Consider the following 279,105-nt stretch of genomic DNA (forward strand, 5'->3'; position numbering starts at 1 on the left):
AAGTCCCCCCTCTTGCAAGGGCCTGCCTGGAGGACCTTGGCTGGCTTGCCCACACTCTCCCCGGCTGGCAGTTAGAAGAGGAAGGAGATGAGGAAACACCAGCAGAGGATTTGGAGCCAGAATGAATCTGAGGGGGAAACAGATGGGAGGCCCGTAAAGGAACCTTCAGAGGCAACGGAAAGAGAGACCACGGACAATGGATGGAAATGACCTAAGGAATCCCGGAGGGGGGCCATTGGGACAAGGGCTGCTCCCAGCCACAGGCCTGGGGAGACAGGAAATGGCTGGTGAATCCCTGGGGTGTGGACCTGTGACTGCTGAAATCACCGCTCTGGCCTGAAGTGCCCGCCCCAAAATGAACGAACTAGGTGAGGCTATGGCGGAGGGGCTGCGGTCCAAGTTCCATCCATCCACTCCTCCCCACGTCCTCTCTTTTCTGTTGGCCAAGGCCCTCTGTGTGCTAGGCAACCCCTCTTCCTCCAGGGTCCGGGTTCTAGCGGGGGACAACCAGAATCCACAACCATAACAAAGAGCCAATCACCCAGAGAGCCAAGGTGCCACTGAAGCTGCCTTAAACCAGCCATAGGACAGAGGACCAGGAGACCCTGATTTTCAGAGCCTGAGGCCAAGCGTAAGCACAGATCCTGGTCTTGGGACAGGCTAAGGGGCCCCAGGTAAATCAGGCAGCAGTTTGTCCTTCCCTCTGCTGCCCCGCCCCCATTCATTGCCACGGCATTTTAAATTCGCTGCCAATGTCATTCTGAGTAATGGAAAATTAAAAATGCAAACGATTAGCAGTTTTGCCACTTATCTTTGTAGTGTGGATTGCCAGTTTTAAACGCAAGCGTCGGAGCACAGCCCTCGTGTGGAATCATGGAAGATCGCACTTTGTATTTTGTGATTCATCCCGGGATACGAAGGGCGGGGGAGGGCGGGGGGGTTTCAAGCTGGCCAGAATGACAGACACAGGAGAGAGTCTGACGCCAGGCGCTTTGTTGTCAGCATGTTTAAACAATTCGGGGGAGAAAATGTTTCCAGGCAACAATCATTCAGGTTCCAGGCTCACAATAAAGCCTGAGGTGTGACCGCAGAAAAACTCCTTTGCGAAGTGCCTGCGACCATGGCGGGTCTCGTAGCTCAAGGGCCTAGGATCTGGTGTGGTCTCTGACTCTGATAGCACAGAGCCCGGCCGGCCATAAAGTACACGTGATACCGCCCCTAAGGATGGTTCTATTGACTGAGAGCTAGCGATAAAGGGCTAGGGAGGGAGAGGCTGAGACGGGCATTCTGGGGGATTTGGGTGAGGTCTGCATCTCCAGACAGCACTGGGCACCGGAGTAGTAACAGCCACTCCCAGCCTTCCGGGCAGAAAACCGGTATTCATTGGCTCCTTTGAGGAGACACACTTTCTGGTTTCCTAGTGATCTGTGGGTGCAAGGAGCTTTGCGTCCTCAACGATCAGGGACTGCAAAGGGACTGGGTCTCAACAGGCAGGTGGGCAGGTGATGACGTATGTGTGGCCCTTGATGTGCTGGGTGGGAGGGGAGGGGAGGCAGCCTGCCCTCTACGGGAGCCCGCTCCTGCCCTGCCTGCTTTTTGATTTCAGAACATTCTCACCCACAGGGGTACTGGGGCTGGTGCAGGTACTGGGGCTGGTGCAGGTACTGGGTACTGGAGCTGAGTATAACAGCTGACCGCTAGAGCCAGGAGGATCATAACAGAGCAGAGAATACTTGGGAAATTTGCCAGCTCGTGTTCAGACTTTTAGCAGTTTGAAACTAGTCATGGCAGGTGTATTCGTGCCAGGGGAACCAGTAAGTGCTGTGTAAACTGATGTCCCCATGGAAAGAGGGGACACACCTGTGTTAAGGAATTCTACAAGGTTAAATGACTGAGGCAAACTTTATGATTACAGGCTTAGAATAGCACAGATTCAAAACCTAATTTTCTTGGGTTATTTTTATTACTATAGTTGTTGTTATTATTATTATTTTGTCCTTTACAAAGTCATTCATGATCTCTGTGAGTTTGAGGCCAGCCTGGTCTCCAGAACAAGTCCCAGGACAGCCAGGGCTACACAGAGAAACCCTGTCTCAAACACACACACACACACACACACACACACACACACACACACAGAAAATAAATAAGTAAACAAACAAACAAATAAATAAGAGACCTAGCTTCCACAACCCGGAAGCTGAGCACACGTCGGACAGCAACTTCGGACAACCTGCAGGTTTTTGTGCTTTGCTACTGTAATGCCAGGTTCACAAGACCCTCAGAGACCACCAGGAGACGACTCGATGCGATTGCAAGAAAGCTTTATTACGAGAGCGATCGAACTCAGGACCCAAGTCTCTTTGACGCAGCAGTAGAGAAATAGGACCCCGAGCTCTGAGTGAACAGGATTTTTAAAGGGAAGGTCTGTGATCAGGGGGTTTCCATGGCAGCAAGCAGGGGTCACAAGCCTTGGCGTTACAGAATTGGGTGAAGTTTAGCAGGGCAGGGTGACCTTCTCTGAGGCACACAATCACAATGGCTAAGGCATATAATCACAATGGCTACTTTTCTAAACCATATCTGAAACATTGGGGAGAATTTTCCCACCTGATTCCCAACCAATTCCCATTGATTATTGCCAGGGAGTTTGTCTCTGTTTTCTATGAAGCATTTATTCTGTTATATTTCCTGGAGGCTGTTGCTAGGAGAGTTAACTTTCTTCTCTGCCAGGTGTACATTCTGTGATGTTTCCTGGTACCTGAATTCAGCTCCCAGTCAAGATCTTTATTTCAAAATGGAGTTATACCCAGGCTCATTTAAACTCTTCACTACAGCCGGCCTACCTGCGTCCCCCCCTGTGTAGTCAGTGAAGATCTTAATGGCTTCCTTTTGTTTTGTAACTAATCAAATCTCATAACGGCTCCTACTCACGTTTGCCTCAAAATCAATCGCAGCAAGCCCTGTGCTTCCCAGGTAAGCCCCCGGGCACGTCTGACCGCCAACAATCCCAGGCTCTCTGTCTAGCAGAGAACCAGAAGGAAGAACGGCCCAGCCGCTTGTGAGATCTCTCCCTTGTGAGATCTCTCCCTCGGGCCCTTCAGAGCATCTCTCCACACATCACACGGGTGGGGCCAGGGACTCTTAGTGGGACAGCCACCTGCCAGGTGGGATAACGCTGGGCTGATGCCCAGCTTTAACCTGCCTCTGTGGGTCACACTCATGGAGGATGGAGCTGAGGAGGGCAGGGGCTGGAACGCAAAGCCTTCTCAGGCTGGTGACATTTGATCAGACCCTGAAGGGAGAGTAGTAAGGTTTGCCAGTGGGAAGGGTAGGGGAAACAGAACAGGATGAATGTGCAAACACAGAAAGTGAAGCCGGCAGCGAGGGGCTACTCAGCGCCGCGTGTGGTTGTCAGAAACCGAAAGAGGACTGGAATGTGGGCTCTGAATGAGAAGTTTCTAGAAAGCCAGGCTGAAAGACTTGGCATTTATCTTGTCAAGGCCAACCTGCCCCCCTTGCCGTGAAAGGCGCTGGTTACAGAATCTTAAACTCCCTTAAAACAGGGTGAGGATCCCAGCACTCTGGAGGCAGAGGAGGGAGGATCTCTGTGAGTCCCAGGCCAGCCTGGTCTACAAAGTGAGGCCAGGACAGCCAGGGCTACACAGAGAAACCCTGTCTTGAAAAAAACAAAAGAAACAAAACAAAACAAAATGAAAAAACATTGTAAGGTGAAACCAAACCAAAAATGTTGTGAGGGCATAGGGAGAGGTTCCATTAAGCTGCTCCACATGCAAGCGTGGGGACCTGAGTTCAATCCCAGCACCATATAGAGCCTGGAACGGCAGTTCTCACCTGTCACTCCAGTGTTGGGAAACAGAAGCTAAAAGACGCCCAGAGCTCCCTGGCCAGCCATTCTGGCCAAATCAGTGAACTCCAGGCTCAGGGAGAGAGAGCCTGTCTCAAAGAATAATGCGGCCTGGAGAGGGCGTATTGGATAAGGACACTTGCAGCCAAGCCTGATGACCTGAGTTCAATTCCCCGGCCCACATGGTGGTAGGAGAGCTCGGACCCCTCCATGCACATACCATGACATGTACTAATCCACCTGCACACATAAAATAAATAATAAATAAGTAAACATTTTTAATAAAAATGTTGAGAAATTGATGGAGATACCTGACATCAATCATATAAGCACACGTGTTGATCTTTTATGTGCGTGTGTTTGTGTGTGTGTGGGGGGCTTTTTAAATTTAATTTTATTTTATTTTTGTGACTTGAATGGGCAGTTCTTGAGCGCAAACGCTGTAAATAGAATACCATGCTGCAGTTTGGAAAAGGTGGATGTGGCCTGTTAGAAAGAAAGAAAGAAAGAAAGAAAGAAAGAAAGAAAGAAAGAAAGGAAAAATTTCTAATCCACCACAGATGAATATTTTTAAAAATACAAGAAAAATTCGTTGGAGGGAGATCTCCCAAAACCTAATGTCTTTATTATAAGGCTTATTAGACACAAATCCTTCCCCACCTGCTCACAAGCCCCCGCCCTGAGGTGGTCCTCAGCCCCTCCGACGAATAGGGCTCTATTGATTAGAGACAGGTGCTTCCAACACTTTCCACAGCATATGGAAGAGCCTGCTCGAGGAGGCAGGTGGCCTGCCTGAGGTTGTACAGCTGCTGAGTGGGGCTGAGCCCCAAAGCTTTGCCAAGCCTCTGGAGACCCCAAACCTTGTTTTTCCTCCTGCTCTTCCCACAAGGTCAAGGACTCAGCAGATGGCACGGGGTGGTGTGTGTGTGTGTGTGTGTGTGTGTGTGTGTGTGTGTGTGTGGCGGAGCCAATTTAAGACAATCAGACTGAGCTGCTTGCTCAGTGTCCTCCTGCAAGGGGGAGGCAGAGGCGGGCAGCCTCCGGTCTCCTGACACAGCCCTTCAGGGAGGGCCGGAGAAGGAGGGCAGGAAGAGGCAGGGGACTCATCAGTCCCTGGCAATTACACAGTGCTTTGTCATTCTTAATTAGCTCAGTGGCTCTGCAGCCTGAGATCTCCACAGGCTGTCCACGCTGGGAGGAGGCAGCTGCAGGGTTCCCTGGGGACAGCAGGTGGGGTGGGCGGGGTAGGGTTCCTGAGGGGCACCTCCCCAGACCCTCCAGACCCTGCCATTCCTCCGGCTGCAGAGAACCCTGACCTGTAAGATGTGTCAGAGAACAGAGAAACAGGATGTCCTTGGCTGGGTTGTGGGCACCTCCAGGGGCTCCCCAGTGGCTCCAGGGGACCCTGGGAGCATGAGGACTTCATTTAGATGAAGCCCTGTGAGCTGGGAGGAGGGACCGGGTGAGCAAGCAGGCAGGTTAAAGGTCGGAGCTGTGAAAGGACAGGCTCCTCCTGAACCACTTACCCGTTTCCCAGTAGCTTAGATTCCCCTCGGGGTGGCTCGGGTAGCTGAGGTGAGGCCAGCCCGCACACGCAGTCCAGGTGTGCCAGGTCATCGGGGGAAGAGGAGGAAGTTCTAGTTTCCAGAGCTCTCCCTTTCACAGAGCCAAGGACACAAGAGCCACCAGTTTCACCTTCATCCTTGGTCCAGCAAGGAGAGCGGGTTTAGCGTGACCCTGGGCACTGCACAGACTCCAGCATAGAGGGGCACGATCTGAAAACTCCAGGAGTTACTCTTCCGTCCCTCCGCCCACCCCGTGAGATAGATTCTCCACTTCCTCTGTCCATGTGTGAGGCTTAGAAACAGCTCAGGTCCAACATGGGTTCTCAAAAGCACAGGGCCTTAGTCCTCACTCACACACACCACACACCAGAGCGGTCTCCATGACACTCGCCTGCCGGAGAGCCCACCTTCTAATACTGTCCAACAGAAATGCCCACCCCATCGCACCAGCTTGACACATTTGAGGAAACCATGGCCCACTGTAGTTAAAGGTGTTTTTTTTTTTTTTTTTGCCAAAGGTCAAGCTCATGCTGGCGTCTTCTAGGTTGACCTGCTCCAGGCCCTGGTGACATGGGCACAGCAGGTGGAGGGCTGACTCAGGGAAGCAAAAAAAAGAGTAAAGGGTTTTATTTATTTATTTATTTATATTTTTTATTATTACATTTTACTTATTCATTTTCCTCGGGGGCAGCATGTGGGTGGTGAGGGGTGGGTACGGAGGTTGAAGGACAGCTTGGAAAAGTCCATTTTTTTTCTTCCATTTCGTGGGTTCTAGGGATTGAGCAAGACTCTGGCTTCCTGCCCGGGGCCCTGGCTTCTGTCTCAGTCACTGCTAACCGCCCAGCCAGCTTGACCTATGCGCTCTCAGCAGAGTTCTGGTGAGAACTCGTCAGGTCAGGAGAAAAAAAACCGAGACTAAAATGAGAAGCTCCTGGAGGCATCCCCTGGAGGCATCCCTTTGCCACATCATTGATTTTTTTTTTTTTTGTTGTTATTACTAAGGGACTCACAGTCATTGTAGAATTAGATAAGTTAAAACAAACAAACAAACAGATATGGGGTGACCCACGCCTGTGGTCCCAGGGCTCAGGGAGGCAGAGGCAGGCGGATCTCTGTGAGTTTGAGGCTAGCCTGGTCTGCTTCCTGAGTTTCAGGACAGGCAGAAGTACATAGTGATGAGACTGAATCTCAAAAATAAACAAACAAACAAATAAATAAATAGATAGATAGAAAACAAAACACCCCCCTCAAAAAAAAAAAAAAAAAAAACAACCAAAAAATCCAGAAGTCTGGATGTCTGGAGATGTAGCTGCTAAGATGCTTGCTCTAGCGTGCAGGAGGCTCTAAGTTCAACCCACAGCATCATGTGTCCCTGTCATGAGGGGGGCGTCCCTATAAATTCTGGCACTTTGGAGGTGGAGGCAAGAGGATTACCAGCATGTCTATTCCGCCAGGTAGGGGAGACAGAGGCCAGTAGGGAGTGACAGGAGACCCTACCTAAAAAACAGCACTAGGACCCCAAGCAGAGAGTCGCCTCAAAGCCTTGTCTTCGGTGTGCTTTCCCTGGCCCCGTCCTGTGGCGCCCCAGTACCTCGGGTGAGAGGCCTAGCGCCCGGGCTGCTGGTCCCAGCCTGCTGTGCGACCTTGGGCAAGCGCCTGCTCCTCTCTGGGCCTCGGCTTCCTCACCTGTGAAATGTGGCTTTGGGCACAGTGACTGCAGCGGGGGACCCCTTGCAGCTCTGACCTTCTGTCGCTGCTCCTCTCTCCCCGCAGCAACAGAAGGGCCCCCAGCAGCCGGTCTCTCGGCAGGGGATGCATGCCTGACAGCTCCCAGCATGTCACCTCCGGAAGGTCGCAAAGCTGCTAAACAGTCTTCGCTGCCCACACAGAGTCCCTGGGCGGGCCTGATTGCCACGTCCATATGTCTCCCCTACCAGCCAGACACCACCACTGTTCTGGGGCTCCTGACCCTGGTGACTGTTTTCCCCCTGCCGGGTTCCCAAACCCTCTCTGCTGTTCTGGGATAGAGCTGACCCTGGACAGAAAAGCTGGGGTTCCCAAACCCTCTCTGCTGTTCTGGGATAGAGCTGACCCTGGACAGGAAAGCTGGGGTCTCAGCTCTGTCACCAACCTCCCCACTGCCGCTGCCTTCTGAGGGGACAGCCAGCCTGGTGTGGGTGATGGCTGGGGCGAGGAGAGGGCAGGAGGAGGAAAAGACAGCCCTTCCTGATGACAGCCTTCCGACCCCCCTTGTACCTTCCTTAGGTGCATGGTGTGTGTTGGGGGGAAGAATCAGAAAACCTTTGTGCCCTTGGGGACATGACCTCTACCTAATGCTGGGGAAGTAACAGGACAGCATTAAAATGCTCCAAGTTTAAAGCGATGGGAGCCCACGGGGAGAAATATAACCCAGAGGTGGTGGTCCAGGAGGGCTTCTTGGAGGAAGCAGGTGGATTTTTTATTTTTATTTTTTGAGGGCAGGGTTTATCTCCTCTAATTCCAGTCCCACAGGACAGCCCCACAGAAGAGGTCGTATTGCCTCCTTTGCAGATGACGCTCAGAACAGCCAGACCATGCCCGCCACGAGGACAGACGGGCTCCCACTGGGGCACCGTCTTGACTCTCAGAACCCCAGGTGTGTCAGTGGCTGGCTGCACCTTTCGCTCAAGCTGAGCTCTTGGGACAGACAGAAGGGTTTAGAGAGTGGAATGTGAGCCAGGCCTCCCCCAGCAGCCAGAACACACAGCACTTCTGTCTCCCCTCCAGGAGAGGCCTGCGGGCTTCTGAAACCAGCCAGAAGTCGCAGCTGCGCAGCTGAAGCCCAGATAATGACAGGTAACTGAGCACCTGCCTGGGATGTCCTCTGCCCCTGCCCGCATCAGCTTTTTGGGTACAGTGGGAAGCAAGGATCAGGGTTTTTGTGGTTGGAATTCTTTGTGATTTGGATTTTTTTCAGGTAAAGTTTTACTCTGTACCCCAGCACGTCTTGGAGTTTGCAGGAATGCCCCTGCCTCAGTTCCCCGAGTGCTGGGATTACAGGTATAAGCCATGGCAGCTGGCTCTAGAGTCACACTGCTAGCTTCCTGGAGTTGGAACAGGTGTGCCGCCTTGGAAGCAGGCAGGGGCCGGAGCAAGGTTATAGAGCGTCTGCCTAAGCTAAGTGGATTTACTAGAAATAGGATCAGCTTCGTGTGACAGATACCATGACTCAGAGAAGGGAAGGACAGCATGGGGTCATACAACAAGCCTGAGTCAGAGGAAGGCTGCATTGTCCCTGAGACTGTTAGTTCTTGTTTTCGGTTTTCGAGACAGGGTTTCCCTGGGTGTAATTTTGGCTGTCCTGGAACGCAATCTGTAGACAAGGCTGGCCTCGAACTCACAGAGATCGGCCTGCCTCTGTCTCCCTGAGTGCTGGGATTACGGGCATGCGCCCCTGCGCCGCCTTAGTTAAATTAACTCTTTACATTTATTTTGTGTGTGTATACACTGGGGAAGGGCATGTGGGTTCCATTGTTAGCGCCTGGAAGTCAGGGGACGATCTGCAGGAGTTGGTTCCTTTCTTCCACGACGACGGGGTCTCCCGGACCATAATCAAGCTCGGTAGCGCGTGCCTTCATTCACTGAGCCATCTCCCTCCCATCTTCCACTTTTCTTTCTCTTATTTTTGAACAAGACCCTTGACGGGTCTGGCCCTCACTCTCCCCATCTGCGAAATGGTCTCCAGGTGCCTTTTAGTCTGTTAGCTGTCTGGACGGCCATGGGATCCTCTAGCTTGGGGGCGGGAGCCCTGGTGGGCCCTTGGGCTAAGAACGCAACGCAACAGTGCAGCCGCGGAGCAGCTATCGGCCTGGGAGGGGCGGGGGTCGCGATCGGGGGCGTGTCACGGGGGGGGCGTACCCATGGGGGCGTGACCACCCTCTGACCACGCCCTCAGACGTCGCGGGAAGGGCGGGGGAGGAGCGCGGCGGGCGCGCGCCGCCTGGCCCGGCGGAAAGTTTTCCTGGAGGAGTTTTGGCGGCGGCAGCAGCGTCAGCGGCGGCGGTGACCGGAGCGGGCCATGGACGCGCTCAAGTCTGCGGGGCGCGCGCTGATCCGGAGCCCCAGTCTGGCTAAGCAGAGCTGGGCGGGCGGCCGGCACCGCAGTGAGTGTGTGCGCCCCGGGTCGGGCCTCCGCTGAGCTTGGGGCCGAGGTGGACCGGCGGCCTCGTCCCGCCCCGCGCGGCCGGTCCCCGGGGGTCATGTCGGGCCGCGTCTGGGGCGGTTCGGCCGGGAGCGGGCGGAACTCGGGGTCCTCAGGTGCGGCGCGGTGAGGACGCCCAGAGCCTCTCCACCCGCCCCAGCTCAGCCCACGGGGTTCCCATCGGACGCCGAGTCCCGCAGGTCCCTGCTCCGAGCGGCGAGCCCAGCCTGGGTGCCACCCGAGGTCCCCGCTTCTTCTGGACGCGGCCAGGTGGCGAGGCTGGCGTCCAGGTTATTTTCAAAGCCTGTTTTCCTCGTACCTTCTCTTGGGGGTTGTCCAAGTCCCTGGGCACCTAGGTAAAAGGCAGACTCAGACTCGCTGCCACTTCCCCCGGGTGTCTGGAAAGGCGGAGAGGAGCCTCCCCCCTCACCACCTCTCGGGTTACTCTGGGAGCCGTCACCTGGCACCCTCCCCTGAGGCCTGAGAAACCTAGCTCAGGTCCCTCCCATTCGGAAGTCGTTCGTTCGAATGGGATCACTCAGGCCTTCCTGATGTGAAGCCAAAGCTCCTGGACTCCGGCACACCCTCACCTGCCACCCACCTGGGTCCCTCCCACTCTCCCAACCCCCCGCCTCTCTCACTAACAGTACCCCCCACCCCGCCCGCAGCTTCTTGCCAGCACCTAGCCTTGCCCGCTCCACCAGGGGAGCCCGAGTTCCCTGGTCCCCGAAGCGCCAGCGTGTCTGGGCCTCGGGAGCCCGCCCTGCCCCTCCTTTCTCCCCCTGTGGTATTCCAGTTGTGGGCTCCTCCTAGCCCTGCCTGGCATTGGGAACGTGAGCTGGTGCCTTACTGGTGGGGGTGGGGTCAGAGGCCCCACGGGCAGGGCATGTACCATCTTCCACTCTTACTGACTCCCAAAATAACCCTTCAGAAATTCGTGGGATGTGACCAGGACTTCTGAGCATGATGTTCCCTTCCAGTGGATGAACCCTGTGGTTTTCTCCTGGGACAAGGAGGAGAAGGGTGGGGAAGAGGTCTGAAGGGGAGGGAGGGAGCCAGGAAGCAGAGATGGCTCTAGGGGAGCGGGTTTCCCTTCCCTCTCCAGTCTAAGGCGGGTCACTTGTTCTTCATGATTTTGTTTCCCCAGCCTGCAAAGTGGGGATAAAATTCCCATGTTGCTGTGATGTGTGTGGTGTGTTTGGTAGGGTGCTTGCCTAGCTGGCCGGATGCCCTTGGTACTGCGTTCTTGGTCCCAGCATCAGTACTTCACAAAACCCCGTGCAGTGGCAGGTGTCTGTAATAATCCCAGCACTAGGGAGGTGCAAGCCTGAGGGTCAGAAGTTTGAGGTCATCCCCCCCCCCCAAAAAAAAAAGTCCAGATAGTGAGTTTGAGGTCAGCCTGGGCTAGGTGTTAAGATGTTGCTAATGCATTATCCAGGTTGGGTGTAAGGCCTCGTGAAGCCCAGGCTGACCTGGAACTTGCTAAGTAGAGCAGGTGGGCTTTGTGCCTCTGTCTCCCCCAGCGCTGGAATTAAAGGTATACACCAGGGTGACCATGTCTTCGAAGCTCAACCTGATTCTTACCAGGTTTGGCCAGCCCAGAGGTGGGGCCTGGCAGCCCTTGCCCGTCTGTGCCCTGGAAGGAAGCAGCCAGCCTCTCCCTGCCCCTCTCAAAGCCCTGCTCTCAGAATGAGCTCCTCAGAAGCCTGGCCTATCTTTGGTTAAGTGTCAAGTTCATAATCTCACTTTGCCTGGAAGAGTAGTGGTTGCCAGGAACTTTTGTGGGAGTGTCAGTGTGTGCTTTACTTGTCCAGAGGTGGCCTCAATGAATTGCTCGCCCTGGCTTCTGTCTCCGGTGTTAGCCTTCTGTTAGCTCATTGGCTGCTGGGAGGTGACAAAGCTTGGGCTTCTTATCTTCAGACCCATTTTAGAGATAACGGACAGGGAGCTGAAGGCAGTGGCTCCAGGCATGGAGTCACTGAGGCAGAGGTTTCCCAGCCCAGGGATCTTAGCCACATACCTTGGGTTTTCTGGCTATTGGGAGAGCCAGGGCCAGGCTCCACTCCAGGTTTGGCTGGCTGCCAAACCAGGACCAGTGTGGACACAGGTTAGAGAGAAAGGCCTTGGGTGTATGCCGCATGAGAGGTTGGGACCTAGCCAGTCTTTGGGTCTAGCTTTCAAGATCAAAGGCCAGAGCCTGTTAGACGGGAAAATGAATGTGCTCTCAAACCCGGAGGACCTGAGTTCCCAAAGGTTGCCCTGTGACCTCTGCTCGCACATGGTGGCGTGAGGGCTCTTCATCCCCACATACGTGCTAAGGCCAAACCTAAGCTGGGGATTCTGGTTGGAACCAGCCCCTGCTGAGAGAGAGGAGCCTGGAGGGGAGTTACAGCTTGCATGAGGGCAGAGCTGCTGGGGGCCCGAGCCACTGGCTTTCCGGCCAACCTGGAAAGAGGGCTCTCCTCATGGCCACTTTCTCTGTCTCTCTGGGGACAGTAAAGATCTTTTGGTTTGTTTTGTTTGAGGCAGGGTTTCTCTGGGTACCCTGCTTGTCTGGGAACTCACTCAGTAGACCAGGCTGGCCTTAACCTCAGTTCTGGGATCAAAGGGGTGCATCACTACCTGGCCGAAAGATCTTATCTCAGCCCCTGGTTAAGAAGCCCCAGCCCCCTGCTCAGTGGTATCCTTCCTAAAGGTCCTGGGGTCACTTTGACCCTCAGATTCCTTTATGAGTTGTGCTCGGCAGTCAGAGAACCCAAAGAGAAAAGATAAAGGAATATAAGGCACCCCTCCCAGGAAAGGTAATTCGTAGCTTGACATGGGCGTCTGATCATATTTACCCATAGGAATGTGAGTACTGCTGGGCTTAATCCTTTAATCCCAGCACTGGGGAGGCTGAGGCATGAGTTCCAGGTCAGCCTGGTTACCAGCCAGTTGCAAGACAGCCAGAGCCACGTAGTAGAGATAACCTGTCTCCAAAATGGAAAAACAAAACAAAACAAAACAAAACAATGTCCATACCTGTGACAGCGGTGGGCAGTGTCTGACTGTGTCCCCTGATAGCTCGCAGTGTGACTGGCTCTCAGTTCTGGTGGAGGAAGGGACAGAAGAAGGCCACGGATACTTGCTGGGACTCGAGTAGGATGCTCGAGATTAGATAAAACCTCAAAGGGGCAGCCTTTTCAGGTGGGGTGTTCTCTTCTGGAAGTGGCCGTTGAGACATGGGAGGCTTGCCCAGGATAGCTGAGAAGGGAAGGCAAGCTCCGTAGTGGACGTTGGGGTGGCCCCAGAGTTCAGGGGTCCCTCAGGGTAGAGTCAGCACTGAGCTGTCTTGCTCCTAAATGGCTATGGCCACAGATGTGGCAGCTGTTGTACGTGGAGACCATAGTCCCATCTACAACCTCTAGCCGCCAGGCTGCAGAGAGCATGGCAGGCGCTGGTGTCATGTGTCAGCCAGGAAGTGTTCTGCAGAGAGGGGGTCCGGGTGATAGGCGCTGGCAGCCACCTCTCTTGAGAAGGTGACCTGGAAGGCACAGGTAAGCCCAAGGAGGGAAAACGTGGGAAGAACAAAGCAGAACGGCAGGCCTGGGGGACACTGAACTAGAGGGTCCCCTTCGTCTGCTTACTGAGGGAGGGGCAGGATGTTTGAGGAGTCAGGTCACCCCGCCTTGCGTGGGAAGGGGTTTGCTGGTTGCCAAATGGGGTGTGGGGCTTGAGACTCAGGGCTGTCACTTGGGGCCCTTGGTTGTATTTCTTGCCTGAGCTGTGACATAGTGACTCCCCATAAACTCAGCAGGCTGCCACGTGTGCATTGAAGCCCTTTGTGCCTGCTGGGTGACAGAGACAGTGGTTGGTCTGTACGGCGTGTGCTGGGCAGGGTCATGTGTGAGCTCAGCTCATCTCATCTCATCTCATGTGTCCTCATGACAGCCCCACGGAGCGGTTACTGTTACCCATTTCAAAGCAAGGAGACTGAGGTGCAGGGAGGTTGAGGCGGAGGGACTGAATCTCTTTATTTTATTATTATTTTTTCTTCTGGTATATGAGGAAGTTCTGGCTGTGGTAACAACCAGTTATTCACTTTTGAGAACAGTCTTGGTGGCCAGAACTTCTGAAATTGGCTTAGGCTTAGGTTTTTTTTTTTTTTTTTTTTTTTTTTTTGAGAGGAGGTTGAGACAGGTTTTCTCTGTGTAACCCTGGCTGCCCCAGAACTCAGAAATCCACCTGCCGCTGCCTCCTGAGTACTGAATGCCCCCCTTGCTCTTAGTCCTTTTCACATTCTGAGACCTGCTTTGAATGTTCTGAGAGCCACATGCGGAATTTGTCAAAGGTGGCCATGCCCCGTCAGGGCCAGGTTGAGGTCCCCTGCTTCATTGTCCCTGCAGCTTCCAAGGTACCCCTGGTGGGTTGGGGAACCAGGCTGGGGCCCTGGGCAAGGCTTACATTCGCCGCACCCGCGGATTGGCTGCAGCTCTGATGTTCAGACACCACCCAGCCAAGCCTCCAGGTGATGAGGGGCAGGGCAGGAGCCTAGCTCCTCTTGGGGGCCTTAACAAGGAAGGGCCGCAGGGTGCCAGCCGAAGCTAGACCGGACATGTGCTCTGTCCCCAGCCAACTCCCACTGCGAGTCATCTGTAAAATGACAAAGTGAAAATAGCGTTGTCATTACCCACCACAGGGCTGAAAATAACTCGGCAGGAATAAGGCTTAGGGCGCAGGCTCGTATTTGCCCAGGGGCCTCTGGGGGCCCTGCCTGGGAAGGGGTGCAGCCCTGCCTCCTTGCTGTTTGTGGTGTCTGGTGGTAAGAGACCACACTGGTCTGTTTGTCTCGATGCTCTTTCTTGGGGAAGTTGTGGGCGCCAGAGGCCTCCGGCCTCAGTGAAGAGCAAGTCACGTGTCTAGAAGCCCAGGAGAAGGAGGGTGGCCCGCAGGGGCAGGCAGGCCTGGGGACAGGCCTGAGGGCTGGGCCTTTGAAGAAAGGCAGGCCGAGGCAGTGCTGGGCATCAGGTGTTGCTGCCGTGGGAAGAATCAGCCGAGGCCCCGCTCAAGGCACAGACAGCCGCAGCCTCAGCCAGGACCGAGAAAGCCTGCGGGTACCTGCCCAGGGCCTGGCTCTCAGCCTCTTCATTACACCGTGTCTCATTATTTTACGCACAGTCTAAGCAGCCTGGTGAGCCCAGGAGGGTTGCGTTATCTATTCTATTCTATCTTTGAGACAGCCTCACCATGTAGCCGGAGCTGGCCTGGAACTCACTATGTCACTATGTAGACCAGGCTGGCCTCAAGCCCACCTACTGGGATTTGGGGCATGTGCCACCACACCCTCTCTTTATTTGCTTTTTAGGTGCTTTTTTTCTTAATTTAATAATGCATGCATGCGTGTATGCACGCACGCGAGTCAGGTTCCCATAGAAGCCAGGGGTAGGGGAAGCCCCTCGGGCTGGAGTTAGAAGCAGCTGTGCACTCTCTAACCAAACCTTGTCTTCTTCGTCAGCAGCTTCAGCCGCAGCACTCTTAACTGCTGAGTCATCTCTCAGCCCCCAGTTCATTTTTATTTCCCTTTTTGAGACAGCCTTACATATGCCAGGCTGGCCTCTGGCTGGCCGTAGAGTCAAGGATGACCTTAAACTTGGGATCCTCCTGCCTCCACTTCCCACATACTAGGATTACAGGCATGTGCCACCAACACCTGGCTTATGCAGCGCTGGGGGCAGAGCCCAGGGCTTCATGCATGCTAAGCAAGCACTCTACCAACGAAACAGCACCCCCAGAGCACCCCCACACACACACACACTTTATGGATGAGGAAACTGAGGCTCATGGAGCTCTCACTCAGGGTCAGTCAGAGGAGCAAACTAAGGCCCTTGCTCTTAACCACTGGGGTGGATCGCCATGTAGCCCCGGCTGTCCTGGAACTCACCGTGTAGACCAGGCTGGCCCCAGACTCATAGAGATCCAGCTGCCTCTGCTTCCTAAGTGCTGGGGCTAAAGGTTTGGTTCTGATACAAGATCTCAAGGTGTAATTTAGACTGGCCACTGGCTTAGAATCCTCCTGCCTCTTCCTGAGGAGGGCACAGCCACCCTGTGCGGGGAAGAACATTTGGGATATTGAGAAGATAGATGTTGCACTGCGTGGTGGGAGCTTGTGGGGTGCGTGCGTGTGCACGTGTGCCTGTGCGCGTGCGCGCTCGCACGCACACGGGTTTGGAGAGAAGGGAGGAGCTTTCAAACACCCCAGCTATTATTGCGGGCATCTCCCCTGACTTGCTGTGTGATCTAGCACAGGCCCTATACCTTTCTGGGCTTCATTGGTATCCTGTGTCAAGCAAAGGGTTGGGTAGAGGGTCCCCGAGGCTGGTCCTGGCAGCCAGGGCAGGAGGAGGCAGTGCCATACATAGAGAAAGGTCAGATCAGGGAAGGAGGAATGTAAAAAAAAATGTCAAGCATTTGAGGTCAAGGAGGAGAGAATGTTTTGACAGCAAAGAGATGGCCGGTGACCTTGGCAAGCTTTGGCCCTTTGGAATGGAGTGAGCGGAAGTGGCTTTGGACAGGGGCCAGGAAAGGGCTGAGCCAGAGGAAATGGGAGAGTGGGACCCAGAGATAGGGGAAAGGATGTTTGCCTTAAGGCAGGGATGGCTAATGAGAAAAGGTCACTCCTGATTGATTAGTATTGCCTGCCTGAGGCCATAGTTGAGAACCAGGGAGGCACTGCTGTCCATTAGCAATGTCTGCCAAGGACACAGGCATTGGGCATGGGAAGTGTCTCAGGTTGGAGGTGGTGGGCTGGGTATCTTGGTCTATGAAGAAGCGGCAGTGTCCGTTATTAGGAAATACCTAAGAACCTCTGACCTTTGGTTAAAATGGAGGCAGTTTACCTCTTGGCGAGTTGTGTGGTCCAGTGGTCAGGAGCATGGGCAAGTCCAGTCCCCCCCCCCCAGCTGTAGAATGGACGTGAAAGTCCTGCAAGGCCACTCCGGCTGCACCGTTGTCTGACGTGGCGGCTCTGCTTGTCCTGGAGTTAGCACCGTGGTTTTTTCCAGGGCAGGGAGTTGTTCCGGGGTCCTCATTGCCTGACCCAGGCTGTGCACACTCGGACTCTCCGCTCCCTTTTGTAGGTACCACGTTGGGCTTTAGGGTCATCTGAGTTGGGGCCCGGCCTTACGTTGGGGATGAGGCCCAAAGGGCAGGGTGTCAGCCATAGCTGGGGCTGAGGGTGTTCAGGACCTGACATTGCTACACTCAGAAAACACCGAGTGCCAGCTGTGTGCCAGGCTCTGGGGGACCAAAGAGCAAAGCCGCTGCTCACCTGGTCTGAGGGGAGGGGTAATACTTACAGGTCCCCTCCTACCCCTACCCACGAACACACAGTGTCAGTGAGGGACAGTGTCTTGCTCAACGCGGATCCTGAGCCTCGAGCCATATGGAGGAAGTGACAGAGCCACTGGACCCCAAGGCTCGGGGACACGGGCAAGGAAGGCAACAGGGAATCCAGAGGGGCCAGGGGCATGGTAGTGTCCCTTGAGCCCAGGATTCCACCTGCTCCTGACAGTGCAAGAGGTCCTAAGCTTGTGTCATGACCTTTCCATCGTAGCTGGTGGGGAAGACAGAGCACTTTTGTGTGGAATGCCACAGTCACATGAGCATCCATGGGTGCAGCATCCGCGGGATGACAGGAGGGTCCCCAGCACAGCTGTGTGCTCATCCCACGGACCTCCATCTCTCAAGAGAGCGTGGCTGCTGTGATGGTGCCCTTGGCCTCAGTTCCAAGGAAGAATGGTGGGATGCCTAAACCTTCCCTTAGGGTCTGCACTTCCCCGCCTCCTGGTCCTCAGCACTTCCTTCCCGCATGTGGACCAGTTGGCACCCTCCCCAACTCGCCCCTGCCCCCTCTCTCAACCCAGGCTCACCCCTCCTTCTTGGTGACTTCATTTAACTAACCCTAGTTCCTCCTCTGTATCTCTGCTGGTGCTCACTCCCAGACTACCCGTCTCTAAAGCAAGTGTGGGCTAGAATGGACCAGCCGGCGGCTAAGTCTGCCTGTGTTTACCATGGTGGTTGTTGGCCCATGCCTTCAGCCCCTGAGCCTCAGTTTCCTTATCTGTCATCTGTGATAATCTTCTCCTCAGAGAATCGGGCTTAGGACTCGGTGAGGAGGTGGGACCATTCGCCCTCAGCATGACAGAGTTTGGGCTCATGGGATGATGCCATAGACTGACTCTGTGACTTGTTTGGCTTGCTGGTCTTCGGAGCAGCTGTCTGCAGTGTGTGTGTGGCAGGTTGTGGGTGTCCTGAGGGTGAATGGGGACAGAGTATGTGAGGGTGCTCAGGCGTCTGGGAGAGAACAGTGAAAGTGAGGATGGGCCCCCATTGTGCTGAGGGGGCAGAGAGAGAGCCAGGCCTGCTCAGCCGACTGAGGGCTGCCTGTCCTGTGCTAGAGTTGCCGGAGAACTGGACAGACACTCGGGAGACGCTGCTGGAGGGCATGATTTTCAGCCTCAAGTACCTTGGCATGACGCTGGTGGAGAGGCCCAAGGGCGAGGAGCTGTCTGCAGCTGCAGTCAAGAGGATCGTGGCCACCGTGAGTGTCCAGACGGGAGGACAGGATGCTGCCCACTTGCCCTTGTTCCCGGGTGGGACCTGGCCCACCCTGAGTCTCCTGTGTCCCGCTCAGGGGTATTTATGGAGATTGCCTTTGTGTCAGTCAGCACCCACCCTTCAGGCCATCGTGGCCTTGGCTGCCTTTCTAGCCTGGAGTCCCCACATCAGGGCTACTGGTGAGCCACTAGCTCCAAGGAGGGAAGGAAGTTGTCCCCTATTTACCGTGTTCCCACTGCCCACCACAGTCTTCTCCCTGCCTCCGAGTGTGGGCCCCTTTAAGTGGACTCCCTAGGGTGGCCTTGACCTGCTGCTCAGGCCCTGGCATGTGGGTGGAGCTGGGTCTCGGGGTCACAGTGCTGGGCTGTGGCGGCACTTCAGCGAGCTGTTTAGTGCCCCTCCCCCACCACATGCTCTTGGGCCAGTCCAGCTCTTCCCCTGGGAGTCCCCATCTTCCTGGATGGGGGTGGGGTACTGTTGATCCCCTCCTGTGAGGGCCAGTGCTCACAGGGCATCAGGGGCCAGTGGGCGTGGCTGTCCGTTTGTGTCTCAGGAGGGTTGTCCTGGTTTGCTTTCTGTTACCGCTGACTGAAAATGGGTTGGGTAGGAAAGGATTTGTCTCTCTTAAGCTTGTGTCACGGCCTATCACTGAGAGGGAAGTCAGGGCAGAACTGAAGCGGAGACCAAGGAGCTCACTGGCCTGCTCCTCACAGCTTGCTCAGCCTGCTTTTCTGTACAGTCCAGGACGACCTACCCACCCCCAGGGCACTGGGTCCTCCCACATCAATCACCCGTCAAGGAGCTACCCCACGGACTTGCCGCTACAGGCCAGTCTGATGAAGGTGTTTTCTTAATTGAGGTTCTCTCTTCCCAGACAATCCTAGCTTACGTGAAGTTTACAAAAACTAGCCAGCCGGCACAAGGGTGCTGGTTGTTGTCTGTGCCAAGGGACCTTAGAGCTGTGAGACTCGGCCCACCAGGCAGGCTCCTCTGACCCCTGTGTGTCCCTAGGCCAAGGCCAGCGGAAAGAAACTACAGAAGGTAACACTGAAGGTGTCGCCTCGGGGGATCATCCTGACAGACAGCCTCACCAGCCAGCTCATTGAGAACGTGTCCATTTATAGGTATGCTTGGTGGAGAGCGGCTGGCGTCTACTCTGAATCTGGGCTCTGCAGCTTTCTTTCTGGAGCCAAATTGTCCTCATCTGTAAAATGGGCTGGGGGCGGGTCCTGCTGTTAGAGTAGTGCTAGCGAGTCACCTGCAGCTCACAGGGAGGCAGGGACAGTGGGCACAGCTGTTCTGTCAGGCTGGGCGCACAGAGCTGCAGGCCTGCCTGCTCTTTCTGCCTTGAACACAGTGCTCAGCCCTCGTTCTTTGGCTCAGCATCCCAGAGAGGCCTCATGCAAGGTTTGGAGCAATAATGGAGATGCTTTCTCCCTGGTCCCAAGGGAGGAAGGATCCAGCCCCAGGGGCCTCAGGCTACCCCACTTCTTTCTCATCTAGTCAGGTGTAGGAGTACAAAACTGGGGAAAGGCAGCCCAAATCCATGTTATCCCAGGAGAAGCCTGAGGCCTAGAGAGGGAGTGGCCTGAGACTGTACCATGATGCAGAGGCTGAGCTGGGTCCAGGATACCACCTGGAGATCTGTCTGCCCAGGTCCCAGGCCATGGTGGGGTGGGCATAGGTGTGCTGGAGTATTTCCCAGAGTTCCAAGCTGCTGCCTCTGTCCCACCGTCCAGATCCTGCCTGCTTTCCCTTAGCCAAAACTGCCAAGTACCTGCTTAGCCTTGTCCTCTGGGCATGTCCAGTCTGGAAAGGAATGGAGGGCAGGACATAGAAGACAGTGCTTCCCAAGAAGGAAAAGGAGGAGGGTGTTCCAGGGGAATCCTGGGAAAGCCTGGCAGTGGTGGTGGCTCCTTGTAGGATCTGGCTGATGGCTTTCCGGAAGCAAGGGATGGTCAGCGGGAGGCCAGCTGCCTAGGATGGAAAAGGCATGTGGGGACATGGCACCCACTTCTTCCCTCCTGGGGGTGATCAGTGGTGTCATAAAAGCTGGGTGAGCCATGAATCTGCTGAGCTGTCCTGCCCCTGAGCCACAGCCCCTCCCCTAACTGAGTCTCAGGAGTAGGGAAGGGTTAGACAACAGAAGAACAGATGACGAGGGCTCAGGTCGCTGAGGTTGTGGGTAGAAACTAGAAAGGGCATTGTTTGCGGCGGAGGAAGCTGATGTCTCCCCTCACGGGGCTCCTGGGTGGGTCATCTTTACATAGCCCACCCCAGCCCCGGCTCCGACCCTGGCCACAATTCCAGGAGGTCTTTCTCATAGTCCTGGTCTCCTGGGAGATGGTCCCAGATATCACCTGGTGTCTGGTTAGTATAGGGCTGTGATTCTTGACCCGTGGGTCATGACCTCTTTGGGGAGGGGTCGAACGACCCTTTCACAGGGGTTGTCTAAGACAGAAAACACAGATAGTTACGTTACAGTTCATAACTGTAGCAAAACAGTTATGAAGTGGCAAGGAAAATTTATGACTGGGGTCACCACAACATGAGGAACTGAATTAAAAGGTTGCAACATCAGGAGGGTTAAGATCCACTGCCGTAGACTATGAAGGGCCGAGGTAGGCAGCGTAGTGTCTTGCTTCTCCTCCCAGCCAGTTGGCACAGACCCTTCAGGATTGTGGCTGTGAGTTCACATCCTGCCTCTATCAGCAGCATTGTGTCCCAGTGGACCCCTGCTCTGAGGACCACCCAGAACCGTGGAAGCCCCTGGAGGGCAGATGTTCCTGTTAGGGGTGGGGCTCGGCGTGGCATGAGAGAAAGCAGAGGCTCCCTTCGTTCCTTATCCCCACCTCCCCTGCCTGGCCTGACTCTCTCCCTGTAGAGGGCTTAGGAGGCCGAGGCCAGACCTGCAGAGGCTTGCCCGGTGGGGAGGCATATCCGGCTGCGGTGAGGCGCCTTGCAGGCCTGGGTGACGCTTCTCACCTGCTTTTCAGGATCTCCTACTGCACAGCAGACAAGATGCACGACAAGGTGTTTGCATACATCGCCCAGAGCCAGCACAACGAGAACCTGGAGTGTCATGCCTTCCTCTGCACCAAGCGCAAAGTGGTCAGTGGCGGGGGTGGGGGTGGGGGTGGGGGAGGCGACAGGGACTTAAAAGCAGGGGGAAGTCCCCGGGGATCTCAAGTGGGTGAGAGAGGGCACAGAGCTCTGAGGCTGTAACTGTGACCAGCTGGATGGTCTGGCTGCCGGCAGACAAGGCCACGGCGCCTGCGCGTATTCCTCTCAGTAATGCGATTGGTTGGGCTTGAGGCTGCGACACTCCTGCCATTACTACAGTCTGGGCGTGCAGGCCTTGCAGGGATTGTTTTTGGAAATGGGAAACCGGAGCGCCCGGTAGGAAGTAAAAGTGAGAATCCTCTGGACTAGGCTCTCTGGGGCTGGACTCGGGAGGCCGATGTCTCCTTTGCAACGCCTCTGTGCCCATTTTGGAGCTGGGCTCCCAAGTGTCTTTTTGTTTAGTCTCCAGGGAGGTCCCAGAAGGTGGAAACGGTTAGGGTCTCTGTTGCTTTTCCTTAAGCCTTTTAATTACGAAGGAACACACCCCAGAAGTCTTGCTTATGATGGCACAGCCAGACAGGTGCAAAGCGAGGCTGTGAGCTCACAGTCCCTCCTCTGCACAGCTGAGAGGCTGAGAGCTTCCTGCCCGCGCCCCTTGGCCACGCCTGATGGGGTTGAATGATGACAACTTGGTGGTCTCCTGCCCTTGCTGCGACAGGGGAGGACTCTGTTTCTCTGACTTTGTTGTTGACACTTCGGTTTCTGGGGCCCGTGAGGGCTGAGTGTGAGCAGGCCTCTGACGTCAGCTGGCTCAGTGTCTGATCAGTTCAGAGGCTCAGCGTCTGCATCCGTCGACGGTTCAGAGCCTGATTCCCAGGACCAGGCTTCTCAGAGGCAGGAGATGAGTCCCTTACCTTCCCCATCAAAGGACACACCGGGAGCCCCACAGTCTCGAGGCCCCCAGGTTACTAATATCAGATGCGTTTCAAGGGCTGAGGGAAGAAATGATGACAAACTTAGTGACAGGGTAGATTCGCCCTCTTCCGGGCCTGGGAAGAGGCACTGGCTAATCGGCCAGTGAACGTGCATTTCTCCAGGTGCCCTGGAGTGAACCACGTCTTCTTTCCTACCTTCTTGAGCACCTTCACAGACTAACAACAGCCCTTGCCTCACGGGCCCATCCTCCATGTTCAGAGGCAGCTGGGTACCATCTTCCTATATCACGTCCGTCTTAGTCACTGTGAAGAGACACTATGGCCAAGGCAACTTTTTTATTTTTTTAATATTTATTTCTTTATTGTGTATACAATGTTCTATCTGCATGCCAAAAGAGGGTACCAGGTCTCATTATAGATGGTTGTGAGCCATATGTGGTTGCTGAGAATGGAACCCAGGACCTTTGGAAGAGCAGACAGTGCTCTTAACCATCTCTCCAGCCCCCCAGGCAACTCTTACTAAAGGAAGCATTTAATTGGGGGCTTGCTTACAGTTCAGAAGTCTGTTATCATGGCGGGAAGCAGGCAATATGCAGGCAGGCAGGCAGGCGCTGGAGCAGTAGCTGAGAGCTGGGTCCTGATCCAATGACAGAGAGGGCCACCTTGGGCCTACTATTGTGGGCTTTTGAAACGCCAAAGCCCACCCCCAGTGACACACCTCCTCCAACAAACCACACCTCCTAATCCTTCTCAAATAGTGCCGCTCCCTGATGACAAGGCATATGGGCCTGTGGGGGCCATTCTTACTCAAACCAGCACAGTGTCCATCCTGGGATCCTCTCAGGTCCCTGTGGTGATAAAGGCCACTGGATAAGCCAGGCTTACCTCCCCATCGCAACACCCTGAGGCTAATCCCACCTGTGCGTCCCTGTTGCTGTGTGGAGGACAGCTAGGAGAGTGGGGACAGGCAATGTGCTGGGTGAGCCCCGCCCCGCCCTGCTCTGCTCACCTATCAACAGAATGAGGGGTTACCCCAATGACCTGAGGATTGTTCCAAAGGCCCCGTTTCTTTTGCATGCCTTATCTCCTTGCCCGTCATTCCACCTGGGGTCCTACAGGGCCCTGAGCAGTGGTGGAGTCTCCCATGACGGCCTGGTTCCCACAGAAGCCAGGCGACTTTGGTATGAATGAGGCCGCATTGACTTAAAATAAAACTTACTGTGCCCCCCAATTGTTCACTTCTCCCTCCCCACTGCCCGCACCAGGCAGGGCTGCTGGCCTAGGTCATCGCCACAGTGTGGGCACTGGAGGGGCGTTACCACGTGAAGCAGCTCTCTTCTGGGGTGGGGTTCTGGCAGTGAGGCCGAACAGGGAGCAGGCCCAGCCATGCAGAGGGAGGCCTGGGCCAGAGGGCTGTACACAGCCTGCCAAAGCCAGCTGCCCTAGCTGCACAGGTGGGGGTCAGGGCTCTTGCTGGACGCCAGCTGTTGGTCTCTCTGTATGGCCTGGCTGTGCTCTGTCCTCCACCTACCCCTACTCTTTGTCACCCACGGTCGCCAAGCCACTCTGGGGTGGTATAAGTACCTCCCAGGGCTCCAAGGTCACAGCTCCAAGGGCCACCAGTGAGGGTGACCTTCAAGCCTAATGGTTATCTGAGGGAGAAGCAGGGGTGAGTTGGGGGTCTTGGCTCTCCCCACCTGCTGGCAGCTGTCTCCAGTTCGTGGACAAGGCTCTGCAGTGCACACTGGGAATCTGTAAAGTGGGGCTGGGGGCCTTTGACACTGAGTCTAGGGCTTGGCTCTAGGGTGGAGGTTCTCAGACCTGAAGGTTAGGGAGCCTTAAAGGATGAATAGAGCAGTGAACAGGAGTGTGCCAGGCTGGGGTGAGAGAGGGGAGGAGCAAGTGCAGCTAGCTTGGGGATTGAGTGCAAAAGCGCAACTTGAAGTGTGCAGGGCCCGAGGACCCAGCACCGGGTCGCCAGGCAGGGCCGGCCTGCAGAAGCCAGCCTGCAAACGTGGCCCTCGCCGAGCCTCTGCCTCTCTTTGCTGGCTCTAAGCAACAAGCTTGGAGAGAGGGATGTCTTCCGGGTTCCTCACTGTGCAGCCCGAGCACCCCCTTTCCTGGTCTTGTTTTGGCCTGACCAGAGTATCACTGCAAGGAAGTGGTTCATGTACCAGAGGGTGACAGGCCTCCGCTCAGCAACCACATCTCCTCCGTGCTCAGAAGGGCAGGTGGAGTTTAGGCTCCCCATGTAGCAGAGGCCTGGACACCCCACTTCGGTCTGCCAGAGGGGATGGGGCTATCTCCTCCACACGGACCTTGGGGTTCCGGAGTAATCTTTGTGCAGAGGTTAACACGGAACCAGGTCAGCCCTGGCAAGGCTGATAGTGAGCACAGGGCCTGCTTTGGGCTGCACACTGCCCCTCTTTGACTTATTGGTATAGCCTGCCGAGGGGAGCAGGGTTGGGAGGGACACGGACAGACCCACAGCAGGGGTCCCAGGAGGGCTGTGTGGTGCCCCGGGAATGCAGGTCTGCGAGTGCTCCTGTGACTCTTAGCTGCCGGGTCACCCCAGACATGCGGCCACCTGCACATCTCGGCTTGGGTTATACGTTCAGCATGACTTACTGCGCTGGGCATCAGGGCAGAGGGCCAGGAATACGTGCAAGTGGACCAGATTTATGTAACCTGGGTTCCCGAAGGCAGATGTAATGGCGTTCCCGTGGCCCGCCACACGGGTGACCAGCCCTTGCTCCGGCGTCTAGAGATCTGACTTGGGCTGGTAATTAGCCCATATTTTTAGTTCATGGGCAATTCTCAATGGTAACTGGGTCCATTAAACTTGATTCAGACGTGACAGCTTAAATTGTAAACAGCTGCAAAGAGTTTCATACTTAATTACCATATTTAAGTTTTACCATAAAGCATCCGTACTTCCATCAAAAATGTAAATGACGGAGACATTCAAATGAGACTTTATACTTCGTGAAGTTTAATTGGCGCAGATCAGTCAGTTTGGGGGTTTTGATTTTTTTTTTTTTTTTCTGTAAAGAGTTCTGAAGGTGGTGGCTACAAATTTTGTTTCTCAATTAAATCGAGTTGTCTGGTAGAAGCTGCTGAAGCCTGAACTTGTTCGGTTGAAAGAGTGTGCTACCCTTCTGGAGAGCATGCACTCACTCCCAGCGCCGGGCCGGTCACCCCGGGATGGGGCTAAAGGAGACGGGAGCAGATCTGTGCCACAGTTGGGACCTCAGAGGCCGTGGCTGCCATCTGAGGGCGGGGTCTGAGCTCTCGCTTGTGGGAGACGTTCACCTCGTGTGAGATAGAGTCAGCTAGTCCAGAAGGAGGTGGGCGGGGCAGGAGAGCCCTGTGCTGGTCCCAGGAGGGGAGGCGGGGTGGTGCCTGTGAGTGGGATTTGAAGCAGGCGCCAAGGCACCCGCTCCTAGGCTGGCCACAGGCGTGGCTAGGCCTTTCCACTCCTGGCTTTCCATGTCTAGTTCAAGGGCACTGTGAGCATAGGGAATATTCGGATAACCCAGGAGGGCTTCCCGGAAGAACTAGCCCTCACAGTTGGTTTGGGTTTGCCTGAAGGGAAAGAAAACGGAGGTAAATAGCTGTTGTTGGAGGGGCTGGACAGGAGGTGCTGCATTGGACTGTAACTGCGTCTCTGGGGTGTGGCTTCGCTATGCCCCCTGACCCCTTCCCCTCAAGCCTCCCAGAGCCCGGCATGGGGTGGGTACCCCCGCCCTCCCGTTCATACTTGTTTTTGCTGGGTGACACTGCACCCATCCCCAACCCCGTTTCCTGTTTTTCAGGCACAGGCCGTCACCCTCACGGTAGCCCAGGCCTTCAAAGTTGCCTTTGAGTTTTGGCAGGTGTCCAAGGAAGGTGAGTCTTTCTCCTGGGCTTCGTGAGTGATGTGAACAGGGACAGACACAGGCCAGACGACAGACCTGAGCTCGCGCCACCCTCTTCCCCTACTAGGTTTGTGGTTTTGAGGAGGTCCTGTTCCTCTCTAAGCCTCAGTTTCCCCATCTGGGCAAAGGCTGTCTTCCCCCGTCTTCAGAGGGTTTGGGCTTAAGTAAACTCGGAAGGGGTTCCTCCACCGGGGTGATGACCTCATATGGCCCCTGAGCACACCAGCCTGCCTTGTCCACCGTGGTTAATAGAGACGGTGGCTGTTGTGAGGCCTTAGCATGTGTGCTTGATCCCACAGAGAAAGAGAAGAGGGAGAAAGCCAACCAAGACGGAGGAGACGTCCCAGCGACCCGACGTGACAGCAACCCCTCGTTGAAAAGCTGTGAGTCCTGGGCACCGAGCCTGTCTTCTATCTGGGCCTTCCCTCCTGAGGGGGCCCTGGGCTCCCCCAGCTCAGACAGGGTTTCTCTGTGTAATAGAGCCCTGGCTGTCCTGGACTTACCTGGACTCACTCTGTAGACCAGGCTAGCCTCAAACTCAGAGGTCCACCTGCCTCTGCCTTCCAAGGGCTGGGACTACAGGCGTGCGCCCCTCCTGAGCTCCTGCTGTTTCCTTTTGTTCTGTTAAATCAGCAGCACACATGCATCATAGGTAGTCGAGAGGGTTGCTGTTCTGATGCACCTACCCAGGCTTGTCCCTGCATGTAGGCATGACCTGTGTGAGCTCCCGTGTTCCTCACAGCCTGGTAGACGTCCCAGACCGCTTGGTGCCCTTTCAGACATTCAGCATCTGTTAGGGGTATGCAGGTCCCAGGTCTGCCCTCAGGGGCCACAGCTTCTCCCCTGTGGGCAACGGTCCTGTAGCCCCAGGTGGGAAGGGTCAGAGTGGCACTCTAGGCAATCTGGGGCCTACGTCCGGCACAGTTGAGTTTTTTGTTTGTTTGATTTTTGAGGCAGGGTCTCTCTACATAACCCTGGCAGCCCTGGAACTCGCTGTGTAGACCAGGCTGACGTGGAACTCACAGAGATCTGCCTGCCTTCGTGTTCCGAGTGCCGGCATTAAAGGCGTGTGCCACTGTGCCTAGCCTCACAGGGACATCTGGATGGACAAAGAGTCCAAGAGCTAGTCAGGGCCAGTGTAGTGCAGGGGTCCTGGGGTGCGCGCGGAAGAGGCCAGAGGAGAGGTACACTACATCCTCTCCTGATGTCCCCACCTGACCCCTCATAGTGGTTGCCACTGGGAACCTGCTGGATTTGGAAGAGGTGGCTAAGGCGCCATTGTCCACGGTCAGCGCTAACACCAACAACGTAGACGAGACGCTGCGGCCTCAAGTACTGGGCAACAGCAGTGTGGTCTGGGTGAGTGGCTGTCAGGTCCAGGCCCTGACACCATGCTTATGGGCCTGTGGAAGGATCAGAACCAGCCCAGCGGCACCCAGGCCCTGGGTAGAGTGGCTGAACAATGTCCCCTCTGAACCCAGGGTTGTGTCCCCGACAGGCCTGGTTCCCCGCACAGCTGTCTCCTCCTCACAATGCTCAACTCTGAATCGGAGTGTCTGTGACTCCTCCCACCCAGACCAGCAAAGGCTCCCTTGTTCTAGGCATGGCAGGTTTGTGCCTGGCACCCCTCCCTTCTCAGCTGTCTGAGTGCTCAGCCCGGCCGCTGGCTCTCAGGACTCACGCCGATGCCTGACCTCCAAGTCAGCCTTTTTACTCAGTGAGGACAGCGGCCTTCTACAGCATCTCCCAAAGGAGCCCAAATGGCCTTTAATTCCAATTTTCATTTGGGTGATCGGCTTCAGTGTGCATTATTCCAGTGCCCCATAGACACTGCAGATGTCAGTGTCCTCGTCAGCACATGACAATGACCAACCCCCCCCCCCCCCCGAGCTGCAGAGTCTCCAACTTCACTCTGCTCGGTCCTAGGTGGCCTTCTGGGCCATGAGCCACTGCAGATGACACCTGCGCTTGTCATAGCCCGGCTTGCATTGCTTTGCTTTGCTTTGCTTTCCGCTTTCCTCTTTCTTCTTTCCCTTTCCCTTTTTTCCTTTTTCCTTTTCCCTTTCCCTTTCCTTTCCTTCCCTTTTCTCTTCCCTTTTCCTTTCTCCTTTCCCTTCCCTTCCCCTTCCTTCCTTCCTTCCTTCCTTCTTTCCTTCCTTCCTTCCTTCCTTCCTTCCTTCCTTCCTTCCTTCCTTCCTTCCTCCCTCCCTCCCTCCCTCCCTCCCTCCTTCCTTCCTTCCTTCCTTGTTTGTTTGTTTTTGAAACAGAATCTCTATATAGCCCTGACACTGTTCCGGAACCCTGATCTTGAACTCAGAAATCCGCCTGCCTCTGCCTCCCAAATGCATTAAAGTGCATTCAAGGCATGTTCCGCCATCACCCGCGCCCCGAGCTTGAGGTCCACCTGGGCTAGTTCCCAAAGGCACCCTCTGTCAACACACATACAGGTCCTGGGTCCCTGTAGCTCCCTTGGGGAACATGGCCCCACTCAGAGTTCTAACTTCATGCCTTGTTTCCAAGGAGCTGGATGATGGCCTGGATGAAGCATTTTCAAGGTAATGCTCCGAGGGTTTGTGCTGGGGATGTGGGCCTCGGGCTGTACCTGACTTCCCTTTGCCCTTGGGCCTTTGTTCTGTCAGAGAACATAAGCGCTGTAGCATTCTACATGGCAATGCTTGGGTTCCTTCAGGGATAGGAAGCTTATTACTTGGGAATAAAGAGCTTTCAAGGCACCTGCCATGTGAGATGCTTTTTCAGTGAATCAGAGCGCAGGCCCAGCTTGGGAACATGTCATGAAGAAGGCTGCAGGAGAGGACTGGGCCACTCTAGTTACTAGGATTCCACCCTGGACCCCCAGGCCTTCCTCGTCCCCTTTGGATGTCCAGCACCTTCAGAGGCCTTCTGCCTCGGGACTTTGCTTAGGGTTGGCGCCTTTGCCCTCCAGATTCCCTCCTCCCTGCCACCTCTTGCTGCAGCCAGGGGCTGACAGCAGGTGAGGGGCTTCCCAAGGAAGCAGGGCCCTGTGCCCCACCTTCCCAGCTTCACTGGCCGATTCTCCCCACATTTGAAAAACAGCTTCCCCTGCTTTTCCAGAATGTGCACTTGTCCCGGCTCCTTATTATCAGTTTCAAAAAGCAAATCATGGTGTATTATAAGCCCTTGGCCCTGGGCACCCCGCAATGCTCTCAGAGGCCTCCCTCCAGGCATTGACACGCCTCAAGAGCCCCTCCTGAGGACAGAGCTACCCGCACTGACCTCTCCAGGTTCTCGTGGGCAGTAAGCTTGCCTCCTGCGTGACTGTTGGGAAGCCCATGCCGACCCTGGTTGTGCCAAGTCTTCTCATGGCTCAACGCTTCCTTCCTACAACTGGCTCAGCACATTCCCTGGCCTGTGGTAGAGTAGGGGTTCATGGCCTGCCTCAGAGTTCTCGCCCTCCTGGGCATCCTGTCTCCAGGGGCTCTACCTCCCCTGCTGATCTTTGGGTCCAGCTATTTTCCCACTCACATTGCCTCCCCTCCAGCCCAGTGCTGGCCAGGCTATCCCTGTTCTCAGCCCCCGCCAGCCCTCCCTGTGGCTTGGCTTACACAGCTTTGCCTTCCAGGCTGGCACAGTCACGGACAAACCCCCAAGTCCTGGACACTGGACTGTCGGCCCAGGACATCCATTATGCACAGTGCTTATCGCCCACCGACTGGGACAAGCCTGACAGCAGCGGCATCGATCAAGATGACCTCTTCAACTTCTGAGGGCCCGGGGCCCGGCAGGACACAACCGCCCTTGACATGTGATGGACCGAAAGCCACCTGCAGCGGAGCAGCCAGCTCCAGGAGCCGTCGGCCACCTTTGGCCAGCGGCAGCAGAGCCTGCTGATGAGGGCTGCTCAGTCAGGCAGGGAGAGAGGCAGCAAGATGCCTGGGGTAGCCAGTCAGCGACTCCTGGTTTACGCTCGGAAACCAGGTTTGCATTAGGCACTCACGGTGTGGGCAGAGCGGGGCCTGGCCTCCTGGCCTCCTGGCCTCTTTCCTGGAGCCAGTGCCCTTCCCTGCTGTGGGTGTTAGGACAATGACCAAAGCATTCCTTGTTCCTTTTCTCTGGGGCATCCTCACTCCTCAGGCAGTGAGGGCCTGTCATTGTTTGTGCACTGGAGGGGACATGGCTTTCAGGGAAGCCGGGGTCCTGGGGCTCGGCTTCCTCAGGGCCTAGCAGCAGAGGCTCTCAGAGAGGCAGCCCCTGACCAAAGACACACACAGCTCTGCACTTTAACTGTCACACATGGAAGTGGTTTGCTGTTCTTGATGGTGCTGTGGGAGTAGAGCGTGCCTCCTGCTCTCCCTCCACAAGAGGGCCCCAGTCCCCCAGGTGGTCCTGACAGCGCTGGGACCTCCGGTACCAGCTGCCCATGACTCTTGAGTCACCACAACCCTGGGGACCACCTCCGAATGGCTTTCAGGAGCCCCCAACAGACAAAGCTGGGTCCGCCATTCTGTTTTGTCTGTGCGTCCTCATGTGTGCTCCGCCTTCTTTCTCCCCATAATTCCTGGGGCGACACCAAAGCCCTGCTCCGGGTTGCACAGAACAGTTTGCATCCATCTTACAGCTAAGGAAACTGAGGCGGCACGTGCGGGGGGGTGGGGGGGTGGTGGTGGTGGAATGGAGAATAGTACCCAGATCTGAAACCAAAGCTGCTGTCTGCGCTCCACCTCGCGGCCCACGCCTCTTCCTCCCCAGCTCTGTTGTCCTCCCAGGAACCAAAAAGCCCCAGCTATTTTCTGACCAAAATGTGTTTCATAACAAACCATCTGGTGCCTTTCCACACAGCGCTGGCGCAGGCCTCCGTGCCCTGCGAGCTGCCGCGCTGCTGACTTCTGGGAAGATGCGAGTGTTCTGAAGTCTGTTGACCCCACGGGTGAAAGGGGGAGTCCTGCTCTAGAAATGTCTCGCTGTCCTTTCCTGGCCGGCAGACCCAGTGGTCACCCCCTCTCCCTGTGGCTGCCCAGTGGGGAACTCTCCTTAGTCTCTTTTCCCTTCACTGGTCCCCGGGGCCGTGCGGGGGGGGGGAGGCTCTGGCATCCTGAACTGCAGCCAAGCCACAAGCATCGTTCCATTGCAAGGAGCCCCCAGTGGCTGGGCTGGCGAGAGCGGGTCTCAGCGGCCCAGGAAAAACACACCAGCATGACTTAGAGTTCCCAGCGCTTACTGAGTGGCTGAGTCAGACCCTTGCCTTGGGCAGGGCACTTGGAGACTCCTCGATAGATGGGTAGCTAGGTCCCTTTCCCCAGTCAGCTCCGGGCCCCCGCTCCCACCCCAGGTGGCTGGGGTCCTGGGTGCCATGGGGTTGGGTGGTGCTATAGTCTCATTGACAGGGTATCTGCTTCCTGTGCCTGCTGCCAAGGCTGCTGTGGGAGGCTGGAAAGGCAGTTCTGAGAGGAAACAATAAATATTCCCTTTTCTAAAAAAAAAAAAAATACATATGAGCACTGTGATGTTGGTAATGAGGGGCAGCAGTGTGTCAAGAGACTGGGGGCAGGTCACATGTCCTCCTACAGCAGCTTGGAGGGTGATGGTAGGTCCCCTGTTGGTGGGCCGGCAGGACACCCTTCTTTCTCTGCAGACTGTCACTGCGGGATGAGGCCACCGAGGGATGATGCAAGACCACACGGGTGGTCCAATGTGTCGATATGACAGTGTTTCTAACCATGTGTCCTGGTCTGAGCCCCTGAATGTGAGTGCATGCGTGTGCACCCTTCCCAGGGATCTCCAGTCCTTCCCATGAATCTCCAGTGACTCAGGCTTGCAGGTTCACTCTGCCATTCCGCCTTCCGGACCTGGGCGTGGCTCCTGTGACTTTAGATTGTGTGGCTTCCTGTGAAGGGGGACAGAGGCAGAGGGTCCAGCTGTGGCCCTGATCAGTTGCCTGCTTCCTTGAACCTCAGTTTTCCTGTCTGTAAACAGGGTACACAGTCTCTGGTGCCTATGATACTCCGTTGAGCATTACCCCATTATTGGTAGTGCATGTCCAGGGGCTCAAAGGTTTTCTCAGAGCAAAAGGTCATTTAGATGTGTAAGCCCAAGCAGACTCTCGGACAGTCAGTGATCACTGACTTACAGAAGTCAGCTAGAGCCCCGATGCCATTCGATCATTACTGCTGAAGCCGCCAGGCTTAGACAGGAGGGCAGGCCTGCCCTGAGTGCCCAGAAAGGTCACTGCCCATCTTACATCCCTAACCCTCACCCTGCCCTGCAAGGATTTCCCAAGTGATGGCTGTGGTCCAGCTACGCATGTCCTGCCCAGACTCAGAGACCATCCCAGCAAGGCCGCATTCCTCAAGTTCCATGGGCTTCTATCTGGGGACTCACAGCCACTGCTGCTTCCTGTAGCTTGTGGGGGGTCTTGGGCTTCTATGCCCTCGTCCCTTTCAGGAGTCTCATTTCAAGTGTCCAGAGGCAGAGCCTTCTGATGCCAGCCGATGGGCAGACTCCCTTCGAGGCCCACGTTGGATCAGAGCAGACTACGGAATTCTTTCTTTTTTCCCCCATAATTTGAAAAGACATTGGACAAGCTCATCTTTCGGTTTAAATTTGGCCAACGCCTTTAGTCTCCGGATGTCTCAAATTATGGATCCTGAGCTCAGCTGCTAGCTCTTTCATGCATAACAGATGAAGTGGAAGAACAAAGCTGCCTTTCAGATTTGATGTGACCTTCAGCTTCTCTGGGTAGGCTGGGTCGGCTCTCCAGGAGACGCCATCAGAGCTACACCTCTCGGGGGCTCTCCAGCTTCTGTGCCTGGGACAAAGGCCTGGGCTCATTCCACTTTCCCCCCTGGTACAACAGGGCAAGGGGGCTGCTTGGTTATTAGGAAGGGCTATTTGTCAGGGCCCTTGTGCCCAACCTTTGCGGTATCAGTCTGCCTTGGCACCCTAGGAGGTGGCTAGGTGGTCTCAGAACCACTTTAAAGGCATAGAATCTCTCATTTACTCCTCGACAGTTTTATACAGGTAGACCATGTCTTGAGCCTCTGCACCCCCAGCTCAGCCCTCCTACCCTCCCCCGGGGAATCCTGCCCATCCCCTTCCCCCTTTTCCTTTCTTTGTAATGCACTGAGTCCAGCTAGTCCTGCCTGTCGAAATGCTGACTGGCTCCGTTGGCTGGCTCTTGCGTAGGTGCCCACAGCTGCCCAGAGTTCTTTAATGTGCTGTCCGTGACCTGCCTAAAGGACAGCATTCCACAGCGTCCCCTGATCCTTGGGGAGAGGGTATGAGAAAGGTCGATGGAAATGCCCTTATTCAGGGTGGAGCACTCAGCCGTCACTCGTCTCAGCACTGTGACCCATTAGGAGGGCATGAACTGCTGCCCTCTGCAGAGAGAAGCCACTCTGGCCCAGGTTAAGTGCAGCACTGATCTGTGGGCATAGATGGTGTTTAGAAAGCAGAGTGGCAACATGTCCTCTAGCAAAACAACGGCAGTTCCTCACTGGACCTGTGACTGCCATCACCATGGGCTTTTGACCGGGTTGGTAGTACCAGGCCTGAATTCCTTCCTGTAGAGCAGGTCTCAAATCCCAGAGAAGTTGGCTCTCCCCATCACCGTCACGCCACTGTGGTGCCTGTGTGCGTATCATGCATGGTTGGTCGGTATTTGCATGCAGGATTGGGTACAGGGTAACGCTGCTGATGTGGTTTTTCCCTCCCATGGTCTGCATGGCTCCTTCCGGCACTGAGAGCTAGTCGACACGGAGGAAGCTTTTGGGTCATTTGGTTTGATTTCTGGGTCATACAACCAAGGCGTGTCTTGTGCGGTAGACTCTTTGGTGACCTCAGAGACCTCCCTGACCGATAGGTTGCAGGGAGGTATTCTTTGGAGTCCCACTTACATCTGAGGGATATAAGACGAGCTGGTCCGAGGCATCCATTCAGGAGGAGGTAAGTCTGGGATTGGAAACCCCGGCTGGCTTATTTCACTTAGCGCATTTGAGTTGATGTAATGGCTGCCAACTAGTGTCCGCTTCTGTAAGGCCCATCAAGGTTAGCACAAGCCCTTGACTCAGATCCCATGTATTCACTGTCCTAGGCTGGTGCTGCCTCTGCGGGTCACTAGGAAACACTCAAAGAACATGACCTTGCTTACTGGGAGCTCCTGAGGCCAGCTCGGAATAACAGCCGTAACCAAATGGCAGCGCGTTACTGCTGGGGCGGCTTGGAGCTTCCAGCCTGGGCAGATGTGGGCTGGGACACAAGGCCACACTGCTAGGCAACGATCTGCACGTGTCTCCTGGTGGCCAGCCTGGCCTTGTCTGTGGATGACAAGCGGCCTCTGCTCTTGACCCTTCCTAGTCCAAGGGGCGGGGCCGTGGTTCCCAGAAGTCCCTGCTTGTGCGGGCTTGCCTACAGCAGTGTGACATTGGAGAACAGCGTTCAGGGGTGTTACAGCGCTTTGCCAGGTGGGCTACTGAGTGAGGGGGGTGGTCCAGCTGAACCTCAGAGAAGGAAGGTAGGGACGCCCTTGATGGCTTGGTAGCTCCCTGTCTGAGTCACTCCATGGCCAGGTGCCCGGGGGCAGAAGGGGTAGACCAGCCTGGGTTTCTGGTGGCAGCCCAGGAATTCGCAGGCCACCCAGGCCCTGACGCCACTCCCTCCAGCAGGAACTGGCTGTGGGTGCGCTGGGTCTTCAGCACTCCCGGCTAGGAGCCCTGCAGTCCCCTGGGCAGCTTTGCTGAAATGCTGGGCTCTAATTCTCTATCCCGGCCAAAGAGCCTGCTTCCCAAAATGTTTGCAAATAAAGGTTCTAGAACCCGTGTGAGGTGTGTGTGTGCACGTGGACACAAGTGTGTCATGATGCGGTGCACGTGTGGAGGTCAGGGGACAGCTTTGTAGCCTGTTCCAGGGATTGAAGTCACCGGCCTTAAGGAGAAGCCTTTTTATCTGCTGAGCCATTTTGCTGCCCATTCGAGACTGTTACTGCCAGGAGGGTCCTTTTGTTTATGGTTGGGAATAGGATAGTCAGTGGGCATAGGACTTCCCCTACACTTGAGAGACAGGCTGAGAAATGACCCATATCCAGAAGCCCCTTGAGCTCTTAATGGAGGGGTGGGAGCTGGAGGAAGTGAGTAGGATAAGAAGAGGTTGGGGAGGGCCTCGGAGAAAGCACCGTTTGTACAGGAGCATCAGCCCTCGGCCCTCTCGGGCCCAGTACTATCTGCAGCTCTAGCTGCCACAACAGAGCTGTGGCCACACATGGGGTGGATGGGGTGCTTTGAGCCCCAGATCTGCTGCTAGGTCACTGCACACAGCACTCAGATAGCCTGTCTGTTTCCTAGTCTGGAGGAGAGGGTGCTGGCAGTCTGCTCGAGGATTTGGGAGGGGCTGAGGAGCAAGCCCCTGAGTTAGTCTCTCGGCTGTGGCAGAGCAGCCTGTTTTGTGGCCATCACTGTTGGCTTCTTTGTAGATGGTATAGGACAGTCTGAGGGAGACCAAGGTAAGGACCACTCAAAATACGAGAGCTGCGGAGGAGGCCAGTCCTGTCCTGTGAACTTCTGCCCTGATGCTGCCCCGATATGCATGATGCTCGCCTCTTCTCCCAAGGCGGTGCCCTTAGGGAAGATGAGTTGGTTGTCTGGTCTGGAAGACGTTCCTCTCTGGATGTCTCAGGTGGAAGAGACGTAAAGAGAATTTGCTTAGAAAGCTGTGGGGGTGTAGGGTGTGTGTACCCGGTCTTCAGAGTATGACAAGGGAACAGAGGACTGCTGCCAGCTGTCCACCCTATGATCTTTACATCACAAAGTTAGTGGAGGCCCACGGAAGCTTCAGGCAGGGGATGGCAGGAGAATGGGTGCAGGGGTCCAGCCCTGGAGAGACAGGGCCACACACAGCAGCAGGAGGGAAGGGGTCTCCCAGGCTGCAGTGAGACATTTCCTGGGGGTGGGGAGCTCCGAGAAGACCTGGGTGCCGGGATTATTCTGAGTATTGACGTGTATTCTCCTCCACTCCTCGGGATGGTTGGGAAACCCTGAGACCCAAAGGTGAAATGCTCTAACAGTAGATGGCCCCACACAGGCCGGATGTGCCCTCCGGCAGTCTCTGAGGCAAGCTGGGGTCAGGGCTGTCCACTCGCCACATCAGGATGGAGCACCTGCCCTGTGCCAGATGTTTTAGGTGTTTGGAACATGATGGCAGACCTAGGGACAACGGCCCCCACCCACACACAGAGTGGACATTCTCTGAGGGACGGTGCCACGGACTCTGCAAACAGGTACTCAGAGCATGGATGGCGTCAGCGCAGGAGGCAGCAGGAGGGGCCGGGGCTCCACGGAGAAGAGGAGAGCTAGGTGAGGGGGAGGAAAGAGCAGGGACAGATGCCAGAGAGAGAATGCATGAAGGTGAGGGCCAGGAGGTAGAGAAGGTGGAGGAGATGCACTGGACACGGAGATAAAGCGGGACCCCTGGGGGTCAGGGGCCACTTTAGACCTGTCCTTGCAAGCCTCCGAGTGAGGATGTGGTTCTGGAAGCTGCTGCCGCCGCTCTGGGTACACACCCAGCCAGGGAGCTCTGAGATTGCAAATGAGCAGAAGGTGACAAGAGTCACAGTTTCTCCCATTTTCCAGAAAAAGTGAGGCATATGACAAGGAGTTTGTCTTGGTGGTGATCCCCAGTCTGGGAGTCTGAGTGAAGTCCTGGGGTGTGTGCTTGTGTGATATGGAGGCCCATTGGTCCTCAGTCCCTATCAGCCTGCTGGCACGGCTGGGCATCTCCCATGACATTTTTGGGTCAGGAATGCAAGCGCCTACCCCTGTGTGTCAGTCATGTGGACCAGAACGGGGCACATGTTGTGAGTTGGGGCACAGATAGGCATGTATGTCCATGTCTGAGTCTGCTTGTCCAGACAGAGGGGCAGCATCAGGGATGTCTTAACTGGTGTGCATCTCCCAGAACTGTTGTCTTTCCTTCTTTCCGTTTTGTTCTTTTGGGATTGTGTCGCCTCGGTTGGCCCGGAACTCACAGCGGACCACCTGATTGGCTAGTAGAGGCGTGCGCCACTCTGCCAACTGTATCTGTTGTGTTTTCTATGAGCTGTATGTATGGGGCTCCTGGGACCCCGACGGGCAAGAACTTTGGGAGAAATTGTGGGTTAACCCCTTGAGAATCTGACAGCTGTAACAGAGGGCCAGACCCTGGTCCCCAGGTGCAGAGGCTTAAAACCAGAGACTGGCTCCCCCCACTTCCCCCCGCAAAAAACATCTCCAGTTTCCAGGTCAGAGCAGGACCCTCGCTTCCCAGTTGGGAAGACTGAAGGTTTGGGCTCCACCAACCCTAAGTGAGTCAGATTCCTGAGCCTGATGGTCCACAGGAAAACCAGGACTTCAGCCCTGCGGCAAAACCAGTTAGAAGAAGCTCATATCCTACTCCTGACCCTTGATGCTTCTCTACACTTGCTCAAACAATGGCTCAGTGTTCTCACCTGTGGAATAGGGATCCACCTCATACTGTTAAGTGTGGAGATGAAATGAGTGCCCACGTGTGCTGGGCACTGCACTTTCCACAAATCACCTCATCCACTCTGTAGACCGATCCTTTGAGGTGGGGACTGTTTCCGTCTCACAGAAGAAGCTGAAGCCCAGAGAGGCAAAGGTACTTGGCCCGAGTCCCTCAGCGGAAAAGGGGCAGGCAACATGAGATGCTGGGTCTCAGACCTGGTGGCTGGCTGGTAGGGCAAGCCGTTGTCAGCTCAGAGAGATGGAGTGGCTGGCTAGGATCTCACAGGCAGGAAACGGTAAGTCCGAGGGGAAGGCCAGATGTAACTAGACCTTGGCCGTGGCATCTTCCTTGCTCCCGTCAAGCCTGCCATTAAAAACTGAGAAGGTACCAGATTGGGAAGAACATCAGAAAGACCAGGCAGAACTGGGAGACCCATGGGTCTCCTCTTCAGGTGCTTGCGTCATTAGCAGAATCCGTTTCTGGGCCAGGGGTACCTGGTGTGGTATAGAGGAGATGGCAGTGTACCTTCAGATGGGTGTCAGGGGCCCAAGTGGGGACCAGGAGCTGAGAGACATCTGCCTATAACAGAGAGAGAGAGAGAGAGAGAGAGAGAGAGAGAGAGAGAGAGAGAGAGAGGAGAGAAGGCTGGACCAGAGGAGGCCTCAGCAGAGCCACAGTGTCTGGCCATGTCCTTATGAGGGTGGTGGTCAGACCCAGGCTCTGAGCCCCCAGCAGCAGAGCCCCCAAACCCTACTGCCATTGCCTGAGATCAGGAGGTCGCACATCCCGAGTGCTGCTTTATCGCTATAAGTTTGTCGATTCAGCTCATTACACTTAATTAGAATTATTTAATTAGAATCTTAATAAAAGAGTAAAGCAGGAAGGAGGCCGGGAGTGGAGGTGAGGAGATCCGTGCTGAGCCTATGAAGTAGGCACAGCTGGGGGAGTGTGTGTGGGGGGGCTGCCGGGACCTACACAGAGCGCCTGTAGCGGTTGGGGCCACCAAGGCACAGGAGCCTGAGAGTGGACGGGGCAGGCCCTCGACCAGTGTCATCTGTTCTTCACCAGATGCCAAGCCCTGGGCTAGGAGAGTGGGCATGTGGCATGGGGACTGCTTCCTGTCTTCGAGGGGCACAGAGGTCGCAGACTAGCAGGGATGGTTACAGAGAGAACAGACTTAAAGTCAGATGCTTACACAGATGGCGAGGGAGGCAGAGCCACTGCGGCCTGGAAGTGAGGTACCTGTCCTGACTAGGGTTCACGCAGGGAAACTACAGAGACCTGAATGAGGAGTTGTAGGTCGACAAGAGGGGTGGGTGAGGGTGACAGAGAATGAAGCTTCCTCCTCCCTCCGCCCTACCCCGGGGGCAGAACACAGTAGAGTGGCAGAGCCAGGACTGGGGCCAGGTGACTTAAGTCCTGGCTGCAGAGCAGGGTGGCTGAGGTGAGTTACCCGCCTTAGGCTGTCACCCCCAGAGCCTCCTTTTCCTCTGGGATGAGGATAACAGTGGACTCCACCTCACAAGGCCCTTGCGTGGAGAAGCCGAAGTAATGTCTGCATAGCACATGGGATAGAACTGGGTGGTTACAGGGGCATGGGCTGTGACACTCACGTGGAGATGTCCCTTTAAGTGGTCGGTTACCAGATGGCAAGTCTGAAACTTGGAGGTGTCAGGGGCAGCTGCAGATGTGAGAGCCACCAAGCATCTGGGACCCTTGGCTGCTGCCTCCTCCAGCTCGTCTTTCCTCACTCCTTGAAGAGGCTTGTGTGGTTCGGAACCCTTTGGCCCAGCAGGGGAAACAGCCCAGAGTGTGACCCGAGCCAGCAAAGTTAGAGAGAAAGATCTAGTTGTGTGCTCAGTACAGAGTCCCCCTGCCTCTCTCTCCTGGGCGCAGAGGCAGTTTGGTGGTCCATGCTTCCCTTCCGGAAGCCAGGCCTAGCATGAACCCAGGCCTGCACCACACCACGGCTCCATCCTGATACATAGCGTTCACCGGCATGCCTGGTGTGAGCGACGGCGCTTGCCTCAGCTTTTCAGCCTCTAGATAGGACCTCCCCTTCCCCCAGGTGAGGTAGGACACGTGCAGCCAGTCCTTCTGAAACAAGGGGAGCTGACTTCAGTGCCCCCTTGATTGAAACCGTTGTGACTGGAGATCAGCGGAAATGGGAGAAAACTCCCGGCAGGAGCCCACCTCCCTCCTTGCAGCCAAGCGCCCCTCCCTCCCCAGCACAAGGCCACAGAATGAGAGGAGAGCCGGGGGCTGCCCGAGCCGTACAGCTGGCAGGAGGGACAGGCTGGGAGCTGAGCTGCCACTGCATTTGTCCCCACCAGGGATCTGACTCCGCACCGGGCCTTCCATAAGCGACTCCTGTGGCAGAAAAAGACAGGAGAATTTTTAGCCCAGTTATGTAAAGCGTTTTTCAGCCCCAGGCACAGACTGGAGCTATGGATTTGAGGACCTGAGCTTTTTTTTTTTTTCCTGCTTCATGTCATGGAAGCAGCATCTGCCTTTAAATCCTCCTGTCCTCCACAGGCAATGTGAACTCAGGCTTCCGTCCTCAACGGTACTTTTCCCTCCCAGATGGCCACAGGCCACCATTTAATGAATGGATTAAATGTAATTTAATTAGCTGTTTCATCACTCACGACACAGTCCAGGCCATTAGATTCATGTCCTGGGATGCGCCATGGACTTTCCCTGCCTTCTGCCCTGACTAGACCAGGTCTTGCTTCCTCCATTTCCCCAACTTCCAAAGTCAACTTCCTTGGTGGGAAACAATGAAACTTCCCGGGGAGACACCGCATTGCTCATGGAATGTACTGGAAAGGCTGGCTCAGGGGGAAGATGGATGTCAGCAAAGGTTGCGGCTCCCAGGGTGGACAAGTCACCTTGTGGGAAACTGTGGCTTCTCTTGCCGTAACAGAATGGGGTGCTCACTGGGCATCCTGGCTCAGCTACTGCCCATCAGCAAATCTTTCCAGCCTTGCCTTGTGGCACCCGTGTGTTCCCTGACAGGAGGGCAGGTGCCCGAGTGACACAGGCAGGGACAGGCTTGCATCTGGCTGTCTGGGGACCCATGTCAGCTTCTCCCTTAAGAAGACAGACCTGGGGGCTGGAGAGATGGCTCAGCGGTTAAGAGCACTGGCTGCTCTTCCAGAGGTTCTGAGTTCAGTTCCCAGCAACCACATGGTGGCTCACAACCATCTATAATGAGATCTGGTGTTCTCTTCCAGCATGCAGGTGTACATGCAAGCAGGACATTGTATACATAATAAATAAATAAATCTTTAAAAAAAAAAAAAAAAGAAGAAGACAAAGAAGACAGACCTGCTTCCCGCTCCCCAGGTGAGAAAGAGGACTGAATGCTAAGCTGGAATAAAAAAAAAGAATTTCCCACCGAAACAAACCGAGAAAACCAGCCATGCTCCACCTCAACAGTGCTACAGTTTGTCGGCGTTGACTCGGTTTAACCTCGGCCGTGAACTTCCGAGCGCTGGCACTGGCATCAACCCTGTTTGTAGATCAGAGAAGGGTTCTGTGTCTGTCAGTCATCACCTCCTCCGGGCTTTGGGGGAATGGCGATGACAGGACGGTGTTGTGACAGTGTTGCATTGCAAGCTAGGCTTCTGGAGGGGGCACTTACCGACTGCAGCTCTCCTGGGCCTGCCTGGTACCAACCTCTGTGGACCTGCTTGGCGTGGGTCCTAGCCCAAGAGGGAACCATTATGAGACTGTGGCAGCCCCAGCAGGCCAGTTTCTCACCAGAAGCAAGGGTGTGGCAGGAATACGAGCTTCCTGTTGCCTCAGGGTGTGTCAGGATGCTGGTCACCGCCCACCGCTGAGGCCCTAGAGCTCCCTGTGGTAAACTTGGGGGCCACCATGCTGAGTTCTGAGGCCCATTCAGTCCCCTACTGGGCATGCTCACCGAGCCTCCTGTTGGTGGCAAAGGTCTCCTGCATGACTGGCAGTCCCCGAACCTGAGGCCATCTCCCCTCTCACTACAGGCTCCAGCGTATGAGGGTTCTGTCTCCCATAGGGTACTAAGCATTCTGAGAGCTGTCCCCCTCCTCAGATTAGAGAATCCTGAAAGCCAAGGGGAGTCCTCTAGGATCAGACATGAAGGGTGGGGCCAGCAGAACTGGGAGGGGACGGTTTATTCTGGAGGAGGCCCAGAGAGGAGTTCGGACTTGCTGAGGTAATGCTTTGGGGGGTAATACTGGCCCCCCCAGCCAGCCTCCTACCTCCCAGCCGGGAGGACTTGGGTAACAGGGATGAGGTGTGACCTTAGGAATGCAGTGCCCAGGGCCAGCAGAGGGATAGCCCCGCTGGCCCAGGCTCAACCCCAGCCTGTGGCTGCCAGCCCGGCTCCCGGGAGGCTCCGGCACTGTTCTGCTGGAGATTTTTGAGTCCTTGGCCCTGCCCCCGGCCATTGTCTCATCCCTCAGAGGGTGACAGATGTGCACATCTGGGTGGAGGCTCTCAGCCATGTCCAGTTGGTTCACCACAAGCCTGAGCCACAGAGCTGGGCTCCGGGTTCTAGTCCAGGTCTCTGCTTTACCTTGCTGAGTGGCTCTAGGCCCAGCAGCATTAGCTCCATGGACCTTAGTTTCCTTCTGGGTCCATGTGGTGGTGATGCGAGGGGTCCCTTTGTTCTCTCCTCAGACACTGACTTGGGTGGGGGCTTTCTTGTTCTCCTGGCCTCAGTATTTGGGGTGCATGGTTTGATTCTGGGTACTTATCCCCTCTTACTTTACATTAAAGAAAAACAATTATTTTTATTTATGCGTATGTACACACACACACGTGTGTGTGTGTGTGTGTGTGTGTGTGTGTGTGTGTGTGTGTATGCCTGCAGAGGCCAGAAGAGGATATGTCACATCCTCTGGAGCAGGAGTTACCCCCCGACATGGATGCTGGGAACTGACCTAGGGTCCTCTGGAAGAGAATCAAACACCTAACCACTGTGCCATCCTCTTCCCTGTTCCCCCCCATTGTTTTCTTGAGTCGTGTTTTCTTTGTATAGTCCTTGGCTGCCCCGGAACTCGCTCTGTAGACCAGGCTGGCCTCAGACTCACAGAGGTACACGTGCCTCTGCCTCCTGCTGGGACTAAAGGTGTGCGCCACCACGCCTGGCCTTATTTTACTTCCTTAGGTTTATTTGTTTTATGTGTTTGAGTGTTTTTCTGCCTGTGTGTCTTCATACCTGGTGCAGGAGGTACCTGTCTACAGACAGTGTATGAAGGAGTGTGTGTGCCTGGTGCAGGAGGTCAGAAGGTTGTGTTGGGTCTCTTGGAGCTGGAGTTAGAGATGGTTGTGAGCTGCCTTGTGGGTACTGGGAACAGAACCAAGGTCCTCTGCAGGAGCAAGCACTCTTAATGGCTGGGCTGTCTCTGCAGCCCCATGCCAATCTCTTTAGAGCTTACCAGCCGGCTCCAAGGGCCTGGCCAGGAAGCTGAGCTTCAATTCTCTCTTCATTTGCATCTCCCCCAGCTCTTTCCGTCTTTAAGTAAACACAAATTTCTAGCCTATAGCATCTGTCTTCCCTTAGCTTCCTTCGAGTCAGGTTCACAGGCAATAAAATCCCACCAGTGTTTATCTTTTGCAGAAATCCTTACTTCTTCACTTTGTGTGTAGGCCTGCATGATATGTGTGTGTGGCGTTCACGTGTTTGTGCGCGAGAGGGTGGCTGCACGCCTGCTGTGATATGAGCGTGGAGGTCAGAGGTCAGTCTTCACCTTATCCTGTTTGAAACTGGGTTTCTTTTTGTCCTTCGCCACTGTGTATGCCAGGCTAAACTGGGCTGCAAGCGCTGGTGTGTGTGTGTGTGTGTGTGTGTTGGGGGAGGTGGTTCTCCTGTCACTACCTCCTGTCACATCGTAGGAGTGCTGGAGTTACAGAGGCTCTGTGGCTGGCTTTCCATGGGATCTGAGGATTCAAACTCGGGTCCTCACAGTTTTGTGGCCAGCAGTTTACCCATCATGCATGTATCTCCTTGGCTGGCGGGGCCTTTTCTTTGAGCACATTAAACATTCCTTGGCATTCTCTTCTTGCCTGTTCAGTGTTTTATTTTTAGACAGGGTTTCTCTGTGTAGCCCAGGCTGTCCTGAAATTTGCACTGTAGACCGGGGCAGGCTGGGGTGGGGTGGGGATGGGACTTGAACTCAGAGATCTGCCTGCCTCTGCCTCCCAAGTGGTGGGATCAAAGGCATGCGCCACCACCACCCAGGTGTTCGCAGTTTTTGTTTTGCTTCTTCAGGGATAGTTTTCTTTGTAGTCATTGGTTTCCTGTAGTTTGAAGTTGATGTGAAAGATGAAGTCTGCTGTTTTGCTTATTTCGTTTGGCTTGACTTTGTCTCGGCTTTTCTCTGTAGTTTGACGTCAAACATAACTGTGGGAGAAATCCACAGTGATGACTTCAAGCGTTGATTCTGGCCCTTTCTCTTGATCTTTTCCTCCTGGTGTCCCCTTCACGCATGTAGGACACCTTCTGTAGTCCCCCTACCACAGACACTAGAAACAGCAGCAGAGTCCTCCATCTCTGCCACTTCCTAGAGGGGCTCACCTGTCTCCTGCCTTCTGGCTCTGTGTGCTCATCGCTCCCGGGCTTGCCATGGAAACCCAGTCACACGCTCCGTGGGGCCTCTCTCACTTAACATGGTGCCTCGGAGGCTCGGTGGGTAGACGCCTCCTCTCTTCCCATGCACATTAACTGGAGCAGAGCTCAGAGCAGAGCCTGACAGGCCCCACCAGCGGTGGGGCTGAGCTCCTCTCTCCGGCCTAGCTCCACAAGCTGCCAGGACCCAGCCGTGGCAAGGGTCAACATGCTGGCCCACGGCAGAACATGTGGGTACTGTCTGGGGTACTGGACAATCTGGCTCCCACAGCTGATCTGCCTCCCCTCCCCACTCCTGCAGCTACCAGCTTGTGGCTCCTGCTGTTAAGGCCCCTTGCTTGCTGGGTGATGGGAGTCCTCTGGAGTGAGTATTACAAGGCTCTCTTTCTCTTTTTTTAAGATGTATTTATTAAGTAGACAGTGGTCTGCCTGCCTGTGTGCCTGCAGGCCAGAAGAGGGCACCAGATCTCACTATAGATGGTTGTGAGCCACCGTGTGGTGGTTGCTGGGAATTGAACTCCAGACCTTTGGAAAACAGCCAGTGTGCTCTTAACCTCAGCCATTTCTCCAGAGCTTGGCTCCTTTCTGTGGCCACTGCTGACCCTCAGCACATGGCAGAGCCCTTCCACCTCAATGCTTCTCTGTTCTCCTCTTATAGTCCTCTCTTCGTAGGCTGCCCACGGGCGGGGACGGTCTGGCCGTATGAGTCAACATTCCCAGGATGGAGAAACTATTTTTATGAAAAACTATTTTTAGATTTATTTACTTTATTTCATGTGTATAAGTGTTTTTGCTTGTGTGTGTGTGTGTGTGTGTGTGTGTGTGTGTGTGTGTCCACTATGAGTGTGCCTGGTGCCCTTGGAGTTTTGGATGGTTGTGAGCTGCCATTTTGGTGCTGGAGCCAAACTTGGAGCAAGAGCAAGTGCTCTTAGCTGCTGCACCATCTTTCCAACCCGTCACATGGCTTTCTTTCTTTCGGTGGGGGGGAGGTCAAGACAAGGTTTCTCTGTGTAGTCTTGGCCGTTCTGGACTCGCTTTGTAGAGCAGGCTGGCCTTGAACTCACATCGATCTCCCTGAGTGCCGGGATTAAAGGCGTGCGCCACCGTGCCAAGCTCACAATGGTTTTCTTGATGTCTCCCCCCACCCCATTGGCTGGGAGGAAATCTTCAGTCTCACAGCTCTGAGGAATTCCTATCCCTTGCCCCAATCTTTTGAAAGTGGAGGGGTGGGGGTGAGGCAGCCGCTCCCTCGCTGCCTCGCTGAGCCCTGGAAGGAGTATCTGGCTGTTTGAGCTCCTGCTGCCCCAAATTGGCTCCTTAGTAATAGTCTTGTGCTGGGCGTGAAACCCAGGGCTTTGTACTTGTTCTACATGTCCTGCAGCCCGGCCCCATCAACGCCTCACTTTAGCCAGCTCTGGAACCCCATTATCCCTTCAGAAGTAAATGAACCTTCTCCCACCCCATGATCCCAACCCATGGTCCCAAATCTGAGATCACACAGCAGGTCTGCAGGGAAAGTGGGATTTGATCCCGTGTCCAGGACTGAATTTGTACTAGTGCAGGCTGGCCTGGCCTTTGGACCTTTTTGGCTCCCATGTGCTCCAGGGTCCCAGTGGGCCCTAAAGCAGGCGTTTGCCCTGCTCCAGCTCACGCCTGCTTCTCTTCACCAGCCTCCAGCATAGGGTGTGGACAAGCGATTTTGGAAACAAAGGTCTGACTGGCAGAGAACTGTGGGCTTGGATGCTGGCATGCCCGGTCCTCATCCCCTGCTGCCCTCGATGAGCTGTGCGTTCTGGATCAGGCTCCTCCCTCTGCCTGGCAGTTTCCTCATTTGTCAAATGCTGCCTCGATGGCTAGTTCTATGTCAACTTGACACAAGCTGGAGTCATCCGAAATGAGGCAAAATGCCTCCATAAGATCCGTCTGTAGGGCATTTCCTTACTTAACACTTGCTCGAGGAAGGGCCCAGGCCCGTGTGGGGGTGTCACCTCTGGGCAGGTGGCGCTGGGTTCTATAAGAGAGCAAGCCGAGCAAGCCATGGGGAGCAGGCCAGCAAGCAGCACCCTCCACGGCCTCTGTACCAGCTCCTGCCTCCAGGCTCCTGTTTGAGCTCCTGCCCTGACTTCTTCTGGTGCTGAAAGTGATGTGGAAGCGTTGCTTCCGGTCATGGTGTTTCATCACCTGCTTAGAAAGTGCTAACTAGGAAACTGGCCTTATTTTCTGCCCTTTTGTAGATGGCTCGGGGAGAAGATACTGGGCAGTGACAGCCAGGCCCTGGCCTCCAGCCACAGCTCTTTCCTCTTCCCGTTGTCTTTTGAGGAGTCTGGGGACTGTCACTCCCAGGGCACACGTGGACAGGTGTCCCCTGCAGCTGTACCAGAGCCTTCCCAAGGGACTCGTGCCTGGATCCGTGCTCCCCATGTATGGACTGCTTGTGCGTTTGCACAGTGTGTGTTATGATGTGTTCGTGTAGTGTGTGGTGTGCTTATGTGTGCATATGTATGTATGTGCATATGTATTGTATGTGGATGTGTTGTATGTGTGCATGTGTGTTTGCACATATGTGCATCTGTGTGCATATGTCCATATGTTTGCATGTATGTATGCATGTATGTTTATGTGTGTTTGTTTGTGTGTGCATGTGTATATGCATGTGTGTGGCACATGTGCATGAATAGACGTGTTCATGTGTATATTTGTATGTGTGTATGTGCATATGTACATGTATATATATGATTACATGTGTGCACTGTGCATGTTTGTGTGAGTGTGCGTATGTGAATGCGTGTATGCACTTGTGTATACGCAGGTCTATATGTGTACGTGTGCATGTATCTGCGTGCGAGTGTGTTTGCACACGTGCACTCTGAGCACAGGTGAGGGACTCCCTGGAGTGTCTGGCTCAGCATCATGGCAGGGGTGGGGAATCCGTGGGTGCCGTGGCCCGCCCTGAACCCCTGCCTCACTGCTGTGCTGGGCGCAGCTCACACCCCAGGCCTGAGCACCAGGGAGCCTCAACAGGAAAGCCAGGACACACTCTTCAGCCAGCCTCAGGTCCGCGTCTGCTCAGGCCGGGCCCTGGCTGCTCCCAGCTGAGACCCCAACTGGGCCTGCGCTGACCCTCGGTGGCAGAGCCAGCTTTGAGCCAGCCTATCGCCCTAGAGAGGACCCTGGTCTCCTTCCCAGCCTGAGCCGGCTATTGTATGCCGGGGGCTGAACCTGAGCCCGGCTGCAGCTTGACTGATGGGAAATTCCCTCACGAGCCGTCTTCCTCAGCTTGACCTCAGACCCCGCAGAGAAACAACGGTGGTGACTGATTTCTAGACAAGACACCAACACTTAACCTTAAACCTGACCCAGTAGAGGCCCAGATCATTCCAAATGGTAAGCTTCCTGCTGGTGCTAGCCATGGCAGAGCTGCACGCACAGAGTGGAGGAGGGTGGACATGGGTACCTGGCGGATGGACTTGGGTACCTGGGCGGGGGAGGGGGGTCCTGGCTGTGCTTCAGGGAGATGAGGCAAGACAGGAGGACTCCAGAGTCTGAGGTCTTGGCAACGGCCCACAGGCACCATTGGGTACTAGTAACAGTTTGGATGAGTTAGATGGCTTCACTGTCGTCTCCCCCCACCCCGCCCCCAACACCCCTTTTGAGACAGGGTCTCAGTATTTAACCCCCGGTACCTCACCTGGAGCTCACTATGTAGCCCAGGCTGGCCTCAAACTCTGAGGTCTTTCTTGCTCAGCTTCTAGCCATACCATGCTTTCTAAATTATTTGTTGTGTGTGTGTGCGTGTGTGCGTGTGCGCGCGCGTGCGTGCCTGTGTGCATGTGTGTATGTACATATATGCGCTTGCCAAACTATGTATAGAGTTGTTTCCTAGCCTCTTACTAGGGCAGTTTCTTTTGTCTCTGGGCTGTGTTCCAGGCTAGCTGGCCCGTGAGCTCCCATGTGATTTTTCCATTTCTACTCCCTTGCTGTTGCAGGAGCACCGGGATTATAGATGTGCATACTGCTTCTGGCTTTAAACACAGGTTCTGGGGATCAAATTCAGGTCATAGAGCTTGCAGAGCCAGTGTTTTTCCTCCCACTGAGCTATGTTCCCAGCTTACACCTTCTCCCTTCCTTCTTTCCTTCCTCCCTTCTTTCTTTCCTTCCTTTCTTCTTTCCTTCCATCCTTCCTTCCTGTCTATCTCTCTGTTTTCTTTCCTTTCTTCCTTTCTTCTTTCCTTCCTTCCTTCCTTCCTTCCTTCCTTTCTGCCTGTCTGTCTTTCTCTCTTTCATTTTCTTTTTCCTTCCTCCTCCTTCCTCCTTCTCCTTCGTCCCCTTTCCGTGGTAATGGGGGTTGTGCCCAGACCTTGTCTGTGCTAAGCAAGCATTCTACCGCTGAGCTACATCCCCAGGCCTGTTTCTCCATCTCAACCAGATCCATCCTGCTTTCCTCTTGGACATGAGACCTCTTGAGAATGCCATGCTCCGCTTGGCTTTGGTCTTCTTATACACACCCTTCGCTTCTTGTCTACCTCCTCATCCTCGTGACAAAGCGTCCCTTCCTCCAGGAAGGCTTCCCAAGTTCCTCACGGTGGATGTAAGACTCAGCATGCCCATCCCCCATCCATGAACTCGGTGCCTCAGCTGTTGGCAGGTGCCCCAGCAACCCCTCGGGTCTGCCAGACTGGCACTGGACCTGTACTGCAGCTCACCTTTACCCCCACCTGGTCCCCACTTTTTGCTGCCCCAGAGACTGAGTGTAGGGGGCTTCCCACTGACCCTACTTCAGCCTCATGTAGCTCACTGGGAACACTAATGTGAACACCCTCACAGCCACCACCTGGCCTCGGAGGCAGAGCTATGGCATAGCTGTCACTCTTTTTTTTTAAAGATTTATTTATTATTTATACAACATCTTGCCTGTACACCAGATCTTACTATAGATGGTTATGAGCCACCATGTGGTTGCTGGGAATTGAACTCAGGACCTATTGAAAGAACATTGAGTGCTCTTAACCTCTGAGCCATCTCTCCAGCTCCCCCCTCCTCCCCCGTCACTCTTTTTACTGTAGATCTACAGCAGGACCACAGCTGCAGCAGGCTGGGGACCCAGATACATTCCGGGCTCGGGGACAAGGCCCTGCCCTGTGCAGCTGGCTGAAGAGGGAAAGGGCTCAGAGTGAGGAAGGGTAGCTAGGATGCCTCCCCAGTGCCGTGGCTTGCTTTACGCTGCTTGGCAAGGCTGAGACTGCCCAGACCCTCAGCAAACCCATTATTGCCGGGGGGGGGGGGGGGGCGAGGGGTGTGTCTGTGACCTTACATCCAAATGAGATGCAATTTGAATATGCAGGTGGCCACCAGGCGGGTGGCCACTGTCCATCCTCTCAGGGTGGCCCCAAGAGAGCTGACAGGCACAGGGGTGAGTCTGTGTTGAGCTGGGACATCGCTCTCCTCCCACATTGGAGGAGACAGGAGCCTTTGGATTAGGACAGGTTGACAGCAGGAATGACGCCAGGTCCCTAGCTTGGAGATGCAGACAGGGCGCTTCTCAGCTCTTGTGCCTGCATAGGTTAAGTCCCATGGGTCAGACAGTCCCTCTGTGACCATCTCCGCTGTTCAGCCCTCTCTGTCTCTCTGGAGAATGCTGGTTCGCTGTGGAGGCTCAGAGCTGTGTGCTGTGGATGCTGAGTCAGGCTCTTCTGGACCAGACTCCCACCAAAGCGACTCATGCCACGCCAGAAGGACCCGAACCTGCCACTTTCCCAGCACACTCATTGCTGTGGACAAATGCGTGGCCAGGTCAAGAGGCCAGCGTGGAAGAGCTTTGTGCAAGGCAGGATATCCCGGGAGGAACACTCTTAGAAGTTTTTCCCTAGGAAAGACACTCCCCCCAAAGGTCTATTAATAGATCCAAAGAACAAACAGTGGCCAACATGAATGTAAGTGTTAAGAGAAAGCGCTTTGGGCAGGCTCCAGCCGGCTCCAGCAGCTCAGAGAGGTGGCATTACTGATGACCTCCACACCAGGCCAACAGTTTTAATGTTTTGACATTACTTGCCAATAGCCGGGTTGTGGTGGTGCACACCTTTAATCTCAGTACTATGGAGGCAGAGACAGGCAGATCTCTGAGTTCAAGGCCAGCCTGGTCTACAGAGTGAGTTCCAGGACAGCCAGGGCTACACAGAGAAACCCTGTCTTAGAAAACCAAATAATACACACACACACACACACACACACACACACACCTTAGAAGGACAATAGTTTTTCACTTGTGCTGTTTGACCTAATCATTTTACATAAATGTGGTTGTTTGGAAGGAAATCCTTGTAGCTCCCGCGTCCTCGCTGGGTCACACACACAGGGAGAGAGACAGTGAAACAAACTCCTGTGAAAACAAACTGTTATACCGCACCACCTGCCGTCAAAGGATCAGCCTGCGCCTGGCTTTTTCTAGATTCGAGAGGCACGGAGTGTCAGACATGATGGCAGCCGTGAAATTTTCTCTCGCCAGTGTGATTTTTAGAAACCGTGAAGCAGAATGCCAAAGGGAGCAGCTCTCTCGCCTCTCACCGTGTGGTTCAGTGTGGCCTCAAGCCGGGTCTGGCTGCCTTTGGAGATTATCCTGGCAACTACACGAAACCATCTCGTTCGTGACCAAAGCGGAGACAGCAGCTAGCTGCTCTAACATTCTCGGGCGTCTCTGAAGGGGAGCCGGGCGTGGAGGAGAAATCACCCAGCACAGCCAAGCCAACCAAGCAGGCTGCTCACTCGGGTTGTGTTTGCTCTCTCCACTGAGCCCCACCCTCCCCCCACACCTATGCCCACCCCCGGGGCTCCCCCCCCCAGCCCTGCCTACCCACAACACACTCTTCTCACCTTCTCACCCCCTCGGCTGCTCAGGTTCTTTCACATGCTCTCAATCCAACACTCTCTGGAAAGTCGATTTCCTTTCCTGTATGCTTTCCTGCTCACTTGTCCATCCAGCCACCCAGCCAACCTTCCTTCCACCTTATTTCCTCAAAAAATATAATTTCTTCTTGTGTTGAACATGAAGGTGTGTCCATGGGTGATGTGTCAGTGTGGGAGCGTGTGCTAAGGCACGAGTGTGCGGGTCATAGGACACCTCTGTGGAGTCCGCTCTTGGCTTCTACAGCTGCATTGGCTCCAGAGGTCGAATTCTGGTTGCGAGGCTTTTGAAGGCCTTTACCCACTGAGCCATCCCACAGGCCTCTCTCTTCCTGTTGCCCCCTTTGTGTGTGAGAGGTGAAAGTCACTTTATTCTTGCTGTCCTCTCCCCTGGCACATTCTGCCCACATGGGTCTTATTCTTTGATAACCTGACAGGACAGACTCCTAAATCGCTAGCTGAAAGGGATCTAGAGAAGACACACCCAAAGCTTTCCAGTGCAAGATGGGAAACTCAAGGTCTAGAGTGGGTGAGACCTCAGGGACCCCAAGACTGAGGGTGCAGTGTGAACACAGCTTGTGCTCTGGCAGCTGGTGCTGAGAACTGTTTCTTTCTTAAGACGAATCCTCCAGCCTCTCGTGGGGACACAGGCCTGTGACCCCAGCCACTCGGGAGGCAGAGGCGGCAGGATCGCAAGTTCAATGCTTGCTGGCCTTCAGTGGGAAACCTGTTTCAAAATCAAATGGAGAGATGGCTCAGTGATAAGGAGCTGGTCTACCACGTTTGAGGTCCTGAGTTCAATACCCAGCAGCACAAACAAACAAAAAACAAACAGGAGGTTGGGGAGCCGGTTCAACGGTTAAGAGCTCTGTTTGTTCTTCTGAAGGACCTAGGTTCAATTCCTAGCACCTACATGACAGCTCCCAACTGTCTGTAACTTCAGGTCCAGGGAATCAGACATCCTCACGCAGATACACATGCAAGCAAAACACCAATGCATGTAAAAGACAAACAAAGAAATGAAATGATTAGATCGATAGAGAGTAGGAAGGGGGTTGGGGCGCAAGCTCAGGGCTAGCACTTTTGCTAACCTCACTCAACACCTTAGGTTCAATCCTCAGTACTGCAGGAAAAGGGGTACAGGAAGAGTGAGGAGCTCAGTACGAGCCTCTCCTGAAGACCTTCCACCCCTTGAGTCCTGTCACTCTCAGGGCTTGGGGACATGCCAGCCCCTTCTGAGGTGCCTCTTGATTTGCTCCTGGCCTGTTAACACTGGTGAACTTGCCTTTGTATAACCTGCTGGTGAGTTAGTTGGCGTCTTCGTCGCTTTTCCTGTCATGTGATAAAAATACCCCGACAAAAGCAACTTAAAGCAAAGAGAGTTCATTTTGGCTTACGTTTGGGGGGTGTAGGCTGTCTGGACATTACGGCAGCAGGAACTTGAGTTCGCCACATCATGTCCATAGTCATGGAGTAGAGAACAAAGAGCGCTGTGCCAGCTCACTTTCTCTCATCTTTACAGTCCAGGGAATGATGCCACCAGTAGTGGGCAGGTCTTTCTGTCTCAGAAACAAATTCCGTAGTTCCGTGTGCTCTTGGACGAATTGCTAACCTTCTCTAGGCCCCAGGTTCCTTATCCATAGACTAGGTATGTGAAATAATAGGAATGTCAGAGAAGACGCTTGGGTTGGGATGTGAAGGAAGAGAGAGAGGAAGAGGGAAGAGAAATGCAGGCAGACGGGAGCAGCGTGTGCAAAGGCCCTGCGGCAGCAAGCAGCAGAGGTAGGGACAGAAAGACATCCCAGGACTGTAGAGGGCCTGGAGCTTGGCTGCTCAGCATCTCCCCGCTGTGCCTTCACACCAGAGACTAAAGTGAGGTGGTCCTGAGGTGAGGGTACAGATGTGGTTTCAGAGGATGGGAATTTAGCTCCTAACACCTAGGTCAGGCAGCCCACAACCTCCTTATAACCCCAGCTCCAGGGGCACCTACACACATATGTGAGCATACCTACCTACAGACAGTATGGGTACACATACTTTAAAAACAAAATAGATCTTATAAAAGAAGAAGTTTCGGGCTGGGGAGATGGCTTGGTATTAGGTAAAGGTGCTGCAGAGCTGGAGAACCTGAGTTCCGTCCCTGGGGCCCACGTGGTGGGAAGAGAGACCTAAAGCCACAGGCTGCCCTCTGACCTCTGTGTGCTCTGGGTGTCTCCCGCCCTCCACCCCCTGTGTCTACCGTAGTTATGATTTTTTAAAATGTGGATTGGTGTTTGGGTTGCATGTATGCCTGGGCTCCACATGAGTGTCTGGAGTGCCCGATGCCCTCAGAGGCCGGAAGAGGGGGTTGGATGCCCTGGAGCCAATGTTATAGATACCACGTGGGTGCTGGGGATGGAAGCCCTGCCCTCTGGAAAAGTAACCAGTGCTTGTAACCATTGAGCCAGCTGTCCTGCCCCAGCAGTACATTATTTTTAATTAAAAAAAAACAACAACTATGAAACTGAGAGAGAGAGAGAGAGAGAGAGGAAGGAAGGAAGGAAGGAAGGAAGGAAGGAAGGAAGGAAGGAAGGAAGGAAGGACGAAGGAACCAGGCAGATGGCTCAGCCGGCCACTTGGTGATGGAGGAACAGATTCCGGTGACCTCCAAACCCATGGCGTGTGTGTCCCCCTCTTCCCCCACCCCCCGCCCTTACACACTAGTAATAAATACAACAAATTACAAGAGAAGTCCTAAGAAGGAATTTCAGGTCCATCAAGAGTGATGTGTGTGTAGCCCCCCCAGGGCCAGGGGCATAGTTACAGTTAAAAGGATCTGCGGCTTATTCAAAACTAAAACTTAACTGGACGCTGAAGTGTTTTTGCTGGTTGAGGCTGGCAGCCGCAGCACCAGAGGCCACCGACCGTCCTTGTCCCTGAGTCGTCACCTCTGCTGAGGCTGGTTCACCCGCACTGAAGGTGGAGGTGTACACGTAACCTCTCTGGCTTTTGCCCTCTGTCACGGTGACCACGGCCCTTGGTGAGGATGGGATGGGAGTGGCTTCCCTCCCTCCTGACAGCTTTCCCAAGGCCTGGGGACTCACGGTACAGGGCAGACCCTTTGTCTGCTCAGGCTAGTGTCTTCGGCGCTTAGGGGAAGCCGATGTGCCTTGGGTTGTGAGGGCGATGGTGGAAGCCACAACATCTGTCTGCAACACAGGAGCTGGGGGTCCTGGGAACATGCATGGTGCTTCCTGGGGAGGTGGTCAGATGTAGGAGGGTGTGGGGATCCTAGGTTGGCCAAAGCACTCCTGTGTTTCTCCAAGCCAGGGAGGCCTCAAGGGAAGGGTCTAGAGCAGACCTCGCCTGCTGCACAGATGAAGGGCGGCAGAGAAGGGTGGGGAAGAAGCCTGGCAGGGTTAAACGGCTGCAGTCAAGGCCCACATTCCTGTGGGTCATCCGGGCCCTCCAGTACCTGCCCTGCACCTCCCCTCTTGCCATGCCAAGCTTTCTTCTGGGGCCTGCAGAAGTCACCTCCTGGGGTTATGTTCCCATGTCCACTCCATTCCTGCACCTGCGACCTGTCACGGCGCTGGGTACAGAGTGGATAATGCGAGATCACAGAAGGGCCGGCCACTCCCACACCTGTGCCTCTGACCCCGACCCACACAATCCACTCGGAACTGCAATGCCAGGGGAGTGGGAGGAGAAATCCTACTCCAGGTCGGCTGCTGCTCATTGAGGTCTCGCCATCATGGCTGGGCCTTCGCTGGTGCGGCAGCAGCACTTCCGGTTCTTTCCAGCTTTTTCTCGTTAGCAGTTCAGGGGCTTCGGCGGTTCCAGCGAGTCTCACGGGTCTGCCATTTTCCCCACTTCCCAAATTTCATTAGTGTGATCTCTCCTGGGCTAATCATCCTTATGGCTTTCTGTTCCTAAAAATAACCCCTTGTCTTGGTGAGAACGGAGTGTCAGGAGGGAGCAGCTATGCATGCCTTCCATCGATCTTAGTTTACCAGAGCCCACATCCAGCCTAATTTAATCTTCACACCAGTCCTAGGGCCAAGAACGTGTCACGGGAAGCGCTTGGTCTCTTCAGAAATGGGGAAAGTGGATAGCCACAGGCAGGGCCATCAAATTGGACTCCTGTCTCACACCGAAATCAGCTCGAAATGGATGAAAGATGCCAACATAAGGCCTGTAGCTAGGGGAATACTAGAAGGAGAAAAAGTATGATTCTAAGAAGAACAGACAGCCCCAGGACATTTGTGTGGACAATATTTGGGGAGGTATGACCCAGAAAGCACAGGAGTGAGAGGAAAATAGATACATAGAAAAAAAAATGGCATTACATTAAAGCGCTTCTGTACAGCCAACGATCAGCAGAGTAAACAGACAGCTGCTGCCCAGGCCGGTGGTGGCCAGCGCCTTTGGTTGCAGCATGCAGGAGCCAGAGGCAGGCAGATCTCCGAGTTCGAGGCCAGCCTGGTCTACAGAGTGAGTTCCAGGACAGCCAAGGCTACAAAAAGAAACCCTATCTCAAAAAGCAAAAAAACAAAAACAAAAATAAGAAAAAAAAATAAGGCAAAGAATATTCTGGACTGGTAATATAAGAGTCATTCTCTTGCTGTGGTAAATCCCAGCTCCTCCCCATCTTAAAAAGCTGTGTTTCCTGGCTGCGAATTGAACAGAGTCCTGGCCTTACGAGCTCAATAAACTATTGGTCAAGTGTAATTACCAGTTGGGAATGACCTACATGTCCAACAGTAACAGATGAGGAAAATAAACGATGGTATATCCATTTTCGTGTGTGCACTGCGGAAGGGGGCACAGTGCCACATTCATTTTAGAAACGCTGTTCAGCTGTTCCGAAGGGTGAGGAGGAAGACTATTTAACTTCATGGAAAAACGCCCCTGACATATTGGTAAAACGAAGAGGCCAGTTTCCTAAGCGGCAAGTGCTGTAGAAACCTCATTTTCACAATAGTAGCAGGCACACAAATGACAAAATAATTAAAAGGGACTCATCGTTTGCACACTGTGAAGGCTTGACTGTCACCCAAACTCTCACTGAAACTTAGTCTTGATTGTGAGGTATTTATTGAAAAGTTTTTTCTTTCTTTTTTTTTTTTTTACTTTGCTTTATTTTATTTATAATTTATTCAGTTTATATCTCGATTGTGGCTCCCTCCCTCGTCTCCTCCTGGTCCTACCCTTCCTCCTGCTTTCTCCCTACCCCCCTCCCCTGGACCACAGAAAGGGGGAGTCCTCCTCCCCGACCATCTGACCCTAACCTATCAAATCTCATCAAGACTGCCTGCATCCTCTTCCTCTGTGGCCTGGCAAGCAAGCTCTCCCACTTCCCCCTTTCCCCTCCTCCCTCCTGTCCCAGCCAAGGGGAAGTGATCTAAGAGTCCATGTCAGAGACAACCCCTGCTCCCCTTACTAGGGAACCCCCACGGAGGCTGAGCTGCCATGGGCTACATCTGAATGGGGGGGGGTCCTCTCTGCGCATGGTCCTTGGTTGGTGCATCAGCCTTATTTAAAAGTTTTTAAAATTGCGTTTTATTCAGTTGTGTGTGTGTGTGGTGTGCAGGTCAGAGGACAACCTTTGGAAGTTAGCTCTCTCTGGATCATGGAGTTGAACTCATGTCTTCACAGCCAGTGTATATAGGTGGTCTTTGATGGTGGAACCTGAGAGAGGTTAGCTGAGGTCACAGGGACAGGCTCTAACCTGCTGGGCCTGGGGCTATCTAAGAAAAGGGAGAGAGGCACAGAGCAGGATTGGTCCGTCCCCCGGTACAATGTCCTGTTATTGTCTTGGGACTTGAGGCTCCCCACTTTTGAGAGGACTTTACCGATGTGTCCCCTCAGCCTCCCAGCCTCCACACTCAAGAGCAGAGCAGACCTTCTTTTCTCTCTACATTTCAGCATCCTGCGGTGTTGAGTGATGACAGCAGCATTACCCACTGTAGCTGGGGTGACGGCAATCTAATGTCCAAGGTGGATGGCTACACTGTCAAAATATGGTCCTTGGGGGACTGACTCCCGGGTGCCCTCAGACGCTGGGTCTGTGAACATCCGTGTCCCTTATAGAGAGTGCTGTCACAAGAGCCTATAGCCCATAGATGTTGCCCTAGGTAAGACAGCTCACCTGGATGACTCAGGGACCGGAGGGGGAGTGCTGTGTGAATATTTGCCCCGCTGTACTGTTGAACGGGACAAGTCCACACTCTCCTTCGGTAAGACGAGAGCTACGGGACTTCACCTGTCTGAAACTTCACATTAGGGAGGTCAGAGGGCGTTTTGCAGGAGTCAGGCCTCCCCTTCAATCACGTGGGTCTGGAAGATGAAAGTAGGCTCAGCAGATTTGGCAGCAAGTGCTCTTACCACTCAACATTTTTTTTCCCTCTTGAGACAGAACACTGCTGTGTCCATGCTGCTCTAGTCTCAAGTCTCCTGACTCATCTTCTCCGTGCTGAGATGGCCGGCTTACGCCGCCATGCTCAGCACAATTTTCGTTTCCTTTAGACCTGGCCTCTTAAGAGTTCCTGCTTCCCTCCCTCCCTCCTTCCCTCTGTCCCTCCCCAGTTCCTTCCCTCCCTCTTCCTTCCTATCTTATTGGAAGATATAGGGGGAGTGGCTCAGCCCGGGAGGGAAATGGCAGCAGTTGTAATCAGAAGGAAGGTTCCCTGCATCACCGGCAAAGCAAGGAAAAAGGAAAAAGGACCGGAGCTCTCGCCACAGTCTGTCTCCAGAGGCGTCGGATTTCTCTTTCTAAAGGTCCTTTGACAGGCCAAGGACCCATTTATTCAGAATACCTTAGACCAGCATGTTTCGGCTGTGGTCATCACCCACATTCCATCCAGAGGTCCCAGCCCTGTGGGGCTTGTGGGACCCTTGAACTGGGGATTATCTGAATGTTGATGCGTTTGACAAGATTTATGTAGGAGATTGCAGCCCACTGTGGGTGGCACCATTCCCTAGGTGGATGGATAGTCCTGGGCTGCTTAAGAAAGCCACCTAAGAGGCCAGGAAAGATGGCTCGGTGGTTAGCAGCACAGGCTGCTCTTCCAGAGGACCTGGGTTTTGATTCCCGGCACCTACACAAAACCATCTGGAACTCCAGATCCAGGGAATCCAACACCCTCTTCTGGCCTCTGCAGGTACTGCATACATGTGATGCACAGACATACACACAGGCAACACACCCATTAGCATAAAATAAAATAAGTCTTAAAAGAAGAAGAGAGCTAGCCAAGCCCGAGCCTGAGAGTGAGCCAGCAGGGAGCATTCGTCACGGTTTCTGCTGGAGTTACCGCCCCGACTGCTCTCAGGGGTGGGCTGTGACCTGTAAGGTGAAATGAATCCTTTCTTCCCCTACGGTGCTTTTGGTCAGAGCATCAGGCAGCAAAGTCACCTATCTCATTAACGATTTTCCTCACGATTACTGAAGCAATGCCATTTTGGATGTACTGGGTTAAATAACACTTCATGGTTTTTGCTTTTGTTTTGTTTTGTTTTTGTCGAGGCAGTGTCTTAGCTATCCCAGGCTGGTCCTAAACTGAATATTAGCCGACTTCTGGTGCTCTTGCCTCCACCTCCTGACGGCTGGGGTCATAGGAGCCCACGTATAACATATTATCAAAATTAATGTTTACCTTTTGGGGAAGGCTTTTAAGAGTTCAAAGCCACAGTGGCTCAGAAACTCAGACACACAGCGGCCTGACAGGAGTTAACCTCTCCTGGAAGCTTCCGGCCAGTGCAGGCAATGCGTCCTGCAGAAACTCTGCCCTTCAGTCGAGCCACGACCCCGTGCTGACAGAGCAGCCGCCTCACTCCCCTGCAGTCACCCGCAGAGCAGACAACCCAGGGCTGTGGAGAACATGGCACCGCAGGCTCTGGCCTAGCAGGGAGACCTGTCAATCTTGCTTGCGGCTCATTGGCCAGAACGACCCACATGACTTCACTCAACCACCAGGGGGCGGGACAGTCCCGCTCTTCTCTGGGTTTTGGAGCTGCAGAAAGGGAGCCTTTGAATTTTTAAGCATTTAAAGGTAGGGTCTCACTCTGTAGCTCAGGCTGGCCTCCAGCTCAGCCCCCTGCCTCTGTCTCCTGAGTGCTGGGATACCCAGGCTTGCGCCATTACACCTGTCACGACACATTTGAAAACATTGTGAATTATGACCAAGGCACAGGACATGTTTGTGGAATGTCGAAGGTTGTTGACGGACAGGGGCAAAGCTCTGGTGCATTGGATGCCTCGTTTGGGGTCCTGTGGGTACCCTCTGTATGAGGACACTGGCCTGAGAGACGTGAGGCACTCAGCCAACGGGAAGCATGTGGACCCGGGGACAAGAAGCATAACCGATGGCAGCCCCCCTTCAGATCCCAGCGTCTCTTCTTGCCTTGGAACTTGCTGTTGTTCATGTCTTTGAACGTCAGCATTCAGGATAGACTCACTAATACCGGTATCACCTCAGGGTCAAGGAAACAGAGGCTAAGCAGATGAAATGGCTTGCCCAGAACCGCAAAACCCGGAAGAGACAGGATTCGGCTGAGACGCAGGGTAACCCTAACTGATGCCAGTAAGGTGAAGTTTGAGGGATTTCCTCTTGGTTCTCTGGTCCAGGTGCTCTTTGCTCTGAGCCACGCCCACCTCAGCCTCCGCCCCTTGGAGGCGGAGACTTTGAGACTTGTCAGATTCTGGAGTCTCGATTAATGGAAGTTTACAAACCGCCAACAGACAGGGAGTGGAGAGATGCTGACGTGGTAAGGTGCCGGCTGGACAAGCCTGAGGACCTGAGTTCAGATCCCCCTAACTCACATAAAAGTCAGGGTCGCCACGTCAGTTTGTACACCCATCCCCCGTGGGGCAATAGGGACAGGCAGATTCCTGCGGCTTCCTGGCCTGCCGCCTGAATTGGTACCCCACCCAGGTTCAGGGAGAGACACTGTCTTATATAAGGTGCAGGGTGTGCTGGTGTACACTTTTACCCCCAGCTCTGGGGAGGGAAAGGTAGGCAGAGGCCTATCTCAGTGAGTTCAAGGCCAGCCAGGTCTACCAAGTGAGACCCCGTCTCCAGAAACACGGATAACAAAAACCCGAGATGGAGAGTGATGAAAGAGGACACCAAATGTCAAGATCTGAGCTCTGCACTCCTGGGCACACCTGCAGGCAGGCACCACACAAACCTCCCCCCCCAACAAAATCTTGATTTTAGCAAGCGGGGATAGGAGGGTAAATTAGGGCAGGTCTGCATTTGAAGGAATCTGTTTCATTCCCAGCATTGTAGGGCTTGATGTAAGCTTTTAGGAACACATTTTCCCCCCAAATGAGATTTGAAGACATTTATTTCACATGCCCTCTGAAAAGCGCCAGGGCCATAAATAATGACAGCAAACACTTCGTTTCTGCTGCATCCTGGGTCTTCTGCTCCCATTCACCTGATGACAAGCAAGGGACCCAGAACCCCAGGGAAGCTGACGGACGGCCAGTGCTTGTGGGAGCAGTCCTCAGGTCCTGACAGGACACCTGCTGGACCTTGGAGTGCACATGGGAACCTTCCCACCACTGGATGGCTATCTCCGAGCTCCTGGAAGCCCGGCCTCCCAGGACAGCACTCAGCACAACTAGCCAGAACTGTCTGCAGTCGCTGAGACAGGGACCGTATCCAGGCGCTGAACATCAAGTCTGGGGTCCTCATGGAGACCAGGGTTTTGGCCAGGCATTCTGGGTCTTTCTTGGGGTTGGTCTCGCGTCTGCCACTGGGGAATGAGGCATCGCTGGCTCTTCGATTCGGTTGTGTTGTACGTTTGTGCGAGTCTCTGCCGGGCGCCTGAGGGTGTGTGTATGTGCACGGGGAGGAAATTGTGAGGAGAAAGACCAAGTCCATGATTGTCCAGTTAAAGCAAGCTTTAGTGAACACAGGAAGATGGACACCAGCCAGGTCCATACTCGGGATTCCCAGAGCATGGCCCTGAACTAGGTTAGTCGGATGCTTATAAAGGTGAAACCCACAAGGCTGCGTATCCCTGTGACCAAGAGCATTTTGTGCAGTTGGGGCAACCGGCCTGGTTTACTGAAGTGAAAACACACGACGTGCCGTCTCATGTGACGTCATCTTGCTGTCTCCAGGAAGTCATCTGTCCCTGGGCAAGTGAGGCTTATGGGGTGACTTTAGCCCTCACGTAACTTACTGGCGCTCCTCTGGAGCTGGAGTTTAGTTAGGAACCTCCGAGTGGATGCTAGGAATTGAACCCTGATCCTCTGCAAGAGCAACAAGCGCTCTTAACTGCTGAATCACCTCTCCACTCTCACAGCTTATTTTTTGAGACAAGGTCTCTCACTGAGGCTTATCGATTTGGCCAGCTCCTGGTTAGGGGCACAAGTGTGCCCTGCCACACCAGCCTCCCGTGGGGGTGCTAAGGGTGTGAACTCAGCTCCTTATGCTTGTGTGGCAACGGCTTTATGGACTGAGACAGCGGGTTAAGAAGTTTTCAGGAACATGCTTCTTCATTCTCTGTTGTCACCCCCTGTCCCGGGAGCCAGGCGGTCTCCATCCCATAGAGGAACTAACCCCAGCTTCACACGGCGGGGGGGGGGGGAGGGGATTTGCCTTGGGCCTTACCAGTGTGGGTGACTGGGTCTCCAGGGCCCTCTGCCTTCTCCCCCTGCATCAGAGGGACGACTTGGCCTTGGAGGCAGATGACGAAGAGCTGGGTCCAGTCACTGTCCCCCCTGAAGGAGAAGCAGGCCGTTGCTCCAGGCGCCATAGCTGCCTCTTGTTCTCCTCACATCAGCACAGCTTCCTTCACTGTTTTCATGAACGCAGCCAGTTGACTGTCCTTCTTTGAAAAACTCCAGCTCTGAGACTTCTTGAGTGTTAGGTCTCAAACGCTCTAGACAAATGGCTAACTAAGGTGCTGTTTGACACAACAAAGTGGATTCTGGGCCACCACTCTGTCAGCACCCAGTACCTGGCATAGGTCGCCTCCTACCCTAAGCTCCAGCTCAGGGACTGGGCGAGGCTCACTTTCCCCAAGCAATTCTGGCCCAGGCCATGCCTCCTGGTCCGTGGTTCCTTTCTTGCTCCCCCTCCTCGTCTCTCCTCACAAGGCCCAGCTCAGTCTAGCCATGTTTGCTCGGGCTCTCCCAGATGCCTCTGTCTCTGCCTCTGGCTGTTTTCTCCCTTTTATCTACAATAAACCTTCTTCTCCACCCTACCTTGGGGCAGCCATGGCCTTCCTTTTGTTTTATTTTATTTTTTTCCTTCATTGAATACGGTAGCTTGCTCAGTCTGCCTCGGCGCCATTGGAGAAATAAAATGTCAATAAAATGCTAAGAGAGGTCTGGTAGTGTGCCGGGAGCTCACCAGCCCATGTGTGACCAAGCCAGGACTCAAACATGCGTCCGTCTGCAAAGTCTCGGCTCCTGGCCACGTTTCCTGCCTCTGCCCCCTCGCGGTGCGGGGCTGGGTTGTGGGCATTTTAGGCACTTGAGGAGCATCCCTGGCCCACGCTACCGCATGGCAGCGGGTTCCCTCCCTGGCTGCAATCTCTCCAGCCCCCTGAAGAAGCCCCTCCTACAAGGACTCAGGCTGAAGATCCAGCCGATAGAAGACTGGGCTCCAGGGATGGGGACAAAGGCAAGAAGAGCTGAAAGAACGGAAGGGCAACTTCAGAGAGCTGTGGCTCCATGACCCTGAGATCAAGGACCCCAGCGCAGCGAGGGGCTGACGATGGCAGCCTGCTGAGATGAGCCCAAGATGGCTGCAAGGGCCTTTGATCTCAGGAATAGCTGGGTATGCTAGGGGTTTGGGGTGGGGTGGGGAGAACACTGTTTGGCCTCACTCCTAGTCATCCAAGTCTTTCCTGCCAGGGGAAGGATATGTCTGGTGGCCATTAGGGAGCTGTCTGATGGTTATCTCTGAGACAGCTTAGTTCTCTCTGTCTGTGATTCTAAATGGGGCTAATGGCCACTTGAGATTCAGAGGCTGCTGCCGCCTGGAGCCTTCCTGGTGCAGGAGCGTCGGCAGCAGTCCCCACCCCCGCCCCTGCTCACCCTCCCACCTCAGACACATGCTAGAGCCCTGGGCACGGATGCCAACGGCCCCTGTCCGCTATGGCCCCGAGCAAGTCTTCCAAGTGCCCCCTCACCCCTCCCAGCCCCAGACAACATAAACAGGGCCTACAGTAGTGCACCCCAAAACGCCTCCAACTCGTTCACCCCGACAGACCTTGAAAAGGTACATCTAGCCAGGCCTGGTGTCGCAGGCTTGTGATCCCATCTACTGGGGAGGCTGAGGCAGGAGGATCACGGATCCTAAGCCAGCCTGGGATAATTTAGAGGGACCCCTTGTCAAAGGATGAAAGCAAAAAGAGGGCGGGGATGCAGCCCGGCAGTGGAGCGCTTGCTTAGCGTGGAAGGCACTAGTTCTCATCCTCAGCACTACAAAGGAAAAAAAAGTCATCTGATCCCCCCCCTTCTCCAAAACCCCGCCCTATCCTTACGATGAGATGGCCTGTGTCCTCCCCAGTGCACTGTATCCAGGTGTCTTCATCATTCTTATTCTTATTGTTCCTCCTCCTCTTCTTCCCCTTCTTCTTAAAATAGGGCCTAAGCCAGTGGCTCACACCTTTAATCCCAGCGCTCAAGGGGCAGAGGCAGGCAGATCTCTGACTTTGAGGCCAGCCTGGTCTACAGAGCAAGTTCCAGGAGAGCCAGGGCTACACAGAGAGACCCTGTCTCAGCTCTTCCTTCTCCCCTGCCCCCATGTAAATAAACAAAGAGAGGGTCTCACTGTGTCTGTCGTGGAATTGGCTCTGTAGGCCAAGCTGGCCTCAAGCTCCCAGAGGGCATCTGCCTCTGCCTCCTGAGCGATGGGACCAAAGGCATGCGCCACCATGCCCAGCTCTGCTCCTCTCTCTTTGGAGGGCTTCGCCCACTTTTCCTGCTCTGACAGCCTATGGGACCTGTCGCTATGGCCTTACAAGATGGAAAGCAATTGACTTTGAACACCGTTGAGGATTCTGGATCCTAACCATCAGGTTTATATCTTTCCTCCTCCCCTCCTCAGAAGTGGGACACTGGACCATCTCTGTGCTACTACTTCTGCAAAACGAGAGTAAAAAAAACAGTGCCTGTCCTGGAAGTGCTTTCAGTTCTAAAAATCACATCAATTACTCACTTGCTTACTTACTAAATTAATTAATCAGTGTATGTGTGTGTGTTCTCTTGTGTGACTTTGTGGGGGTCAGAGGACAGTTTGTAGGAATTAGTTCTCTCGTTCTACCACGTCTCATGTCCTGACCGCCTCAGGTGTTCAGCTTGCCAGAGGGGGCTTCTGCTCACTCAGCCATTTCGTTGGCCCTCAGAGCTGGTTGCTGTAGCCCAGGCTGGCCTTGAACTTGTGACAAGCCTTGCTTCGGCCATCCGAAGGCTGGGAGTCTAGACAGGTACTGCCCTATCTGGCTTCTCCGACATGCTTTGCAAAGAGCCTGCCCCACAGCAGGCACCTCAGCACTCTCGGTAGTTTCCATCCACCTCCCCGCCCCATGGGTGTTGTGTGGGAACCCACATGCCACGGCACATATGTAGAGGTCAGAGGGCAGCCTGCAAAAGACCATTCCGTCTTTCCATTTTGTGGGGTTTCAGGGATCAAACTTGGGACATCAGGCTCAGAAACTAGCCCTGTAGTTAAAATAGCATTTGCCAATTATTCCTTGTGTGGCTTTGGGCTTGTCACACCCCAGAGCCTCAGTTTCCTTACATGTGAAATTGGCATCTGAGATGCTTATTTGATAAAGTGCATGAGGCTTGAGTTTGAGCCTCAGCATACACTTAAAAAGCCGGAGTGTGGCTGTTTATTCCAGCCCAGTATAAGTGGAGAAAGGCAGGTCCAGGTGAGTCCTGGGTTCTGGTGAGAGAGTTAGCTCAAAAAATCAAGGTGGACTGTAGTGACAATTTGGATTCTTTAAAAACAGGGAGAGAATATATTTCATTTTAATCAGAAGTGTGGGGACATGGGGCTGTTTTGTAGCAGCTATGATTTGCCTCGTGCTCTGGCAGGGGTGGGATTTTGCCAGCAGCGGATAGGTTCTGTGATGGTGTGACATTTGGAATTCTGGGGACTTTTCAGAGAGTGTATAAATACTCGGGCCCCTCCAGGCAGCCTAGGTTGTTGGCTGTTTGTTGGTCTGATTTTTTTTTTAAGCTGTCACATTCAAAGAAGAAACAACAACAATAAGAAATTAGGTGTGCTGGTGGCAAAGATCAAACTTGCCCCAAGGAACTCTCTGCCCTTAATCAGCAGGAAGCAGTCTAACGATGTTACCCCCCTTTCCTTTCTGACCCCCGACTTTCTTCAGGGATCTCTTTCCTTTCCTCTCTATCCCTCTTTTTCTCTTATATCTAGTGTTGGGGGTTGGAAGGGAAGAAGAGAGGGGTGGAAGAAAGAAGAAGCTACAAAGTAGCAAAAGGCCAGCTCCAGTGGACCTTTGGCCACATAGTGCACACATGCACACACACAGGCGTGTGTGAACATGTAGACACACATGAACCGGCACACACAAACATGGCATTCGAAGCCCACTGTCAGAGAGGGCTCAACAGGATGGAAGTGGAGCACATGGCACAGGCTGGTGGCCCTTGGTTCCTTCCTGGCAGGCCAACTCCATCTGCCACTCAGAGAAGAATCCCCTTGAAGGGAAGCTTTGTGTCCTACTCAGGGCTGCATCCTTAGACCCTCTACCCTTGGCACATAGTAGGTGTTCAGTGTGGTTCCTCACTGGATGGGTAAGTCAGTAGCGACAGGGACCACGCTCTGCCCATCTTGGTGCTGGGAAGCAGATTTGTGTGATATCTACCAGCTCATTTGAGGGAGTGTTTGCGAACAGAACAGCTTTGGAGAAACGCTGTTGGGCTGTGTTTCCAGCCCAACTGAGAAAGATGCCGTGATGGGTAACTGTATGTGACAGTTGGCTGGGCTGAGGGATGCCTAGATAGTGGGAAGACGCCATCCCTGAGACTGTCAGGGAGGCCACTTCCAGGAAGGCAGTTATGAGTGCACGGACTCAGTGAAAGGCCTGGCTGCACAGGGCGTTATCCCTAACCCACGGTGGGCCTGCACAGAGCAGGAGGATCAGAAAATGTCAAGGGAGGCTCTGAGGAGGAGATAGCCATCCTCTGCACTGGGATTCTGAGGCCCCAACCCTGGGTTCTTCAAGCTCGGGTGGTGGCCTATCTCTACTATTTCTCCGACCCCTTTCCTGGGGCCCAGGGCTTCCAGCTCGGGCTGGAACTGTATTGATGGTTTGTTTAGGGCTCCAGCTTCGGCCCCCACACTCACGTGAGTCGCCTCAGAATAGATCTGTCTCCTTATTGGTTCTGTTTTCCTGGAGAATCTTGACTAAGACAAAGACTTACTCTACTCACTTATCCCAGATCTTTCCAAGCCTTTTGTCAAAGGAGGCTATGAATAACACTCACCGCTATAAGATTATTCTAAAGGGTAAATGAACGTAGAGAGTGTTGGCTTTGTGCTCTTCCCTGAGCCTCGTTTTCCTCTTCTGTAAATGGGTATATACTCATTCATTCACTCATTCACTCAGCAGACACGTGTTCAAGACTCAGGGAAGGGTAGCTGGACTTTTTTTCCTACCTCCCTACACTGATCCTATCCCTTCTAACCCCCCAACACTGATAGGAGAGAAAGAATGTTGGAGGGAAAGGGAGCGTCAATACACACTACTTCGTGCTGATTAGGGGCGTTGACTTCCTTGGGGCCAGTTTGGTCACGTTATCTCCAACCAGCCACTAGCAATCCAGCAAACAGCAACAACCAGCAACCAGCAGGGGCAACAGCCCCCTATCTCTTGGGGCTCTGGCGTCTGTCTGTCCTCTGAAGAGTCCTCCCCAGAATTCAAAAGGTAAACTAACCTCAGCTGGCAAAACCACACCCCTGCCAGAGCATGTGGCAAATCATAGTCAGCTGCTGTGGACAATCGAAAGCAGCCCCACCCCCCACACCTGGGATTAAACAAAAAAAACATATTCCCCATAGCAGCACTTGGTTAAAGAAACTAAAATCCTCCTCACAGGGAAGTAACTTGGCAATGGTGGCACACGCCTTTAAGCCCAGCACTTGGGAGGCAGGAGGCAGGCAGATCTCTGAGTTCAAGGCCAGCCTGGTCTACAGGACAGCCAGGGTTACAGAGGGAAACCCTATCTTGTAAAAAACAAACAAATAAAATTTTGTTTTCCACCTTCTCCAGTGAACCTCCCCCCAACACACACACACACACACACACACACACACACACACACATGCACACACACACTCAGTGGGGAACGATGTTAGAGAAGCTGACACTAAAGTCTAGGTGGTCCCTGCCTTGTTCTGCAAGTACATGCCAACAGTTTCCTGTGGGATGCAGTGGGAAGCTGAGGTAAAGGAGACGTGGAGGAGGCCAGGCTAGACCTCTGGGCTCCTGCATCCAAGCATCACATGCTTATCCCATCCACTAGCTTAGCTCCAGGGAACTGACTCCTGACAGCCAAGCTCGTAAGAGGCTGAAACATTTGAAGTAGAAAATTTACATTTAAGCTAGGTGTGTTCGGAGGGATTATTCATCTCTAGTGACCAAAATCTTTGCACCTGTTACCCACAGCGGTCTTTTATCTTTTATTTTTTCGGTGGAGAGAAATTTATATGCCAGGGGTATTTAAATGTCAGGAGTGGGTGTGTTGGCAACAGCTTGGACAGGGTTAGGAGGAAGTCTCGGCGGCCCATCTGTGGCAGGCCTCGGGGAGGAAGCAAGATTTCTGAGGCGAGGGCCTGCCCGGCCTGCCTCTTCCGTGGGAAAGGCCTCCCTGCAGGATTGTCAAAGCCGAGTTTCGCTTTAAACTGCAGCTGAAAGCAGATCTTTCCCCCTTGGCCTGTTACTCCTCTCCCTCTGCTGTTGTCTCTGTGGACTGTTTTGCATGACAGACCCACACAGCAGCGCATTCCGCCCTCGGTGAGTTCCACGGCACAGGAGGGCGCAGACTGAAGCCGGTGGCTGCCAGTGCCTTGGGGCTGGGTACACGTGTCTGACAACACATGCCTGTGTCTGTGTGGGCTGTGGACGTGTCTGTGGGTACGCCTGCACACATGCCAATGTTTGCTAATACAGACGTGTCTACGTACACGCTGGCACGATGGCGAGGGTGTCCGTGCCGATATTAAGCGTGCGTCTGCATGCAAGCACGCGCCCACACGGCAGCCTCTGTAAGCACGAAAAATGCAAATGTGCACACACATGCATGTCCTGTGTATGACCCGCGCATACGTCCAGGTCGCTGCGTCTCTCTGTCTGCCCCCTCTTTCTCTTTGGTTCTCATGTGAGCGTCTCTCACCCCACCCTGGCCACGTTTTGGTGGCGGTTTGCGAGGACCCCTGGAGATACTGATTCAGCCAGACCTAACCGCGGCCACAGCTCTCCAGTTTGCTCCAGCCATGCCCATCCCCCAGCGCGAAGCAGCTGGACCACGGCGGCTGGTTTGAGCCCTGAGCATCCCTGGCCACCAGCAACCTGGCCATCCCCGGCAGGTGCTGAGAAGCAGCGACAGGGTCGCCCGACGATGGGCAGAGCCTTCCGGACCAACCTGGTCTCCCGGCCCTTCCCGGGGCGACCGAAACGCGGAGCGGCGAAAGGCGGAGGTGGGCGGTGGAGGGGGCGTCTCGGTCGCTCGGAGTCCGGCGAAAGCTGGGCACAAACCAATGGGTGACGGTGGCCCAACGGGGATCCCTCGGCGGCAGCCAATGACCTCGCTGTGCTCTGTACCCCGCCCTCCCCACCGCGCGCAGCTGGACCATTGGAGCCAGCAGGATGGGGGAGCGCAGCGCCAGGACCGCGAGCGGGGGGCGTGGCCCAGGCTACGGCACGCCCACCCCTCCCGGCTCGGCTCCCCATTGGCCGGGCCGCGGCGCCGCGGCGGGAGGGGAGGCGGGGCGCGGGGCGCGCGTGTGGGCGTGGCTTGAGGGCGTGGCCGGCGGGGGGCGGGGCGGCGGCGCTGTCGCAGTGAGAGCCGGAGCCGCGGCCGCCCGTCTGGAGCTGCGGCGGGGGAGCCTGCGTGGCGAGCGGAGCTGCGGGGCCGGGAACAGGTGATCGCAGCGGGAGCCCCGCGCCCTCCCGAGTTGCGGCCCCCGAGCCCGCGCTTCTGGGCGCAGCGGCGGCCTCCCAGCGCTGGGCTGATCGAGGCCAGCCGCAGGCTTCGCACGCGCTTCCCGGGCATCCCTCTGCCCGCGCGAGCATCCGGAGCCCCCGGGTCCCGCGCAGCCTCGGGAGCGGCAGCTGCGCGCGGCGGAGCAAAGTTGTGGACGGGTCCCGACCGCCGGGCCCTGCTCCGTCACCGGCGGCCGGGCGCGCGCTCCAGGAGCGGCGCTGGCGCTGCAGCCCCGGGGGCTCCGGTGGCAAACTGCTCCAGAGGCTGAAACTTCGGGGCCCGGCGGGTCGGGGCCTGCGTCCTGCGTCCCCTCGGCGAGGGCGTCGCGGACGGGATGTGACGGCTCCGGCGCGGGAAGAGCGGGAGGGCGCGGGTTCCGCGGACCAGGCGGAGGGCAGGCTGCGGCGCACGGCGGGCCCGGGCTCCAGCCGAGCCGCCCCCCTCGCCCGGGCCCCGCCGCGACCGCCGCGCCCCCGCCCCCGCCCCCGCCCCCGCGCGGGAGGACTTGCTCCAAACTCCCTGAACTTCGGGCGGCTCCCGGAGCGGCGGCCTCGGGGTGCGCGGCCCTACCCGGGGACCCCGGCCGCTGCGCTTTGGCTTCCCACCCTTGAGGACTCCGGGGGGCCCGTCCCGGGCGGAGCTGACCGCCCCCCGCTGCTGGCCGCGCCGCGATGCTCGTGAGGAAAGTGCCGGGCTTCGCCCCGGCCTCGCCGTGGGGGCTGCGGCTGCCGCAGAAGTTCCTCTTCCTGCTCTTCCTCTCCGGCCTCGTCACCCTCTGCTTCGGCGCCCTGTTCCTGCTGCCCCACTCCTCCCGCCTCAAGCGCCTCTTCTCGGCCTCGCGGACCCAGCAGCCCGGCCTGGAGGTGATGGCCGAAATCCCCGGACACCACCCGCTGCCCGAGCAGGAGCCGCCTCCCAACCCTGCCCCGGCCGCGCCGGCCCCGGGGGAGGACGGTCCCGGCCGCCCGGTCGGTGTCCTCCACAGGAGAGGCTGGCTGCGGCGCACCCGCCCCACCGGGCCCCGGGAGGAGGGCAACAGCGTCGCGGCCCCTCGGCCGCGCGAGGAGAGCGTCCGCTTCAGTTTCGACTACAACGCTTTCCGCAGCCGCCTTCGGCACCCGGTCTTGGGGACAAGGACTGACGAGAGCGAGGAGTCCCAGAGTCTCGTGCGAGCCCAGCGAGAGAAAGTCAAAGAGGTAAGCGTCCTCCAGCACACTCCTCCCGACTCCTGGCTGCAAGCATTCCCCCTCCCCGGCCCCTCCTGGCTCCCGGTCCACCTGCGACCTCCTCGGGCACCTGCAGCGCCGCCTCTCTCCCGTTACTCTCTCTCCTCCGTGCACACTTTGGGGGAGCGAGGGGTGCAGTTCACGGCCCCTACCCAGCCTCTGGGTGCATCTCTCCTGTTGAGTTCCCGGCCCTGGTGGGCTGCTCGTAAGCGGCTTCTAGGTCCTTAGTTTGCATTTGGACAGAAGGGAGGCACTGGAAAGCTCCCTCGCTGTGTGTCCTTAAGTCCTGACTTCTCTTAAGCCCCAGAAGACTGTGGGAAGCCGGTGTGTGTGAGGCATTTGGTGTCCTGTTTTGTAATCCTTTCATCATCTTGAAAACCAGGGTGTTGAGCGTTCCTGCTAACCGATTCTACCGAGCTTTGCAACAATTGTACATAATTACAGGTGAAAGAGGAAAGCATGATCAATAGCACCGTGGTCGGGTTACAGAGGCTCTGAGGTTAGTGGCTTAATGAGGCGGGGCTTGGACTGACTCCCCATAAGGACTGGGCCGCAGGGGGATTTGGAAGGATCACTCTGAGTCGCAGCCTTAGTTTTGAGACATCAGAAACAAACACAGCCTGGACATGGCTTGCAGACAGTTCCCCTAACCAGGCTAAGAGTGATCTGTGCAAGACGTGTGACCAGCTTAGCAGAGGGGGCTGCAGTGCCACCCCCAGGCCACAAGGGGGCTTGGAGCAAGCAGTGGGCCCGGGTCCCCTCCCTGGAAAGAAGGGGATGCTGTCCCCTTCCTGGCCACCCAGAAGGAAAGCGTCGCTCCAGTCTGGCCCTCTGAGTTTACTGCATGAAGTCAGCAGGCCTGCTTCCATTTCTAGAGAGAGCAGACAGCACCTTTAGGGCCTCTCCCCTGCCAAGATTTACCATAGCCACTGGGGGACTTGGCTGCCTTCTTCCTCCGTGGGAGTGTCCTTCCCCCAGCACCCACCTCATTTCCCATTTTCCATATGGGTCTGTGCATACCCAAAGGTGCTGGGCTGGGTCCTGTTTGAGGCTCTTAAAAAACAGTCACAGGACAGTCAAAGTCACGCAGAAGCCAAGTCCATGGTGTGAGTGCATGAGAGCCTCAGTTCCCCAATTTTCACTCAACTCTCAAAGCCTAATCAAAGACTAGAATTTGCAACCTTTAAGCAAGAGGCACCTTTTCTCCCCGCTTCTGTTAAGAGGCTGTCTTGTGGCCTTCCCCTGGGCCGCCTGCCCCTCCCTGTCCCAAAGCTGTCTTAATTCAGGCCTCTTTCCACTGCTCCGAACCTCCTGCGTGACGGGCTGAAGCCCCCCCAGTGAAATCACACATATGTTGCATGCATGCCGTTTCTCATGGGATGCCTAGAGCTGCCAAGAAACTGTCAGAAAGATCTCTGAACGCCTGGAGAACGCTCTACTGCGGAAGAGGTCCGGCGACCCACTTCTGAAAGCCTGGGCGAGACAGAGCCTCACTGATAGGGCACGGGGCTGGGTAGGCTGGCTGCCGGAGGGGACCTTGGCTCTGTCCATGCAGAGAGGGCCTTTGTTCCTGGCAGAGGCTGGAGGTCCCAACTTGCCGGCAGGGGCTGGGGCTGGTAGGAGGTGTGAGGGCTCTATGCTTTGCGGGTGGGAGGAGGGCTACATTGTTGCCAGGTGTCTGGATCTGGGATGTGTCATCCCCTTACACCTCTGGCTGCTAGAGGCGCGCTGTGGTTCCTTGCAGCTGCTTTTCCACAGCCTTCTCATTCTGTTTGCAGACTGCAAGCTCCTCAGAGTGGTGGCTGCCCGCTGAGCTGTAGTCACAGTATTTTTTTTTGGGGGGGGGGCATGTGGTCTTTTCAGGCTACTTGATTTGAACCCTGCCCTGGGTCCCCATCCTGAAAATGATTGGTGGAGTCTATGGCTTAGAACTTAATCTGCTGCCCTACCAGAGGAGGCAGCCTGCTGGATGTGTCTGCCCACGGTCCTCCTTTGACGTCTCTCTGTATCAAGCCTACGGGTGGGTCATTTTAAAGGTGCCTGTTTTCCAGAAAGGGACCGTGGCATTTGTCCCCGGCTTGTTTATTTCCAGACATGGATTGATTAGACCCAAGAGGAGGAGAGATAGCATCAGATGGAAAGAGTCCTGTTCTTATAAGATGAGATTTTTTTTTTTAAAGTGAAAATAAACATCTGGACAGAATCAGAGAAGGGTGATGGATGAGGGTGGGTGGAAACTGGACCCCCTGGCTCCGGATCGAGTAAACGTATCTGTGAACATTCTGGTTTGAGAGATGGATGTGGTTGCGAGGCCTGTTGATAGGGTTGGGTCGGAGTCACAGGTTCTGGTTATCCTTGCACTGGGAACTACTTTATCCCCTCCGACCCCCAATTTTGGAACCTTGCAGAAAGCAGTGTGTTGGAGATGGGGGACCAAGAGAACACAGGTTGGTGTCTTAGCCGCCAGCTGTCTGTCATTGGCTAAGCCACGCCCCTTCCTGCCTGGACCTTCCTGCAGGACTGGATGAAGAAGGGGTGATAGGCTGCTGGTGGACTCGGGTCCAGCTTTGACCCCTTTGTAGACTTCCAAGCCAGTCAGGGACACTTTAGGGTTGATCTCGCTCCGTTCTTGCACCTCCTTGTCCCATGACGTCAAGCGTAATCAGGCGTTGCGGTTTCGATGGCAATGATGGATACTGTGTCCCAGCCTGTACCCACGGATAGCCCTAAATGTCGGTTAGTTATTGCCAGCGCTCAGGTTTGATGGGGAGATGGGGTTGAATGTCTCTACATCTTGGGCTCCTGAAGGGCGAACACGTTGGTAAGGGTGCAGAAGGGCTTGTTAACTATTTCCCTTCCAGCTCTGAGGACCGTACGGACCCCCAAGGATGCTTTTTGGCGCTGTGGTATGAGGTCATCTACAAATGTGTTGGGATGCATTCATGGCTGTCCTGGGACACGTGCAGCCTGAGGGCTGCAGGTTGGACATGAGTGATAGGGAATGGGGGTCCTTGTCCATCAGAGGACGGTCTCTGGACCACCAAGTTCAGGCTTTTCTCACTTGTGACAAGAGCTGGGAACGGGCATCTTGTTAGTATCACCTTCCAGGGAAATAACTTACACTGTTCTGAACTCACGATGGCCGATGGCTGGTCCTCCCAACGAAGGGAGCCTTTGTCAAAGGGAATGAGCAATCTAGGACCGTGATACTGGGCACTGGTTTGGGGCATCCTCCTAGCCCTGAGTACTGTTGGACAAATTATAGGAAGGATTGTTTCCTCTGGTTCCTCTACCTGAAGGCCTAGTCCAGGCAAAGAGAACCTGGGACTGCATTTCTACTTTCTTGTCCCGCTGGCCCTGGATTCTCGGCTGTCAGCTCACAGCAGTCTATCGAAGAATCCAGCCTGGCTTCAACTCTGACCTTTGTCCGGGTCTTGGTCTTGATATGGTAAAGCCAAGAGACCAGAATTCAGGGGGTCCTCTTCTCTTCCCCATGCCCCCTCCTCCTCCCCCCATTTGCTACGGTGTTTATGGATCTGTCCCGTCACCTAGACTCTGGCATGACATTTAGTTGTCCTGGGTATTTGGATATTAATTCAGCTTTATTAAAGGTCTGTAAATTGGGTTGAGGAGATCGGTCAGTTGATAAAGTGCCTGGAGATCTGAGTTTGAACCTCAGAACCCATGTTAAAAAAAAGTCAGAGATTGTTGGCATTTCTTTCTTATCCCAGTCACGGGGAGGATGGGGAGGTTGAGACAGAACTTCAGGACTTACTGGCCAGTCAGTTTGGTCTACTGGGCGATGAAGAGACCCGTTGGTATTTCTTGACAGGTTTCTCTGTGTAGCCTTGGCTGTCCTAGAACTCACTTTGTAGACCAGGTTGGCCTCAAACTCACAGAGATGCACTGGCCTCTGCCTCCCGAATGCTGGGGTTAAAGGGGTACGCCATTACTACCCAGCTGAGAGACCCAGCTAAAAGAAAAAAAGGTTGGTTTAAGGCAGCTGCTGCTAAGCCTGACAGCCTGATTTGATTCCTGAAACCCACATGGTGGGAGGAGAGAGCTGTTTTCAGAAGTTGTCCCCTGACCTTCACAGGCGTGCTGAGGTGCTGTGGCGTGTGCAATGCCTCCCTGCCCACAGGCCATGAAATAAATGTGGAAAGAATTCCTGTTCTTAGGGAAAAAAAAAACCAAAGCAAGATGGATACCCCTGACCATCTGAGGCTGACCTCTGGCCTCCATTCCCCCCAAAACATGCACCGCACGCACTCGCACACACACACACACACAGATCTGTAAATGGACAGCTGAGGCTGCTGGTAGTTGAGGCTGGATCTTTGCCCAGGAGCACCTGTGATTTCCAAGGAGGCCGAGAGGGAGCGCCGGCCGGGTCTAAAGAGCTTAACAGCTCAACCCTAGAGGTTGGCTAGAAAAATCAGTAATTTTCCAAGACTAATTTGAAGGGGGTGGAGCTCCTGTGAGTGAACTCTTTCCTGCCTGTATAGCAGGCACCTGGAGGACACTTTTTAATTGTCCCAAAGTGCCTTTGGCTCGGCAAGAAGAGTCCCCCCCACCCCCACCCCCGGCTACAGGGGCCTGCCACCTCCAGCCTCCAAGATATTGCTGACTGTGACAGGTGACTGTGTCATCTTGGCGAATGATCTTTGGTCCTCATTAGTAGGCTGGTTCATTAGTCATATGTGGTTTCTCTGTACCTTTGATTTATCGTCACTGGTACCAGGGACAGGTAGGGAAATTAAAAGGCCTCGTGTTCTTTGTAGCATGGGAATCGGAGCCTGGGAGACGCACAGGATAATTAATATTAGGAATGAGCAGGGATCGAAACGGCTTTGCCTCGAAGAGCTGGCTTTTTCGGACCCATCAATGATACCTTTGGTCCTCCCCATTCCCTGGTTTCCTTCCTCCCTTTGCTGTGTTAGTTCATTTCGCGTAGGTGGAGACAGGCTGTAATAACTGGACACATCCCTCAAGAGCCTTGCCTCCTGAGTCCAGCCCCGCCCTTCCGGCTCCTCTGAGAACTCTGAGCTCTTGTTCTTGACCCGGCAGCCACTGTAACACACTGACTGTTCTCTGCTTTCTCCTCTCGGGGTTGCCAACCTTTTGGGGGACCGGGCATTAGAGAAGTGATTGCTTCCTGGGCCTTAGCGTCCTTAACCTCCGTCTTTGGTGTTCGATAAGAAAGAAATAAAATGATGCCTGTGAAGAAATCAGCTGTTTGTTCCACAGTAGAGCTAGCAGGGGGTGAGGGTATAGATTCCCCAAGGCATTCAGAGTGACTGATTTACATCCGTGCTCACAAGATGCCTTTTCTCCAGCTTTCCCCGCAAGGGCGATCCGTTACTCCACCAAAAATAAATATTGTGATATATATTAGGCATAGTTTGCTCAGAGGGTCTTACATCTTTTCTCTTATTGGAAAAAATAAATCAGGCTCGTAGATCGCAGAGTCTGGCATGGGGAAGCTGCGTGGTAGTCTTGGTGGGCACTGGGCCTTGGGAGTGCCGGCACCTGGGCTCGGCGACGTCACAGGTATCTTTGTCCTGAGTTGAGGGCAGGGTGGGAGTTCTAGGAAACTCTCCTTCCTGTCATGTCTCTGTTGGCCACACAGGCAGGGGCTTAGCTGTGGGATGATGAACTTGGGATACAAGACAGCATTTGCCTTGAATGAAGTCATGGCTGTTTATTCCACGTCTGGAAGACAGGGACCACATGTGGAGCGTGGCTGATTGTCATAGTGGGGGTGGGGGGGGTTAACAGCCTGGCGCACCCACAGTTTAGACAGCAATGGCTCCTGCTTTCCCACCAGCCTCAGGCAGAGGCCTGACTCACAAGTGTTTGTATAACTGAGGGAAAACCAATGCATTTTCTTGGCTCTGTTTCCAGGGCTGATAACGCAGATTCCCCAAAGGACTCCTCAAAGAATTTTGACTGCCAGAGGACCCCAGTCCCACCTTCCTCTTCCTCCTTCAGTCTCTGCTTTCTGGGGCCAGTTAGCGCACAGTTTAGGCATAGATCTTGTTCTCTTTTTTGGACAGGGTTTCTCTGTGTAGCTCGAGAACTCACTCTGTAGACCAGGCTGGCCTCGAACTCAGATCCACCTGCCTCTGCTTTCCCACCCCCACCCCAGTGCTGGGATTAAAGGACATTCACCACCTGCCTCTGTTCCTCCTACCCCCACCCCCCATCGCCCAAGTGCTAGTTTAAAGACTTGAAGCACCACATTCCAGCAGATCTTGTTTTCTAAAGGCGGTCTGTGCAGGGGAGAGTGCTCTCTCTTATCAGTCCTGTTTTGTGGAGAGAGCAAAAGCCACAGAGACCAAAGGCCTCAGAGCGGTAGCTCAGCCACAGGTGTTTGCTGCCCTCCTAGAAGGGCTGTTTTCTAAGATTTGGGTTGAGAGCCCCCCAAATCTGAGAGGCAGGCGTTCAGCTTCACCCTTCCTCATGCTGGGGTCTGGCCGGCTCTCACCTCAGCAGTGGTTTCTTTTCCTGAAGCTCAAAGCTGGAGTGGCTGGCCGTAAGATTTAGTACCATCTGTGGAAACTTTTTCAAGGCAAATTTATGCCTCCACCCACAAGATTTAGAAAAAATATATATATGCACCTTTGTGGCTGCCTGGATTTTTGTGCATGTGTGCCCTTGCTGGGCACTGGATCTCCCGGAACTGAAGATTCAGGCAGTTGTGAGCTGCCTGATGTGGGTGCCGGGAACCAAACTTGGGTCCTCTGTACAGCATCTGAGCCGTCTCTCCGGCTCCAGCTTTGGCGCTTTGGCTAGGGCCCTCCCAGGCAGAGGAAGGACAGTTGAGCTTTTGTCTGGCGTATTCTGGGTCAGCTCCTTCGTGGTGAGCCTCCACTAAGTAGCATCCGTTTTCAGTCAGCGCATAACAGAGGATTGTTTTTTCCCCTCCTCACCTTCCACCCCAGTCACTTTGCACAGCACCACAGCGAACACGAGTCATTCTTGCCAGCTCAGTGGCCTCTATATGCCCTGCTGTGCAGGGCAGCCAGGTCTTGAAGGGTCAGGACTCTTCCCTGCGTTGCTGGCTCTGTGTGTTCTCGTCTTTTCCACAGCTTTGCGGTGTAGGTGTTGTTTATATAAGTGTAGTTTATATATAGTGAAAGGCACAGAAATTTGGTGGGAGGGGTGGTTCAAGACAGGGTTTCTCTGTGTACCCTGTCCTGGAACTCACTTATGTAGACCTGGCTGGCCTCAAACTCAGAGATCCACCTGCCTCTGCCTCCCAAGTGCTAGGATTAAAGGCATGTGCCACTGCCTCCACCACCCAGATGAAATGCAGAGATCCTAATTATAGTTTGCTGAGTTCCATCTCCTCGGGAAGAGCTTTCTTGTTTTCAGGGTCCATCCCCAGAGGGACCCTCATCTACCCCGTCTCCATCCTGATTTCTCCCAGAAGGCATCAGTACAGCCTAGGACATGAAATAAGCAGGGCGGGCCAGTGTGTGCCCTGCGGATAAGGCTTCCTTCCTCGCTGACAGTGTTTTCGTAATTGTCACAGGCACATGGCGCTCTAGTTGGGGTGTGCTCCTTTGTGTGGCTCTGCCTCTCTGTGGTTGCATTTTTAGGTTGTTTCCAGTGTTCAACCGTTGTGTAAAACAAACAAACGAACAAGGAAACTACTTTTAAATAAAAAATTTATGTGTAAGTGTGTCTGTCTGTCTGTCTGTACACCGTATCCGTGTCTGTGCCAGGAGGCCACAGAAGCCATTGGGTCCCTGGAACTGGAGTTACAGGTGGTTGGGAGCCGCTGGGACCTGACCGCGGGTCCTCTGGAAGCAGTGCTCTTTACCCCCGAGCCAGCCCCAGCCTGGATGAAGCTCCTCTGAAACCCGTTAGGGAACAAGACAGCGAGAAGGCATCTCCTCTCCGTTGATCTAGGTTTTCCTCAATTGCTCTCAAAACAGCTTTGTAGTGTTCAGTGGTCAGGGCTTGAGCCCTATAGTCTGCGATCTGTATCTGTTCTACAGTTTTGCGCTGTTATGAATTTTATTCTTTAGAAATTTTCTGTTTATTTGTTGCTAGTGACCAGGCAAACAATAGTTCAATTTATTTATTTATTTATTTATTTTTCTTTAAAATTTTTTGAGACAGGGTGTTAATATCATCCTACCTGTCCCGGAACTTGCTATGTAGACCAGGCTGGATTTGAACTCACAGAGATCCTCTTGCCTCTGCCTCCCAAGTGCTGGGATTAAATGTGTGCACCACCACACCTGGCTAGGTTTTTTCTTTAAAGCATAACTGCCCTCCTCTCACGTGGCCTTCTTAAATCCATTAGATTGGGGGTGCAGGAGGCTTCTTAGGATCTTTTACTTAAACATTGTCTTGTGTGCTTTTACTTTTTTCTGCCCAGCGTTTCTGGAGCCAGTTTCTTTTTTCACTTTTTCACGAGTTCCGGGGATGGACCGCAGCTCATCAGGCTTGTACGGCAGGTGCCGTCACCCTCTGTCCTAGCTTACTGTCCATCTGTCTGTCTGTCTGTCATTGGTGAGGACTCTGGTTCCATGTTAGATAGGAGGGGTAAGAGCTGTGGGCAAGCCAAGTTTCATCACCATAATGTCAGGCGTAGTTTTCTGGTTAATGCCTTTTGTCAGGTCAAATAAATTCCCCCTCATTCCTGTGGGCTGAGAGGTTTTCTGTGTGCGTGCATGTGTGTGCGTGTGTGCGCGCGTGTGTGTGGTGTGTGTGTGTGTGCATGCATGCCTGTGTGTAAGTCAGAGGACAACCTTGGATCTGATTCCTCAGGCACTGTGCCCTGATCTTTTGAGACTGTCATCGGCTTGGAATTCACCAACCTGGCTAGGCTGGCTGGCAGCGAGCCTCGGGGAGCCTCGGGGACCCTCGGGGAGCCTCGGGGACCCTCGGGGAGCCTCGGGGACCCTCGGTGTCTCTCCGTGGAGGTGGGGTTACAGGTGTGCATACTGTGCTTGGCTTCCAGGGATGGACTGAGCCATTGTCCTGGTGCCTGTGGGGCCGAACGCCGTTAGATGCTTTCCCTGAGTCTACGGAGATGGTGGAACTGTTTTCCCCTTCGATCCTGTCACTATGGCAAAGCTGGACGATTAAAAAAAAAAAAAGTTAAACCAGTGCACTGGTCCCAATACTTTGATGAGGATTTTGTGCATAGTTTTATTGTTTAAAAAAAAAAATCCTTATCTGCGTTTTGGTGACAGCCTCATAGTTCTCATGGTTTTCTTCTGTCTGCATTCTGAAAGAATTATGTGTGCTGTGTGCGTGTGTTCTTTTTATTACAAGGTCTCATGGAGCCCAGGCCTGATTTGAACTCATATGTAGCTGAGGGTGACTTTGAACTTCTGATCCTCCTGTCTCTACCTCCCAAGTGAAGGATTCACAGGACTGTGTGAGTGTACCACAACACCTGATTTTTGTTGTTTTTAACTGTGTTGTTTTTAATTAATTAATTAATGTTTGGTTTTTCAAGACAGGGTTTCCCTGTGTAGCCTTGGCTGTCCTGGAATGCACTCTGTAGACCAGGCTGGCCTCAGACTCACAGAGACCCGCCTGCCTCTGCCTCCCAGAGTGCTGGGATTAAAGGGGTTTATTTTTATTGTTTATTTATGTGTATGTGTGTGTATCTGTATGCGTGTATCCAACATGTGTGTGGGTACGGAGGAGGCCAGGGGAGGGTAGCAGATCCCCTGGAGCTTTAGTCACGGGTGGCTGTGAGCTACCAGACACGGTGCTAGGAGCTGAGCTGAACCCCCTGCCTCCGGAAGAGCAGCAAGTCCTTCCAGGCCGTCTCTCCAGCTCTTTACGTGATGCCTTAATTATTGATGTTTTGTTTGGACGTCATATAATGTGAAACCCCAACAGTGTGCCTTCACGCACTCAGTCTCCATTTTGTAGTCATCGATTTGGCTTCTACATTCGTCATAAATGCCGTAGGATAATTGGTATTATTTTTGACTTTATTTTAAGCATTCAGTTGTCTAAAGGAATTAGTGAAGTTTTCCACTCTTTCCTACCACGACTAGTGTCTTTAATTCTCCTCCTATGTTTTTGCTCCTCTCTGCTTTCGCTGCCATGTAGCTCGAAAAACACTCTTTTAACAGTGTACATCTGCTCACGACAGATTCTTGCAGTCCTGTAGTTATTTGAAAGCATTTTCGTTTTATTATATTGTGGAATTTTACTCATTCATTCATTTAAAAAATACACTTACTTATTTTTATGTCTGTGTGTGTTTTGCCTGAATACATGTCTTATTGTATGTCTCTGACACACATGTGTTACTGGCACCTATAGAGGCCAGAAGGGGGTGTTAGTCCGCTGGAACTTATGGATGGTTGTGAGCTGACATGTGGGTGCTGGGAACTGAACTCCAGGCCTCTGGAAAGGCAGCCAGTGCTTCTAACTGATGAGCTGGCTCTCCAGCCTCTCATTTGTATTTTTTTTTTTTGAGACAGGGTTTCTCTGTGTATCCTTGGCTGTCCTGAACTCACTTTGTAGACCAGGTTGGCCTGGAACTCACTGAGATCCACCTGCCTCTGCCGCCCAGAGTGCTGGGATTACAGGTGTGTGCCACCGCACCCAGCTTCATTTTGTATTTTTGAGTCAAGGTCTTTGTTAACTAGTTCAGGCTGGCCTGGAACTCACAAAAATCCACCTCCCTCTGACTCCCAAGCACTGGGATGAAAGGTGTGCTCAGATCTGGCTTTCTTGGAATTATCTGTCTTATTTTTTGGGTTGATATTTTCATAAGCTTGAAAATAAACAGTTCACATGTCTTGAGATATATTTTTTTCATCCAATTTGTGTCCTTTTCACATATAACTTAGATTGCTTGCTGCTGCCATAGAGGTCTATTTTTCAGCCGTTCCTTCTCAACTTCAGTGTTCATCATTTGTGTAAGTCTGCTTTCAGGTTTATTGAACTTTTCTTCTGTTGTGTATAATCTGCTATGTCCACCTGGCAGGTTTTTAAATTTGGAATAATTTTACTTCTAGAATTTCTATTTGTAGAGGTGTTACCCCAGGTGTTTGTTCATTTTTTTTATATGTTTTCCCTTAAATACGAAGGCATAGCTTTATAATAGTTCTTTTCGTGCTGTTCTGTTGTTCCAGGCAGGGTTTCTCTGTGTAGCCCTGGCTGTCCTGAGACTCACTGTAGGGTGAGCTTTCTTCCAACTCAGAGATCCGCCTGCTTCTGCCTTCTGAGTGGTGTGCGCCACCACAGCTCATAGCTCTTTTTTTTTTTTTTTTTTTTTTTTAAGCATTTTTGTTTGTTCTTTTTTGCCTTCTTGTCATCACCTATCCCTTCCTCCTGGTTATGAGTCTCACAGTGTTGTTCAGCTTCACTATTCGGCCATTTGTTCCTCTCTATTGACATTGTGGATGCTACTTTTGGGGGGTGGGAGTGGGGGAGGAGTTCTGGCTTTTCTGCTCTCGGTTCCCCTCCCCGCTTCCTGCAGCCTTCAGCTGTCACTTCTGTCTCTTGATGCTCTGTTTCCTACTTTCCTGGTTTTGTCATTTTCTTGGCTAGGAAACCATTTAATGTAGGTTGTTACCATGATAGATAAAGAACAGGCAGGCGGGCTGAAGGGATCTCTAAGGACTCTAGAATCAAGGACAGCTGGTAGGACACTGTGGTATTTAAAGCACCTCATTGATTGATTGATTGGTTGATTGATATTTTTTGCGTGTTGAAACGATGACTGAACGGTGGTGGGGCTCTGGGAAGGGCTCCTGGCTTCTGATTGGTCACATCTTAACTTATTTGTGCATTTTTTGTTCATCTGCTTCTGTGTGTTAAGAGAGAGAAATGTTTTAGCGGAGCCAACATTGCTGTGACTTGCCTAAGGGTCTCATAAACAACCGAATACTTTCTCTGGGCTCTTTACCTTAAACGTAATGACTACCTTTGAGACTTGGTTTATAAATCTCCACATTGAAAAAGAAAGGCAGGAACAGAGGGAGGGAGGGAAGGAGGGAAGAAAAGCCCACGTAAGCCTAACAGCTGAGTTCCTGAGGGATTTCCATGGCGTGTCCTGTGAGGTCTAGCCCCATCTCTCCTCATTCTTAAATGTTCCCGATGTAGTAGATACCATATATCTTAGGGTTTCTGTCGCTGTGATAAAACACTGACCAAAGGGGAAGAAACTTTATTTCAGCTCACGACTCCTGGGTCACGTTCCGTCACTGAGCGAAGTCAGGGAAATAACTCAGGGCTGGAACCTGGAGGCAGCCACTGAGGTAGACGGCCCATGGAGGAGCCTACAGATGGCTGGACCCTCATGGCTGGCTCCGCCTGCTTTCTTACATACTCCTACCTTACATACTCCTACCTGGGGATGGCATCACCCACAGTGCACTGGGCCTTTTCACACCGTTAATCAAGACACAGACTTGCTGACATACCGGTCCTTTTTTTTTTTTTTTTTTGGAGACAGGGTTTCAGGGTTTCTCTGTATGGCCCTGGCTATCCTGGACTCACTTTGCAAACCTGGCTGGCCTCAAACTCGCAGAGATCCCACCTGCCTCTGCCTCCCCGGGTGCTGGGATCACGCATGCGCCACAGCTTACATGCCAGTCTTATTTTCTCAGTTGAGGCTCCCTCTTCCCAAACGACTTGAGTTTGTATCAAGTTGAATCGAAAGCAGCCAGCACAGTACATCATCGCACAATCTCCTTTAATTTTATTTGTCTCGTCTGGGCAGGGAGGTGTTTAAGCCCGGAGTCTCTGGCTGATGACCTCCATCCCCTGCCCCACCCCTGGAATGGGATTTTCAAAGGTTAAACCTTGACTTTGCCAGTAAGTGCTAACCTCCTGGGAAGACATTCCAGCCCTTGTTATGTTTTCCTGTGTATGTACTCTTGACCTAAACCACAGTCCTTCTGTCCTCTCTGGCCCTTTTCCGCCTCCCCTGTGGGTGTCACTTGCCTTCCAGGGCTCTGGAGCAGCCTTGGGTTTCAACGATAAGACTGGGTGGGGAATGAAGGCTTTCATTCCTCCCTTTCAGAAGTGGACCTTTTTGAAAAAACAGCGAGTAAAATTTAATCAATTTTTGCTACCTCGTCGTACAAGGAAACCCTTTATAAAAGAGACGTGTTTTGGCAGGAAAACAGCAGCAGGGTCTGGGGCTTCCCGCAGCTTGCCGCGCTGGCCTTCCCAGGCTGTAGTTGGGAAGGGTGGGGTCACTTCTTGCTCGCAGGGTGGCACTGTGCAGAAGCCTCCCGTAGTCATGTCTTGTCGTTCTCCTGGTAGGCTCCCAGAGTGGCGTCTGCCCAGACGGAGCAGGCAGAGGTGGACATGGAAGGTTTCCTGTGGCTGTACATTTCGGGGTTTGCTGTGCCCCGTGTAAGGTGCTTTTACGTTAGCATCAGGGGAGGAACAGTGTACGTCCTTCTTCTGCAACCTGAGGCCTACCTGAATGCACAAGGAAGAAGGATTGGAGGCCTGGTGAGGTGGCTCAGCCGGTAAAAGCTATCCCTGTCTCCCCACAAACTTAAGGATCTGCATTTGGGCCCCGGGCTCCTGGATCCCACTGTGGAAGGAGAGAGAGGCTCCTAAAGGCCATTTCCCAACCTCCACAAACGCACCTCTGCACACGCACTTGCAAGTGCACAGGCACGAATGCTATACACAGAGATTTAATAATAATGAATAGGTGTGGCACACACCTTTAATCCCAACTCTTGGGAGGCAGAGGCAGGCAGATCTCTGTGAGTTCGAGGCCAGCCTGGTCTATAGAGTCAGTTCCAGGATAGCCATGGCCTCACAGAGAAACGCTGTCTCAAAAAACCAAAATAGTAATAATAATAATAATAATTTAACAGAAAGAGAGAAAAAGGTTTGACTCCTCAGGGCGAGGGTGGAGCTGTTAACGGCACTGGCTGCTCTTCTGAGGACCCAGGTTCGATTCCCAGCACCCACATGGTGGCTCACAACTGTCTATACCTCACGTTCCAGGGGATCTGATGCCCTCTTCTGGCCTCTGCGGGCACTGCACGCATGCAGTGCCTAGCCATACACACAGGCAAAACACCACTGGGCACAATATTGAATTAAAAGTAGAAATAATTTTCAGGGAGTCTGCTTTGGAGGGAAGCGTCCAGGCTAAGATGACGCTCAGTAATCCTGGAACAGTCAGGTCAGAAATTCCCGTGGTGTTCAGAGCAGACTCCCAGCATCCCATCAGGAGCCAGGCTGATCTGCCCAACAGACTGTGACATTTAGGGCAAGAACTGCAGTCCTGGCACATCCTTGACAGAACCCGCAGAGGGAAGCGGCCAGCAGGCTACAGGCCGATAGCTTTTCATTGTGCTGCGTGGGCTCCAGGGTCGACACTCTCGTGCCGACACCTGAACGCCACGGTGGTAATTTTGTACTGCGAATTTTCATTTTTTTGGGCTGGGACACGGTAGAAATGCCATATTCTTAGCCACTCAGAAGAATGAGTCGTCTGAGTGTCAAGAGCAGGGCTCCTGGCGTTTATTGCCTTCTAGACTCTCACGTAGGCTCCTGGTAAATGCTACTGCAACTTCCTTTTATGAAGCCGGAGCTGTTTCCTATAACAGCTTAATTGGTCTGGGTGCAGCCGCTGGGCCTCTCAGCATCCCCGGATGGGTCTGAGGTGCCCCAGGCCTCCCTGTCCTGAAGTTGCTTTCGGTCTAGGCTCCCTCTTTGTGGAGCTGAGTTCTCTTCTCCTCACTTAAGGGAGATGCCGAGAATTGACACTCTGGGACACCACCGTGGCCGGAGGAGGGAGCGGCCGGCACGGACTCTGCCCAGACCAAGTTTTCCCGAGCCGAGAGTACCCAGCGTTCCCTCAACCTCACGGATTCATTAAAACTTTAAGAAAAATATTGAAAATGCAGACAGTCCGTGGCCTCTCGTTTGCACAGTGGGCTTCACAGAAGGGCAAAGGCGAACCCTGGCTTCACAGAGCTTTATAGAATAATATTGTCACAGGCGCAGGTCGCTTCCGCCCACAAACAGATGCCCAGAGGCGGGGAAGCATTGCTCAGCTGTGTAAATATTTGCCGGGTCCAGCTAAAACGCTGTGGCAGGGGGAGCAGATAAACCGCCGAAATGAAAATATTTGCTTGTCCAGGAGCAGAACTCACAGCGGGCCGTCGCTTGCCCTCTGTGGTAGCCTCTGATGCTTGCTGAGTGGCCGAGCCATCTTTGCCCACTGCTTCTTGGCCTTCTGGAGAGCCCATTGGGATACAGGAGAACGGGCTCCTTTGGAGTGGAAGCCACCCCTGGCCCTGCTGTCGCCTCATCTTTTTGTCATGATGCTGGGTGTGGCTTTGCCTGAGTGCTCTGGCTGGGGTGACCAGATCCGGGCTTGTTGAGGCTGCCTGTGGTGGAAGCTGCCAGGGACTGAGAACGTGCTGCCGTTAAGCTGGGGAGATGGCCCAGCCAGTAGAGGCGCTTGCACCCAAGCCTGCCAACTTGAATTTGACCCCCGGGGACTTGTTTGCTTGTTTGTTTTTCGAGACAGGGCTTTTCTGTGTAGCCTTGGCTGTCCTGGACTCGCTTTGTAGACCAGGCTGGCCTCGAACTCACAGAGCTCCGCCTGCCTCTGCCTCCCTGAGTGCTGGGATCACAGGAGTGCACCACCGAGCCCTGCCCCCTGCTCCCCCGAGACTTAAATGGTATCAGGAGAGAATCCCATCCACTTCTTCTAAAATAAATCTGGTGAAGAATAATTTAAGGCAGAGGGCACACGCTGCTTTCCGGAAGTGTGTCCCTCAGGGGCGTTAGGATGGTGCCTTCCAGAGCTCCATGTCTGGTCGAGAAATCTATGAATTCTCAACCCCGGTCCAGCTCGCAGCCTGTCTTTATCCTGTCCCAAGTGTTTATTTCTGGCGAATTCCTTGGCTGATGCAACCTATAAAAACGGGTCTCATCTGTCCCTCACTGATTTCCTTCCAGCTCGGAGGGGTGGATGTTCAGCTGAGGGGCAGCAGCGGAGAGCTGAGCGTCAGAGGGGAACTTCTCTGTTAAGCCGTGCTTACTCAGGCTGCGGGAAGCGGCGGAGGGCGCCCTGGCAGATGGCTGGGCCTGTGGTTTCCTGGAGGCCTGTATGGGGGACGATTGTTTGGATATTGGTTTTCATTTGTGTGTCGGTCTTATTTTCATCTTCCCGAGGTACCCAGATGCTGTAGTGATAGATTGATTGGAAACGACTCATTCGCTAGGGTTCCGTGGGGGACGCAGGTTTCCTGCTCCTGAGCAGTGGAGTCGAAAACATTTAATTAGATGCTGAGGTTTTTCCCCTCGGGTCCATCCCCCCCCCCAGTCCTCCCAGGTGGGTGCCATTCCTTAGGTGGGGGAGGGACCGGGCCCCTTCTGCTCTCCCTCCGTCCCTTCATTTGGTCTCCTAAATGCTGCTGTTTGTGTATTTCTCCCTCTGTCACCGTCACCCCCCAAAACTGCCCTCCTGTGGCTGCTGGAATTTGCAGAGCCGATCCTCGGTGCCAAACAGGTCAGCCCCAGACCTTTTCCGGATTGATGTGCTTGAACCCGATAGGTGGTGAGAGGAATGTTAACTGCCTCCTCTTCCTTTGTGGTTCAACTTTTCCTGGGAACTGACCTCATTGAGCGCCTGGGGGTGAAGACACGAAAGCCTGGTTTCACCCCCACCGCGTAGAACACACAGGCTGTGCGCTCAATGGTAGCCCCACAGAGGTGCCATGAACACGCGTGGAGAGGACCGGACGAGCCGGGGGCTGAGGGAAAGAGTGGCGTTTGGGGCAGTGTGGGCGGTGCCAGGAGTGGTGGGCTTGGAGAGTTCAGGCCGGGGGTGCTGGATTGTGGGAGAGGTTGGCAGGTGTGACCTTCTTCCAAGGTCCCTGCCTGGGGCAGGAGATGTAGACACACTAGATGTGAGAGGCGTGTGGAAATGAAGGCAGCCATTTCTGCCCAGTGGCTGGAGGCTAGGCAGTGAGGTGCAGTGAGGTGCAGGGAGGTGGCCTGGGTCACTGTAGAGTGTGCCAGGGATCAAAGGCTTTCCTGCAGAGACGTGGGAGGAGCACCTGAAACTGAAGGGCGGGGATCACAGCTTTGGGAGCACCGGTATTGGGAAGAGCCAGTGGCTCTTGAGAGATGGCTCAGAAAGTGAGGCTCCCTCACCGCTCTGAAGAGGATTGGAGTTCCGTCCCCGGCATCCCTGTTGTGAGGCTCACAACCTGTGTAACGCCAGCTCAGGAGAGTCAACGCCCTCTTCTGGCCTCCTCCGGTATCTGCACCCATACAGCACAGACACATGCAGACACACTCACACGTAAATACATTTTATTTATTTATTTTTTTAAATCTTAAAAGAAAAGAGAGAGTGGAGCCTTGGTTTTCCCTCATCTCAGCCAGCCACCCAACGTCTCTCAGCTGTGGGAAGAACCTGCCCTCGGTCGCTCCACCTCACCTCTCTCCTGGCCTCCTGATGACAGTCCTCGGCAGTCCCTGACTCCAGCCTCTCTTCCTGGCTCTCAGCAAGGACTGGAAGCTGTTTGCTGGCAGGATGTCAGGACACACTGTCTGAGCTCTGCTGAAGAGAGCCGGGTGCCTGAGTTCTCTGCCTGACAGCCTCCCTCGGAGGACAGTCATGTGACTCTTCCGCCGGGCTGCTGCTGGACCAGCCAGCACAGCCTGTTAGCTGTTTGTTTGGTTTGGTTTTCTTTTTCTTTTTCTTTTTGAGACAGGCTCTTTCTGTGTAGCCCTGGCTGTTCTGGAACTTGCTCTGTAGACCAGGCTGGCCTTGAACTCAGAGGAGATCCACCTGAGACCAGGCTGGTCTTGAACTCTTGATCCTTCTGTGAAGTGCTGGGGTTACACGTGAGCACCACCATACCTAGCTGTTTATATATATATGTATATATTTAAATATGTATTTATTTATTATGTATACAGTGTTCTGCCTGCACATGTGCCTACGTACGGAAAGAGGGCACCATATCTCACTATTGATGATTGTGAGCCACCATGTGGTTGCTGGGACTTGAACTCAGGACCTCTAGGAAGAGCAGACAATGCTCTTAACTTCTGAGCCATCTCTCCAGCCCCTGTCTATATCTTTTTTGAGACAGTTTTGCTATGTTCCTAGGCTGGCCAGGACTCATGAGCCTCCTGCCTCCCAACCCAGGTGTTAGGAATCCAGGCCTATGCCACTACACCCAGTCTGAGGCTGAAGGGTCAGAGCCAGGGCTCCGCCTTTCTGGGGAATGAGGTGTGCCTGCCTGTGGCCTGGTGCCACGCTGGGGAAGAGAGAAGGCCATGTGTCGGGGAGAATGTGTAGCTCCATCCTCACTGCTGTCCAGGGGAAGAGCAAAGATGAATCCCACATGCTGGCCATAGCCGGGGAGATACCATCAAATTCTTCCAGCCACTGTCCGGAGCCCTCCACACATCCTCAAACCAAGACCCTCGTCGCCAGAGAAGCTCATTCGACAAACTTCTTCCAGGAAGTACCACCTAGAAGATGTCTTTTTCCTCAGGCAGGCCACTGGCACAGGCTGCCCACTGCCACAGAGGTCGCCTGGCTGCTGGGCCTGGCCTGGGTGTGTAGACCGACTGCTGGGCCCGGGGATGGTCCAGGAAACTAGAGGCCTCTGTGGCCACATGGCCCTGTGTGTGGCATCCAGGGGGTTTGCTCTTTTCATCTTGCCCAGACTGTTCTGTCTTCAGTGGTTCGGATACCTCCAAGTCTGCGTGCTGACCCCACCATGCTGACCCCGGAGTGCAGGCCAGCGTTGGTCAATTCCAGATCATTACTGCAGAAATGAGGAGTGACTCCCAGCGGGGTCACTGCTGGCTGCCCAGCTCCCAGGGGTCAGAGAGGACCCCTATCAGGGTGCACACGGGCAGAGGACCCTGGAACCATCCCTCTTCCCAACATCTGCCCCCCCGCCCCCCGTCCTAGGCCGGTTGGGACCAACAGGTCCTCCTTGTAGTCCCGGCCTTTGTAGACCCCAGACTTGCTTTGGTTGAGGCTGCAGAGGTGTCTGAATAGCGCCAGGGGCTGAGTGAGGGGTGTGTGTATGTGTGTGTGTGTGTGTGTGTGTGTGTATGGTGCCCTTATCTGCGTGTACATATGTGCTTACCTGTGTAGGCGTGCCTCTGCACACATGTGTATGGATTTGTGTGTGTGAGTCAGAAGACAACTTGAGATGTCTGTCTCCGCCTTCTAACTTATTTGAGACAGGACCTCCTTACTGCTTGGGGGCCGTATGTGCCTGAAAGTTTCTGCCTAGCCCTCAAGTTCCCGGAGGGTCTCCTATCCCTGCCTGCTGTCTTCTGTTTAGAGTATGGGGATTACAGAACTTGGGGCTGTGGGTCTGGCTTTGGTACAGCCTCTAGGGATTCAAACTCAGTTCCTTGTGCTTGCTGTGTAAGCACTTTTACCCACCGAGCCATCTCCCTACCCAACTTTGTTTGCTTGTGTGTGTGTGTGTGAGAGAGAGAGAGAGAGAGAGAGAGAGAGAGAGAGAGAGACTCTTTTGGGACAGTAAAAGCCAAGGTCTAGTCTGAGTGAAGAGAAAGTAAAGAATAAAAAGGTTTTTTTTTGGGGGGGGGTAGCTGTCAGGCACATACTTGTAAGTTAGGACAAGGGAAGGAGTGATGGCCGACACCAGGGCCTCTGAGGCCGGAAGGTGCTGCAGGGCCATTTTCTTAGCTGTGGCAGGACAAGCTCCTAGGGAGACCTGGTATCAGGCCGCCATAAGCCCTCAGTGGCCCTGGCTCAGTACAGAAGTGTTAGCTTGGGAGTCTGGTACTGTCCCCAGACCTGAGTGACTAGGAGGTACCTAACAGAGCCCTCCTTTGGGGTCCCTGAGTCCAGGCAACACCTGGAAACAGGGTTGGAGTTCAGCCATGTGTGGGCTCTCAGGTTGCTCTGTGTCCTGCCTGCTTGTGTCCTCCTCCTTCAAATGGGGACTCAGGAAAAGCATGGGGTCCACAGCCCCACCAGGGAGAGGCGGAAGCAGGGCACATGTCTGGGCTTTCTGGCTCCAACACTCTGCTCTGCTCCCTTCCAGGGCACTCACAGGTCTGAGACCTATGGGCGTCTCTCCCCGCACTGTCTCTGTCAGGACAGAGGAAGGTCTTGGGCTCATGAGGAACCAGGGAGCAGGGACAGGATGTGGGCCATCTCTGGCTCTCGAGCTGCCAGCTTTTTCTCTCCCCAGGCTCTGGTCAGATGGGAGATGAATCTGCTTTTCCTGGTCTGCTGAAGCCATCTTGACCCCTGCCTGTGCCCCCATCTGTCCATGCTCCGTTGTGGACAGCAGGCCTCCCCAAGAGGTGAGCCTTATCTGAACTCTGCTCTGATTTTCCCAGTCATGCCCCGGAGTCTGATAAAGGCACATTTACCATCCCAGGCGTTGAGCAAATGGTAAACTCTACTTGAGGGCAACATTCAATTATGAAATCTATTTCTCTTGCCACATTCAAAAAAAAAAAAAAAGTCTCCTAATGTGCCTTTGTGCACACACAAATTTAGTGACACATCACTAAATGTGTATGCGGTTGCCATGGAGATGTCTCTCTTCCAACGCGGCCTTCTAAGAGCACAGCGAAAGGGAAGTTTTCTTTGTAAAGAGAAGCAGAGCAGAACTTGGCTAATTGTCATCATACTAATCCCCAAACTGTCACTCTTCCCTGACTACCTGTCGTCCCGAGTCGTCCCCCCCAGCCCCAGCAACTTCGCAGCAGTGGAATCCAAATCAGCACTCAGGGCTGGGTCCCCTCCTCCACCTCCCCAGAAATTCACAAGCACCCCCTTTCCCCTCTCCTCCCACCCCCACCTTGTGCCAGGCACATACCTGGAAGGAGGCCAGGTTTTCTCAACTTGAATTTTCACCTGGAGGCTTAGGAGCACCCGGGGCACCTTCTAGCAGGGCCACTCAGGCACTTGAGGCCCCGAAGGACCCTTGGCACCACTTCTGTTTGAAAGTGCAGGCCCAGTAGGCCCACCTCCCGCTGGCTCCTGCTGGGTTCCGCTGGGGACTCTGAGCCTGAGTTTCTTTTGTCACCACGACAGGCTTGCAGCATGGTGGCACATAGGACGTGCCGATTTCACGGTACCTTTTGAATACCAGAAGCAAGAAGTATTTTCTTAGTATGGTGTGACTCCGCTGGATGTGGAGAGAGGGGGAAAGGCCTGCAGAGACTGAAGGCAGCCCTCACCCCCCTGGTTGCTGGTCGTTCTGGCTTATCGAGGCTCTTGATGCTGTGTTCTCACCTGTCTTGACTGGCTTAACTGATCCCCTCTGTGGGCAAGGGCAAAGATGTGCCTAAGGTTCTGGGCTTTGCCAGTGTGTGCTGTGGTTTACATCAGCTGGCCTGTTGACCAGGCCATTGGGCTACACTGTTTTCTCTCTGGATTTAGGGTGGGGTAGCTCCTGAGAGCGGCACAGAAGTTCAAGTTGGAAAGTGTTAGTGGGTCTGCAGGCAAGAGCTAACCTCAGGACTTGAGGCCGCTTCGCCACACTGCGCGTTCTCTTCCTGGCCTCCGGGCTGGAGGACCGCTTGGCTGAGAGATGCTGCTCACCGCTTTCCGTGACTCGCTCTCTCTGAGGAGAGGACATGAGCCTCTCCACAAGCTCAGAGCAGGCAGGAGGCAGTTTGAGGAAGTGGATGCTTGACCATGTGGAGGCCAGAGGGCAACTTTCCTAAAATGCTGTCCATCTTGTCTTCCCAGAGAAGGAAGCCGGAGCTCACCAAGTAGATCAGGCCGACCAGCCAGGGAGCCCTGTAAATCTGCCACTTTTGCCTTCCCAGGTTACAAGGGTTTCAAGTATGAGCAACTGGACTTTTTCTTACCGGAAAACCTTTAGCTACTAGACCAACAGTGTGGTCAGAGTCACGGGATCCAACCAGCTTTGTATATTTTTCCTCTCCCTCTCTTAAAACATTTTTTTTTCCTCTTTCTGAGACCCTAACTATGTAAGCCCTGGCCAGCCTAGAATTTGCCATGTAAACCAGGCTGGCCTTGAACTCACAGAGATCGGTGCACCTCTTCGAGTGCTTGGATTAAAGGCATGCCACACCATGCCTGGCCCCAGAACTGGCTTTTGATGCTCAAGGGGTTGAGGAAGTACCAAGCTCAGGCTGGGGCATGGCCTGATGGAATTTACAAGATTGAAAGAGCCACGGGGCTGGAACCTTTAGTTACCTAATCGGTGCCCGATGCTCCCTTTGTAGAGTCTTGTAAGGGACACGTGTCACCTCTGCGGGCCACCACACTCCTGACTGACTGCTCAGAGCTTGTGAAAGGACTCATGACTTCTCCTCAGAGAAACCAAGTCAAAGGGCCCCTAACTCTGGGCCTCCCCAGGCCTGATGGAATTTACCCTCTGGCAAGAGACTGGCCTTTAACAATGGTGAGAGCGCTGTAGTGGGAGGACGGGAATAAGAACTTCCTGCTTTTAGGCTGTGATAAATCTCCCCGAAGTGGTTATTTGAATGGCTCTTAGGATCCTGCTGCCCCCTTTTGCTCTTGGCTTGCACTGCTAAATATCAATTTAGTCCTTATGGAAGGAAAATAAAGGAGCCTTTGGTTGTCTTCTTAATCCACATACCCTGTAATTCTCACCTGGAAAATCTGGCTCTCTTATTTCAAATCACTTTTAATGGCCCAGGCTGAAGGGGGTTTTATTGTTCTTACCCAAGCTTATGTCTAAACTCCCTTCTTTTTCACTTGTGCATTCAGTAAACAAGAAACTCCTTCCGGGAACACCAGAGCCTGCCCCCTCCTCCCCCCGCTCTGGAGAAAGAAGATGAGCGAAGCTTGAAGCGGGGTATGGGAGAGAGTCCCGTGAGGAAGGGACCCAGGAGGGGTCCACCAACTGCCAGAAGGACATTCTAGACAGAACTGGGCATGACCCCTCCCATCTTCCTTCTGTCCCTGGAAGGAAGTAAGCACATGAGCCCGTGTTGGAGACTATAGACAGGGAACGACTGAGCTGCGCAGAAAGACAGACTGGCCAGCAAGGGGTGGAAGTGATCTGTGAGGCCCCATCACTGAGCCTGCCTGGCTCCTCGGGTTGGACTCAAAGCCTGACTTTGAGCTCCATGCCTCATCCCCAGGGTCTGGGCCAGTTGATCTTAGCTGCTTGTTGCCCCGCAAAGGTCATGAGCCAGATGGACTCCTGCCCCCACTTCTGCCTTCTCTCCTTTTGAGCAGTTCTCCTAGCAGATGGGAGAGGACAGCCCAGCATTACTGACTACGATGCCTCAGAGAAGTCCTTAAGGCACAGATGGACTGTAATGATCGCCCTGTCTCCGACCAGAGGTCCCGTGTCTAAAAAGAAATAAGACACTCCCCATGGGAGACAGCCACACTTTGCAGTTAGATGGGTTTCAGGACTCTCCCAGAAATGAGGAGTTGTGGATTTAGAACTACAGCTATGTCCTGCTCTGCTGGAGCCTGTTAGCAACATGCTGGCAGCTACGGCAGCATGACAGCTGCTTTGCAAGCTGGAACGGAGATCCCCTCCCTGACTTGGGGGTCAGAGACAGCCTGAGCTGACTCCTGAAGGCCTTGGAAACCAGCAGGTCACATTGCCACCCAGAGGCACCCACTCAAGACCACCTGCTTGCTTTCTGACTGTCCCCACCCATAGCCTCTGGAACCTCTCCTAAGGCCTGACATATCAGCTGATCCCACCCCCAAGCCCTTTCCCAAGGATGCCTGCAGAGACCTCTTGGGTCACGTGGAAGACCCTTGGCCCTGTGGGTCAGGGTGCACCCAGGCCTGGTGTGCACAGGGTGCGGAGGCCCTGACCGGACGTCTGGGCACGGAGGGACTGTGGGGCAGCTGCCACCTTCCTGGTTGCTGTTGGCAAACAGCAGGCCCGTCTCAGTGACTGAGATTCGGGCAAGTGCTGCTCGCTGCCAAAGGAGGCTGTTCTGTGTGGCAGAGCCACATTCTCCTGAGAAGTGAGACTCTGCTAATGTGTCCTCAAGGGCCGTTCCAGCTGGCCGCCCCTCGTTCCTGCTCCCGTGGCTGGAAGGTCCCCAGCACCCACTTGGGCATGGGGCTGGCTCAAAGGCAGCACTTGGCCCTTGGCCATTCAGCTGAGTGGAGTCTGCTGCCTACCTCAAACAGTCTTCCTCCCGCCTCTGTGGGTCTTGGCACCATGACGGGATGGCTTTCTCCTGAAGCAGAGCTTGTGTGTGTGTGTGTGTGTCGGGGAGGGACCCATAGATTCACAGGATGAACCTTGGGCCCCAAGCAAAGCTAACTTAACTAACTCCAGCCTCAGTTTCCTTTTCGGCGCAATGGGTGATGTTGGAAACCTCCTTGGGGTTAGAGGTGTTGGCTAGCAGGCACATGGTAGCTGCTTAATTAAGGGCGGCCTTTGCTCTGTCGCTGTTAGAGCCGTGATAGTTTTCCGGGGGTTGTGGCTGGTCGTAGGCTGACAGGAAAGCCTGGTTCTGTGTTTCTGTGGGATTGTAGTGTATCTCTAACTTGAATTTCTCCTAATGGGTGTCCTGTTACCCCAGGCTTCTCGGAGGGGGTAGCCCTTACAGAGATGCTTGTCCTGGACAAGGGGCTGTGTTGGAGAAGGTTCCCTAGGATTTGCCTCTGTGCGTGGCTGGGCCTCTCCCTCATCTGTCCCAGCGGGAAAGCTCCGAGGGGCCCGGCTCTCCCCAGACAGAGGAACAGAGGCGCTCAGCTGTGAACCCACCACATGTGTCACTACCCGGACATGTATCAGAGTCTGGAGACACTTTGTGGTGTGACAGTGGGGGTGGGGCCTTGGCAAGCTGTGGGCCAAAGTTAAGGGTGCTATTAAAAATAAGACTGCGTTGGACAGCCCTGTGAACAAAGAACTATTTGCCAGATGATGGCAGTTCACACCTTTGAACTCAGCACTCGGGAGGCAGAGGCAGGCAGATCTCTGAGTCTGAGGCCGGCTTGGTCTACAGAGTGAGTTCCAGGACAGCCAGGACTATACAGTGAAACCCCCATCTCAAAAAAGACAAAAGGGCCTGGAGAGAAGGCTCGGTGGTTAAGAGCTCTTCCAGAGGTCCTGATTCAATTCCCAGCAACCACAGGGTGGCTCACAACCATCTATAATGGAATCTGATTTCCCATTCTGATGTGCGTGAAGACAGAGCACTCATGTACATAAAATATGTGAATAAATAAGTATTTTTTAAAAGACAACAACAACAACAAAAACGAAACGAGAAAAGGAAAAAGGGAAAAAGGAGTTACCTCACTGAGAAAGTCAGTAGTGCTGAGATAGGACCCCACCCCACCCTCAGCCCTCACCCCCAGCTCTGTCTAGGCAGAGAGGAGGACTCTGGGACTCTCAGGACGCTGGGAGCAGCACTACCCAGCGAGGTCACCTTTGCACGCCTCCTAGTCCAGGAACCTACAGTCACTTCTTTCTTATCGATGCCCTGTACAACTGTGGGCAGATCCATTAGCCTCTCTGAACCTTCCTCAGTTTCCCTTTTGAATCACAGCAGGAGTGATGGGAGGTGGCCCTTCCAGGTGAGGGTTCTTCAGTGGCCTGCTGTCTTCTCAACACTGTTGTCGGGGGATGGGGGGCAGTTCCAGCGATTCAGGAAGCACCTGGTTTGTGGAGGACAGGTTATAGAGACTTTGTAGAAGGGAAGCTGTGGGGTCATCTTGGGGTTAAATGGTGGGCCGCTGTTCCGAGGCAGGATCCAGGTCAGGAGCGGAGGAAACCCCGGACAGGCCGGGAGGGTTGCTCACTCACTACCTAACAGTCCGCAGGACTTTGCTTCAGTCTGTATGTGGCTGTGCCGGGCCGGCTGACCTGACACAGATGCCGGAGAATGTAATCTGCTCATGTTATGGCAGCAAATTTTCTGTGCCTCCCCAAATGTGGCAGAGTCCCCAGAACGCGTGCTAACTAACTTCTGGTAATTGACGTGGCTTGAAATGGAAGCGAGGCCTTCTCAGGTTACAGTAAACCAGGCTGGCTTAAAACAAACACGAAACTCCCCATCGCTCCCGTGAGCACTTCCAGCCCACGCCACGCCCAAGGACCCCAGGTGAAGGAACAGGGTGACCCTAATTCTGGGGACTCCCCCATCACCTCCCAACTCTATTTCATTTGTAAGTCACATCGCGTGGCCTTCCGGGGTTCTGTAGAACTTAGGGGTGATGCCAGAGCCCCCCTTCCTCTCCCATCCCTGTTGTCCCTAACCTCAGGGGCTCCAGCGACTCCAGAATGTCTGGCTTTCGTCACAGGGAGCCTCGGACTCTTGTGGTTTAATCTTCCAGGGAGTGAGCGGGGTTGACAAATACAAATGAAATCCTGCTGTCTGGTTCTTTGCTCACCCCGGGGATGGGAGATGATGGATTCTGGCTGAGGACTCGCACAGCTGGTTAGAAGGCCGCCTCCCTCCGGGGTGGCTCCGCCCTGGTCTCTGCCTGCCGTCTTCTCCATCTCCAATCGGGAGGAATAACTTCCGAGCCTATCGGAAGGAATCTTTATTAAAAACAAAAACAAGAACTCTCCAGAAAATGCCAACTTTCCCTCAGGACGTGTTCTCGGGTGGGTTGGGGAAGTGTGAAGAAGTGTACTCTCGCCTCCAAAGCTCTTGTGTTATAGTTTGATTTCAGGAAGGAAAATCTTGTCCCTGAGCATGACAGAGCAGAGTGGGGTCCCCAGGGCTGGACAGGACAGAGTCCAAACTGTTAGGTGGGGACGCGACGCCCTCAGCAGCTGCTGCCTCTTGGAGGGGGGGCTGTAAGTGGACACGGGTGCTATAGGTGGTGGAATGGAGTCACCGCGTCCCTTCCTGGTTCCCTTAAGGAAGTTTCTGTGGGGCTTGAGAGATGGTGGCTCGGTGGTCAAGAGCACTGGCTTCTCTAGTGGAGGACCCGGGTTTGAGTCTCGGCATCTACGTGGCTCCTCACAAGTGTATGGAATTCTCATCCGGGGGGTCCCATGCCCTCGCCTGACCTCTGCTGGCACCGAACGCAGCACGTGGCGTGCAAACGCTCAGACACGTAAAATGAAAGCAAAAAAAAAAAAAAAAACTTTAAGAAAGAACTCATCTGTACATGTGTGTACGTGTATGGGGAGGCCAGAGGTCAGTGTGATGTGTACGTGTCTTTCTTTCCCGAGACAGGGTGTCTGTTGGTTTGGCATCTACTGATGCGGCCAGGCCAGTGGGCCAGTGTTCTCAGGGATCCTGCCCGCCTCGGTGCCTCAGTGCTTTGACGACAAGTTCGCACCACCACCGCCGGCTTTCCCCCACGGCTCCCGGGAATCAAACTCGGGCCTTCATGCTTATACGGGAGGCGTTTCCCATCCCCACGTTGAGACAAATTTTAATTGACACCTACGACTACCAAAACGTAGGGGGCCCGCGCGGTAAAATGGCCTGACCCGCACGTGTAATGTGTAGTTATATGTAACATATACAATGACCAAGTGAAGTCTTTTTAGAAGCTATCATGTTTTTCTTTTTTTTTTTTTTTTCCAAGAAAGCAAGCGCTTCGCCTGTGAGCTACATTGCCGGTGAGATACCATTCTGTCCTCTGGCTGCAGGAACCTTGGCCCCTCGCCTCGGACTGCCGAGTCTTAGTAACGCTTTACTGAAGTGTTAGCTGAGATCCTGGCTTCAGCTTGACGGGGTCAGCCCTGTGTTAGCAATGCCTCAGTCTGAGCAATTCGTTCCTCTGTGGTCTCCGCCCTCCGCTGTGTGCTCTGAGTCCCCGTGCCCCTGGTGGGCTGTGCCGAGGCCTGCTTAATTGCAACGGTTAATTTCAAAGCGCCGTCAGAAGTAAACTTGAGAAAGGCGTGTGTTCTGTCATGCCCGTGCTAGCATCTTCCTGTCTGTCTGAGGCTGCTGGGAGTCGAGGAGGAGAGAGGGAGAAGTAGATGAGAGGAAAGGTCGCCTGTCTGGGCGCTGCCCTATGCAGCCTGGCACGGTGGCGCCTTTCTTTCTCAGCCCAAGGCACTTTACTCTAGTGACTCATCTGAGCAGCAATTTATGTGCCTTTTTTCCTTTACCAAGAAGTAATTTCCTCCCCATCTGCCGCTTTAAGACTCAAGGCCTCTGTTTCCTGTGCTGAGAACATAGTGGCCTGTTGTCCCTTGGCTCTGTTCAGGTCCTTCGGGGCTTGGAGGGTGGGGAGGCTTCCATCCCATAGATGCACAGAAGCCAGCCTGACATACCCCGAGCCACGGAGGGGCGGGAAAGTTGGTCTGGGAGGGTGGAAACCGCATGTTGTGTCCTGGTACCCATGGGCTTGGTCGGTTGTCACCTCCATCGGTCGTCACTGCTCCGTCACCCTGTTTGGAGGGTTAGCACTGGTGTCGCTCACAGGGCACCAGGACCCTGAGGCGAGGTCAAAGGACAAGAGCCCTGGGCCGAAGCAGCTTGCAGTGGGAAGTGGTTGACCACCCCGCACTCTGCAGGCTGGACAGCTGTCAGTTTCCGGGCTCACTCATCTTGGGGCGGGGGCAGGGCTTTTACTGCCAGGCATCTTGTGTGTCCAACACTGTCCTGCCTTCTGGGGCCTTGGCAGGATCGTACCCCAGGTGGCCTAGCAAACATGGAGTCACCCAAACCTGAAACACAGGGGCAGGATGGGTCTCCACAGCGGCTCAGGAGACACAGATGGCTTTCCTGTGCTGGAAACCGAGGCCTGGAGATGGAAAGCAACATGCCCGGAGAAAACACAGCTCGGAAGTGGCCAGGCCAGGATGTGGCGCGTGGGTGGGACCTGGGCCACCTGGGCAGGCAGCTGGACAGGCCGTGGACGCAGGATGCGTGAGAGTGAAGGGCGGATGGGGGCTTCATGGGATCCGGAGCCGGTGTAAGGAGACAGCCTCCTGCTCACCGAAATCAGCCTTTCGAATTCCATCTCTTCTTGGAGGTACCTCTCAGCTGCTTAGTCCCTTAACTCTCAGGGAACCTTTTTTTTTTTTTTTAAAATTCTTCTCTTTGATCTTCATAATGGTCTCAGAATTTATCTTCTTTGCAGATGAAGACTCTGAAGCAGGGGAGGGGTACTTTGCCCAAGATGGTGCAGTAATGTCTGGAGTCTGTTCTTCTCCGTACCATACCTCCTGTCCTCCATGCTGGCTATTCTATGTTCCTTAAACCTGGGGCTCAACTGTCTCCTGAGATGGGCCCCGGGCTGTGGCTTTCGATCCCCAAGGCTCCCACACGGTCCCTGCTTTGTGCATTCCCTGTGGCCTCTGCAGGCCCACCGTGTACCTGACCACTCCACGACACCTCTCCTTCACCCAGGCCACTCTCACGGTGTCCTCAGCTTTGACTCTCCTCCTGCTCCTCGAGAAGCCAAGAGATTGCTTGCTTTCTCAGATCATCTGCGGCCTGCATGCCTCGGGCAGGGTAATCAGAAGCCTGGCCTGGCTGCTGGCTCTTCCCAGCAGGCCTGAGCCGGAGCAGGGAAAGGTTAGGAGGAACAGGGACCTATTGTCCAGCAGGCACCCTCATCCCCACCACCCGCCTGAGAGGCGTGGGCGGTGTGTCCCCTGCTTGCCTTGGCTATCCCCTGATTTAACTTCACCTGTACCAGCTCAGATGTGGAGGGGACACAGGATGGGGAGAGGGGTGGGGGGTGCTGAGGGTGGGCAGGAATGGTTCCTCTTGCCGCTGAGCCGGCACCAGGGGCATCCCTCAAAGTCACTGTCCCGACTGCTTGTCTCCAGGGCTGCCCCTCCGTGCCTACCAGGGTCACTTTAGCTCATGGACTCTGCACCCTGGCCCTGGCCCCACCCTGATCTCAGCTCTCAAAACTACACCAGTTAGTACCCCACTCTGTACTGGGGTACCAGGGGATCCCACTCTGACAGCACTGGGAGGAGGCTGGTACCCGACTCTTCTGACAGTGCTGGAAGGGATGCTGGACTGCCTGGTTAATGCGCCCAGAGATATATGGGAGCTGACTGGAGAGGGTGAGAATTTTTTTAACATTAAGATATAATTATGGGGGTAGGAGAGATGGCTCAGCTATTAAGAACACTTGCTGCTCTTCCAGGAGACCCTAGTTTGATTCCCAGCACCCACAGGGTAGCTCACAACTATGTTAACTCCAGTTCCAGGGAATCTGACACCTTCTTATGGAATCATATGTTCAAATAGTCACAGACATACATACAGGCAAAATGTCCATACACATAAAATAAAAATATAATATAACTATACCGTTTCTCCCATTCTGTGTTTTCTCCAGTTCTTCTATTGTCTCCTGGATCCCTGGCTCCTTCTCAAAATCTGGGACTCCTTTTTATTAATTGTTATTGTTATACACACACACACACACACACACACACACACACACGTGTAAATATAACCTGCTGAGTTTTTTTTTTCCTGCTGAGTCTCTTTAAGTTGCTTGTATGTATGTATATATTTCAGGCCTGACCACTTGGCTTTGGATAACCAATTAGGTTATCATCTCTTGGGGCGAAGACTGCTTTTCCCTGGAGCAAGAAAAATTTATGGGCTGATTGTGAAAACAACCATTATTTTAAAAGTGCATTTTCAACACAAATTTACTACTAAGTATGTTGAAAACAAGGGCAGTAAAGGCTCAAAGCGTATGCCTGGCTAATCATTTTTCCAGCTTTTAGGTAATTTGTGTTGACCTGTCGTGTCTGTGTACAGACATGTACACACTGCCTCAGTCCGGTGACATTAGCTTGGGATGAACAGTTTACTCTACCGAAACTGGCAAACACCGTGAATCAAAAGTTGAGCTTTCTTTTTAATCATTGTCTGAACTTAAGAGAAGCAAGGTGTGGGGGAGGCAGAGGCAAGTTCCAGGCCAGCCTGGTCCTCAAAGCGAGTCCAGGACAGCCAGGGCTACACAGAGAAACCTTGTCTTGAAAACAAGCAAACAAAAAGTGATGGGGAAAAGGTAACAGAGATTAATCTCGAAAGTCTTTGTATGTACCACAAAAAAAAACTGTAGAGGATTAAAAAAAATTACCAAGTGCTGGGTATATAGCTCAGTGGTGGGGTGCTTGCCGGGTGTGTGTGAGGCTACAGGTTCACGGCCCAGTAGTACCAGAAAAAAAGTGTCACCTACTGTATTAGCCTGGATTCTCTAGAGCAACAGGACTTTAGAATGAATGTCTCTCTTTCTCTATATGTATGTGTATATGTAGGATTTATTAGAATGACTTCCAGGCTGTGGTCCAGCTAATCCAACAATAGCTGCCTATGACTGTAAGGTCCAAGAATCCAGTAGTTGTTCAGTCCCTGAGACAGGATATCTCAGCTGGTCTTCAGTAGACACTGGAATCCTGAAGAAATAGGCGCTACTGCCAGTGAAGGAATGGACTTGCTGTGAGGTGAGAGCAAGCAGACAGCAAAACCTTCCTTCTTCCATGTCCTTATACAGGCTTCCAGCAAAAGGTGTGGCCCAGATTAGAGGCCGGACTCCCCCCTCAAAAGATCTAAATTAAAGATGTATCTTCCTATCTCAAAGATCCAGATTAGAAGTGGATCTAATTAAGCAAAACTCCCTCACAGCTGTGCCTCTCCATTTTTTTTTTTTTTTGGGTTTTAGTTAAGTCCAGATGTAGTCAAGTTGACAACCAAGAACAGCCATTACACCTACCATGCAGTTCATCAAAGAAGTCACCGGTGTTATTGACAACTCTGTCTTAGGTTGTCTAGAGTAACAGAACGTTAGGAAGGCCTAGAACTCAGAGGTCCATCTGCCTCTGCCTCCTGAGTGCTGGGATTAAAAGCGTGCAGCACCACTGACTGGCAGTTGTTTGTTTGTTTTTGAGGTAGAATCTTTCAATGTAGTCCTAGCTCTATAGAACTCACTATGTAGATTAGACCAGCCCTGAACTCACAGAGATCCTCCTGGCTCTGCCTTCCGTGTGCTGGGATCAAAGGCATGCAGACCATGCCTGGCCCAGCATTTGGACGTGTTTTGGAATGTCTCTCCACCTAATTTTGAGGCAGAGTCTCTCTCGGAACCTGGAGCTCACCTGTCCACCTAGCTTCGATGGCCAGCTACCCCTGGGATCTGCTGTCTCTGCCCCTCCCAGCTCCTGTCTTTTGTCATTTGGTTTTCATTGTGCCTGTAGGAGCTCCCTCTGTTAGCTGGTTGATCCGTGGTCACCAGGCACACAGTTGGTACAGGTTGGCTGCATGTGCTTCCAACTTTAGATCCCTTATCATTGTGTACCATGAGACAGGCCTCAGGGACACAGAACAAACAAGACAACCACAAATACAGATCCTGTTCAATGGCAGAGAGGGTCCAGCACCAAAGAGACGCGAGACCCCTGTCGGATGGCTTTGCAATCTTCAACTCCATTTAGATGCATAGAAGACCTCTCTGGCCCAGTCTCTCTGACCAAGAATGAGCAGTCCATATTTCCACTTTACAGTGACGGGGACACAGCTCAGCTCATGTGTGTGAATAGCCAGGAACCTGAAATGAACAAAGGCTAACAATGGGTACGGAAGGGTTTGAAGGGGAAGGGGCCCACAAGGAAAGCAGAACCACAGTTACATCAGCTGGGGAGTTGGGGTGCCTGCTGCCTAGCTCATGTTCTGCTGGTGTTTCTCTCCTGGGGGTGGGTTGAAGGTCTGAAGAGAGAGCTCTGCTCCCAAACAGAGTTAAAATATTTAATCTAAGAAATACCACAGGGTAGCCAGTTCGTCGTCAATGGGCCTATCTATTTGTTCAGCCAATATAAGTACCTACTCAGTGCTGTGTACTGCAAACTCCTTAAGATGCAAAGTCATGTGATCTGAGTCCCCCCACCTCCTGGAGGAGCTTTCAGGCATGTGGGGAAAGCACCTGAGTGGAATATTCTGGAAGCCTTCCCTGTTGTGGAATCATTAGCCACTTTCTCCACCCCTGGTTTTGTACTGCGAATGGATTTCAGTCTGTAATTATCTATGTGTGTGTACGGCAGATGCCTGTCTCTCACAGGCAGGGATTCATGCCTGCCTTGAGCGTAGAGCCTGAAACAATGTGGGACCAGCAAAGACAGGGAAGAATGAGTCTGAGGCAGGAGACAGGTCTCAGAGGCAGCCTGGAGTAAGAGGCTTGAGCTGGATGGACAGAGCCTTGGGGGCTGGGGAGATGGCCAAGTTGATAAAATGCTTGTCCTCAAAGAATGGGAAAGAATGGAAACCCGAGTTCAATGCCCAGATCCCAGGTAAACACTGGTGTGTGTGTGTGTGTGTGTGTGTGTGTGTGTGTGTGTGTACGTGTGTGTGCGCGCACATACACATGCATGCTTGTAACCCAGTGCTGGGGAGACAGCTCTGTGACTGCTAATCAGGGAAGCGTTTTCTGATTGATGGTGGCAGGCCAAAGGAGAGAGACCCTGTCTCTAAAGTACGGTGTGCAGCATCTGAGGAAGAATCTAAGGTTCATCTCTGGCTTCCACACACCATGCATATACATACATACTCAGACTCAGACAGACAGACAGACAGACAGACACACACACACACACACACACACACACACACACACACACACTCACACACCACATCACCTTGGTGGTTCTGTCCTCTGGCATTAGGTAGGGAACCCACAGTTCTTTGCCTCCATTGTTTTCCTACCTTTCTTTCCGGGCCGCCTCTGGCAGATCACGGCAGTTTAAAGCTCACAGACGGTGATTTTTAACACTGTCTTGGGTCAGAGACACCTGAGTGAATCTGATGAAACTGTAAGCCCTCTTTTCTAGGACAGTGCTCACAGCACACACACAGATCCTACCTAGGTTTTTACATATCTCCAGGGGTTCCTGTTCCCCCCCACCCCTGTCCCCCAAGCCCATCCATCAACTCCAAATCAGGAAGCTTGCTGTAAAGAATGTGAGCCACGAACTCACACACTTTGGCCCTTTGTAGCCCCAAGGTCTAGTCTAGTCTTTGGGGGATGGCTGTGTGTAATGGGGTGAATCTGATGATGAGGTGAGTTGACTTGCGAGGCAAGTGCCCCAGTCTGGCACAGCCTGTACAGAGCTGAGCTCGTGGGGGGAGGGGCAGCTGGCACAGAGGCTGAGGGGACATCAGCTCCCATCTGTCCTGGCTGCGGGACGGTGGCCCTGTCCACATTTAGGGAGCCTTCTGAGTCTCTAAGGTTCTTTTCCAAATAAAAACTTGGAACATAGGGGGCCCCAGGGAATGGCTCAGTGGGTAGGAACCCTTGCTATGCAAGCATGAGGATCTCAGTTCAAATCCCGAGCACCCATGTAAAAAGTCAGGCATAGCCGTGCATGCCTGTAGGCCCAGTAGAGACAGGTGGATTCTGGGAACTCACTCTCCAGCCAGCCAGCCCAGCTAAAATGGTGAGCTCCCAGTTCAGTGAGAGACCCTGCCTTCAAGGAGTGAGGCAGACAGTGATGGAGGAAGGCCCCTCAGGGTCTTCATGTGTGCGCATGATTACAAACACCTGCGCACACGTGCACATGGAACACACACACAGCACACGCTCCTTAGCGTGTGGGTGATAATAGGAGGCGTTAGTTGACAGTGAGCTTGTCTTAGAAAGTCGGGATTGATGCAATTTCATTCCCGGGGCTTGCTGGGATTCTTAGAACCCTGAAGCCCCCACAAAGGGTGTCCTGTGCACCCCACAGAGACTAAGTTACACCCCCATTTCTGGGTAGGGAGGACCGGCATGGCAGCCGTCTGCCTTCCACTGTTTCCGTGGCCACGTGTGTTGAGTGACAGCCTTTGCAGCCCCCCTCCTTCTTCAGTCCTGCCCCCCCTTCCCTCCCCGAAAAGGCTGGCAGGCTCATGATTTTGTTTTTCAACTCTGAGCTTTTTTCTTCTTTTTCTTCTTCTTCTTGTTTTGTACGTAGGAGCTTTTGGGCTGTGGTTTGATGCCAGAACTGCTCAAACCCATGGGGTGAGGCGGTACAGTACTAGAATTGGCTTGGAGAACTGTTGACATGGAGATAGAGTTTTGCAAAAACATTTCCTCCCAGGAGATCCCCCTTTTTCCACATCTCCCCACATCGTACATTGTTCTCCCATGCGACCTCGGTAGGCAGAGGTACCATTGGCAGGTAATTTGCCTAGCCAACATCTAATTATGCATTAAAGCCCTCGCTGGCATCCTTACAGCTTGCTGGCCAATAGCAGCCGAAGTTTAAGTTCAGCGTGTGGTGTCTGAAATTGTTCCCGGACTCGGGAGTGATGCAGGGTTCCTTGGCTGTGAGCTAGCCTGTGGGCTGCTGTGTCGGTGCTGGTGCCTGATAGATGGGGCTGGAACTGCAGGGGGAAGGCGGAGGCTCTTGAGGCAGGGTCCTGACCCAGGACCCTCGTGTGTGGGGATCCTTATCTCATGGCTAGACCTGCTGGCTGTCGGCGCTGATAGGATCTGCCCCCGCTAGGCGTGCCGTGGAGCCCATGGCTTGCTCAGCTGTGAGGGCTGCCGGCTGTAATTACCACCTGGGAGGACTCCACGACCACAGCGCTGGCCCCGTTAGACTGGCGGCCACGGGCCCTGGCAGGTGGTTAACCCCAGGCCTCTCCACTCCCGAGGAGGAGCGTGGCCTGCGGGGCCTGCGGGTGGACAGTGGGGGAGTCGCTGAGAAAGGCAGAGGTGGCCTGTCTCTCCACTTCCTTGTTTGGGTTGGGATCTATTGTATTTGCAGTGATCTTTAATTATAAAAGCCATTACTGTGGAGTGGATTATCAGTGTGATTCATTTCTGTCACGTTGCTTGGTAACATCCCCCTGTGTCCAAGACACGCTTGATGGGGGGAGCCTGCCTCTTTCTCAGCCATTGCACTAGTATAGGACGCTCCTTAGGAAGGCCGGAGGGCCAGTGGGGTGGCTCATCAGGGAAAGGCACCTGCCACCAAGCCCTGGTGAGCTGACTGCCGTCTCCACGTGGGCTACCAGGCAACATTACAGGACCCACTTGGTGGCGGGGAGAGAACCAGCGTCTGCACGCTGCGTTCCGATTTCTGCACCTGTGTGTGCGCAGAGCAGGTGCACGAACAGTTAAACAGGTATTTTAACCCCCTCTCCAGAAGATCTGGGGTTCTAGTTCAACAGTAGAGAACACACATAGTATAAACGAGGTCCTAGGTTCGATTCCTAATACTGGGAAATGTGGGTGAGCGGGGGAGGGTCCATTCTATGTGGTGGAACCTGGGTCCATGAAAGCATTCTGTTTTCAGAAGAATGGAAAGACCCAGAGTAGTTCTTCTGCGGCCTCATTTCCCAGCATCAAGGCAGAGTCAGCTTCTGCTGGTCAAGGACCTGCAGTCCCGTGTCCTTCCTGGACAGCATAATGGGCCTCAGAAGTTGTGAGTCCTGAGGTTTTTGACTTCCAGCGGAAGAAATGGTCAGTGGTGGAGGGAACAGGTATTCCTAGCTATGGCGGGATGAGTCTGTTGGCCTCCCCTTGAAGCTGCGCTGTCTCCCCAGCCTGCTGACCTTTGAAAGAGTCCCCGTACACGGAAGAAATGGTAGAGTCCCAACAGGAATGCTTAGAGTCAGTCACTCTGCAGATCACACTGGTGGGCTTTTCTGATAAAGCCAGCAGTGGTTGGCTTGGTTTTATTTTTATTCTTATTAAGTTGAAGAGCAGCTGCTCAGACCACTTGGGGAGGTCATCTGTGGGGCGTCAGTGCTCCAGCCATGGCTGTGACCCCACAAAAGTGGTTATCACCCACAGATAATCACATTCTGCACTGTTCAGCTAAACTCTGGAAATGGACTGAGTGGCATATTTAAATCTCATCTCCCAGGCATGTGCTAATTATCATAGCCTAGTTGGGGAGAAGAAATACTCTAATCAAAGAGGCTTTGCATTTTAAAATCTTGCTGCATTTGTAGGAAGAGGAAGATGGTTCTGTCCCTGACCTCAAGAGGGTTTAGGCCTTCAATGGTTTAACTGATCATGGTTGATCATGTAGGTACTGTTTTTGTATCTAAATCCTCAAGATTTTTTTTTTTGTTGTTGTTGTTGTTGTTTTGTTTTGTTTTGGCTGCCTTTCTGTGCAGGGTCCCTCTTTCAGTTAGGAGCTTCCCATCCAGGAGGGAGGAGTTGAATTGGCGGACACCCCCCTGTCTGTGGAGTCAGACCCGAGCGTGAGCTCACACATAGACTTTCAAGTCCACTGTGCACGTGAGAGGGATTTCTCCCCTCCGTCCAGAAAGGGACAGACGTTCAGAGAGAGCTGGTCAGGTCTGTGGGTGTAGCAGAGGCCCCTCTTTAGGGGGGTCACTCCCACAACCCCACTCCACCCTATCTTGACCCCAAATTTCACCTCCACACCTGCTATCCTGTCACCATCCCACTCCACCTCACCGTTACCCTACACCCCACACCCCCTGCCTCGAGCCTGCCATTTCAGCCCTGCTGACAGCATTATTGTTTTTCCGAGAAACCGTTTATTTGTGTGTGTGTGTGTGTGTGTGTGTGTGTGTGTGTGCGCACTCACGGGAGACAAAGAACAATTTAAGGTTCTTTCACTTCGTGGAGCCAGGGGTGGGGCTCAGGTCATCGGGCCTGGCAGCAGGTGGCTTGCCTACTGACCCACTGCACTGGCCACAGCTGTTCTGAGCAACAGTGCCTGATAGCCAGTGCCTGACTGCACTCAGAACTGGGGAAACAAGATGGTTTCTGCCTTTCTACAGAACATCCAGCTGTCAGGGACAGGAATCTCAGGGCAGCCTATCCTCTGTAGGAAGTGTCAGAAAGAGCCCGGCTCTGAGATTTATGAAAGAGCCCTAGTGAGCCACTGTCACCCACAGCGGCGGCTCCAGTGCAAGTTCGGGAAAGAGGGATTTTTTTGACGGCTTTGTCGAGTCACCTGTCATGGCTGTCCGCTCATTTGTCTCCAGTCCGTGGAAGGGGGCTGTTTTGGCTACGCTGCGGGAGCTGCCATCTCCCCATGGCAGGTTTATGGGCCCCAGCAGGAAAGCTCCAGATCCGGAGGCAGCTCAGGAAGGAGAAAATCCTGATGCCATCAGAGTGCTGACGAGCCTGTCGGGAGTGGGACCTCGGATGCCAGGGAGGCGGGAGGAAGCCCCCGGAAATGAGCAAGTCCAGGGCGCGTGAGGCCTTTGATTTCCATCACTGAAGTAGTTCAAAAGATCTGAGTTTTCTCTCCCTCCTGGCCGGTCCCACTCGTTCATCAGGAGGAGGCCTTCTGGTTTTCCTAGTTAATTGTTCTTTGGTGTGTCTTTCAAGGGCTTGAGATCAAATTGCCTGATGTTCCGCCGGCTCCCGCGTGACGAGGGCCCTCTTTTCAGAGGAGGCTGCAGGGACCCTTTCAAGAACGCTGCGCTGCGGCTCACGCTGTCTGTCACAGGGAGCATCCTAAGCGCATCTTCAGTAATTCAGTCTTGCAGGAGCGAGGGAGTGCCGCCGCCGGTCCTTATTAGGAACCTAGAAGGGCCATCGCACACCATCCATCACCACAGACCCAGAAAAACAAAAAGTGAGCCTGCCTGAGAGGCCTGATGAAGGCAGGCCCAGGAGTGCTTGCAGGGTGGCGGCTCCCCAGCTCCGGGTTCAATGAGTCTGGGCCCCCAGTCATTTTGTGACATTCCTAAAGCTGAGCTGTGCTGTGTGCCCTCGTCATGTGAGCAGATAGCCTTCTCGGCAGGCTTGGCAAGCCCTTCTAGCCGAGATGAGCCAGCTCCCCTGGAGTCCGTGCTGGCTGGGGCCTAGCGGGTGCGGTGAGATTTCTTAGGCCGCTGATGAAGAAACAAGCTTATCTTTTCAGTGTTCACTGGAGGCTCGGCCCAGCTGTTCTCTCAGAGGCTGCTCAGGGCCACCCCTCCGCTCGGCTGCCTCCAGCCCCTTTCCCTCCTGCGTGTTTTCTTCTTAGTGTTCAGCCCTGGTTGAATTTCTCATGCTCGGTGGTGTCTGTCTGCTTACGCTGGGATATGCCATGCAGTGGATACGCAGGGCATGTCCTGTGAGTAGATGAGGTGGGAGGAGGGACTGGAAGAGGCAAAGGCTGCGGTCAGGCTGGCCTGGGTTCGAGCCTTCTGCTGTTGGCTTTGTGTCCCCTGTCTTTGAGATGGGCTTCGTACCTGCTTCCTGGAGTGGCTGTGGGTTTTGAGGTATGTGGTCTCACTTGGCACTGATTTCCTGCCTCATTTTCTTTTTCTTTTTTATTTTTGGAGATGGTATTTCTCTGTAGCCTTGGCTATGCTGGACTTGCATTGTAGACTAGGCTGGCCTCGAACTCACAGACCTCAAGAGAAGGTCACATGCCACCATGCCCTGCTCAGTCCTCTGCTGGTTCAGGGACAGGGTCTCTTAGAAGAGTCCTCGCTAAACCCTTTTGTTTGGAGGAAAAGCTCCAGGGAACACACAGTTCCAGATGCGTCTTCGTGGATTCCATACCCAAAGCCAGCTTCTTGGCAGGTGACAACTAGCCAGCAGGACGTCTGTCCTCCTGAGGCCCTCTTTCCACTCGTGGCCTGGGGCTCCCTGTAAAGCTCACACGCCCTGGCCCAGGCCACCAGGTGACACAGCATCACCAAGACTGAACTTCTGGACCTTACACTGAAGGCCGAAACCCAGCTGTCTGCTCAGCCAGGCTCCGTCCACCACTGGCTATGGTGTTGACCCGGCTTTCCCTCAGATTGGCTTCTGCATTGTATGTGTGTATGTATACATGCTTCCATGACCGTGTGGATATACATGTGTGTGCACTAATCATATGCCTGCAGATATCTGGGTGGGAAGCAGTTTGCTCTCCTGGATCAGAGCAGCTTCCCCAGTGCTCCTCTTACACCATTGCCTGGCTCAGCCACTGTCTGCTCTGCAGGGGTGGGCATGCGAGCTCATCCTCTAATCTCGTCTTCTAGGGCTACACAGCTTCATCTGTTAAGACCAGGATGGAGGGGCCCCGGAGACGGCTCAGTTGGTAAAAAGCTTTCTGTGCAATCACGAGGCCGGGACACAGAAAATGAGGTCACTAGAACCCATGTCAAAAAGCCAGGTGTGCACGGGTGTGGTGGCACACGTCTTTATTTGAAGTCCTCGGAAGGCAGAGGGAGGCAGACCTCTGTGAGTTCAAGGCCAGCCTGGTCTACCTAATAGGAGAGCCAAGTGTAATCTCAGGACTAGGAAGACAGGCAAGACCCCTGGGGCTCGCTGGCCAGCCAGCCCCACCTCCTGGGTGAGTTCCAGGCCAGTGAGATCCTGCGTCCTCGCACATGATGGATGTGGAGAAAAGGAGGCTCGGGCCAAAGCGACCTGCAGGGCACCGTCCTCGAGTGCTCTGCCGGGGAAGGGAGGCTCTGTGGTCTGGGATGTCGCCGCTTTGGGGGAACACCTTCTGGGGGTTACCGAGTGCTCCATGGGGTAACAGGGCAGCACAGGCTGCTGAGAGACGGGTGCGCATTCTGGGTCTGAGGCTAGCTGTGGCTTCAGGGACACGCCCGAAGAGCAACAGGGAGGGAGGAGGCCACGCTCACCCAGGACCCATGCCTGAGATAGCTGAGGCGCTCCCGTGGTAACAGCAGCCCTTGTGAACAGAAGAGGGGACCTCCTCATCTCCTGGGTCCCACCTGCAACACCGTCACCTTGGAATTTATGTTCCTAGGATGTGGGAGACACCTTGGAACCCAAGCAAAAGACATCCCAGGCTCAGAGACCTGTGCTAGCAGATCCCCTCAGAGGACCCGGGGCACTGCTGGCCATTTGTGGTCAGGGTGGAGCATCACTCGCAGGGCGGGTAGCAGGGGCGCCGGGGTGGGGGGGAGCATGGCCTGGACTGCTCAGTGAGTCAGGGGGTTGACCCTGGAGAACAGGAGCGGAGCTTTTAGATAGGCCAGCTTCCGTGTGCAAGTGTACACCATAATTCCCCCCCCCACACACACACGTACAAGAACACCCACATATATACACACAGAAACAGGTAGAAATGATACCGCAGCTGGCAGAGTTGACGCGGGATTGGACGTTTATGAAGGGTCTGGCCCAGGGTCAGGTTTAAGGCCGGGAGACATTCACCGTTGAATGACGGAGGCACTGACGAGCCATCGTCGGGACCGGTGTGCTTTAGTGACACTTTGGGGGATTGTGCCAGGGGTTGGAAAGGCGGGTGCTGGGATATAGACGGGCACGCATGGAGTTTCTCCCATCTGGTGGAGAAATCAACCACTGCCAGGGCGGCCTGCAAGGGTGGGAGCCCCTGCGCCAGCTTGGCAGACACCTTGTCCGGAAAGTACCCCGAGGGGAGGAGGAGGCAGGAAAAACGAGAGCAACAGGAGGCAACCCCAGGCTTGGCTCCCTCACTCCAGGTAGCGTGTCGGTGCCCTGGTGCCCGGGTGACAGGATCCACATAATTTGTCTCTGTGGAAGCGGGGAGTCTGGGACAGGTCTCCCCGGGCTAAGACTCAAGGTGTCAGCGGACCGCATTCATTCTGCTCTGCCAGAGCGAGTCAGGCAGAGTTCTCCGGGGAATTAGAGGTGATAGAGTCGAGAACGAGAAATGAGCCGTGCTCTGTAGTGCGAGCCTATGTGAGCGGCAGCCAGCACGCCTGTAAGTTTACTGCCCGGGTGTGGGGGGGGGGGGCTTGAGCCAAGGAGTTGGAGGCAGCCTGGCAAACAGCATTACCCTATTCCAAAACCAAAGTAAGGAGATAAAAAAGTAAAAATGAAAGAAGAAAAGAAGAAGAGGAAGAGGAAGAAAGATGAGGAGGAGGAGGAAGAGGACGAAGAAGAGGAGGAGGAAGAGGAGGAGGAGGAGGAGGCCAGATAAAAGCTTGGATGGATAGAAGGATCCAAGTTTCATCAGGAGGCTGACAAGTCCCACACTAGGTCCCGGGGCTTGTGATGCAGGTCACAGCTTGAGAACTGGGCAGAGGGGTGTTAGCTGTGCAGGGGGCAGGCGGACAGACATATGTGAGTATCCCGAGCCACAGCCCCAGAGCGCTGCCGTCCAAAGGTCTGACGAGGGTCTCCTCAGCAGCCCAGGAGAGAGGGACACACCCTCCTCGCTGGTTGGTCCCTTTGTGCTTGGCTGCTTCCGTGAACACTGAGCTGGGCCCGCCTGCCTTCCAACCCAGCCCACCGACTCAAATCGCCCTCTCCCACCGCAGACTCACTGAGAACTGTGCCTCACCAACCTCGGGGGCCCTCAGCCCGGTCGGGTTGGCCTTACAGCCAGCTGTCCCGGGAGAAAGCCCTTCCTCATCCTTGGCTGCAGCAGGGCCCGCAGAGACTTTTCAGGCCCACCGCTGTGGCCAACACCCCTGCCCGGATCTTAGCCATCACGATGGTTTGTCTAGATAACCAGGCTCATTCCCCAGGTTCAAGGTCAGCGGGTGAACAGCCTAGAGCCACCCGAAACCTTGACACTATCCTGGCCTGTGACCTCACAGACCCACTGCCACTGTGCGACTCACTGTGCTGCCTCGGGTGTATGTGTGTGGGGGCAGGTGTGTCTGAGGCCAGCTCGAAGGTTCTTTGTGACTGGAGCGTGGTGAGCAGAGGTCAGGGAGAGACAGGCGTTTGCCACAGGGGGCTCTCGAGTCCGGGGAGAGCCATGCATGCACAGGGAACAGGCGAGCGAGGGGCCGTCGGTGTGTGTATGTGTGTGTGCATATGTGTATGTGTGTGTGTGTGTGTGTGTGTGTGTGTGTATGTGTGTTGTATGTGTGTGTGTGTATGTGTGTGTGTGTTGTGTGTGTGTGTGTATATGTGTATGTGTGTGTGTATGTCTGTGTGTGCGCACACACACGTGAGATCAGAAAATTGTGTCGAGGTGGAGGAAGTGGGGCAGCTGTGGGTTGTGGAGCACAGGACGGAGACACGGAGTCTCACGTTCCAGGACAACCAGCTGCGAGGAGCTGGGGTCCAGCGTTGGGCTCCCCCCTGCCCTGCCTCCTCCTGAGAGCACCTCCCAGAGGGACGGGAGCACCATGTGCTCTGTGCTCGTGGCACATAGGCACCCTGTGTGGGCCATGTCAGCCTGTGAAAGAGCGGTTTGCTTCCTGGAAAATAGGGTACTCTCCCCTCCCCCAATACCTAACCGGGAATTGGAAGAAGAGGAAGGTGGAGGTCTCCGGAGCTGGCGGGTCTGCCTGCTCCTGGGGGGTTTTGTGCTGGGTGTCTCCTCGGGGCTGTGGCTTCACCTGAGCCAAGGTCACCTGTGCTACTGTCCCCTTTTTTCCAGCACCCTGACCTTCGCCTCCCATCTGGCCTGTGCCAGGGAGGCCTCTCCCTGCTCTGCAGGCAGCCGGGCAAGCTGGCTCCCAGCTCTGTGAGGCTGCTGAGGTGGCTGTCTTCAGAGGCGGAGGAGCCACATCCCGCCAGGGAGGGGTTCCCAAGAGCCTTCGCTGGGCTGGGCACCTGGTGAGAACTTGCTGGGCTCATTAAATCCTGGCACTGGGGGTTTCTCTGTGCCAGGCAGTCCTCTTCTCTGACCCAGCATTTGGGAGAAGGAGGAAGGAGAAGGAGGAAGTCAGGGTCTTCCTCATCGAGAGTTCCAGGCCATCCCGGGCTACGTGAAACCACGTTCCCCATGAGCCCCAAAGTACCAAGTCGAGGGCTAAGAGACAGTGAAATTCACTAGGCAGAAAAAGGGGGGGGCGTTTCCCGGGGGAGGATCACATGCAAAGGTCCTGTGGCAGGGGAAGGGCGTGAGGACCGTGGCTCAGCTCGTGGCTCAGGAAGGAGGAACCGATGGAGACCCGAGTGGGTGGGACTCGGGCTTGAGGCCTTCATTAAGGCCTTTGCTCTTTCTACCTGATGAGAGTGTTTTAAGTGTGCTGGGTAGCGTGGAGCTGGGAATAAATTTGCATTTCAACTAGCCGCTTCAGCTCCAGCACGGAGAACGGCTTTGGAGCCCCACGAAGGGCTCACTGGGGACCCTGATGGCTGCGCGTGGGTGGGGAGGTGCTTAGCCGGTAATTAGCAGGACGTGGTATCCTGGTGCCGTACCGTGCGCTACCCACCGCACCAGGAGCTTTGCCCGAGTTGTCTGTCTTCTTTCTCATGAGGGTATTCCTGTCCTGTTTGAGATGTGAAAGCCGAGGCTCAGGGAGGCTGAGACACTCCAGCAAGAACGCGCAGCAGGTGGACTTCATCAGGCCCCGGTAGTGTCCAGGCCCCAGTCACCGTTGGCCCAGTTGCTGGTCCCAGACCACACTTGGATGGCAAGGAGTTCTATCCCTCTAGGAGCCTCACTCAGCCACACGCCTGAACCGCCGTGAGTATGACAAGCGGGCAGCTTTTCCCTGCCCCGAGGTCGTGTGCACTCATGGGCCTCACTCAGGTCAAAGGTCAGCTCCCACGCTCCACCCACACATGGCTAGATCAAGACAGCAGGTCCAGCTAAGCGTGGTGGCTCATGCCTGTGATCCCAGAACTTGGGAGGCCGAGGCGGGAGGAGCTGCACGTTTGAGGCCAACCTGAGTGAGTTTGTGAGTTTTAGGTTAGCTGGGCTATAGAATAAAACCCTGTATTAAAAAAAAAGGAAAGAAAGAAAAAGAAAAGGAGGGCTGGTGAGATGGGTAGCGGAGCTTGCTGCCAGGCAAGACGATAGAAATTCAATACCTGAGACCCACACAGTGGAGGGAAAGAGATGACTCCTGCAAGTCGTCCTCTGACCCCCCAAATATATGCCATGTCCTACCTATACACACACACACACACACACACACACACACACACACACACACACACACTATAATGTAAAAAGGAATAGTATTTTGAAAAGAAAGACAAGCCAGCAGGAATGGCTCCCGGGCGTCTGTAGCCAGCAACCAGTCCCTGACGCCGCACAAAAGTAGGGTGAAACCCCCCTGCCTTGGCTCCAATCTGAGCATGCAGTCCTTCGGTCCCGATGTCACTGGGGACCAAACCCTTTCCCACCTGGCCCTACAGATGATGTCACTGCTGGGTGGTGCCAGGCGGGCATCCGGTCCGGGTGCCAGTTGTGGTCTTGAATGACTGGAAGACCCATCCCCCTTCCTAGCTTGGGAGGGAGCAGCTATGTCGGAGCCACTGCCCGGCCTGGCCCGGCGTGCAGGTGACTCTACCTTCTGTGCACACGCGTGTGCTGGTGCCTGTGAGTGTGTGTGGAGGCCAGAGGACAGCCTTGGCTGTCATTCTTTGGTGCCAGCCTTTTTTTTTTTTTTCTTTCTCTTTTACAGTCTTGACTGTGCTGGAAGTCTCCAGTTGGGACAGTCTGGCTGGCCCGTGAGCTCCGAGCCTCTCCACTCTGTCTGCTTCCCCAGCACCTCATTGCCACCATGCCCAGCTTTCGTGTTTGTCCAGTGAGCTCTAGGGGGCTGAAGCTAGGTCCTCACACTTTCAGGGCAAGCGCTCTACGGACCGAGCCGTCTCCCTAGTCTGGGTGACTCTTAAAGAGGTTGCCAGAGCTTCATAGCGAGACCCCGTATGTTCTAACTGTGGTGGCACGCGGCTCTCCGGTGCCTGGGTCTGACACGAACATCTGCTCTATCCCAGGACGCCTCCACCCCAGCCATTTGTCTCCCCTTCTCCTTTGTGTCCTGGAGCAGATCACTTCTCCGAGTCTCACACAGTTCTGATAGGTGACTGTGGGAATACATTGTGTCTTGGGCCATCTGTTAGGTAGGGTTTCTTTTTTAAAAAAATTTATTTATTTTATGTATAGGAGTGTTCTCTCTGCATTTACATCTGCCAGAAGAGGGAATCAGTTCACATTATAGATGGCTGTGAGCCACCATGTGGCCGCTGGGAATTGGTCTCAGGACCTTTGGAGGAACAGACAGTGCTCTTAACCACTGAGCCATCTCTCCAGCCCCTAGGTAGGGTTTCTACTGCTATGATAAAACACCGTGACCAACAGCATCTTGGGAGGAAGGGGCTTTATTTCAGCATCGCTGAGCAGGAGGGCTGCTTGCTGGCTTGCTTCCCACGCCTTGCTCAGGCTGCTTTTGTTGCTGACATTTTGTTTTTTCTTGGTTTTCTGTCTTATTTTGTTTTGTTTTTTCAAGACAATCTCACTAAGAATCTCTGGCTGTCCCAAACTCACTCCTCGAACTCACAGAGATCCTCCTGCCTCTGCTTCCAGGGTGCTAGGATTAAAAGAGTGCGCTACCATGCCTGGCTCGGCCCACTCTAACAGCACCCATGACCACCAGCCCAGAGGTGGCCCCGACCACAGTGGGCTGGGCTCTCCTCATCAGTCACTGAGAAAATGGCCACAAGCTTGCCCACAGGCGAGGCTGGTGGGGGCGTTTTCTCAGCTGACGTGCTCTCGTCTCAAATGACCCTGGGTCAAGTTGACATAAAAACTCCCCAGGACAGGCTCTGAGGTTCTAGCTGGCTGGGCTCCGGTCCTGGGCTTCTCTTCCTGTTGCTCCTTCTGCTGGATAGCGCCCAGCTCTGCACACTGACCTCTTTCTTGGAAAACCTTGCTTGGCCCCACCTCACCCAGAGCCCTCATGTTGCCTTTCACCCAAGGCATCACGCTATTGCTTCTGTTATTCACGTTAACAACCTTTATCTTTCATATCACAAGTGTTTCCAGGTATCGCTGTGGAAATTTCAGGAATACAGGTGACTGCCAATAAAAAAGAAAAAAAAAATCACTGAACACTTCCCCCTAAGATGACACCGCCGTCAATATTTTTCTGTTTTTCAGTCCTTTAACACACACACACACACACATTTGTGGATTTCATGCCATAAAACTTGATATCTTGCTTTTCCGCTTAATGGCACATAATGAGCTTTCCTTGCCTGGCACTGAGGATTTGAAAACATACTTTTAAATATCTCTGTGTACTATTTTGCATTCGAGACTTTTTATTTTTTTAAGGCCCTTGCATAATTATTTTTGAAAGCGCTGGCGTCATGTTGGTGGCTGTGTCTAGGACAGGGAGGAAGGTGCAAGCAGTGGCGGCTCGGTAGGTTATGTTTTGTTTTGGGGGGCAGGGAGGGGAAGATGAGACATGGAAGTGGGTCCATGGTCTCACCCCGTGGCCTGGGGCCTTCCCTGACCCTGCTGGTGTCCCTGTATTTGGCTTGGTCTGACACGCCACTAGCCTTGAGTTACAGGGACACCCCTGCCTCAACCGCCAGAGTTCCGAGCTCATGAGCCACTACGTCAGGCAAGTTTTACACAATGTTGAGCCAACGAGCTGTTAGCTTGGATCTGACAGTTGTGAGCTGCCAGGCTTGGGCGCCAGAAGCCGAGCTGTGTTCTCTGCAACAGCAGCAGTACTCTGGACCGCCCGGCCGTCTCTCCAGCCCCTCCACCTAAGTTTTAGAGATGGGGTCTCTCACTAAACCCGGAGCCTGCTGTTCCAGCTCTACCCAGTCCTGGGTGACTGGCACGCACCACCGGGCCCAGCTTTTCCCGTCGGTGCTGGTGTGATGAACACCAGTCCTCATGCTGGTTCAGTGAGCGCTTTACCCACAAGGCCGTGGCGCCGGCCTCCCCGTTTGTCATCTTTAAACCCCTCACACATGCTGGTAACTACTAACTCATCTGTCTCCTGTGCTGGGGCTCCGGGTGAAGGAAAAGGGTTTGAAATATTTTGTGTACAAACACGCGCACCAGTAGCTTTACTTTTCCAACTAGAAGTCACAGAAAAGTCTGCGGTTGGGCAGGAAGGTGAAGTCGGAGTTGACGCTCCGGGCTGTTACGTAGCTATTTCACAGTGAGGTTTAGGAAGTGTCTGTCACACTGCTGAGTGTGTTTGTGTCATATTGATAGGGGGCCACAAGATACTTGAATAGGATTGTGATCAGGTTGAATGATGGGTAATTGTTTTCCTTCTGTCTGCTTTTCTACTATAAGTCTGTGAACTTCTCTTATATTAAATATGAGCAGGTACATGGATACATATCAACCTAATTTTTTAAATTATCTATTAAAAAGCCAGTCTTCTCTGTGCTGCTAAAACACGATCCCTGAGGTGGGGACATAGAAAAGAAAAAGAGATCAATTTGGCTCATAGTTGTGGAGTCCAGGAGGGTGCTACTCCACTCCACACTGCTGTCACATGTCATAGTGGAGGAACAGAAAGGGGAAGTGAGGGTACAGTGTGGGCAGAGGAGAAAACGAGGAAGCAAGAGGGAGGGGGCAAGAATCCAAACCCACTCCAAAACAACCCCCCTTCTCAGCAGCCCGTTCTGTCCAGTGTGTCGAAACCTCCTCCAACAAGGCCTTCGCTGATCCTTTCCCAGGGTCAAGCCCTCCCCCCGTGACCTGATCACCCCACCTGGCCCCCGCAGCTCATGGTTCTGTCACACTGGGGACCAAACACACAGACCTGTTGGGAGACAGACCACGTCCAAACCACTGCAAGAGATGCATGCTGAAGGGGACATTAGAGACTCAGGCTGAAGGGCATGTTGAGGGCACAGAACTAGAGGAGCCCAGAAGAGGAAGGGGCAGAGACAGGGTGAAGCTGACACTGAGTGAAAATGTGCAAAACTGTAAAAGGAGCCTCTAATTAAAAAGCAAAGCCACTAAGGATGGACAGCCCATTTGAACATGGCAGGCTCCTTCTAAAAGGAACAGCCAGGTTGCCAATTCCTACATGGTCAGCAAGATTCCCTAATGCACGCTTCCTTCCTTCCTTCCTTCCTTCCCTCCTTCCTTCCTTCCTTCCCCCCCTCCCTCCTTCATTATGTATGTAGAAATGTACATGACTATTTTCTGAACCATTTTGGAGCATGTTGCAGACATAATGCTTAACTGTGTAATTTCAGCAAGATCAGACGCTTCCCACAACACCACGGAAAACCCATTAGAACCAGAAAGTTACCGCCGTAGCCCTCTCTGATCCCAAGGGCTGTCAGCTGACTCAATAACATCCTCTACCTCAGCAGTGACAGTCACTGCCAGCTGAATTTTGCCCCAGGAGTAGCAGGCTCTGGCTGATTTGGTCTCCTTCCACGTGGGTGGTTTTTGATCTTTCTTTCTCTTCCTGTTAGACATCCCTACCTTTGGATTGGTCTGATGTGTCTTTCGGGTTTGTTCAGGTCAGGCCTTTTAGGGGTAGAAATGTCTCGTGGTGGCAGGAGTGGGGTGGGGTGGGGTTTGCTGTGTTTTATGTGCCAGATAACATGGTCTGTGGCAGCTGCTTCTGACCACTTACAGTTTTTTTTTAAATATGTAAATCGGTAACAGCTTTATTGAGACATGACTTCCCTGTTGTACTTTTAAAAAGTACGTCTCAATGCCGTAGGCAGTCTTCTCCCCTCCCCCTCTCCAGCCTCTAGCAAGCAGCACACCACCTCGTCACTAAGGTTTCCTCTTGGACATCACTCTTAGTTAGAATCACATGCTAAGGGGTGTTTTTGTTCCTTAGTGTAGGGTTTCAAGCCTCACCCGTGTTGCTGCGTTCCTTCCTTTTTATGGTCACCTAATATTCTTTTGAATGGATATACCACAGCTTTAGGCTCACTCGCCAGTCAATGGGCATTTGGTTTAATCCACTTTTGGGGTTATTTGAAGTAATGCCGCCTCGAGCATCTGTGCCTGAGTTTCTGTGTGGATGTCTGTGTTCTAATTCCACTCTGTTGCTATGATAGTCAGAGCCACTTGGGGAGGAAAGAGCTTACTTGGCTTACACTTCCAGGTCACAGCCCATCAGTGAGGGAAATCAGGCAGGAACTGAAGCAGAAGCCACGGAGGAATAATGCTTCTCATCGGCTCACTCCTTGGTATCGTGCCCAGGCCCAGCTGCCTATGGATGGTGCTAACCTCAGGGGTAGGGGGCAAGGCTGTCCCGCATCGGCGGAGATCATTCTCAAAGACGGAGTCTGATCTGTGCAGTCCATCAAGTCAGTAGACTTGAGCCACGTCAGGTTGACAGCTGACACTAGCTAGGGCATCATATTTTCATGCTGGCTCTGTGTCAGGGTCCTCCAGACGGCCCTGGTCCAGTAGGAGGCCTTGCTGCCAGACTCAGCGTGTGCTCTTGCGTACAGCTGTGATTTGTCAAAGCAAGGGACACGCAGCCAAGTTAAGGAAAGAGTGATGACGGGGGACCAGTCTGGAGGGTAGCCGGTGCCCTCCCAGGGAAGCTGTATAGGATGCGCCTGCAACATGAGACTGTCACCCTGGAAGGGGCAGACACCACGTGTACTCCTGAGAGACTGGCCGTGTCAGCACCCTAACAGGCCTAACTCGTACTGAGGTCCCAGGCCCCAGGCAGAAAAGCAGGTGCTTCTTGTCAGTGTGTTTGTATGGTCTCGGTTCGTGGGCCAGTTGTGGAACACGCAAAAAAATTCACCTTCCCAGAGGCTGGCTGAAGGCCAGCCTTGCAAGCAGGCCTTTCTGAGGATGGGCCTCCTGTGTCTCTTAGGCGGACTCTTTTTTTTTTTTTTTTTTCCGCAGCCATTGAACTCATGATCATTTTACCCAGAGTGACCAGGTCAAATGCTAACTCTGTTGTCTTAGTTTTTATCATCCACACAACCAGGACTCCTCTAGGATGACAGTGTCTCAGTGGTGGGCTTGCTTACATCAGTGTGGCCTGTAGTCATGCCAATAGGGATTTTGTGTTGTTGTTGTTGCTGTTGATGTGGGAGGGCTCGGCCCACTGTGGCAGCACCAGGCAGAGATGGTCCTCCTGGGTTGAAAGCAGGCTGAGCCAGAACCAAAGTGAATTTGAGAACCAGTAACAGTGTGTCTCGTGGGCTCTTTTCCAGGATCCTGTTCCAGGTTCCTGCCTCGACTTCCCTCAGTGATAGACTGTAATATGGAACTGTAAGCCAAACAAACCCTTTCCTTCCCGGGTTGCTTTTGGTTGGTGTTTATCACAAAAAGAAAAGAAACCAGAACACTCCACATGGTAGGAGGGAGACAGACTTCCTCCAGAGCTGCTGTGTCGTCTCCATAGCCCCCTTCCCCACCATCCCTGCCAGGGCTTTCGCTGTCATCTTTCTGCATACAGCCATCCTAATGGGACTAACAGGGCCTTGAGTTAGTGATTTATAAGAGTTTAGAACAAAAAGGAATGATCAGAGGCAGCCAAAATGAGATCTCCAAGAACAATCCTGCCAGTCTAAACCTCTATTTCCTTTTTTTTTTTTTTTAAGGATTGCTCTGTGCCAAGAGTCTGTTTCAGCCTTCCATTGTCTTCTCGTACAACAGTGGAGAGGTGGGTTTTTGCTGGCAGCCTGGTGAGCTCCCGGCTGATGGTCGCAGGGTGGTGATAGATCCAGGAGTAAGCTCTTTGGCGATTTCTCATCCTCGGCCCAGCCGTTCGCAGTTCTGCTCCGAATCTGGGTTGTGCAAACACCAGCCCAACTAGTCCCAGTCTGCCCTCTGCGCCGAGCAGGCAGACACTGAACTGCACCATCAGATCTGGTGCCACAAAGATCTGGATGGCGTGGGATGGCCGACGGAGCCCGGTGAAATGGGACAAAGGACAAATCGCAGTGGCAGGGTGGCCAAGGCAGCCGTTCCTTGATTTTTACCAAAGTGGGTGATTAAGCCACGGGGTGGCCACAGGAGACTGTGGCGTGGGGAGATGATAGAGTCAGGGTACCCCGGAGACTGTGGCATGGGGAGATGATTAAATCATGGGGTACCCTGGGAGACCGTGGTGTGGGAAGGTGTGTGGTCCCAGAAGGTGCCGAGGCTGAACATCAGGGATTCAGAGGCTAGTGCCGGGGGACCTGTCCACAGAGCAGAGCTGTTCAGCAAGGGCGACATGAGAGTCGGGTCCCTGGGGTGAGCGAGTGCAGCTGTGGAAATGCTTCCTGACTCTGGGCTCTAGGTGAGAATAGATCTGATGGATTCAGGTAGGACATGTGACATTCTGCGGCCGATGGGGCTGTCCAGTCAGGTGGTGAGCTCCCCGTCACGGGGGGGGGCGGTATTCAAGGAGAGCTAGCTTAATGTTTGGCTTGGGAACTCAGGAGGAAAGCTGAGTGACGTCTGAGGTCTTCAGGAACTTAGGATCACATTGCTCCCACTTGTGCCTACCTGTCGGGCCAACCATTTGGGGACCAGCAGGCTCCTCTGAAGGCTCCTGGGAAGCCACCTGTGTCCTGGAGCCCACCTAGGCCTGCTGGCCCTGGGTTAAGCTGCAGGGCCAGTTTTCCTGTTGGCCTTTCACTCACTGATTCAGCAAATGTTTAACAACCCTCTCTTCCATGTGCCAGGGCCTAGAGGGTGGTAGGCGTGCAGCATGAAGGGGGGATAGGGAGCTGACTTGAGGACAGTAGAGAGAAAAGCTTGATCCCATGCAGCCCCAACTGGCCTCTGACACACTGTGTAAGCAAGGTGACCCTGAACTGGAACACGGGCTGTCTCAGGCGGGGCGGGAACAGAGGACCCCCTGCACAGTCATCCTCCAACAGGGCCGGCAGGAGGATGAGCAACTGGCCGGGGGAGAGCGCAGGGCTGAGAGAACACTGCCTCCACAGTGCAGCTCAAGCTGCAGCCCACGCCCAGGCCTCGCAGGCGCTCGCTAGGTGTGCGCACGCTCATCGGGCACCCAAGCACCTGGGCCCATGGGGTGGTGCGTGTGCCTTTGAGAGTTTGTGCACGGAGGCGGCTGTGGTGCCTTCCAAGCCCAGCCCCGGAGGACATGGGCATCATTCGTGCCTGGCCCTCCCTCTGTCTTCCTCCACTGATGTGGCTGGCTGAGAGGACAGACAGGTCACAGCCGGGAGGGAACAGCTCTGGTGGGACCGATTAGGCACTTGAAACCCCTTAACTCCCCCTGAACAGTAGCTCCTGAGGGTAGGTTTAGGGTGGGGCACAGCAGCCTACACACCTTCTCCAGCCTTTCTGCTGCGGTTTATGTTCTCAGATCTCGTGGCTGCTGCCTACCCCACTGCCAGCTACAGTGGCAGCGGGGGCAGAGCCCGGGGGCATAAGAAAGAGGGAGGCTGGGGGGGGCACAGGAAGGCGGGAAGGAGACTGGGGGCTGCACAGGGGAGAAGGAGGGAAGGAGGGACTCTATTCTCCCTCCTCACGCGTACCTAGCAATTATTCTCCGTTATTGCCAATTGGAGATAAGTGGAAAATAACAGAGGAATGGAGGCAGGCCTCCAGGCCTGTGCTGAGTTCTTGCCAGGCACTGCCATGACATTGGCATGAGCTGTGGCAGCGGGGGAGGGGCCTGCAACAGCCGTGTATGACAGGGGCCTGCTGCTCTGGGGGACAGAAGTGTTCCAGTCTGGCCTGCTGTGCTGCCACTTCCCATCTCAGAGTCATCCTTTGTGCCCTGGGGACATGGTGCTAGAGCATCCCGCCATCCGGAGCCTGGGCCACACTCCCGTGAGGCTGCTCCCCTGTGGATTTTGGCCACAGCAGCGATGACTACCAGAAGAGATTGCCTCTAAGCCTGGGCACCGGGAAAGTGGCTGAGCACGGGGAACGCAGGGAGGCTTGCCGCAGAGACAGGTGCTGCCGCAGGAAACACGGGCCCGAATGAAACAAGGCACGACACTGGAAACACCGAGAAATGGAAGCCGACAAGTGCAGCTTGAAGGGCTGCAGTGGCTCCGTTGGTGAGCATTCGCCCAACATGCCAGAGGCCCGGCTTCCATCCCCAGAACCACACGGGAGATGGGGGCAGGAGGACCAAGAGCTTAAGATTATCTTTGGTGGTGTAGTGAGTTAGGGTCCAGCCTGGGCTACATGAGACCCTTGCCTCAAAAAAACCAAGAAAACATATACATACAATATAGGTAATCTATAAGTTAAAAAAAAAATCCCATATGAAAGGCAGAAGCGGTGCACACAACTTTAATCTCTGCAGAGGCAGACGCAGAGGCACGTGGATCTCTGCGAGTTCGAGGCCAGCCTGACCTACATAGCAAGTCTGAGGCCAGACAGAGCCATGCAGGTTTTTCCTGTCTTAAAAAAAAAAAACAGGAAAAACAAAAGAGACAAACAAAAATCCCCAAAACACACCCACGTGAGGGGCTGGAGATGGTTTATCGAATAAGAGAAGTAGTGGACCTTCCAGAGGCTTAGTTGGCTTAGTTCCCAACACCTTAGTTCCAACACCTTAGTTCCCAACACCTGCCTGGCAGCTGTAACTCCAGTCCCGGCCCAGGCCTCGGGTTCTGGGGGATCTGCTTCCCTCTCTGGACTCTGCAGTACTGGGTCTGCACTTGGCGCTTGTCCACGCAGGCAGGGGGAACACCCATAACTTAAAGTGAAAGTGAATAAAGCTGCAAGAGTGATCCAAGCTCTGAACCATGACGGCATGCCTCCACAAATGGCAACTTCCCCATCCGGCTTCACGGCACAGGTCACATTCAAAACAGACCCGGCGGAAGGCCAGTGTGAAGCTGCCTTCAGGCTCCGTGTGCAAGGATTGCGGTCCAGGAGGCACACGAATTTCCTGTTTAGACCTGGGTCCCTCTCCAAGATGTTTCATTCCGTATCCGAAATCCAGAATGCTTCTGGTCTGAGGCATTTGGGGTAGCGGAAGCTCACCTGTGTGATGCAGGCTCTGTGCGTCCGTGGACCAGCCACGGCGTGTATGAATCCTGAAGGAGAAAAGGCAAGCCCATGCCTTCATTGCCCCAGGCCTGCTAAGCCAGAAGCTTGGGGACCGGCCTCGCCAGGCTGCATTCACAGCCCCTGGACAGATAGACAGCGTGGGGAGAAGAAGGGGCTGGGACCCTGAAGCCAGGGAAGGAGAGCAGCTAGTGCTTGTCAGTCAGCGCCGCCAGAGGCTGGACTGCGGCTGAGCGGGTCTTTAAAGCAGACCGCCACACCCGGTCCGGAGGGCAGGGGCAGAGGTGGGGTCACAACTCAAGCCCCAAGTTCTGTCTACTGCACCCACGCCTTACCTGCACCTCCTGCCAAGCCTGCTTGCGCCCTGCCCCGCTGTCACTCCAGAGCTCTGCCCTCGAGGCGCTCCTCCCGCTCGCTGCCGTGAAGTGAAAGGGGCACAGTGTAAAAGCAAATGAGGGAGACTGTGGGGACGCGGGGGCAGGGTGGGCATAGGTTGTCACTGTGGCCCTCAGCCTCAGTCGTGGGCCAAGCGCAGCGGGGGGCCAAGCCCGACCGTCCTCAGGCACTCCGATGCTATATCCTGGGCAGGTTCTGTTGGGGGAAACTGAGGCAAGGCAGGTATCGTGTCTGGCCTCAAGGAGCTCCTGGCCCACGACCATACAAATAGCATGTAACAGTGACCAGCTAGGGCTCAAGGGAGTCCAGGGTGCCTCGGGCGGGTCATCACAGTCCGTAGAGACTCACATGTCTAGGGGACAAATTTGACTCTTGGGAATTAGAGAACATGGATTTTATTCCCAGCCCCCTCGCTGACCCCCTGGGAAAGTTTGGGCAGGTTGCCTCATCTCTGACCCAGCTCCTTAGGTATGGAATGGCTTTCCACACAGCTCTGGTGGGCAGGCCCCTACCACTGAGCCACACCGTCCGTCCGCCTAAGAGGTGGGTTTTCACTGGGCCTTGAAGGAAGCTAGAATCCAGCCAGTGCTTTGGGTATCTTCCGGCAAACCTCTGGCGGTCTTTGGTGTGGTGTGAGTGGAGGGATGGCTCTCCAGGCAGCCCTGACTGGGAATGAAATGGGGCTGAGACTTTGGCAAAGGGTATGGTGGGTGCCGCTGGCCACCAGCACCATCTCACCGGGGCCTGGTCCCCCCTGCTCTTTCCCGCAGATGATGCGGTTTTCATGGCAGAACTATCGCCGTTATGCGATGGGCAAGAATGAGCTCCGGCCACTCACAAAGGACGGCTACGAGGGCAGCATGTTCGGTGAGTTGACACGGACCCCCGGGGGCGCTGAGCGCAGTTTCGCTTCGGTCTGCCCTTTCCTGGGCTCTTCCGAGCTTTTCCGGGCCCAGAGGACCCAAGCGCTTCCGTCCGCTCTTGCATCCTTGCTTTTGAACAGCTTGGAGCTTGGGAGAGTGAGGATGGTGAGGGACGGGGTGGGCGACACGAGCAGGGAAGACTGGGTAAATCCTCTCTCCTGGAGGGAGGCGGCGAGGTGACGCTGTTCGTCTCCGTAGACGGTGTGTCTGGAGAGGCAAGGGGTATGGCTTGGAGCAGCTTCGCCCATTCGTGAACGAGGGAGGAATAGGGGTCCAAAAAAGTAGAAAGCGGGCAAAATAAATGAAGGTTACCGTTGATCTGTCCTGAAGATGTAGCTGCTGCTGACATCTTTGTCCATGTCCTTCCAGTTTTCCCTCCTGTGCATTTACCCTTGGGTATACGGTTTTGGCTCTGTGGGAGGGACTGAGGGTAAATTGTTAAGCATTTCTGCAAATGGCTTAATCTTTCTTTTCCTGAAAAAAAAAAAAAAAAAAAGTGTGCTGGAGCTAGTCAGTGGTGGTACACGCCTTTAATCCCAGCACTCGGGAGGGAGATGGAGGTAGATTTCTGAGTTCGAGGCCAGCTTGGCCTACAGAGTTCATTCCAGGACAGCCAGGTCTTTGCAGAGAAACCCTGTCTTGTTGGTTGCTTTTCTTTTTTCTGTGACCAAGTGCCTGGCAAAAATCAACTTAAGGAAGAGGGAAGAGAGAGTTTGTTTTGGCTCACAGTTTAAGGGCTTACAGTGCATCCTGGAGGGGAAGGCATGGGACCAAGAATAGGAGGTGACCATTGTTATTGTTTCCGTAGGAGGAGGCAGAGAGAGGCGAATTTGGAGCTCTCTTTATTCACTGTGTTCCCTGAGCCACACTCAGAGAGAGGTGTGTCTTTTTGTGATTTTTAAATCAAGTTGACAGTGAAGATTAACAATTGTATTTGTATTGATTTAAAAAGAATTTTTTTTGAGCCAGGCATGGTAGCATAGGCTTTTAATCCCAGCACTTGAGAGGCAGAGGCTGCTAGATCTCTGTGGGTTTGAGGTCAGCCTTGTCTACCTAGTGATTTCTAGGACAGCCAGGGCTGCACAGACTCTATCTCAAAAAACAATTATTATTATTATAGTGAGGATAATAAATATTTGAGGTGGGCCTCACTATGTTGCCCAGGCTGATGCTGAACTACTGGACTCAAACAGTCCTCCTGCCTCAGCTTCCTGAGTGGCTGGGACGGACAGTCTGCCCAGCTCATATGGAATGACTGTACAGATGTGTCGCCAGGCCATAATTCAGGTGACCACCTCACGAATGGACAAAGGTTGTGTCTGACTTTTTTCCTCATTAAGAATAGGATAAGGGTTTCACTCTGGGCATAACCATTGGACTTCCAAGGGAAGAGATGGTCTTGGGCCTCAGCATGAAATATGAGCAGCTCTGTCAGGAGGCCAGCTGCCTCACCCATCTGGCACACAGAACTGCCACCCCGTGTCCCGCTGAGCCCCAGGGACAGGGAGCTGGTGCAGCTAGCAGGATGAGTGGGAATGTGACACGAAAGCATCCTTCTTTCCTCTCTGCTGAGGGGAACTGGTGTTGGCAGAGGGGTGTCCATGTTTGAAACTGCTAAAGTTTTACAGGAAGCGCTTCTAGAAAGGACCCGGCTCAGTCTGGCTCCATTTGGTACCATCCCCCGGGCGCAGGATTTACATCATGGCCCTTCAGGATTTCACTCAAGTGAGGGAGAGCGCTAGGCACCTGGAATAATGGGAAGACCAGAGGCCCTGAGTGCAAATCCTCCCTTTGTTCTGAGCTATGTGGCTGTGTCCACGTCACTTCACCTCCCGGGGCTCCAGATGGTGCCGCTTTTGTCCTTGGGCTTCTGTGAGGACATCTGAGGGAGCCTGTGTGAGCTCAGAGGACCCTGTGTTAGGAATGAGTGACGGTTTCTCTGGAAGTCAGAGAGAGTGGTGTTGGCCCAGGAAGCCTGTGATGGGTTCTGGGGTCCCTTGGATGTTCTGACCGCTGGGCAGGGACCCATCACAGCCTTCCTGGCAATAAGCAGGCACCCCCCCCCCAGGCTGCACCAGTGGCCTGGGGAAGGGAGGGGTGTGGGGCCCCCCAAAGGAAGGCGGCTTCGATCCGCTCGCTCTTTTACTCTCCACACTGCTGGTTGCTGGGACTGGAGTCAGCGGCCTCACCTGTCCAGCACATGGTGCCCCACTCAGTCCCGGAGACAGGAAGTTAGTGTGGCTCTTCCCAGAGCCGCTGACACTTAGGAACACACAGTGTTTCGAAGGTGACACAGTGGATCTCCACCAGTCCACCCAGACTACTCTCACTGCCCTGTCCTGGCACTCTCTGGGGCCTGCCCAGGTCTTCAGAAAGGGACGGGTAGAGGTGACCACAGACAGTGCTGTAAAATAGTCCCCACTGGCGTGACATTCTGGAGTCAGACCGACAGGCTTCACGGCTTCCTGGCTGAGTGACCTTGGGCTGATCATTCTTCCTGTAGCTGTCTCTGGGTGCTGGAGCCTCTGGTGGCACTGAGCCCAGCCTGGGCCTCCCCATCTCAGAGCCCCTGTAGTTGGTGACAGTTCTCAGAGAGCACACCCAGAAGACGAGGCTCCATTCCCACAGCCAGGGAGAGGACCCCAACAGTAGGGGCAGGTGTGCTGACTTGAATTCAGCACTGCCACACGCCTGCTTCCTTCCCGGACCCTTCTGGGGGTGTTGGGTGGCCTCTGATGTCATCAGTGACGTCACTTAGGCTAAGACCTATAGACATGGGTGCCCTGGGGTAGGCAGGAATAGGCAAATCCATTCTGCCCTCCCTGGCTGAGTGAGACTTGCAAGGGAGACCCTGCCCAGCCCCTGTGTGTGCTGGGCTGAGCTGGGTCGGGCTCCCATGGGTCTTGGGCACTGCTCTGGGTGCCCGCACTATGGAAATGTCCCCAGATCACTCTGTTGCCTCCCTTCGCCAAGATCCACAGGAGCCGTGGTGAGAATGGCCGCTGCCTCAGCGTGGTCTCTCTGGTCTCCCTGTGTGGCCCTTCACCATGCCAACCACCCTGCCATGCCCCAGCCTTCCTCAAAGCTGTTCTTGCTCTGGGGGCAGATTGTCTTGCTGAGGCGTCCCTCCGGGAAGTTTTGTGACTGAGCCATTCCCCTGTCTCAGTATCTTGTTCTTGTTCTCATCCACATCCAGCTCAGCAGGCCCCATCGGAAGCCACTCCCAAGGCCCCGCTGGCCACCACAGAAGACAGCCCACTCTTGGCCTGTCGCTCAGGCCAGAGCACATGCCTTCCCTTCCTGCCTGTAAGTGTTCCAGATGGGACACTTACTGTTCAGCCAGATGACAGAGGGGCTTCAGGTCCAGATAAGCCTGCACGGCTCTCTGCAGATGGGCAGGGGCTCCGGTTCCTGGCCTCGTGGTGGTCATAATTATGTTACCTGTTTTAAATGTTTCATTTGCTTGTGTTGTGTGTGTGCTACCTAGCGGGTGGTGGTCAACAGGGTCAGCTGTCTTCTGTAACATGGGTCCTGGAGGTTGAACGCCCGCTGGCAGGCTTGTCGCTAGGTGCCTCTACCGGAAGAGCCATCTTGCCTGCCTGGCCCATTGATGATTAATTAATAGGGAGATGCGCGCAGGACCCCAGCCCCAGGCACTAAGGAGGCACTTGGTCATTTGTTCTTACTGCTCCTGTCACAGAGGCTAGAGTGTCCAGCCTGGGACAGTGGGGGTTACAATGATGGAAGAGCCAGCCACGGATTGGTAGCCAAAATTATCATACAGCAAGTGGCTTGGTGCACGGAGTCCCAGGCTCTCTGCCTGTGGAAAAGGCCGGCCACTAATGTCCACTGCTAGAACTTGGGACACTGAGAGGGCCGGACTCCACAGCCAGAGGGCAAGGCTTTCATGGTGCTCTGCTGTGTTCTCTCGGGCAAGTTCCCTCTCGGGCAACTTCCCTGGGCCTGTTTGCCCAGCTGCCCAGTGAGGCACGAGCAGGCTTTCCTTCCTGGGATTGTTTTGAAAGGAAGCGGCTAGCACACACACGGAGAGCCGTGCCTGGCACACAGGCGGCACACTGCAGACGTCCAGATCGTGAGCATGAAGGGTACCACGCACTGTTCCCGTGTTGTGGGGGCATCCCCGCTGCCCCTGGTAGGCACGCGGTGGGCACTGCCCTGCTCGGCCCCTCATTTGAGCAGCATCCGAGAATTTTGTAGCAGGAAAGCAGTGTGGGAATAAACCAGGCCAACAGAAGGGTTTGGGGTGCCCAGGGCGAGTGACAGCAGTGCCCCGTCTGTGCATTTCAGGTCAGCCAGGGGTGACTGCACCCGGCAAGTGCTGACCTCTCTGTGCGTGCAGTGAGAGCCTGGCCCCTTCCTGACAGGAATGTCCCGGGGCACAGTCTTGTCGCCAAGGGGCCGTGGGATGGTGAGGCCGCTCCACCATCAGAGCCAGGACAGAACTGTCCTTCAGGAGGTGTGGGAATTGGGGGCCAGGTGTCCAGCTCGCCCCACATACACAGCCAAGTTCTCTGGTGCATGCCTCACACCCCCATAAGGTGTCTTTTACCCTCACGTACCCATCTCACAGGCGAGAGGACAGAGCCAGCAAGCCCCAGGACTCACAGTAGCTGAGTCCTAGGCGAGGTGGGCGCTCGGAAGCCAGACAGTAGGAAGCCACCACGCAGCCCTGTGCCACAGCCGGCACAGGGTGGGAGGAGGCCAGACAGCTCAGGGTTGGGATGATGTGTCTTTTGGTCCGCCCCCTCCACTCCCACCTAGCTGTGGTGACAGCTAGGGTCCGCATCACCTGTCTCTCGGCATCATCCCTGGGCGTGAGCAGAACTTTTCTTCCACCTAGAAAATCTGCCTCCTGCCGGGCCATTGGCTGTCTGAGCCGAGCTGCAAGGGAGGGAGGGGGAGCTGAGAGTCAGGCCAGCCTGGGTTTGAATCCTGGGTCTGCCTCTTACTCATCCTCTGGCCTAGGGTTAATTTCTTGACCCCTCTGCTCTCGGTTTCTCCATCTGTGAAACGGGGACGGCAACAGCCTCATCCGGCACAAGGATCAAATGCGGCTGGTGTGTGTGTGTTAAACAGCTGGGGCCACACCTGTCCCCGTGTACTCGCTCAGTGGAAGCCGCTGTCAGCATTCCGCTGGCCTAATTAGTAATAACGACTCTAATTCTGAGCCAGGAAAGAGCGGTGCCTGGGCTCCGCCTGGGCCTCTCCCACTTGGTTTCCAGCTGGCTCGCTGTGCTCCACGCCTCTCCTTGACCTCCTGCCACGGAGCGCGCCAGCTCGGGATCAGCAAAGAGGCCTGGAGAAGGAGCCGCCCTGCTCGCTCGGCAGTTCTGCTCCCCCGATTCCTCACTGTAGAGCGGGAGGCGCGTGCGTGGCCGGAAGCCACGTTCTCCAGCTCAGGGTCAAGCACCCAGGGTGACTGTGAGAGCCCCCGATTGGACTCCGTCTCTACCCACGGATCCCGAGATGGAAAGGCCGACCCGGGCCCCGCCGTGGGCGTGATTTAGAGCCGGGACTGAGTGAAGACGAACGTGGTGTGACTCCGAGGATGGCGGAGACAACACTCATCATCTTCGCCTCGTAAACGGAGCAGCTAGGAGGCCAAGGAGCAAATAAATCCCGACCCCGGAGCGTCAGTTTTACAACTGCGGCACGGCGCGCAGCGTGTCACCCGCGCTGGTCACCTCTCCTCCGCGCCTGCGCACCCCAGCACGCGCCCATGCTTCCTGGTGGGCTTCCGACGTGGGCGCTCTTCCCCACGCCGCGCGGCTTCCTCTTGAGAAGCCGGCTTCGGCAGCTAGGGAGTTGGTGAAGCCGTCCGGGTTCCCCACATCTTCCCGGGTCTCCACCACGCCTCCCGGAGGTGAGGGATTACAGAGTCTCGCCCGGGGTTCGAATCCACCCCTCCTGGCATTCGCCAGCTGAGAAACTGAGCCAGCCGCAGGCTTCTCCGCAGACCCTCCTTCACCCCCAATGAGGCTGGAGGGGGTGGCTACACGGAGTGAGACCTCTCTTTCCCGGTCTGGGGAGATGGCTCAGTCAGCTAAGGGCTCGCTATGCAAGCCTGATGACCTGAGTTCTGTTCCCAGACAGTATGTAAAAAATAAATAAATAAAAATGCTAGCTACGGTGGTGCATGCTTGTAACCCCAGGCCTGAGGCTACAGAGACAGGATCCGGGGACAGGGTGTCACTGGCCAGCTGGTGAATTCCAGTCAATGATCTCAGAAACTAAGGCGGATACCGCCCCTAGCACCCTAGCGACACCCGGGGTTGTCCGCCTTTTGTACACGCGTGCACAGAAGCCTGCATCCTAACCCACACAAGAATGTTTTCTCCGTGACACATGTGCAGCCCTTTCCCGACATCTTTTTTTTTTTGTTTTTAAGGGATTACATTTGTTCATTCACGAGTGTGGTTGTACGTGGCTGCACACATACGTGTGGAAGTCAAGAGAGCAAATTGCAGGAATCAGTTCTCTCCTTCCATCGTGTGGGTTCCAGTGACCAAACTCAAGACCATCAGCCCTGGGGGCACCTTGACCTGCTGAACCATCTCATCAGCCCACCCCCAACCCCGCCCCCAATGCCTTTTTCTTCTCTTTGGTTAAGTAATAGCATTTCAAGTTGTCTGGTGAAAAATACTGTGTCTGTTTTATGAGGTTTTTTTTTCTTCTCGGGGAAGAAAAGCATCTCTAGTTCCTGGCGCATCAGCGTTGGGCTGGGCAGCCGGCTGATTCTGGCAAGCTGTGCACACTCCTGACTTGGGCCGGACTTGGAGTCTGCTTTGAGAAATGGCTGTCATCAGCTTTGCAGGCGGTGGCGGCAACACTGCAGTTCCTTGGACAGGGTAGGTCAGGCTTTGGGGCAGCCAGCACCCTTCCAGGAAGTCACATGCCTTGGAAGCCAGCATCCGGAGGCCAGAGGGTAGAAAAGCACAGAGGAAATGAACCAGAAATTCCAGCAGATGTGCCTTTGCCACGAAGAGGGTAACTGGGTGAAAAGTCAGAGTTGAAGGCCGGGCTGGAGCCACAGTCACTGGGCAGATGCTGCTGTCCTGTGAGATCTCCCTGGGACCTTGAGTGACAATCCCCTAGCCACTCGCTGATGGCCAGAATGCCCCTCTTGGTCACCCCGGGTGACTTCAGAGTCAGCACTCCCCTGCAACATGGTGGGCCTTCAGGCTTGCGGGCAGCTGGCTGGCCCCTGGCAGGGCTCCGAGACCCCTCTCTCCTCCAAGCAGTTTCTAATTAAGATGCATCGTGGCCCTTTTCTTTTCCTTTAAAAGCTCTAGCACAGAGGAGAATTTATTTCTTTAGAAAATATAGTAGCAGGTTGTTGTACAAAGAATTCTCAGGCGAGAGGCCGGGGTCGGTGTCCCAGCACTGGCGCCGGCTGTCACCAGAGCCCACAATGTCTTCTGGGCCTTGTCAGCTCCCACACAAAGGCTCTGTGCACAGGGCCTCTGCCTCTGGCCGCCTGGCTGTTTACTAGGCACTGTCTCTCGTTCTCCCTCTCTTGCTCTCTCGCTCTTTCTCTCTCTCTCGCTCTCCCTCGCTCTTGCTCTCTCAGCTATTGCTGATTCTCTTGGCATCTGAAATGTTAGCAACAAGTCCTGCTCCTGTGGGAGCCGAGTGACTCAGGGTATCTATTCCCGGAGTGAGTTACTGCCATGCGTGAAATGATTCATATTGAAATTGACATTCCCTCCCCGAGGCAGCGTGTTCCACCCACTCTCCAAAGACCTTTCTTTCCTTGGAAACAAGGCTGAGCCGGCAGCAACCAGCCCCCTCTCTTCTCACCACGCTGATGGCACGCATTCACCAAATTCCCCGGCAAATTCTGTGGCTCCCAGGAATGGATGCACCGTGGCAGGCGGGCAGCACCGGCAGGGCTCTCTACAGCCATCTGGCCCCGTGCCTGAGGACCGGGAAGACAGGACTCTCGCCTGAGGCTTGACAGGCTGGATCTAACCTGCTTTGGGAGCGTAGCTGTGCGGAATTGTTTCTTATATGCAATTGTTACGCAGCTCTTTCCTCAGATTGAAGCCCCTTCTTGTTGCAGGGAGACTTGGTTAAGACCCAGGAAGTAAAGGAAACCCACAAGCCATAGGAAGCTCCTGAAACTTAAAAGATTTACAAAGCCCCGCCCCCGTGGTTATAGCAGCAGTGACAGTTCCTGGGGAGGGGACACTGGCCAGCTGTGCCACCTACGAGTCCCACAGGGAGCTCCAGGGGGGCCGCTTTCCTGAGCTGTCACTTTGCTGGGGTGAGGCAACTGCCTGTCAGTCACCCAGTGCTAGTTTAACTAACCCCAATAAACTCATTGGTTGGCTCAGCTGGGGAGACTCCTGACACCATGGATTGCTCTACGCTTTTACGTCCTGCGCCTTCTGGACATGGCTCTTAGGCTGATTATTCTGTTGTGAACAGCAGTCGATCCTTATTCAGGTCCTCTTGCCTCTTCTGCTGTTGTTGGCCGTTTTTGTTTCTGGTATTTGGTAACTATGGGTAAGCTACTGTAAAATACCTTTTGTTTACGATGAGGTGAATTCTTGGTAAGTTTATGGGAGTTTTAGCCATGGCCACCATTAACTTTAGGACGTTTGCATCATCTCCCATAGAAACCCTGTACTCACTAGGCAGGTGGTTCCATTTCTCTCCGATTTCCTTCCCCACCCCGGCCCTGGCTAGACTGGCTAATTAATTCTAAGTGCTTTATCTAAATGTTATGATATGGTCTGACTCTGAGCTGACCCCCCCTCCCCCACAGGCTTGTGTTTTGATCACTTGGTTGCCAACCTTTGGTGCTATCAGGAAGGCCATAGAGCCTTTGGGGAAGGGGCTCCTGAGTAGAAGGCGTGCCTCCAGGGACGGGGCTTTGCAGAGCACACCTTCCCTGTGCTGAAGAAGCCATCACAAGCTCCTGCAGTGTGGTCTAGTTCCCTCCCCTCCATGCCATCTTGCCAGGATGGACGGAGACCCTTGGAAACATGAGCCAAAGTAAAGCTTCCCTCTGTTACAATGTTTCTCTCAAATATTTTGTTGTAGCCACGCAGGAGTAAGTAACACCTGGTTTGTGTAACAGCTGGCCGTGGTGCCTGGCTTCCTGCTCTGAGTGTGTTTTGTGGTTTATCCATATAGCAGCATGTATCCTCGTCTTTATTGTCGAATACTGTTCCATTATGTGGACATACCACGTGTTGTGGGCTCAGTAATTGACAGACGTTTTAAGTTTCTTTTTTTCTGTGAGGAATAATGCTGCCATGACCACGTATGTATGCTCGTGGGGTTTTGTTTCTCTTGGGTATATGCCTAGTGGGGTGTATTGTCGGCTGTATAGTAATCAGAGATACAAACACTGGACTGTTTCCCATAGGGCTACACCAGTTTGCGTCTCCGCCAGGAGTCTGTGAGGTGAAGAGCACTTTGGATAAGTTTTTGTTGTTGTTGTTTGCCTGGTGGGAATAGCAGGTAGTTATGGGAGACACAGTCCATATTTGGCTCATCCTGTGCAGTGTGCTCAGCTTTACCAGGAAGGTGCCAGTTTTGCAAAGCTTAAGGTTAAGCCCGTTGGCAGCCCCGGGCTGGGCGAGAGTTTCGGTCACTCTGTCGTCCCGCCAACACTTGCTGTCGTCAGTTTGCCGCCCTTAGCCTCCCGCGTGCTGCCTTCCTGTCAGTGTCTGCACTGCCTGCTCGGCCCTGGCCCACAGGGGTCCTGATTGTCCTACCTCCTCTCAGGGGCGAAGAGGGACCCCCTCAGTGCTCCCCACCTTAAAGCCCTCCTCTTTCAGCTACCCCTCCTGCTGCCTTCTGCCTCCCCAGCGCCCTGGGGTGGTCTCTCGGCTTTGCAGTCCATCCAGATGGAGGGGAATGGAACCTCTCAAGTCTGGGGGACTGTGCAAGAGGCGGGTGTTAAAGGGAAAAGCGTCGGGAGCCGGGAGTCTTGGGTTCTGGGAACCCTGACTCTGTAACTCACTCACCGGAGAGGATCACGCTCCCAACCCAGACCCTATGTTCTCTCTTGAGTGACAGGGATGGTGACACTATCCCCTGTGACCGTTGCTGGGAGTCTGCTCCTTCCACCTGCCAATTGTGAGGTGTTTCCTGTGTGGACACAGGGGCACGCGCTTGGAGATTTAACAGAAAACATGCGCCAGCTTGAGTTTCAGGTCTAGGACCCTCAGCCTGCTCTTGATGGGGCAGCTGCCTCCACACTCAAACCAGGGACACAGATAGAAAGGTGCAGGCGGGGGAGGGGGGCATGGCCCAGAAATACCCGAAGGCGAGAGCGAGCGAGACGTGGTCCCTTTGGGCCTAAAGGATGCTCGGTGTGGCTCAGGTGGGGCCTGGCTGTGGGAAGAAGCCTTCCGGGGGCAGAGACACCATGTCTGCCGAGGAAGCTCAGAGTGCCTCCTCCAGCCCTGCTCAGAGCCGGGAGACCTGGCTCCTCACCTCTCAGCTGCTCGGGACTGCTGGTTTCACCCCAGGTCAGACATGCGCCTCACACGTGGTCTCCTGCGTGGGCTTCTCCCTGGCTGCCAAGAGCCCGTGCGGCAGGGGCAGCGAGGGGGTGCAGGGCTGGCTCAGGGGCCACGGAGAGCAGCACTCAGCCACAGCCCCCACCTGCCAGCCGGGAACCTGTGGAGCAGGAAGATCACTTTCCACGCTCCACGGAAGGCTGCCCTCGCAAGCAGAACTAGAATCAATAGGCGAGATGACATTTTCTGAAAGAGCCCCGAGGAGACAAAGGGCCCCGGAAGTGTGCTGTCAGCACAGTTTGGTGCTAATATTCAAGGTTTTTTTGTTTGTTTGTTTTTTGTTTTGTTTTGTGGTTTTTTGTTTGTTTGTTTTTGTTTTTGTTTTTTTTTTTTTTTTTTTTTGCTTCTTCTTTTCATCAAGCCTGAAAGGCGACTTGCAATTCTCTGCCTCTGGCTTTTGTCTTGGGTTTTAATGACTGGATAATACACAATCACATTTTCTCTCCCCCCAGTAACTGTGAATTCTGGGAATAGTCCATTCCAGGTCATTGCAATTGTCACACCCATACCCCCAAGGCCTGGAGGAGGGAAGGACAAGAGGAAGGGAACCCTGTGGCTCAGGCCTTCTGTCTGCCTCACTTCCTCTGCCTGGGCCCCTGCTCCTGAAATAGCCATCACCCAGAAATGCGTCTGGACACTGTCTTGCAACAGATAGCAGACAGGGGTGGGCGGGGGTGGGGGAGGGCAGAGATGGGGAGAGCATGTGTTCTAGCTTAAGCTGGAGCTCTGTTTGGCTTCTGTGTGTATCACGCCCTCACTGCGCGCCCAGTGCAGAGCTGGGTGTGGAACAGGGAAGGAGGTTGAACATGGGCCAGGTCCAGCGGGCTCATGGGAGGTGGATGAGTGATGCCCACTTTGCCACCCAGTCAGAATGTATGCAAAGGGCCACATCTGCCGGAGACCCCGGGAGCGTCTGAGAAGGGCCGCACATCCCATGCCCGACTTGCTGTCGCCTTTCCGGCGAGCTCAGCACCTTGCACAGTGGGGAAAGCACAAAGGTGGTGGCATTTGGAGGGGCTTGCTTGAGAGCGGGTGCTGCATTCTCGGGCACCAGGTTGCTGGGAAGGCACACGCTGACAGGTGACAGTGAATCTGTCAAGGGTGAGGGACAGCCGTGTGGCAGTGAGGGTCTGGGAGGCAGAGATCTCTGCGCACTCAGCCGTTGATCACTCGCCGCCGCCCTGCGCAGGCCTGACTTCCTCATCAAGCATTAACACACAAGGCCCACAGGATGTTTTAATTTCAATTTCTTTTCCGATCGGAAGGAAAAAAAAAAAGCACATATGATAATGTAGCCAGCCGAGATCAGATGCGTCTTTATACTGATACAGTTGTAAAGGATAATTTTCTTTCTTTTTAACATAGAAAGGGAAGCCGGGTAGAATCAGATAGGCTTATAGTTTCCGCATTTGAGTCCGAGGCGGGAGGGCCAGGAGTTCAAGTCTAGCCTGAACTACAAAGTGAGACCTTGTCTCAGAAGAACAAGATAAAAAGAAAGGGGCTCCAAAGACAACCTGCCAAGGCCCCAGGAAGTCATAACCACCCTGCTTGCGTGGACCCGCGCTCGCCTGCTAGGGGACCCGAGACCTGGGCCTGTCCCACGCTGCCCCCAACGCCAGCAGGGGAACCCAGCAGGCCTCACCCCGAATGCTGTTTGTCGCGATTCTGGGGCGACAGCTATCTCAGGAGCAGGGTCCCAGGCAGAACCCTTCTCCACCTACAGGAAGTGGGTTGTTTCCTGGTCTCTTGTCATACCAGGGCATGGCAGTGGGTTCCCACCGGCAGGCGCTTCCTCTGCAGCTTCGGCCATCACCTCTTAAAGGGAGAACAGATTCAGGAAAGTGACTGGCCCGGCTGGGTCAGACCCAGGTTGCCTTGCCTCGAGGCTGTGGCCTCTTTCTTTTCCTGGTGGGGGCTAGGACCTCGACCAGGCCCAGAGGCACCTGGAGGAGGCAGGGGCTGTGTTCTGATGACTTAGAGAGGGGAGGTGCTCTATTGACAGAGCTTGTCCTGGCGCCAGGTGCCCCTCTTCCCTGCATTAGGATCCAAAAATAAAGCCAGAATAACCTTCCTCGCATGGAGGATGAAAAAAATCTTGAGCACCCCAGACAAAGCTATCACTTGACACTTCCTGCCACCCGAGAGGCCTCGGCTGCTGGCTAATGAAGAGGACTGCCGTGGGAAAAGCTGAAACCTGCTTTCTTGCCTGAAGCAAACCCTGAAGTGGATTCATTTGAAGGCCTTGAATTCCCAAACATCAAACTCCCTCGGAGCAAGAAGCAAGGGCGAAGGAGTTTCTGCAGTAAGGAGAGACTTACTCTCAGGCCCTGCCAGGTTCTGGGGGCTGCACAGGTCTCTCCTTCAGGGGACAGGAGTGGGAGCAAATCTAGGCACGTCTCCAGGGTCCAGCCCCCTGGAAACACAGCTCAACCCGCTGCCTGGGGAAGGAGAGAAGGCGCCTGGGTTGGACAGTTAAGCCAACTAGATAGGAATACGGGGTTCAGTACCGTGAGGTTCCAGTGCTCAGTGCTCTGGCTGTGTTAGCCTTGGGCATGGGAGTTAACCTTCCTGTGCCTCAGTTTCCTTTCCTGGAAACAGGAATTGCGGTGGTTACAAGAACGGGCTTAGTTAATACGCTCTAAAGGACTTTTCATTGCTGCCTTTATTTTTAATTTTGGAGTTTTGGTGTTTTGGAGAGAGTTTCCTGTAGCTCATGACGACCTTGAACTCTGCATTGTGCCTTCAGGTAGCCTTGAACTCCTGGTTCCCCCATCTCCATGTTTTCAGTGCTGAAATTACATGCAAGAGCCTCTATGCCCCACTCCCATCATCATCATCATCATCACCATCACCATCATCTTTATCATGAATATTTTCTGATCTGCCCACCGAGGGGCCCCACCCTGCTGTACCATCTACTGCCTATGACTCCTCTTTTCCATCCTCTCCTGAAGTCAGGGTCACCAGCTATCAAGTGAATTGTATATACAGTAAAGCTGCACCTCTTTTAAAAAATACTTTTTTTTTTTTTTTAATTATTTTTAAGGTCTCTGTGTGTTTGTGCGCATGAGTGCAGTGCCTGCAGAGGCCAGAAGAGGGCGTCATAGCTTCTTGAACCAAAGTTACAGGCAGTTGTGGGGTGCCAGGTGTGGGTGTTAGGGATTGAACCCAGGTCCTCTGGAAGAGCAATGCATGTTCTTAACCCCTGAGCCATGTCTCCAGTCCAAGCTGTGCCGTTGACCAGGGTTCCCCCTGGTGTTCACACTTCCCAGGGTGAGGTTTGGTTCCGTCCACAGCAGATCCAGCTGGAAGCATCCAGGGCCTGGGAATCTGGGTTCTGGACATCATGATGGTTCTGATGTCCAGGCCAGGTGAGGGACTACTGCAAAAGAGCCAGGTTAGGGCCCTGAAGCGACCAGCCCCTGCTAGTTGGCATCTCAAGTCTCCACTGCCCACCCGGTAGGTACCAAGTGTGGCTCAAAGCTGGGCTCCTGCTATGCTGGGGACAGCGTGGGTGGCCTGGAAAACAGCCATGTTGTATGTGCAGTGGCTTTCACCCAGCTGGTGTTTGCTGACTGCGGAACCCGCATACGGTGGGCAGAGCGGTTTTCCAGCTGGCCACATGCTAAGGACCTGAGACCATCCGGCCCAGGAGAGAACATCTCCCGCCAACCTCCACTCTGTTTCTAGAGCATTGCCAAGAAGGGGCTGGGGCAGAGGGGTGGATGTCAGCCTCCTGCGGGACTTGAGGACGTTCAGTAAGAAGAAGGCTGGCAGGATGGCCCAGTGGGTAAAGGTGTGAGCAGCCAAACCTGAAAACCTGACTTGGATCCCGGGACACACAGGAAGGTGGAAGGAGAGAACCGACTCCACAGAAAAGGAGGCGGAGACTCCGTCCTCCATGTGTGCTCATGGTATTCACATGCCCCTCCCCCATCATCGGTACACACAGTAACCATGCACTAGTGGTTCCAGCCCAAGAGGCTGAGGCAGGAGGATGGATGAAGCCCAGAGGTTGAGGACTAAGCTCGGTGACATAGTAAGACCTTGTCTAGAAGGGGTCGTCGGGGAGAGCCCTGAAAGAGGCTTTACTGCCACAAACAGGCCATCCCCACGGCAGGGCTGGGTCCCGAGTCTCTGGCCCAGGCTGGCTGCACCCATGGTCACCGCCACCTCACAGGCCTCACTCCTTCTGCTCCTGCGCCCTCTGATCAATGGCCAGAAAAGCAGGTCTGTGGCCTTGGGGTCCCAGCAAGCGCTTTATCTCTTCCAAGGCTGAGTGGCTCGCCATCCATCCCCTTATCTCCCTTCCGGCCTCCAGCCGCTGTTGCCTGCGTGAGGTTTGGTGGATTTATGCCTCTCTCTAAAGATCAGCACTGCGGCAAGCAGACGCTGTTCTCTGAGGGCAGGTGCAACCCCCTACCGGCCCCCAAGCGCCATCTCCCCACCCCCAACCCCATCAGAGGACTGAACGAATGAACCTGCCGAGACCCCATCCAGAACTGTACAGTACCCCCCCTCCCGCCACCCCAATGTGGGGAGAAGAGGGAACCAGGCCCCGGTGACACCAGGCAGCCTCTGGGCCTGCTCAGCACAGGCTTCCGACAGGGCCCTGAAGGGCAGTTGTTACGGCTTCCACATCTAACCACTTCAGTTTGGCACGGGTCTCGAGGTGCTGGGTAAGCATCTTGTCAGCGTCAACACAGCTGACAGAGTTACGACATCGCGAGCGCTTCGGCTTTGCAGTTTTCCCGGCCTCCAGCTGATCCTGTGAAAATGTCGCTGCCGCTTCCAGAGAGCTGATTTGTGTCCCAGATTTTCTCCTCTCTGCGGGAAGGGCTTCTCCGCCAGGTGGAGCAGAATCCTCCGTCACCTGAGGCCCCGGTGTTAAGGGATTTGGAGATGGGGCACATTTTCTGTCTGCTTTGTCACTGACTTTCAAGGCTGGGTTCCTACGTGGTGAGACAGTGGGGTATTGCCGGGGACATGGCCGTCTTTTATTCATATAGCCATTTGTTAACTGATGTGTGCGTGTGTGTGTCCTGATTCATTCACAGTTGCATGCAGAGGCCAGAGGAGGGTGCTGGGTGCCCCCCCCCATCACTCCCCGCTTTATTCCTTTGAGGCAGGCTCTCTCACAGAACCTGGAGCTTAGGTTTCGCTGCTTGGCTGGCAGCCTGTAGGCCCCCAGCGGTCCTCCTGTCTGTCCCTGCCTCCTCCATGCTGGGACGACCCTGGCTTGTTGGGTGATGCTGAGATCCAATCTCAGCCCTCAGGGTTCTGCAGCAGACGCTGTCAGCTGCTGGTCCGTCACTGCGACCTGCTGCTGTCATTCTCAAGCTGCTCCCGTGGATGCAAAGCCTTTCACCAGGTGGGATGTCCGTCCATCTTCTCTGCTCTTCCCCATGTGTCTTCTCAGACCGATGAAGTTCTAGCAAGCTCTTTTATCCTTGTTGGTGTTATCTGAGTATGGAAAAACAGTTGTTTTGAGATGATCTTTCTATGTAGCCTTGGATGTCCTGGAACTTGCTATGTAGACCAGGCTGGCCTTGAACTCACAGAGATCTGCCTGCCTCTGCCTCTGTGTGTGTGTGTGTGTGTGTGTCTGTGTGTCTGTGTGTCTGTGTGTGTGTTGTGCACATGTGCAAACATGCTTGAGCATGCAGCCTCGCTGGAGACAGTCTGTCACTTGGCTTTGAGAGTTCATAGCCTCACCCTACTTCCAGCTCCCGCTTGTGCTTAGAGACGTGACCCCCTCAGCTTCCTGCTGCTCCCATCACTTGCTGCCCTGCCTTTCTGCCTCAGTGGACTCTTTTCCCTCCAGAACCGTAAGCCAGAATGAACTCTCTTCCTTAGGTTGATCACAGCATCAGAAAAGCAATCAAACAGAAGGTTTGAGTGATTCCTGAGCTTTTCCCCATGCTGAGCAACACTGTGGGGAATTCCATAATTGTGCACGAGCACTCTGTGTGTGTGTTTATATTCAGGTGTGTGCGGGGCACGCACGTGCATGTGTGTGACAAGCTTAGGTGTCAGGCCTTGCCTCCCAGCTTGTTTGAGGCCGGGTCCCTCATTTGCTGCCTCGTGTGCCAGGCTAGGGGATTCCGAGAGCTTCCGGAATTCTTATGTCTCCGAGTTCGTCGCAGGAGCACGGGACTGAGGACACACGTCGCCGTGTCGACTTCGCCTGGGTTCTGCGGATCGGCACTCAGGTCCTCACACTTCTCCTCAGCCTGCCCGCCCAACCTCAGCTCATTAATCTCTGTCCAGCCGTCCTAATGTTTCCCTGAAGGCTAGTTAGCATGTCCAAGTGTTTGCCACCCGCTTGCTCCCCTGCTGTGCACTTTAACTGTGTCGTCTGTGCAGTCCTACAGAGTGCGTCTACACAGGGGTACTCACACGGTACAGGGGAGGACTCTGAGGCACAGAGAGGTTGGGTACCTCCATCAGGGTCGCTCAGCTAGCAAACAGCAGAGCTAGGAACGGAACCAAGTTCTTTGGTCTTAGAAACTTTTGGTCCAAGGACTCAATCCATTTCCCTCGGGAACTAGAGTCCTGCCCGCCTCTCCCCTGGCTCTCGCCTCTGTGACTGACTGGCCTGAGGTAACACACAGGGTAACAGCGGAAGAAGGGAGAGACTGTGTGCTCGGAGCCTGGGCATCTCAGAGCTGTGCCTCACACCACCCTGCTCCCTAGTCCCTGGGGTTCTTTCTCTAGAACCCCAGGAAGACGAGGCCCCTGAGACTTGCCTTAGGGAGCCCGAGCATGTCCGTGGGCTGAGATGCCGAGGCTGGGAGCCCACAGGCAGATCTCTGACTGGAGAGAATCCTTGCAGGCCCCTCTGGGGAGAGAGAGCCTGGCTGGCCAGGCACACGGCAGTGTGGGAGTCACCTGTGTGGAAGAAAGCGAGCTGGAGGCAGTTAGCTCAGTGACAGTGACCCTAGACTGGGCACACCCAAAGCCAGAGCCCCAGAACAGGCCCTACTTTGCAAGGACTCGGGGTGCAGGTACTAAAACAGGCCGAGCTCCTGGAGTAAGAGCAAGACTCTCATCTTGTGGGCCTTCCCGGGCCTCGCTCTGTGTCAGCGAGCGGCCCTGCCCTTTGGAGATCACTGAAGGTTCAGCTGCCCCTGCCTTGGACCTGTAGTGCCAAACTAGGGTCTAGGATTCCTGCCCCGGCCACCCCCTGGTCCAGAAGAAGAGACAGAATGGGGAGGGCTTGCCCTGTGCTGGGCCCAGTCATCTTGCCCCAATTTAGCCATAGATTGCGCTTGATGATACAGGCTCAGAATATTCATTCAACTAATCACGCGAGTTATTTCTGCAATTTAGGCCTTCGAATGAGTGCCCTCGGTTGCTGAATGTGTGATCAGCCGCAGATTTCTCATTCTTTAAAACCCGGGGAGCGGAAATGGCAGCCTGAAGCCGGCGGCACACAGCTTAGCTCGCCGAGGTGCTGAAATCAGGCTGTGAGGAATGCTGGCCTTTGGGCCTCCCGAGGGCCGCCTGCGGAGCCCGGGTGGGGGAGCTTCTCTGTAAACCAGGACGGTGGCAATCAATGAGACAATCTTCTCTCATTCTTTTACTTAACTCAGAGAATTGGTTTGCGGCCAGGAGCGGCTGGCATCTGGTGGAGAGAATGCGCCTGGAGGGGTTGGAAAGAGGGACCTGAAGGCCCGGGAAGAGCTCCTGCAGGCTTGGAGGTGGAGAGGGTCAGCTGCGTTCTCCACGCCCTGACCCTGTTTTGTACCCTGACTTTGGGAATTGCCGGTTGGGTTTCTCCAGTGCTCCGAGGTTTAGATTCAGCCCTGGAGGTTTCAGGGGGAAACAGGCCCCGATTCTGCCCTTTGCCAGGCTTGAAGTCAGCGTGGTGGGTACAGAGGCATCCTCCGCCTGTGTTTGGCTACCCTGTGAGGTCCTGCCTGGGAGCAATGGCCTCAGCCTGGGCTTCCTCGGAGCAGCGGCTCAGACCTGCAGACCCAGTGGCCTGTGTGTGGCTGTGGGCAGGGGTGTTGGGAGCAGACGGTAGACAGGCACAGGGCTGGCTCTGTCCAGACTGGCAGTCCTTTCCCTACTCAACCTCAACACTTACCTGTTTTGTTTTTTAAGAAACAATCCTACTGGGATCCAAGAAGGGACTGGAGTCTCGTTCAAAGTGACCCTCCTAGCCCATAATTCTGCCAGCTTCAGAATGGACCCGGCCTCCTGTCAGAATCTATCCAGATGGCTGGCACGGACATGGGGCAGGGACCGTGTTCCACCTTGTTCTCCCGGCTTCTCTTACCACAGGACTTTGTCTTCTCTTCGATAAGATCTGTAGGATGTCTCCGGGCCTGTGTAGAGGGGCTGGCCTCTGAGAGCCACGGTGGCCAGGATCCACTCACCCGGCCTGCTGGCTGATGAATGGCCATAGGCCCCAGAGGTCTCAGAAGAATTTGAGGGAGAACACATGACAGCAATCACTCGCATTGACTGAGCGCTTTCTGCGCGCCAGACATGGCTCTGCATGCCCCTTAAAGATTCCTGCTAATATCAAAAAGCCTATTGATGTCTACAGGTTTTCTCAGATTGGGGAAAGGCCACAGCAGTTTGGTTTTTGGGTCAGAGAAGGAGATGATTTGAGGGAACGTAATGGCTTCCTCAGAACAGACCTCTCATCTCAGAGGTAACCAGCTGGGAAATGCCGAGATAGAGCTGACCTCGTGGCAGCTGCTCAGCCGCCTTCATGCCCCCGCTCCCGCCCTTGGTTCGGAACCTGAGGGGCTGATGGCTTCTCAGAGAAGGAGCAGTAATTGGTGCCATCAGACAGGCTCTGGTGACTGGTTCTCGCTGGCGGGTGTGATCTTAGGAAAGGCCTTGTTCCTAGGCCCTCGAACTCCTCCTCCTCCTCTGGAAAGCTGAACTCGGTGTAACAGTTAGCTCTTGCTGTGTAACAAACACCCAGAGACTGTACGTTGACAAACAGAAGCACATGTTGGCCTTGCTAGGCTAGGCGCACTCCACTGCTGAGGCTGTGGTCGGCTTCCGGTCTTCTGGGAGCTGCTTGGCCTGCAATTACTCAGCCTCACTCTGTCTGATCTTGAACTTCTTTCCAAGACAGAGTCCGTGAGAACAGAGAGAGGCACTCGTGGTCCCTTGAAGACCCAGGCTCAGAACAGCACACGGCCGTGCCCCGTGCCTGCTGGGGGTCAAGGCAAGCAACAAGGCCAGTCTAGACATGAGCATGAGCATGCTGATTCTGCCTGTTGACAGGACCAGCTGCTAAGTCACGTGCCCAAGGCTATGGGCATGGGAGGGAGGGGTGGAGAATCAGGAAGGTTGCGGGCGAGCAGCCACCTCCCTTCCCACCCGAGCATCACCGTGGCCATAGCTCTCGGGGCACAGGTGTATATACATACACACGCGTGGCACATGTGATCACACATGTGTGCCCCCCAACACACACAAGCGTCACATGTGCTCACGCCAGACTCAAACAGTTCACACACCAGGAAGAGAGGAAGGAGCCGGCTCCTTGGGACAGGGACAGGAGCTCCCTGGGATTTGGGGTAAGTTACAAGGTACAGGGTTGTTGGTGGTGCGCCCAGCTCCATCTGACGAGCGGCCAGACCCAGAAGCCAAGTTCTGCCCTCGGCTGGCCCTCTGCGTGTGTGGGCACCCCCACATGCCAGGGTCAGAACTGAGCCAGGCGTGGCAATCGCTGGGCTGCGGCCCTCGGGGGACCATGCAGAGGGCGAGGCTGGGCACACCCCAGACCCCTGTGTGTTCTCCCTGGGCCACATGCCGGGCAGACCTGCAAGCTGCTGGCTGGCCGGTGCCCACAGGCCTCCATCCCTGGGCAGCAGGCGACAGGGGGGAGGCGGGTGACCAGAGCCAGCGTCCTCGTGACTGCTCCCCGTCCCGGGCGCCAGGCTCCTCGTGCGCTTCAAGCAACTGGCTCCCAGAGGAAGTTAAATCAGCTTCCCACGGCCCCTCCTCAAATAGACACCCAGCTGGCATTCTCCCTTAAATACCACTCATTTTTAAAAGGGGGAGAAATGTTGATGGCACCGAAAGAGATCACACGTTAAAATGCAGAGCGGCGGCGAGTCGGCTCAGATTATTCTCTTAATAGAGTTCCTCGGAGTGGGAAAGTGACGCGGGAGCATAATTGCGTCTTTTGTCATTTGGGCAAAAAAAAAAAAAAAAAAAAAACCAAAAACCTGAGGCCTGCAATCCATCCGTTTGTCTGCAAAAGTCCTGTGCCAAATGCGGCAAGCCGTCCTCTGCCGGCTCGAGTGGCCTTAGTTAAAGCCGGTCGTCCCTGGTGCTCGAGGCAGGTAAAGGGAGGAGCCCAAACTGATAGGATTTTTTTTCCCTCTTTAGAAGTGAAGGGGGGCTGCAGAGATGGCTCAGAGGTTAAGAGCACTGGCTGCTCTTCCAGAGGACCAGGGTTCAAGTCCCAGCACCCACATGGCAGCTCACAACTGTCTGTAACTACAGACAGGGGGTTTGACGGCCTCACCCAGATATACACACAAGCAAAACACACTAAATAACTAGAAGTGAAGGGGGAGGGGCACCGAGGAACCAGCTCTGTGGGAAGAATGCATTCTCTGCCAGCGTGAGGACCCGAGTTCAGATCTTCAGTGCCACGTAAAACCCACATCTGCACGGGGGAGGCAGAGGCAGGCAGAACCCAAGGCCGATCGGCCAGTCTGCCCCACACGGGGAGCTCCAGGTGCAGTGAGAGACTGTGTCTCAGAGAGAGAGAGAGAGAGAGAGGAAGGCCTAAGGAAGACGCCTCCTTTCAGCCTGTGGCTGCACAGGGACCCACACACGTAGGGGCACACACACTCAGGCATGCATGCACCCGCTAAATAACACAGCCGAACCCGGTGCCTCATGACTGTAATCCCAGCACTGAGGAGGAGGAGGCAGGAGGATACGGAGTTCAAGGCTAACCTGAGCTACATAGCCCAGGCTACCTAAGACTCTCACGAAACCAAAAATACGCGCATCCCTGAAAATCCCATTTCCGTAATTTGATAGCTAGGGAAAAGCTTTTTTTTGGTAAATGAACCTTCTGGTACCTGCTGGTGTCTGGAAATGTTTGCAGCCGGCCTCTTAGAGGCAGGGGGAGCATTTCCATAGCAATCCTGGGAAAGCTCCGTCCCCACAGCATCGATTTTTTTTGCAGCTCGAGTGCATTCTGTGTTTTGCATGAGCTTGTGTAAGCTCAGATAAATGAGATGGCTCAGAAAGCAGATAAAAAAAATAACAGGAGGAAATTATAGCGATCCATGAAAAAGACAGAATGCCCACTAATTCTTGGGATTAACATTTTCAACTCTTGTGTTTTTTAATAGGAGGATTTTTTTTTTTTGCAATGCTTATAACGTGAGGTTGGGTCATGGTGCCACAGGGCGGGTGGAATCAAGGAGCCTCATTTGAGCCCTCAGGAGTGGACTCCATGCCACCCCTGGGGCTGCAAATGCACACCCCCACCCCCCATAAGGCACAAACAGTTCCCCGGCTCTCAACTTCCTAACGCTTCGACCCTCTAGTACAGTTCCTCACAGCCACAAGATTATTTTCAACTGCTGCTTCGTAGCTGCGCCTTCCCCACTGCTGTGAACCCGTGGGGTCGTGACCCACGGGTTGAGAACCGCTGCCCTGGGGTCACAGTGCCATTCTGGGCTGAGCCAAGTCTGCACTCTCTGGAATGATCGGAGGCCACGTAAGTCTAGAAGGACCTTGCCAGGATGTTGGATTGGAAGTCATTAGTGCTGGACTCGGGGAGGAAACCGCTGTGCCCCCCCCCCTCTGGCTTTCTCTGCCTCTGGCGGGCCCTTCCTTCTTTCATTTTAGTGAGCTGGTGCTGTCAGCTGGGCCTCCGTCCACAGAGGCAGCGGGTCCTTCCCTCACTCACTGTTCTATTACTGTGGAGACACCAGAACCAGCTATTTCCTTCAGCAAACACCCAGGGCCTTTCGAGAAACTTCCAGAGGAGTGGGTGCCTGGGGCACTCGGGGCTTCGGCTCATCACCCCTCACTTCTGACTTTGTCCATCGTAGTCTTTAGAATTACATTTTGGTGGAACTGATGGAAAGTCCAAAATAGCAATGACTTAAGCGAAGTAGAATTTTACCTCTCTCTCTCTCAGGTCAAGGTAGTCTGGGACGGCACGATGGACCCCAATGTCCCTGAGGACTCGGGCTACCTGATTCATCCTGAGACTAGCATCTATCTATATGGTCCAGTATGGCTGCTGTGGCACCAGTCATCACGACCACATTCCAGACAGCAGGAACAGAAAAAAAAAAAAAAAAAAAAAAGACAAGCCTGGCCCTTCCCTTTAAACATGTTTCTTGGAAATCATGCATACCATTCTAGATGATAGCTTATTGGCTAGAACTTGGTCATATGCCTGTACCTGGTTGTTTAGGTACCTTAGTGTTTATTCCCATAGCCATGTGCTCAGCTAGAACCATGCTAGCTTCTGTTTCTGTGGAAATCAAGGCAGAATGGACAGCATGGGAGGAGCCATTCAAATTCATTCATATTTATTCTCACTCCCCCTCCCTTCTTCCTACCTTCCTTCCGTAATGGATTGTGGAGGTTAGCCTTCATTAAGACTTTGACAATTTCTTCACCTGGAAAGAAAGTCCCAAATGAGGGACTGTCTACGTTGGGTTGGCCTGTGGGCATGTCTACGGGGACTGTCTTAAGTTAACTGAAGTGGGCCGATCCGGCCCACCCTGGGTGATGCTATTCCCCAGGTGGGCAGTCCCGAACTGTACAAGAGCAGAGAGGCCAAGCCGAGTACATGCAAACGAAGGATTGATTAACGCCTGCATCAATTTCTCGCCGCCCTTGGCTGTGGGTGTGATGTGGCGAGGCGTGGAAGCCTGGAAGAGTGAGCACGAATGTTACCGGGCGTGTGAGTCATCCTCCTTGCCCTTCTGTGGCATCCGGCTGCCCCTGGGCTTGTCTCTTTCCATGTGAGGTTAGTATCAGCCTGCCGACTTCTGAGACAGACAGACAGGCAGGCAGGCAGGCCGGCCGGGATTTTGATAAGGGTTTGCATTGAATGTATAGACCAGTTTAGGGACCACTGACTTCTTAATGTATTCATCTTCCAAACCACAGGTAGGAGAAATGGCTCACTTAGGACTAAGTTTGTTTATTTTATTTAGAAGTAAAATAAGCCTCGTGTGGTGGCGCACGCCCTTAATCCCAGCACTTGGGGAGCAGATCTCTATGGGTCTGGAGTTCCAGGTCAGCCAGCGATACCTAGTGAGACCCTGCCTCAAAAAGAATAAAATGAATCAATTAGCTAATTCGATTACATAGTTGTTCGTTTTGTACGTATTTTATTCTCTTTGGATGGCCTTTTATTTTTCTTTGGATAAAACTCTTCTCTAGGTTCACTCTTGGAACGCCCTTGCCAGTGCGTAAACCGCACCCGAACCGCCACCGCCTCGCTGAGCCCTTTACTCCGTGGTGTTTTGGTAGACCAGGTGTTTTGTTTACAAGGCGCGCCACCTACAAAGACGGCCTACTTCTCTCCCACCACCGACGTGCCTTTCATGTCTCCTGTCGGCGTTTCTCGGGGAGCAGAGTCTACAGGGCGAGGGCCTGGCTGTAACTCTCAAGGCTGGCCCCTAGAGATCCGCTTCCTCTAGGCAGCCCTACCTCTGGAGAGTCCACAGAGCAGCGCCACCCCCTGAGGACAGGGTGTTCAAACACTTGAGCCTGTGGGGGAGCATTTTACATTCACCTTCATTTGTTCCTGACCCTGGAGGAAAGTGTTGGCCTCTAGCCATCCAGTGTGACGGCTCTAGTGTCCCCTTGCCACACACACACACACACACACACATACATGCGTTCACTCTCTCTCAGGATGCCCCATGCAGTAGATGGAAAGGCAGGGAGGTCCGTGGGGGAAAGATTGAGATGGTTGAAGTTTTTCAAATCTGAAACTATTCCGCTGTCAGTCTTGGTGACTAGGCTGGGGTGAGGGTCAGAAGTCATTTTCCCTCTTTGAAATGGACCCAGTTTTTAGCTCCTGGCATCCCTGAAGAGAAGCCTGGTGCTCCCCACCCGATCGCTCAGGTGGATGTGACGGGTGTGTTTTTCTCCAGAGGTTCTGAAGACTTGCTCTGTGTTCCCAGTGTTCTGAACCACCAGTCCCGGCCATTGCCCACGGTCCTGAATTAGCCCTCTGGCTGCCCTGTCATCTGTGTGCTGCAGTTGGTTCGTCAGAGCTGCTGAGCTGCTCCGGCGCCTGCCTCACCCTCCCGGTGTCCATGCTGTGCTGTGGGTCAGGATGTTTTCCTCAATTCTCTTCCACTGTGTGGTTGAGTTTTCTGTCCCTCTGTCCCCTACTGCTGAGTTTTCTCAGCTCTTCCATCCTCGTGGGTTGGTCCATTTTCTGTAAATATTCACCCTGTTTCCGGGGAGTCGGGCTAGGGCGTTCCCTGTTTCAGCATCCTTAGTCGGTCTCTGGCTTCCTTTTTGCTTTTATCTTTATATGTATGAGTGTTTCACCTACATGTATGTCTGTGCACCACATGTGTGAAGAGGGTGTTACAGGTTTTAGCTCCCAAGTGGGTCCTGGGAATTGAACCCAGGTCCTCTGGAAGGAGCAGCCAGTGTTCCCTACTGCTGACCCAGCCCTCCCCACATCTAGTTCAGAACTGATAGATTGTCTGTGTATCTGGGGAGCTCTAAAACGGAGACAAATGAGCCCAGACCCAGCACCCTCCCAGGAGCCTTTGCGAGGATCAGATGAGTCTCTGGGCAAAGAGTCACCATTCTGATGCCAGGGTACCTGACTGTTGATGCTAAGTGCTGCTGGAGCAACCTTCTAGAGGCTTGGGCTGCAGGGAAGCCGTCCTGGCTGACCAGCCGTCTGCTGCCGTGAGGGAGCTATGTGGCAGAGAGCTCCAGACCGGGGCCCCTAGAATCCAGCTGGCCCAGGCGGACCTGTAGATCGGGACTGTCACCTGACCTAGGGGACTGTTGTCCGGGACGTCAGGGCCAACTCAGCCATGCTCAGTATGGAGGAGGCTGGGGGTAGGGCAAGAAAGCAAGGAGAATATGCCAGTGCCTTTGCTGGGGATGGGTATACTGGTGAGCGTGTGTTCATGTGTGAGCATGCATGGGTGGGCATGTACATGTGGAGGACAGAGGTCAGCCTTGAGAGACATTCCCAAGGCACCACGTGGTCTCCCCCTGGGATCTGGCTCGCCCTCTGGCCAGCATTCCCGGAGGAACTCCCTGCCTTGGCTCTTTCGGCGCTGGGATTAGAGGCACTCGACACCATGACCAGCTCTTTACCTGAGTGCTGGGGACTGAACTCGGGTCCTCCTGCCTCAACCCCCTGAGCCATCTCCTCAGCTCCTGCAAGTCCCTTTCGAAAGCGTTGCTTGGGTCACAATCACTGTCACTGACTAAAGGAGTACAGAGGAGACGGCCTACTGGGTCGCTCAGGGCATGGATGCAGGGCACGGTGAAGAACTGGACCCCCACACCCCTCCACTGTGGGGTCCACAGTTTTCCTGGTTTTGTTTAATCGAGCATCCCACCTTCTGAGTTGTGGTACTCGCTCCCTAGCCTCAGCGGGGAAGCCACAGCGCCCGTCTGGAAGCCAATGGGAAATGGACTCTCCATAGGCATCGACCTCTAGGCTCCCGCTCACTCAGGCTGTTGATCACAGGAGGTCGACGTAATCTGCTTAATTATTTGATTCAATCAGAAGTTGGCTTAATTACTTTCCTACTTCTCGCCTCCCTCGAATCCATTCTGGAAACTGATTGTGTCTTTAACGCCAGCCCAGAGATAAGCGTCGCAGTTGGGAAATGTAATTAGCCAAGGAAGATGAACATGGGAGCTGCCTTTTGTCAAAGCGTCATTAAAACCCAGCTCCGGTCAATATCGAGGTGGAGGAGACAGCGGAGGCGCTTCCTTCCTCTGTGACCTGGAGGGGTGATAGGAACCACCCAGCCTGAGCAAAAGGCTCATTCATTCTCCAGGCAGCTGCAGGCCAGGGTGCAAGGGTGAACTGGCCATGACCTTGCTCCCAACATCTCTCCTTTCCTGAAGGGTCCGTGCATCATACTGAGGTCAGAGTGCTTTGGCAACCTGAAAAGCTGCTATGGTCATTGTTCCGGGGACCTTCACAGGATTGATAACCCCAAGCTGAGCCTCAAAGAATGGGCAGAGGAGGGCAGAAGGAGGTAGGGACAGCCCGATGACTCGGGAGAGATGCCTAGGCCCCGGAAACCATGGCAGGCCTTCTAGAATACTCCTAATGTTTTCAGATATCCAATTTTGCCTTCCCACCCACCCTCATCTGTCTTGACCCTCCTCCCCCTAACTTTGTTCCACTGACACTTTTTTTTTTTTCAATGCAGTTTATTCAGGAACCTTGAACAATCATCTGACCCTGGGGAAAGCCAGCCCACAGCTTAAATAGCCTCTGGGTAGCCAACCCAGGCGTGCCACGTGGGCAATGCAGATAGGTCCACTTACATGGAAGCAAGCCAGATCCTCAGCCTTAGCCAAATGTGGAATTGTTCGTGACAGAGAGCACTCACCATCGGGAAGGTGGAAGGCGGAAACCAGCTCCATCTTTAAGGCACAGCATTCCGCAGCTCTCTACAGTTCCCCCTTTTTGTTTTAGACGCATCAGGCAAGAGTAGAGGTCTGATCTCTGATATTAGAAATAAATTGGGACTTTGTACCGATGTTCATTTAGGTGTCATCCACCCAAAGAGCATCAGACCCGTCTGATACCTTTTTCTCAGAGGCGGGACCTGGGGTATCAACCCGCATGCAATCAGACATGCTCTTCTCTGGGTCCAAAGCGGCTGACCCTGACCACTGACACTTTTTAAGGATTCTCTCAACATGCTTGTTAAATGAAAGTTTAAATTGTGTGGCTTTTGAGGGGACTCCAAGCCATCTGAACCAGGGGACAAGTCCGAGGTCATCAGGAACAGAAGGTGTGTCCACTTGAGCTGGAGAATTGAGTTAGGGAGAAGGAATAGGTCTGCGCAGATAGCATAGACTGGGCAAATCAAAGCGAGTGCCATGATACAAGGGGCAGGTGCTGGCCTGCTAGGCTGGGTGACTCATAAAGGCCCCTTCAGAGGCCACTGGAGAGGAGGTCCTAGGCTGTGACCTCTGATGGGGCTGTGTGTATACAGCCCTCTTCACATCGCGAGTCACAGTGGGAGCCCCAGCCTAGTCATGCTGGCTCCGAGGTTCTCAACCTGTGCATCCACAGGTTTTTCCCCATCCACACTGGCACGTCAACTGCTGTTGTCACTGTGCAGGTCTTGATTAGGCAGCCATGCTGTCGCCATTTCATGGGGACAGCCTTCCTGTCATATATAGGAGACATCTCTCGGCAGATGTCCGACGACTCCTACAATCTGTTTGTCCCCCTTTCCAAAACTGTCCCCTGAACATTGGGGGCAGGGAGGCGTTGTGGAGGTATCAGCTGGGCCCGTGGGTATATGGGTATGGAGAGTGTAGTTAGGTAGGCCTGCTGGCTTAGAAAACTGACAGCAGTAGAGGTCATTGATCTACTGTCACTTTCCCTAAATCAGTTCCTGCTTTGCTGTGCGGCCGTGGACAGACATTTGCTAAACCTCTCTGGACCTGTCGTCTGGCCGTGCAACCCACGCTGTAAATTGTTGAGGACTGAGAGAATCATTTCCAGTGTCACTCCCCCATGTAGGGGGCATCACACAGAGGGTGGCAGCAGTTGTGGGAGGATCTAGACCCAGCTCAGAGGATCACTGCTGAGTAAGCTAACTGGCTGGCCTTGGGCACTGCCATTTAATTCCCATGAGCCTCTGTTTCCTCTGTAAAGTAAGGGCAATGTTAGTGCTCAGACTAATTACCCTGTGAGACCATGTGCCATGATCCTTGCCATGGTCCAGGGTACCAGCAACTTTCATTCCCGTGAGCAGCCCGAGGACCCCTTAATATGTCACCAGATAGAGCCAGTGGCTGGGACTGAGGAAAAGGAGAGCAAGTGGGTGAAGGCCAGTGTCTATAGTGCCCTCGCCCTGCTGATGAGGGGACAGGGGATGATGCCCTTGGGTATGATGAGGTGGCCTGGCCCCAAACCCAGGCTCTAGGGACCAACATGAACATTCTCAACCCTGCCCCAACCTGGGGCAGAGGGACACTCTCCCTCTGCCTATCAGAATAACAAGGGATGGGCCTGAGTCCTGTGAAATCACCCTGAGGCAAACGGTCACCTGTCTGCAGGGTCTCAACCTTCCTGGGTTAGACTGTGGGCTGCCTCAGAGCCGAGGCCAGGGTGAGCCGAGGCCACCTGCAGGCGGATTTTATCCCAGGCTCCTCCAGCCACACAGGCTGGCAGAGCCCTCGGCTGCTGAGCCTTATGCTTGTGCAGATCAGAGCCTGGCAGGGACGCAGCAGAGTGTTTGGGGGCCTCAGGAAGACATGACAAGGTTTGATAACACACTCTGCCTGACATGTCTGAAAATCAGACGAGCATCTTCCTGGCAGGGAGGGTGAGCTCCTGCTAATGAGCTGTGAGAGACTGGGAAGAAGTTATCAGGGAGGCGCTGGGCCCTCTGCTTCCCCCGGGGAGCAGCCTCTGTGGTGGAAGCCTGCCCAGCTTGCCTGTCTCTGCCCCAGCAGGGAGTCTTAGCCATCTGAGCTGTTGCGGCCTGCTGGGAGATGGGTCCCTCTTTGGGTCAGTAGCAGCAGTGAGCCTGGGCTCCTGTCGCTACCTCAACCCTGACTACCCCCCTGTTTTTTGGGAGCATCCACTGTCCTGTTCAGCAGCCTCAGGCTCACAGAGAGAGACCTGGGCCAGAAATCTCAGTGATGGCCAGGCCTCCGGTCCTGCCCTCCCCACAAGGCACCTCTCTGCCCACGAGGTCCTACTGAGCCCTCACAGAGGGCAAAGTGAGAGGTGCAGGCAGGTGTCTGAGGCCAGGCCATTAGTGGGGAGAAGTGTTTAAAGTCAGGCTAGCTGCTGTAACGGGTAAAACCAGAACACCCAGGACGTGGAGACAGCAGCGGTGTATTGCCTCTCCTTCATAGAAAGGCAAGTTGATGGAGGAGGGCGGTCTCTCTGCTGCGGCTCACACGCTCTTAGGGACTCAGGGTGGTGGGAGTACCCTGGTGGTGCCCACAGTCACCTGGCTTTGGAGGGTGTAATGGACCAGGCCTCCTGGTGACATAAACTCCTGCCCACGTTCTCTTGACTAGAACTGGGCCCCAGGTCCTAGAGACTGAGGTCCAGGTCCTGCCCAGGCAGCAGCGTCTCACCTCTGTCAGAAGGGGACAGTCTCCTCCAGGGACACCAGGGACCTGGGTAATGCCAACGCTCAGCACACAGTATTGTTAAGAGCTGGGAGGGGACGTGCCGCGTGCTTCTGGACCCTCCAACGAGCCTGAAGTCCCATTGCCTTCCGTGCACCCCTTCCCACTGCCCTTAGTCCTCAGCTAGGTGCACAGCAGTCAGCAGCCCCGCCCTGCAGCCAGGCCTCCATATTCCAACTTTGTCCAGGCCACAGAGTCTGGGACCCTCAGCCTGCACCCATGTCTAGGGACCTCCAGCCAGCCTCCCCGTGCACGCTCTCTGAGTAATCCCCTCAGGGCCTTTGCACATGCTGGACTCTGCCTGGAATGGCCTTCCTCCAACTTCCAACTCTGCAGATGTCTGTTCTTCCTTCTTGGTCCGTGTCCAAGGTCATCTTCGGCTTTCTGTCTCGGCAGGCTGCTGAGCCAGGCATGCATTTCGGGCGCTATGACAGGGGCCATGCAGGAGTAAAATTACTGACCAGCCCACTTCACAGAGGCAGAACTAGCCCTCCCTCAGGGATGCGGGAAGCCATTTAAGGTCCCAGGGTAGGCCAGGGCAAAGTCCAATTCCAAGCTAAGGCTGAGGCCCTGACCGTGGAGTTCCTGACACCTGTCACAGTGGACTCCCAGGATTTCTTTCATAAACCTTACTGTTGTTGGGAGAAAGCAGCTCTGGAGAGGGATCAGGCTCAAACCCCGGTGGACGGTCCCCTCGAGGGCTCGCTGTCTCTGCCACCTCAGTCTGCGGCAGTGACATCTCTCAAATCCTTCATCCCCCGAGACCCAGACAGACACAGAAGCCCCACAGATCACATCTGTCATAATCCTCTCCCTGCTTGCTGATGGATCTTGTTACCCTGGAGCATTCGGAGATGCCCAGGCTCTCTGGACTTGATTACGGCCCATGGTGCCTTAATGACTCAAACTAAGCCTTTCATTGACTGGCAACAAAACAAAACAAAACAACAGATTACCGTGTGCTTCTAAAACCCTGTGCTGCCAAATCAGATCTGTGTCATTTCCTCCATCATCCCCATGGCCTGTGCCAAGCGTGACAAATACTCAGGGCTCTGACTGTTGAGAGGCACTCTGGTGAGGCTAGCCCAGACACCGGCCCTCTCAATTTAGGGAGATTGCTCTGTTGCATTCTGTCAAGTGGAGCTGGTTTCTGGGCTCCTTCGGCCTCTGGGTCTCCCTGGTCCCCACCCAACCCAGGGGCCCTTTGCACTAGAAAGCTGTTCAGGCCTGAGCATGGGCTTGGGTCAACTGTGAGCAGAGGGTCTTGGGCAACCCCTGCCGCCTGGGCCGCCTTTAAAAGGGACACGTGTGGTCGCCCCCTGGGATGACCGTTTGCCTCAGTCCTGTTTCACGGGTGACTCAGGAGACAGAGACGCACGGCTGGCAATGAGCTGGGGATGTTTACTGACCTCCACAGCTCTCCCAGGCCTGTCCCTCAGCTGTGCTCAGAGAGTCTTTTGAGTAAGGAAGTTGCTGGGTATAGTGGTGTACGCCTTTAACGCCAGCATCCAGGAGTCAGAGGCAGGTCAGTCTCTGAGTTCGAGGCCATAGTGTGACCTTCTCAGAGAGAGGGAAACGAAGAGGGAGAGGGTGTGTTTGGCTTTTGTCAGAATCTAGAACGCTCTGGGAGCCAAGAAAGTTAACGTTAAGAGCAGCTGGGCACGGTGGTGCACACCTGTGATCCCAGCCCTTGGGGAGGCAGAGGCAGGTGGATCTCTGTGAGTTCAGGGTCTGCCTGGTCTACAAAAGTAAGTCCAGGCCAGCCAGGGCTACACAGAGAAACCCTGTCTCGAAAAAACCAAAAAATTTTAAAAAAGGTAAAACCCAGGGTTTGTTGACTAGGTCTCTCCCTTCCTCTTTTGACACTGGAGTGAACTGGCCCCGCTTCTGTCCACATGCTTCTCAGTCCTCTCTGCTGGTTCACTCCGTCCTCATGACCCCAGAATGCGCGGTGGAGCCAGCATCCCTCTGGGTCTTTGCTTCTGGAGGTAAATGTTGGGCAAGACGTGACAGTCCTCTGGGGCAGACCCGGGCTCCCGTTCCTCGCCTACATTTAGCTGGCTGTAAGCCTCCGTCCACCTGTGACCACGGTCTCTTTGCCAGGTTGTCAGGAAGCCTGTGGCTGTGCTGTCAGAGCTCGGGGTACCCCTTAGGGATGGTGTTCCCCAGCGTGTGTGAGGGCCTGGGCTCTGTCCCCGCACCACAGGGAAGTGTCACAGGCTCCAGGACAGGTGCTGCGGCCCTCATTTCATAGGCTCTCTAGTCCACAGGGCAGTTAACAGGTGGAGGTGTTACTACTGTTCCTATTGTACAGACAGGGAAACTGAGGCAGCACACGAGCATTAGAGTCAAGCTTGCTTGTTGTTTCCAAAGTTCTGCACCATTCTCTGAAGCTGGAAGGGCTGCCCCAGGGACTCAGCTCCATACCAGGCGCCCACACCCCCCCCCCACACACTACTTCTGCCATCTCCATGTGTGTCTTGGGGGTGAACGGGGCCCTCTCTGAGGGCCGTCTGATGAGTATTTGTCTGGTTATCAGATCCACGTGTCTGTGCCTCTTAGCTCCAGCCCACGGAGTAAGAGCGAATGCAAAGCGATCAGTGCTTAGCCCTGTGTGGCCGTGGTGTACACCAGGCAGGGTCTGTGACTGCCCTGGATGAGGAGACCCCGCTGTTACAGGCAGACAGAAGCTCTCCTAGCAAGGCCGAAGCAGCTGGCTACCGTTAAAGCTCAAGTCCTGTTACGCACACGCGCATACATACACACACACACACACACACACACACACACACACACGCACACACACCCTAAGAGACCACTAGGCACAACCCAGACTCAGACCGTAGCTCTGCCTAAGGTCTCCCCTGGATCCCCTCGGGACCACTTTCCACACAGCAGCCCGTCAGATCTGGCCCTGGGCAGCCTGGGCCTGACCCCTTCCTCCGCTGCTGCTTTCTCTCCTTCGTGGCGCCGTCTTCCACTTTCAGCTCCACGAGCTTGCTACCGTAAGTCTTCCAGCTTCCACGGTGTGCATCCTTCCCACTGCTCCTTGCCTGTCCCCCTCGTCTGCCCTGCCAGCTCTCATCAAACGGATACAGCCCCTCCTGGCCAAAGCACCCCCCCACCCCCGCCCCAAGCTACCCTCTTCTGCGCTGCCCTCCCTCCAGCTGCCTGTTCGCATGGTCCCAGAAGGCACTATTGGTGTCAGGTGGGGGTGGTTGCAGAGAGGGCGCTGCAGATTTTAGGAGGTGCTCACCCAGGCCAGGACCTTTATCTGATACAGCTGTTTCAGGGCCACGTTTTACGTGTGTCGCTGGTAGCCCGCCCAGGTGGGCGGGCTCAGGAAGCGTGTGTTCGCATCAGCCCGGGAAAGTGACCCGACGCTCTTTACCCTTGGGCCTCAGTCCTCCTCTTCCCGTGGCACTCCTGTGCCAGGCCCCAGCACCCTGAGAACAGAGTTGGGCTGAAAGGATGAATCTTGAGCAAGCGGCTTAATCCGCTAAGCCCTGATCCTCCTCTCCAAAGGGATAACATCATGAGAGCTGTCACGAGGCTTAAGAGAGACGCGTGTGACGCTGCAGTGCCTGGCCGTGAGACCCGGGACGTCTCGTGTTGCTCGGCTCATAGTGAGCCTTCTGGATCCTGGGAATAGTTCCTTGATGCTTTTCCTCCCAGAATCTCCAAGTGAGCACTGGGGGAAGGGGGGTGCCAGTTCTGCTGAGGTCTTGCTGGTCATGGGCATTTATCAGGTTTCCCACTCCACGGCATTCCCTTTCTGGGATCTGAGGGCATCACAGAACTGGCCTTTCCCGCCGCCATCCTGTAGCGGGAGGCAGAAGAGCAACAGGGAGGGAGGAGGCCACGCTCACCCAGGACCCGTGCCTGAGATAGCTGAGGCGCTCCCGTGGTAACAGCAGCCCTTGTGAACAGAAGAGGGGACCTCCTCATCTCCTGGGTCCCACCCGCAACACCGTCGCCTTGGAATTTATGTTCCTAGGATGTGGGAGACGCCTTGGAACCCAAGCAAAAGACATCCCAGGCTCAGAGACCTGTGCTAGCAGATCCCCTCAGAGGACCCGGGGCACTGCTGGCCATTTGTGGTCAGGGTGGAGCATCACTCGCAGGGCGGGTAGCAGGGGCGCCGGGGTGGGGGGGAGCATGGCCTGGACTGCTCAGTGAGTCAGGGGGTTGACCCTGGAGAACAGGAGCGGAGCTTTTAGATAGGCCAGTGGCGTGGGCAAGGCAGACCCGGCACGTCTCCTGTTGCTCAGCTCACAGTGAGCATTCTGGATTCCGGGAATAGTTCCTAATAATGCTTTTCCTCCCAGAATCTCCAAGCAGCTTTTGCCTGGAAACAGCCTCTAAGTGCGAGTTGAGTGACCAGGGAAACAGCCTCATAAACATTCCAGGAAAAAAAAAAAAAAAAAAAAAAACTAAACCATATAGGAATGGAAAGGCACGCACTGTAATCCCAGCACGCAGGAAGCCAAGGCAGGAGGCCCGTGCCCTTGAGGCCAGCCTGGGCTAACCTAAGGAAGGAAACAGAAAGTTTCTGTGCAGCTCGGAGATCTACCCTACAGGACAGAGGTTTTCAGTGGTATACAGTATGCTCAGTGGTGCGCTGCGGGCGGGGGTGGAGGGTGGGGCCGGTGCCACGTTAAGGAATCTTCCCAGGAACTCACGGGGTAGAACTGCCCAGGTTCCTTGGCTGCTTCAGAGCTTAATGCTCAGAGCGGTTATCTGTGAGGCTCTCAGATGAGACAGGAGATTAGTCAGCCCTCCTCGGAAGGCACATTCACGTGTCTGGAATCTATGCTGGTTGTTGACCAGCTGTCTGATGGGACTGTCAGTTGGGATAAACGTGCATGGCCTCCTGGTGGCTATCCTGGGCTCTCCCACAACATGGCAGCTGTCCCTCACTGAGGCAGGAGGGAGAAGGGCACCCTGGAAACTAGCGTATCTTCCCACGCTTCCTTCTGTTGGTCCAGGCCGTTGCCTGTCCTGCCCAGGTGCTGGGGTAGCGCCGTGGAAGGAGTGTCACTATCCCAAGAAGCCTCGTTCCGTGGGTGGGCTGTGCCTTTAACCCGGTCTGTTAAGTCCAGCCACCCTGCCCTCTGTGGCAGCTGAGAAAGACCCGCATGCTGTTTCACTGCAGATCAAGAGAAGTCTCTGTGGATTGTATCATTAAATTAAACGCAGCCATTAGTGTGTGGCTCTGGGGAGACGCAGTAATGGGCTATGCCTTGGGTCATTTTTTTTTCCCCTTCTAAATGTTCTTCCCGGAGCTGAAGTTGCCCGGCCTGACCCATTTCTCTCTGTTAATATAACATCACATAAAAAAACATCATTATTATATGGCACGGCTGGTGGAGACACAGATCAGGCAAGTGGCTCTGTGGAGGCAGCCCTAGGAGGAGGTTGGGGCCCGAGGTTCTCCTCCTGCCTTCTCTCAAGAGAAAGCTCTGGGCAAGGTGATGTGATACCTGCAGGGGCCAGAGAATGACCTTGAGTGTGGATCCTCTGCAGCTGTCGTCCATCTTGGTTTTTGACATGGTTTGTCAGTGGCCTGGAGGTCATTGATTGGACTTGACTGACTGACCCTCCAGTGAGCCCCAGGAACCCTCCTGTCCTCCTCTCTCTGTTATTCTACAGGAATGGCAGGGGGTTTTGTTTTGTTTTGTTTTGTTTTTTTGTTCTGTTAGGGGTTTTTTGTTTGTTTGTTGTTTGTTTGTTTGTTTTGGTTGGTTTTTTTTTTCTTTTGTTTTATTTTAGACAAAGTCTCACTATGTAGCTCTGGTTGCCCTGGAACTCACTGTGTAGACCAGGCTAGCCTTGAACTCACAGAGAATTGCCTGTGTCCAGGACTTAAGCTGGCACTAGTGTTGGGACCAAAGCTGTGTGCCACCACGCCCAGCAAGAATAAAGGCGAGCCCTAACCCTAACTCTCCCCGGCACGGAGATTGTAAAAGCATACTACCCCTGGCTTTTTTTTATTATTTCAGTGAGGAGAGAGTGAGTGAGTGAGTGAGTGTGTATATAGAGGATAACTTGCAAGAGTCAGTTCTCTCTTCAACCAGGTGGGCGCTGAAGAGCAAACGCAGGTCATCAGGCTTGAGGGCAAGTGCCTTTCCTCACAGAGCTGTCTGCTTTTTTCTTGAGTTCCAAGGATATAACTTGGGTCCTTGTGTACTAAACTCTCTACAGACTGAGCCACCCCCAGCCCCCGATTTGCCTTATATAGGTGCCCTGAGCCTTGTCGAGGACAGATGGAACAGGGAAGAAGGATGGACAGGGGAGGAAGCCTAGGGCAGGTGGGGAGCGCCTTTGTTATGCTGCACAACAGGGCTGCCCAGGAGACGGTGGGGCAGGGGTGGATAGGTGAGGGGCCACCATTCTTGGAGAAGGGAGCAAAGGGACTGAGGGTCATTTGGAAGGAGGGGCAGGACAAAGTGTTAACAGGAGACGCCAGTGGCCATAATCTCCAGTAGGATCAGGGACAAGGTCCTGGCAGAAAATTTAAATCTGGGTGTCCCCAACGTGTGTACAGGCCCATACCAAATATCTGACAACCCAGGAGGTGGAGCTGGGTGGCAATGAGGAGCCAGCGAAGGGGACTAGGAATCCACCTCCATAGGCAAATGGGAGAGGCAAGAGGGGAAGTCTCACCCCTGAGTCCAGGCCCAGGAAAGAGCCATCAGGAGGCCAGACATAGGCACAAAAATGGCTTCCTGTCTCCTGCCTTCTCTCTGTCACCACCACGCAGACCAGGGTTCTAACTATTGTGGAGGGACAGGCCTGGGTGATTCCTTCAGAACCAACAGAACCTGGGCCAGAGGTACCAAAGAAGGCTTCTCAGAGATCACAACAGAAGGCACGATTTCATGCACTCAAGACGAACGGGAGTCAGAGCAATGCCGAGGGCTGTCGAGGTGGGGCCGAAGGGGGGTGGGAACAAAAGTTGACAGAGGTGTACGAGGAGACCACCAGGATGGGCAGTGGCCCTTTGAGTAGAACTCTGGCCTTTGGGGCTGCCTGGAAACAAAACAGCAAGGCTCAGCGGAAAAGGGACAGAGGGACTTTTGACCTCTGAGCACTCGTCAGATGTTCAGAGGAAAAGATAAAGCTGTATAATGCGGGAGTGGGGGAGGGGGCGAGAGGGTGCTGTGGGCGTGTTCTGAGTGGGAACGGTTCACGAGTAGGATCAGGAAAGGCTGTGCGAGAAGCAGGCCCCAAGCAACATCCAAGCTACTACCCTGCCACCATGCCCAGAGAATTGTGCCAAGCTGTGGAGGCCAGGGAGAGCGTGCCCTGTTGTACGGGGTCTGGGGAGCCACGTCGGGTTCCCAGATTCAGGCAGAGACACCACTGGGTCTGGTTTTAGGAAAACGACTCATCTGAAAATGGAAGCAGTGCTGGAGTATGGTGCACAGAGGTCAGGGGTCATGAGAGCCCAAACAGCAGGTACTCAGGACCACCGAAAGCATCGTGGAGGGGCTGCCGGGGGGCAGCCGGGTATGGGGCCAGGTGTCAGTAAGTGTGTTACACACCCATATTGCCGTCTCCCTTCCACCCTCTGCAGCCAGCAGTATCGTGGCGCAGGTCCTACTGTATCCCCCGTGTCAGAGACGGGGAGTGAGGCTCAAAAAACCCCGATGGCTCGTCCCATCCACAAGCTGGTGTGTCACGGAGGCAGAGTCGGGCAGCAGGCCGTGAGAGGTCTCTGGAGGACCAGTGAGATGCCGGCATCCCCTCCCTCCCACGGGGAAGGACCGAGAGAGTCACTCATTCTTTGAACCCCTTGCCCTTCATCCACAGATGACTTTGCTACTCAGAGCAGGTGTGCTGCCTGCTCCCGCTGGGGCCTGAGCCACTTCTCCCGTTTCCTGGGCCTTTGTTCTTTCTCACGCGTCACTGTCTCCTGCTCTGGTGAGGGTACCCTGTGTGAAAAGTCGAGCTCAGAGACAGGGCTGGTAGAGTAGGCGGGGCCAGAGCCCACCATGGCTGCGGCCCCAGGACAGGGGGCTGATGGTCTGAGCCCTGTTGGATCTTTAGGTCATGGCGACTCTTTACTGGCAACTCTGCTCCTCGAGGAAGCCGTCCCAGGTGGCACATAGGGTTGGACTGGGGATAGGGCCTTCTCTTGTCATCCAGCCTTGGGGTCCAGAGTAACCCTGAAGCTGAAGTGAAGGTTCTCGGTAAGTGCCTTGCTGGACTCCAGCCCAGCCAGGTGCTGGGAGGAGGCGGGGCAGAGACCAACCAAGCCAAGAAGCCAGAGCCTCAAGCCGGAGCTGGCCCTCACCAACACGCTCAGCCAGCTTCTCAGGTATCTTGCATCCACTGTCTTGGGGTGTCATGGGGACATCTGGACATGAGGAGCCCTAGTTGTTCTCCCTGCTGGGCCCCAAGAGACAGAGGCCATTGAGGTGAACAGGTGACCCAGGGCAGGACTTTGAAATCGGAGACTCTGCTGCGCCTTGGAGATGGACTCAGCTTCCTCCTGGTCCCGCCTCGTAGCCGATTGCCAGATCCGGAAGCATGTGCAGGTCCCTTTGCTCGGAGCCGAGAGGCCACGTTGGTGGTAGAAGCTCATCTCCCCCGGGCTGGGTTAGTCCTTGACGGGGCTTCATGTGTGAGGTGAAAGGGTGACCCAGCAGGACCTCAGAGTCCCTCTGGGCCCTTAAAACACCAGTGAGGGACATATTAAACAGGGTCCCAGGTCACCAGGCCCCGCAGAATGGGGCCTGAGCTCAACCCACAACCCAATGAGCATAGGCAAAAAGTCCTTGCTGGAACCTTGCTCACCCTACAGCTAGGAAAGGAATGCCTGTCTGGCCTTGTGGTCGTGGGAGGGGCTGGCACTCCCCAAGTCCACTTCAGGCCCAGACACATGGCCATCCCCTATCTCTGTGGCCAGCCCTCTCTTCGGGTGACATGCCCTTCACTTCTGGCCCCGTCTTTGCCTCACTTCTCCCCCCTCCTCTCCCTCTCTAGTTCTTTTTTAGGCTGTGCGCCGTATCACACCATTCCTGTGCATTATTCGGCTCAGGGCTCTCCACGTGGGCTGTCGACACAGTGAGCAGTTAGGGGCACACAGCCCCGAATGTGGCGGCACTGACGTCAGGCCAGACGCAGTGGACTCTGTTGAGGGCCCTGAGCCTCTGCAAGGGCACAGTGGGGCCACTGTGGGCACAGCCACTGTCCCGAGGGTCACGAGTTCTCTGCACCCCTGGGTTTCACACGAGTGAATTCAGCCAGCCGCAGATGGAAAATACTTTGGGGGTGGGGGAGTGTATCCTGATCCTGTCTCTAGCCACAAATACAGGGTGGCAGGGACGTACCTGACGCTGAGTTTTGTAACTCAGCTGAAACGAAATAGAGTACACAGGAGGATCGCCCAGAGCTTGTCATAGACAGGGCTTGAACATGTGCAAATCAGCATATCCAAGCAGAGTAGGCCTCAGCCTCCCTAGAGGAACTTATGGGTGAAAGTGCTTTAGACCCTAAGAGACATTGCTGCTGGTTGTGACTCTAGCTGTAAGCTATTGATGACAGCTAGCCACCACCTCCTCCTCCTCCTCCTCCTCCTCCTCCTCCTCCTCCTCCTCCTCCTCCTCCAAGCTCTCCAGAGGGTGCCAAGCTTTCCCTTTCCTCTCTCTTCCTCATCTTCTCCATCCTCGGCTCTGACGGTGCTCAACCAGCTGAGGTTTCCCTCAATCCTCTCCTGCCTCCCTCACAGTGAGGACGGTTGCGGATAAGTTATCTCAGGATTTACTCCCCGGACCAGCATCAGGGTGGCTGGCGCAAGCAAGTAGCTCTTCATGAAGTCTCTGCCCTAGAATAAGAGGGAACATGAGGACTTTGGGGTCACGAATTTGTTTGGCTTCTTTGTCTAAACTGTTTTCCTCTTTAATGGAAATAAATCCCTAGTGATAAAAATAACCCAGGAGAAGTAAACAGCACTTTTACCCAGCACCCAGAGATAAGCCCTAAACCCCTCAGCCTCCAGCCTGGAGCCTAGAGGCTCTTGGCTTTGTAATAAAGAGCTTCTGCCGTGCTGCTTTTGGAAAGCTGTTTAGTTTTGTGGCCTTTGTATGGGAGGGAGGGTACCTGTGCGCATGTATGTAGAGCCCAGAGGAGAGCCTCTGCTGTTGCTCAAAAGCGCTGTCTTCCTTGACTTTGTGACACGGGGTTTTACAAACCTGGGGTTCACCAAGCAGGTCAAGCTAGCCAGCCACTGGGCTCCAGGAAGCGGCCTGCCTCTGATTTCCTAGCGCTGAGATTGCGGGCATAGCCACCAGTTCACTAAGCCAGCCATCTCCGCCAGCTCTTCTGCTTTTGCTCTTTAATCGCTTTTCTTATTGTCTGAGAAGTTCATTCCTTTCCCTCCCCTCCAGTTCCTCCCCTGTCTTAGAGCATTTCCACCTACTTCTCCCGAATGATCCCTAAGCCTTGGGTGAGGGGTATATATGTCTCATTTAGAGCTGAAATATTCCATAATCTTTTATTCTCCGAAAAAAAAAAAAAAACCTCTCTGATGAGGCTTGAGAGATGTGCTAATCTATGGATACAAAGATATGTATTTAGTTGACTATGTCCATTTAACAAAGAAATAGTTACAGCAGTAGGTTTTTGGCCCGGTGAATAGTACCAGGCACAAGTTCAGTCTTGTGGTGCAAGATTCAGATCCAGTCAGAAGGCGGTTGGTTACTGCCATAATGTCGGTGCCACTGTTGCGCCAGGTGTCGCCAGGGCAATTGTTACTGTAGTCACAGTGTTCAGGGATGGGTAATACCGGCAATTACATCTCTCCTCTGATAAAAGCAGGCGTAGTACCTTCAAGCGCCATGAAAGCTAGCCAGTAGCGTGGAAGCTTCCAAGTCAGTACCAGCTTGATTTCACCGTGTTCTATGATTCAAGCCCGTGATGTCTTTAACAATAGGCTCTTACCATCAATTCTAGAGGGCAGCCAATAGCAACAGCCTGTGATGGGGGCGGGAAGCGTCTATGGGATTCTACTGACTAACAACTTGAAAAGAGGTAACCCACACCTGCCTTTTTATTCGATAGGCAATATCTGGCCTTAGAACTCATTGTGTAGCCCAGGCTAGCTTTGGAACTCACCATGTATCCCAGATTGGCCTTGAGCTCCTGCTTCTGCCTCCTAAGTGCTTTAAGGCATGCCCCACATAGCCTGGTTTGTTTGTTTGGTTGGTTCGTTGGTTGGTTTTGTTTTGTTTGTTTTAACTTAAGAGGTCCGGGGATTGTCTCCCAAGCACATAAAGGCTTACCTGCGTGGGTGGATGTCCCCATGCTTTCTTTTAGCCTGTGCTGCAGGATCTGGAAGGTTTGGGTGTCTTCCCCGGGTTCACAGTCCTGCAGTGTCCGCCTGTCTCCCTGAACAAGCATGTGTGAGCACCTCTGTTTTTCACAGAATAAAGCAGCACGAAGGATGAGTGAGCCCCAAGACTGGCTGCATTGGTAGCTGTGTGCACACATTGGGGGCACACATTGGTCAGTGTGGTGTCACCTGAACTGAGTGGCTTGGTCGGGGAAAGGGTCAGTACAGCCTCCATCTCCGCTCCCACAAAGAGGCTGGAGGATGGGTCCATCTTGCCCTCACTGGTGGTACTGGGTTCACCCTAGCCGGTACCTCGAGGGTAACTTGCCCAGCCAATAATGGAAAGAACAAAAATGGCCTCGGGTCACGCTTGCCATTCTCTGTGCCTGTAGGTGGCCTCAGTGGGGCAACTATCATCGATTCTCTTGACACCCTCTACCTCATGGAGCTGAAGGAGGAGTTCCAGGAGGCCAAGGCCTGGGTCCAGGACAGCTTCCACCTGAACGTGGTGAGTCAGAGGCCATGGGGAGAGAAGGGCCAGCCTCCTGCCCCACAGACAGCGGGCTTCTTCTCGCCTGGGACAGTGTAACAGAGCAGCGTCGAGCCAGCGCTGCAGTCTATGCCCTGCTGCGTCTCCTCACTGGACACCAGGCCCGAAGGGGGCATGTCTCCAGGATGGCGTCCTCTCGTACAAGGGGAGACAGCCAGGGCCACCCCTCCCCTCCCTACACTGCTCATCTTGGGGTGATGCTCAGCAAGTGGTAGGAGGGGAAGTGGCTTTGTTGGGGGCCTGAGAGCTGGACTGGATGGAGCTGGGGAAGGCTTTCCACCTCTTCCAACATTAGTCTCCTCAAAATGAGACAGGAAATGATGATCCTGGCAGAGGGCTGGTGGAGAGTGTTTTATGGCCCCATAAAGTCAACACAAATGCGAAGTGGCCTCCTCATCACCGTTATAATTACTAGAATCATCTTGAGGCCTCTGCAACTTCTGGTGTCCACGAAACCAGGAGAGTGTAGAGCCCTTTGGTCCTTTTCTGTTTGGAGAGAGGCAGCAGGCCCCAGCTCCTCCAGGCAGAAGAGGGCCTGCTCAGGGGACTGGGCAGCTGCGGGCGCTCAGGTAGGCCAGGGCAGGCTACAGTGTCTTCGGAAGAAAGAAAGGTGGGTCACCTGTTTGAGCCTTTAGATTTTTTTATTTTATTTATTTACTCTTGGTTTTTCGAGACAGGGTTTCTCTGTGTAGCCTTGGCTGTCCTGGACTTGCTTTGCAGACCAGGCTGGCCTGGAATTCACAGAGATCTGCCTGCCTCTGCCTCCCTGAGTGCTGGGATTACAGGCATGCGCCACCGTACCAGCTGGGTCTTAGCTTTTTGTCTAGAGAATGGGGTGATGTCATGGAACGCTATGAGGCTGAAAGGAAGTGAGGATTGCACACTTTTTGCTAGTGGAAAAAAATCCTTCCAGATTAACACATAACAGTGGCTGCTGTCAATAACAAAAGCTTGAGTGCAGTTCTGGAATCACAGCTACTCTGGAGGCTGAGGTAGCCAGGGCACACGTTAAAGGCGAGCCTGGACAACGTAGTGTGACCCTGTCTTAAAATTAAAAAAAAAAAAAGGTAATAAATAAAAGAAGGCTGGGGTGTAACTCCATTAACCCCCCAGCATTACAAATAAAAATGTAAAATACGATGCAGAAAGCTGCTGAGGGGAGCCCCTGGGGCAAGGAGGTGACAATAGGGACCTGTGTGAACCCCCACCCTCACAGGGGCACCTGTGAGAAGGCCTGCCGGGAGATAGGAAGCCCAGGGGGAAGGGAGAGATCTGTCTCTAGTCACAGGCCATCCCTGTACATGGCTAAGGTGGGGATTTAGCCAGACCCGGTGCTTGGCGTGATGACTCCACACCTTCTTGGTGTGGAGTCAGGGAGAAGGGCAGTGTGAGTGGGCCCAGGGACTGACGGCTCTTACCTGGGCATCTGCCCCCAGCCTCCTGCTCAGCCCTGCCCTGCTCCGTCGCCCCAGGGAAGTGCCTCTCCCATTCCTGCTAAACCAGGGAAAGCTTCTCGGGCAGGGGCGGGGGTGGCAGGCTGGAGAGAAGGCTTAGGCTCTCCTTGGGCTAAGCTTCCCCTGCAGCTCAGCACAGGTCCCGGAGCTCCTTGGAGCACATCCAGGCGTCACTGCTCCAATGGCCTCCGGCAAGGCTGGGGAAAGGAGCCAAAGCCGTGTTTATTCGGAACACTTAAATGCACAGTAGCAGCTGCCAGGCAGGTGCTGGCCCCTCTCGACCTCCGCTATGAAAGCCGAGCTGTGGCCTGGCCTGCCGGGGTCCCCAGAGCAGGCACAGGTGTGTGCTGAGGGGAGCAGCGTGGCCCGTGCCCAGGGCCTGGCTGGCTCTGAGAGCTCACGTGTCCCTGCCTTCTTGCAGAGTGGAGAAGCATCGCTGTTTGAAGTAAACATCCGGTATATTGGAGGACTGCTCTCGGCCTTCTACCTGACGGGAGAAGAGGTAAGTTGGTCCTCGGAGGCCCGAGGGCCGCCCGGGCTGGAAGAGTTTTAGAAAACTGTCGTCCTGCCTCTTCTTTCCCAGTGGCTTCTTGGGGGCAGGGAGTCTGCCAGAGAACAACCAGGAGTCCCGTGAGGATTCCACATTGCTCAGATCTGTGGCCTAGGTGGAGCCCACTTGGCTGCCAGAGCGGCTGGTGAATTCTGTGGCGATTGAACCAAGTCTATGCAGAACAACCTGCACACACGCCCGGCACGAGCAAGCTGCCATTCATAGATGTCCGTTCTCAGGACCCACAAAGCCAAGCCTGCCACCTTACTACCCTATTGTTTTTTTGTTGGTTTTTTTGTTTTGTTTTGTTTTGTTTTGTTTTTTTGAGAGCCTGTTTTGCCTGCGTGTATGTATATGTACCATACCAGTGTCTGGTGCCCACAGAAGCCAGAAGAAGGCATGGATCCCCCGAAATTGTAGTTACGGCTGGCTGCGGGCCTCCATGTGTTGGGAATTGAACCGGGTGCTCTGGAAGAGCAGCCAGTGCTCTCCAACACTGAGCCATAGAGCCTGTAGGTTTTCATGTACTTCACAGCCAACCCTTTCCCTCCCTCCCATCCTGGGCAGAACTATAGCCAGATACTGGCCTGCACCCATTCTCAAGGAAGCAGTGGACAATGGCGCCTCCCTACTGGCCATAGCCTGTAACTGCAAGGCTTTGAAGGCCGGAAAGAGCCAGGGGTCACTTGTAGGTGGCCTTAAACAAGCCTCCTCTTCCAGACATTGGATGGACATGATACCTCTTTGGCCCAGGGCTGTCACCGCCAAAGGTCGCCTCCTCTCTGCCAGAGAGTTCTGAATTGTCCTTTGATTGGGAGAAACTGGAGCCTTCCTTCTCCCCTCGTGAGCTCTTGTCATAGCACAGCCTGAGTATTGGGTGGCCAGGTTGGCAGCATCCCCAGACCGCAGGTCATCCATCAGTCAGGCCATTCCTGGGAGCCAGAGGTCTGCTCTGCCCAGCCCTGCCACCACGTGGAGCCCAGAGCCAGGCAGGTAAAGCGGGGAAGCTACAGAGAAACCCTGCCTCTCTCCATCACTGTGGTCCAAGGATGTCTTCCTCCCTCAGCTGTCATAGCTAAAGTCGAGGGCTTAGAGGCAACAGGCCGCCTCTATCTCTCAAGTTGCTTCGGGCCACTCTCCATCAAACATAATCTCCTCAGCAGAGATTACTGCCTGTACCAATTTGTCCAAAAAAAAAAAAAAAAAAAAATGTTGGTGGGAGCCCTTGGCTTCAAGCCACCCAGAGCTTGAATATTATTACTTGACAACCCCAGGACATGAAAATGGCAGAGCGAGCAGGAAAAAGAAGACAGAATCATTCATGTGCTTCAGAGGCCCTGCCCAACCTTGCCTGGCTGGTGAGGTTGAAGGGATGGGGGAGAGAAGAGGGAGGGAAGGGGCTTGAGGACTGGCCACTCAGGAAGGAGCTAGTGGCTCCTGGGTGGCGGCCACCCAGCCCTCCTTTAACCCTCCTCTGAAGAGTCTGTGGTTCTGAGCCCTCAACGACCTGAGCAATGCTCACTTCAACTTCAGGATGTGCACCTAGCAGGGGGCTGTGGACCAGGGCATCTAAACTTGAGAAAGAGTTCACGGCCCAGCAGTGGCGTATGCCTTTAATCCCAGCACTCTGCGAGGCAGAGGCAGGAGGATCTCTGAGTTTGAGGCCAGCCTGGTCTACAGAGTGAGTCCAGGACAGCCCAGGCTACACAGAAAAACCCTGTCTCAAAAAGAAAAAAGAAAAAAAAAAGAAAACTAAGAAGAAAAAGAAGAAATGGAGGAGGAGGAGAGGCCCCAGTGACCAGCGCTGAGTCTGTCTCTCAGGGCCTGCCCAGAGCTGCAGTACATTCCACCCCCCTGCTGTCCCAGGCTTGTTACCTTCTAACCCCCAGGGTGTGAATTCTGTGCGCGGCCCAGTGGGAGCCGCAAACACCACATGAGTGCAGGGATTGCATCGCTCACTTGGGGGTGAGGAGACAGACTTACAACCTCGAGTCACTGAGGGATATGCTAGTCCTCCCTCCAGCCCTTGACCTGCCCAGCCCCGTCTCCGTTGTCACTGCTCGCTACTAGGGCTCGGTCACACTAAGCTCACACGTGCCCAGTGGGGGCCTCAAGGCAGGGTTTCTCTGTGTAGCCTCGGCTGTCCTAGGCTCTCTTTGTAGACAGGCTGACCTCCAACTCGCAGAGATCTGCCTGCCTCTACCTCCCTGAGTGCTGGGAAGCCCGGCTGGCTTCCAGTTTCTTGAGTCCCCACGTATGCATGTGTCACATCTGCTGGCTGCCAGTTTCTTCGCTTCAGAGGAAGTGGCAGGAGAGGATTCTACTGGTTGGTCTCTTGCTGACACTCGTCTCCCACCAAGGTGGCCGGCATCTGGCTAGAGAGATGGCTCTGTGGTTAAGAGCACTAGATGGACTTGCAGAGGTCCTGTGTTCAGTTCCCAGCACCCACGTGGCCGCTCACAAGCCCCTATAACGCCATCTTAGGGGATCTGATGCCCTTTTCTGGCTCTCTTGAGCCTGACGTGTATATGATGCACAGACAAACCTGCCAGCTAAACACCTTTACACCTAAAATAAGAAAATACTTTTTTAAAGATGACAGAGCTTAATCATGGTTCAGAAGCACATTCACCTATGATGTGATTTCTACAAGAACTCCGTGAAGCTGCCAGGCACACCCCGTCATTCTACTGCGCAGATGGGGAAACTGAGGCTCAGAGACAGTGCAGGGCTCAAAAAAGGTCACACGGCGGCACTGTGTGCTGGGTCCTGGGCTCCGTGTGTTTTCTGTCCTATGGGATGAAGTTCACACCTGTCCCGTCCCTGGTCAGGACCTGAGGCCCCAGCCCTATGTGGAGAGACACTCAGGTGTCCTAGTGAAAGCCACAGAGCGCTGTAGCCCTGAGCAAGTCACTCCAAAGCTCCGATGTCTCAGCCTTAGTGAGGGCCTTCTTCCAGGGCTGTTGCGGAGACCGAAGCTCTGCAGACACGGCCCCCCTCCCCTGCTCCCCTCCAAGATGGCTGAGAGGACCCGTGTCCTTCGTTCGCCAGCAGTTTCACTCTGGAATACATATTCCTGCTGAGTCCTTCCTCAGGACCTTCGGGACCTTCAGTGACAGCTGGCAGCAAGGTCTCCTAAGGACCATGTGCAGGAGGGACCTGGTCCCCTGGCAGAGAGGAGAAGGGTCTACCGACTAGCTCTGCCTCCTCAGAGTCTCTGGCATCCAGGCAGCTGCCTGGGCCGCACGTTTGGGTGGGTTCCATTCGCCGCCAGCAGCCCCCTGGCGGGGAGGGATCCAAAGCCTGCACAAGATCAAGGTCTCACAAGCCCTTTCTGTCACTCAGCCAGTGGTTCCAGCCGGGCTGAGCACTGCAGCAAACCCACAAGGTGGACCCTGCAGCTCCAGGCAACAGGTGCCTTTGGGTTCTAGACCAGCTCCCCAGGGTCTGCTTCCAGAGCTCCCTGACAGGCCCTGGACAGGGTCCTCCTGTCTGGCCATGTAGCCAGCCCTGCCACTCTCTTCCCCCTTCCCTGGCAAGGCCATGCACCCTCAGAAGCCTCAAACCCATTCACCAGCTCAGAGCTGGAAAACCCCTAACAGCTGCCTATGGTATAGGGATGAGACCCAGGGCCCTGGGGACTTGGTCCATGAGCTCCATCCCCAGCCCCTCCCTCATTCAGCAGGTTTTTGTTGCTTGTTCAGAAGGTCAGGAAGCTGAGTCAGCAGAGCTACAGACCGGGGGACTTGCCTCTCGGCTCTTAAGTAGCATTTACAATCCTCTCTAGGTATCCATGGTGACTGGGCCCAGGACCCCTCTGAATCTCAACTTCCAGAAATGCTCAAGCCCTTACCTGAAATAGAGTGCTGTTTGCAGAGAGCCCACGTCCATCCTCTCAAAGTCCTTAGGATGCCCGAGAGCAGAGGCCGTGCCCTGCTCCACTCTTTAGGAATAAGAGTCCTGGAGTATGGTCAGTACAGATGTGATTTTTATCCCTCCCTCTAGCGTGTAGCCCACACTGGCCTCAAATTCCTGGCTTGAAATATTTCTATTGCCTCAGGGTCAAGTTTACAGGTAGACCCTGTCACGGCCAGCTTTTTTTTGAAAAGTGTGTCTTCAGTCAATGGTTTGTTGAATATGGAGTTCAACTGTGTTATTGGCCTATCAAGCGGAGTGTGTGTGTGTGTGTGTGTGTGTGTGTGTGTGTGTGTGTGATATGTTTATCATGCATACGTGCATGTCAGTGGGTGCCTGTGCACCTACTGGGAGCCCAGAGCAGGATGTCTCTTACTTTCAGTCTAGGCTGCACAGCTGGGGAACAACACCCATCTCTGCCCTGCCCAGTTGCTGGGGTTCCAGGAACCAAAGCCACACCCAGCTTTGTATGTGGGCACCGGGCACCTGAGCGCAGGCCCTCATGCTTGCGGAGTAGGTACCCTTATCACGGAGCCACCTCCCCAGTCCTGTTGTAAAATCGCACAGGCTGAGCACAGTCATGCATGCCCGTAGGCCCAACCCAGGAGGCAAAGGCAGAAGGGTTCTGTGAATGTGGGCATCCAGAAGCAGCCTAATTACGTACAAAGCACAGATGAAGCAAAAGGAGGAAACAGATAACACCTGTGGCTTCACCCCTCGACGAGGACGCCATCAATGCTTTGATGAGTTTTATTTTTTTCATGCATACATATGTAAACAAATTGTAAACTGAGTCACGCCGCTTTGAAATATTTGTCTAGGTCCAAGGGCACATGCTCCCTCTGCTTCTAGTTGTTCTTCCACTACATCCTGTTAGTGGCTGTGTGACATTGCACCGTGTGGAAGCCGGGCCCGAACCGAATCCCTGTCACGTGATTCGCCACAGTCTATTTCGGGCAACACTGGAATAAACAACCGTATCATAAAGTCTTTCACAGCACTCTCAATTATTTATGCCCCGGGATAAATTGGGCTGCTTTGTTCAGGTTTTTACATCACACCTGCGCATTGGTTTCGGGAGGGTGCGAGCACACTCAATGTGTGTCACAGTAGGCGTGTGGAGGTCAGGGGACAACTTCTGAGGGTGCATCCCCTCCTTCCATCACCTGGGTCTCCGGGGATCGAACTCAGGTCGTTAAGTGTGGCAGCAAGCACCCTTTGGCCCTTTCGGAGAAACTGGTGACGAGAAAGGCCGCTGAGTCGGGAGGTCACATGGCCTTCTGAGTTAATCTGGCATTTCAGAGGAGCAGTTTAAAGGAATGGGGACCTCAGGTGGGACCTTGTTATGGCTCCTTAGCTATCACATGGAGGGTTTAAAACAGCCCATTTACCCTTGCCCTCCGTTCCCTGTCATAAAATAGGAGTCATTGCGCAGCCTCAGACTACCAAAGAAAGGCCTTTTTCCTGCCATCTCACGGGGAAGCTGTCACCCAGGAGGCAGAAGTTTCTGGATGACAGTATGGTCTGGGCTCCTAGTCCAGTGCTGAACATGCTCTGTCCTAAGAGACAGCGAGCTTCCCTCTCTTGCAGTATGAGTCAGCAGTCCCTCACGGAACAAAATGCCTGAGGCAATCAGCTTAAAAGAAGAAAACGTTCTGCTGGGCTTCCTGTCTCAGGGGTCTCCTCGCAGACTGAGCTTACTTGGTGGCTGCTTTGGCTCCACAGTGGCCCAGGACATCACGGCAGGAACACGTGATGGAAGATATGCCAGCAAGCAGAGAGCCAGGGAGGGGCAAGGGTCCCAGGATCCCCGTCAGGCTTCCCACCCCCACCCCCACTATCTACTTCTTCCTACATTCCAGCTTTTCAAAGTCCCACCATCTCCCAATGGTAACGAGACTGGGAATCAAATCTTCAACACGTAGACCTTGGGGTTCGCTCCCGGTCCAGGCCGTTCCCAGTCGAGGCTGGAGCTCAGTGAGAGCCGAGGTTACGCTGGTAGCCCACCCTTCTCAGTGGGGTCTTCCCCTGGACTTGGAGGTGACGCTGACTGCTCTCCCCTCCTCTTCCCAAGGTCACCTGATCACAGTGTCAGTCCTCCGTCCCCCTACCACTTTAGGAGCAACGCTGGTGTTTCAGGAACACAGAAATTGATGCGCAGAGAGAAATAGCTAGCCTAAGGCCGCAGAGCCGGTCATGTGGGGGCCTGGCCTCCCATCATGGCTTCTGACTGCAGGGCCGGACATGGTGCCCCCTCTCAGCCCTGTCCCCAGCTTTGACGGCAGCACGTACGTGCTTAGGTGACCACTCGCTCACTTCAGACTCAGTGCCCTCTGACCTTCCTTGGCAGGTGTTCCGAGTCAAGGCCATCAAGCTGGGTGAGAAACTGCTGCCAGCCTTCAACACTCCCACGGGCATTCCCAAGGGTGTCGTCAACTTCAAAAGGTGAGCTGCCCCCTTGTGAACCGGTGGCTTTGTGGGTCCTGAGTGGCGTCCTAAGGGCGAGGCTTGGGGACAGTTGGCAGACAGAAGGGAATCCGAGGAGGTCAGCTCTGTTTGACTTAAATTTTTACAGACGTGGGAGCTGAGGCGTGAGAAGGGATAGTTCCTGTTTTGAGCGTGTGGAGAACTGACCTTCGCTGAGTGCTATCATGGACAGGCTTTGGCTACCAAGTGCAGGTCTCCGGGTTTGGACCACCCAGGCCTGACCTTCTCAGGGTGGGAAGGACATTTGTTCCTCTGCAAATAACCCCCAGCACTGTTGACCCTGCCCCCTCCCTCCTGAAGAAGCTTGTGTGCAGAGTGTTCTCCCTGTGAGCTGGTACCTAAGGAGGATGAGAGGATCTGGACCTCCGTTCTCCCCGGGACAGGAATACTGCTGTATAGGGCCCTGGCTCTGGTCTATGTGAAGGAGATACCTAGGGACAAAGGAGGCACACAGCCATGTCCCCCAAACACCTGCAGTTCTCCGGGCCATATGTGATGTACTTGAGCTGGGAGGTAGGCAGGGGTAGCCCATGCTCCCTGTCCTGCCCGAGCCCCCATCTGGGATACCTCATGAGAGTGCTAGCCAGGTGCCTGGGAGGGGGGTCCACCCAGCTCCTGCTGGGCCCCACCCTCCCGCCATGCCCTGTGGCCTTGGTAGCTTTGCCCTCGGTGCTCCCCAAACCAGGTCCTGGGCTCAGAGGGCTTGGACAGAAGCGACCCACACCTTCACCCTGGATCTGGGCACAGCCCTCAGCGCCCCTCCCTCTGCTGCAGCCCAGCCCCTCCATCTCACCTGTGGACCTCAGCGGAGCCTGGTCCTACACAGGCCCTACAGGCGTGGATATTTTTAGGCTCCCTGCTCGCCCCTGAGAGAAGCTGCATACGCGGACTTCCTGGCACCGCTCCCTCTCATATTCTGGGAAAGAAGCGACTGCTAAAAATGGGAGGGTAGCAAGGACGCAGCAGCCGCGCGCTTCTGAGAACGCTCCTCAGAGATGACCTGGCAGGGGCCTGGACCCTCGGTGCTGCTCCTGTGGTGTTTGTTCCAGCAGGCCTGGTTCCCCGGGCGGCTAGAGGGCTAGGTGAGCAGCCCCACCCCAGCGCTGCCCCTCGAGGAGACGGGTGCTCACCTCTGCAGAGGAGGCATGGTGGGAGAAGCAAGGCCAGCTATGGCCTGCAGATACCTCTGGCTACCTGAGACAGTGATTGTGCCCAATCCAGGGGACCTCTGACTGACTCAGTCCGTTTCTGGTGTACATAAGCACACACACACACACACACACACACACACACTTGCACAAAACACTACTGCTGGTGTCCATGTCACTGATAAGGACTCAGACATTCAAGCTGGCCATTGTTGTGCTGTTCTCAAATCCATACACAGACTCGGGCATCCATACAAACGTACATTTATGTGGGCATTATCCCTCTAATCGTGAGCACACCTACATGATTGCTGGCAGCTTGTTTGTTTGTTTGTTTTTGTTCTGTCTTTGGAGACAGGGCTTTCTCTGTGTAGCCTTCGGCCGTCCTGGAACTTGCTCTGTAGACCAGGCTGGCCTCGAACTCATAAGAGATCCGCTCGCCTCTGCCTTCCAGGGTGCTGGGATTAAAGGCGTGTGCCGCCACTGCCGAGCTTGCTACCAGCTTTTGAGCACACAGTAGGTCATGCACCCTGTGAGCACAGGACAGAGAGCTTTCTTTTCTGACCACCGGGACCTCATTTTGCAGGGAAAGAAAATGAAGCCCAAAGAAGTTCAGTAACATTCACACAGCAACCAAGCAAAGTTAGGATTTGAACTCAGGTCTGGCTGTAACAATTGTCCCACACCCAGGAGGTTTTACTGGGTATGGAGGAGCACTGTGGAGCAGCCCCCTTGCCAGGGGAAAGGAGAGGAGGGTAGGTCTTACTCCTGGTCCTTTGGCTCCACAGAGCTGGTTGGAGGAGCCTCTCCTCTCCAGGATGCTGCTTACAGAGCACACTAGGGGTGCATGGAGACCTGAGGTCAGGATTCGGATCTGGATTCAGCGCTGCCACTAGCTGTGTGACCTTGACAGTGTCTCCCCCTTTCTGAGCCTAAGTGTTCCCACCTATGAAATGAAGATCACAGTATCTGCTAGTAGAGTTGGAGGGAGAAATAAAATAAGACACCAAAGCCACCTGGCTCCTAGTAGAAGCTTATTGTCACTTACATAGGCATAATTATGTACTGATAAAAATGACAGTCACGTGCATAATTGATGCCTCACAATAGCTCTGCAAGGCTGAGCACCTCGGTTTAAGGGAGGAGGAAGCTGAGGCCTGGGGAAGTGGTGAGGCGCTTCCCATCTAGGACCTGGAGGGAGCCAGCAGCCAGGCAGAGAGCAACAAAGCATCCTGTGCTCACCTTCCCTACTGTCTGTGGCTGGTGACTGACCGACAGTGAGTGGCCAGGAGAGGAAGCAGAGACTGTGTGATTGGACAGTAAGGACTAAATCTCACCAGAGGCAGGAGGGCGTGGTGGCGCGCCCCTTTAATCCTAGTGCCCGCCTTGCCTCCTGGGGTTAAAGGGGTGCACCACCACACCTGACCAGTGAGCCAGGTTCTCACTCTCCGTCGGGGACTCTGCTGGCTCTCCCTGGTGGTATCTGGGCAAATGCCTGCCACAGGCTGGTGTCCTAAGCCAAGTAGAGTCCATGGGCTTGGCTTCCCACTGCAGGACGTCTGTCTGAGGAACTGTGTTCAAGGCCAGTCTGGTCTACAAAGTGAGTTCCAGGACAGCCAGGGGTACATAGTGAGACCCTATCTAAAAAAAAATGAAAGACAGAAAGGAAGGGAGGAAGGAAGGAAGGAAGGAACGAGGAAGGGAGGGAGGGAAAGAAAAGGAAGGAAGAAAGAAGGAAAGGAGGGAGGAAGAGAAGAGAGAAAGAAAAGAAAGTAAGAAGAAAACTAACTGTGGACAGGGGCTTTCTTTATTTTTTTCTTTTAAACTTCTAAAGCATTGGGCATTTCCCAGGAAGACCTCTGAGCTCCCCACTGGAGGAGAAGCCTCTCTTAGTCTGGGGGGCACCCCCTTATCACCTCTGGAGAGCATGAGGTCTTAAAGTACGTCGCCCTTACCCCAGAGAATGTGAGGCCAGAAGGCCTGGGTTGGAATCTCACCTCCTGCAGGTCTCTGGTCATTAGCACATCACTTCCTGAATAATCTCAGTTTCCTCCTGAGGTTGCTGGGGTTAGCCATGCCTGTGAGCTTCAGGTACAAGATGAAACCACTCCCTGGAGTGCCCAACCTGACCCAGGGGGCTCCATAGACAGCAACCTGCCCAGCCTGAGTCTAGAAATACACCAGGGGACAGAGACAGGGCAAGGCAGGCGGCAGTCTCTGCGGGGGTGAAAGTCACAATCTCGTCTCAGCTCTCCTGCTTTCCAGGAAAGAGCTGGGCAAGAGCAGAGCTCAGAGTGGTCAGTGAGGCCTCGGGCCTGCACCAGCAGAACTGTGGCCCAGGGCACCTCCCCAGCTCACACTGCCTTCCCTTCCCCAGTCATCCCCAGAGGGACACAATTGCCCAGAAGCTGGTTCTGAGGCAGCAGGAGAGCAGAGGAGACCCAAAAGGCAAACACAGACACCCTACAACATGCCCAGGGGAGGTGGCCACTGTGCCTTTACCTCCCTCCCTCCATCCTACACTAACTCTCCGTAGAATGTCTATCTCCCCCTCCCCCCCCAGAATCCTAAATGTCACCTGGGAAAGTAATGGGGGTATATGTGTATGGCCTCTGAGACAAGGAGAGGAAGCCTCCTTCCTGCCCACAGCTGTCCTTGCTCTTCCCTCCAGTCTCTTAGCTCCCACCAAAGCTTGAGGCTGGGGGTGGGGGGCAGAGGCAGGAGGCAGCAGTACTCATTCTGTTATACAGCGATGGAGACTGGGGCACACAGGGTTCAGGGGCTTGCCTGAGGCTGCCGGCTGACCAGCTCCGGAGCCCGTGGAAGGTGTGCAGAGTGTCCCCTCACAGGAGTGATGCAGGCCTCGGCCTCCCCCGGGGCTGGCTCAGCTCAGCTTGGATTGGGCCCAGCTGCTGCGCTGGCCCGTGACCCTGGAGGGTGGCGTCTGACTCTGGGCCTGAGTCTCTGTAGAAGGGAAAGAATGACACAGGTGCCGGCTCTGTAGCACGGGACCCTGAGGTGGCCATGAGAACCTCCTGCAAGCGCAGGACAGAGAACATGACTGGCATGCTTGTAAGACTTGGCTACGAGGGCCCCACTTCTTCCCCTCCTAACCCCCTAGCTTCCTTAAGTCCGGCTGTCCAGTCTGGGCTATTATAGGACCCTGGGTAGAAGGAAAGGCAAGAGCGTGTGTGTGTTTGAGGACTGTCTCTCTGCTTGGCGCTGCCCTCTTCAAGCCTAACAGTGGTCACTGGGTGTCCTGTGGGGCCTTAGTGGCTCCGGCCCACACCGTCGATGTCACCTGCGAATTTCACTCTAACCGTGTGCTGTGCCTTGAGCCCCAAACATTACAGAGGTTGTTTGGCAGGAACAAAGGCTATGACGTATGCTCGGACCACCTTCAGCAAGCCCCATGCCCTCGCCAGCCTCACACAGTAGGGCCCCGGGGGATTCTCTGAGCTGCGCTGTTCACAGCCACTGCTGGTCGCAGCCAAGGAGCCAGCAGGGTGACAGGCGGATGTCTTTTCAGCGGTAGCTGGGGCTGGGCCACCGCGGGCAGCAGCAGCATCCTGGCTGAGTTTGGATCCCTGCACTTGGAATTCCTGCACCTCACCGAACTCTCGGGGAACCCGGTCTTCGCAGAAAAGGTGAGTTTGTCCCTCACTCTCTCTGAGGGAGGCACCCCAACCCCTCCACCCCCCCAGCAGAGGGCCAGAGGGCAAAAGTCTGCGGTCAGGGTTTGCAGCGTCCCCGTCCACTGCTCTCACAGCAGTTACTGGCGGAAGAACCGACCTCGCCCAACACCAGGTGGCCGGGAGGGGAACAGAAGCCACCAGAGCTCTGCCAGGGAGGTTTGCGCTGGCACATGAGCTGGTGGCACATTCTGTGAGCTGTGAAATCTGGAGACTGCGCCTGGGCGCCAGGCTCCTCGTACTGGCAGGAACAGGCAGTGGTGTGCTCGCGTACCCTTTCCAGGGACATTTAGCTTCTCCTTGTGTGAGATCGGTCTGCCTTTTCCTCCCAGCTGCCTGATGGCTTGTGCTGGCAGCAGGCTGGCAGAGCGGTTCCTCATCCCTGTTCTTGCCTGCCCAGCGCTACGTGGGTGCTGAGAAGCGGCACCCAGGCCTCTGCCCAGTCCTGTACCTAGCCCTGGGATGCTCTCTCCAGAAGGGCTGCAGCCCTGGGCAGTCCCCCAAGGGAAGGTCTGGATTTAGAGCTAATCCTGAATCTAAAGGAAGGCAGAGTAGACACAGGCCCCTTCCAGATCAATCCGAGAACAGCCTTTGGGTTCCCACACTCCCTCTGAGATGGCATCACACCTCTACCTGCTGGTGCTGTCTTGTGTTACCAGCTATTCTTAGAACATATATCACACTCGCATGCGCATGCACATGTGCGCGCGCACCACACACACACACACACACACACACACACACACACACACACACACACAGAGCTGGGAGGGAGCAGCTTCCCATGGTTCACTTGCCCCAGGCCCTGGAGTCTTCACATTCCCGTGAAGCCCAGTGCTCCTTAATACCAGGTTTGAGGGGCTGGAGAGATGGCTCAGAGGTTAAGAGCACTGGCCTCTCTTCCAGAGGACCTGAGTTCAATTCCCAGCAACTACAGGGTGGCACACAACCATCTATAGTGAGATCTGGTGCCCTTTTCTGGCGTGCAGGTGTACATGCAGGCAGAGCACTGTATACATAATAAATAAGTAAATCTTTAAAAACAACACAGGGTTGAGACCACTGTGTCCTTGATGTGGGAATCCACCAGGGCAGAGACACTCAGGACAAGCTTCCTGCTCTTACTCCCACCCTTACCTGCTCTAGGTGTGGTCAGCCTTTCCTTCTGTGACTCAGAGGAGTCTAATCCTAAAGCCATGTTCTCTGACCCTTTGCCCAGCCAAGGCCTCCTCTTCTCCAGCTAGACTCCTCTGGGAAGCCCTGGCCAGCTCAGAAAAGGGCCCCAAGTGTGTGCACTGGCCCTTGCCGTGTGCTGGGCATGTTTTATCTTAAGCCTTGGCAGTCCTGGGGGAGGGTTTTTGTTTTTGTTTTTGTTTTTGTTTTTGTTTTTGTTTTTCTGCCAGCCCCATCCATCTAAGTGAAAGGTAGAGGGTGGACTGAGATCCAGGGAGACTAAGTAACCGGCTCAGGGTGGCCAGCTGGTGCGTGCTGAAGCTGAGACTTGGGCCAGGAGCTTTCAGCCTCTTCCTCCCAGAGCAGCCCAGCACAGCCGGCTGCAGGCCACCCCTCCAGACTCCCTGTCCCTCCGTCACTCTCCGATTGCACATTTTAGCTATTTTCATCCCCCTGGTCATGCCTCCCTCGGAGGCAATTATTAGCAGTCAACAAATTGGCCTGAATTCTTACAGCGCCCTGCAACCAACAGGGACGCTAATCTGGCCAGCTTCCCCAGGGCCCCCACCAGGATGGTGGAGCAGAGGTGAGGCACGAGAATCCTCCCGTCCCTCTCAGGGACCAGGGATGTGTCCAAGGGCTCAGAGCAAACTGGTCAATGCCCCAGCTCTCCACTTCCACAACCCTGGGCTGGGCATGGACCTCCGTCAGTGGCGTCCAGCTGGCAAGCATGAAGCCCCGGGTTTGATCCATGACATTCATAAACAGGGTTGGTCACGCACACCTGTAAACCACCCCCAACCTCTTCCACCCTCCTCCAACCCCTCACTCGGGTCAGCCTGAGCTACATAAGACCCTGTCTTAAAAAAAATCATAATTTAAAAAAAAATTTTTTTAAAGGGAAATTTAGTGCTTACAAAATAGCTACTGCCACTTAGTCTGAAATTCCTCACCTAGGGTGGTCTACGGGGCTGCTGCTAGCAGGTGGCCAGCCTGGGGTAGGTCTGTTCCACACAGAGCAGTCAGCAGAGGGGTGGGGTCAGGCCCTACCTGTTCACCTTTCACCACGCTTTGCGTGTGGGCCCGGACTGCGGTTCTTTCACCGTCTCCCTCCACACCAGAAGGCTTTAGCCCCCTTACCTCTGAGCTATCTGCTCCTCCTCACGGGCGGGGAATCAGCGGTTTCTTCAGGAAAGTGACGGTGCCTGGTGTCCCTCACAGGTCAAGACTATCCGCAAGGTCCTCAGGGAGATTGACAAGCCCTTCGGCCTCTATCCCAACTTCCTCAGCCCAGTGAGCGGAAACTGGGTGCAGCGTGAGTACCGGTGCCACGGGCCCTCATCCCATGGGTTCCCACTCGGCCTTTCTGAGGCCAGGCGGGCACCGGCTCCTGAATTCCCCGGCATGGATCTGCCGGCGATTGTGTGTCTGACCCCTCCCAGCTTTCCTGCACCTCTGCACTCTCTCTGTGATCCCCACTTAGAACTGTCACTCAGAAGTGACAGGAAATGACCCTGTGGCTGCCTCCCTGGACCCTTTGATCTGGCTCTCCACTTCCAGCTTTGATTTAGACAAAAGCTGTAGATGAGCCACACCAAGCGGTGGTTTGGGGTCACCCACTCACCACTATATCTTAAGCTTACTTGAATCTAAAAGGCTTTTTGCCTTTTTTCTGTTTAAAGAATTAGTCTAGGCTGGCCTCGAAGATTCGCCTGCCTCTGCCTCCGGAATTCTGGGATTAAAGGCATGCACCACCACCACCCAGCTGTTTAAAAACTTTTTATTTGAGACAAGGTCTCCAGGTAGCGGAGGCTGGCCTTGAATTCTGGATCCTCCTGCCTCCGTATCCCAAGTGCTGAGGTGACAGGTGTGTGATATCCACTAAGCAACTTTGTTAGCCACCTGTGGGGCCTTGTTCCCAAGTCCACCCACCGAGGATGGCATGTATTGCTGACCAGACCCCTAGGCCATGCTGTGCTCTCGCTGAGAGCCAGGCTCTGGGAGGGGCAGACTGCAGCTCCTCTCTGTCCTAGTCTCTGAGGCTCAGTCATGCGGTCAGTCAACAGAAACCAACAAGAACTGCACCCTCTTGCTCTCTCTCTCTCTCTCTCTCTCTCTCTCTCTCTCTCTGTGTGTGTGTGTGTGTGTGTGTCTGTCTGTCTGTCTGTCTTCCAGCTAAGCTACATCCCTTGTCTGTCCCTCTGAGCCTTGGTTTCTGGTGAAAAAGAAGAGGGTGGGGTGCATTCATTCTGTACAGCCAGGAAGGGGCTTAGGCCTAACACTCAAGGCTGCAGGAGTCCTGCAGAGGTGATCTAGGGCATCCCAAAAGACAGTGACTCAGGCAGGGCTGAGCCAGGCAGCAGAGACTTCAGACAGCATCTTCTGGGGCCTTTCCCTCCCCTCTGAGCCTCGGCCATCGGCCATCAGCAGGCCCAGGAGGCCCAGGAGGCAGGAAACCCCAGCCAAGAATTTGGTCATGATGCCCTCACCACAGGCAACCTCTCCTTAAACAGCACAGAAGAGTAGGATTATCAACCAAAACACACGTCAAAGTGAGGTTCAAATTACAAGTCATGAATGGGAGGCCAGGGCTTAAGATCATGTGCAGCTTGCAGTGGGGCCCAGCAGCCTGCGGTGGTACAGCGAGCCCCAGAAGAGGCCCAGGGAGCGCCTTCCGCCTCTCCCACCCCACAAGGCATGGACTTCTTTCCAGGCAGCCGCTGGGGCATTGGGTGTGGGCAGTCAGTCACGTGTAGGAGATTATTCCGTGAGGATAACAGCTCAGTCTGTGGCCTGCTGGAGAGCCAAGAGGAAGCGGGGCTGTGTCCTCCTGGCTTCCGCCCCAGGTCATCTCAGGTTCTCTAGACTCTGTTGGGCTCTTTTGGCGTGAGTGTGTCTTTCCAGCAGCCACCCCGCTCCCACCTTGCATAAGCCGAGTGCGTTCCCACCGTCCTGTCCCCTGGGATTCTCCGAGGCAGCACGCTCAGGACAGCTGTTTACAGCATTTGCAACCACAGAAATGGCAGATGACCAGATGACGAGGGCTACCTTTGAACTCAGCCAGGGGCAAATGTGCAAATCCTTCTTGTCCTCTTGCAGACCATGTCTCAGTCGGAGGACTAGGGGACAGCTTTTATGAATATTTGATCAAGTCCTGGTTGATGTCTGCCAAAACAGATACAGAGGCGAAAACTATGTACTACGAAGCCTTGGAGGTAAGAGGTTTCCCCGCTGCCCTCCCAGTGGGCGGCCGTCACCCCTCCCCCGCCCCTCCACCGGCCCGAGTGCTGGGAGGGGCCGCAGAATGGGCAGAGGTGACAGGAAAGGCCTCCTCGGACTCTAGAGACATCTCAGATGCCTGGGCTCGGCCGGGTCAGGCCATTTGTCCGGGGGTCTGATAGGAAGTGACAGTTCGATTTAGAAGGCTCAGTTTAAACCCTCCCCCCAACAGTCTCTGGGCTTCTGCTAATGTGCCAAAGCCCAGATGGCAGCCAGGAATCCCCTTGGGGGCTCCGAGGCGAGGTCTTCAGCTGTCATTCTGGAAACCAGAGGTGGCACTTCAGGAAAGAGAGTGACAGCCAGGACAGGGGGCCACACACTCCTGCTCATCCTCCCCATGTGGGTGCGAGCTGAGATTCGGAGACAGGACGCTTGCCCAAGGCCACACAGCACTGATCTAGCAGAGCTGGCGTCACCGCTGGTCTGTCGTGGGGTGTGGAGTGAAGGGGAGGGGCAGGCTGGAGTGAGTCCCCCGTCCTAACCCAGAGAGGAAAACTTAGACTAGAAAAGGGAAGTTGGGTAGCTATGGATGCTACACCGTTGAGCCCAGTTGAAGGGAAAGTGCGTGCAGGGGCTGGAGAGATGGCTCAGTGGTCACAGCGCTGGCTGCTCTTACAGAAGATCTGGGTTCACTTCCACATGGTGGCTCACAACCACCTGTTACTGCAGTTCCAGGGGATCCGATGCCCTCCTCTGACCTCCCTGGGCACCAGGGCACGCACAGGGTGCGTGAGTAAAACACTGTATGAATAAAACACTCATACACAGAAAGCAAAACTAATGAATAAAAAATGTTTGTTAGCTTTTTTGAGACAGGGTTTCTCTGTGTAGCCCTGAGTGTCCTGGAACTCACTCTGTAGGCCAGGCTCATAGAGATCTGCACGCCTCCAGTGCTGGGATTAAGGGCACGCGCCACCACCCTAGCACGGGCAGGCTCTGGGCCCCAGCTCTCTCATGAAGTTAGCTGGATTCTTTGTCCAGCCTCCTCGCTCTGAAACATCACCTCATGTCCTTTAACGTGAGCTCCTTCCTCCGCCTCCACCCTCTCTCTACATCAGTTCCTCGCCAGCTCCCCTTACTCCTAGCGTTAGCCATGTGGGTGAGCCTCTCCTTCACCCGCTGGGCCCCTGCTGACCAGGACTGTGTCAGTCACCAGTCAGTCAGCACTTCCCTCTGGCCCCTCGCTTTCTCAGATGCACCAGGCCGTTCCCACTCCAAGGCCTTTGTACTTGCTGCCTCTCTACCCAGAATGCTATTCAAACGGCCAGGTCCTTTAGACTGCCCCACCCTTCACTCATGCGATGCTGAAACGACCTTCCAGGCCTCTCTGTCCCATATCCAGGCTTATTCTCTTCTTCGCTTGTAACGGAATCTGAAATGGTAGCTTGGCATTTGATCCTCCGCAAATACCGTGTGAGTTCTCGAGAACTGACAGTCCTGTCTCCTTGTTCACCCCATATGCCTCACACCTCGAGCAGATTGGCATGTGGTAGGCATGCGGTGATTGTCACACGAACAAGTAGGTGCTGGGTGATGGATAAGGAGAGTGAGCTGGTGGATGGGTGGATAGACCTGAACAGCTGCATGGAGGGGTGGCTGGACAGATGGACGAGTTCGATTGATTGATATAGACAGTTGGACAGATGGATGGATGGACGGATGCACGGGTGGGCGGCTATATGGGTGGGTGTATGCATCATGGGCAGATGTGAACAGTTGGGTGGGTGGGGTGGGTGGATGGACGGATGGATAGATGACTGGATAGGTGGATTGGTGTGGGCAGCCAGACGGGCAAACGGATGGATGGACTGATGGACAGATCGGTGGGTGGATGCACGCGTGGATTGACGTGAGCAGCCCGAACAGTCAAGGAGGTCTGTAGATGAGTTGGTGGGTAGACAGATGGACCGATGGGTGGACCAGTAGATGGATGGAGAGCATGTTGATGTGGCCAGCGGGATGGAGGGACCCTTGCACGGATGGGTTGATGGGCAGAAGTTAGATATGGATGGGTGGGTGGCTTGAGGAATACGTGAGTGGGAGCTGGGTGAATTAAGGCGAGCAGATAGGCGGATGTGTTGGGGGAGGAGCAGACTGGCGGGAACAGTTGGGTGGATGTGTGGATGGACAGTGGCTAAGCACCATTTGATGGCAGGAGCCTGCCCAGGAACGGCAGAGCTTACAGAAGCACACTGACAGACCTCCGGAGCCGTGGACCTCTTAAAACTGTGGGTTGGGAAATCTCAGGGGTGAGATTTCTCTGCCTGGCAACCTGGTGTCAAGCTCTGTGTCATGAGACAGTCCATCTCAGCCACTTCATCTCGGCCCTGTCTGCCCTTGGCCTGGGCCGGCGTCCCCTGGTGGAGGAATAGTTTCTCCTCGTCCTGCAGCTCTCTGCAGAGTAAACACGAGGTTAACGGGCGCACTGACTCCCAGCCCTCAGGGGCACACCGTGGTTGCAGCTTCGAGGGGAGAGATGGCCATGAATTATTTAAGCAGTCTGAGAGCCTCAGAAAGCATGGCTGAGTAGAGAGGCCTCTGCTCCCGCATTTGATCTTCTGTAAGGAGCCTGGGGCCGCAGGCTCTGGGTGAAGGGCAGGCCTCTGGCAGGTCTAGGCCTTTGAAGACTATTCTAGCCGTCCTTTAGCCTTCGGAGACTCAGACCTCCTCTCCGGCTGTACCCCAGCAATGGTGTCTGAACCTCTGGGGTGGCCCAGGGATGGTTCGGTGGAGCTTCCCAGAGATCCCTGTGCAAGCCAGGGCTGGGAACCTGCAGGTTCAGCCTGTGCCCCGGTGGGGTGGGTAGGAGGGTTCAGCTCTCCCCCCCTTCCAGATGCACCTTTGAGTGTTGTAAGAAGAGGGCCTGTAAGGAAGCCAGCGAGGACCTCATCACGGTCACTTCCTCTACACAAATATAGCTCCACCTTAATGAAATGGAGACTTGAAAGACCTAGACTCCCGGAGATGCCTGATGCTGACCCGGCTGTTCCCATCTGCACTGGCTAGCTGCAAGTGACTTGGGTCCCTGTAGGAGGACCTGCTTGGGTGGGCTTCCTAAGAAGCATAGGAAGGAACTGGCTGAGACAGGCACCAAGCCAGGTCACAGTGCCCTCCTCTTCCTGTGAGCTTGTATTCCCCGTACAGATGAGCAAAGTGAGTCTTCAGGAAAGCCGTAAGTGGCTCAGAGACACCCAGACACCTCACACCACCACCACCAAACTCAGCCCCTCCATACCGTGTCTTGTGACTTGAGCCTTATCCTGGTACCCTACCACCAGCAGCCTGAGTCTCACTCCAGGCTTTAGCCCAAACTACAGGAGAGGGCTCAGTCTGTAAAGTGCTCGCTGCATTCAGGTGGGTGACCTGAGTCCCCCACAGAACCTACTGAAGAGCTCAGCCTGGTGGTGCGCGTTTGTAATCTCAGAGCTGGGGAGATGGGAGGCAGAGATGGGGGCTCCTGAAGGGCCTCATTGGCTAGCTAGTCTAGTCTAATCAATAAGCCCCAGATCCCAGTGAGAGACCCTATGTGAAAAAAAAAGGTGGCAGCTGGGTGATGGAGGCTCTGGCTTAGAGGCAGGAGGATCTCTGAGCTCGAGGCCAGCCTGGTCTACAGAGTGAGCTCCAGGATGGCCAAGATTACATAGAGAGACCCTGTCTCGAAAAACAAAACAAACAAACAAAAACCCCAAGGTGGGCAGCCCTTGAGGAATAGCTGTGGCCGGCCTCCGGGCTCCACATACGTGTGCACACATTTCAAACATCCCCACACATACACCGGTGCCCACAGGAACTTGCACATATGAACACACACAGGGAAGGAAACCGGATACTTCTGTCTCCACCTCTGCTCGCCTCTGTCATAGTCTGAGACACTGAGCTGTACTTCCCTCTGAGAGGCAGCTACCCAGCCTGTGGGAGTGAGTGTAGAGAGAGCTGTCTCCCAGCCTCACGGCATGGCGTCCCGGCATCTCCTCACACGTCTGTTTCATCACACCCAGCACGTAGGTAGGTCCTGGGGCCCTGGATTCGCCAAGATGCCCAGTCCCTGCAGTGACCCTTCACAGAGCAGCTGCCGGGAGCCCGCTCTACCCAGGAACCGGCGCTGAGCCCGGATCGGCCCCGCCTAGCAGCTGGTGGCGCTCTGGACCTCAGCACGCTCCCCATGTGGAGCCTGGTGCCCTAGCAAGGCATCTCATCAGCCTTTCCCCATCTGCCACTCAGCAAGGGTCCTGCGGCCAGCCCCCAGCCCTGGCCCTGACAGGAGAGAAAAAGGAAAAAAAAGAAATGGATCCAGAAGCCAACTCCATCTCCATGGGCCAGGTCCCGGCTCTGGCTGGCGCCTGTGTCAAGCGACACTCCGATAAGGGGGTGAAAGCACTGTACATAGTGGAGAGGCAGGAGGAGGGAGACCCCTCCAAGGATGGCAGCACACTGGGGGAGGCCTTCCAGGGCTCAGCATGCAGGGTGAGGGAGCAAGAGACCCCTCCGACCTCACTCTGCAAAGCCGAGCACCCACACTTTCCTCTCTTCCTGTCTGCTGAGCACAGTCATTTCTATGTGCGTTTAAATCCCCGCGCCCAGAGCGAGGCCCATCCACAGTGCCACTGTGTCCCCAGCCCGTGGTCCCCAAAAGACCCTGGGCCTCTTGGGATATCCAAACAGGGAAAAGAGCAGTGAGGCGGGGAAGGATGTGGATAGAGGGTGGGGGACAGGCTGCAGAGGACTCATGAGTGGCATTTGTTGGGGACTCCGGTACAAAGAGACAAAGCTGACGTGGCACAGAGAGCACATGTAGCTTGCCTGGTGCCACACAGCTCAAGTGATAGAAAAGAGATCTGAACTCACAGAATGTGTGCCTGGGAGTCAGTTTAGAAAACTGGTCACACCTTGGGGCCCAGATGAGGGTGCCTTCGATGCCTGAAGCCCTTTCTACAGTGGTGCTAAGACTCTCTTGAGGTTGCCCAAAGGCCCGTGATACGATCCACTTCATTTCAGAGTGGAGTGAGGAGGGACACTGTGGAGGCAGAGGACAGTAACTTCTCCGAGGGACCAGTTAAAATCAGGACTCACAGGCCTGTGGAGGCCAGCTTCGGACCGTGCAGGCAGCATCCAGCTTCAGAATTCTGGGAGCTGTCAGCAGGGAGCAGAAGGCACCCCAGCTCACGGTCATTTCTCCTTCGTACTAAAAGGAGCCTGCGGCGCTAGCAGAGGGGACAGAGCTTCTGTGGGTGACCAGGCGGGAGAGAGCAGTGCTGAAGCCCCCGATGAGACACAGGGACCTTCCCCCCACAAAGACCGAACCCCAGTGCCTTCTGGATGCTGGGGCCCTTATACAGTCCAACAGCCTTGGGGCCAAGCCCTTCTAGCAGAGGGTGCGGTGGAGGCAAAGTTTTGTTGATCATCATTTTATTCGTCCTGATCATTGTTGAGTTTGGAAATAGGAATCAGGTGGACAAGTTTGCACACAGGCGTTTTTACCTGCAGATCTATCTCACTGATCCCCATTGTAAAGATTTTTTTTTTTAAAGTGTTCTTTAAAGCATTGATTTATTTCAACCTTTAAAACTTGGTTTCGGGTGTGTTTGTACACCACGTGTGTGCAGTGCCTGCAAAGGCCAGAAGAGGGCGGCAGAGTCCCCAGAACTGGAGTTACAGGCTGTTAGCTGCTCCGAGGGTGCTGGGAATGAACCTGGGGACTCTGAAAGAGCAGCCAGCGCTGTTAACCTCTGAACCATCTCTCCAGCCGCAAAACGTAGAGTTAGAAGGCCTGTGTTGCATCCCAGCTCCCAGCAGGACCCCTCCGCTGGCTCTAGGGGACCGAGGGCCCTGCAGAGCGGCCGTGCCACCGTTTCCTTGTAGCTCACTTGTTTCCTTCCCTTCCCAGGCCATAGAGACCTATCTGGTGAATGTCTCTCCTGGGGGCCTCACCTACATTGCCGAGTGGCGAGGGGGAATTCTGGACCACAAGATGGGACACCTTGCCTGCTTCGCAGGGGGCATGATCGCCCTCGGGGCTGAGGACGCCAGGGAGGACAAGAGGGCCTACTACCGAGAGCTTGCCGCCCAGATCACGAGAACGTGCCACGAATCCTACGCCCGCTCAGGTAACCCTGCAGGGGAAAAGCAGCACCCAGCACCCGGCCAGACACTGAGAAGCACTGGCTGGAGCAACAGAGTGGTGTGGGGGGAGGGGCACTCTTCGTACCATCTCCCCCAGGAAACTACTAGAATTTGGCTGACAGGCAAGCCCTGCCTGCACTGACTGTTTCATGTCCGGTGCCTAGAGGTGTCCCTACTGAGCCTCCCAGCACAGATGGGGAGTCCCAGGCTCAAAGGGGACTTGGCCAAGGTTCCACAGGAGGCAGGGATTGGAGGGTCCTCTAACACCCACAGGAAGATTGAACCCTGCAAATCTCCTACCTGCAAGGGTACCTCTACCTGTCCTCTGCGCCCCTCGCGGGCTCTCACCCCATATCCAGCCGCTTTCTGATTCAAGACCGCCCAGCGAGCTTGAAGAGCTGTTTACATACCCCTAGCACTTATCAAAACAGCTGAATAGTCTGTCCGGGGGCCATGAGCCCCAACCCTCCTTTTGTGCTTGGTGACACGGTCAGCCCAGACAGAGGGGACTGTCCTAGAGAAAGTCTTTGTAAATGTGAGTGGCTGAGCCAGGCCCTGACAGCCAGCCCCCCCCCCCCCCCCGCATCCCCGACATTCGGCCTCAGAGCCACGGTGGAGAGAGGTGGAGGAGAGACTGAGCTGTGCCGGGGGCCTCGAGCCAGTGCCTAAGCGGCCCTGCCAGAGGCTCTGACCACAGGAGCCCAGCGGCGAGTCTCAGGGCTGCTCCTAGGAAATTACATCCTCCGTGCTGGGCCTGAAATCCGGCCCTGCATTCTCTTCTCGGCCCTCGCTCAGCCAGGGCCGTAAACAAATGGGACGTCTCAGGACTGATAATCCAGAGCTTGCAGTTTGTCTGGACAATCACCCAGGGCTGTAAAAGACAGCGGCTTAATGGAGCATATTGTCCCAACCAGCCCGGCTCCCCCGCCTGCTGCACAGCCGCTACCTCCCTCACCCCATTAGCATCTTGGCAAAAGCGCTGTTTCCCAGTGGCAGAGCCTTCCTGCCATCTGGGGGGTGTGGGGTAGAAAGAAGCTGAGCCCAGCTGACTCCTCAGAAGATAAGCTCCAAAGTGCCCAACAGGAGGAAATCCCCCACCCTGAGGCCTCCTTGGGTCCAAGGCCAGACAGGAGGGAGGCCATACCCGGGATTAGAACCCGTGCCCTGCCCGTGACCCACTAGCCTGGACAGGTATGCAGGCAGGAGAGGCACAGCCCAGCTCAGCCTTGACTCGCTGTGTGGCCTTGGATAAAATGCTCAGCCTCTCTGATCCTGTACAAATGAGAGAAGGATTGCCCTTAACAAAAAAAAAAGAGAAAGGAAAAATTAAGGGCGATGATCATGCAAAGCGCCCGGAGTAGCCCTTGAAATCTGCATTTTGGTCCTGCAGAAAAGAAAATGGCAGCAGACTGTCTACACACGAAACCTAGACCTCATCAGGCCCATCCCCCTCTGCCTAAGCAGGTGCTTTCCAGGGCTCCTGTCTTAGTGAGGGTTTCTACTGCTGTGATGGAAAACACAGTGAGCAGAAACAACTTGAGAAGGAATTTACTTCATCCTAACAGTTTTCAGGCCACACCCATCGCTGAGGGGAGGCCGGGCAGGAACCTGGAGGCAGGAGCTGGAGGCAGGCCATGGAGGGGTGCTGCTCACTGGCTTGCTCCTCATGGTTTGCTTGACCTGCTTTCTTCTAGAACCCAGGGCCACCTGCCCAGGGGTGGCAGTGCCCCTGTTGGGCTGGGCCCTCCCCCATCAATCATCAATTAATACAATACCCCACAGACTTGCCTGCAGGCAAGGATGGAGAGAGGTCTCATTGATAAAGAGTGTCTGTTGCTCTTCCAGAGGACCCAAGTTCAATTCCCAGAATCCACATCAGGTAGCTCACAACCACCTGTAACTTCAGTTCCAAGGGATCCACACAGACACTGGCACTCACATGTCCATACATAAACGTCATTAAAAATGAGTTTTAAAACATAAGATTTCCTCTTCCCAGAAATGTCTAGATTCTTGTCAGCTTTGACAAAAACCGACCCACGCTGATGGTCCAGTCACAGCCGTTTTCTTAGGTGGCTGTGGATGTGTGAAGGGAGGGGCTGGTGGCATATTAGCATAATGAAAGATCTGCTAAGTCCTAGACCCCAACTTTTTTTAGGGGAAGGGGCTAAGACAGGTCTCAAGATGTAGCCCTAGTTAGCCTACAACTCGTGATGTAGACCAGGCTGGCCTCAAAATCAGAGATGAGCCTGCTTCCGCCTCCCGAGTGCTGGGGTTGCTAAACTGCTCAAGTCTTTAAGCTTCGAGGAGCTTGCTGTGGAGGCTGTGCAGCTTGACTGACGCAGCCTCGAGAGAGGCGACAGGCAGGCCTGCCCCATCTCAGCCCTCTGCCCAGGCCGGCTAGGTATCCAGGGTTATCCTAGACAGGGTCCGGAGGAGTCGGAAGTGGCGGTTGTGACCGGCTGCTGATCTGTTCCCACAGACACCAAGCTGGGGCCTGAGGCCTTCTGGTTCAACTCTGGCCGGGAGGCGGTAGCCACACAGCTGAGCGAGAGCTACTACATCCTGCGGCCCGAGGTGGTGGAGAGCTACATGTACCTGTGGCGGCAGACACATGACCCCATCTACCGGGAGTGGGGCTGGGAGGTGGTGATGGTGAGTGTGGGCTAGCGGGTGTCCCCGGGAAGCCACAGTCAGGGACTTTGGAACTCAGGGACTACAGGAAGGACTGGAATGGTGGAGTTGAGCAGAAGGCAGCAGCTCTGGGGAAGTGTTCCTGAGGCAAGGCTGAGGTTGCTGAGGAGGGCCTCTGAGCAGACTCAAGGACAAGGCTGGTGGCCACTCCTAAAGTACCATCTAGTTGCTCTGCCCCGGCGGCCCTGCTCCTGGCCCCAGAGCCTGCATGGCTTGCGTGAGGTGCCTCCTTTGAAGCAGGGACAGCTGGCAGCCAGCAGCTCACCCTGCTCGGTCTCTAGCAACCCTCCAACCCCCTACAGTCTTCCCTCCATCTCACTCATTAGAAACCTGGCCCTCCCAGGGTGTCTCAGCCACTGTTGCTGCGAAGACACTCCAGGACCAAGGCAACTCTTATAAGGGGAAACACTTAATTGGAGGCTTTCTTACGGTTTCAGAAATTTGGTCCATTATCATCATGGCAGGGGGCTTGGCAGCAGGCATAATGCTGGAGTAGTGAGGGCTACATCCTGATCCACAGGCAGAGAGAGAGAGAGAGAGAGAGAGAGAGAGAGAGAGAGAGAGAGAGAGGGAGGGAGGGAGGGAGAGAGGGAGGGAGGGAGCACCTGGGCCTGAGAAAGGCTCTTGAGATCCCCAGTGACACTTCTTTCTACAAGGTCACACCCACTCCAGCAAGGCCACACCTCCTAATCCTTCTCAAAGAGTTCGGCTTTCTTCGACTAAGCATTCAAATAGAGGAGCCTGCGGGGCCCCATTCTTCTTTAAACTGCCACACAGGGCTAGACAGCAAAGACAAAGGTAGTGCTTCCAGAAAATTCTCTGATGGGTGCTACCTCTTCTGTCCCTCTTCCCACAAGCCCCTGGGCCCATGCCAACAAGAAGTCACCTGCTTTGGGGACAGGCTATCCTGGCAGCACACGTTCAGGGTGGAGGACTGGTTATATTTAGGACGAGTCCTGCGTCTGCTTCCCTGAGGCCCTGGCTCCTGACCTTCAAAGGCCAAATGTTGTGTGCTCTTGGGCATCACGAGAGCAGACCGGGGGCCCATGCTGGATGGAGAAAAGAGCAGGAACAAGCATGAAAGGGTCCCCCGAAAGGCCTCTCAGCAGTGTCTCTGTCTGAGGGACCCCCCCAATGGCAATGATCCCATCAGAGCCTCCTCTGACTAGGTTGCTGAGGTGGGCTGTAATTCTGGTAAGATTTCGTGCAGTCGTCAGAGTGCCAGGTTTCTGAGGAGACCTTAGCCCCACACGACATAGGGTAAGGCCCCACTTTTTAAGAAGTCCAGAATATGCTCTTGCGGTTGGATTTCCAGGCAGCAGGGAAAGGGGGAAAGATCCATTTTGCCCCTTGTGACTGTAGCCAGAGCGGGTGGCCTGCCATCCCCAGCAGGGATGGCGGGGCTCCTGATCTCTGATCTCCAATCGAAACGCAAAGAGCCAAACTACATTTCCGTGTGGAGCGGGAGGCCCGCATCCCTCCTGACACTGAAGCCTTGTCTCCAAAGCTGCCAGGCTTCCGTCTCTGCTTTCTGGAACCCAGCGGCCCCTGCAGATCGCCAGCGACCGTCCTTGACCTCATCACCTCTGTGAAGGGGTCACTGACCAGGTTACCCAGGTTCCTGAAAGGTGAAGTCGGGGCCAGACTCCGACCAGGGAAAGCTCAGTTAACCAGGAAAGCATCAGGGCTGAGTTCCCAGAGTGGGTGGGTGCCGGACCCCCAGGCGGCCAGCCAAGGGTCGGGGCCTTTGTGGTGTTGAGTTCCAGCCAAGCATCTCCTCCACGAGCTAAGGCTGCCCCCTTCCTCCAGGCCCTGGAGAAACACTGCCGGACGGAAGCCGGCTTCTCCGGGATCCAGGATGTGTACAGCAGCAACCCCAACCACGACAACAGGCAGCAGAGCTTCTTCCTGGCCGAGACGCTGAAGTGAGTGCAGCTCTCCCGGGGTCGGGCCCTTGGCTCCAGCGTCACAGACAGGGAGCCCATTTGGGGTGGAGGCTTAGGGTCCCCAGCGCCACGCAGCAGGCCGAGCCTAATTCTTCCCAAGAGCCACAGTGAGGCCCACAGCCGTGGCTTCCCAGACCCTTCACCTGGTCCTTTGCCACTCAGCTCTTCTGAATAAAAGTCACCTCCACGTGACAATGACACCGTCCCCCTGTGACCTCTGCAGCCCAGCTTGGAGCACTTGGCAGTCTCCTGCCTGCTTCTGGCACAGTCAGCTGCCCTCCTCCCCCACCCCCATCCCCGCTACTCTCAGATCCTGGGCTATGCCTACATTTGGTGGTCCCTTCCAGGAAGTCCCCACTTGGGAGGCTGGAGTTAACACAGCCGGCTGCCTGGATGCCCCTCGGGAGCTTAACGGTAGCTTGGGAATGGGTGCAGACACTAGGCCATCGGACCAAGAGTCTAGATGCCAAAGTCTGCAGGGCCCAAGGCAGGGGGCAGGGCGGTCAGGCCAGGACTAAGCCAGCTCTTCAGGCCCCCGGCAGGCGGCCCTCCTCCTCCCCCAGGGCACTAACTACTCTCCTTCCCTCCCCCGCCACACAGATACCTCTATCTTCTGTTCTCTGAAGATAACGTGCTGTCGGAGGAGGACTGGGTGTTCAACACCGAAGCCCACCCACTGCCCGTCAACCACTCAGACAGCTCGGGCGTGGCTGGGCACCGCCACTGACCCTCCGTCTCCGTGCCCGAGTCTCAGGGATGCCTCTCCTTTCTTGGGATCCGGGACCGTTCTCAGAGCGCTGGGGACGGGAGGCCCACGGCGGGCAGCCCCTGGGTGGACGCGTCAGACGGGCGACTTGTTTTTCCTCTGTGAGGAGACAGGAGCAGGTGATGCAGCAGCATCGGCCCGGGCCACGGTCCCCGGGCCCGCACGTGCGGTTCCTCTCCACGGGGGGACTTCTGCGCCCCCACACTCGCTGTCACAGGGCCAAAGGACTGGAGGCTTGCGTGCCCACCCCATTGTGTTTGATTCGCTTCCTTTTTCCGTTCCGGGAGTTCGGTCTCGCTGGATTTTGGCTTCGTCCCCACCCCGCTCCCATTTGAGTTTTCTGACGATTATAAATATAATTTTCGAAATCACGCGCCTTCCGAAACTGCCTAACCCGAGGGGGCCGTGAGCGTCCCGTACACGCGCGCTCTTGACCCATCCGTCTCTTATCGCCTGTTACCCAACCTTGCCCCTCCCACCAAGTGTCATTTACTTTATCATTCGAGGAGGCGCCTCCCTTTAATTTGGTCCCAAATGTTACAAATCACTAATGCTATTTTCATTACTGTAATGGAAAAATATGTGACTAGAATAAAGGACTCTATTGAATAAGAAATGAGGTTGGACTCCTTGGCCGCCAGTGGCTCCTGGGAAGAGCGCTACAACAGTGTCATCAGGAGCAATCACCAGCCGGGGGCCCAGCCGAGGTGTGGTTTAGTAGTAAACCGGTCCAGCTTCTTCTCTGACTCTCCCTTCGATTGGCCCCGTAGATGCAGGAAGCGTGAAGCCGGCCCTTTGGGTAGAGTTGGGTGTGCATGCTCTGATGGAGGACTGGGAGGAGCCCAGAGAGGTGAAGCTGTTGGCCTGAGGTCACACAGCAAGGCAGAAGGGAGCCTTGCCTCTGGGACCTCCTGGCCACCCCGGGCCTTTGTTCATCTGCTGTCGACCAGCGATGCGTGCTGAGTGCATGCCCCGACCAGGTGCTGCAAGGCTGACCAAGGACAGAGCGGGCAGTGAGGTGGCCACCACCCGAAGTCAGGGGGCTCAGTCCATGTGGTGCCCCTGGGTCAGTGGAATGACTGGAAATACCAACAGGAAGACATGAGGCTAAGCCAACGATAGCCAGGAAGTGGCTCGAGGGTTAGGGATGAGAAGGTGACTTTTAAGCCAAGATAAATGGAAGCTGTAGGAAAGGGTAATGGGGTAAGATCTGCCAACCCAGACCCCCCTTCCCACCCTTCCTGGGCCCATCCCCTTTGTGACCTCAAAGGCCATCTGCATGGCAAGGAGCCAGGCCCCTACCCGGAAGTGCCACTTGCAGCCTGGACACAGCAGAGGTCCTGGGTAGTGCTGAGTCTTTCCCAGCCCCTTTGTCAGACTGTGCTTGTCAATCGGCCATCAGGGCATCGGGGCTCTGGGCCTGGTGACCCCTTTCCCCACCGCATGAGCCCAGGCAAGTCACCTCACCTCTCTGGGCTCTTTCCCACCAGCAGAAAGTCCATCTGCTGAGGTTGCCATGGGAACCAGTGCGATGTTCCTGATCCCCTGTGGTCCAGGATCCATTGCCCCCTTGTTCTGGAGGCTCAGACCCCCCCAGTCCTTCCTGAGCAGAGGTGTGCACGCACAGCCCTGGTAGCAGGAACCCCGGCCCGCAGAGCGGCAGCCACACGTTTTTATCAGGTGTCACAGAACGGGGTCCCCCACAGCATGCACGTCAAAGGAAAGGAGAAACTGGGTGCACACTGTAGGACAGTTAAGACGATTTAATCAGAGAGGAAATAGGGTCACCGCGCTACTCTCCGGAAAAAATACTGTTATATTTTCTTCTAGACCTTTTTGCACCTCACTGTATATTGTGAACATCTTCCCGTGTCAACAAATATACACGTATGTGTCGGCACTCTTCCTGGTCACGTAGTTTCCCACCGTGTCCCGTCCTGGTGCGGGGTATTCGGGTTTGTGTCTTCCGGGGCTCTCGGTTACAACTTAAACTAAAGCACGTATTGCCTTGCTAGTGAGTGGCTCCTGGGATCTTGGGAGTGAGGGGACAGCCAGGCCTCAAGAAGGACAAGAGAGCTGAAGAGATGGCTCCCTGGTTATGTGGTTAACCCTTACGTTCTCGAAGAGGTGACCCCTGGCGCCCATGTCAGGCAGCTCACAGCCACCTGTAAGTCCACCCCCACCGGATCTGTCACCTCTGGCTCCCACAGGCACCCACACACATATGGCAGACTCTCAAACAGACACACCCACACATACACACAAATTATTTTTAAAAAGATAAGAATGAGGATTTGGTGGCCACGGTTCCTCTGAGAGCCAGGGGTGGCCTTCCAGGTCCCCAACAGGATGGCTGAGGCCAAAGTACCCAAATCCCACTCTGTGCTTGTTCCACTGGACTAAGCCTGGGAGCCAGTGGCCCATAGCCAAGGGTGGAGAAGCAGCTTGTTTGACAGATCCACCAAGGCCTGAGCATAGATGTTCATCGAGGACAAACGGGTTCACCTACATAAGGGGCCTGGAGCTGAGTGGTAAGGAGAGAGGGCTGTGAAGAAGACCCTAGCTTCTCCTCCTCCCATAATGCCCAGCTCTTCCCTGGATGGTGACACTTAGAATGTCTCTCCTGCCAAAGTCCCCAGGCACCCTGCTGGGCCCATGTCACCTCCTTGTCCTTTGCCTTTCTGCTGGGAGCAACTTGTGAAAATGGCTACTTTAGCAGCCATCCTCCAGGAGGGCCTTTGCAGGTAAGGGAATAGCAACTTCTCAGCACAGAACCCCACACCAGGGATAAAAACAAGGAAGGCCTGAGGCCGACAACAGACCCTGGAGGCAGGACCCAGGCTACCCTGCCCTACAGCGGCCCGCAGCTCCCGCCCATCTTCACCTCACCGACAGCTCAGGGCCTGCCTTGGAGTTTTCCTCACCACCTGCCCAGGCCCTCAGCCCTACAGTAGCACCGTAAGCAGAGGGCATAGTCAGGCCGGGCTACCTCCATCAAACCAGATGGCCAGATGTGCTGGTGGTGTGGGAGGCAAGACTGGCGGCTGGATGGTAAGGCACTCAGTGCACAAGCAGGAGGACCTGAGTTCAGATCCCACATACCCACATAAGGGCCTCACTGGGTGGCACTGGGTAATTCCCAGAGCTGGGGGAGGGGGGGAGGAGAAGTGGGAAACCGGTAGATTCCTAGAACTCACTGGCCAACCAATCTAATCAAATTACTGAGGTCCAGGGAGAGACCCTGCCTCAAAAATATGATAGAGTGGAGGCCGGAGAGACGGCTCAGGGGTTAAGCGCAAGCACTGCTCTTCCACGGGCCCAGGCTTGATTATGAGCAGCTGTGTTGGCCCTTCACAGCTACCTGTATCTCCAGCTCCATATAATCCTGAGGCCTCTTCTGGACTCCTTGGGTACCCAAACTCACACAGACACACAGACGACACACAGAAAAATAAAGGAATTTTTTTTTTAATGGTGGAGAGTAATAGAGGAAGATCCTCAGTGTTAACCTCTGGCGCCCATACACGTATGCCCATGTGGGTGCATGCACGAATGTACATGCTTGCACACGAGTGTGTGCGCACACACACACACACACACACACACACACACACACACGGCAAAACTGGAGCTCCCCTGAGGTCAAAATGGGGTTCTCACGCCAGGGTTACAGACCAGTGACAAAGCATTATCTTAGTTTGAGCCGGGCCCTGGGTTCCAATTCAGCACCTTCCATCATGCTATCACTTGAGGGGGTGGCCATCAGTGTGCGACGGGGCCACAGCTGCCCCTGTAGGGTGTGTTCTTCGGGTCACACGCCGCTGAGCTGAGTGAGCCCGCCTGAGGGACTGAGCTCCCTCATTCACCGGCTGCCAGCGGCAGAACCCTGGGGTTGCTCGGCTGCAAACACGCTCGGTTCCCTCAGTTTTCAGCAGTGTCTGCACCTGCCCAGCCTGGCTCCCGGATCAGAGCTTCTCTGGGTAAACGCGCACACGGGGCACCTTCGAACATTGTTAAGGAGCAGGGCTGGCGAGAGGGCTCAGTGGATAAGGAGTCTGCCTCCCGAGTTCAGAGCCCCGGAACCCATGTGAAAGCCTCGTCTCAAAAGGTTGAGTGCAGCTGAGGGAGATGCCCTACGGCACACTCAGGCACACTCAGGCGCACACACACACACACACACACACCCCAGAGCAGGCTACTGTGGGATGAATGCACCCAGGCTCTGAGCAGACAGGCCCTGCTCTGGGGAGCCACCCCGTGATTGGCTGGTTCCCCCTGCTCTGGGGAGCCACCCCGTGATTGGCTGGTTCCCCCTGCTCTGGGGAGCCACCCCGTGATTGGCTGGTTCCCCTTTGCACCCCTGAAGCTCTGTTTCAGCAGGGCTGGGGCACATTGGGGTGGCCTCTCTAGGTGCCTGCCCTGTAGGCAGGGGGAGCCGACAGCAGGGGGAGACAGGAGCAGGCAGGCAGCTGGTGACTGGGCAGAGCCAGAGGGATTTCCTGAGGTTCTGTGGCCCGGGACTGGGACTGGCCGAGCGCCTGGGAGCTGAGGCGCTGGGGCAGGTGTGACAGAACTACAGTCGTCATTTTTTTCATTTCAATCCGCGCAGCCACATGCGGTTGCGAGCTGCCATTTAGCTGGCACAGGATTAGAGCGTTGAAAGCAAGTGTCCTCCTCAGACCGTGGCGGGCCCTGGGGCTCAGCTCTCCGCTGGGTGTGTGTGTCTGTGTGTGTGTGTGTGTGTGTGTGTGTCTGTTTGGCATGGCAAGCGTCCTCCCCTGGCACACAAGCGATTATTTTTATGCTGTTTTCTCTCCTTTGGACTCTTTGCCAAGCACACCCCTGGGTTTTGTCCCATTTTGGCTTTTCTCGCTCACAGTTTATCTGCAGATGGTGAGGTAGGTCAGGGGGAAGCTGGGAGAGGAAGGAGGCAGCTCATCGGTGCTGGGTGGACCTGTGTTCAGCTGTGCCCCGTCCTGGGCTGTGTAGCCTTGGGCAACTTCCTAACCGCTCTGAGCCCGGCTTCTCAGCTGGTAGAAGCACCCCATCCCCTGTTGGAATGCCCGTTTGCAGCAGCTCACAGCAGCGACAGGTGCTGTCGTTACTATGCCAACGCCTCTGTAAACTGTAGAGCCCCACTTAAATGCGAGGCAAGGCACTGACGTCAGAAGGTCTCCTTTTTAAACACAATGCCTTGAAACTTGGAGAAAACAGCACGAAGCAGGCCCAGGAGTGGGAACAAACTCTCCAAGCAATAAATCCAAATGCTTTTCTGCTTTTCTCATTGAGTGAGCGTTTGCCATTAGCCCCGAGTCAGTTGAAGTTGGGAAACCGTAATGACGGTTTGCTGGCCGTCCAGGGGCTCCAGCTGAAGTCAGGTGGAGGCCAGGTGGGCGCTGACTCCCACGGAGGGAAAGCACTGCCCGGAGGCCCCTCCACCTGGGAGGTGCTGGAGGCCCAATTGGTCCTGGCTCTAGGTCCTTCCTGCTGCTTTGGGAGAGGGGAGAGGTAGGAAAAGTTAACACCTCAGCTGCAGAGAGGTAGGCTGGCTGAGGCCAGCTGTCCCCAGGAGCTGCTGTCCTCACCACCAGCACCATCACCACCAGCACCATCACCACCATGATCGCCCTCACACTGTGTCCACTGACCAGCTCACATTCCCCTTATTAGCTCAGGACAGTTGGGTTTTGTTAGTTTCTGAAACAGGCTCTCACATATCCCGGGCTGGGGCCTTGAACTCCCCACCTCTGACTCAGCAGGACCATGATGTAGCCCCATATGTTACGGAGCAGAATCTGGAACAGTGAATCTCCAACCAGCTGTCCGTCGGGCTTCAGCTGGTGGAAGGCCCCAGCTGGCAAACCGATGTTAGCAGCTAGTGCGGGACTGCCGGTGATCTCCATTTTCCTGTCTCTTCTGGCGGCTGGGGGGAGGGGAGGGCGGTTTTATGCAAAGAAAAAAAAACAAACACCCTTTGGATCAAGCATTCAATGCTCAGCACTACAAAATTCTTACCAGGGAAACCCAGCTGGTCCTCAACCTTGCCCGGAGATGGTTGTGGGTGTGGCCAGGGGCCCGGGAAGATCGTGGGCAGTGGGGCAGTGAAGTTAGCTAAGCCAGGCTCTCTGCCCCGCCAACTAGGAACAGTGTCCATCCAGGACATCTTTGGGCAGCTGCCTCCTTCCTCCGAGGAACCACACTGGAACCTCAGGAAACAAACCTTTCCCCCTACCTGGACACCGCGGGAGCCGTGCCAGGCCCCCAGTACTGACCTCCTTTCTAGCTGATCACATTCCCAGCCCTGTGTACGCTGGTGAATCCAGCCGAAGCCATTTGCCACCCCCAGGCACAGCAGCATCTGCTACCACATGAGCCAAGGGCCGCTTCCCTGCAGTCTCCGCCTCGCTGGATCTTGGGCTTTAGATGCCATCACAGACAGCCGTAGAATCAGCAGCCCCACGGGACCCACGGCCCCGTGGCACACATCACACAGGGAGGTGACCCCCAACCTTAGCCGGGCAAGCCAGCCTGCTGGACTGGACCAGACAAGGCTTCTCCCGTAGGATGGCACCACCAGCCGGTGAGCTAGAGACAGAGTCAGAACCCGGAGTCACACCGCTTCCCCTCTCTCCCTCCATCACCCCAGCAGGTGCCAGCTCTGGTTCTAGATCATCCTTTGCAACTTCTAGCCTCTCCTGCACCCGCACTGGCCCAGCCCAGGTGATTGGCACTGCCAAGGGGGCAGCTCTAGCCTTTGTGCCCCACCTTTCCAGTCTAATTAGAATGGTTCCTTTAATGAAATCACACGCACACACACACACACACACACAAACAAACAAAAAAAGGCATGGTGATGCATGCTCATAATCCTGACACTCAGAAAGTGGAGGCAGGAGAATCGTAAGTTCAAGGTCATCCTCAGCTACATAGCGAGATCCAGGTCATCTAGAAATGCATAAGATCTCTCTCTCTCTTTCACACACACGCACACACACACAATTCAAAATAGCTTTGTTGAGATATCATTTATATGCCATGAAACTTATCCACTTGCTGTGTGTAATTAATGTTTTGGGTATATTTATAGTCTTTCTGTCATCACCCTCATCTAATTTTAGAGAAGAAAAAAACCAAAACTGTCCCCATTAGGAGTCACGCACATCCTTCCACCCCGGGCCATAGCAACCCCTTATCCATTCCATCTCCATGGGTTGGCCTGCCTGGAACCTTTTCTGTTAACGGACCCCTAACATCTGGGACCTCTGCATCTGGTTATTTTTCCTAAGGCTTAGCCATGCTGCAATGCAGTCAACAGTGAAAATCTGGGTTGTTTCTGCTCTTTTGGCTAGTAGAAGGCTTGTTGTGCTGTTGGTGGGGTTTTTGGGGGGGGGTTGTTTTAATTCACAGCAGGCCGTCCCAATGCTCGCTGCCATCCCGATTCCCAGGACACGGAGGCAAGAGAGTCACAAGCAGACGGCCAGCCTGGTCTACATAAGGAGACCCTATGTCAAGAGAAAATAACAATAATAATAACGGTACACGCCGTAATCCCAGCACTCAGGGGGCAGAGTTAAGAGGACCAGGAGTGAGTTCAAGGTCATGCTAGGCCGCCTAGCCAATCAGAGGCCAGCTTGGGATACGAGACCCTGTCTGGGGGTGGCGTCGGGGAGAGTTTGTCACGCCTGGAATTAAACTTACGGCCATAGCCTACAAGAGCCTTTGATGTCCCCGCCTGTCACCAGGCCCCTCTGCTGCTGCTCTGCCTTCTCTGATCAATCATTCATTTACATTTTATGTGTACAAGTGTTTTACCTGCATGTGTATCTATCTGTGTACCGTGTGCATGCAGTGTCCGCAGAGCCAGATTACAGATGGTGGCGAGCTGCCAATGTGGATGCCGGGAATCGAACCCAGATCCCCTGCAAGAGCAGCCAATGCGCTGACCACTGAGCCACCTCTCCAGCCCCTTCTTTGGTCTTGAACACAGCACTCACTCTCCGCCTCGGGCCTTCGTTCGCTTTTCCCCCTGGCTGGGTGCTCTTCCCCATTCTTCCCACAGCTGACCGCTCCCTCCCACTCGGGCCGCCGTGTAAATGTCACCTCTCAGCTGAGGTTGTCCACCCCTGCCCGAGTCACTGCATCCACGCCTTCATTCACTTGCTCTGTCAGGGAGGCCATTATCTGAAGTTACCTTGCTCCGTCAGCAGTTTTCCCGCAGAGCATTCTACTCCGGCAGAGGAAAGCCTTCTCTCCCTCCCTACTGTGTTCTGGGATACAGGGTAGTTCCTGGCACACAGTAGGTCCTTATTTATTTCAGAGGACCCCATGTTCTGGGTATGCTTAAATTATTCTTGCCTTGGCCCCAGAGGTCCCAGTTTCTCCAGGTGACACTATGTCCCCCTATGCTGGCCTTATCATTGACTGCCAAGATGACAGAGCTAGAGTTTGAGCAAAAAAAAAAAAAAAAAAAACAAAAAACACCTGCCTTTCAGGGGTCCCAGATGATAGAAACAAATGTCCCTCCCCGTCTTGCTGCCCCAGGACTAGGGGAAGAACGCAAGAGAGCTGCAGCGCCCCCTGCAGGAGCTGCAGTCTCTTCTGTGGTAGCACAGCAAGGGGTGGGGAACAGGAAGCTGCTGGAGGGTGTGTGTGTGTGTGTGTGTGTGTGTGTGTGACAGAGAGAAAGAGATGCACAGGGAAAGACAGACAGAAACATGGAATATCACAGAAAGGAAGGCCAAGCCTAAGACAGACGACATACCCGCCCCCCCCTCAACTTGCCTAAAGTACCACAGCCAGGTAAGGCCCACCCACCCTCAAGTCCTTCCTGAGCCTTAAGAACCCTGTACCCCTCATTCCCAGCCCCCACCCCCACCTGGGCAGCAGAGAGTAGCAGGGAATCTATGCCTTTAGCAAAAAAAAAAAAACAAAAAACCCAGTGTGATAAATAAAAGGAGCCTGGCAAAGCCATCTCCCCTCGTTTGTTTTCTGGGGACCCGGCTCATCAATCTTCTTCCCTCCTGACCTGCTCTGCACCGTGTTAGCGGCACTTCCGAGCAGAGCAGAACTTGGTTCTCTAACGGCATCTGTTTTATGGAGGGCGTCCCCAAACATTAGCGGTAATGAGTTGGAAGTGGCACAGTTAGGAGCCCAGGACGCCAACACCACATGTCAGGCCCTCCCCGTCCTCTGAGAATGTGTAGGCGGAGCACAGGGCCAGGCTAGGCCAGGCCTGCAGTCCTGGTACGTTCCTGGAAGCCGCCTAGCCAACGGACACTGTGGAGTCCCCACCTCTGGAAGGCCCTGAACGGGGGACACAAGGCCCTGCCTTCATGGCAGGTGACGGCTGGGGACCAAAGTGCCCAGAGAATATCAGCAAAGCCAAGCCTTGCTCACCGCCTCATGCTCTGAGACAGGGCCTCTCACTCACTGAACCCGGGAGCTCACCAATCCAATCCTCTAGGCTTGCTGGCTGTGAGTCCTGGGACACCCCCCACCACCACCACCACTGGGCACCCAGCGCTGGGATCACAGTGGACTCTACACTGACTTTTTACACCAATGCCGGGGATCCGAACTCAGGTCCCAGTGGCTGTGCAATCGCAGCTGATCCATCTCTTCAGCCCCCAAAAGAGCTCAACAAAAACCAAGCAAACTTGGGTGGGGCATGGTGGCACAAGCTTTTAATCCCAGCACTTAGAGATAGAGGCAGGCGGATCTCTGTAAGTTTGAGGCCAGCCTAGTCTACAAAGTGAGTTCCAGAACAGCCAGGGCTACACAGAGAAACCTTGGCTCAAAACAAAACAAACACATAAAACAAGACAATTAAGCAAACAGACAGACAGACTTCACCTAGGTAGGTGGCTCAGAAACAAAATAAGGCTTTATTATGAACCAGCCAATGCCCTAGCTCAGCCTGGGATCCGTTTGCACATGCACACCAGGGGTCGCTGGGTCACAGGAGTAGGTGGTGGTCTCCAGGGGCTACACTCTTTCTTGTAGACTGAAGTGTGTCTGGAACCTCGCGGTCACTGGCGTCTGGGAAAGAGGAGGCACGTTGGGGCTTTGGAGCTGGATATAACTAAAAGGAGCCCGGCAGGAAGTAGATCTCCTGGGGGTGGGCCGATAGGGAAGCCTTTCCACCCACTGCATCCGTTCCTTTGCTAAGGCCCTTCCCTGAACATGGCCGGTGTTCTCCGGGGAGCACGGGGAGCTATTCCCCGAGTCAGCCAGCTCCAGCCCCACCTGCCGAGGAGGATGCAGCCCCAGGGCCATTGACACCCTCTCTCCGTGAATCCCAGAAGGGGAGGAAGCCTTGTCCCTGGGCTGTGAAGAAGAGGCTCAGGGCTCAGCACCTGTGGATGACCAATCTGAGCTCGGGGCCCTTCAGCTCCACCTTGAACGTGAGGTGCGGCCTCCCTCCTTGGTTCCTTATGCTCTAGCTGTCTAAAGACACTAAGGAGAACAGGCCTGGTCCAGCCATCACTGGAGACCACCGAGCATCCGCCTCATTTTTACGTGTGGCTAAAACCTGTTCAGCCATGCTCTGTTCTGGTATTTTAAAGTGGGTTTGTGGAGACCTGCTTCTGTGAGTGTGCACATGCGCGTGCCAGGGGTCAGCATCTTCCTCTACAGCAGGGTCCCTCACCTCTTGGCTAGGCTGACTGGCCAGCAAGTCCCGGGGATCTTCCTGCCAGGCCTTATATTACAGACAGATGTGTGCAGGCACATCTGGCTTTCTACCGTGGGCGCTGGGGATGGGAGTTCACAACCTGAAGCTTCTACACAACAGCCCACCATCCCCATGCGTCCTTTCCAGCCCTACCCAAGTAGTTTAGAGCATGATTCCAACGGCGTTCGTCGAAAATGGCACACACATTCTGAAAAACTGAACTCTGCATGGAAGGGAGGAAGAAAGGGGGAGGGGGTGAGTAGGGGTGATCATACTTGAAGATATGTGTGTGAGGGGGGTGAGGGTAATCATACTTGAAGGTATGGGGGGGTGAGGGTGATCAGTAGACAAAGGCAGGAGGATCATCGCAAGTTCAAGGCCAGCTTGGACAGCACTCGAGTTCCGAGCTAGCCTGAGCTACAGAGTAACAGGATGTCTAGAACAATATGAGAGAGAGAGACGGACAGACAGAGAGTTGAGGACAGAGGGGCTGTGGGTGGGCTGAAAGGCGCCGCGCTCTGGGGCCTCCCTCTCCCCCCCCCCCCCTCCGGGGCAGCGATGGGCCGGCAGTCGGCTCGGCGGACGCCCTCCCTTCCCGGCTCCGCCCCGCGCCGGCCGCGCCGCGCGTTCCCGGTCCCCGCAGACGCCCGCAGCCCCGGGAGCCGCCGCCATGGGCCGGGCCCACCCCGCCGCGCGCCGCCCGCACAGCCCGGACCCCGGCGCGCATCCCGCGCCTCCCCGCCGCCGCGCCCGCGCCCTGGCGCTGCTCGGGGCCCTGCTGGTCGCCGTGGCCGCCGCCGCCGCCGCCCGGGCCTGCGCGCTCCTCGCCGACGCCCAGGCGGCCGCGCGGCAGGTCGGAGGGGGCAGGATGGGGAGGGGGGCCGGGGCCGCCCGGGACGGCGGCGCAGAGTAAAACTCTGCCCCTGACTCCGGAGGGGGGGAACCGGGGAGGTTGGAGGGGACAGTGGCCCGGACAGGGTAGGAAGTAGGACTGGGCCTTTGGAAGGGGAGGGAGGGGAGTAGACAATGGATGAGGGCGTGGAGTGAAGCGGGGGACCAGCAGCGACTGAAAAGGAGACAAGGAACTCTGGGGTTGTTGAGAGGTGACATCTGAACAAATGGGCGGCCAGTGTGGAGGGGACCCTGGGAGAGGATGGTGAGAGCTGCTGCATGAGGAAGCGGCTGCCTGCTCGGGACTGGAACGGGGAGTTTGGGGCCTGTCAGGGCGTTCAGTCCAGCCCCTTCCTCCCCAACAGGAATCGGCGTTGAAGGCCCTGGGGACAGATGGCCTCTTTCTTTTTTCCTCCCTGGACACTGACCAGGATATGTACATCAGCCCGGAGGAGTTCAAACCCATTGCGGAGAAGCTGACAGGTACCAGAGGGGCCAGGCACTCGGTGGGAAGCCTGTACCAGGTTGGGGCTCCTACCCAGCCCCCAGCCCCACTTTCTGGCTGGTGGGCGCATGAGCAGCTTTGGCACCCACGCCCATTTCAGTCGTGTTTGTGAGTGGTGACACTAGCAGCCCTCCGCCACCTTCCCTTCCCTGCCACATCAGCGACTTGAAGCACCTCCTAGAGGTTCAGCCTTTATACCTGGCACAGGCCTGGGGAGGGGGACACTGTCCTGCTAGCTCTACTTGAGGTGATGAAGACTCAGGCGGGTTCGCCAGGCTAGAAGGCAGAGAGCCAGGTTAGACCTGACCCCCTGATTGCAGGGCCCTGCCCTGGCTCACAGGATCCAGTAGTCAGTGTGTAAGGGCCAACAGTCGGACAGTCAGGGAGCAGGAGTCACAGCTGTTTCCACTGCTCCGAAGGCTCCCGGGTCCTGCTAGCCAGCGCTGCCCCGGCGCAGCTGCTGCTCCTCTGAAGATGAAGGGGAGAGAAGATAACCTGAGTCTCAAATAAGTAAATCATAAAGCACTTGTTCCCTCCCGTCCCGGCTGTGTGTCTTTCACCTTCCCTTTGAGGCAGAGCCTCTCTAGCCCGGAGCTCCTCCACACACCCAGGCTGGTGGGCAGCCAGTGGCCAGGGGTTCCCCTCATCTCCACCTCTTACAGGGCTGGGATTGCAGGTGCGCGACATCCTGCCTGCCTTGTCACATGGGTTCTGGGGATCTGAACTCATGCTTTGTGACACAAGTGCTCCCTTGTGGGCCATCTCCCTAGCGGCCGCTGATGCCCCACCCCCACCTTTGGAGCTAGTGTGGCTTACACGACTCAGATGCGTTATCACTGAGCTACCTACAGGCTGAAGCCTTTGAGAGGGCATCTCCGTGAGCCGGATAGCCTGGGCAGGCTTCTCGCTTATAGGCCTCTTGCCTCAATGTCCCCAGTTCGATCTTCTTCTGCTTCTCAAACTTCTGATCTTAGCCACCCAGATGGGCACCAGGTACCTGAGGAAGCCTGCCAGAGAGTGAGAGGTGGGGGGAGGACAAAGGCGAGTCCTCTCAAGGGTGGGCCCACCATGGTACGGTCATGGGTGCGCCAGCTTCAGGATGGCTGTGAAGGGTGGTCGCCTGATGGCCCAGGGGCCTTCAGTCACTGCTAGAGGAGGATGGTCAGGTGAAAATGCAAACTTTAAGTTTTATTTTGTTTGTGTGTGTGTCTGTGTGTACATGCACCTTGTGAGTGAAGTACCCTCAGAGGGCAGAAGAGGGCATCAGAGCCTCAGGAGCTGGAGTTACAGACAGCCCTGAGCCACCATGTGGGAGCTGGGAATTGAACCCAGGTCTTCTGGGAGGGCAACCAGTGCTCCTAACTACCGAACCATCGCTCCAGTCCTGTCTTTTACTTTTTAATTTTGAAATATAGTCTCACTAAGCTGGCCTTCAGCTCACTCTAGAGTCCGGGCTAGTCTTGACCTTTAGGTTCTCCTGCCTCAGCTTTCCAAGTAGCTGAGATTATAGGTCTGTAACACCATGTTGGGTTATATTTGTTTTGTTTGTTTGAGACAGGCTGTCTACAGCAACAACAAAAAAGGCATGGGCCACGGAGGGCCCAGTTACTGTTTGTTTGTTTATTTGTTTGTTTTTCGAGATGGGGTTTCTCTGTGTAGCCCTGGTTTCCTAGGACTCACTGTGTAGACCAGGCTGGTGTCGAACTCAGAGATCCACCTGCCTCTGCCTGCTGCGTGCTGAGATCAAAGGTGTGCGCCACCACACCCAGCAGCACAGTTATTCTTAATAATTACCGCTAAAGTCGTTCAGTATGTAAGGCAAACTAATAATTACAATAATTACGCTGCAGAATCCTCTCTCCTTTTCTCTGCCGCTTCCAGATTGCTCTTTTAAAGTCTTACTGGCTGGGAGTGGTGGCACACACTTCAGGAGGCAGAGAGGGAATAGTACCCCAAATCGTAGGCCACCCGGCTCTCCACAGCAAGTTCCAGGCCAGCCTAAAAATTGTCTCAGATAAAGAACATCAAAGCCAGGTGTGGTGGCGCACGCCTTTGATCTCAGCACGCAGCAGGCAGAGGCAGGTGGATCTCTGAGTTCGACACCAGCCTGGTCTACACAGTGAGTTCCAGGGTAGCCAGGGTTACACAGAGAAATGCTGTCTCAAGAAAACAAAAAGGAAAGAAAGAACAACAGTCATATAAAAATTGTCTCTTACACGTATGCACAGCTTTTGGAAGGCTCTTTCCTCCGCCCTGTTGAGGCAGAGCCTTTCTTGTGTTTTCATACGGTACATGTTTCAGGGATAGAACTCAGGTCAGGCTTACAGTGCCTTACCCACTGAGCCGAGCTGTCTTGCTGAGCCATCTCTCCTGCCCCAAAGTGGTCTTTGAACACGGTTGCTGTGGAGTGCTAATTCAAAGGGCAGGTTTCTGAGTGTAACCCCTGAAGGCTCCTGTTGGCCCACCTGTAGGCAGAGGTGGGCGTTGAGCACTGAACTGTGACCAGGCAGCCTGCGTGCCTGATGGATGGCTCCGGTTGGCTCTGGGGTACCTATGATGCACCCCCATTTAGCTTGGCTGGTCCCAAGTGCCACCAAGCGCGGATATTGTCTCCTGGGAGTCCGTAGGGCAGGGCTAGCATGCTTCATTCTGTCATAGAAGACCACTCTGTCGTAGCTTCCATAGCCGGCTTTTCTCCCCTTAATCCTGCATCCTGGCTCCATCCACACAGAAAATATGAGGGACTTTGCATGTCCTTACGGGAGAGCGGAGAAATCAGCCAGCCCTAAACTCCTCACGCAGGGAGGCCAAGCCAGCCTGAAGGGCAGGGAGAAGCAGGTCAAGACTCTGCCCACCGGTGCTCATCCAGTGACGTCAGAGCCCCACAGCCCTATGTCTTGCTTTTCTGGTTGCTAAGATTCCCTTGACTGAGTCCCGCACAGTCCCCTAAGATCCAGAAGGGGGCCATAACCAATCATGGATTCCGAGTGACACAGGCCTGGCTTTGAGTCCTGACTCCTCCCTCCCCTTGCCTAGTATGTGACAATAGGGAAGTGACTTCATCTCCACTTGTTTGTGAAATGGAGTTGCTAAGGACATCATCCACTCCTGGGCTGTGGTCAAAGCAGAATCCCACACAGTGTTCACCACTTTGGTGACAACATAGCCCCGTGACTAACTTTGGTGACTTAACTAACCCTAGCTCCCTTGTCACGGGCATCCTGAGAGAAATGAGGCCTGGGGACCAAGGGCAGGGCCTCTCCAGCCACCTCTGTTTCACAGGGTCTGTTCCTGTGGCCAACTACGAGGAAGAGCAGCTGTCTCATGACCCCAGTGAGGAGACGCTCACCATAGAAGCCCGGTTCCAGCCTCTGCTCACAGAGACCATGACCAAGAGCAAAGATGGCTTCCTAGGGGTGAGTCGGGCTGGGTGACGGCTCAGGAGGGGCAGCCGATACTGCCTGTGTGCACTTGCTCCTGAGATGGAACCTCTGTGCCATCTTCCTCACCCCTGTCAGGGTCCCTCGTGTGCCCACTGCATTTAAAAGGCTGCGCTTGCTTCCCGGTTTGGTCTGGTGGGAGAACAGGGAGGAGGGGGTGTCTGCAGGAGCACCTCCCCTGCACAGGGAAGTCTAGGAGAGCTTCCTGGCAGGGCTGACATCTGACGGATGGGGATGGGCACTTTCTGCCAGTCCGTCTCCTGGACCCCCTAGCCAGCTCCTGGCATGTGTCAAATGCTGGTGACCTGGATGTGCAGTTCAGCCTCCGGCAGGGACTGTGGGGGAGGATGAGCCGGGCGGGGGGGAGCAGACAGGTGTTTGTGTTGCAAGCTTCTTCCCAGCTCAAGGCCCTGAGGACACGGTGACCCCATTGCAGCATCTTGCCCCACCCCCGCCCCAACCCTACTGGCTGTCACCTCTTACCAGGTCCTCTGGGTTTCCTTCCTATTCGGTCTGTGAACAGCTGTCACCCGGTGCCCGGCCTGTTACCTGCTCAGCGAAGGCCCACCTCCGCATGAGCAAGAGCCTGTGGCGAAAGGTGGCAGGCAGGCCAGAGGGCAGGTGTGGCTGGCCCAGGGCCTGTGAGTGGCACGCTGGCTACCGGGGCAGTAGGAGGCGAGCTTGCTGAGGGTCTCTTTGCCTGACTTTTAGCTCTTGTTCTGCAGAAGCAAAATGCCTCAGTGGGTCGGTTGTGAAATTGGATGTGTGTTCTGCCGGCTGGGGCTGGGGGTGCCGGTACAAGCAGACCAGTTCCTGCAGTAGGTGGAGGGGGCGATGGGTAGAGTGGGGGATGGGTGGGGGGAACAGCCTTGGAGGACACACAGGAGGAAAGAGTAGGGAGTGGCTGCTGATGAAAAGCGGGGCGCAGAGCAGGTGACTCAAAGTCCTGGCTGGGGACACTGTTTGCCCAAGTGAGGGCTGCAAGAGTAGAGGGAGTAACGACACTTGGGAGAGAGCACTGTGATGGCCGGGGCATGTCAGGGGAACTTCTGCAAGTGGAAACAGGTTCGACCTTCTTGGGGAGACCTGGAGTGGAAGGTGATGGCCTTGCCCAGCAGATGGCTCCTGGCAGTGGTAGGAATGGTGCCGGGAGAGGAACCAGGGAGACTCAGGGAGGCAGAGCAGTGCCCTTACCCTGCCACAGCCCAGAACCCCCTCCCCTGGCAGGGCCCTGCAGGGTTGGCCGGCCTGTGAGCAGAGGCAGCAAGCAGGCAGCCTAGCCTGGCCCATCCTTGAGCACCTGCCTGTTTGATTCCTTTGGATGAGAGCTCCCTGGACCATTTCTCCTCTTCTTCCTCCTCCTCTTCCTTCTGCCTCCCTCCAAGCCTGCATCTTTGGCCACTGTGGAGGTGGAGAGGGATGGAGGGGCCACTGCCCAGCAAGGATTGGCAGTGTCCTTTCCCAGTAAGCTAGATCCCTAAAGGGATGGCGCCCTCCTGTCCTGGTAATGCTGCTTCAAGAGGCACAGCACCTGCCTGTATAGATCACGGAGGAGCTGCGGATGAAGGGCTGTAACAAAGGGCCACAGACCTCAACAACAAACTGAAACTCTGGTCAGCTGTGGTTAGGGAGATACCAGGGGATTAGGGAACAGAAAGCATGGCTGCCTGAGAGAGCCAGCAACCTGGGGCAGGGCCTGGCACCTGGGACCAGGTAAAGCTTATACAGGGGATGAGGGTGGACCTGTATAAAGCCCAGAGCTCCACCACCCTGTTCTAGTACAGGTGGCACCTCAGCTGCCCACCCTGGGTAAGCTACCCTGTCCTGCGCCGGGCCTGAGAAGCCACTGAAGCCAGGACAGGGCGTGTGTATGTGTGTGTGTCTGTGTCTGTGTGTGTTTGTGTGTATAAGATGGCCTCTCTCTATGGGAACAGTGCTAAGCTTGTGGCCATCGCTGACATGACCTTCCCTGTGCTTTCTCTGCTGTCCCAGCCTATGGTCTGGCCATGCTTGAGGAGCATAGACAGGGCATCCTAAAGCCTTGGCTTCCCCGCCCCAGGTCTCCCGCCTCGCCCTGTCAGGCCTCCGAAACTGGACGACCGCAGCCTCACCCAGCGAGGTGTTTGCCGCCCGCCATTTCCGGCCCTTCCTGCCCCCTCCAGGTCAGGAGCTGGGCCAGCCCTGGTGGATCATCCCTGGCGAGCTGAGCGTCTTCACAGGCTATTTGTCCAACAACCGCTTCTACCCACCGCCGCCCAAGGGCAAGGAGGTAATGGCAGCACGGGGAGTGGCTGCCTGGCTCTGGCTCAGGAGTAGCCCTTCCTGTGTGAACCTGGACCCGGGCACCAGGCATCCCTCCCCTCCAGGCTCCCTCCCTCCGGGTCTTCAGGTCTGGAGCTGACCCTCGGCTTAGAGATCCAGGCCCCAGGGCCCAACAAGCCAGCTAGGGTCTCACTGCTGTCCCTAGGTCATCATCCACCGGCTGCTGAGTATGTTTCACCCACGCCCCTTCGTGAAGACGCGCTTTGCCCCTCAGGGCACCGTGGCCTGCCTGACTGCCATCAGCGACTCCTACTACACAGTGATGTTCCGGTGAGTGTCGCAATGCTTGGAAGCGAGGGAGGCCAAGCCAGAGGCGCCCAACTTTACCACCTCCCTCCCTGCTGGGCTCGGGCTCTCTGAGTCCCAGGGGCGTAAAGACTTCTAAGAAGGGTACATGGTTTGATAAGAGGTGCCTGGAACTTGCTTAGCCATGGACTGGACCGCACATAGCCATGCACGCGCGCACACACACACACAGGCGCACCCTGGAGCGTCAGGGCTTCCAAGGAAGGCAGCACAGAGACTGAGCCTTCAAGGGTAGTGGCATTTGGAGGATCTCCTGCGTTCTCCCTCTCCCTGACTCTATAGGAGCCTGGCCTAGGCTCCCTAGGCTCTGGGTGAGCTTGGGGAGGGGTCCAGGCTTAGCAAACCCGTTCCCCACAGGATCCACGCCGAGTTCCAGCTCAGCGAGCCTCCTGACTTCCCCTTCTGGTTCTCGCCGGGCCAGTTCACCGGCCATATCATCCTATCCAAGGATGCTACGCATGTCCGTGACTTCCGGCTGTTCGTGCCCAATCACAGGTAGGAGCTGGCCCTGGCACAGCCTCTGCACCCTGCTACCACATGCTGCTGCTGCTAAGTTCTCTGAGCTCAGCCATTAAGGGGCCCTTCCATCTCTGCCCTTCCCCTCGCTCCCCAGCGCCCCCACTTGGGAGGGTCTTGTTGCTAAATGGTCCCACCATCTTCTCACCAATATCTCCGGACTCTCCCCCACCTCTGTGGGATCACCGCAGATCCAAGGCTCCAGGGCCCATCAAGCCAGCAAGGATCTTCATTGTTGTCCCACAGCCGCCAGCAAACTGAAACTGGTGTGGCTTGTCCTCCTAAGATAGCCTAGGTAGACATGACCCTAGCCTATGCAAGCCGCACAGTGGCAGGGCCCACTGGGCATCCAGGGAGGCTTCCCAGAGGAGATGACATCTCGTCAAAGCCCTTGGATAGAGAAGGAAGTAGCGCAGGTAAGGGCTTAAGGGAAGGCAGTCACCACAGGGCCTTGGTGGGACTTCTGGGAGAGCCCTTATGCCATTATTTCCTGTTCCGTCCGGATCAGCCCCCTCAGGAGATTGGGGGACCAAGGAGGTGGTGGGGTGGGAGTGGATTCAAGAAAGTCTTTCCTGATAGAAGTGGACCCACAAGAGTCTTGTACAAGAACTGGGAATCCTCTGAGGCCCCAGTTCAAAAATGGGCTGTGTGGCTGTGAGCAAGGCCCGCAGTTTCCTTGCCTTCCAGGTAGACTTTTTCACCCGTGGGGCAGGGATAACAATGGGTGGGAGAGCCTGAACCCACTAAGAGTGCTCTCTCTCCCTCCCTAGAGAGGCAGGGCAGAGACATGGTGGTGCATCTGCCCTCCTGAGTTTAAACAAGTGCTAGGGCGAAGCTGGCCTCAGTGTATCTGCTTCAGAGCCCTGGACTGAATAACAACCGTGGGTAACCAGCCAGGATCTGCTGCTTCTGGGCCCATCTAAGAACTAGGCCACAGGAACAGCTCAGAGGGTAGTCAGTCACGTGCAAAGACCATTGTTTGGCGGTCCTGGGGCGCCCCCTTGTGACAGACGTTCAGATTGCACCGACCCAGCCAGACTTCTGCTGCTTCATCCTGTGTCCTCCAGGGAGGCACTGACCGCCTCTGCCAAAAAAGGGTCACGAGCAGTATGCGGTTCATGCTGTGAGAGCCCTCGTGCCAGAGCTAGATCTGGCCCAGGCTCTGCTGTCAAAATTCCAGGGACGCCTCTGGGGTCTGTGTCTGCAGCCGCTTGCGTTACACCCCCGGTTGGCTCCAGTGTGACTGATGGGCTCCGGCGGTGATGCTGTTTTACCCTGGCCATCCCCAGGTCCCTGAATGTGGACATGGAGTGGCTGTATGGGGCCAGTGAGACCAGCAACATGGAGGTGGACATCGGCTACGTACCCCAGGTGACCACTCAGGGGCCCCTACTCGGAGCTGTTCAGCTGTAAGGCCTTGCCCTGAGCCCCGTCTCCCCACTTCTGCAGAGCAGACCTGAAGGTTTCTCAGGGCCCCGCTCTGAGACACCCCTCACCACTGACTTCCGGCCCAGATGGAGCTGGAGGCTACGGGTCCCTCGGTGCCCTCCGTGATCCTGGATGAGGATGGGAACATGATTGACAGCCGACTGCCCTCGGGAGAGCCCCTCCAGTTTGTGTTTGAAGAGATCAGGTGGCACCAGGAGCTGAGCTGGGAGGAGGCTGCCCGGCGCCTGGAGGTGGCCATGTACCCCTTCAAGAAGGTGAGGCTTGGCATGGAGGCCAGGGTAGGGCTCCCTGAGGCCGAGGCTGGGAGCTCTGGTCTAGTTAGGGGCAGTGTGCAGAAACATTGGGGCACAGGGCCAGCTTGAGGCATGGCACTCCCGTCTGTTAGTCTAAACTTGGAGAAGGGTCATGTGACTCAGGCCCCTTCTCTCACATACACACACTCTCTCTCTCTCTCTCTCTCTCACTCACTCAGTATCGTCTGTCTTGGTTTGACCACAGGTGAACTACCTGCCGTTCATGGAGGCCTTTGACAGAGCCAAGGCCGAAAACAAACTTGTGCATTCCATCTTGCTGTGGGGGGCCCTGGACGACCAGTCCTGCTGAGGTGAGGGAGCCCCTGGTCAGTTCTAAGGGGAAGTGGGGGACTCCACACCCTATGGATGAGGCACAAGAGGACTTGGAGCCCTGAAGACTTGTGCTACCTAGGAAAGGGGTCCCAGGGAAGCTTGCGCTGAGCATAAAGGCAACGCTAAGTGCAGAAAACAGGCCAGGCAGGTGTACGCGTGTTTGACCAAGTTTATCAAGCAGCTTCTCTCCCTGAGCTCATTAAGGGCAGAGCGACTCCTCAGTCATGACACTGGGCGTCAGCGTATCTTGAAGTCTGTGAAATAGAATCTACAAGTGAGAGGGAAAACAGTGTCTGCGTTGTTTCTTATGCATAATGCTGACCAGAGACCTTCTGAACAACTCTCGGTGTCCAGAGATGAGAAAAACAATGTCCCTGCCATCATCTGGTCACTCAGCAAACACTGTGGGACCTGCTGCAGTCCCAGTGTGGTGTGGACACGCATGTGGAGCAGGTAACCTGAGGGCAGTGTCATACAACACACACACACACACACACACACACACACACACACACACATATACACACATACATACGTATAGCGGAGTAACAGAAATGAAGCTCAGGCAGTTGGAAAGCTTCTTAGAGAAAGTGATATTTAAACTGAGACTTTGAGAGACAAGTAGGGGTTTGTCCCATGACAGGAGGAAGAGGGTTTTGGGTAGAAAGTGCCTGTGTAAAGGGCCTAGAGACAGAGAAACAAGTTGGATTAAGAATTGGTCACTGGCCAGGTGGCGGTGGCGCACACCTTTAATCCCAGTGCTCAGGAGGCAGAGGCAGGTGGATCTCTGAGTTCAAAGCCAGCCTGCTCTACAGAGTGAGTTCCAGGACAGCCAGCACTATACAAAATAAACCCTGTCTCAAAAACAAACAAACAAAACAGTGGGTCACTATTAACAAGCTCTGGGCCAGGGACTGGAGAGATGGCTCAGCGGTTAAGAGCACCGACTGTTTTTCCAAAAGTCCTGAGTTCAATTCCCAGAAACCACACTGTGGCTCACAGCCATCTATAATGTGATCCTGTGCCCTCTTCTGGTGTGCAGGCGTACATGCAGGCAGAATAACATAAATAATAAATAAATCTTAAAATAAAAAAACAAGCTCTGGCCCAGCCCTAGCCTCAGCTCAGGAGGCCAGTGTGTTCTTGCTGATCCCACAGTACCTACTCCTTGAAAGTCTGTTTCTTGGCTTTTCGTTATTTATGTCATTTCTTGAGACAGGCTCTCACTAGCTTAGGCTAGCCTGTAACTCACCTATCATGTAGCCCATGGAGCTGGCCTTGACTTCATGACAACCTTCTGTCTTGGCCTCCTGAGTGCTGGGATACCGGTGTGTGGCCTGCTCTTTCACCTGGGCATGGAGACATTTTGCAACCCGAGGGGTTTAATCCAAACTGAGATCATTTGCTGTGAAATTGGGGTTACTCACCCTTGGCCCTGCCCTCAACAGGTTCGGGGCGGACTCTCCGGGAGACTGTCCTGGAAAGCCCGCCCATCCTCACGCTCCTCAATGAGAGCTTCATCAGTACCTGGTCCCTGGTAAAGGAGCTGGAAGACCTGCAGGTGAGCAAGGGGTCAGGGAGAGCGGCCTGTGGGAGTCCCTAAGACAGTGCTGGGCCCGGATGCCAGGAGGTGCCATTGTGCCCACAGGCCCAGCAGGAGAACCCACTCCACAGGCAGCTGGCCGGCCTGCATCTGGAGAAGTACAGCTTCCCTGTGGAGATGATGATCTGCTTGCCCAACGGCACTGTGGTAGGTCCCCAGCGACAATGGGTGGTGGGCCGGGACACAGGGGTGGGAGGTGGTCTCTTCCTGAGCTCATCTCAGCTGGTCTGAGGCTGTCCTCATCTCCATCACTGGCCTAGTGACCCTGAGCAGACATCAGAGGTGATTTGGGCACGGTACAGCAAGGCACATAGTAACAACAGAGTCTACATGTCCCCAATGGAGGGCTCCCTGGACCACTGTGGCCAGAGAAGAAGGGTAGAGGACCTGGCTCGAGCTGAGGATCCAGATCCCTGCCTCCCTCCCTGCGAGCTACCCTCTCCGTCCAGCACCAGCTTCCTGCTCCTGGCTACCGCCCCCTAAAAGCTGACCAACTCACCCTCCCCCCAACATCCCCCCCGTAGCCCTGCCCTCGCCTTCTGGCTACACTGAAACTGAAGATGGGAAAGCTGCTCAGAGTTGGAGCCTCACTCTACTGCTCTGAAAATGGGCACATTTCCAAAGCTGTTGTGACCCGATGCCAGTCCCAGTGTGGTGTGGACACGCATGTGGAGCAGGTAACCTGAGGGCAGCGTCATACAACACACACACACACACACACACACACACGTACAGTGAAGTAACAGAAATGAAGCTCAGGCAGTTGGAAGGCCGACTGGGCCTGGCATCGGGTCACAACAGCTTTGGAAATGTGCCCATTTTCAGAGCAGTAGAGTGAGGCTCCAACTCTGAGCAGCTTTCCCATCTTCAGTCTCAGTGTGGCCAGAAGGGGAGGGCAGGGCTACGGGGGGATGCTGGGGGGAGGGTGAGTTGGTCAGCTTTTAGAGGGTAGTAGCCAGGAGCAGGAAGCTGGTGCTGGACAGAGAGGGAAGGACAGCTGTGCTTGAGGCCTTTGCTGGTCCACGCGAAGGTGAGAAAAGGTCCAGGAAGTACTGGGGAGCCAGGGAGGAAAGGCCTGGAGGGATAGTCGGTCAGCTCACGGCTCATGGTTACCGGCTCCTACCTTGAGGAGCTTGCCCTGAGGTCACTGTCTGGCGTGCTTCTCACTTCTGTCACTTGGTTTCCTCACCTGTGCCTCGCCCGCTTGTTCCTCACTGCCTGCCCACTCCACCAAGCTCCACAGAAGGGTGAGGACACAGTGGCGTTCTGGCTGGAGGAGACAGGAGCTAAGGATGCTCCCTGAGCACTGGGCATTTGGACAGGTGTTCAGGGGCCATGAGGACAGGCGAGAGAAAGGCCGTTCGTGAGGCAGAGGGATAGAGGAAGAGGTGGCAGTGAAAGGTGGGGATTTTTGCTTAGTGGGTGCGGAGGGCACACCCACAGTAGATGGCTACACGGGAGCAGCCTGGCCTGGGCAGCTCCAGCCAGCACACCCTTGGCGTGAGAGCCTGTCTGTCCTCACCCCGGCGTGAAGCTGGTGGAGGCTGAGGTGGGCTCCCCAGTTCTCACCAGTCCTTCCCATAGGTCCACCACATCAACGCCAACTACTTCCTAGACATCACCTCCATGAAGCCTGAAGACAAGGAGAACAATGTCTTCAGCTTCTCCTCGACCTTTGAGGACCCATCCACGGCCACTTACCTGCAGTTCCTGAGGGAGGGGCTCCGGCGTGGCCTGCCCCTCCTCCAGCCCTAGTGTGCCTAGCGTCCTAGAGAAACGGGACGTGTTGAAAACCTGGCAGACGGAATCCACACACTGAGGAGGAGCCACAGTGCCCTCTGCCCATTTCAGACTGGAAGTGGTCCCCACCTCGTTCCCAGGTTGCCTAGAGAGGTCCAAGGTCACCTGAGGCTGCCACCTTCCCTCAGCCTGAGCGATGGCGGATAAATGAGCAGGTCTGCCTGGCTTATCACGTCAGTGAGGTCAGTGAGCCAAAAGTCTGCTACCACTGTAAGCTCTTCCCTACTCACCTGGCTCCAAATGCTTCCTCAAGCTCCCCCCACCCCCAGACAGGGTCTGGGTGACCTCCCTGGACCTTTCACAGTGATCTATTTCAGTGCCTCAGTGTGAATGAGTGGGGAAAGACAGACTGCCTCTTCCTTCTTGGTTCCTCTTTCAAGCCAAAGGAACCAAAGAGCTTGGCCCCGGGGGCCGGGATGCCAGCCCTATGGCCCTTTGGAGCCTTCTATCCTGCCATCCCCCAGGCAGCCTTCTGTGCTCAGTACCCCAGCTGGGGTCATTGTCAGCTGGAGACACAGCTGGAGCCGGTGCAGAGTCCTTCTACCACAGTAGAGGCCGTACTGCTGCCCTGCAGAGCACTGACAGCTGCCCCAGGCCTGTCTGTGGTGGTGGAGAAGTTCACTGTGAAGTAGGTGCAGTGGGGTTCTAAGAGGAGGTGGGGGGAGAGGAGGTTCTTGCCACCTGTCCTAAGCACAAGTTCATGGCAGGACTGCTGGAGCCAGCGTCCCCAGGACAACACAGCCTTTCCTAGCCAGCACCGTTTGGGCCCCGGGATACTCTGCAGCAGCTCCCTCACCACTGGGCCGCCACCTCGGCTACTTTTGGGGCTCGGTCCACATCTTGAGCCGCTGACCATGCCAGTCTTTTTTATGCACACAGGACAGTGTTTTTATATGAACTTTCTCACACTTTATAATATTTTTTTAAAAATCTGAACGCTGAGGAGAAAGAAGGGGGCAGTGGCTTCCCCCAGCAGCAGCCGCATGATGGCTGGTTCTGAAATCTCAAATGGATCCAGCCTGATGTCCTTGCTGTTACACACAGGGGGGAAATATGCCCACCTTCCTTCTCTTCCAGCCTTTTACAAGCAGCCCTCCGAGGATCGGGACTTCCCCAGCTCTATCCTGTGCTCCACATTCCTAAGAACGGCTTTGAACTTAACCCCATCAAGGCCTTGATGTCAGCCAGTTAGTTCCCCGGGAGCCAGCTCTCTCCCCTGGCCCCACTAGGGCCTCAGTCTTCAGAGGAAGGCAGGTGGACTTTCCCTGAGCCCTGCCTACTCCCCTGCCTGCCTCTGGAGACGCCACATGGAACCCAAGTCAGTCTCTAGGGGCTCTCTGTGAAGATCGCACACATTTTCTAAGTTCTTACAACAAAGTTGGAAAATTGCCTGTTTTTCAGATAGACACGCAGGGAAACAAAGTGACTTCCCAGGGTCACTCAGAGGACTAGAGTTGAAATCCACATGACTCCAAAGGCTATGTCTTGGTTTGTTGTTTTGTTTGGGGGTGCTTTGTCTGGTACAGCACCCTGCTCATTTCCCCCTGTGGTGGGAAGGAAATCCTTTCAAATCATCACGTCTCCTCATCCTACTGAATAGATGAGGTGTCAGTACCACAGCTCTGCCAAATTCTCTGTCCTGGGAGGCAGTTTTTTCATAAGCCCTATAGAGACAGGGGGCGCCTGAGAGCTTTGCAGTGCCTCTGCCATCTTGTAGGCATGGTGCATGTGCCACCCAGCCTCCAAGGGGCCCAGAGTGGACTCCACACTGAGCAACCCTGCCCCTATGTAAGGTACTGATTGCCGGGGCTTTCTGCTCTTCATCCGATGTCTCTGCACACCCCCAGCTGCCATTCGTCCCCTGTCCCCAGCACGTCCTGTAATAAAACCGGAGTCTGAAGTAGCTTGGTGTTTTTCCTTTGAGCAGGATGTTTGGGCTCGTCCTTCCGCCGTCTGACTGCTGCCCCTGTTGGGAGTTGGGCAAGAAACGTATTTTGATTGAGCTGCTAGGTCTCTGAGCCTTGTCTGTCAGCAGGGGGCTTGAGTGACTTGCCTAAGGTAAGTTTGTAACAGATAGGATAAAAGACTGGAGAGTCCTGATGTTAAACCAGGACTTAGAAGCCACCCATATGGCAGGCCTTAGGTAATTAGGGAGGAAATAACCCCTACAGGTGGTAGGATAGCTCATCGGGTAAAGGTGCTTGCTACCAAGGCAACGTGAATTCTGTCCTGAACTCCACTTGATGGACAGAACCAATTCCTAGTTGTCTTTTGACCTGCTTGTGGGTACCATAGCACACATGGTGGGGAGGGGGCAAGGAGGGGGGAGGCCTGTAAAAGAAGGGTTGAGTGAGACAGGAAGACGTGCTGAGCCAGAGTGTCAGCCCACCCTGCGGAGGGCTCTCGGAAGCAGACTTCTGCAGAGCCAGACCAGCCCTGTGTACCTTTGTCACTTCTGCTGATGGGGGAAGCAGAGTCAGTCTCCAGGTTAAGGTTTGTTGACAGCCACTTACATCTTAATGGGACCAGTGCGAAAAGTGCAAGGAAAGTGTAAAAAACATTTAATGGTCAGGTGCTACACAGTGGTGGCGTTGTCACTGGTAGCCTGTGTCTCTGACGGCGATAGCCTACAATCATAAAGGAGCTGAGGAGTCCCTGCTCTCTACAACTTTAATGGTGCCCTGTCTGTGTTTACACGCAAATGTCTACAGTTTCGATAACTGCCCTGGGGTTCAGCACAGTAGCAGCTGCGCGGGTTTGTAGCCTGGAGCAATGGCCTACGCCAATCCCCCAGGCCTGGAGTATACTACATTATGTAGGCGTGTGTAAGTAAGTACACTCACTCTCTAATGTTTATATAACTCAGTCACCTAAGGACACGCTTCTTCTCTGAGAGTACCCGTTCTTCAGCAACCTGTCACTGCAATTTCAATAGGACAATAGAGAAAGAAAGCGTGTATGGGCGTAGTACGGCAGGTCTGGGCGTAGTGCCCGTTGTGGCTGCGTAGGGCTATCCACCCACGAATCCAACAGATTTGTCCCTGGCAGGTGGGGGCTGCAGGCTTTGGGACAGGGGAATGCACCTGGTGGGTTAGGCAAAGCCACGTGCTCGGGCAGAGAGGGAGTGTGTGTTCATGGAGACTAGCAGAGTGAGCTTGAGTCTCCCGGTGTCACCAATCCACCCATCTAATCAGCGAACTGAATTACACTGCACGCGTGTGTATGCAGGTAAGCACGTGTGAGAGAAGGGGCTTTCAAACAGAAGGAAGCTACTCCCGAAGCTGGAGGGCACGCCTCAAAGGCGAAAGCATCCCTTTTTGCTGGGGGGGGAAGGGGTGAGGGGCGTGTCTGGGAAGCATGAAATGGGACGAGTCCAGACTAGACAGAAAGGGCTGAAATGCCAAGACGAGGATTCGGAGACTTGCGGTAGGAGTGGGGACAGCAGGGGTGGGGACAGCATCCACCATTTCAGCTGCTGAGCAGCCGCCCAGGCGGACCAGCGCTTTCCAGAAGTTTGTTGACACCAAACACAGGAAGCAACAAGAAAGGGAAAGTTCAGCGGCTGGAAGGGCCGGGGTCGGGGGCGTGGCCTACAGGGGGTGTGGCCTCTGACGATACGCGGTCCACTCAGAGCCCGCGTCCGCCCCTTGTTGGGCCCGCCTCTCCCGGGAGCGTGGCTCGCCGCGCAGCCGCAAACGACTGCTTCCGGAGGAGGGTGAGCGGAAGTGAGGACGCTCGGGGCTCGGCCGCCCGCTGTGGTAGGAGGGGCTGAGGTGAGTCGGGGAGCTGGAGTCAGAGGTGAGCGCGGGGTACCGCAGGAGGCGGGCGCGGTGGGAGGGCGCGATTCCCTGTGCCCGCGCAGCTTCTCGCGGGCGGCGCCGCTGTCCGCCCCCCTCGGCGGGCTCACTAGCCCTGAGGTGGAGTTGCTGGCCGGGGCAGCCCGCGGTTGGGGTCGACCCAGCCGTTGGAGTGCGGTACCAGGCTTCGCGCCCGGGCCGCGCGGCCTTTCTGAGACCTACGCCGGCCTGGCGGCCCCTGCGCGCTCCGGCCCGGCCCGTGGGTCCAAGGGCCGTTGCACTTGAGCTGAGGACTTGGCCGACCTTGGCTCGGGCCGGGTCGCGGGGGCGGGGGCGCGTCGCTGAGCGCGCAAGGTGCTGCGGCCGGCCGGCCGCTTGCGCTCCGCGGGTCCCTCCGCGGCCAGGGTTTGCCTGGCCGGCCGCTGGGCAAACTTTCTCCCGGGCCTAGGACTCCCGGGTCGGGGCCCTTCTCGGAGCAGAGCGGGTCTGCCGAGAGACCGTGCGTAAAGACGCGTGCACGGCCACCGCAGAAGGGGCTACGGCAGGCCAAGGTGCGAAGACCCTGGTCTGCGGAACAGGCGAGAGCGTCTAGCGGGCACGCGGGGGGCGGGGCTTCGAAGCTAAGTTAGTGTCGCCTACAGCGGTTTCTTACAAGAAGGCTGTGTGCTTCCGGTGCCCGACAGAGGCCGGGCTGTGGCCCGATTGGTTACTTGGTTTCTGTCTTGAGCAGCCTTGGAAGGTGATCCAGGCTGCTACGGAGTGGACTGAGGACCCGAGCTGCCAGGGACGGCGTGATGGATGAGCAGAGTGCTGAGGGCCTGGGATGAGCCGGACAAGGAAGGGTTCTGTTGGGTCCCACAGAGGCAGTGGTATAGACTGGGGCTCAGAGGGGGCGTATTGGGAACTAATAGCCCGGTAGCAGCATGGCCCATAGCAGAGGACTAAGGAGAAGGTATGCAAAATGTGCAATTGCCAAACAGTGTCAGAAGTTTGTCTGGAGAGAACTGGAAGATGGGGTCCGGCTACTAGGTAGGCCCTGCTGTCAGGACTGTTGAGTCTAGGAGAGAGTGGAAAGATTGATACACCAGAGCAGCAGAATGAGCAGTTTGTTAAAATCTGCCATCACCTAAGGGATCGGCTGGAGTCTCTGGAGATGAAGACAGGAGATGATGTAATGACAGGGGTAGCACAGTTAACGGCATTCAGCAAGAAGTCTGGCTACAGGGACTTTGTAGGCTTGAATAGGGCTGCACATAGCAGACTTTTGGCACTGTCCACTGAACAGCCACGGAATGATAGGTCCTTTCCTCTCTCCCTGTGTATCATAAGATGATAACTCTAAGGAAGAAGAGGAACTCCTGCTCTCCCTTACGAGGGTGCTGCCCATCCAGTTGAGCACCTCCGTTAAGAAGCAGACCTGGGTTCCCCAGTGACTTCTCTTCCAGACACTGCAAGCCCTTATTACCAGACCCCTGTTCTGCCTTTTGTAATCCTCTTTTTAATAGTTTGTTTTTATGTATATTGGTGTTTTGCTTACATGTATATCTGTGGGTGTCAGACTTTGGAATTACAGACAGTGAGCTGCTATGTGGGTGCTGGGTCCTTTGAAAGAACAGACAGTACTCTTAACCACTGAGCCATCTCTCTAGCTCTACTCTGTCTTCTTTACAAGTCCCTTAAAAGCATAACTTTCTGATCCTCCCCAGCATGTCTACAGTGCTCAGCACAGGGCCTGGATTAGTGGGTATCCTTGTGTTTGATGGACATAAAAAGCTCATTGGTTGAACCTCCATGCCAGGGTAGCTCTGACAAGTGTAGTCAGGAGTATTGCTTTAACCTTATAAATGAATTTTTAAAATTCGGGAGTAACTGCCTTACTTTAAATTTTGTTAAGCACTTCACCCACCCAATTTCACTGCCCTCTGGGTAGCCTAGAAATGGCAGCTTTTCCTTTTCCTGTTTACCAACGAAGAAAGCAACATCCAGAAGCATTACTAGGCACAGTCATAGAGTAAGCCAAAATTTAAAAAGAAAGAAAAAAGAGCCTTCTGGGCTGGAGGTGTGGTTCTGTGACAGACTGCAGCTGGGTGTGGGGCGCTGCATAACCACTTAAAGCTCTTTTCCACATAGCCAGTAGACTGAAATTGACATGAGTTGGCTGTTGATTCTTACCCACTTGCATTTTCAAGAATAAATGCTTAGGCTTGGGTGCTGTCCTTGGTTTTGCTCTCCTTTGAGCTTTTAACTACCAAAAGTTTCTATCTGCATCTTGGAGGCTTTGCCTCAGCTAACCTTAGAGCCTGGAAGTTTCCCCATTGGTGAAGTTTTCTCAGCAAGTCTGAAACATAGCCTGTAAGGGTCTGGGTTTAGAAAAGCCAATGACAATAAGGGCAGGCTGCTTTTCTTCCTTTACACACTAGAGGTGCTGGTTTCAGTCATGGCTCTGCAGAGCCTTGTTCTGTGGCCACTGAGTCCCTCCTCTCTGGGGGTTGTTTCACAGGAAAGGAAATATCATGCTCCTGGAAATGGCCTGATATGAAGGAGTCATACCTCCAGCTTTCCCAAGCTGCCCAGTGGGTGCCTTGTCCTTCAAGTGCAGGAGCTGGCTGAAATATCAGGAATGGAAGCCAATGTGGTAAGGAGTCCAAAGGTAGGGGGCTGAATACTGTACTTGTTTAAGAACCGTACAAGGCCCTGAGACGCCAGTTCATTTTGGCTTTTTGCTGAAGCCATGGAATTTGAGCAGAGCTGTCATCCTGCTTCCTTTTTGGAGTCCATGTTTTTTACCTTTTTGTACAGAGGAACCAGAACTGTCTGTACAGCTTATTGTATCCTTCCCAACCATTGACTACTTTAGCAGCAGCAGGTGTAGACTGGTCCTGACAGTTGACTTGACTCACCTCTAGAGGAGAAAAGGCGAGGAACAGTATTTGGCTCACTCTGAGGTTTTGGGTTGTCTGTCTGTCTTCTCTAGACTATCCCAATCTGGCAAAACAAGCCGCATGGGGCTGCTCGGAGTGTGGTAAGAAGAATTGGGACCAATCTGCCCCTGAAACCTTGTCCCCGGGCATCCTTTGAGGTGAGTGTCCTGGGAGCGCAAGGAAAATAAAGGGTCAGAGTGGGGGGGGGGGGGCGGGCGGAGGCTGCTTCTGTGCTGCAGATATCTTGTCAGTTGCCAGGGCTTTTGCCCACTTTCCCGGGCACTTTTTCATTTACTGAGTGTTTATAGTAGATCCTGGTCACTGTACCTTTCTCATTTGTACAGATGTGTGACCACAACAGTCAGAGTCCCAGTTTTTGCTTTATAAATTGATAATCTTTCATCTCGTCTTTGTTGCTGCTAAGTGGCTCCTGTTTTCTAAGCATCCAGCAATGCATTTTATCAAAGCAGACCCAAAAGCCTTTGCTAAACCAAATCTCCAGATGACTTACATCAGCGCTTTGAGACATCTGTCCTGTGTGTCTCTCTACATGAGTGCTGTGACTCTAGAGTAGACCTGCTTTTCTTACCAGCCCTTTGAGTGGGCCACTTGGCCTCTATTTTTAGTGTTTCTCTGAGGCCTCAAATCCCCATACTCCTCTTTCTGTCCAAATATGGACATTCTATTATTACTGGGCTGCTTTACAGTCTAACCTATGTCTATGGAGGCATTAGCATCCACTCTACAGCAGAGATTCCTGTCTGGATGAGGTCTCTACCTGCTCCTCTGGTAGAAAATGAAATGTTCATTAAAGCTAGTTGCCTCCATCAAGAACTCCTGGTGAGACACCAGCTCTGTGTTAGATGTTTAGGTGCTGAGTGTAGGAAGCAGAGGCACAAAAGCGTTATTGGCACACAGAGGAGGCAGAGGCAGAAATACATGCATGAGGGCATGGACCTAGAAAGAAAGAAAAGTGAAAGAGCAAGCTTATATATGTGTGATGATAGCTGTAGTCTCTGTACGAACTGATTCCAGAGTTAGAAGTGGTGTCAGGGTAGAAGTATATAGTTATGAAACAGGTGTCTCATTACTACAGTATCCAGAACTGTCAGAAGACCATGGCAAGGACCTGCATAATCAGAAGCATTAGAAACAAAGGGAAGTAAAGTTGTGGAGTGTGACTGTGGAAGTTTCCCCACATTTGACTAGACCATTGTCCAGATGCTGCTGAGCAAAGACATTAAGGACACAGGCTTTTCATAGTAGTATGTATGTGTGGTATAAATAATTAGTGTATGAGACTGAAGAGATGGTCAGCAGCTGCTCTTCGGGAGGACCCAGATTTGATTCCCAGCACTCACAGGGCGGCAGCTCACAGCTGTGTGTAACACGAGTTCTAGAAGATCTGACACTGTCTTCTGGCATCTGTAGGCACCAGGCATGAGCACGGTATATAGACATACATGCAGGCAACACATTAATTGGGGAGGGGACAATTCAGGCCAGTCCCACTAAAAAGCCTGATTTGTAACCAGGAAGTTTTTCCCATCACTCTAGGAAGCCCTCCTCACCACGTGCTGGACTAGCTGTCCCATTTTGCATTAATCTGAGTAGTTCTCATGTTGGGTAAATGTTAAATTTTGCTTTCCCACAGACTCTGCCCAATATCTCTGACCTGTGTTTGAGAGATGTACCTCCAGTCCCTACTCTGGCTGACATTGCCTGGATTGCTGCAGATGAAGAGGAAACATATGCTCGGGTCAGGTAGCTGAGGCAGTAGCTGCTCTGCTCCTGATGGGGAGTTTCTACCAGAAGGGGCAGTCAGCAAGGAGGGTGCTTATGAGGCTGAGTGGCAATAAGAATGAGAGCTGTGGGCTTAAAGAGGAGTAGGACCTGTGGGGTGAAGGAATTTAATCAGGGACATATAGGGGCCAGATGTCTGAAGTAAGGCATATTCTTTCTCTGGCCCAGGAGCGACACGCGCCCTTTAAGACACACCTGGAAGCCCAGCCCTCTGATTGTCATACAACGTAATGCCTCAGTGCCCAATCTGCGTGGGTCTGAGGAGAGGCTCCTGGCCCTGAAGAAGCCAGCCCTGCCTGCCCTAAGCCGTACCACTGAGCTGCAGGATGAACTAAGCCACTTGCGAAGTCAGATTGCTAAAATAGTGGCAGCAGATGCAGGTAGGAACTCCACTGAGGATGCAGACTGGCAGGCTGTCCTTTCCCCTGCCCCAGATTATTGAGCTAAGGATGAGAACAGACTTACACAGGGCTCTAGAGTTGACCGGAGGCCCACATGCCCTGTAATGTCCTTTGGAAGGTGTCTGCTAGTCATTTTTTTTATTGATTGGTTTGATTAGGAGCAAACCCTTAAGTTAACCAGTGACAATGAGCAAATTCCTTTTCTCAGCCACAAAACCTAATAACTTGCTTCTGGGTATCTTTAAGATCTCATATCCCATGAACCCGAAAAACCTACTGATAATTCCTCATCAGCACCATGAGTCATATCCTGTTAATTTCCTATCTCCCTCTCCTTGTCCTTTCTACAGAGTACTTCTCTGTGCGGCTTTCTCAGTACAGCTTAGGCAGAGCCACTGGCAATAGAAGCCTGTCTTGACCAGAGTCATAGACAACCAATAGGTAGCTTTCCCTCAAGATGCTCTAAACCTTACCAGCTAGTAAAACACATAAAAGTAATACTATGTGGGGCACTGAGATGGCTCAGTAAGTAAAGACACTTGCCACCAAGCCTAACTACCTGAGTTCCATCCCTAGGACCCACATAGTGGAACAAAGACCAGACTCCTGCAAGTTGTCCTCTGACCTACTCTGGTAAACCTCTATGTACACACATACAATAAGTAAATGTAATAAATTAAAACAACACTTTAGAATGTGACAAAGCAGCATTTCTTAGGAACCCTGAATACAGCTGTCTCAATTAAATGGGGAAGTTTTGTCTAGAACGCTTCAAGCTCATAAATAGCAAAATTCAAAATATCAAAACGCCATCACAGTTGAGAAAATGACAGGTGTGGGAAATGCACACCTTGCTTGGCTTCACTTTAAAACAGGCCTTCCAACCTACAGCCTGCTGTTCAATGGGAGCATTTAGGAGTCGTGACTTCTGTGGGACGGGGTTTCTGTCCTGGACACTCAAAAAGCCAGTGCTTCTCTGCCTAATTGGAGCCCTCAGTGGGAAGTAAAGTGGGGAAGACTCCCTTGGGGATATCCCACCCGTGGCACTCAGAATCAGTGTGTTCTGTAGGCAGTGTTTGTGATCTCATCTCTACATTGCGTCTCAACGTCCATTATGCCTATTGTTTTCTCTTTCAGCTTCGGCTTCATTAACGCCAGATTTCTTATCTCCAGGAAGTTCAACCATCTCTTCTCCTTTGCCTTGCTTTGGATCCTCATTGCACTCTACAACTTCCTTTGTCATTAGTGACATCACTGAGGAGACTGAGGTAGAGGTACCTGAGCTCCCAACAATCCCCCTGCTTTGTTCTGCCAGCCCTGAATGTTGCAAACCAGAACACAAAACTACCTGCAGCTCATCTGAAGAGGATGACTGCATCTCTTTGTCCAAGGCCAGCAGCTTTGCAGACATGATGGGCATCCTGAAGGATTTTCACCGGATAAAACAGAGCCAAGACCTGTGAGTATCTGGTAGGAGCTCCAGTGATCTTTCAGTCACTCCTGGCTCATGATGAGTAGTCATGCTGCTGTATTCATAACGCTTTCTGATTAAGATTTAGTTTGAGGAAAAAGCAACACTTTGCATTTGTTCTATTAAGTCACCTCAGTCAAGTGATCAAACTACCGCTAAGGGGCTGGAGAAAGCTCACTGGTTAAGGGTACTTCCTCAGAGGACCCAGATTCAATCCCAGCTCCAAGGAATCTGCTGTCACCAAATACATATATGTGGGCAAAACACCAACACACGTTTAAGAAAAGACTCAGTGGCTTTTTAGTTTGCATACTGCTAGCTACCATGTTTCCTATGCCCTATCCTTCAAAACTGGGGGTTTATATGACATAGTGGTATCTCAAGCTAGTAGACTTTTAGGTGGAAGGACATTTTTATAGTTAGAGGTCTTATTTTTAAATGGTGAGATGGCTTAATGGTTAAGAGCACATAGTGTGCTTGCAAAGGACCCACATTTGACCCCCAGTATCCACAGTACAACTCCAGCTCCAGGGGATCTTACACCTCTGGCTTCTGTAGGTGCCTTCCCTCTCATACAGTACTCTGTAATGCAAAACCTCTGAGTTCAGGGACTTGAGAACCAAGTATTTGTTTTTGGTTTTTCAACACAGGATTTCTCTGTGTACTGTCCTGGAACTCCTTTGTAGACTAGGCCGGCCTCTGCCTGCCAAGTGTGTGTGTGCCACTACAACCCAGCTTAAGTACCAACCTTTTAAGATTCATATAAATCTGGCTGCCCATCAAAACTGCTCAGATCTAAGGTATTGGTTATTTTGTTGTTTTTGAGACAGTATCACTGTGAAGCTGTGGCTAGTTTTAAACTCAATTTATAGATCTTGGCCTTGAATTTTTGAGAGCCACCCCTGTACCTCCCAATTTGTACCCATGAGGCTCATCAAAGCAGAATGCCCAGGGAATGGAGCTGTGGTTGACTGTGCTCAAATCTGAGAGGATTTGGACAGGCCTGAAGTTTGCAGCAAGGCCACTGTCAGAGCCCCTGGAGCTTCCTGGTAGACACGCTCTAGAAGTGCCTGAGAAAGCCTGCCCTTCGCAGTCACTCTACAGACGACCTTGTTCTTGGGCACCTAAGTTGGAGATTGACCTTGGTGACAGGTGCCCAGGATAGAGCTGTCCTTGTTAGTGCTGGGCAAGAAACTAGTCACGCTGGTCTTCCTATCTGGCCCATAAGGGTTCTTTGACCTCTCACTTCCCCAAATTGAGCTGCTGTCTCACCTTGTTTTGGTTGGCCCTGATTCCTCTTTTTAGTCCGTGTTCTAAAACATGCCTCCTGCTCTGTAGCTCAGGCTGATCTTGAACTTGCAATCCTCTGCCTCTGCCTCTGCTTCATGAGGGCTGGAAGTACAGACATTTGTCACCAGGTCAACTTCTATTACTTGGCTTCTTAGACCAAATTATATCTAAAACTTTGGCCAAGCCTCTCCCACATGTATCCTGGCATCTTTTCTCTGATAGAAGTAACCAAGAATGGTTCAGTTAGCCAGGTCAGCAAAAGTTCAGATATGTGCTAGACCAAAGACAATCTTTTCTTTGTTGTGCTTTTGGATTTAAAGTCAATCTTGGCCTTTGTGTATTGCCTCAAAGACAATACAGAGCATCCAGAATGTTGTTCTGGATAAATGTGTCCCTCCCATAGAGTTCATTTTGTTCCCACAGTTCCTTATAATATAAATGTTTTGCCATGATTTTGATCTCTTACGGAAAACAAACAACAACAAACCCATCTCACTTAAGGGAAGATGGTGGGAGACTACCTGCAGGATGTCTTCTCTCCAGAACTAGTAAGGTCAGAATGGTTGGGCCATCGACTGCAGACCCTCTTGAGATAAGATCTGGACTCCAACAAATGGATGGGCCTTCATTTTACCCATATTTTTGTAGCTGTGTAAGAAATACCCATTCTAGTTAAGAGATGGGGTCCAGGCCAGATGTTAACTGTGACTTCGGGTCTGCATGCTGAATCTTCTCGTGGAGTGGGAACATGCACTGGCAGGTGCTTCAGAGAGTTGCTGGCACGATGCAGGAAGGTGCACATAGAGCAGCACCCAGAACAAAGCAAGTACTTCATACAAGCTCGTTCTGTCTCCAGGAGTCGGAGTTTACTGAAGGAAGAAGACCCTGCTGTACTTATCTCTGAGATCCTTAGGAAGAAGTTTGCCCTGAAGGAAGAAGACATCAGTAGAAAAGGAAATTGACAGCTCTGACTCTGCAAACTCAGTCTCTTGCTCCTGAACTCCTTCAATAGCTGCCTTCCTCGCTGCAGATGTCTGTCTCCATTAGAAATCTGCAAGTCTTGCTGACTAGGGCTTGAGCTGGAAGAGAAGAGCTGGATTGTGTGTTTCCTGCCTTAAACCTTGGCAGAAGCTAATGTCTGGTTTGAGATGAGGCATTTGTTACATGTAATCGGGTAAGGTGGAGCATCTCTGCTTTAAGAGGTGAAGTTTCTTGTTTTTGTCTCTGTGAAAATGGGCCCTAAATGACTTAATTCACTGTATTAGACTCCATAATTGGTCTCACTGGACACTTTGTGCACAGCTGTCACTCACTCTCAGTAGCTTCTTTGCAACAACACAGGGCTAAGAGGGAGTGGCCGTTTGTGTTCCTGTTCACAGGGAAGATCTTACGCTGCTCCATCATAGACCTACACGAGAGCCCAGCAGTCATCCTTTCCCTCCAGCTATAGGTCAGGCCACTGGACCAGCCACTACTTGGGATCTGCAGGGAAGCCTGGCCTATTTTTTCTTAAACATATTTTATAAAACTACAAGACCTACCCTCCAGGGCCTCATCGGTTCTACTGATTCAAACTTTTTTTCTCCCATGGACTTAAGTTTATCTAGGAAGGAGGAATGGGGAGAGAAAAGAGCATAACATCTTTTATTCTAGAACAATGACTGATTTCTCTGGGTTGGGCCAAGATTTTATTTACTGCATCATGCATGACTCGGGTGCCCTCAGGGCCCTTCTCTGTGGTATGAATACTGCGTGTTTGAGTTGAAGCACTACCTGATATTAAATGAAGGACTTGGAGAAATGGTGCATCTTTTCATTGTTCATCTGAGTTCTGACCACAGCAGCTTTTGGTGGGGAGGGCACCTGTAATTCTAAGGTATGTGAACTTTTTGGGTTTTTTGAGACAAGGTTTCTCTGTGTAACAACCCTGGCTGTCCTGGACTCACTTCGTAGGCTACAAGATCTCAGAGATCCACCTTCCTCTGCCTCCCAAGTGCTGGGATTAAAGACATGCACTATTGCTGCCCAGCTTATGTGAACTTTATGCTGTGACCCTTTAGTACAGTTCTCTTGTGACCCCCAACCATAAAATTTTGTTGCTACTTTATAACTCTAATTTTGCTACCGTTATGAATCACAATGTACTTATCTGTCAAGAACCCCTGCCCTTGGAGAAAATTTCCTGGGGCTGGAGAAATTATCCAGAAGTTAAGATTAGCAATCCTCTGAAGGACAAGGGTTTGAGTCCCAGCACCCACATGGCTGTTCATAATCATTTGTTCCTCCAGACCCAGGGATCTGACACACTCTTCTGGTCTCATGGGTACCAGGCACACATGAGGTACACAGACATATTCACACACCCATACATCTTGTTCTAAGGGGTTTTGTTCCAAAACTCATAAAAGCAATTACACTTGATAAGTTAATGTGGTTTGCATCAACTGCCACATAAACAGTGGTGCTTTGGAGAGAATATAGGCAAAATCAGATTTGATTGGTTGAATTCAGGGCAGTGACAATTATTAAAAAGTTGACATGGGCTGGCAAGATGGCTTAGTAGGTAAAAGTGCTTGCACTCAAGCCTGATGACCTGAGTTTGGAATCTACATGAAGGAGAAATCATTCCTGGAGGTTGTGCTCTGATGTGGCACGTGTGCACTTGTACTCACACTCATGTTGCCTTTTCTTTTTGAGCAGAATGTCATTCTAGCCCAGGCTGGTCCAGTACTCCTTGTATAGATTTTGTTTTAATTACCACCAGAGTCAGCTTTCTAGACATTAACCTTAAGTCCGTTTTGCAAAGGGAACTTCCCCCTTCCCTCACAGAAGTTGCATTGTTACATAGCTCAGATTCTGGAAGGGAAAGATAAAGCAAACAACTTTTTTTTAAAGATGTATTTATTTAATGTATGGATGAGTGCTCTATCTGCATGTTCGCCTGCATGCCAGAAGGGGGCATCAGATCACATTATTGATGGTTGTGATCTACCTTGTGGGTGCTGGGAATTGAACTTGGAACTTTGGGAAGAGCAGTCAGTGCTCTTTTTTTTTTTTTTTTTTTTTTTTTAGTTTTTTCTTTTTCTTTTTAATAATTAATTTAATTTTATGTGCATCAGCGTAAAGGTGTCAGATCCCTTGGAAATGGAGACAGTTGTGAGCTGCCATGTGGGTGCTGGGAATTGAACTTGGGTCCTTTAGAAGAGCAGTCAGTGCTCTTAACCACTGAGCCATCTCTCTAAAAATTTATTTCATTTTGCCTGTATGTCTGTGCACCATGTGTGTGCTGTGTGCCTGGTGCCTGCAGAGGTTGGAAGAAGGCATCAGATCCCAGGGAATTGGAGTTCCAGGCAGTTGTGAGCTGACACGTGGGTGCTGGGAACTAAACCTGGGTCCTCCACAAGAGTAGCAAGTGCTCTCAACAGCTGAGCCAAGCATAGATTAATAATGTATAGATAACAATTTAAAACAAGATGATCATCTGCCATATGCTCTCCCCCACCACGGGTGCCACATACCTGGATTGGGGATGTAGGCATTTCTTAAAATGCGGTTGGGAATAATGGTCCCACATTCATGCTGGAGTGGTCCGAAGATAAAAAGAGCACACATCTATACATAACAATCAAAGGCTGTAAGGCCTCTGGAAGGGCAGAGTAGCAGCTATGTAAACTGGGATATGGTTTCAGTGGTTAGTCATGTCCTGCTGTCTCAGTCCTCATCACATTCATTCATGGAATGCCCCAATCACCTTGAGGGGAAGTATGCCAAAAGGAAACTGTTCCAAAATGACAGCTGCTTCATCCCACCTGGCCTCTCCTAAACCCTCATCTCTACCCAGCCCCCTCCCCCACTTTGTTCCATCTCTGCGATTTCAAGACACACTCACCTAAACATTACAGCTAATGCTTGATAACCTGATTGCCTTCTGAGTCCTGGGTAAAGAGCAGGTGTGGCTGCAGATGTAACCCAGCAGGCCCATCTTGGCACTGAGCCTGAGGCCTGTCAGCAAACTGCCCCAAGCCTTGATTCTTAGCATTGGTTACATCTTGGAAAGGCATTTTAGTGTTGTGGGCAATGACCTGCTGGCCTTGGGAATCCTCAGTGAAAAGCTGACTCCAGGAGTCCTTGTCATTCCTTTCACTGTCCCAGGAAAATATAGAAAGAGGACGAGGGCTTTTTGTCACCGATAGTGGTTTGTTCCTACTCAAGGACCCAAACCTGTAGGTTTGAAGATGCACAGGAGCTGGCCTGTTTTCCTTGGCAGGTCCCCTCTTCCCCACTTCAGCTTCGTCCAAGGGCTGATGGCATTTACCCCAAGATGGTCTGATGTGGCTTCCCATGCCTGGACAGTTTGTCTCGGATCCATGAAGCCATTCACTTTTCCTCTTGGCTTCCCTTTGATCCGTCAGATAAGAACGTTCCAAATACCGGGAGAAGGAAGGTGCCAGGGAGGCTTTACCCTCTCCAGCGCCCATCAGGACATCAGGCTGGGGCAAAGATACCATAGTCAAAGACGGTGTTTCCAAACTGTGGCAGCTAGAAATCCGGGGAGACTGAGGAGAATGTCCAGCTTCCTGGATGTTGGCAGGAGTTGACGTGGCCAAAGGTGATACCAAGCAATCATCCCCCAGTTGCTGGACCGAACAGTCTAGCTGAGTTCTCTTGCACTCTTTGTTGATCTGCTTTTCTTCAAGAGAGAAAATGTTCCTCTGTTTACCACCATTTGCCATTCCTAATGAAACGATAAATCATTACACTACGAAAACTGCAGGATTTTGTTGGATTTTTGAAAACCAGTATCAGCTACTATTACTACCATGTTCAGGGGTCTAGCCTCTTGAAAGAACTTCATGACTTAAGAGGCCTGTTTTCAGTCTTAGGGCTCTGCTGAATGCTCTAGAACTTCTGAAATGTTTCTAGAATTTCCGGACTCAAATATGTGGAAGCTTCCAGTGACCCACCCTCTACCTGATATGTCAAATAAGGTTTGTAGTCAGACCATAGCCGGCTTCTCCAGTTTGGGTTTTATTATGTGGTTTTTAACACACAGCAGAACAGTTTTGCTTCTGTTTTATTTACTATGGTTTTTACTAAACAATGATCCTGCTCTAGCTAACCACATACCCAAATAATATCCTTGAGGAAATGTTCTCAAACATTTGTTTTGTGAGGACATAAAAATCATATTAACTAACTATAAAACTAAAATTTTCTGGTGATTATAAAAATAAATGTAGTTCCTCCACAAGTCAGACATTTCATGGGAAACCCAATGAAGTACTAGAATGCTGAACCAGTTAGAAACTGAAAGCAAACTAGTGTCTAGCCTATCCATTTCGTTGAGTGTGGGGTGAATCCTGTTTTTTCTTAAGGATGAATGAAACAGGATTCCCAATCCACTCAACTTCTATCAAGATAAAATTTTTAAAAGCAGAATGGTAGGTTCTTTTTATTTTTTCCTTCTCTAACAAGTTACACTGTGAAAACTGTTCTGTGAGAATCTTCACTTTTATTAAGAATTCAATATTCAACAGAGTATATAAAATACACCCAAATTTTGTAACTGGGAAAAGTGGTTTTTGGAGTGAGTTTCTGGGTGGGGACATTTCCCTTGTTACATAAAACAAAAGTATTTATGTTTTGTTTGGAGGATGAAGAACAGTGCACAGTAAGTTTTCACAGAGCAATCATGAGCAACCTGAGAGTGGGAGCACTCGTTCTGGGGCCACCGAACTGGCTCTGTATGCTCCCACCTGCTCTGAGACAGCTCTCAAGTATGCCCTTCCTCATTGCTCAATTGAGGAACACAAATACCTAAAATTAGATGGAGCAGAACAGAACAGCAAAACACAAGTATAAACACATGTACACTAATACTGCTTTTCCAAAGCTACAGCTACAGCTCATAAATGCTCTCACACAGATACATGGACACACTTGTTCTGCTCCTCAAATAATGAAATATTTCTAGGTGTGTCACCATACCTGGTTGTAAGGTGACAAAGGATGTAATACTGGTCTGCCGAGTGCCTCTTCTTTGAGTAAATGAAATACTACGTTTTCTCTCTCCAGGAAGCAATGTCAGCATTTTGGTACCTGGTTTCATTAAATGTGTCTGAGGGAGAAAAAGAATTGACTCTGTTACTCTAATCATCAGTGACTCTTGGAAGCATACTAGTTCCTCCCTGTGGGGTAAATTCATACCGTACTTTGTACAGACATCACCTCCCACTGCTTCCTGCCATCTTGATGAGTCCTTACGCCAGGAATCACATTTTCCAACTAGCCCAGTCTTTCCAGTTTCCTAAAGTTATTTCAGTAAGGCTGACAAGAGTATTTATCAAAGAATCCAAAGATAAAGCATTCTCCTTTAGATTTAGAAATAATTCTGCACCAGCAATCAATACATTTTCAATAGTTTTCAAATATTAACATGGCCACAGAACCACATGGGTTGGGTTCAAATCATTCTAACATACCTTTATGGTAAAAGTCCTGAAGAAACTCAGAATAGAAGAAACATAAATTATGTTTATTTTTCTTCTTAAACATAGAGGCAGCATATGTGACATGAGAAAAAACTTCAAGCATTTCCACTAAAATCAGGAACAAGCCAAAGGTGTCTTCTTTCTCTGTTCTTAACCAGTGCCAACAGAATTAGCTGGAGCAGTAAGAGAAGCAGATGGAAGGGATACAAATACGAAAAAGTCAAAGCATCCCTAATTGTAAATGAAATGACTATATACACAGAGACCCTACACACTATCAGAAAACTCTAGGAACTGATAAACATTTTCAGCAAGGTGGTGAGATAAAACATTAGCATACATACATCTGTAGCCTTTCTATATATCAATAACAAAAATACCAAGGAAGAAATCACATTCAAAATTGCCACAAAAAAGAGTACCTTGGGATAAACTTAACCAAATAAATGAACGTTCTCCATAATTATAATGGAAACTTTAATAAAACACTCAGAGAAATTGAAGACAATGGAAGATGAAAAGATCTCCCATGTCCATTGAAGAATTAATATCATGAAAATGGTTATCTAAGGTCATTAGTATTGTCAATCTGCCAGGAGTTTTAGGGGGGGAGGGTTTATTATTTTCTTTGTTTTTTGAGTCAGGGATTCTCTGAGTAGCCCTGGCTGTCCTGGACTACTTTTGTAGACCAGGCTGGCCTCGAACTCAGAGATCCTCCTGCCTCTGCTCTCAGAGTGCTGGGATTACAGGTGTGTGGCATCATGCTGGAGGCTTAATTTGACAGGACTTTAAAAGTCACCTAGGAGACAAAGCTCTGGGCACACCAGGAAAGGATTATCCAGATTATCTAGATTAGGTTAGCTCTGACCTGCACAGGATTATCCTAACTGAGCTGGGAAGACTCACTCAAAATAGGCGGCAGCAAGGACAAAGGGAAAGCTAGCTGCGCCACAGCAGTCACGCTCGCTTACTAACTGCAGATGCAAGGTGGACAACCGCCCCAAGACGCTACTGCCAGGACGGCACTGCCACAGTGTACTGTCCCCTCAAACTGCAAGCCAAATGAACCCAGGACGCACCTGGTCTATGAAGTGAGCCCAGGACAGCCAAGACTGCAGAGAACCAAACCCTGTCTTGAAAACCTAACAAAACACCAACAACATTCTTCACAGGAGAGAAAAGAACCTTAAGATTCACTTAGGAGCACTAAGCCTTGGGCAGCAAAGCAGCCCTGATGGAAAAGAACACAGGAGGTCTCACCACACCAGATTCCAAGTTATGTGTCAAAGCATAGTAATAAATACGGCGTGGTATTTGCACAAAAACACAAATGCAGATTAATAGGCCAGAATCAAAGACCCAACATCAACCCATGCAGCTACAGCCACCAGATTTTTTAATAAAGATGCCAAAAAGTACAAACTGGAGAAAAGATAACCTTTTGAACAAATGGTAAAACAATGACTTAGGCCTCCGTCTCTCAACACAAATCAGTTCCAAATGATCAAAGATCTTAATGTAAGAGCTGAAAATACTTTAACATACAGACAGAGATGGGGACTTTCTGAGTGAGACTCCAGTTGTTCAGAATATAAAATCAATTAAACAATTGGGACCTAATGAAATAAAAAAGCTTCTGTATAGTGAAGAAACAGTTGAATGAGAGTCTACAGGAAAAGAGAAAAAAATCTGCCATCTATATGTATTTGACTATATATACATATGTATATGAAAAAGAATATGTATAAAGTACCAAGAGGTCCAATGTCTAAACAATAAGAAAATAAGCCCAATCAAGAGGAGCTGTAGAGATAGCTCTGCAGTTAAGAACATATACTGCTCTTGCAGAGGACCAGAATTTGTTTGCCATACCAGGCAGCCTGCAAAGTCACTCCTGTAGCTTCTGTGGGTATCTGCACTCACATGCACATAGCCACACAGACTTTAATCCCAGCACGTGAGAGGCAGAGGCAGCAGAGAATCTCTGTTAGGGGCTAGCATAGTCTACACAGTGAGCTCCAAGACAGGACTATCGAGACCTTCTGCCTCAAAAATAAATTTAAAATGTGTGAAGGAACTGAATAGAATTCTAAAATGAAGAAATGTGAATTGTCAATAAATATTTTGTCCTTAGTCATTAGGGAAATACAAATTAAACCTACTCTGAGCTGGGCGGGATGATGTGGGGCAAGAAGATTGCCACTGCGGCCGTTCAGCTTCAGCAGGAGCCCTCGGTAGAGGACATGATGTCTCCATGCAGTGTGCTGCTGAGCAGGACTGGAAGCGGTTCCCCCAGCCTTGGGACCTGCGCCTGTTCTTGGTGGGAGAAGTGGACGAACCAGCAGAACTCATTCAGTGAAGTCTGATGCAGAGCCTGGTCCTCAAGCATGGCTGCCAAGAGGAGCTGGGTAATGTCCTTATCGACCTGGCAGCATTAGCAGCAGGTTGTCATGTGGATCAACCTCCGGCAGTAATCTCCAAAACGGACACCAACTACAGACCTTACCCAGTCCATCTGTCCCGAGGTTCTGCCTGCAAATACACAGACTTGTCCCCTGGAGCCATCTCTGAAAACCAGGCTATGCTACAGACCCTGCCTCCGGGTTGAGAAACCAGGCCCCTCTGCCTACACACACTGTCTCGATAGCAGACATGGGCTTGTTCTAGTCTGGTTTTGTTAAATTATGTCTGTGGGCCAAGAGTGTTTTCTCTCTCAATAAAATGGCTTAAGGCAAAAAAACAAATAACACCACCAACAAAACCCTACTCCGAGATTCCACCCAACCCTTGTCAGAATGACCATCAAGAAAATAAACAAGGAGCTTGTCTTAGTTAGGGTTTCTGTTGCTGCAACAAAACACCACGACCAAAAAACAAGTTCGGGAGAAAAGGGTTTTTTTGTTTTGGCTTATGCTTCCACATTGCCCTTATCACCAAAGGAAATCAAGCAGGGCAGGAACCTGGAGGCAGGCGCTGATTTAGAGGTCACAGAGGAGTGCTGCTTACTGGCTTACTCAGCCTGCTTTCTTCTCCTTTTTTTTTTTTTTTGGGGGGGGGGGGTGTTGTTTTGTATTGTTTTTCAACAGGGTTTGTGTGTGTAGTCCTGGTAGTTCTGGCTTCCTGAAATTCATTCACTCTGTAGACCAGGCTGGCCTCGAACTCAGAGATCCACCTGCCTCCGCCTCCAGAGTGCTGGGATTAAAGGTGTGCACCACCGCCACCTGGCTCAACCTGCTTTCTTACAGAACCCAGGACCACCAGCTCAGGGATGGGGCCACCCACAACAGGCTGGGCCCTTCTCCATTCATCACAAATAAGAAAATGCCTTACAGATGGATCTGATGGAGGCATTTTCAAGTGGTTAAAACGAGATTGTAGAGATTCTATCTTTCAATTACACACCAGAAAACTGCAGCAAAGATAAACTTAAAAAGCAGATTTTTTTGCCAGGTATGGTGGAACACACTTCTAATCCCAGCCTTAGGAGGGCAGAGGCAGGTGAATGTCTCCAAATTCAAGATCAGACTGGTCGATATAGCAAGTTCAAGGCCAACCTAGGCTACATACAAACCAAATATTTAAAAGCGCAAACAACGCAAACTGGAGAGACATCAGCAGTTAACACTAGCTGTTCTTCTAGAGAGCCTGCACATCCATGATTGTCACTACTGCCTGCAGCTCCAGTCCCAGGGGATCCAATGTCTTCTGGCCTCTATCAGTACACAAGTGGTACACAGATAAACATGCTAGCAAACACTCATACACATAAAAGTTAAAATTAGAAGACAAAAATAACCCACCCCACAAAAACCCAAAACACCATGAACAGCAAAGCAGTGAAGAACTGGGAAAAAGAGGAGGAGACCACAGCAGGCTTCCCAAGCTTTCTGCTTGGAGTCACTCTCCAGGTCAGTGTGTATCCATCATGTGCACTGCAGTCTTCATGAACCAAGTCATTCTTAGGTTAGGACTTAAGGCAGCTGAGGTAGGATTTGCAGTTCAGAAACGACTTCCAGACCTCTGCAGAGATCCCTTTAGTCTACCCCTCAAGTCCACGTGTATTAGGGAAAAGGGCCAGCTGGAATTGCAGGCTGAATGGATGATTCCCAGAGCTCACAGAAGGCTCAGACCCTGGAGTTCCCACAACCCTGGTGAGACGATCAATTATGAGTTTCAGTGTCATATGTTTTCCTGCTAATGTGACCACTACATTTTTCCATGAAAGAGGGAGGTCCTTATGGCTTTACTTGGAATTTGAATTTGGGAAAAATTCTGTGAATATCTTGACCTATAACCTGAATCCCAAAACTAAAATGCCATTCTGCCTTGCACCCTAGAAATCCTCATTCTTAGACCCCAGCCAGCACATGATAAGAAGTCCACACCAACATATGGTCTTTCAACTTTATGGGAACAGAGCTTAAACATGTGAAATACTGTGAATGATGCTTGAGCATCTATCTGGATGCAAGATACTCGAGATACTCTGCCCTGGTAAAGTTTGAGCTTGGAAGAGAAAGCAGACTATTAATAAATAGTTACTATAGATATGCTAAATCCTATAAAGAAACTTTTCAGAAAACTACAGGTCAGAAAATTCTATGCCCTCAATTGGCAAGACATCTGAGAATAAAGCTTTTTATAGCCAGGGTAGGTGGTATAGGCCTTTGAGCCCAGCACTCAGCCAAAGTTCTCTTGGGTTCTATGCCAGCCTGGTCTACTTTGTGAGTTCGAGGGCAGCCAGGACTACACAGTGCAATAAATAAATAAATGAACATGTTTGCTAAGTTAGTCATTATTAGTTTCTTTTCTAATGCTAAAACACCTTGAATAAGGCAACTTACAGAATTTTATTTGAATTTATAACCCCAGAGGGTTGAAGTCTGTTGTCTAGAAGCATGGCAGCAAGCAATAAGCATGGTAGCTGGAAGCTGGGGGCTCACACCTTGAACTGCAAGCATGGTGAAGAGGGCAGTAGCTAGAAATGGTCAAGTCTCTGAACCTGCCTGCCTCCAGTGACGCACTTCTTCTAACAAGGCCCCCAAGCCTCCCCAAACATCACCACCAACTGGGGACCAAGTGTTCAAATGGCAGAGACTATGGGACTATCTCATTCAAACCACCAGTCACCTTTGGCAGGAGCTAAAGGAAATTCAGAGTGATGTCAGACATTGTTGCTGTCAGCTATAGCTGTCTTAGAATATCTTTGGCCTTGGGGATCTACTGAACACTCAGGGGAATGGTAAAGATTCTGAGATCAGAGAAGGACTCAGGTATAAAGTCCTTTGGCTGATTCTCCCTATTTCAAATTAAAGACAGCCTCTATGTGTACCCGCACAGCTGAAGAGAGCCTGTCCACACCAGGCATGGTGGCACATGCCTGTAATCCCAGCACTGGGGGTAGAAACAGGAGGATGATTAGTTCAAGGCTATCTTCAGTAAATTGGAGGTCAGCCAGCATGGGGGGGGGGGCGGGGGTGTTGATTTTATTCTTTGCTGGGCATAGAGGTGCATGACTATAATCCCAAGGCAGGAGAAAAGAGAGGGACCCATGGGGTCAATGCCTTTTACATGAGTCCCGGACATTATCCAAACAAGTTTTCCTTGGAGAGTTTCAAGTGGTGGGCTTAAGGCAAGCAGATATGAGTTCTAAGAGGTCATATGGTTAGCACCCAGTCAATGTTAGGTAGGAATATCAGCAAAGAAGTCAGACAGGCTGCACCTGGCTTTTCCACAGGGAACTGGTCACAGCAAACAGTTGTATAAGGCAGGTAACTGCACTGACCACACTGAGGAACTCAGGGGTTCCCAGTAGGGTACAAACTTGGAAACTGTCATGTAGTTAAGGGGCTCCACTTGTCATGAGAAAATGTAATTTCTAACTAAAGTGGATGCCAGATAACATAAAGCCTAAGACTCGATTACATTTGCCAAACTATAGGTCTAGATCCTGCAAGTGCTGCCATCTTGGACTCTATTACTGTGAAACCTTTCCATTTAATGAAATAGGCTTTTCTTCTCTATTAAAAAGAAATGATGTAGTATCAGAAAGGAAGTGCATTAAACACTCCAACAGCAAAACTTTCCTTGAGATCCCAGCCTATTTTTACCCAAAAGAGCTCAAAGTCCTCCCACTCATCCCTCAGAATGAGGGAGTAAGACACTACTACAGTAGCAGAGAGAGCAAAGCTGGCACACATTTGTTCATTCACTCAGCAGATAATATTTACTGAGAGAACTGTTTGAAAGACTACCTGAGGGCCTTTCATTCTAATGAAGAGAAATACAACAAATGGACAAGTTAAATACAAAGCATATTGTATGCCAGATGTAAAATGAAGGAAAGATAGTGAGGAGTGAGTGGCAAAGGCTCCTGTTTTGTGGTGGCTAAGGAAGAACTCACTGTTAAAAAGAGGATCTGAGCAAGTGCAGAACAGAGCACATAACTGTCTAATCCATCCACCGTGGAGGGGAGAAATGCAAAAGCACCAGGCAGAGGGGCCCGAAGAACAGCAAGGAGGGTATGGCTGGAGCAGAATGAGGCAAAGAAATGGACCGGGTGAAGGGTGAGCAGCATGAGAGCACACACATGTCTAGAGTGCACAAGGAACTTACAGGAGCTTATGGTTGCTCTGAGGAGATGGATTATAGTTAACTGAGCAGAGGGTCATTCTGGCTCATGTGGAGGACAGGGTAAGAAATGTGACTCTAAGCTAGGCATTGGGACATACTCTCATAATCCCAGCCTGCAGAAAAACAAGGCTGGAGAAATTTGAGTTTGGGAACATAGTGAGACCTTGTGGGACAGAGCTGATGAGATAGTAGGTGGTAGAGGGCTTGAATACCACCCAAGAGGCTAGTACAGCAAGGCCTTATGTTCAATCCAAGGACAAACTGATAGGAAGGGAAGAAGAATGGGGGGAAGAATTCTAAAAATATCTGAGAGCCCAGCAGAGAATGTGCTGGCTGGATGAACGCTGATGAAGTTGCCAAGTATCAGGATAGCATTCAGCGTTCCCCCATGCTGGCCTAGAAACCAGTGATGACTCAGCCAAGATTTCTGTATGTTCACAATTCCATTTCTCCTGATCATGTCCTTTCTTTAGCTATAATGACATTTAAATATAACACTATGAAGACAGCAAATGTTAATCTTAAATTTGTGTTATCTCTTTAATGTGTAGGAAAATAAAATTTTTTTCTAAGGACTCACAAGGACTGGTGACCTCACAGGGACACATGTGCCCATACATACATACACATATGCATATGAAGTAAAAAAGGATAAAAAAGCTGGGAATGGAACTCAGTCGTAGAGAACTTGCCTGGCTTGTGTGAGGCCCTAGATTCAATCCCCAGTGCTGGGGGTACTGGGGATTGAAAAATTTTTCAATGTTTTTATATAGAGGAAGCATAGTTAAAAGATAAAACTTGAAAGTAATGTAAATTAAATAGCCTTTTGAAATACACTGTCATAAAACTTGTAGGTCTTATGTGGAAGGTGAGTAGCTGTAACCCAAGTGTGGGGAAAGCACCTCCCTTAATCAAGAGTCTGTTTTCTCTTGTTTCAGTTTCTCACAGCAACTCATGTCTAACATATTAGTGGAAATTACAGAAATAAACAATCCTAAGTCAATTTCTGCACCACCCTACTCTAGCTTTATCTTTATCTGGTGCATTTATACTGTATATTCTGTTCTCCCTGTGGGGGCTGAAAGAGAGCAACCACATCTGCCTAACTATCACAGTATACTGTTACAGTTACTTTTTCTATTATTGTTCTTCATAAGGTAAAGCCTTAGGCTAGAGATGAGGGGCAGCTGGCAGAGCACTCATCTAGAATTCACACAGCACTGAATGTGATAACAGAGTATAATGGACATGCCTAACGTCCAGCACCCAGAAGATAGAGGGGAGAGCAGTTCATCCTTGACTCCATATGCTATCAAGGCCAACCTGCACTACACAAGATTTATTATTTTTTTTCTTCGAGACAATGTTTCTCTGTGTAGCCCCTGACTGTCCCAGGCTGGCCTCAAACTCAGAGATCTGCCTGCTCCTGCCCCTGCCCCTGCTCCTGCCCCTGCTCCTGCCCCTGCCCCTGCCCCTGCCCCTGCCCCTGCCCCTGCCCCTGCCCCTGCCCCTGCCTCCCAAGGGCAAAAATTAAAGGCATGAGCCACCACCGCCTGGGCCACCACCGCCTGGCTAAGATGCTTTCTTAATAAGGGCTGTAGAGATGACTCAGTCAAGAGCACTTGCTGACTTCCAGAGCACCTGAGTTTGGTTCCAGGACCTACAGAGGTTCACAACTGCCTTTGATTTCACTCCAGAGGATCTCCGGACTCTACAGGCATTCGCATTCATGTGCACATGTACCAACACAGACACGCACACGCACGCCCGCACATAGCTAAAAAATAAATCCTACCCTTCATGGTTGCACACATACTTTTAATTCCAGTACTTTGCAGAGGTCAGCCTGATCTACATAATGAGTTTCAGGGCAGCCAGGACTATGTAGAGAGATTGTAGAGATACTATCTCAAAACAAAACAAAACAAAACAAAACAAATTATCATAGGTATATAGCTACAGGAAAAAAATACAACACATACAGGGTCAAGTACTGAGGTTTCAAATACCCACTGGATTAGGGGGACTACTTTACTCACACACATCTTGAAGATGCCAATCTGCTAACTGTAGCTGCCACCAGTGAGGATTTTTGTTTTTAAAACAATTCAATATTATTTGTTTGGTTTTCTTTTTATATGTATGGAGATGAATGTGTCATGTAGCCCAGAAGCCTTGAACTCTTGATTTTCCTACACCCCATTTCCTAAATGCTGGGTTACAGGCTTGCGCTACCATGGCTGGCTAAATACTTTTTCAATTAAAGAAAGAAAATAACCACTATCCGCTGTACCAAAGCCTAGGTTGTGAGGCCAGTGCTGCATGCTTGTGGTAGTGAGAACAAGTAAGATCTAAACTCACTCTAAATACAGGCTAAACAATATGCCATCCTCATTCTCTCCAAAACAGCAGTCTTGTTCAAGAACCAGGAGTAGAGAGGCAGGCCTTCCAAAGCTGGTCAGTAGCTATCCCTGTGTGCCTTTCTAAGTGCTACCCTAGAAGAAGCAGGTTTCTATATTCTGTTAAAAGAGATGTAGTAGTGGGGCTGGAGAGTTGGCTCAGAGATTAAGAGCACTGGCTGTTCTTCCGGAGGTCCTGAGTTCAATTCCCAGCAACTACATGGTGGCTCACACCCATCTATAATGAAATCTGGTGCCCTCTCCTGGCCTGCAGGCAGAACACTGTATACATAATAAATAAATAAATATCTTATTTTAAAAAAAGAGAGAGATGCAGAAGTGTTCTTCCCTTGTATTTGAAGTGTTTTATGAGAATGTAGTAGGAAACACACATCCAACAGTAAATGTTTAGTGTAGATATTATTCTCACAGCCTAGCAAGCAATCCAGCAGCAAACGCCAGCTAAGTTTTCTCTAACTCGGTTCATTGTGACACCATGAGCCACAGATGATGTCAGACCCCACAGGTTAGAGGTCAGTTCTTGAATGCTACTCCCCCCTTTAGATGGCACTCACAAGCCCTGGATTGTCTTCTGCTACACATTCCGGTCCACAAACCACAGCAGCCTGCTCTCATAGAGCCCCAAGGAACACTAGCATTTACTGTTTTCTCTAAGTAAATTATAAACACACGCCCATCTCAGCAGGAGGTTCAAAGAAGGTTCAAGGCCAGCCTGGTCTACATAGTGAGTGCCAGGCCAATCTGGGCTACATAGAAAGAAAACAAACAAAACTAGTAATAATTACAAAGGACACCAAACAACAGATGCATACAGCAAGGGGAGACGGTTGTGCAACACTCATCACAGAAACAGCTTTTGGGTTTTATGGTTGTTTTGCTGCTGTTTTCCCCAAGACAGTCTCACTGTGGTAGCCCAAGCTGACCTGGAACTCGTCCATACCCAGATGGCCCCAAATATGCAATCCTTTTGCCTCCAGCTTGAGTCACATGCCAGTGAACTAAGCTCAGAAGCTGGTTTAAAATAGCAAAAGATGGGCTGGCAAGGTGGCAAACACCTTTAATCCCAGCACTCGGGTCTTTGAGGCCAGCCTGGTCTACAAAGCAAGCCCAGAACAGCCAAGGCTACCCAGAGGAAACAAACAAACAAACAAAAACATTGGAAGACAACTTTTCATCAATTAGGGACTACTGAAAAACTACAGAATGACACACAGACAGAGACAAATAGAGACACACACATACACACACACCCACGCTATGGGCTGAACTGTGGTCACATGGAGTTCATATATTCAAACATTAATTCCCAATGAGATGGTACTTGGAGATGGAGCCTTGGGAGGTAATTAGTATTGAATGAGGTCGAGGGTGGGCCTCTGATGACACAAGAGAGCCTGCTGTTTCCCCACACAGTCATTCGGCACAATGCTACCAGAGCATCCTTCACAAGCTCACCAGACCACCTGCAGTCCTTAAACTGAGGAAGCCAATTCTGTTGTTGAAGCCACCCAGTCTATGGTATTCTGTTACTGCATACAATGAGTGGCATTCTGCATATGTAAGATGACGAAAGCATGAATGCAGCTCTATGAAAACATGATTCACGAGGCAAGAAGTAAAAACAAGTTGCAGCCTGGAGACACGGCCCAGTGGTTAAGAGAGACTGCTGCTCTTCTAGAAGACCCAAGTTCAGTCCCCAGCACCCACATCAGGTAGTTCACAAATGTCTGCAGCTGCAGCTCACCTCCAAAGTCATCCGTGAGACATGGGAGGTCTGGAGAGATAGCTTATTGGTTAAGAGCGCATACTATTCTTCCTGAGGACCGGAGTTCAATTCCCAGCACCCACATCAGGTGGCTTGCAATTAATTGTCTGCAACCCAAACTCCAGGGGGGACTCTCACACCTCTGACCTCTCTGGGCACTTGCATTCATGTGTAAATATCCCACATACACATAATTAAAATAACAAAATAAATCTAAACACCCACACAAATTGCTAAACAGTGTATATTACACTATTTGTAAAAAGGAAAAAAGATACTTGTGTGCATATATATTACTGTATTCCTGTATATTACTATGTTATATATAGTAATATCTGTAATACTATCTATGTTATATATTAATTCAAAGCAAAGACAGGAGTATGTCCCAAGGTATGTACTGAATGTTTAAATTACAGAGCACATCGATACCTGTTCCAAAAGCTGTTCTTAAGAGGAAAAAAAAAAATAAGTGAAAATTTGTTAGGCCTCAAAAAATGACTTCAACCAGGTGGTACTGGTCTTTAATCCCAGCACCTGGATGGCAGAAGCAAGTTCAAGGCCAGCCTGGTCTACAGAGTGAGTTCCAGGACAGCCAAGGCTACACAGAGAAACCCTATCTTGGGGGAGGGGGAAGAATGACTTCGGTTGTAAGATGACTTTAAAAATCCTCAATTTTTCATTTGGGCATGGCAGCACACGCTAATCCCAACACCGTAACAAGTGGATCTCTGAGTTCAAGGCCAGCCTGCTCTACATACTGAGTTCTGGAATAGCAAAAGCTACATAACAGAGACATTGGTTCAAAACAAAAACTAAAGAAAAAAAACCTTCCAATGTTTTCATCAGCAAAATCACCTTCCTCTTGAAGGTGACCTATCACGTTCTGCCTAAGCTGGACCGACACTACCATACGGCTGTACCAAGCAAGGTGACATTCCCTGAAACCCTAGGCACAACGGCCAGCATAAACTGCTAAACCACAATTACCTCAGACGGGTCGGTAACGAGCTAACTGGGGGAACCTGGATTACTCCGCCCTCCCTCGCTGGTAATTACCGTCTCCAGCACCCGCAGACGCTCGTTTAACGCTGGGCCCGACCCCCGGCCTGCTGGCCTCTCCCGGCAGGCCACAGGGCGACTCCGGCGCCCTCCGGCCCGACCCCGTCCCCTCGGGCGTCCCCAGAGCCCGCGTGTGGCCTCAGCGAGGGCGCCCCACCTGCACCTTCCGCCTCTTCAGCGCCGCCGCGTCCAGCCACACGCCGCAGGCCTCCTCCTCAGACGCCCTGTGTCTCATGGCGGCCAGGCACCGCGCGCCTCCGCGGCCGCCGCGATGGCTGACGGCGCGTTCGGATCTCGCGCCGCTGTGGGAGGCGGGGCTCCGCTGTGGACGTCATGACGCGGCCCCGCCTCTGACCACGCCCAGTGCGCTGGAGAGACCGCGCTATTTCCCGGGCCCTGGTCTCCTGACAGCGCCTCGCTCTTCCTGCCTGCGCGTAAACTCAGTTCGTAGCTCTCCACCACGTTTGGTTTGGCTGGGCTGCACTGTTTCTCATATATATATATTTTTTTTCTTTTTAATTCTGTAAGGGTGTGTGTGTGTCTATTTGTGGTTATGCGCGCGCGCAGAACAGTCGGATGGATGGAGCTAGAGTTATAGGTTCTTCTGAGTCACCATGTGGATCCTGGGAATCGAACCAGGGTCCTCTGCAAGAGCAACCAGCGCTCTGAACCGCGGAGCCATCTCTCCAGTCCCAACACTGCACTGTTTTACTACCCAGAGCCTCCCCTCCAACAGAGGAAGCGATGGAGCCAGGCTCTAGACCCCACTCCAAACCCTCTTGCCCCATCACTGACCTAGTGATCACCCGACACTCGAGGCTGCCACTAATTGGCATGTAAGAGTAACTGACATGGCCTGTAGTGACATGGAAACATTTTAAAAAACATGAAATAAAAATTGAAATCATGGAGCCGGGAGGCAGAGGCAGGTGGATCTTTGTGAGTTCGAGTCCAGCCTGGTCTACAGAGCGAGTTCCAGGACAGCCAGGGCTACACAGAGAAACCCTGTCTCGAAAAATAAAACAAAGAAACAAACAATTGCAATTAAGGGGTGAGGATATAGCTTGTTTTTAAGAGTGCTTCTCTAGCATGCAAGGACCGCGTGAGTTCGAAGCAGAAGTAACAGTTTGTTATTATCATTTTTAATTATGTTTATGGGGGTGTACATATGAGGCATCCGTACCCCTGGAGCTGGAGTTACAAGAGAGTGTGAACCTCCCGACATGTGCTGGGAATCGAACTCAGATCCCCTGGAAGCGCAGTACACACTCTTAACCACTGAGCAGTCTCTCGAGTCCCAGGTGTCGATTTCTTATAAATTTTCATATGCATGCTTTTATGTAAGTTTTTATACATAAGTTGCATATGCATTACATGACGACCTTCAGAATATGTTATCCGTGGAGGGATATGTCCTAGCCACTTACTTAGTCATTTGCAGTGCTGGGGATTTAATGTGGGGCCTCATGCAGAGGCTCTGCAGGAGCTATTTCCCCAGTCCTTTCTTCGCTTTGAGACAGGATCTGTCTGTTTCTCAGGCTGGCACTCTACCAGTGAGCTTTGTCCCCAGCTCTTAGATTTTTAAACATGATTTTTTTTAAGTACTTCTAAAATTTACTTAGTAACAAAACTGCTCTTTAATCCCTCAAAATGCCAAATATGTATTGAATTGTACATACAATGTAACCCCAACATCAGTTTTACCCAATGGTAAAAGTGAAACAAGAACCTTTCAGGCTACACACACACACACACACACACACACACACCAGCACCCTGCAGCTTCCTTCAAATAAAACTGGTGGTGAACAGGGCCCCTCCCTGGAACAGGAGTCAAAACACAGAGGAAGCTATTGTCAAAGTCACTTTATTGAGTCTAGGCCACAGCAGGAACCAGAGGCCAGCTGTGCTCACCTCCAGCCCCACCCAGCTCCCTGCTTGGCATCTCTGGGTCTCAACCTAGATGTCCCCTTTGCCTGAAATGCCCTTCTAAGCTCAGTCTGCAAATTCCTTCTCGCTCTTCCCAGCCCAGGGTCCTGACTGCCCCAGGCAGGGCTGATTAGTCTGGTCTCTGAGTATCCCTTGACAGTTCCTTCCCGGGTAGAGCCTGGAGCCTCCGGGAACAGGGATCTGAGGAGACAGATCTCAGAATGGTGAAGGAGAGCTGTGGGAGAGGAGCTGGAGACAATGTGCAGGGCGTACAGGCCAGTGCGACCAAGGGACGCAGTCAGCGAAGGGCATCTTTTGTCTTTAGGGGATTCTCTGGAACCCAGGGATCCAGGCTGGGGTGCGGGGGACAGTACAGTTAAATGCTACCCATCTTTTTTGGCCTGTTTTCTTTTCCCTCCACCAATAAAATCTGGCAGAAGGTGGCTGCCCAGGCTTCCCCTCCCTCTCGGCTCAGATTGGACACTGGTCTAAGTCTTAACCCCCACCCAACAGCCTGGACCCCAACGCCGGGGTGGTAGCCAAAAATGAACCCCTACCCTCGACCCTGAAAGGAGGCCCCCTCATCTCTTCCCCTCCCAAGGCAGGGAGCTGAGCAGGGATTCGGCAGCTCCCAGCCAATGCCAAGGTCCGAGGATTGACTAGCACCACCTTGGCCGTTGAGCTTGTACGCTGGGAGTCAAGGCCTGCCAGATGCATCCGGAGCCAAATCCAGGCTTTTGTCCCTAGCGCCTCCTCCCACCCACCCGCTCTCATTTAGTCTTCTGATGGAGCCTGCGCCGCACCAGCTGGCTGAGGAGCAGGGCAGTGAGGAAGCTGCTCCCCACGGTGAGCAGGAAGAGGCCGGAGAAGTCGTGGGGCCAACGGGTATGCAGAGGCTCGTAGATGGGCCTCCGGGCCTGGTAGTCTAAGGTCACGGCCTCCAGCTGGGCCAGAGTGCACAGCACCAAGAAGACATGGAAAACTTGGTGGCCCTGTCCAAAGATGTGGCAGCTGCCGGGGAACCAACTCTCGGGCATGACGGTGGAGAAAAACGCAGCGGCCAGGAGGAAGAAAACCACTTGGCATTTGTGATAGAGGAGAGCAGGGTCGTCCTCGGCGGGCAGAGGGGACACGATGATGCGGTGCACCACGGGGCTGATGTCCAGCGCGTAGGCCAGCGCCGACGGCGCCTCCTGGAAGATGCGGCCCAGCAGGCCCGGCTTCTGGCTGTACTTGTTGTAGCAGGAGCCGGCGCAGGAGAGCCAGGCCAAGAAGGCGGCCGTGGGCAGGAAAATGGCCTGTACCTGGGCATGCCAGGAGGGCTCGATGGCATAGTAGAAGTGCGCCAGGGCACTGCCAAACTGGTACACGGCCACGCCCACATAATCCAAGAAGAAGAAGCTGTAATGCCAGAACTCGGACTTGGCCTGCAAGAGGTGAGCCAGGGTGCTGAAGGAGAGGTAGGTGAAGGCGGCCAGGACGATGATGAAGAGGGGCAGGGCGTGAGGGTCTTCCCAGAAGTCCACACTCCGCACCAAGACGATCAGCCGCAGCAGCAGCCCCAGGGCGGCCAGCAGGTGGGTCCACACATTTACCGCCTCATTGTGCCGCTGGAACAGCGTGCGGAAGTAGAAGCACCAGGACTGGTGCAGAGGCCGGTAGCCAGCGTAGATGTACGGCTTCCAGAAGACCGGTGGCACCTCGGCGCGGTCCACGGTGAACACCAGCTCCGGCTGCAGAGGCTTCGGGCCCGTGTGCCACAGACCCGACAGCAGGTGGCTGAACTTCTGGGCTATCGCCACCGCCATGCCTGCGGCCTGGGCAGGAAACCGGGAGGGAGGTCAGGGCAAAACCAGAACCCTTTCGTCTCTAGCCAAGGCTCTGATGCCCCAGGCTTCTCCTCTCTCCCACGCCCTGTCCTTAGGCTGAGTCTGAAGGCCAAAGGGTCACCCTAAAAAAATAGCCAAGCGTTCTCAGAACAGGGCCTGACATAGTGGGTGCTCGGGATGTGTTGAAGGGCCCCACTAACTCATCAGGCTCCCGGCCTCAGTGGGATCACCGCCCCGCACACCCAGCCCTTCAGACCCACCCATGCTGCAGGCGGGAGATGGGGGACAGGCTCTCTCAGCCCGTGAGCCTGTGCCACCATCCGTGTTCACCCCGAGTGGCAGTGACCTTCTTAACTGGCCCACTGTCTCTATCCGCAACCCACCCAGAGCTGCCGGGGGCTCCCACTGACCCTCCCCTCGGCGTAAACCAGCCCCTGCTTCCTTCTCCAGCCTCACTACCCCGCCAAGTGTTCATTATGGCAGCCTTTCCAGACTCCTGCCTCCTGCCATAGCTTTGCACGAGCTGCTCCCCACACTGAGGCATCCTCCCCATCTCACCTACTCCGCAAACTCCTATTCATTCCTCAAAACCTATTCCTTCTCTGTCCCCCTGACCTCTCTGCTTGAGTGCCCACCGTCAAACTGGTACACCTCTCACGGGCGTTAAGTGTGTTAGTGTGAGCAGAAAGAGGCTGGGCACTTTGTGGTCCTCTAGTGTGCAGGAAGTGACCTGCACTCAGTGTTTTCCGGGCGGAAGAACAGCATGATGAGTTCTGGGAGCACTTCAAGAGCCAGCTCCGGAGGCCACCTTCTCCTGACAGAAGTCTCAGGATCCATCCTGTAGAATCACCCTTTCCCTCAGCCCCGCCAGTCTCCTCTCTGATGCCCTTAGATCCTAATCCCAGACAAGCCAAGCTTAATCCCCTCCCCCGTCCTGGAACTCAGAGCTTGGGACTCTCCTGTTCTGATTCCCACCCAGCCTACATCACACCCCAGACCGACTTCCTTCCTTTTTTAGTCCTCTTTGCTGTTGCTGCTGCTGCTGCTGCTGTCGCACAGTGATATGAACTGGCAGAGACTGTGGCAGCAAGCACGAGGCCTGCACAGGTCTAAGCCAGATCTGGGGGGAACACTGGGAGGAAAAGTGAACACAGCCTAAACCCCGTGCCTAACTCAGAAGCTATCTTCAGCTGATAACGGCTCACAAAGGAAAATGTTGTGTTCTCCGATGGAGACTCACCGGGTTCGCAAACCACCCCTTAGGGCCAGACCCGGTGCCCGGCATTGACGGCCAATACAAAATGAACTCAATGGCCTTTTGTTGTTGTTATTGTTGTTGTTTGGGGGAAGGTTTTGTGGGATTTTTGTTGTTGTTGTTGTTTTGTCTCACAATGCTTTGTCTGGGCTTTCCCCCTCCTACATATTTCTTTTTGATTCTATAATATGATTTCTGATTTTTTTTAATGAGTTGTTTGTTGTTTTTTTTTTCTGTGTGTGAACGTGTTTGTCTTGTCATCTGTATGTGTTTCTTCTGGGTTTTCTGTGGTTTTTATTTTTCTGTTTGTCTGTTTTGTCCTGTTCTTTTTTTTTTTCTTTTTTAATTTTATCTTATTATTGTCTTAGATGCCTGTTTGTATTCTGGTGAGGAAAAGAAAGAAAGGGTGTGGTTCAGGGTGCTGGGGAAGTGGGGAGGGTGTGGGAGGAGCTAGGGGAGAGGAAACTGCAATCAGAATACATTATATTAAAAAAATCATATTTTCAGTAAGAAAGTATTTCCTCTATGACAAGAAAGAAAGAGAGAGAGAGCGAGAACATACTGAACACCAGCACTCCTTTCTCTCTGCTTTCTGTGGGTGCAATGGGACTGGCTGCCCTAAAGCACCTGCCACCGAGTCTTTCTGACCACGAGGGACTATGTACCCTCACACTGTGAGCCAAATAAACCCCTCCTCACTTGAGTTGCTTGTCTCAAGTATTTTGTCACAGAGAAAAGTAGCTGATGTTTATGACGACATGGTGACAGGTGTCATTTGCCAATAGACACAGCACATTTTCCCACTGCCTGCTTCTTAATCCAGGCTCGTCGTTTGTGCTGGCTAGTTTTATGCGAACTTGAAACAAGCTAGAGTCGTCAGGGAAGAGGGAGCCTCGATGGAGAAGATGTCCCTATAAGACTGGGATGTGGGAAAGCCTACAGGGCATTTTCTTGATTCGTGATTAATGGGGAAGGGCCCCCAACCCTGGCCACTCTTACCAACTTCTCTGCGGCTGGCTTGCCTCCTGTGTCACCCACTTGCACCTCCAGAACAACACCACTAACCTCAGACCTGAAGCAGGCCATCACGGTGTCTGCCGACTGTTTCCGTTGGCTTCCAGCAACCTAGACTCCCTCAGCGCTGTCCTCTTGATCTGCCCTGGGGAAGTCCTGGCTCACAGCCACTCCTCAGGAGCAAGACAATACCAACTCACAACCCCCGCCCCCCATTCACTAGACATGGTGGGTGCTAAACACAGAACCCAGAGTTATGGCTGAAGGACCTCCATTTTATGCTAAGCATCCATCTTGGTACCCATCAGCACTTTGCCTCTGACTCTAGTTTCTGGAAGATAAGCTCCCAGTGACCCCCACCCCAAAACATACATTTGTTGTGATCTAACTGCTTCTTTTGCTTCTGTTACTTGCAGACACACACACCCAAAGATTCCTTTGAGTTGGCAGAACAGAACAGTTCTCACTTACTTGCATAGTAAGAAGGTCTTTGAAGGTCTTTGTGTGGTTTCCCTCTTTAAACCTCCTCCATACCCCTCCACATCAATCTCAAATTTGAACTCAGAGATTGTTCATCCAGCTAGCAGCTAATCAATAAATCTTTTCATTATAACTGGATTCCGTCTATGGTCTTTCCCCAGGGACTACAAACTCTGTAACACCCAGAGGCAACATTCTAGGGGGAGAGAGGCCCCACGGATTGATTTCCATTAGAACACTAGCAGAGGCACACTACTCCATATAAATAGATCTATTTTCACACTTAGGGCCCTCTTCTGAGTCTACAGAGAGGGACCTCAAATCCAGGGGAAAGGAAGGAGCAGGGTCAGAGGTCAAGCCTGACCCAGATGGAAAGGAGTGAATATTGAGAGAGATCCTAGGGCATCTGGAGTGCTCTGCCAATCAGGCAGCCAAGCCTTGCCTATCCTGGACAGACAGCCCAGCACACTGCCCCCCCACACACACACATACACTAGGCCTCTCAAGTGCACTGGGTGCCTGGGGATGTTTGGACCCTGGGGCCAATGATATCTGCTGTGGAACTGTGCAAAGTCACCAAATGTCAGGTGTTAAGTGTCACTTGCACAGATGAGGGACACTAGGGGTGAGGCTTCCAAGGACCTGGAGGTATCTCGAGCGATGTCGCAGGAGGGTGGGGCTAAAAATACCTCTCTCCTCCCTTTCTTTCCGACTCCCACACTGGTAAAACGCAGGCTTGCCGTGTGCCCTCCCAGCCAGGTCTCAGCCACAGACAACCTCAGTGGCACACATATGATGCTGTCTGGTTTACCCAAGATCATACCACAAAGGAAGAACTAAGCCATCTGGTACCAAGTGGGTCTGGGAGATGGATAGGAGAGCAGGTGCACTTGGCTGGTTCCTGTCCTGATTCAGCGAGAATCAGAAGGGGAATTAAGAGCAAAGGGGTGGGCTAGAGAGATGGCTCGGTGGTTAAGAACACTGTCTGCTCTTCCTAACGACCCGGGTTCGGTTCCCAGAGCCCACATGGCAGCTCACAACTGTCTGTAATGCCAATTCCAAGTAATCTGAAACCTTCATATTAATGCACATAGAATAAAATTAAATTGTTTTTATTAAAAAATAATAAAAGGGTAAGCCACCACTGTCTTAGAAAGGCTTGTTGGGAGACGGGCTTCTGAGACATCAAATGTGACGCTAGATTCTGTAAAACACAAGTTCCATGACCTTGAACCACGGTGACTGACTCTGTAGTTCTTAGCTCCCTTTGTGGGAATGACAAAATTACACACCTTATTGATTGCTACAGAGAATTAAATGACTGGAGCTAAGTCTGAGTACCACTGAGGGACTCAGTAAATCACTGCTGCCATTTTCGTGAGTACTAGTAGAATGGCTAGAAAAAGCCACCGCCTGAGGTCAGCTTGACGGAAATTCTTCCAGAATCTGTCCTTGAGCTGGGAGTACGGCCCAAAACGTCCAAGGCCCAAGGTCCCACCCCGCATCCCAACAAAGACCAAAACTTTCAGTCTGTGCCAATGGATCTGGGGATGGGGTCAGAAGGTTACCTGTAGCCTAGCCTGACATGGTGGTACCCACCTCTAATCTCAGCACTTGGGAGGTAAAGACTTGAGAATCAGAAGTTGAAGGTCATCCTTGGCCATATAGCACACACAAGGCCAGTCAGGGCTACATGATACCCTGTCTTGGGGAAGGGGGTGGTTAACTGTCTCCTGAAACATTTACCTGATCCTTAGGCACATATTTAAGGACCAGGCCAGAGTTTGGACTCCTGAGGACACCGACCTATTTAATAATTAAATTTTTCTCAGCAAGGACCATTCGGGGTAACGCTTCTGGATTCCAAGAGCCCTGAAAACTGGCACTTTGCCCACAGACCCAGAAAAGGTGCCTGGGAAGTGACGTCCCCAGGGAAAGGGGTCTTTCTATCCCATCTGTCCTATCACAGAGCTAGAGGACACCAAAGGACAAACGGTGTAAGCAGGGCTGCCCGAAGATATACGGCCTCAGGCTAGAGAGATGCCTCCGTAGCTAACAAATATGCACTGCTGTCCCAGAAGATCTGAGTTCAGTTTCAGGTACTCACAGGCTTACACCTGCCTGTACCTCCAGCGCTAGGGGGATCTGATACCATCTTCCACACGACTGACATCTATACTCACACGTACACAAACCCACATGCAGAAATACACATAATTATAAATAAAATAAATCTTTTTTTTTAAGGTATATGGCCTGGCATGGCAATAGATTGTCAAGAAGAAGGCAGAATCCAGGTCCTCCCACCCTGCTTCTCCAGGCCTGCTAACTCACGCTCCTTTCTTCTAAACTCCAGGTCACCCTCTTCCCCTTCTCTTCCAAGGTTTATCAACCCTAACTTCTCCTGGGGACTTCCTTCCTCTTTGCTGGTACCGTCTGGCTGGCTGTGGGTCATCTGGAGAAAGTGGTATTTGGAGAGATGGAGTCCTGGCCACTCCCATGCTTACTAACCTCAACCACCAGGCCACCCCGGCAGAACAGGGAACATGGGAATGATGGGCACCCTGCTTTGCTGTTCCAACCACACAGATGCCCATGGAGGAAAGCAAGCCTAAAGGCCACTGTGAAGAAGACAGGGCCACTGTCTGAAGAGTGGGTGTCTGCTATTTAACAATGAAGAAGTCAAATATCTGGGTTTTGTGTGGGCGTGGAATCTGAAGTCTGCTGCTTGCTGGCTTGGTAACTTTGTGAGAGTTCCTTTCCTTCTTCTGAGCTGGTTTCCTCAGAGGCTAAAAAGAGCTGCCATTGGGCTCTTGGAAAACTGTCAGCACTTGATGCTTGGTGTTGGCCCTTGAATTGGCCCCGCTGTTTCTGTTAGGATCTCCTTGCTCAGCCCTGGGTGGCCTGGACAAGTCCCTTTCACTTTTTTTGTTTGTTTGTTTGTTTTGTTTGTTTTGTTTTGTTTTTTTAGGGGAAAAAATGAATTCACCAACTTCAAAGCTTCCTGGGGCCCTGTGACATTCCACCAGTAGTTATTTTGGGCCCACAGAAGAGGGCTAGTGAATTAGCATGGCCCTCAGGTGCTTCAGGCCTCTCTAAATAACCAAGGTCAGCAGGCTTGGTTATCCCTGTACTCCTTTACCTCCTTGGCACCCAAAGCATTCATTGTTGCTTTGTGTATCTTGACTGTTCCGCACATTATCCTAAAGACTCTTTTATCTTGCCATGGAGGACAAGGTTTGGCCTCGTTAGATAAAGAGAATAAAGCCAGGATTCAGAAATTACACAATGTACAAATGTCCTTTCTCCCTTCATTCTTTTCTCTCCCTTATTCATTCCTCTATCCTTGCTTTCTTCCTTTGCTCTTTCTTTTTGTGCGTTTGTGTCGAGTGAAAGAACTCAATGTGAGGGTCTGTGTTGAGTCTGTGTCCTCTGCCACACTCAACCCTATTTTGAGGCAGGATCTCTCCCTGAACTTGGAGTCCAGCAGTTGGGCTAGACTGACTGTCCAATGAGCCCCCTAAGGCCCAGCCCTGCCCTGGTGTTGCCAGTATTTTTCTAATGTGAGTGCTGGGGATCTAAGCTCAGTTCCTCTTGCTTACTCAGCAAGCACTTTTCTGGCTTAACCTTCTTTGACCTTTTCAGACGGGATCTCACTGTGTTGCTTAGGATGCCCTCAAAGCACGATGCCCCTGCCTCTGCCTCCTGAGTGCTGGGATTTCAGGGGTGCACCACCACGCACACCTAATTTTTCATGTCTCTGTGAACCTGTTATAAAATAGATAAGCCTTGGCCAGATGGTGGTGGCGCACACCTTTGATCCCAGCGCTTGGGAGGCAGCGGCAGGTGGATCTCTGAGTTCCTGAGTTTGAGGCTAGCCTGGTCTACAGAGCAGGTTCCAGGAAATCCTGGGCTATATAGAGAAACCCTGTCCCCAGAAACCAATTACATACTTACATATGTATATATATATATATATATATATATATACATATGTAAGTATGTATATATATATATATATAGAGAGAGAGAGAGAGAGAGAGAGAGAGACTGAGGCAGGAGTACTGAGAGTTCCAAGCAGAAGGGAAGAATCTCTTGAGCCCAGGAGTTCAAGGCTCATATGGGGAAAACAACAAGACTCCTATCTACAAAAGATAAAGAATAGCAATAAGAAGTCTAGCCAGAGTTAATATTGGGACTGTAGGAGGCACACCCTCCAGGAGGTGTTCAGAGGAGAAAACAAGCCATGGAGGACCCCAAATGGCTATGGTTAGGTGCTACAGTTAGTCAGTTAACTCACTTTCCCATGTTTCTACACCTTCAAGCCCCAGGTCCACCTGGTGCCCTGGGCCTTAGGGCAAGATAATGCAGCATTTGTCTAACTGATTGTCAACCTTTGTAAGGCTCTAACTCCAGAAGCAAGCGCTCCAGGCAACCTGCATTGGACAAGCTCTGGCAGGCCTTAGGATCTCTCAGCAACCAGGTCACCTCCCTCTTTGCAAACCAATTCTCCAATTCAGCTCAACCAGTTTAAAGAAAAAGCCACCTCCGTGTCTTCCAGGACCGAACAGAAACCATTTGTGTTTGTAATCACACTGTGGGCCTTCATTTGTACTCAGAAATGTGATTAGAATGCAATGAGTAGTTTTAAAGGAAATTCTTCCCCAGAGCTCAGACATCCCACTGCTTCAAGGAGAGAGAACCCTGAAATGGGGAAAGAGCCCAGAAAGGTTGGATGAGCTAGCTGCAGTCACTCAGTACAGGACATGGGAAAGGGACCTGAACCACACTACTGCCCAGCAAGGAGGCTGGAAAGAGGGTACCCTTTCGCCAACGGGGGGGAGGGGGGCTCTGAGGCACACGGTGCTCCTGACAGGACCTTCAACATGGTGTCCCTAAATGTCCAACAAGAACAATCCAGCTTGGAGAATCCACCAAACCTCCAAGGGCATGGCCCAAGGCAGCCTCTGAGGTGCAGGGGCTGCTAGGGAAATTCCTCCAGGTTAGTGTTGGGGGTGTTAAGGCCTTGTCTCTGTCCCTACTTAGGGCAATCTGGCTTTCCTGACACTAAGGGAGGGATCCAATATTCTGGCCTGGTATCCCTCCCTAGTGATTGCCTCAGAATTCTCCAGAAGGGAATTCTTCTCTCTCTCTCTCTCTCTCTCTCTCTCTCTCTCTCTCTCTCTCTCTCTCTCTCTCTCGTTCCTTCTTGCCCATTATCACTTCGCTCCTAGAGTGCAGCACCACTGCCTGAGAGGCTGTTCCTTGCTGTTCCTTGGCTGTGAGTGCGCCTTCAGGCTGTCTCCCTTGCCTACCTTCCGCACAGACTGTACTGAAGCGTTCACTTCATCCACCGAGCTCAAAGGCTCCGGCCCTGGTCCTCCTTCCTTCCCCGACACTCTGCCTCTGGTCCCCCCCCCCCCATAATCCTTCTGCTCTCCCCCAACACCCTCCCCGCCGCTATGATGACCCCCCTTTCCCCGCTCCTCCCGCCCTCCCTGGGGTGACCTCAGACTTTGCTTCTTCCTACCCCCTCCTTGCAGCTGATTCCCCTGGCGGCCTCTCCCCACCCCTGCCGGGATGTGCTCCCCTACGTGACTGTACAGCTGCCAGGGTCCTGCTGTCCTGAGCCTCCCCGCCCCCCTCCCGCTACCTGCCCACTTCCGCCACTGGGCACCGAGCACATGCGGAGCTAGGAGCACGCTCCCAACCCTCGTGCCCGCGGGACGACCTCTCTGCTCCCAGCCAGGGGCCCAGCCCAGCGCTGGGATCTCCAGGGGCAGCCTCACCTGTTAACCGGAGCAGAGCTGAGAGCTGTCTACTGCGTCCCGGCGTTGGACTCGCAGATAAAGGGGCGGCGGCCACGCCCCAGCCCGGAGGGCGGCGCTGGGCACCCGGGGCTCGGCCACCTCCTCCAGCGTGCAGCTTCCCAGCTTGGCGTTATGCAAGCTAGGGCTGCAGGAGGGGTCACTCCCCGACGCGTCCCAGGGCTTCCTGTGGTCACAGTACAGTCTGAAACAGGAGGCCCAGCGAGCCTAGGCTCGCAGATGGGGCTGCAGACTCCAGCTCGGTTTGAGGGTTTGAGCACTTCCCCAAAGCGCAGGCTTCAGTCTGGTGATGGTTGCAGGAGAGTGGGCTGGGTGTTCTCACAAGAGCTCTGAGGCCCGCCTGAACTCACCACACACCAGGCATCCCTCGCTGGGCTATGTAATCCACATGTCACTCTGCCCGGGGAGCTGCACCCCAAGCTGGCCTTTCTGGCTTATCAAGGTCTCACCGCAAGACCTCTGACTTCAATATTTCTGTCCTCATCTGTCTAGAGCTCTGTCAAAACACCCACTCTCGATTGGAACTTCCCCCTCCAGGTCTAGTCCCAGCAAAGAAAGCGAACAGAACCCTGTGTTTTTAAAGGCAGGTGGGCCTGCAGTCAGTAAATCCTGGCTCTCGGCACCTCTTCCTGAGGAGCGCAGGGATCCGTGCCTAACGAGAACGAACGGAGACCCAGACTGAGTCTTGAGTGACTTGAGGGTGGCTAGGGCTGCCCTTAGTGGGCTCTTGAGTCTGGTGTCCTGGCACATTAACCTGGAGACCGGTGCTACCCCGGCTCACCACGTGACCATGGACAAACCTCGATCTCTGGGCCTCGGTGTTTTGGAGGTGACAGTACCACTTGACAAGGTGGTTAGGGTTGGGTCAAATGGTGGGCAGGAAGCGCCTTGGACACGGTAAAATGTGTATTTCGCTCTGTACTGTGATGGAGCATACAAGCTTAACGTAATAGTTTGAAACTGGCCTCTCAGTCAATGAGTTCAGACAAACGTCTACTTTTCCTAACCCTCCCAGCTACTCTGGAGGCTGAGGCAGGAGAATTGTTTGAGCCTGGGAGTTCAAGGCCAGCCTGGGCACCATAAGGTGACCTCAATAGCGTGAATAAAAACTAAAGACTTGCAGGATGGAGGAGGCGGCGGCACAGGCCTTTAATCCCAGCACTCTGGAGGCAAGGGGCTAAATCTCTGAGTTTGAGGCCAACCTGGTCTATGGAGTGAGTTCCAGGACAGCCAGGGCTATGCAAAGAAACCTTGTCTCATAAAAGCAAAACAAAAACCAGACACTAAAGGTTGAGCTCAGTTTGCTTTTATTTGTTTTGTTTTGTGTTTTCTTGGTGGTGGTGGTGGTGGTGGCGGCCTTTTTGTTTTGTGTTTGTTAATTTGTGTGTTTTTAAAGATAGAGCCTCATGCAGTTCCTGCCTGGAACTCACTCTGTAGCAAAGGCTGGCCTTAAACTCCAGATCCCCCTGGTTCCACCTCCCATGGGCTGAGGTTGCAGGCATATATCACCACATCCCTTCTTAGCTTGTGTTTTAAATCCACAGTTTATACTTAATGTTCTTGGCATGTGGCAAGCCATGAGCCAAATAACCTCTCTTGATCCAAACAATCCTTTGAAACAGATACTGTGTCTAACCAACTTTACACATGGGGGAAGTGAGCTCCGAGCAGTGGGAGGGTCTTCTCTACGATCTTGTTTAAACCTTAAGCACTTCTTTGAGGTGCTTTGAGGTGCTGTTTTATGGATAGAAAAGTCAAGGCTAAGAGCCAGGAAAGAGGCATCCCAGCTCAGGCCACTGTAGATGTGTGTGGCCTAGGCCTCCGAGGGAGGGGGGGCGCTGCTTGCAAGACAGAAGTCATTTAGCCGTGACACTCTGCTTCGGATATCTAGGAACCCAGTGACTCAGTAAGGACTGAGGTCAGCCGTGGAGAGCCACGCAGAGCCCCTCATGTATGCTGTTGATCTGTGGCACATTCTGGCATCATCTCTGTCTGTGGCTGAGCAAACAGGTTCCAGAGTACAAGCTTAGGAGGTGCCTAGTGGCCGAGCACTGGGCCTGGCTCCAAGCCAGCTCTTATCTGTGGCTCAGAACTGGTCTGAAGGAGTAACCTCCCTTCTTGTGTCTTGCTAGGCAGCAACTCCTGTCCCCCGCCCAGGCAGCAGGAAAACAGCACCACCTCCCACAGCTCGGCTCAAGCCCTTCTTTGAGGCAAGGACTCGATGTTCCGGAAGCACAGACCCCCCAGAATCATTTGAGCTCAGAACTCCGAGGTCTCATGGGTAGCTGTGTGTCATCCAGTTGTCTCAGATCCTAGGCATGAGGTCTCCAGTGAGACTGGAGTCCTGGGCCAGCCCCCTTCAAGTCCCTAACGGAAGTCACAGGCCTCAGGAGGCACGTTCTGAATTATCAGGCTTCAAAGTGCTCATGGTAAGAGGATGAACAGGTGGCCCCATGCTGGCCCCAACAAGGTGGCACATTCATGAACTCTGTGATGCACATACCCTCTCTGGATGCATCTCCACCATGACACAGAGAGAGACAGAGAGAGAGAAGGCATTGCAAAGGAGAGAATGAGATAAAAGATGTGAAGGGCTCACGCATCCTGGCCTGTGGGAGCTCAATAAATGACATGGTAGAGTGTAGGACTCAGCTCGTCTGTCCCGGAGATTATAAGTGGGGATAGATTTGACCCCACAGACAACCAGGGATAAACTGCCTCTCAGCTACCAAGGTCTCCTCATGCTGTGGTGCTCCCCAGCTATAAAATTATTTCATTGCTACTTCATAACTGTACTTTTGCTACTGTTATGAATTATTACGTAGATATCTGTGTTTTCCTGTGGTCTTAGGTGACCTCTGTGAAAGGGCTGTTTGACGTATGGTGGGGGAGTCGTGACCCACAGGCTGAGAACCACTGTAGTGTGTCTTCCGGTCCGTCTGCATTAAGGTCGGTAAAGCTTCACCTCTTTGAGATGTGGATCCCCTGCTGCAGCCAGGGCTTGAACTTGGCTCTGTCGGGGCCTCAGTCACACGGTGTTTGTTCTGCAGCTGGCATGCTATGCATGCTGACCTGGCCAAGATCGGCAGTGGCCACTATGCCGTGGGGCTTCCTGAAGGCGCCCTGTGTGGCTATCTGGGGCCTGTGAGACCGAGCACAGGACAACATTCCTGATGGCGCAATAAATGGAAAGGGTGGGTTCCTACTCTAGAATGAGAGCCATCTTTGCCACAGCCTTTCACCAGGTATTTGTTGGCACAATTGGGGCCCTCTCAGGTTTCCGAGGAGGTTATCACTCGTCTGACACCATTTGGCCACCTTCTGTCCCAAGTCAAAGATGAATCCCTGCCAAAGTCAGGGACGCCTCCGCCAAAGTGATGAATTGGGTACAATATTGGTGACACTGGGCGGGCAGCCCGTAATGAAAGGATCTTAGGTCGTGCTCTAGGAGAAAAGATTATTGCTTTAAAATATTTTTTTAACATTGTGTGTGTGTGTGTGTGTGTGTGTGTGTGTGTGTGTGAGAGAGAGAGAGCTGTGGAAGTTAGCATACAACATATAAGAGTCTATTCTCTCTTCCCATCTCATAACTCTCAGACATTGAACTTATGTCCATCAGGGCCTTTGCCCACTGAGCCATCTTGCCTGCCCAAATGCCTATTATCTCACTCTTCACTTCCCCACCAACTCCTGCTCAAAATGAGAAAAGCAAAATTAGCCCTGGAAGGTTGAGGTTTCAGCTCCATTACTGAAGGCCTTCTGGCCTTACATGCAACAAAGCCAGGACAGAAACCCGGGGGTCTAGCCGAAGGCTGTCATGGCAGCCACTGGGGGCAGGATGAGTTCCTTGAGGCTCCCCAAGTCCTCCGGAGCAAAGAGGACTTCTGGTAGAGGAGACCGCACATCCAGAGGCTGAGGACTGTTAGTGAATGGATTAGGGAGCTGTGGGCCGGAAATAAGGCTGAGCTTCTGGAGGACGGAAAGGAGAAATGGCAGAACTCAGGAGAGAGTAGGATAGGACGGGACAGGGGGCCTCAACAAGCCAGGTGGCCCCTGTGACAACATGGCTTCTAATCTGTGTGTGTGATAGGCCCCAGGATGGTGGCAGGCTATTGCCTAAGCAGCAAGCCTTCCTGCCTCCACCTGCCTGGGCCCTGGAGGAGACAGACGTACAGTGAGATGTGGGAGTACAAAGGCCAGGAGTCTCATTCTGACTCCACGCTCAAAGATACAACACCTGCCCAGTCCCAAGACCTTTGCACTTCTTGCGATGTTCCCTGGGGTATGTGGGGAGGTCACCTGAGGTGCCTCAGACGGGACTGACAGCTGAATCTGTGGGGCCTGTGCGGGATCAAAGTACCAAACTTAAGATTTCAAGATGGCAATGCAGAGTCCCTTCGTCAGCCCGGGGACGGGCCATGCACAGGACTCTGCTGGCCACACTGTCCCAGGGAGCGCCCTGCCAGTCTGACCTTCGCTCACACAGATCGTAGAGGGTCCCCTGCCCACCTCAGCTTCCATCAAGGGCTTCCGCCCCCAGAAGTGAAGAACTGATTCTGCCCCACCCCCACCAGGGATGTCAGCTCTTGGGTGGACCCTGGTCACTGCTGTATCCCAGAACATTCTTGAAACCCAGGAATTAGTCTGTAAAGATTAACTTGAAGGAGGGAGGGAGGAAGAGAAGGGGAGCAGGGGGGGGGACTTCAGGCCTGGAGTTGATCTAAGCTTGAAAAAGCAGATACTTGACTAAAAGTCAAATTGCCCAATTTGTGACTTAAAGCCCCTGGAGGTGGGGCTGAAGAGATACAGCAGTTAACGCTAAGTTCACTGGCTGCTGTTTTAGAAGACCCGGGTTCAATTTCCAACACCCACAGAGCGGCTGTCAACTGTTAACTCCAGTCCTAGGGGGTCTGACACCCTCTTCTGGCCTCTGCGGGTACTGCATGCAGGTGACTCACGGACATAGAAATACCCGAACACGTTAACAAACTTTAGTTCCAGGCTCTCCAGGGCTACATACAGAGTGAGACCTTGTCTCAGAAACAAAATTAATACTTTATGAAGTTATTGGGAGCATTTTTCTTAAAAAGTCTTAGTGTCAAGTTACAGGGACCTTGAGGGATTAGGACCAGGGAACAAGAACCAGCCCACAAGAAGTATCCCACACAGGTACTCGGGGCCAAAGGCACAGGGAACCGTTTCCTCTGGAACTAGGGATCCCAACTTACTGAGAGTCCTGGACCTTCAGGCACATTCATCCCCAACCCCTTTGTCTACACAAATGGCTAAATTCCCTTCAGTGTTTGGAACCCTGTCTCTCATTCCTTGGGTGCACACAGCCACACCCTCACACCCCTCTAAGTGGCTCCCTGTGTCCCCAGAGTTTAACTGGCCTGCCCAGACTCCTGCCATAGACCTGTCAGTTCCTGACCTTTCACCCACATCGTTTTTGTTTAAGCCAGAGTATCTATGTAAGGCAAAGTCCTAGGAGCTGGCCTGTTGGGTCAAAGGGAAATGATTTGGCTGGCTGCGGGGTAGAGCAGAGAACCTGGCTTCAGAGTTTCAGGGAGGAGGGTGTCGCGCTCTGCTGCATTTGCACAGACTCATGGAGCTCTTCTGAGTGGGGCTCAGATCTTCGTCAATATACCCGGAGGAAGGGTCTGGGAAGACCACTCAGCAGTCAAGGGCTGCTGTCTCAGCCCCACAGAGACAGAAGGCATCAGATGCCTGGGAACCAGAGCTACATGCAAATGTCAGCCACCGTGTGGGCGCAGAGAATCACACTGCTCTTGCATTTTCTGCAAGGGCAGCAAGCGTCATCTCCCCTGGTGCGTTTTTTTCTTTCCTTCCTTTGTTTCTTTTGAAATAGGGTTTAGCTTGGAAAGCACTCTTTAGACCTGGTTGGCCTTGAACTCACAAAGATATGCCTGCCTCTCTGCCTGCTGAGGGCTGAAACTAAAAACATATGTCACCATGTCCTGCTAAAAATTCGTTTCTTATTTTTCAGTGTGTGTGTGTGTGTTTGTGTGTGTGTGCACATGCACATGCGGGTACCTAGAAGGCGAGAGGAAAGCTAATCTCCTTACCATGGGGGTTAAGATCTGAAGTCAGGCCCTCTGGAGGAGCAGAAAGGACTCTTAACCTTCCAGCCCCAAAGACCAGCTGGGTTTTAAAGCAGCAACCCTCAACTGCCGTGCCCGTGTGCTGTGAGTCTAGGTGCGCTCTCTCTATGTCTCCCCTCTGGGCCCAGGGAAGACTAAAAAAGGAGAGAAAACATACACATGCATTAATATGGAATCAGGGGGGTAATTACAGGAATGTGATTATGTCACATTTACCTGCCTACAGGGGAGGGGAAGAATAGGGGAAAGTAGACTGCTTAAGGGAATAAGTGGGGAGCGGCCAGGTGGTGGTGGCGCATGCCCTTAATCCCAGCGCTCAGGAGGCAGAGGCAGGCGGGGCTCTATGAGTTCGAGGCCAGCCTTGTCTACATAGTGAGTTCCAGGACAGCCAGGGCTACACAGAGAAACCCTGTCTAAAAAAAAAAAATAATAATAATAAAATAAAATAAATAAGGACAGACATGAACATCCACAATAATTCTTGAACTTTGAATGAACCCAAGAGACACATGTTTGTTCACGAGCGAAGTCCATCCAGCTGTGGCCCCTGGTCTTGGCTTTTTCCAGGTAGGTGAGAAGATCTTAGGGTATGAACAGAGGTTAACTTTGACGCTCTGGTCTCCATCCATGTGATCCAGGGAATTTCTCCCACTGTACTTGCAAGGAGCAAGGGAAGTGAGAAAGACCTGGGATCTAAGCCTACTTTTTAAGACCTTTAATCACCTTTATAGTAAACATCTCAATGTGATTTTGGTTTGGTTTTTTTGTTTTTTGTTTTTTTTTTTTTTTGAGACAGGGTTTCTCTATGTAGCCTTGGCTGTCCTGGACTCGCTTTGTAGAGCGGGCTGGCCTTGAACTCACAGAGATCTGCCTGCCTCTGCTTCCCTGAGTGCTGGGATAAAAGGCGTGCACCACTGCGCCCAGCCTCAATGCGGTTTTTAAAACAACTGTATTTGGAGAGGCATCATTCTCTCTGCTGTAGAGCAGCACGTGTCATATGTCCTAGTTGGTCAAACTAAGTCGTGCAGGCTCACTGACTTCTGGGAGAAAGAAAGAAAGCACAGAGGGAGGACAGATAAGTATTGAGCAGTCATGGCTTAGTCACTAGCACTCAGAAACAGCTAGACTTGGCCAGGCTTCCCTTTCCTACCTGGAAAAGGCTCCTGAGGTAAGTGGCCAGGCAAGTGTCCTGCCTCTGGGCCACAAGCTCGGCCCTAAACAGAGGATACTTCCCAGGTTCATTGTCTGGTTTCCTGAGGCCTGGCAGAGTTTAAGTCAGGCCCTGGCTTTACTGGTTTCCTGTTTGGAACTGAGAGCGCCCAAACTGGGAATCTTTCATAGACTGGCAAAGTCCGGGAGGATCCTTTGATCAGAGACAGTTCGCAGCTGAAGAAACGGCCTAGAATAGAGGGCCTCAGCAGTGCTCAGGCACCTGGTAGGTCACCAACACCCAGCAAGGTGCTGGCTTCCCTTGGGGACTACCAAAGAACCCACCGAATGAGTGAAATCTGGCCTGGTGCAGGAATCCTTCGTTTGCTTCCTCGAGCCCTGGGACTCTCCTGGAATTTGCTCTGTAGACTAGGCTGGCCCCGAACTCATGGAGATCTGCCTGCCTCTGCCTCCCAAATTCTGGGGTCAAAGGCCTTTGCTACCACCACCCGGCCCTAACTGAACCTTTTCATAGTCCAAGCCTTTTGGGCGCGGAAGGCGGATCCTGTTTGCTGTTTTCCCCTGTCTAAAGCTCTGCCTGCTTTGCTCAGGAGTAGCTGAGGCAGGAGGCACATTGTGCCAGCCCTCCCCGACCCCTTCCTCCTCCTCGTTTTAGCAGAAGAGGGTCTCGCTCTGTGGGCATGCGCTCCTGCGGTGCTGGGGATGAACGGAGGGCAAGCACACTACACACACACTCTAGAGTGACATCACCCATCCCTCAGCTTCTCCTGTCACTTATTATATGTGTATAAGCAGGGTCTCAGGTAGCCCAGGCTGGCCCGGAACGCCCTACATCAGTGGTTCTCGACCTGCCTGATGCTGTGAACTTTTAATATAGTTCTTCCTGCTATGCTAACCCTCAACCATAAAAATCGCTTCATGTGTACTTTACGGCTGTAATGCAGCATAACATCTGATATGTACGATAGCCGATGTGCAACCTCCAAGGGGGTCATGACCCACAGCTTGAGAACCGCTGCTCTAAGAATGGCGGTTCCTCTCTGGTCCTCCCCCACCTCCCCAAGTACTGGGATTACCGATATGAGTCACTTGCTCGTCCTGCTGTGACTGGCTTCGTCATCTCTGCACCTTGCTTCCGAAGGTAGCCGTGCAAGGAGGAAAAGATGAGATGTAGAATAAGGCTTTCATCGACCTGTGATTGGGCCTGGCCACCTCTGGATTGACCGGACCCAAAGGCTGATCCTGTGCACCTTCTGCACGAACATACAGCTGCCACAGGATAGCCTTGCTTGGGCGAGGCCCTTTCAGAAGATGCACAGCCTCCGCGCACAGCCATCTCTCTGCTGAAGGTTCTACTGGCCAGCAGCTGGAAGCTGAAAACAGACAGGAATCAAGGGAGGGAGGGAACAGCTCGTCACTCCACGCCAGAAGCCCAGGCACCTTCCATAGTACTGAGAGAGACCCCCTCCCTGTCACTGTTCCAGAGGCACTGGTACTCACAGGAGAGACATAGTCTCCATCTCAAAATACACACGTTAGGATTTGTGGGTTGGGACATGAGGCTCTACATAAATCCTATAAGGTAGTGTAGGAAGCAGAGAGAGTTGGGGGCAGGAGCAGCTACTTTTGAAGGCTCTCGCCTCTCTCCACTATGAAAGCCAGAACATCTTGCTCCCATCACAGGCTTTTAGGAGTGGCTGTGCCCTTTGCACAGGTTGGGCAGTATCCGCTCCTCCTCAGAAACGGTTAGGTCAGCACTTTTATGGCCCAGCCTCCAGCCCCGTCCACAGATGGTTAAGCTGAGGCAGAGACACAGCCAGAGGAACTGCTTTTTGTGAGAACCTAAGTCTGCCTGTCCTCTTTCACATCCAGGGTCCTCTCGCCCAGGCTGCTCAAGGTCACTGACATCATCACCAGTAAATATTTAAGCACCCAGTGATCGGGGTGCAGGTCAGATCGGGTCACCCAGACGGCCTGGAGAACAAAGGGCAGAGACAGAGACAGGATTGCTCAGGCAAGGTCTGAGCTGAGGCCGGGGTGTAACAATCCAGAAAATAACCCTGGGAGCAAGACACACTAACAAAAACAAAATACAAAAGCCAGCCGTGTTGGCACGGGCCTTTGATCCCAGCATTCAGGGAGGCAGAGGCAGGCGGATCTCTGTGAGTTCAAGGCCAGCCTGGTCTACAAAGCAAGTCCAGGACAGCCAAGGCTACACAGAGAAACCTTGTCTCAAAAAGCCAAAAACACTCAGTTCATCTACCACCCAGAGGCCAAGGATCAGGAGCCACTAATTCAAGCTCTTACCTTAGAATGGAACCACCTCAGGGCAGTCCTAGGTGTTTCAAGTTTGATCAAAGTGGGAGCAACCTGGGCATCCACTGTGGTTTTGTCCAGCAATGGGGTCTCATGTAGCCCAGGATGGCCTCGAACTATGCACCCAGGATGATCTTGAGCTTCTGATCCTCCTGCCTCCACTTCTTGAGTGCTCATACGATAGGCATGTATGTCTTATGTGGTGCTGGGGCTCAATCCCAGGACTCCACCACTTAGGCTCATTCCAGTAATATCCAGGATTAAAAAATGTTTTATTTTAGATCTTACTATTACTATTATTAAAAGTAGCAAATGCTTTTTAATTTTTTGTGTTGTTTTAGATTTGTTTGCTTTGGTTTTTTGTTTGGTTGGTTTGGGTGTTTTGTTTTGTTTTGTTGAAACAGGGTTTCTCTGTATAACCGCCCTGGCTGTCCTGGACTTGCTTTGTAGACCAGACTGGCCTCGACCTCATAGAGATCCACCTGCCTCTGCCTCCCAACTATGTATACAAGTGCTTTGTCTGCATGTACGCCTGCAGATCAAAAGAGATCTGCATGAGATTGCGAGCCACCATCTGGTTGCTGGCAGCTGACCTCAGGACCTCTGGAAGAGCAGCCAGTGCTCTGAACCACTGAGCCAGCTCTCCAGCCTTTGTCTTGTTTTTCAAGACAGGGTTTCTCTGTGTAGCCTTGGCTGTCTTGGACTCACTTTGTAGACCAGGTTGGCCTTGGACTCAGAGATCCGCCTGCCTCTGCCTCCCTGACTGCTGGGATTAAATAAAAGCGTGCACCACCACACCCGGCTACTTTTTAAATTTTTATTTCATGAGTTTTGTCTGAATATATGTATGTGAATTACATGCATGTTTGGACATTGGAGCCACTGAAATTGGAGTTACAGATGGTTTCAGGGTATCATATGGGTTCTGGAAGCTGAATCCGGGTCCTGTGTAAAAGTGCTTAGTCTGTAGGTGCTCTAAATCACGGAACCATCTATACACACACACACACACACACACACACACACACACAGAGTGTTCAAGAATAGCAGATTGTGGAAAGGACAGTGTGTAGAGAGGAGGGACAGGCAGATTTTGAGGGCTAAGGAGTAGTGTTATAGCCTTAGGGAACCTGAGATTCTTTTTTTTTTTTTAATTTATTTAATTTTCTTTATTTTATATGTATCGGTGTGAGGGTGTCAGGCCTGAAATTACAGACAGTTGTGAGCCGCCATGTGGTTGCTGGGAATTGAACTTGGATCCTTAGGAAGAGCAGACAGTGCTCTTAACCACCGAGCCATGTCTCCAGCCCCAACCTGAGGTTCGAAAGGCAAAGAATAGGGGTTGCGGGGCTGGCCCACAGAAGGCACACGGGAAATGGTAGGCAGAGGGCAGGACAAAGAACAGTCTTGTCCAGGCAGGACCATGATGCGGAGTCTGTTTGGGGTTCATTTTTATTGTGACCACGGACGACTTGCCGTTCCTCTGCGTCTCAGGTTTTCACAAGGAGCCAACCTCTCGCAGTTATGTCTGTACCCACAGTTAGCCTTGCCCTCATCCTTGGCCAGGGAAGCCTCTCTCTGCAGTGGGCAGCAGTTGGTTCAGAGACTCATGACCAGTCAAGATGTTGAGCATAAGTAACCGCTGGGTACTCAGTCATGTGTGGAACATTTGTGTCACCACCACTGCATTCACCAAAGCTCGGGGAACATCTCAGGGTGGTGGCAGTGATGGTGATGGAAAGAATGTAAATGCCAGAAGCTGGGGGAGAGTGCTGAGGAATGGTGCTCGGTCTGGGAAAGGAGAGAGAGAGAGAGAGAACGTGAAGGCAGAGGGAGGGCGTGATGGAGGGGGGAGGGGGGAGGAGAGGTGGGCTGGGGTGAATGTAATCACGGGGCAGGAAAGGATAAACTAAAGACAGCCTACTCTGTCTTAAAGGAACGGGTTGGATTTGGTAGTCTCGGTTCCTCCTCCGAGGTCCTTCAGTCCTAAGCTAGGATCCCCAAGAGAGATAAGGCCAGTGGAGGAGCACAGGCCTGCGGACTACCCACTCTCCACGCCTGGAGGTGCAGTCACAGCCATCAGTGAACATCTCCACGTGACCCAGCCAGTCTGCACTCAGCTGCAGGATGCTCTGTGGGAATGGAAATTTCCGCTCGGCCCCTCTAGCCCGGCAGGGAAATGAAGCTGTCCTTCTAGCTTCCCAGTGGAAATTCCCACACATACAAACACAGACAGACAGACAGAAGGGGTGAGAAAGGGAGGGAGGGAGGCAAAAAGGGAGGCAGGGAGAAAGGGAGAGCTAGCAAGAGAGCCAGCGCTAAAGACAGACAGGGACCATCACAGTGGGGAGAGATGTGGAGCAGCGTCTGGTCGCTGGATGAATGAGGACAGCTGGGGCCCAGGTTCCTCTCTCCTAGAAATATTGAGTACCACCTCAGCGGCTACATCCCTGTTGCTAAGGACACAGTTGCTAACAGGTAGACATCTCTGACTTCCTGAAGGAGATCACAGGAGAGAAGCTTACTCAATTTTCTCAGTGCTGCAACAAAAATACTGACAAAAAAAAAAAAAAAAGGCTGCTTGTGGAAGGAAGCCTCTGTTTGGGTTTCCGGTTACAGGGGACACAGCACACCATGGCAGCAAGGGCACAGAGGCAGGAGGCAGCTGGCCACGCTATGAGCAGAAAGCCCCTGGACTTCATAGCCCACGGCTTTAATCCCAACACTGGGGAGGCAGAGGCAGGTGGATCTCGGTGAGTTCCAGTTCGAGGCCAGCCTGGTCTACAAAGTGAGTTCCAGAGCAACCAGGGTTGTTACACACACACACACACACACACACACAAAACAAAACAAAATCCCATCTCCCAAAACAACAAACAAACAAATAAGAAAATAAAGCAGAAAGTCATGAACGTTCATGCTCAGCTCTCTCTCCTTACACAGTCTGGGTCACCAGCTCGTAGAATGGAATAATAGTTTATATTTATCTTTGTTCTCCTGAGTCCCACCCCACGGCCCACCTTTAAGGTGAGACTTCCCACCTTAATTCCCCTAGCCTACAAATTCCTTCCAGAGACTTACCTGTTGAGCGATCTACAAGCGACAGTCTGTAGTAACCACCACAGAGGTGGGGAGGTCTCCACATAAATACTGTGAATGAGAACAAGGCAAGGCAGGAGATAAGCAATGATGCCGGGGTCAGGGTCGGCTGTGTGTGATTATCAAGGGAAGAGCAGGTGCAAAGGCCAGAGGCGGGGGTGGGGGGTGGAGGGGGGTGTAAGTGGGGGTGGGAGCGGCCAAGGAAGAGTTTGAGGTGTTGATTTCCTGTTTGGTGCCATGGAGACCCCAGGGGAGGTGTTTTAGCGGAGGAGTGACATTCGTCTTCACCTTTAGAGGCTTCTCATACTCCACCAGGAGTTGGGAAGAAACCTCTGGGAGACTATGTGGCCACGACATCTGTGAGGGGCAAGTGGCCATCCCTCCTCTACCCTCCCCTGGCTGTTAACCAATGTCTGCCAGGCCGGGAGGAAGCAGGGACCTGCCAACCCGGGTCCTCAGCCTAGAGAGCAGCCCTCGCCAGTGACACAAGCCTGGGGGGCTGTGATTTCTCCCTGCTTTCTCAGGTGGGAACCTGGCAGGATGTTGGCAGATGGTGGGTCTCAAGGGATAATATCACTGCCCCTCCACCCCAGCGCAGGACCAAGCTGGGCACGGCTCCACACAATAACACATGGCCTCTCACCTCCGAGGTCCTTCCAGAGGGGGCTGTGGGAGAGGCGGAAGTTGTCTCTGCAGTGCAGGGGTGGAACCCAGGCCCTCCCGACACACCCTCAGCTCGGAAGCTCTTCCTGCCAGCATCCTTCGGAGTTCCCTCTCGAGCCGGAGGCAGACTGGGGAGTGACCTTCAGGCGTGGGCACCGGGTGGGTGTGTGGCACCTCCAGAGAGCCGTCAGCAGTGCTGGTGGCATGGACGGGTGCGTGGGAGGAGGGTGCTGCCTTGGCTTGGGATGTGTAGGGCTTGGCCCACGGGTCATCCTCTGTGGGCTGGGTTCTGGCGGAGTTTGGAGAGCAGCTACAAATTCCTGGAGGCAGCGTGAAGCCTGGGTGTGTGGGGATGTGTGGGGCTGACTTCTCTGTGTTGGCCAGCACGGTGAGTCAACCAGGAATCCCGGTCAACAGATTGCCAGTGCCGCTCATGCCCTGACTAACTACGCGTACACCTGACGCGTGGTACCAGGGCCCACAGCCAGCCTCGCCCTACGCCTCCTTGGTGACAAGTGTGGCGATTTCTTTCATTTTGATGGACCCCTGGAGGGGAGGGCCCGGCTTTTTAGGATCTCAGGACTGCCCGTGGGACACAGTCTACCCAGGCAAGGGCAGAAGCCAGGGGGCTGGTGTGGAGGCTGTTGCAGCCCTGGCAGCAACAGTGGGGTCCAGGCAGGGAAGCAGAGAAGAAAGATCTATGCCCAAGTGTCTGGATGGCGTGTCCTTACACTGTCAGCTCACTTAGCTGCTCCTTCTGTCCTGTAGGTCTGTCCTGACTGGTCTTCGTGCAATACCCAGACAGCTCCAACCTGCTCCTGTCTGCTGGAGTCCTCTGCGCCTGCCCGGCCATGACACAGCCGCTGTTTGTGACCTCCCAGCCTCACCCCTCCCTGCCTCCTTCCATCCATAGCCCAGCCACTCTCCCCTCCCCTCACACACCCTGCCGGGTCTCCTCAGCTGGCCCTCACTGCTGCTCTCTCGGGTGTGTGTGTGCGTAGGCACCTGCCTGAGGCCAGAGGGCAGTCTTGGGTGCCTTTCCTCAGGCATTGTCCACTTAGAAGTCCTCTTAAAGTTTGTATGTGTCTGCATACCGAGTGCATGCCGGAGGTCACATTAGGGGAGTGTGTAGGAGCCGTGGAACTGGATCAGGCAGTTGGGAGCCGCCCATATATAGGTGCTGGGAACCTAGCCTGGGTCCTCCCCAAGAGCAGCAAGTGCTCTTCGCTGCTGAGCCATCTCTCCAGCCTGGCCTTTTTGTTCGTTGGTTGGCTGTAGCTGGCCTTTTTCTACTTTGTGGGTTCTTCTTTTTCTACCCTCTCTCCCCCTGGTTTCACCTTGCTGTCACTAGGGAGGAGAGGATGATAGAGGGAGGAGAAAGAGACAGAGATTTCTGAATCTAATTTCTTTCTTCTTTGAACACAACTACTAACAAACCACAACCACCACCCCCACCGCCACCCCAAACAGCAAATAACCACCATCAATGCCTCCTGGGGGTCTAGCATTTACACACCCTCTGAAAAGTTCCCAGAATTCCAAACGTTACACAATCACAGAAACTATCTGTAGCTGGCAAAACCACGCCTCTGCTAGAGCACGAGGCAAATCATAGCCAGCTGCTGTGAAACAATCCTATATCTTCACACCTGGGATTAAAACGAAAACATATTCTTAAAACAATATTTGTGGTTTTTTAAAGAAAGCTCTACAATTCTCACTACAATTGGCTTGTTTTGTTTTGTTTCGAGACTGTGTAGCCCTGGGTCCCCTGGAACTCACTCTGTAGACCAGGCTGGCCTCTGCCTCAGACCCACCTGCTGCAGTCCACCTCTGCCTCCCCAGGGCTGGGATTAAAGGCGGGCACCACCACCTGGTTGGCATTTTTTTTTTTAACCATCTTTCTTTGACCTGGACCTCAGTGTGGCAGGCTACAGTAGCTGACACGGAGCTCTGAGGATGCTTTTGT

General features: G+C 53.5%; 6 protein-coding genes and 2 long non-coding RNA genes across 19 annotated transcripts; 5 read left to right on the forward strand and 3 right to left on the reverse strand.

Annotated features, from left to right (window-relative positions):
• Window positions 1–9,384: 9,384 nt before the first annotated feature.
• Window positions 9,385–30,878, forward strand: Ldlrap1 (low density lipoprotein receptor adaptor protein 1). 3 transcript variants are annotated; one of them, XM_021643196.2, is made up of 9 exons: window positions 9,385–9,575; window positions 18,049–18,191; window positions 19,220–19,332; window positions 21,205–21,319; window positions 26,022–26,094; window positions 26,423–26,506; window positions 27,352–27,482; window positions 28,647–28,678; window positions 29,725–30,878. In XM_021643196.2, the coding sequence occupies exons 1-9, from the start codon at window positions 9,491–9,493 to the stop codon at window positions 29,867–29,869; spliced, it is 921 nt and encodes a 306-aa protein (XP_021498871.1). In that variant the 5' UTR covers window positions 9,385–9,490; the 3' UTR covers window positions 29,870–30,878. The 3 variants fall into 3 exon arrangements, with proteins under 3 accessions (XP_021498871.1, XP_021498865.1, XP_021498879.1); XM_021643190.2 differs by having other exon boundaries at window positions 9,388–9,575; window positions 28,644–28,678; XM_021643204.2 differs by lacking the exon at window positions 9,385–9,575 and adding an exon at window positions 9,623–9,903 and having other exon boundaries at window positions 28,644–28,678.
• A 7,158-nt stretch (window positions 30,879–38,036) lies between these two features.
• LOC132652973 (uncharacterized) lies at window positions 38,037–41,553 on the reverse strand. The gene is made up of 3 exons (XR_009590564.1): window positions 41,239–41,553; window positions 40,993–41,106; window positions 38,037–39,962 (listed from the first exon to the last, which is right to left on the reverse strand). It is a non-coding gene; the product is annotated as an uncharacterized LOC132652973 (long non-coding RNA).
• A 27,592-nt stretch (window positions 41,554–69,145) lies between these two features.
• On the forward strand, window positions 69,146–197,863 carry Man1c1 (mannosidase alpha class 1C member 1). Of its 2 annotated transcripts, XM_060379323.1 has the most exons (13): window positions 69,146–70,485; window positions 126,065–126,161; window positions 167,866–167,981; window positions 169,899–169,979; window positions 176,293–176,387; window positions 181,107–181,224; window positions 183,664–183,757; window positions 185,542–185,657; window positions 191,606–191,825; window positions 194,324–194,496; window positions 195,192–195,333; window positions 196,345–196,460; window positions 197,082–197,863. In XM_060379323.1, exons 1-13 carry the CDS (start codon window positions 69,961–69,963, stop codon window positions 197,103–197,105), a joined length of 1,917 nt encoding a protein of 638 aa, XP_060235306.1. In that variant the 5' UTR covers window positions 69,146–69,960; the 3' UTR covers window positions 197,106–197,863. The 2 variants fall into 2 exon arrangements, with proteins under 2 accessions (XP_060235306.1, XP_021498888.1); XM_021643213.2 differs by lacking the exon at window positions 195,192–195,333 and having other exon boundaries at window positions 69,150–70,485.
• LOC132652974 (uncharacterized) lies at window positions 142,826–146,977 on the forward strand. Its single transcript, XR_009590565.1, has 2 exons — window positions 142,826–142,988; window positions 144,109–146,977. It is a non-coding gene; the product is annotated as an uncharacterized LOC132652974 (long non-coding RNA).
• Window positions 197,864–208,532: 10,669 nt separating the features above from the next.
• Selenon (selenoprotein N) lies at window positions 208,533–223,280 on the forward strand. Of its 2 annotated transcripts, XM_060379324.1 has the most exons (13): window positions 208,533–208,772; window positions 209,176–209,293; window positions 212,598–212,731; window positions 214,815–215,024; window positions 215,223–215,347; window positions 215,741–215,878; window positions 217,189–217,270; window positions 217,414–217,602; window positions 217,847–217,952; window positions 219,423–219,535; window positions 219,623–219,724; window positions 220,102–220,254; window positions 221,162–223,280. In XM_060379324.1, exons 1-13 carry the CDS (start codon window positions 208,590–208,592, stop codon window positions 221,330–221,332), a joined length of 1,824 nt encoding a protein of 607 aa, XP_060235307.1. In that variant the 5' UTR covers window positions 208,533–208,589; the 3' UTR covers window positions 221,333–223,280. The 2 variants fall into 2 exon arrangements, with proteins under 2 accessions (XP_060235307.1, XP_021498899.1); XM_021643224.2 differs by lacking the exon at window positions 220,102–220,254 and having other exon boundaries at window positions 208,538–208,772.
• A 1,738-nt stretch (window positions 223,281–225,018) lies between these two features.
• Window positions 225,019–234,861, forward strand: Mtfr1l (mitochondrial fission regulator 1 like). Of its 6 annotated transcripts, none has more exons than XM_060379330.1 (8): window positions 225,038–225,150; window positions 227,675–227,809; window positions 228,149–228,253; window positions 229,750–229,859; window positions 230,067–230,278; window positions 231,473–231,758; window positions 232,421–232,570; window positions 233,917–234,861. In XM_060379330.1, exons 2-8 carry the CDS (start codon window positions 227,795–227,797, stop codon window positions 234,020–234,022), a joined length of 984 nt encoding a protein of 327 aa, XP_060235313.1. In that variant the 5' UTR covers window positions 225,038–225,150; window positions 227,675–227,794; the 3' UTR covers window positions 234,023–234,861. The 6 variants fall into 6 exon arrangements, with proteins under 6 accessions (XP_021498913.1, XP_060235313.1, XP_060235311.1 ...); XM_060379328.1 differs by having other exon boundaries at window positions 225,039–225,150; window positions 231,437–231,758; XM_060379327.1 differs by having other exon boundaries at window positions 225,104–225,175; window positions 231,437–231,758.
• On the reverse strand, window positions 234,691–251,722 carry Aunip (aurora kinase A and ninein interacting protein). Of its 3 annotated transcripts, none has more exons than XM_060379326.1 (4): window positions 251,589–251,711; window positions 239,543–239,724; window positions 239,049–239,178; window positions 234,691–237,750 (listed from the first exon to the last, which is right to left on the reverse strand). In XM_060379326.1, exons 2-4 carry the CDS (start codon window positions 239,633–239,635, stop codon window positions 236,963–236,965), a joined length of 1,011 nt encoding a protein of 336 aa, XP_060235309.1. In that variant the 5' UTR covers window positions 239,636–239,724; window positions 251,589–251,711; the 3' UTR covers window positions 234,691–236,962. The 3 variants fall into 3 exon arrangements, with proteins under 3 accessions (XP_060235309.1, XP_060235308.1, XP_021499972.1); XM_060379325.1 differs by having other exon boundaries at window positions 234,691–237,795; XM_021644297.2 differs by lacking the exon at window positions 239,543–239,724 and having other exon boundaries at window positions 234,691–237,795; window positions 251,589–251,722.
• Window positions 251,723–253,282: 1,560 nt separating this feature from the next.
• Paqr7 (progestin and adipoQ receptor family member 7) lies at window positions 253,283–264,010 on the reverse strand. The gene is made up of 2 exons (XM_021643285.2): window positions 263,728–264,010; window positions 253,283–255,177 (listed from the first exon to the last, which is right to left on the reverse strand). Exon 2 carries the CDS (start codon window positions 255,166–255,168, stop codon window positions 254,131–254,133), a length of 1,038 nt encoding a protein of 345 aa, XP_021498960.1. The 5' UTR covers window positions 255,169–255,177; window positions 263,728–264,010; the 3' UTR covers window positions 253,283–254,130.
• Window positions 264,011–279,105: the final 15,095 nt, after the last annotated feature.

The sequence above is a fragment of the Meriones unguiculatus genome, chromosome 3, assembly GCF_030254825.1.
Source record: "Meriones unguiculatus strain TT.TT164.6M chromosome 3, Bangor_MerUng_6.1, whole genome shotgun sequence".
In the NCBI taxonomy this organism is placed as follows: domain Eukaryota; kingdom Metazoa; phylum Chordata; class Mammalia; order Rodentia; family Muridae; genus Meriones; species Meriones unguiculatus.

Excerpts from the sequence above, each read along its gene's own strand:
- Ldlrap1 (XM_021643190.2), top strand. The coding sequence starts at position 9,491 with ATGGACGCGCTCAAGTCTGCGGGGCGCGCGCTGATCCGGAGCCCCAGT. Across the intron at positions 9,576-18,048 it reads GGCGGGCGGCCGGCACCGCA|AGTTGCCGGAGAACTGGACA; the intron begins GTGAGTGTGTGC and ends GTCCTGTGCTAG. Across the intron at positions 21,320-26,021 it reads TCTGCACCAAGCGCAAAGTG|GCACAGGCCGTCACCCTCAC; the intron begins GTCAGTGGCGGG and ends CCTGTTTTTCAG.
- Man1c1 (XM_060379323.1), top strand. The coding sequence starts at position 69,961 with ATGCTCGTGAGGAAAGTGCCGGGCTTCGCCCCGGCCTCGCCGTGGGGG. Across the intron at positions 181,225-183,663 it reads ACCCGGTCTTCGCAGAAAAG|GTCAAGACTATCCGCAAGGT; the intron begins GTGAGTTTGTCC and ends TGTCCCTCACAG. Across the intron at positions 194,497-195,191 it reads GGGGCTGGGAGGTGGTGATG|GTCACACCCACTCCAGCAAG; the intron begins GTGAGTGTGGGC and ends TCTTTCTACAAG.
- Mtfr1l (XM_060379328.1), top strand. Across the intron at positions 231,759-232,420 it reads ATAAAACAGAGCCAAGACCT|GATTTCTCTGTGTACTGTCC; the intron begins GTGAGTATCTGG and ends TTTTCAACACAG. Across the intron at positions 232,571-233,916 it reads CAAAACTGCTCAGATCTAAG|GAGTCGGAGTTTACTGAAGG; the intron begins GTATTGGTTATT and ends TTCTGTCTCCAG.
- Aunip (XM_060379325.1), bottom strand. The coding sequence starts at position 239,635 with ATGTCACATATGCTGCCTCTATGTTTAAGAAGAAAAATAAACATAATT. Across the intron at positions 239,179-239,542 it reads TCAGGACTTTTACCATAAAG|ACACATTTAATGAAACCAGG; the intron begins GTATGTTAGAAT and ends TTTCTCCCTCAG. Across the intron at positions 237,796-239,048 it reads CTTTGTCACCTTACAACCAG|GAATGGCAAATGGTGGTAAA; the intron begins GTATGGTGACAC and ends TCGTTTCATTAG.
- Paqr7 (XM_021643285.2), bottom strand. The coding sequence starts at position 255,168 with ATGGCGGTGGCGATAGCCCAGAAGTTCAGCCACCTGCTGTCGGGTCTG.